General features: G+C 41.9%; 1 protein-coding gene across 1 annotated transcript; it reads left to right on the forward strand.

Moving 5' to 3' along the window:
* Positions 1-26,533: 26,533 nt before the first annotated feature.
* Positions 26,534-225,650, forward strand: CDH2 (cadherin 2). Its single transcript, XM_065398312.1, has 17 exons — positions 26,534-26,669; positions 53,658-53,677; positions 54,195-54,306; positions 171,186-171,412; positions 174,041-174,187; positions 176,408-176,563; positions 178,591-178,735; positions 180,429-180,601; positions 185,908-186,045; positions 186,792-186,977; positions 189,019-189,275; positions 190,905-191,047; positions 192,852-193,085; positions 193,458-193,691; positions 199,824-199,963; positions 214,845-215,009; positions 225,444-225,650. Exons 1-17 carry the CDS (start codon positions 26,534-26,536, stop codon positions 225,648-225,650), a joined length of 2,820 nt encoding a protein of 939 aa, XP_065254384.1.
* Positions 225,651-288,358: the final 62,708 nt, after the last annotated feature.

Raw genomic sequence — 288,358 nt, forward strand, 5'->3', positions numbered from 1 at the left:
CTTTGGTTGGCTGTTTGACTTGCCTGGCAAGATTTCACCATCACTGTTGTTGATACAACCTTTATTACCTCTACTGAACAATGGTCTTGTCTTAGACCTCTTTGTCAGTCACTTTTTATAATATTTTCTACAGCTAAAACTTAAATTTTCTTTATTTTTTTAGAAGAATTTCAAAACTAAGTAGTAAGGTGTGCACAGATATGAAGCATAATGTTTAATGAATAACTAATGACATAATTTCTTCTCACTGGTCTATATCAAAACAACACAGGTAGATCTGACAGTTACTTTTCATCTTTAGTTGTTGATCAATATTTAGCTCACCATTTGAGGAAAGTCCCCTTTTACCTTACTATTGTCTGGTTTGCTTTTAGATTTGTGTTCAGAGTAAGGCAATGGAAAAAAACCTCTATATTTTGTTGATCTGCTGTACAAGCTAGGTGCTACAGTCAGGATCTTATCCTTCACTGCTCTTAAGTGTATCAAAATGATTTTTTTCCAAAAGGAGTGCATAAATGCAGCATAATCTCAGTAAAAATAGCTGTATAGAGAACTGTCTCCATTCACTTTCTCACCCACATTTAGAAACAGTATCCTAGTAATCTATAGTGCTGTTTTAGTTGTAATTTTGTAGTGCTTAATTTCCTAATACCATTCTCATCGGTACAAAGCACCTCTCCAACTCGTCTGGACTCTCACCGGGACCTTGAAGTATCTCACTCTTTTCCTTTAAACTTTTCCAGCACACTTCCTAATGCAAAACTTGGAGGAGGATGTCAAATTTCATGCTTGGGGGAAAAAAGAGATCCATATCTTTCACCAAGGAAGATTCTCCTGCCATCCTGGGGAAAAAAATTAAGCTTCTATTTTTTCTGATTTTGTTCCACACTTAATTTCTTCCCCTTGCAACTTCATCCTTCTGACCAGGGATGAAGTCCCAGGACTATATTCTTCTGGCCTTTATGTGGGTGCACAGTTTGTGGGCAGAGGAAGGGCACAGCAAGACCTCCCTGTCCTTTGTGTGACCCTGATAACGGCCAGGTAGAACTGTTGTCCTGGTAGACGGACTGCTTCATCTCTACTTCCTTGGGAGCACACTGCAAACCAAAGGGGTTTGTGTGAGCAGATGGGGCATTGCTCAGTTCTGCCGCCCAACACTGTCAAGAAGTGTAATAGTTTGTATGCTTTTCCCTACATCTGGAGAGTACAAGAAAAATGTCTGCCGTCCTGAGGCAGAATGCCGCCCTGTGCTCGCTATGCCTAAAAGTGAGAAGCCATCTCCTTCTTGGTTTAGGGCTAAATATTTAGTTCCCTTTGCATATTTCTTGGCGTCTCCATTGATCGTGACTATTTCTGCCCATTTCAGTTTCCTTCTCATTCCTGTAGATCAGGGGTCTCAAACTCAAATGAACACGAGGGCAAATTGAGGACTAGTACATTGGCCCGAGGGCCACATTGCTGACACCTCCCCCCGCCGCCCTCGGCCCCACCCCCATTCCACCCCTTCCATGAGGCCCCACCCCTTCCCTGCCCCCATTCCAATCCCTTCCCCGAAATCCCCACCCCAACTCTTCCCCCTCCCTGCCCCCAGGGGGTGCAGGTGGGGTGTGGCGGGGGCTCAGGGCAGGAAGTTGGGGTGTGGGGTGCAGGAGAAGTGAGGGGTACAGCAGGGGGCTCAGGGTGCAGGAGGGATGCAGGGTACAGCAGGGGGTCAGGGTGCAGGAGGGGTGCGGCATGGGTCTCAGGGCAGTGGGTTGGGGTGCAGGAGGGGTGCGGGGTGAGGCAGGGGGTCGGGGTGCAGGGTGCGGAGGGGGCTCAGGGCAGGGGGTCGGTGCAGGGTACGGCAGGGGGTCGGGGTGCAGGAGGGGTGCGGCATGGGGCTCAGGGCAGTGGGTTGGGATGCAGGAAGGGTGTGGGGGTGAGGCAGGGGGTCGGGGTGCAGAAGGGGTGCGGGGTGCGGCATGGGGCTCAGGGCAGGAGGTTCAGCTGCAGGAAGGGTTCGGGGGGCAGGATCTGGCCCGGCACGTACCGGGGGCAGGGCAGGCTCCCTGCCTGCCTGCCTGCCCGCCCCCGCCCGCCCTGCTCCGGGAAGAGGCTGGAACATGGGGAAGGGGGGGCAGAGGGGCTGTGTGTTGCTTCAGGCACCGCCCCCAGCAGCTCCCATTGGCCGCGGTTCCCTGTTCCCGGCCAATTGGAGCTGCTGGGGGCGGTGCCTGAAGCAACACACAGCCCCTCTGCCCTCCCTTCCCCACGTTCCAGCCTCTTCCCGGAGCGTTGTGGGGGCAGGGCAGGCAGGCAGGGAGCCTGCCCTACCCCCGGTGCATGTCTGGCCGGAGCCGCTCTAGGTAAACGCTGGGGGAGGGTGGGGAGGCTGCGAGGGGCTCGCGGGCCGCAGAAAATAACCCCGCGGGCCGCGTGTTTGAGACCCCTGCTGTAGATAGACAAATGGGACCAAATTGTGCTCTCAGCCCCTGCCTGAAAAGCAGAGCTACTAAAACTTAGCCAAATATGTCAAGCAAAAGTTGTAAATAGGGGCGTGGCGAAGAGGGTTGAAAAGGACAATGTGATTCCAAGGGTTATTCAAGATTTTAAGTAGTAGATTTTAAGAGCAGAATTTGACACTATTTGTTTGGTTTGATTTTGGGGGGGGTGGAAGTCTTTGTTTTTTTGCTTTGATGCTTCCAACGCAGAAACATTTTTATCTCCTCATCTGTTAAATGTTAAGAGGAATAAATTTTTGCTGTACTTCTGAGTGCTACACATGATAGATATTCTGATAGCATCCTTCAGTTTTACCAAAAGAACAACTGTCAACACTTACTGATGAAAGTGCATTAAATTGTGGTCTGCATCTAGGACATCAATTGAGTAATAAAAATGTAGAAATACATGCAGAAGGCTCTAGTTTAAACATTAGCATGCTTGGTACTGTGACAGAGGAACAGAGCCTTTGTGCAGGCAGAAATACAGTAAACTCCCTGCTGAAGTCTTACTTTCCTCACCAAATGAAATGGCAAAGAGGGAATAATAGTGAAACACTACTCGCATCCCATTTCGTGTACTCCTTTCCCAAGTGGCTGCCCCCTTCCTACCTTCACCCTCCCTGCTTATTCACTTTGAGCCCTGAGAGGCAAGTGGGCTAATGGGATGAAATTTAAGAAAAGGAAAATTTTATCTGTACCAAAAAAATAGGGAAAACTAGCTGGGTGGGAACTAGAATTTTCATTTCATGGGAAATTTTACGATTGCAAAATTTTTCATTCCAACTCCGAATAACAGCAAAAAGTAGATATTTTCCACAAAACAAAATTTGAGAATTTTTTGTAAATTGAAATGTTCCATTTCAGTGAACTTGAAACATGTTTGTTCTGATTTCCATATTTTATTTTATACTGTAATCATTGATAATATAAAATTTTGAAAGTCATTTCAAAACAAAAAAAGGAAGCATTCCATTCTGATAGGCCAAAACAGATCTTATTGAAATGCTTCATTTTGATTTTTTTTTTCAAAATGAAATTTTGTCAAAATCAACACATTACTGCAGAAAGTTTCAATTTTGTCAAAAAGGCATTCTGAGATGGAAAAACGTTCAAATAGAAAACATTCAACCAGGTCTAGAAAACTTACTGTGAGTGTGAAATAGTGGTCCTAAGAAAGTCTAGGAGCTTATAAAGACCTTTCTAATTAGATTGCCTAACACCTTCCATCATAGAAGAATTTTATTTTTATTTTTTTATTTTTTTTTAAAGAGAAACTCTTAACACCTGTTATTTGCAACTAGTCTTTAAAATTCAACAGGGAAAAGTCCTCCAGCTAGGCCCTCGTCTCTGCCATATGAGCACCAGCACAGGCTGCACTGGGAAGTACTATGAGCTGCTAGAGCAATTGTAGCAGTAGGAGGTGAAGATAGCCAGTCCAGGCTGGGAACCCCACCCCAACGTGCAACTTCATCGCCATACCTGGTGCATGGCCCCAGAAACCCATCCCTATTCTGGAAGCCCCATCTGGGACAGGAGTTTCTCAAAATCCCAGAGAATAGGGAGAGAGAGCTGGGCCAAGCATCTTCCATAAACTCTACAGTCCCAGCATGTGGTGTCAGTGGCCCATCTCTTTCCTCCTCCACCTTGGGGATAAGTCTTTGCTGGCTGCCAGCTGTCATAGTTATGCCTATAGCTCGTATGGTGTCTGTGCTACAGTGTTGAAGGTTCAGTGTCCTAACTCTGCTGGTGATGCATAAAATCTGGGTTTGTTACAATTGTATATAAGAAATTTGTTTTTCTGAGAGGGAGGGGGAACCCTAAGAAATTACATGCAAAAAATGTTGTTTTGGTTGCAAAGATAAGTACTCAAAAAAATTTTAAATACCAGATTTATGGTTGCCCACGCAAGCTTCATTAGTCTCCCTTGTGTATATCCATTATCATAGTCTTCAATTACATGATGACATACTGTTTTTTTTCCCCACTGGACCTCATTCAGTGCACAGGCTGGCTGCACAAGGCAGCAGAATTAAAGTGCCTGGACAACTGTAAAAGTGCCATTTCCTAACTTTCAGGTGCTTGACTTTGCAACCTAAATAAATGTATTTTAAAAATAGACTGGATAAAGCCCTAGAGATAATTCTGTATAATGCAGTATAGAGAATACATATTACATGTACTAGTAGAGGAAAGGACTAGATGGCCTAACCTCTTTCCTATAGGAATGGATTTAAGGATTAGGGTACAGTGGACAAACAAACTGCAGGGCAGGTGATATTAGGGCCCAGTCTATAGCTTAGGAGAGGGGGATAAAGAGGAATACAGCAAATCGGGAGCAGTGGATCACAGGCTAGAAGGAGACTATGATGCAGGGATTGAGAGTGATGGAACAGTGTCGGACTAGGGAGGTGGGAGCGCCCCTCAAAAGCTGATTCCTCTGCAAGAATCACATGTATTCACATTATCCAAAGGTGGCTTGGTATTAGCTTTTCAATATTTAAAAAGTTTCCTTGGTATATCTCCCTTGGGTTTGTTTGTTTGTTTTCAATCCACTCTACTTTCCTCTACTCCTCTTTTCCTTTTTTCTTCACCTGTCTATTTTAGTGTACTTTTTTCCTCTGTCTACTCAATTGTTCTTTCAATCCAATTTTTGGGCAGTGCTAAACTGTTTAGTGAACAACACGAGTAACAGTTCTGCAACTGGGCCCTTAGCATGCTGCCACCACTGCTGCTGAAGAGGATCAAAGGTCATCATCTGGCTTCCTCCTATGCAATCTAGAAATTACATGTGTTTCAGCAGCTGGGCTCTCTGCTCCCTACACTTTTGGCACTCGTCTCCCCAAAATGATAATAATTCTGTCAGTTTGCTCCTCCCCATCTCCACTCTCAGACCTTGTCTACACTAGAGAAATTTACCAAGCTCAGAACCATGCAGATCTCTTAAAGTGCTTGTAAAACAACTCACATCCTCACAGTAAAGTGCTCCAAATGGCTTGCACTCCTGCCAAATACCACTTGGATTATACTTGCTTTCAGTATATACCAGTTTAGGTTGAACTTGCTTTTGTGCTAATGCAGCCAATACTAAAATAGTCCAGACAGTCCTCCTCCTACTGGTCCAGTGTGCACCACGGTCCTTCTGAACACCCCCAGAATTCATTGCTTTTGAAATCTGTTGGGGGCTGTGGGTTAGCTACCCACAAAGCTTTGCAATTGCAATGGTTTAGAGCAGGATTAGTATGGATGTGGGGCAAAACGGCAATGGTTCAGAACATGAGTAAACATGACTAGTGTGGATATATTGAACCATTGTGCTTAAATTAGTCAGGAACAGTTCAATCCCCTAGGCTTTAGTGAAGAAGACAAGTGAGGGCAAATTACCTGTACAATGGACCAGCATAACTGTCAGTTTACTGCTCATTTTCTCTGCTCTGTTCCCCACAACATTATCTGAACGCAACCCACACCCGCTTCATCAGAGTTTTAAAAAAAATCTATTAGAGTAACATTTTAAAATGAAAGTGAAATTTTATTTACAAAATATAAGCAAACAGCTGCACTTGCAAAGCGTGATTGAGGGTATAAATGGTGAGGCCACTGCTTTACTTTTTTAATTTAAGTAGCTAGAGTTGAAAATGACAAAAAGGAGAGTATCTAAATGGTTCCAATTACAGTTGCCAATTAGAGGAAAGAACCAAAATGTACCTTTTTCTTCTGCTCCCTCCCACCCATACACGAGAAAGGGAGATATAGAAGAGTCAAGTGTGGAAAGAGGCGGTGCTGTACCTGACATCTTGCATGAGGGCTGGGGCATCTTCAACTGACAGACTGCTGGGAGACAGCAAGGGGAACAAATAACTTCTACCTCCTGTCAAGCAGGGTCTGTTTAGATGGCAAAAAGGCCAGTTAAGCCAAAGATACAGAGAAAAGTTAGCAAAGGGCAGCAGAGCTTCTGGAACATCCATCCAACCACTCCCATCTCCACCCGACCCCCAAGCAGCTGCTCTGGCAGATAGTTTCAGGTATATTCCTGCCTGCCGCCGCCTCCTCCATGCAAGCAGCATCATGGGCACTCCTGTTTCCTCCAGGCAGTACTAGCTTCTGGGCTGCTGTATGAGAGAAGCAGAAGTAAGGAGCTGTGAAGTCCAACAGAGGTGATGGGAACTCCATTGCATGTGTCCTCCACCTACTACTTAGCCTCTAGGGTTCTGAGCAGTCACTTTGTCCTTCTGTAGGATTTACCTGGCCCATGTAGAGCTCCCATGGAACTTGACTCTGGAAAAGAGAGCAAGAATTTTATTGAGTAGAGACAAACTAGCTCTGAAATTTTGACTAAGCTGGCCCTTGATATAACACAGCTGTGCATTCAGGTTCTCCTACTCTTGTGTCAAAAGGCATGACAGAGTTCGATATCCAATGCAGAGCTGAGCAAAATTTTTTCTCTTTTTTTTCCAGAGAAAATCAAGATTAGGTAACTAAACACTTTGTGAATTTGTGTCAATTTCACCAAATTGTTTCAGTTGGGGGAAAAAAACCTTAAAAATCAAAATGATTCAGTTGGACATTTTCAAAATGAAAAGTTTCAATTCAAAGTGACTTTTCATTTTGAAATTTCCTTTAATTTTATTTTTTTAATAAAACCCTAAAATGATCTTTCTTTATTGGAGCACTACCTTGGGAATCACTCAAAATAATAATATAATAATAACTTCACTAGAGTTAAGGTTTTTCATCATGAGTTTTGTTCTATTTCTACTAAAAGAATTGAAAAGTGGGTTAGCAACCCGGATGCTGTTCAAGGGCAGGTAGCGCTCAGCCAGGCAAACAGTGGGAAGCATAGGTTGCTGGTCTCTCCTGTGTATTCAGAGTCCAAATTCCTTTATGAAGGCCTCAATAACTAACAGCTGACTCTGCTTGAACTATTTCTCATCCTTGTATGCCAATATGTTTACAAAATGAAGTACACTCCACAGTTACAATAAGTTTGTAATTCATGCTGTGTTTTCAATTTCACCAGTAATAACATCCTTAGAGGGAAAAATACTGTTTAGATTATGTGAATTCAAAGGGCCAGAATCTCTTGTCTAACCTGATGGTGCAAAGAACCCTGAAGATAACCAGATCTTTCTAGCTGAGGTGTGGAGCCAATGCAGCTAGCCCTGGTACCTGCCATCCTGATGCTCCCTGGCATGGATGAGGTGGGGTGAGGAGGAAGTGTCACCAGAGCATGATGAACTCCATGATGAACTCCAGCAATTCCTGGCTAGTAGATGACCCTGTGGGGGTGACTGTCAACCTGCATAAAACTGGCCCCAGGCTCTCACCGCCACAATTGGCTCCCTTGTAACTCCTCAGCACACATGCTACACCTAGTAGAATCTTGGGTACAATATCCCAAACTTTTTTTTCATACAGTATAAAAATTCTCCAATATTTCTTCTATAATAATGTTCTTTAAGGTGACATTCTGTTACATAACTATATTTCCTCTGCAACGTGTTATACAGAATTTCTCCAGAGGCGTAAGGAACAGTTAGAGGCAAGAAGACAGCACCCCATATTGCTACCACAGCAAATGCCAGAAGAGTGGGAAAATGTTGTGCAATAAACTCACCTTCTTCTCTAACCTTTTAAAAAAGCTACTATTCTGCACAGAACTGTTCCTGGTAGAGGACTGGATTAACACATTTACTCCAACTGACTTCAAAACCAACTGTTTCTTGTTATGAGGAAATCTCAATTTGCTCATCCGCAAAGATCAGTCTGAGCCAAGAGTGTTTCTCTGAAGCTACTGTAGTTGTGACAATGCAGGAGAGACTAACTGCGCCATCTTCCCTCCCTGAATTTCATCCAGTGTCCCAGTCAAAAATTCATTACAGCCACTCAATTATCTTCCAATTGGATCCACATCCTTGTGAATATCAGGGAAATGCTTAGATCCACTACTGGGGCAGGGGGGAATACAAATGCCTTCCAAAGCAAGTCCAAGCTGCCTGCAGCCCTTGAACACCCAGCTCTTGTTTTAGAATTCATCTCTTGATATTACTGTCCTCATTACATTTCAATGATCTTTTCCAGAAAAGGGAAGTGATAAGGCCATTTCGCACATCAGAAGTCTTGTAATACTATTTACTGAGGTCTAAAGCAATTCTCAGTTGTTGATAGAACGAGGAGTCCTTGTGGCACCTTAGAGACTAACAACTTTATTTGAGCATAAGCTTTCATGGGCTACAGCCCACTGTGGGGCTGATACAGACTAACACGGCTACCACTCTGAAACCTGTCAGTTATTGATGTTGCAATAGATGGAGGAGGCATTCAGATCTATGGCTTTCAAAACCTTCATGAGGCACTACTGACATGTTTTTTGGGTGTAGTAAGAATGGAAGGAAACATTTTAGCATGGTTCCAGGTACTGTGGTGCTTGGGACCACACAGATGCTTGTAATAAATTTTAAATTTACCCTTGGTGCACTCAGTGATATCTAGGTGCTCACATACTGCCTCTCTTCAGCTGGATTTCTTTGTTTTTTCCCTGCCACATTCTTTGCTCTCACTTGGTTTCTGTTTCTAGTGTTCTTTATTTTGCTCTTTCCCTTCTTCGGCTCATTTTTACTTTCCTTTCACTGTTTTTCTTGTCTCATGCTATACTCTGCCTCCTAGAACCATTTCCTCACTTGCTTGTCCTCTATCTCATTAAGGTGGTCTTTCTGTGGCAAACATACTGTCTCCAGTTGCCACTCCCCACACTCAACATTTCAGGTTCCAACGTTCTTCCTCTCTTCTCATTAAAAGGGAGATCATTCTACCTGATATTGGAATAACACTAAGTGGATAATAATACCACTTTGTGGGTACCACTGCATTTTATAAATACTTTTACTTTCTAATAACTCAAACTGAATTCAGACCACCTGGAAATAGAAACAAAGGAACTTATTAACGTAGCAATGCCGGCTGTAGCTCTTTAGTTTCTTCTTGATGTGGGTTTAAATTATGTTAATGTTGATTGTTGCGTGTGTTATTGCTGTTGGGTTTGGGAGTTTTTTAAGGATGGGGGTTTGCAGTTAACATTCTATAAGACATGAGGATCCTGTGGCGCCCATATCTCATCAGTGGAACTGTTATAGTGTAACTCTGGTCAGAGAAAATGACACTATAAAAATGACATCCATCATGTACCACATTTATTTTCCCTCTGTGACTTCCAGATTAAATCTGCTCAGTTTACAAGTGAAGCAGAGACTTTATTTAACTGTGTTTTATCTAACAATCTACACTGCAAGTTCAGACTAGTCGGGTTCTTTCTGTTTCACACATCACATGCCATCCACTACCTCTGATGAGGATTCTTCAATTAAAATGTACTTTACATTTCTATTGATGATGCGTAAACCAGAACAAACTACAGCTCACTCAGCATGTTGGTAAGATTAAAAATGTTTTTTTCCCTATAAGCTACTTTAACAATAGAACACATCCTATATTATTAAAGTGGACGCTATCAGGTTAAATAGATGTGTGTGTAATACATTATATGTTCCAAACAAACATTCTGTGGGCTTATATGGTCTTTAGGCACCATCTCTTGATCAGGATTGTGCCTGAATTGCACCACCCCACCTCTAGACCCAGGAAGCATTGTGCCTCAGACACCTATCTGAGAAACAGTTCCCTCTCTGCTTCTCCCTTCTTCCCAAGGAAAGAAGAGAATAATTTCCTGCTGGGGTATATTAGCAGTAAACTACGACTCCCACCCTTTCAGCATGTTGGGAGAGTTGGCATCAAGGCTCTACCCATTCCCTACCCCTTTCCTACCACTCTTTGCCCACTTATTTTTCACTGGTTTCCTTCTCAGAAATGGCAAAACTGTTTGTACAGAAACTCATTTTCCCTTCTCATCACAAGGTCCACCCTGCCAGTCCCCACCTCTGGCTCAATCCCAACAACTGCTTCCAGTGCTCCTTATCTTGCTGTGGAAACCCTGTGACCAGCCTGACTTCCTCCTCTACAAATTCATTCCCTCCTTTCAGTTCTGCTATCTTCCTTACTGAACAACTTGACTTCAATTTAACTGAATCCCACTCCTGCAATCCCAGCTGCCTATTCATCACCTTTGACTCCCACCTCAAAACCTCCCCTCCTCCTTCCTCCACTTCTCTGTGTACTGGATCTCACTGATTTCTTCCCAGAGAAAATTGACAAAATATGATGTGACCTTCCCACTCCCCTCATCTTGCCCTCCCTTCCACCCCTAGAATACCCTTCATCTTCCCTGTTAGAGATCCAAAAGTTTCTCCTTGAACCTCTCCAACCAGTGATTCCATCCCATCCCAGCACCTGACCTCCCACACTCATCCCCTCCCATACTCTTCTTAACTCCTCATTCTCCTCTGCTCTTTCCCCTCACAACACAAGCATTCTTTAGTCTCACCCTTGGCTCTCCAACTACTGTCCCTGCTGCCTTTCTGGTTCTCAAACTTCTGTACTGGTGACCCCTTTCACATAGCAAGCCTCTGAGTGTGACCCCCTTATAAATTAAAAACACTTTTAAATATATTTAACACCATTATAAATGCTGAATGCAAAGCGGGGTTTAGGGTGGAGGCTGACAGCTCGCGATGCTCCATGTAATAACCTTACGACCCCTTGAGAGGTCCTGACCCCCAGTTTGAGAACCCCTGCTACCGATGGATTGTTTACAAATGCTGCCTTGAGGTCCCCTCCTCCAATTTTATCCTAGATCCTCTCCACTCTGGCCTCTGCCCCTTGCACTCAACTGAAACTCCTCTTGCCAAAGTCTCTAATGACCTTGTCCTAGCTAAAGCTCAGAACCAGTACTCCACCAAACTAAAATCTCTGGCCTGTCTCTCTGACATCTCCTTGTGGATGTATAGCTGTCAGGTCAAGCTCAGCATGGCTAAAACAGAGCTCTCAATCCTCCCGCTGCCACCTCTTCAGCCACATCTTCCCTGCTACCTTCTTCCTCGATCACCGTGGACAACATCATCACCCTACCTGTCATTCAGGATCATAGCCTGGGCATCATCTTTGACTTGCTCTTCTCTCTCTCTAGATCCTCACAGCCAGGCTATGTCTCAATCCAGATGATTCTTTCTATGTAACATCTCTAAAATATGGCCTTTCCTATCCATCCACACAACTTAAATTCTCATCCAGGCTGTCATCTAGTGTCTCAGTTACTGCAATGTCTGTTTCTCTGGCCTTGACAAATGCAATCTTCTCCCATTCAGAATTCTACTGCAAAGATCATTTTCCTAGCCCGTTGCTTTGCATCCCTCTCTTTGCATCCTTCCACTGGCTTCCCCTTCTCCATTGCATCAGAACATAAGCGACATGTCTTCACTTTCAAGGCCCTTCATGGCCTATCCCCATCCTATGGAGCATCTTTCATTTGCTTTTGAGAGGTTGACTCCCACCTCTGATCAGCCCATGACGTCAGCCTCCATCACCCACTTGTTAAATTTTCAAACAAGTACCTTTGTGCTTTCTCCCATGCTGCTCCTCATGTGTGGGAGTTGCTCCTGCTTCAAAACCTTCCTGAAAACTCTCCTTTTCTGTGATGCCTCCAAAAAAATTCACAAGGTTGGCTGCTGGTGTGCTGAAATCGCAGCCTATCATGATACTCTATACTGTCCCATTTGTTTCCCTTTTCCCCCACACTTCTGTTTGCTTGTGTCCATCTGTTGTCCTTGTCTTATACTTTAGATTGTAAACACTTTGGGGGCAGGGACCATCTTTATGTTCTGTGATTGTACGCCACCTAGCACAATGGGCTATGGTCCATGACTAGGGCTCCAAGGTGCTAAAATTATAAAAATAATAATGAAGTGTTAAACCATTTGAACTATAGTCATCATAAATATAAATAATACCTATGATAAATACTTGTTACTATGACTTAGATTATTAATATTAAAATTTTTAAACTAAATTTGTTATTCATATAGTTTACTTTGTCTCTGAACTTGGACAATGATTATTTCACTTTGATTTATTGTTAGTTGCATGGCAGTTTCACTTACACAGTTTAAGGTACCAGTGTTTGGGTTCAAATTTCAGAGAGACATTCATGTCTTTTTAAAAAAAAAAAAAAAAAAAAAAAAGAGTTGGGATTTTAAAAAATTGAAACATTTCTACTGATTTTTATGTTTTTTTGTAGAAGATTTGCTTTTTAAAAAAAACAAAACCCTAAATCTTGGACCCGCTTAGACTTCACAATGTCTTTTTTTATTTTACAATATAAAATATATTTAACCATGTGAAGAGGAACATGCATGGGCAGTGCTGTCAAGTGTTCAGGCTGGGTCATGGCAGGTTGTCATTCCCCTTTCTCAATATGGATCCGCCATGCGGGAGTCTGTCCTTTCAGTGACTCACCCCTCTGGCTGGGTCACTTGTTTGAGTCCACTCCCTTCAGGGTACACATAAAAATGTACATTATGTGTAAATCTTCAGATATCAGCAAGGGCTTCAGGAGTCAGGACTTCCCCCTTGGGTTGGGGTTTTAGGGTCTGGTCCCTTATACCTTCAGGATCTTCCCCAGTTAAGTTCTCCACCAAGGGACAGACTTTGGTTGTTGTCCCCTCTTCAGGAGTTGGCAGGGGAGCCTGGGCCCACCCTCTCCATTGAGCTCCAATCCAGGGCCCAGTGACAAGCAACTGAGATAGTCACCTTGGGACTCTATGCAGATGCCTCCTTAACCGTTTCCTACCACTCTACCCTCTTCCCGTATGGTAAATTAAAAAACCGAACATAAAATTAGAGTTCCTGGCCTTCAGCAGTCACCAGTCCTTCCTTTATAGGCTTGTTTAGGCCAGTGTCTCCAAGCCTCAGGCTGCAAGAGTTCCTGGGATGCTCCTTCCCAAGAACTCAGAGCACAGGTCTTCTCCCTTCCACTGTGTGACCCCCTCTAAGCCCTGCCTCCAGCTTATGCAGGCTTTGCAGGTGTGGCTGGGCAGGTTTTCCTGGGCCCAAAGCTTCTCCTTAACTCCTTGTTCTCTAGTGTGTGGTTTGTACACTACATTACAAGCCAGTTGTGCATATTCTTGATATTTGTTCACAGCATGCACTGCAGGGGGAGTATGCTATAGATGCCCAAAAACAATACACAGGAATGAGAGTACATACAAATTGCCATATCATAAACCTGTCCAGCCCATCTTGTCCACCTGGGTTCAGGAGGAGTAAAGCCATGAAGTTTTGCATCACAGACCTGCCATGCTTCACAGGCAGGTATTTTTTATGACAAAACAATTTCAGACAAAAACTGGTCTTATAACAATGTCATTCACATAGTGGCAATTCATAGTCATTCATGATGAAAATGGATAATCATTGGAGCAGGGAAAGAGTAAGAATGCCTCTAGAGCCTGAGGGTTAGAGTACTCACCTAGGATGAAAGAGATCCAAATTCAAGTCCCTGCTCCAATTATTATAGTGTTTTATACAAAATGGAACAGCTTCAACAGAAGAGACTGAGAAAGACTCATACCACACTGTCTCCTAGCCAGTGGCTAGGGCCATTTCCTGCAATGTGGAAGATTCAGATCCCTTCTCCCCCTCTGGCAGAGGGTGGAATTGAACCTGGGTTTCTCACATCCCAGGAGAGTACCCCAATCATTGGGTGAAAGGTTATAAGGGAAATCCTTTGGCAAAAAAAGTATTTGCTGAAAAAATTTCATCCATCTCTACTTTCTACCATAAGGGTAAAGCTCATCTGCAGAGCCAGATTAAGCCACCACTGGGCTCTGGGCAAACATACACTTCTGGGCCCCTACCTTCTGACATGAACAACAACAAATAGGCAATAAATGGAAAGAAGGGGAAAATACACTCCGTGATGTTCCCTTGCATACATGCCACTGAAGTAAATTCCCACCCCAGCCTGTTCACTTACTGCTGCTGGAGAAGGAAGAGGTTTCTTTACCCAGTGCCCTCTTCTCCTTGGCTCCATTGGGAATTGCAAAATGAGTCTCAGCTGTGTGAGGAGTGTGTCTGCTCACTCACCTACTGGTGCAGATTTGGGCATGAACTGAAAATTTCACTCACATGAGGGAGTGGTTTTGTGACTTGGTGCATGGGGTTGTAATGCCACTTAAATTGAATCCCTGCTTTACATGCAAAACTCACCTAAACCTTGACTAAGGAGCTGAGCTGATGTCTCCATAACATAATATATAATGGACATTGGAATTTTTGTACAACCTTCCAAACAGTAGATTACAATACAGTATACAGTCTTCGAACTTGTTTTGTTTTTTACCTAAACTACATAAGACCCGCAAAACAAATCAAGTTTGAAGAAAAGGGTTTGAGTATTCATTTTACCGAAAATGCAGGCTATATATAGGCTTGGCAGAATCTGATTTTTATTTTTTTAGTAATCTCAAATGATAATATTGATAATTTTAAAGCATTTCCCCCCCATTTTTATCCATTAAAATGTTCACAGTTGCATAAAATTATTGGTGTAAGCATTTTTTCTATTTTTATCTATTTACATTTTCACAGTTGTAGGAAATTATGTAGACAATTATTTAATGACTGTAGATGTTGAGATTCAAAAAGTTAAAGATTTATAACAATTAAAACTCAAATTATCAACATCACATGTCAAAATTTACAAAGTAAATATCCTTAAATCAAACTCTAGTAAGTTCTCAAGTGGCATTTTTCTTTGCCTATCTATAAATTTTGATATGATGGAAATATATTGTCAGTTTGTGTACAGTAAAATCGACATTTACTGCTAAAAATCTAATCTTTCCAAGCCTGGTGATATACTGAAAAGAATCAATCATTCCTACTTCTTTTCATTCAAAAACACGAGACACTTTTCTTACACATCAAACTAGGTGCAATATTATCATTATTTTAATTAAGATATTTGCTTGCCACATTGTTTGAAAAATAGTTCCGTATGGAAGTGGACCTGTAACACTGCTGTCAATGGCAAATTCACATTGATTTCAAAAGTTCAGGATCAGAACCCTGGGAATGACTTTAAACTTCATCCCATGTGGCTGCTATTTGAGAATCTTAACTTGTTTCCTACTTCTTTCTAAGTCTCAGAGACAGCATTTGCAGACAAACACACATTCTCTGGAGTGAATTTCAGTGTCTGGATGAAATACTATGATGAACAGCTGCAAGTGCTGCTTGATCTAATCCTCTTGACCTAAGCCTGAGACTGTTTCTGCAGTGGAGTTTGTCACTAGCTCAAGAAGAAGTTAAAATACAGAGGGGGAGGAGGGAATGGCACCCAGTATGAAGCAGCAAAAAAATTCAAGCAATATCCTACTGCCTAAATATGTTCATGATCCAGCAGTGAGAATGAGAATCTGACTACTTTCTTTTTTACTCCAGAATAAGTTTGAAAGGGAAAATAGTGAACTCAAATTTCACTAAAGTTCTAAAGAATTCTAAAGTTTAGAGGCAAAGAAAATAAAAACCAGAAATTAAAAGTATATTGCAAAGCGCATTGGCCAATGATATCTCCACACAAACTATTTTTTTTCAAAGGTAAGTTAGAGTTTAAAAATGAGAAGGTTGCTAGCTTTTCTGAAGGAACAGACAAGTGAAAGCGGCAGCACGTTCAATGGGATAGATGATGCAGAGTGGCAGCGGAGCTAGGAAACTTGAGAGAGCAGCAGCCTACCAAAGGGACTCTGGTGTGGTCAGCTGAAATCACTCCAGCTGGAGGTAGTAGAGCCCCCAGAGCAGCCCAGGCAGCACTGACCAGCTAGAATCCTTGGACTTCTCCAACCCAGGACAGCTAACCATGATTGGGGAGCTGGGGCTGAGGAACGTGGCCCAAATACATCAGCCAGTTGCAATGGTCAAAGGAGGACTGAGGCTTACTGTTCTGACATGCTGAGGGACCCAGATGTTCCCTACTATTTTTTACTAGCCAGGAGAGGCAAGAGTCAGAGTTGCAGATGTTGCTCCTGATTGCTGTCTGTGCTCCCAATACAACTTCTGTGAATAGGACAAATTCTTGCAAGGAGAGGTCCTATGTTTCAGGTCTTATGCTTGGCTTGTTGCTCCTGATGGTTCATAAGGCCATCTTGCACAACAAGATAACTCCTGACCAGGGGCGTGTAGAGGAGCAGACTCACCCCTGCGGCGCCTCCTGCTGGTGACTTCCAGGAATTAGCTCAGTCCAGCTCCGGAGCGCCCTCTGCAGGCCAGTGATCTGCCTGTCCTCTGGCCCCCGTGTCCCTCCCTGGATCCCGGTGCCCTTGTACCTGGGGTGCTGCCCCCTTCAGCCTTAGGGTCTCCCCTCCCTGGGGAACCCCCACCCACTACCCCCACTTCACCTCAGTCTTGGCTACTGCCCAGTCTCCATCTAGCCCCATTCACTAGGGCAGACTGCAGTATCAGCCACTCATCACAGACAAAGGGGTTCGGACCTGCTGCCTCTGCCTACCCGTGGGCTGCCTCCTGCAACCCAAGTGCCCCTTTGGCCTTACCCTAGACCTGCAGCCTGGGACTTTCCTAGGCTGGAGCTCCCCCGGCTCCCTTGGCCTTTCCCCAGCCGTGCTCCACTCTAGGCACTTGGTTAAGCTCCCTACAGCCAGGCCCTTCTCTCTCTGAACACAGAGAGAGACTGTCTACTTGAGCTCCTGGCTCAAGCCTTTATAGGGCCAGCTGGGCCCTGATTGGGGCGTGGCCCCAGCTGAGCCTGCTTCCTCCCAATCAGCCCAGGCGTCTTGCCCTTCCACAGCCCTCCTCCAGGGCTGTTTTAAACCTCTCAGGGCAGGAGCGGGTAACCATCCTGCTACAGGGCGGCTCTAGCTTTTTTGCCGCCCCAAGCACGGCAGGCAGGCTGCCTTCGGCGGCGCACCTGCGGGAGGTCCCCGGTCCCGCGGATTCGGTGGCATGCCTGCGGGAGGTCCGTCAGTCCCGCGGCTTCACCGTACCCGCCGCCGAATTGCCACCGAATCCGCGGGACCGGCGGACCTCCCGCCTGACTGCCGCCCTCGCAGGGACCAGCAGGGCACCCCCCGCGGCTTGCCAGCCCATGCACGGCTTGGAGCGCTGGTGCCTGGAGCCGCCGCTGCTCCTGACAACAAGAGGTGCTAGGTTCTGTGGTTGAGTGGCGGCAATATGACTTTGCTATCTCTGATCCAGAAGAACTGGAACCTCTTCACATAAACAGCAGTGACATAAACTAGCAGAAATTCCTTGCATCCAAGGCTGTTTATATCAGCCCACATTTTCCACACTCCTACCTACATAGTCTTTTTTCCCACTTTTTCTATATCAGTCTAGCCAAATACCATGGCAATGTGTGGGTGGTGGGGTGGGAAGGAGTGATTCAGGAAGGGGCTGTCCTGCTTTCCTAGTACAACTACTTCTTGACCCCTTCATTAGGTTGGGTTTTATGAATACATTTTGGAATTGGGCAAAGTTCAAAAGTTTTCAGTGATTGGTCATGGTGGTGAATTTAATTCGTTGTGTCATTTAGGAGGCTCTTTTCTTCCACCTGATAAGAGACTGTATAAGAGTTTTAGCGATATGAACAGATAAAAGTTTGGATTTTAGAAATCTTGTGTGGGAAGAAGTAGCAAATATTTTAGACATTATCTGGTAATGTGGGATGAGGAAGGAGGAGGAATTGAATCTGGTCGTGCAAGCTGGAGTGGATTTTAATCAGTGGAGTTATAAAACAAGAGGGCAAATGTTGCTACAATAGATTAGTGCAAAATTATAGCAGGCATTTCAAACTTCTTTATAAAAATTCTTGTTCTGTTTTATTCAGGTATAACTACATGTTTTTAAAAAAGCATCTGGTTGTCATTTTTTAAGTAAAACCTTTTTGCCAGTTTCTAGTTGTCAATTTTTACAAAACCTTAGCAGAGTTTTTAAACAATAGCTATAATGTAGGTACTTATCATTACTGCAGCAGTGTGAGTCAATGTTTATTAAGTTTAAGTTATTATGAAATATCTCATTATTGCTGAAAAAATCCTTTTTAATTCCTGTCTTTTCTCACATCCTAATAAAATTTGGTACATTACTTTTGTTCTTAGTCAGGACAGAACCTTCTCAACTCACACACTCCCCTTTTCTTGGTTTTCTAAATGAACTCATTAAAGTAATCTACGGCATCTGCTCATAATCTGACTCATCTGTGGGTTTCAGCTGTCTTTTCTCAGAACTAGACTAGGTGGAATGTGTGTAATTCCTGCTCACCCACTCTTCAGGAATTCTATATCCAGTGACCCACACACTTTGGCTAGGATCAAGAGGTAAACCCTTTGGGGAAGGAATTATCTCTTGTCTATGTTTGTACAGTACCCATCACAATGAGGCCAAAAACCCAATTGGGGCCTCTTGGTTGCGATCACAATTTAGATATTTAATAATAAAAGGACTCAGAAGGAAGCTCACTAATTTCATAGGGGATGTGGTTACCTTCCTCTGAAATTCTTTATGTCCAGGTTTTATTATATTAGTCCCATTAATTCTTCTCCAAGGCAAAAAGGCCATGAAAACACAAACTTATCCATGCTATTTGGGTTTATCCAAATACTGAAATATTTGGGTTTAAATGTATTGAGGTTCCACAGGAAGCTAAATGCCCAAATGTACCATTCAATGCAGCTGGGTAAATAAAGAGGGTAAATATTTGAGGAAGGAGGCACAGGAAAGCGAATAGCCATACAGAATGAAGGGAACATGGGGTGAGCCAGGAAGGATTGCCTTCCTTGTATATTGTTTGTTTATATTACAGTAACACCCAGAGGCCCCGGTCAAGGATCAGATCCTCATTGTGTTGGGTGCCGTACAGGAGACAGCCCTTGGCCTAAAACATGTACAGTCTAAAGTGCTATCGGTAGCACTTCTGCTGCAGAAGGACTCCAGGAAAGCTGCCTCCATCGCTAACAGCACTGAGTAGTGCTTGAAGGGCCACCAGCTGTGGGGAGTAGAACTAGGAGCTGAATTAAAGCCTCTAGTTCAGTTTCTTGAGCTAAGTGGCTACATTTAGGTTGGGGCTGCAGGGCCAAAGCAGAAGATGTGGGGAGAGAAGGGATGGGAAGGTGAAAGACAAGCAGGAATGTAGGGGAGTTAAATACTTTGGCTGCCTTTGTATTTAAAGCCTATAATCTAAGGAGGAGGTGATCCCTATTATACCAGTTATATTTGATTTTTTTTCCTTTGGGTGAAAAGTATCCCTTTACCATTTATTCACACATTTTAATCCATTTAACATAATGAGTATAAGGATTTTTTTTTTTTTTTTTTTGTGATGAGATCCCATTGTGCATCATTGAGAACTGATGCCTGACTGGGGAAGATGATCTTGTGAAAAAGGCTTATTGCCCTGGCTTAGGCAGCCCAAGTCTACACCTCGCTCTAATGCTGCTAAAACTATTACTAGCTACATTCTCAAATCTTTTAAGAGCCCACTATACTGATGAGCAGGTAATGCAACCCTGTATATTTTCCTCTCTAAATATTAACAGGGAGAAAAATATAACTGAACTATACTAAGTTCAAAAATATGTGGCAACCAAAGGAAGCCATAGCTGTGGAAGAGAGAGGAAAAATAAAAATAGCGAAAAGATGAGTAGTAATCAAGGATAAAATGGCAAGAGCTGGTATGAAATAAATAGTACTTAGTGAATGAGCCTATTGCTGTCTTAAATTGGTATTTCAAATAGCTTTCTTGTGGTTTTTCTCTATATCACATATGATAAAACTTCATGTCAGCAAACTGCAGCAAAAAAGAACATAACATGTAATGTTATCATTAAAATAGCATTAAGAAGTCTTGGAGGAGAAAACAAAGGAATCAGAGAAAATAGTACCTGCAGTTATAAAATGGTTCATTTTGTCTGACACATACAGCAGTGAAGACTTAAATTTTAATAATGGTAAGGAATTCGCACTCTTTACTATTTCAGTCAAGGATCGGCGTAAAAGTCATTATATTCCATCTGTATATATATGCCCAATGGTAGTGTTCTGCCTTTATAGAGAGAGAGACAACTATATCTCTGGTCTGAAAAGAGTACTTCTCAGAAGATACTTTATTCATTTATAACATTTAAAAAAGCTATCTGTTTTAGAGTTATGATATTAATATTAATCTAAAATGTCTGTTCATCTAAAATGTTCATAAGTATATAGTATACTAAATATCATTCAGAAGGTCACTTCTTTTGCTTAAAAGAAGAAAACCAGGAATATATCAGTAGCTGTAGTCCATAGTAATTGCTACATGTACACCTTCTCCAAAAAATCTTTTGACAATTTCTGAATGGAACACAGAGCTCACCTTATATGGGGTCTGATTCAACTGACTTCTATGGGATTCTTTTCATTTGCTCCAGAGGACATTGGATTGAGGTTGTGGTGCAAAACCTAGTATTTGCTCTACATTTCTTATAGGAGAGAAATTCTAAACATAGAGCAATTGCTCATGTCTTCAGGAAAGATAAATTATCTCTTTTCTTAGCACCGTCAGGTTTTGGAGGCTTGCCACTTCCATTTGCTGGGACTTTACAACATACTGTACAATATTTAAATAAAACTATATTACATGGGGGAAAACCTATGTTAACACTAGTTAAAGTTTAAACTTCTGTTGTACTAAAGTCAGTAAATTCAGAATTAAGCTTCCCATAACATCCTTAACTCTGCTCCATTGTGTGTATGCCAAATGTCTTTCACTGCAAAACTCTGTGATCATGTGATAAAACATCCTATTATAATGTATACATTTAAATAGATTAAAAGGTAGGGAAGAACTCACTGCAAAGGAAATCTCAGCAGTGTTAAGAACACAGTTTCTTCTTAAGTACAAGGTAGTACATAAAACTAAAATTGTGTTAAGTACTCCTTGTCCTTCATCTTGTTTTAGCTTTGCCTGTGAAACAGTTTCCAAAGCAATCAACTCAAGAAAATCCTGGACTACTTGTGCAAGGTTTTTATCTGCATGAATCCCAATAAAATCAATAGGAGGCATGTATCTAAACCCTTTTAAAATGTACCCTGTAGCAGTTCAGTCATCAACTTTAAAAGTAACTTTCATTTGCTAAGTCCCCAAAGTCACAGGATTGCCTACTGCCTAATGTTCCTGATATGCATTTTGTTTTCCATAAAATAAGACTTTTTATTTTCTTTCAAGACAATAATAAAAATCATGTCATTGCCTTTGGACATAATGTCCAAAGCTGAGCCTGTTTTTTAAAATTAATCTCATTATTCTGTGAAAGGCATTGCTACTCCTTTATCAGTTGAAGAAATAGGCTCCTCTAGAAAGTCAAATCTTTTATTTATCATTTCAGTGTTAGCTACAATTAACTTCTTTAAAATAACAGAGTTATCCTCTCACTAAAGAGACCTGAAGAGAAAAAGAGGTTTGTTAAAAGGACACATTTTGTCAACACTGTTAGTCTTTGAAGGTTACCCCACACTGCGTGTTTTTATCTCCAGGAGTACAGTAAATAATTTATACACACACATGTGGATATATCTTTTCTGAATAACATTAAGAAGACTTACTGCATCTCCCACTAAAAACTGTATATGGGCCATCACCTATCATAAAAAGTATGATGTGTGTTGGATATAGATTGATTTAAATATATATATGCAGGAATCCTCAACACACGAATTACAATATGGGTCAATTGTCACAGTGAAAGAAACTTGGCAGTGTTCGTTTAAAAATGTAGTGTCCAGAGTCTTATGAAACAATCCTACAGAATTTGATAGAGATGACACAAGTAGGAGTCTATAGAATTTTAAAAAGATTATTCAGAAGTTATTTCTAGAGTGAAATTCAATCCTCCACCTACATAAATTCTAAATATTCAGACTCTATGCATGTTGAGTATGGAGGAGATGGGGAAATGAAATCCACCCCACTTCAACATAGGCCAGTGTGTGGAGTTGTTGTACATTTGCTTCAATAGGATATAGGTGCTCAGTGTCTCTAAAAGGCCTGATTCAAAGCCCATTGAAGTCAGTGGAATTCTCCATTGACCAGCTAGCATACGTTTAAAGTACACTGCCTTATTTATACTAGACTTTTAGAAGTGTTAGGTAGACTGTGTTAGCTAACATGATTTAGTAGCACTTTTAACCTAGTTTATCCTTACTCAGGTGCCTAACTTGTATGTGAGTAACTCAATTAAAGTCAGTGGGACTACTTAAGTACTTAAAATTAAAAAAGGCACTGAATTGCTTTGCTTGTTCACGGCCTTTATTTACAGTGGTTTTGTTCAATAAAAGTAAAAAGATTTTTCCTATACTTTTCTCACCCATTTCTTCATACGGGGGAAACTATCCAAATTATTCTTCATATGGGATGTTAGGGTGATTAGGCCTGTACGAAATACCTTTTTTTTCTTCTTCTTTTTTACGTAAGGGCTATACCATAGATTTTCCAGCAAAGCATGCTGTGTCACAGAAACAGAATAAAGAGTGTTGCTTCATTTTTTTAATAGTGTATTTATTTTAACAGACTTTTTAAAAAAAAGAAAATGTGGATCCAGATGAATCAGTGGCTGTTTGGAGAGCCTTATGGTTACATGTTTTTATTATTTCATTTCCTCTTAGTTTCAAACTAACAAAACCTTACATTGATATCATATTGATTTTTTTCAGACTCAGTTTGATACGAACAAATTTAATGCTGTCCTTCAGCTGACACTGGCAGAGTCAAACTTTTGCTCAGATTTTACATAGCATGCTTAAGATGCATCGGCACAGTATTCTATTTATCGTGATTTCACATAGTTAGAATGAGCATTGGCCTGCTAAACCCAGGGTTGTGAGTTCAATCCTTGAGGGGGCCACTTAGGGATCTGGGGCAAAATCAGTACTTGGTCCTGCTAGTGAAGGCAGGGGGCTGGACTCGATGACCTTTCAAGGTCCCTTCCAGTTCTAGGAGATGGGATATCTCCATTTATTTATTTATTTATTTATTTATTTATTTATTTATTTATAGTGTGCATTACTTTGTAGTAAACACTGACATAATTTTATTTGATGGGGATTTTGCATTATAAGGATATTATACAGCTCATATTCGTGTGATGTAGAATCATGCTGAGCAGGAGTATTGCAGGAGTCCTAAGGTGTATTCAGTTTAGTTTCAGGCTTAATTCTGTATTTCCATTCAGGCCCATTGAGAGAAATTTGGGGCTGTTACATCATGATCATTAGGGCCCTACCCCCTCCCATTTCACTTTGTTTACACAGATGTTATAGACATTTTGGGGGTGGGGGTCGCTGAACTCAGAGCCTGGTACAATTGACTCCTCTCCTTCCCTCCCCCCACAATCAGTCCAGTTTCCATGTGCTTGTGAGTTTGTCACAATTTTGCTGTGAAATTTAAAAGTAGGAAAAAAGAGTGGAGGGAAAGGCCCATAATACTTAATAAAACAGATTCCTTAGATACTTATTTGAGAATAGATTATGCCTTTCTTTCATAGATTCCAAGACCAGAAGGGACCACTGTGATCATTTAATGTGACCTGCTGTATAACACAGGCCATAGAACTTTCCCTAAAATAATTCCTAGAGCATATTTTTTGGGAAAACATCCAATCTTGATTTTAAAAGTGTCAGTGATGGAGACTCCAGTACAACCTTTGGTAAATTGTTTCAATGGTTACTTACCCTCACTTTCAAAAATATATGCTTTATTTCCAGTCTGAATTTGTCTAGCTTCAGCTTCCAGACATTGGCTCGTGTTATACCTTTCTCTGCTAGATTGATGAGCCCATTATTAAATATTTGTTCCCCGTGTAGGTACTTATAGACTGCACTCAAGTCACCCCTTAATTTTCTCTTTGTTAAATGAAATAGATTGAGTTCTTTGAGTTTAACACTATACCACATGTTTTCAAATCCTTTAATCATTCTCATGGCTCTTCTCTGAACCCTCTCCAATTTATCAACACCCTTCTTGAATTGTGGACACCAGAACTGGACACAGTATTCCAGCAGCATTCACACCTGTGCCAAATATGGAGATAAAATAATGTCTCTACTCCAACTTGAGATTCCCCTCTTTATACATCCCAGGATCACAGTAGCCCTTTTGCCAAAGCATCACACTGTGAGCTCATGGATTATCAGTTGATTATCCACCCTGACTCCCAAATCTTTTTCAGAGTCTCTGCTTTCCAGAATACAGTAACTCCTCACTTAACGTTGTAGTTATGTTCCTGAAAAATGTGACTTTAAGTGAAATGATGTTAAGCGAATCCAATTTCCCCATAAGAATTAATGTAAATGAGGGGGTTAGGTTCCAGGGAAATTTTTTTCACCAGACAAAAGACTATATCTATATCTATATCTATATACACACACACACACACACACACACACACACACACACACACACACACACACACACACAGTATAAGTTTTAAACAAACAATTTAATACTGGTACACAGTGATGATGATTGTGAAGCTTGGTTGAGGTGGAGGAGTCAGAGGGTGGGATATTTCCCTTACTGCTAAATGATGAACTAGCACAAGAGCCGGCAAACAGGGCTGCTAACAGGGGAGTTTGAGTGGGAGTTTACAGGGGGAGTTGGAAGGGGAGGTAGGAGGGCCCGGTGTCCCGTGTGCTCTGTTTCACCAGGTGCAGTGGGCAGAGACTACAGCAGCCATGAGCCAAGCAGCGGGGGACACAATGCAGATGATTGCATGTGGCAGCTGCGGTATGTACATGGTCCTTGAGGGGGTGCCTGAACAGAGGTATGTCTGCATGAAGTGCCGCCTAATAGAGCTGCTAGAAGAAAAGATCCGAGGTTTGGAGATGCAGGTAGATACCCTGGTAGAGTTTAGAAGGGGGTTCGAGCAGCTAATGGAGCAAAGGCAAGGAGTGGCTGAAGGGGGATGCTCAGGGGTACAGGTGGAAGTAGGGGCTAATGCCTGTGAGGGGGGAATGCCGAGGGGAGAACAAGGGCAGTGGAAGCATGTGACCGTGAGAAGCAGGCCAAGGAAAAGGAGGGCCAGTGAAGGAGAAATAGAGCTCAGGAACAGGTTTGGGTGTTTGGATAACGAGGAAGGGGTGCAGCAGGTGGTAACTGAAGGTGGGAGGGTGAGGAAGAAGAGAAGAGCGGCTAGTCCCATAGAAAGAGAGGAGGAGTTGATGGAGATAGCACCAAATCTGGGCCCCGGGAGAACACAGGATGGCATGAGGGGGATTATAAGGGAAAATAGGAACGGACAGGGGTTGCGACTAGAGGGAACAGGGGATAGATTAGTAGATCGCACTGTCACCAGGCAAAGGCAGGTTTATGTGATTGGGGACTCCTTACTGAGGAGGTTAGACAGGCCTGTGACCAGGGCGGACCCAGAGAACAGAAGGGTGTGCTGTCTACCGGGCGCTAAGATACGGGATGTGGACCTGCGGTTGAAAAGGATTCTAAAAGGAGCAGGTAAGAATCCCTTGATCATCCTTCACGTAGGAACGAATGACACGGCTAGGTTCTCGCTAGAGAGAATCAAGGGAGATTATGCCAGGCTGGGGAGGACGCTTAAGGAAATCGAGGCTCAGATAATCTTCAGTGGGATTCTGCCTGTTCCTAGAGAAGGGCAGCAAAGGGCTGACAGGATTGTGATGATAAATAGTTGGCTAAGGGAATGGTGCTATAAGGAGGGCTTTGGCCACTGGGAGGCTTTCGGGGACAGACAACTGTTCTCACGGGATGGACTTCACCTAAGTAGGGAAGGAAATAGACTTCTGGGTGGGAGGCTGGCTCATCTCATCAAAAGAGCTTTAAACTAGGAATTTGGGGGAGACGGTTGGGAGAAGTCCAGTTAATCTCCACGCCAGATTACCACATTGAGAAGGAGGGTGACGAGATAAGAACGGATATAGCCGGGGGGAAGAGATTGGACATAAGGAGGAGGGGGGGGATGGATACTAGACTAATAGGTCATACTGGCGGTACGGTGTCCGTACCAAATTGGATAACTAATGTGAGAGAGGCTAAACGGCATAAATTAAGATGTTTATACACCAATGCGAGAAGCCTAGGTAACAAAATGGAGGAATTGGAGCTCCTGGTCCGAGAAATGAAACCGGATATCGTAGGAATAACCGAAATGTGGTGGAACGATAGTCATGACTGGAGTACAGGTATGGAGGGGTATGTGCTGTTTAGGAACGACCGGAACAAAGGTAAAGGTGGGGGAGTAGCATTGTATGTCAATAATGAGGTAAACTGTAAAGAAATAATAAGTGATGGAAGGGATAAGACGGAGTCTGTCTGGGCAATACTCACATTGGGTAAAAAAACTACTAGAGCCTCCCCTGGGATAGTGCTTGGGGTGTGCTATAGACCGCCGGGATCTACCCTGGATATGGACAGAGAACTATTTAATGTTTTTAGGGAAGTAAATACTAATAGGAACTGTGTAATCATGGGAGACTTTAACTTCCCGGATATAGATTGGGGAAGAAATGCTAGTAACAATAATAGGGCTCAGATTTTCCTAGACGTGCTAGCTGATGAATTCCTTCATCAAGTAGTTGCTGAACCGACGAGGGGGGATGCCATTTTAGATTTGGTTTTGGTGAGTAGTGAGGACCTCATTGAGGAAATGGTTGTAGGGGACAACCTTGGCTCGAGTGATCATGAGCTAATTCGGTTTAAACTAAATGGAAGGATTAACAGAATTAAATCGGAGACTAGGGTTTACGATTTCAAAAGGGCTAACTTTAGTAAATTAAAGTGACTGGTTAGGGGAGTGGATTGGACTAACATATTTATAGATCTAAAGGCGGAAGGCGCCTGGGATTATTTCAAGTTGAAGTTGCAGGAGCTGTCTGAGGCCTGTATCCCGAGAAAGGGAAAACGGTTCATAGGCAGGAGATTTAGACCGAGCTGGATGAGCGAGCGTCTCAGAGGGGTGATTAAGAAAAAACAGAAAGCGTACAAAGAGTGGAAGAAGGGAGGGATCAGCAAAGAAACCTACCTTACTGAGGTCAGAGCATGTAGAGATGGAGTGAGAAAGGCCAAAAGCCATGTAGAGTTGGACCTTGCGAGGGGAATTAAAACCAATAGTAAGAGGTTTTATAGCCATATAAATAGGAAGAAAACAAAGAAAGAAGAAGTGGGACCGCTGAAGACTGTAGATGGAGTGGAGATTAAGGATAATCTAGGCATGGCACAATATCTAAACGAATATTTTGCATCGGTCTTTAATGAGGCTAATGAAGGGCTTATGAATAGAGGCAGCATGACAGAGGGGAATAAAGGAGGGGGGGTTGACATTACCATATCCGAGGTAGAAGCCAAGCTCGAACAGCTTAACGGGACTAAATCGGGCGGACCGGATGATCTTCATCCGAGAATATTAAAGGAACTGGCGCGAGAAATTGCAAGCCCATTAGCGATAATTTTTAATGAATCTGTAAACTCGGGGGTGGTACCGTTGGACTGGAGAATAGCTAATGTAGTTCCTATTTTCAAGAAGGGGAAAAAAAGTGACCCGGGTAACTACAGGCCTGTTAGTTTAACATCTGTAATATGCAAGGTCTTGGAAAAAATTTTGAAGGAGAAAGTAGTTAAGGACTTTGAGGTCAATGGCAATTGGGACAAATTACAACATGGTTTTACGAAAGGCAGATCGTGCCAAACCAACCTGATCTCCTTCTTTGAGAAAGTAACAGATTTTTTAGATAAAGGAAATGCGGTGGATCTAATATACCTCGATTTCAGTAAAGCATTTGATACGGTACCGCATGAGGAATTATTGGTTAAATTGGAAAGGATGGGGATCGATATGAAAATCCAGAAGTGGATAAAGAACTGGTTAAAGGGGAGACTGCAGCGGGTTGTACTGAAAGGTGAACTGTCAGGTTGGAGGGAGGTGACCAGTGGAGTTCCTCAAGGTTCGGTTTTGGGTCCGATTTTATTTAATCTATTTATTACTGACCTCGGAACCGAATGTAGGAGTGGGCTGATAAAGTTTGCGGATGACACAAAGTTGGGAGGTATTGCCAATTCGGAGAAGGATCGGGATATCCTGCAGGGAGACTTGGATGACCTTGTAAACTGGAGTAATAGTAATAGGATGAAATTTAATAGTGACAAGTGTAAGGTGATGCATTTAGGGATGACTAACAAGAATTTTAGTTATAAGCTGGGGACGCACCGGTTAGAAGTAACGGAGGAGGAGAAGGACCTCGGAGTACTGGTTGATCACAGGATGACTATGAGTCGGCAATGTGACGTGGCTGTGAAAAAAGCTAATGCGATCTTGGGATGCATTAGGCGAGGTATTTCTAGTAGGGATAAGGAGGTGCTGCTTCCGTTATACAAGGCACTGGTGAGACCTCATTTGGAGTACTGTGTGCAGTTCTGGTCTCCCATGTTTAAAAAGGATGAACTCAAACTGGAACGGGTACAGAGAAGGGCCACTAGGATGATCCGAGGAATGGAAAACCTGTCGTATGAAAGGAGACTCGAGGAGCTCGGTTTGTTTACCCTAACCAAAAGAAGGCTGAGGGGGGACATGATTGCTCTCTTTAAATATATCAGAGGGATTAATACCAGGGAGGGAGAGGAATTATTTCAGCTCAGTACTAATGTGGACACGAGAACAAATGGATATAAACTGGCCGTCGTGAAGTTTAGGCTTGAAATTAGACGACCGTTTCTAACCGTCAGAGGGGTGAAGTTCTGGAACAGCCTTCCAAGGGAAACAGTGGGGGCGAAAGACCTCTCTGGCTTTAAGATTAAGCTTGATAAGTTTATGGAGGGGATGGTTTGATGGGATAATGTGATTTTAGTCAATAGGTCAATAACTTGCCATCGCTGGTAACTAGTATCAATGGTCAATGCGGGTCTGGCTGGAGAATTTTGCCCGCATGCTCGGGGTTCAGCTGATCGCCATATTTGGGGTCGGGAAGGAATTTTCCTCCAGGGTAGATTGGCAGAGGCCCTGGAGGTTTTTCGCCTTCCTCCGCAGCATGGGGCAGGGGTCGCTGGCTGGAGGATTCTCTGCGACTTGAAGTCTTTAAATCATGATTTGGGGACTTCAACAGCTGAGTCAAGGGAGAGAATTATTCCAGGAGGGGGGGGGGGGTCAGCTTTTGTGGATCATCAGACTAGATGATCATAATGGTCCCTTCTGACCTTAAAGTCTATGAGTCTATGAGTCTAATTGGCTGAGCCCTCTCGGGTTAACTCTCTCACTCTGCAAGGCATCAGGAATGGTGGGAGATATGCGCATTTCCCTTAAGTACACTGCCTTGTTAATTAGATCAGCTTGCTGAGACCGCAGCTGCTGCAAGCTCCCTCCATCCTGAGCCCTGCTCTATGGAAGATGGGGTAAGCGGGGTGCAGGAGCAGGGGGGAGGGGGACACCCTGACATTAGCCCCCCTCTTCCTTCCCTCCCCCCAGCACAGCAAGCAGGAGTCTCGGGGAGCAGCTCCAAGGCAGAGGGCAGGAGCAGCACATGGCAGTGGGGGGAGGGACATAGCTGAACTGCAGGCAGCTGCTTCACAGGGAACTTAGGGGAGCTGGGAGCTGATTGATAGGGGGCTGCCGGTCCACCCTGGTTCCAAGCCCCCAGCAGCTAGCTGCAACGGGCTGCTCTTCCTGCAAGCAGTAGACAAAGCAGGCGGCTGCCAAACAACGTTAGAAGGGAGCATTACACAACTTTAAATGAGCATGTTCCCTAATTGATCAGCAACATAACAACAAAACAATGTTAACCGGGACGACTTTAAGTGAGGAGTTACTGTATAGTCTCTCATCCTGTAAGTATGGCCTACAGTCTTTGTTCTTAGATGTAAACATTTACATTTAGCCATATTTAAATATGGATTGTTTGTTTTAGGCACAGCTCTCAGCAAAGGGTGGTAAGTAAGGTAAACTGAGGCACTGTGCCTCACACACCTCTCAGAGACTCAGTACTCTCCCTCCTTCCCCCTTGACCAGGTGGAATAGTAATTTGCTGTAGCCCTATACGAATGGCAAATTGACACTCCCCACATCAGTTCAATTGTGCTGGGTAGTACTTCAGGGCAGCAGGGCTATGTGAAGCAAGTGCTCCATCCATTCCCTGTTCGCTCCCCATCACTCAGCAATATGTATGTGTGCAGGATTTATTTATCCCTGTGTGGTGAAATATAAGGTCCAGATAGTTCACTGAAGAATTTCAGGAAATGGCGGTTCTTACTCACCTTTGCATGGTGTGTAGCCCAAGTCTCAGTCTAACGTTCAGTTATTAGATAAATAATAATACTTTATATTTACTATACTATATAACATCTTCTGTCCTGTGAGCACAAAGCGATTTACAAACATTAATAACTAACGCCTCACAACAACCCGTGAAATAGGTAAGCATTATTCTCACCATTTTTCATAAACAACTCTAGACTTAGTCTTGACACAGGATTTTGTTCAAGATGTGACTGTAATTGACCTGTGAAGTAATAATGACCACACAATAACCAAATTCAATATCTTCATGGGAAGCAATCAAGTAAAAAGGCACAGGGTTTTTTTGACCATGAAAATAACTAAAGCATTGGAACAACTAAGCAAGAGTTGTGGTGGATTCTCCATCACTTTAAATCAAGCTTGGACATCTTTCTTAAAATATGCTCTAGCTAAACCACAAGTTATTGGGCTTAATACAGGAATTGCTGAGTGCAATTTGATGGCCTGTGTTCTTCAGGAGGTCAGACTAGATGATTATAATGATCCCTTCTGGGCTTAAAAATCTATCAAAAATTTCAACGTGACACTTTAGAAATGGGATTTTTTTTTTTTTTAGCACATGGGCCCTAATTAGAAAGAACCTTAAAATAAGTGTTAAGGAATTAAAATCCCTAGCATCATTTCAGAAGCTATTCAAGCATATCTCACTACAGTTCACACTCCTAAACAAAAGGCAAACAAGAAGCAAATACAGAGTCAAGTTTTTCAAAAATCAGACCCTAAAATTAAGCACCTAAATCCATAGTAAGGTTCCTAAATGATCTTAACATGTGGAGGGGCCACACAGGTGTGTGTGTGTGTGTGGGAGGGGGGGCGAAGGGATGGGGATCAGGTGTCTTACTCCCAGTTACATCCCTGCCTAGGTACATAGGCCAATACGTTGTTATCCCTAAGGGTGTCGCCCAGTTTTAAACAGGAAGTCTATGGCACAGCCAGGATGAAACCCACATCCTCAAGCTCCCAAATGTCTTATTTAACCACAGGAATATTCCGCCGCACTAAATAAGGTTTTAAAGATTTAATGAAATGCAGATTGCTGACCTGCTCATGTAAATACATACAGCATTTAGGGCTATTTTAAACTTGCATTATTTGCACAACACAACAAAAAAGTCTCCAAAATGTCATTTCAAAGAACAAAGCCATTTTGAAGTCCTACAAATATAAAAAAGCAGTCAACACCAGGAAAAGATCTTTTTTAATCATCAAACAGATTTTTCTGAAAGTATGGAGACTATTGCTGCGATGGATTTTCCACAGTGTATCAAATTTTAACCTGGAGTGAATTTTTACAGCCAAATTGCAAGGCTTTGAAGAGGAGCACCACTATAATTAACCTTAGTTGTCAATAAAAGCAATTCCTGTGAATCATGAATCCACATCTTACAACATTTCTGAATGCTCTAAACTTCTAGCACCACTGGACCAGACCCTTGAAACCGCTTCTGGTCTCTTTTTTTTAAATCTGCAATTTTGGGAACACAGTTTATGATCTAGAACTCATGTAATTGTGTTTCTTTCTTTGAAATATAGGAGGACATAAACAGCATATAAATCATTTCATAATGCTGGGCAGCTTTGTACTCTTCATCTCCCAGTTTCCTCTATAGAAAATACAATTATCACCATTTCAAAAGAAGGCATCATAGGGCACAGGTCACTTGCTGGTTTTAACTAGAGTAAATGGTGGATTCTCTGCAACTTGAAGTCTATACATCAAGATTTGAAGGACTTCAATAACTCAGCCAGAGACTATGGGCCTATTGCAGGACTGGGTGAGTGAGGTTCTGTGGCCTGCGATGTGCAGGAGGTTGGATTAGATGATCCTTTTGGCCTTAGTCTATGAGTTTATAAAGTATCTAGAGAGTAGAACTACTATTTGTATTGATAGTGGTCTTTGGACCTGAAGGTCTGTGAATGATTCTAACACTTCATGTCTGAGAAATATGAAAGTACAAATTTATTTTCAGTATTGCATCCAAAAGGACTAATGCGTCCGTCCCACCTCCCATTTTGCCCCTCTGTGCTCCACTCAAGCTACCTCCTTCTCTACACACTCTGGGCACTTGCCGGGGAAGCAGTGAAAGCACACTGCCACCGGGGAAAGAGAAGTCCAATAGATGCTATAGGCATCTTTCCTGGCCAGTTTCTATAGCATGATTCTTTACTTCCCAGAAAGTTTGTTTTGTTAATATTCTTTATATTATTTAAAGTATAACCCTTGGAAGCAAGGTTAGGTCCCTGTGCTGTACTGCCTGTCCATAACCTAGCAAGGAGCTACCACTACCATGTTTTTCCACTTAGACTGTGATAACCTCAATAACTAGAGTTGTGTGTGCTCACAGAGCAAAGAGGTGAGGGACTGGAGAATCTATTAATTAGTTTTCCCATGGGATTTTAATGTGGGTTTTCTGAAACCCTGTGAGTTTTTCTAGGTTGAACTAAGTTATGTCCATTATCCTTGTGCTACTTCAAAAAAAAAAAAATTAAATGTAAACAGTGAATTGGTTATAGCATGAAGCTTTTTAGCATTAGGTTACCAGTTCAAATGTAGACCGGAAGTTACCAGGATGAATTAAAATCAACAATTTAATTCAAATTGTTCTTTTACATTTAAATCAATTTTTAATGTAAATTACATACATTTTTATTTTTAAAAATAAAGCTACTTAAAGTTAAATTTGAAATTGACTATCTATATTAAGACCTAAACTTACTATAATTTATTAAAATAATTTAAATTAAATAAAAATATTAAGCAGTACCTGCTTGCGGCCAAAGTTTTAAAGGAAGTCCAACCACTGAACTGGAGGAAGTCACTGGCTAAGCACCTGAAACCAGAGTTTGTTGTTGAAGGCCCAGATCCTCCAAGTTATTTAGGTGCCTAATTCCCATTGACTTCACTTTGAAGATCTGGGGTAAGGTACCTAATCAGCTTTTGATAGCAGTAGCTTCTTCTGCAGGTACAGAGAGAGAATATTTTCTTCATTCCAGTGACCAACTCATTCAAAGCTGAGAAACCAACTAAGAACTGAAAAAGGAGAAACGCTTGTTTTCCTCTTCCATTCTATGAATAAAAATCATGAGTAAAAAAAAATCATCTAATAAATAAGAAATGAGTCATTCACCATTTGCTAACATAATAAAAACAATAAAAACTAAGAATCTGAATAAATGTGTAGTAAGCTATATAATTACTTAAATGTGTCTAAATATAATGTATCCTCCTGGTTAGCTAAGGGAAATATCAAATTTAGTACAAAGGCTGGATTTATTTGCAAATCAACATTTTAATGGTTATCAGCAAATGAGAATCAACTTTCCTTTAGGAAATAACTAAAAAGCACAGATGCAAAACAAGATTAAAATCAATAATTTAAATCAAGGTTTCCTGCTTGGTTATTTAAATCATTATTAAAATCAGTGATTTAAATCACTTTGATTTAAATCAATCCACCCTGGAAGTTACTGCCATCCAAACGCGACGCATAACTATTGATGGGGGTGGGGGGGGCACAATTTAAAGGTTCTGGTGATATGCAGCAGGGTTCAGGGCAGGCACACAAGAGACAAAGGAGTTTTGATTTATAGAGCTGCTTCCCACTCCCCCCCGCGCACCTCCCACACCCACTTCAAGATGGCACCACCTTGCTCCACTCCCTCATAGCTCCTTCCCCACTTACTTCTCCCATCGCTTCCCCGTTGGGCACGGCATGTGCTGGAGCGGGCTCGGACACTGTACTGCCGAGCATTGGTAACTGTGGGCAAGGAAGGGATAGGACTCAGCGGGCTTCCCTGCGCCCACTCTGGCAGAGCTTTGCTACCAGCCCAGTCTCTCTTCCCTGCTCCAGGCACCTCCTAATGGGGCTTAGTGGGATGCTAGGTGCCAGTGCCTTTCCCAGGCATGTCCCTCTCACCCACGTTCAGCCCGATTCCCACCTTAACAGAAATCGGGGGAGGAGGGGGACGTGACCCTGCATCCTCCCCCTTCCACCATCCACACATCACCTCTGCCACCATCTGCTGGCTGTTGGGTGACCTACATGAAAAGGTTTGGTGGTCTTAGTTCGGTTCCCAGTGCCCATTTCACAGAAACTCTGGTGACAAATGGTTAGCACCTTTGTTGCAGATTTAACATAGACTGAACTAACTTTTCAATGATACAGGTGCCTCCTGAGATCAAAGTTGAGCTCGATTGCACTGGCAGAGTGATGTAGGAAAGCTTGCTCCACCACTGCATGTTCGGTGGATAGAGGACAAGAGTCATCAGTGGTGGTGATCCTGGCACCTTTCATAAGCATGACATTCACCTTAAAATAGCTAGATTAAAATGTGCTCTTGAGCAGGTGGGTTTGGAAAAACATGAACTGCATTGCTGTAGGAGCATCTCCAGCAGTGGGAAAATGCCATGGGCCAGATACTTATCTTAGTTGCAATGGTGTCAATGAGGGAAGAATCCGATCCTTTGCCAGCAGCTTGTTGAAGGCTGAAGGACTGAATAGAAAGGTTTTGTGAAAGCAATTTTTATTTCATAGTATGACTTTTTCTGTTAAGTAATTTAATGGCAGCAACAGCACCATGAAAAGTGTCAGCCAGACCCTGCATGTGGTAACCTTCCAGACACACTGCTATTATTTTCCAAACATTTTGGAAATGGATGTGCTGAGAGATATGAAGGGCCAGGGCTGATTAGATGCTGGGTAATTATTATTTTATTATCTTATTGGACATTCTGTTTATTTTACATATATAGAGATCGTTTATATTGTATGCTTTGCATTTTGTAAAACATCTAAAGCTTTAGATAAATGAAAATAATTCTCAATAAATAAAATAATTATGCAAATATTAATAATCATGTCTACTTGCATAGAAAATACAAATACAAATCTATTACCCATAAAAAGTCACACTTTATCCTCACTATATTATTTAACAAATGAAATATAGATAAGACAGAAATATCCTTAGACCAAGGAAGCCTGGGGAAAAGATAAAAATTGATATTGCTACCTGAATCCAACACCATGTTCGCTCAAGTGCAAACTCGGTAAACTCATTCTTCTATCCCTATCCCATGTTCCAAACAGCAGCAGTGCAGCTCAGGGTTACTTTCAATGAGTCATGGGCTGAATTTCTAATAATCCTCATTATTGGCCTTTGCAATTTCTATTATTTATAGTTCTTAAAGAAATTAATCCCAGCTGTTTGTGACAACATATAACGTTAGGGGCCCATGGACCACAGCCTTTTAAAAAGTCACAAAGTTGTTTTGCAAAACATTGGGGCTGATTCTCCTTTCTGCTAAGACCCCTTAATACTACTCTGGTGACATAACGAGCTCCAATATATAATCCACTAGGATTTTACATCAAGACAGCTGATTAAGAGATACATTATGGGCCAATTACAGGAATGGGTGGGTGAGTTTCTGTGGCCTGTGATGTGCAGAAGGTCAGACTAGATGATCACGGTGGTCCCTTCTGGCCTGAAAATCTACACGTCTGTGAACTCATGCCTGATATCTCACTGTAAACATACTTTTTTGGTAGTAAAGATATACTTGTAGACTAAGGCTATGTCTACACTACAGCCTATGTCGGCAAAACTTATGTCGCTGGGGGGGGGGGGGTTGTTGACATGAATTACACCAACATAAGTGTTCATGTGCACAGCGCTAACATCAGCGGGAGAGCTTCTCCCGCCAACATAGCTTATGCCGCTCACGGAGGTGGTTTTTTAATGCCAACAGGAGGGCTCTCTCCAATTGGCATTGTCTTCACCGGACCCAGTGGCACAGCTGTGCGGTACAGCTGCGACGCTGCAGCCCTGAATGTATAGATATACCCTAAGAAGGCTCCCCCCGTGGCAAGGAACTGCTTAGCACAACAGTAAGCCTCTACATCCCAGCTTTTGTAATAGGGTGTGGGGCTGGGACAAGGTGTGGCATGAAAGGAGAGGGAGAAAAAGGAGTATGGCTTCCCATGGCCCATATAGGCAGCTTTCAGAGTAGCAGCCGTGTTAGTCTGTATCCGCAAAAAGAATAGGAGTACTTGTGGCACCTTAGAGACTAACAAATTTATTTGAGCATAAGCTTTCGTGGGCTATACCACACTTAATTGGATGCATATAGGCAGGGTTTAAGGTGAGGAGAGTACAGCGGAGAGGGCTTCTTTCTCTCTCTGGGCTGGGTAAAGAGCTGCATCATAACTCAGAAATGATTGGTATTTTGAAGGCTGAAGCTAATGAAATCAACATTGCACTAGTTTGTAGATTCTCCCCTCCCCATCACTAACTAAATATAAAGATACATACAAGCCTTCCTCTCAACATCGCTGCATGGCAGTTTGCATTATTATTTCCAAATCAACCAGCAAAACAAAGATTTTTTTTCTTGAAAGTTCAACTGTAAAATGAGATGCTTTAAAATAAGGAACGCACCATTTTGTATCTGCTGCTTGTGAGAGAGTCTAGGGGTCTAACACCTATAAATCCTCCCCTTCCTATGTCCCAGGATGGGAGCTCTGATGCATGGACACAAAACAACTTTGCTCAGTGACCTGTGGGTGAGGGGGAATCCTTGCCAGCGCAGCAAATGACCCAGCACTGATACTTGCTGCTGTAACTGTTCACTCAGCAACCCTCCTCGTTTCCGTTATGCCTGCTGACCTTTTTTGGACCCACAGGCTGGAGCTCAACCCCACCTAGGGTGATCAGACGTGCGGATCAGGGGTCAGCAACGTGTCCGTGGTAAAAATGTTGAGGTCCGTGGTAATTTTTCAAAAAATTAAATGACTAAATGACATAACCCCCCCCCCCCCAGTCCGTCACTAAGTACAGTAATTTTGTCAAGTGTCCCTTGCACCACGTGGTGTTGCCGACGCCTGGTCCTGATATTCGGGGCTTTGTCTGCTATAGGTGCCTATACACCCCCCCCCCCCATTTTTCACCCTTGCTATCGGGTCACCCTGGCTCCAGCCTTTGGAAACATTTGCAGATAAATTAGGCCGCTAATTTACAAACAAACGGAACTCGCTAACCAAGTAACAAACAGTGACCGCAACTTCCTAAGGGGCTGTTCAAAGCACGGCTTGGCGATGGCGGGAGAGGTGTCAAGCCAAAGCCGCCAAGCGCCGACCCCCCCTCCCCAGCAGGTGGCTCGGCGCGATCGCCTTGCATCAGACAATGGACACGCTCGGCGCTTCCTACCGGCGCCTGGAGTTTGTTTGTTTCTTTTGCACGTTCGTTTCCCTGGCGAGGCGGGAGAGGGGGGCGATTTCTCACCCCCCCCCTCCCGCAGCCCTTTCCTCACTCTGTGTTTTTTCCTAATTACAGACCAAGTTCCGGGCTAATTGTTATTATTTGTTTGTTGTCTGGTCGCGGTATCCTCAGGGTGTCGGGGAATTTTCCCCTCCCCCGGCTTAGAAGAGCTCAACCTACATTTGCAAACAATTCACAGACACCCCCAGTGACTCCCCTCTGGCTGCAGAAAACCCTCTTCTCTTGGGCGGGAGCTGCTGCCCACCCTGTGGGCGGATGATGCCTGGCGGGGCAGGGCTGAGCTGCTGCGGGTAGTTGGGTTCCCATTGGCCGTGCGGCCGGCAGGGAGAGCCAGGGAGGAGAAGCTGCCAGGCGCAGGGAAGGCGTATACACACACACACGCGCACGCCGGGAGAGAGGCAGCGGCTGCTCCGCCTGGCATTGTTATCATTGTGCGAGCGGAGGGGTTTGTGTGCGGAGCTGCTCGGGGGAGGGGAGGAGTGAGAAAGTGACGGGGAGAGAGACTCGGGAGCGGAGCATGCAGCAGAGCGGGAGCAGCGGCGGGGCTGCCGGTGCACAGTGGGCTGCCCACTGCGAGGGGACCTGCCTGCCCTGAACTCAGCCGAGGAGGACGCTCTCTAGGAGCAGGGAAGGCAGCAAAGGAGCCGCTGAGGAGCCAGACCCGGCAGCGGCACTACTCGTCCCCCTGCCTTTTGTTTGCCCATCCTCCTCCTCCTCCTCCACCAGCCCATCCCCTTCTCTCCCTGCACCAAGGACGGGGGGAAGCAGAGGAGCAGCCGTTTGACCCGGTGCCGAGTTTAACCCATCCTCCGTCGCCTCCCCGCTGCACCCTGCACAGGAGCCAGCTAGAGCAGCCCCCGCAGTAGCGCCACGGGCTCGGCGCCAGCCCAAGGGGGGGCAGACAGCGCCCGCAGCCGCCCCTGCTCCGCCGATCCCCGCACTTGCTCGGCATCCCGAGACCGCTGGTGGCCGCCGCTCCCTCCCGCCACCCACCCCGCCTCCATGTGCCGGATAGCGGGAGCGCCGCAGCGGAGCCTGCTGCCGCCGCTGCTGCTGCTGCTGGCGGCCCTGCAGCAGGTAAAGGCGAAGAGGGGTCGGGGTTGTGGCTTTGTTCCCCTGCTCGCGGCGATGCCGGAGAAGGGGAGCGGGGACGAGGGGGACACGGAGGGTGTCTCTGCGCTGCCCCGCAGGCTGGGTCTGTCTCCTCTGCCCCGGCAGGGGGCTGCAGGGAGCAGGTGGCTGCTTTGAACGGCTGGGGCCGAGGCGAGCCGAGGGGCAAAAAAAAAAAAAAAAAAAAAAAAGGGTTGGGGAGATGCGAGCCGGTGCCCGAGCCTCGGGCTGGTAGGGCGGAGCTGGTGCCAGTGCCCCATCCCCGTGATACCCCCGCCTCGGGCAGGGACGGCGGAGGAGCTGGTGCCCCATGAGGAAGGGATGGGAGCTGGTGGCTAGTACTTCCGAGAGCGAGAGCAGGTGCCTTGCTGCTTGGGAGAGGGGGTCCGCTCTGCCTGGGACCTGGGGGGAGGGAGAGCAATAGCGGGGGGTCCCATTGTGCTTGGTGGTAGGGCTGGGGGCAATTGCGGGGTCCCCTGGGGTTGGGATGACTCGGGGGGGGGAAGGCAATAGCGGGGTTCCCCTGGGGTTGGTAGGGCTGGGGAGGGAGGACAATAGCGGGGTTCCCCTGGGGTTGGTAGGGCTGGGGAGGGAGGACAATAGCGAGGGTCCCGTGGGGTTGGTAGGGCTGGGGAGGGAGGGCAATAGCGGGGCCTCCCCTGGGGTTGGGAGGGCTGGGGGGAAGGGCAATAGCGGGGGTCTCATTGTGCTTGGGCTGGGCTAGGAGCTGGTTCGCCTTTTGCTTGGTGGACCGGCTAGTAGGGAGGCAGGGGACGGACTTCGGGTTGGGACCCCAGCCCGTTTCGGGGCGCCACCCCCGAGGTGCTATCGGTAGGGGGCACTGCGCCCCGCAGCCCGTCTGCTGGAGCTCCGGCTTTGGGGAGGGGTCTCCGGGGATCGCCCCCTGGGCTCCGCTAAGGAGGAGCAGGCAGAGCCGCCGCCGCCTCCCCCAGCCATGTGCCCGCTAATCCTTTCCCGGGAAGAATTTAATCAGCCGCCTCCTCCGCCTGGCAGCCTCGCCTGCCCCCGCTACTACTAACGGGGAATTTCCATTGGGACAGCTCCTCAGTCTGAATGTGTATTACATCCCTGCCCCCTCTCCCGGGAGGGGACCCTAGTGCCTGGGAGGCCGGGGAGTGTCTGGCGTCTGGCAGGGTGTCCCTGGGGTAGGGGTCCGTTCAGTGTGAGGGGGAGTGGCTCTGGAGCAAGGGTTGAGCTGAGTAGCCTTAGGGTGGGCTGGTGCCCCTGGGATTGGGGTCTGTGCAGCCTGTGTTTGTGTGTGTGTGTGTGTGGGGGGGGGGGGCAAGTTTAGATGTCCCTAGAGTGGGTGAGTGTCTTTGGGATGGGACTCCTCTGTGTGTGTATGTGTATGTTGAGTTGGAGGAGGGGGAAATATCCTTTGGAGGTCGAGGGAGGAGTTCGTACCTGGGATAGGGTGATCAGTGGGTGACTAGGTCCCTAAATTCTGGGATGGGTATCCCCACTGTATGTCCTCCTCGATAAGGGGTTTGGGTGCTGCTGGCTAGGGGTAGGATGTTGTGTTTCTGGTGGTTGGGTGCGCATCAGAGTTAGAAATGGGGGTTCTTGGGGTGGGGTGGGGTTACTTGTCCTTTCTAGGGTAGGAGATTGAGAGTGCTCCTAGGTGGGGTGTGTGGGATGAATGTCATTATCTGGGTTGTTGGCATTGCTATGAGTTGAGTGTGAAGCTGGGTGCAAGGGGCAGAGAGGGCAGTAAATCTGAGGGACAGATGGCACAGATCATCCCCCTTAATGGTATTTATGGTTGGGGCATTTCTGGCTCTCTGGGGGAGGGGAGCGCAGTGTGTGGGTACGAGGAGAAGGAGGTATCACTAGCAGGACAGTGTGTGTATGCTGAGTGGAACAGGCTGGTAGCTGTGGCTGGCCTCCCCCTGGTCCTGCAGGGGCTGGTGGCTGGGTAGAAGGAGGCGGAGGCGGTAGCAGCAGCAGCAGAGTCACTGTCCATGGTGCAGAGCCTGGATTACATCGTCTCTCCCTTGCTTCGTGACACTGAAGTGAACTAAAATCCCTCCTTGTTTTTCAGATAGCTCCCCTCTCACTTCCCCCCTCCTCTGTTTCCAGTCACTTTTTTCTGCCTCCTCCCCCACATTCTCTACCCCTTTACCATGGTTTGATGGCTGCACCCTGCATAGGAGGTGCTGAAACATTGATTCTAAACAGCTGGGGGATTTTCTCTCTAGCTTAAGAGGATGTTAGTTTCTCTCGTGACAGAAAAGTGTCTGACTGGGCGCCAAGGTTCCTTCCATATGAAACTGCTGCCCTTCTCAGAAACTTGTTTTGATATGTCACTAAAAAGGTTGGTTTTGTTATCTGAGTTTGTGTGTAGTGGGGGAGTATGGATGGCGGTTGTTTCTGTGTTATTAACTTGGCAGAGCCTACCTGCAGCTTCTTTATGGGTGTTTTTGTGTGGCCTTTCTTGTAAGTGCCTTTCTGCTTCTGTTTATACACCATATCACTTAGTAAATCTTTAAATCATGAATTCTGCAGTAGGCTATTATTCCACCATCTTTTCACGCAGGACTGATTTTTAAATTAAAACACAAACTATGAATTAAGGACAGGAACTAGCCTAATTGCTTTTGTGTATCACTCAGCATCAGTTACGGTGGGGAAATCCAATTTCCCCCTTGTTTGGGTATCTACTAATTCAGGTTAGGGCTGTTTTTAATAGGGTATAACAAAGTTGGAACTTAGGTATGAAATCAGTTTTATAACCCCATATCTGGAAACCAGTCTTTTATTTTAACAGATTTTTTTCTTATGTACTGCTAAGAAAAAACTTACAATTCACAGATGCATTATAACTTCTTTCAATATTGACTGCTTTTGGTAAATAGAAGTTAATTAGTGAGAGATTGTTCTAAAATGTCCAAGCTTCCTATTTGCTGTTAATTTGTTTATTTCATCATTTCAAATCTTTGTTGTATTGAAGACACATTCCCACAAGTTATTGATGACTTCATCATTTGTTAGTGGTGTAGTGAAACAGTCACAATTGAGTTATTTGAAAGATCATTAGAACTGGAAAAATATCAGGAGTTAGACCTTTGTAACTTCAGTTTATGTTTGAGAAAGGTGGGATTTAAGAGCAGATACTAAACTCAGTTTTTCAGCAACATATGCAGAACATTTGAGATTAGAAACTGGCCCTTAGTCTCTGGTGATGAACTATTTTAACATGATTCTGTAGCTGCTATGCAAAAGCTTAACATCAAAGCGGGGGGTGGGGTGGGAAGGGAAGGGAAGAGAAGGCAAAAGGAGAGATTTGTTTTACTATAAGAAATCGTGGGGTGGTTGTGGTAAATAACGAAGAGGACAGGTCATTGATACAGAGCAATCTGGATGGCTTGGTAAACTGGGCACAAACAGATAATTTGTGTTTTAATATGGCTAAATGTAGATATATACATCTAGGAAAAAGGAATGTAGGACATACTTACACAATGGGGAACTCTATTCTGGGAAGCAGAGACGCTGGAAAATTTTTTTGCGGGGGTTTGGTAGATAATCAGCTGAACAAGATTTCTTAGTATGATGCTGTGACCAAAAGAGCTAATGTGATCCTTGCATGCATAAACAGGGGAATCTCGAGTAGGAGTAGAGAAATTATTTTACCTCTATATTTGGCACAGGTGTGATCACTGCTGGAATACTCTGTCCAGTTCTGGTGTCCACAATTCAAGAAGGATGTTGATAAATTGGAGTGGGTTCAGAGAAGAGCCATGAGAATTATTAAAGGATTAGAAAGCATGCCTTATAGTGATAGACTCAAAGTGCTCAATCTATTTGGCTTAACAAAGAGAAGGTTAAGGGGTGACTTGATTATTGTCTATAAGGACCTACATGGGAAACAAATATTTAAAAATGGGCTCTTCTGTCTATCAGATAACATGTTTTAGGGGTTGGAAGTTGAAGCTAGACAAATTAAGACTGGAAATAAGGCGTACATTTTTAACAGTGAGAGAAATTAACCATTGTCAAGGGTTGTGGTGAAGTCTCCATTGGTGACTGTTTTTAAATTAAGATTGGCTGTTATTCTAAAAGATATGCTCTATTATTTTGGGGAAGTTCTATGGCTAATACAAGAGGGCAGATTAGATGGTCACTTCTGGCCTTCAAATCTATGAAAACATCAACTGCTACCATTGGTGCTTAAACTGGGGATAAGGACAAAATTGAAATAGAAACAGGAAAGCTGGACGTAGAATTGAAGAAATAAAGTGAGTGAGTGGTGCTGTTGACAGAAATGTGTCTACCCTTCAAACATTTGTTGGGAAGGGGAATAGCAATTAAGTACTCAGAAGGGGGACAGTAATTTTTAATCTATGAAAGATGATTGGATGGTGCTCAGACTATGGTGATGGACATGTTAGAAAAAATAGATAAGTAATAATGTGCTATGGAGCCTTTTACTCCTAAGTTGCTGGTTTGAACTTAACTTAGAATGACAGAATGAAAGTTAATACTGTTTGAAGACTGTACTGGTTTTATTACATTTCGGTAGTAAATTTATCCATGTGGCAAAACCACCACCCTAAGTGACATCCCTGCTAGCAGCGTCAGCGAGAACCAAATGATTGAATTCCTGTGTGGATTGAACTACCCTCTTACCTCTAGCAGTGGTCTCTTTAGGTCAGGTTTAAGGCAGATTGGTAGGGTGGTTGAGGTAGCGGCTATTGCTGTTGTGTGTGTTGTGGTTTTTTGGTGGTTGGTTTTTTTTGTCTCTCTTTTTTTTTTTTTGTGAAGGGCTTCAATCTCCAATACTATGTTTGGTATATTTCACAAATATTACTTCACTAAAAATGTATTAAAAGAACATGGTCAAAATGTGATTGTATAATCAGAGACACAGGGTTGAGGATTCAGGGGCAGGAGGAATACCAGTAACTACTTTTAACTCTTTTTTTTTTTTTAAACTGACTAGACTTCATCTTCACCATGTTCCTTTGAAAGTGAACAGAAAGCATTTTTTAAATATTATTTAAAAACTCATGGAGACCTGAATCATTAGTAGAATACTTGCCATGTGTAGACTTTCATGATTTTCAGTGGAAGAGTCTATGTAGGTGCAAAACATTATTATTACTATTCCAAGTACATCCACTTTTAAAGGGTATGTGGAAAACTTTTAACCTGGTAAGATCTGATTTCAAGATTTTATTTTCTCCTGGATCACTAAAACCTATAACCACCAAAGGAGCTACAGTCATTGTATGGTCTAGGTGTTAGTGATGTCATCCACACTTCCTAGGAAAATGCAGAAAAGTAAAAGAAGGAACTCTTTTCTTTTTACATTGTCTTACTCCTATTATTAAAATGGCAGATACCATTAAAAGATGTGTTTTGTGAAATGATTTGGGATCTTTTGCAGCTTTTTTCATTTATTTTAGAATATATCAGATCATCTTTAAGTCTGAAACTTACTTCTTTGAGATAAAATAACTGGGTTTTGACACACATAAATTACTTTGTACTTTATGAACCCAGTTCATTTGTTTTGCTGTTAAGATGATAGAGTTACATTAGCATTGTATATTATGTTTATATTATATATGTTCAGGAAGTTTAAAGTAAGTTTATATAAATAAACCATACATTTTAAATCTGTTTGTTTATAAAGCCTCCCTCCTCTTTTCCTTCAGCCCCCATTGCTTCCCCCCCCCCCCATACACATAACTTGCTCTGGTGCGATTTTGAAATACAAGCCAATAAATAAATTCAGCTTAAGATGTCAGAATAAACAATATAAAATACGTTTGGGAACTTAGTGAAGTGGCCTTATTTTAAAACTGCAATTAATTTGGCACAGGATATGTATATCCAAAAGTTTAGCTTCTCCTCTTCATTGGTTTCATCTGGCTACTACTCAAGTCAATGGCAAACTCCCAGTAACTTCATTGGGAGCCACATCAGGTCCCATCTTAATACAGGTGATTTTTCCAGAGCAAGTGAAACTTATAGAGTTCTTAAATTATTTAAAAATTATTTAAATGCAAGCTGTAAAAACGTACTGTATAAATGTAAGAATAGCTTGAGGAAGTTGGGAGTAAAGTTATTTTTACTCACTAGAGATCATACATAAGTGACTCATACTCTGCTTCTTTTCTCATCTTGTGATTGTTTGTATGCACTCCTCATTTGTGAAAATGAATTATCCCCCCATGTGTGGTATAGTCTTTTAAGTACCACATGATTTTTTTCGAGTTTATATAGTGAATGAGGAGTGCAGTAGAATGTCTACATACAACAGTATTTTGAATAACTGAAAGGTCAATAGCAAAACTGGGAGGTGATTTTAAACCAATCAGTTAACTTTACAAAAGTACAACATCAAAGGCTTTTTTATACATTTTTCTGAATAATGCTATATTTTCATGCTTTGTTCTTTTATTTATAATTTTGAGAAATATATCATGGAATGTATATCTTCCTACTGGTATGTCTTTGTCCTCCTCCCTTCTTATGTTAAAAATTAAAATATATATTGATTGAATATTGAAGTCCCCAATTCAGTAAAGACTTTTACACGTGCTTAACTTTGTGTATGTGAGTAGTCCCAGTGGGATTATGCACAGATGTAAAGATAAGTATGTGCATAAAAGTTTGCAGGACTGGAGCCTAAAAGTAGTACTGTCATATTGGACAACTCCCAAAGTGTACTGCATATCAATTTGTCCCTGTAAGGCTAGTTAATCAGCCCAGAGTTCAGCCTTAGATTCATTTCCTTTTTTTGGGAGGTGAGGGAGTGGAGGGCAGGGGTGTTAAATAACTTCTCTGACATGCCTTATAGTAACATGTTTTTAGTTACACTTCCTTTTTAAAAAAGAAACCCTTTACTAAAGAAACCCAATATTATATCCATTTAAAAACTCATTCTTACAGTTTCATGAGTGCACAGGGCACCTGATTAGGATAGAGGAGGTGTCATTGTTCTCAACAAATGTATAAAAATCATGATCCTTTCCCCAACTTGTGTGCCCCTGTCCTGCAAAGATGTCTTTAACTTAATTTTAGGAGGAAAAGATAGTATTCTTACTTATACGCACGTAGTCCCGTTGAACTCAGGGTGAGATTACTCGTGTGTGTATGTGTAGGATGCAAGAAGATAAGTCACAGATGAAAGGAGGTGTGTGTGAAAGGGATACCTTTTTTGCTTTAAAATTATTATTATTATTATAATAAACTAAATTTCAACTATCCCCCTCTGCCTCAGCGTAGCCCTCGTTAATTGACTGATTAAATATCGGCCTCCTTAGAGGGTTGATCTTGAGGGAATGTAGGAGGAAGGGGCAGCGTCCTTAAATATGGATCAATTCAAGGAAAGCGTATATTGTATCAAAACCAGCTACTGAAAGAGTTTTTAGTTTGTTACTGATTTGAGAGGGATCAGTTTTGGTCTGGGTATCAGGATTACTCAACTTCTCTTTGCAATTCTTTTACCAGTTCACAAGACAACACCCTAATCTTTATGATTAACAATTGGGTCTGATCCTGCAATTTTTACTTAAGTCCATGGGAGTTTGGTTTGGCCTGAGTGAGGAGAGAAAATGTAGGCTTTCAATTTTCATAAATGATTTATGAGAACAGGGTTTGCAGCTTCCAAAATGGCAGGTCCATCACTGCCAAGTCTTTTGAACATTTTGCTTAAATTATTGTTTTGTTTCAGTCAATATTTATGGATTTGATTTATAAACACACTCATAAAAGCAATGTTTATCCTTTCCTCTAGGCGTGACTTGACATATTTAAAAAATACATTTGTACAAACTCCTCCAGGGACTCCACTTTTTCCCAATAATATATAATCATCACCCAGCAGCTTAACATAGTTCAGATCTTATGATATCCCACCAATCCCTGGCAGCTAGGGAAAAGAAGTAGGCCCTGAAGGTCAATAAAAAGACAGGGCTGTCCTTAGGATTTATGGGGCCCTATGCAGTATTATTAAATTGATGCCCCTATGCTCGACTTGCTCTTTGCAACACAAACAAGCTTACAGTATTGGAAAACTTGCCACATGCACTTTATTAAAAACAGTCTAATTGTGCCGCCTTCCCTCCTAACCCCTGCACTTCCCTCCCACCGGCGCCCCCAACCCCACGCTGCCAACATGCCCTGCCACACTGCCCCCCAACCCCCTTATGCCCAGCAGCCCCCAGTGGCCCCTCATCCAGAGATCTCCATCTCTGATCCCTATGCCCAGCGATCTCCCACCCACAGCCCCCCAAACTGCCTAGTGCCCCTCTCACAGCCCCCCCCCCAACTGCCCAGCACCCCATATTCCTGAGGGAATTCAGCACCAAAAAGTTAAATTCTGTGCACAATATTTTTAAATTCTGCAAATTTTGTCAATAATTAAATGTGGAGGCTCCAGCATGGCAGTGGCAAGCATAGGCCACTGGCTGCACGGAGGTGGGAGATCACCCTGCAGCCTTCTCCCTCCCCTCCCGATCTTTCCTCTCCTAGGATAGGGACTTGGCAGTAAGATACCTCTGTGTGCACCTCAAAAAGCCACAGGGAAGTGTTTTACATGATGGCTGGGATGTCAGCCATGACCCAAAATCCATTTGAATGACAAAAAAGAAATAGCTGATACCAATGGCTGAGTCCCTCATCCAGGTCCTTTGCCTGCCACCGCTCTGGGCCAACTCCCAAATGGCCTTTCATTCTCCCTAAAATAGAGGATTTCCCTCTAATCCTGAAAAGTAAAGAGGTGCTTGGGATGTGCAGTTTAAAAAGAAAAGGAATTATATTCAGGCACCAGTCTTTTTTTTTCTGCCTTGATTTACACACCTGGTTGCCACACGGCTCAGTGGGATTGTACTGGGTATAACTCAGCACGCAGTTTCAACAATGCTTCAACAGTGGGGCTGGAGCCATAACCAGCCAAGTCTCATTTAAACAGTGGCTCTTGTTTTGGATTACTTAAGGCAGTTTTTAAAGGTTTTTCCCAAAGGTGAGGAAGAAGGTGCTGCATTCTTGAAGGGACCTTTAAAATCCCACTCAACTCTGCACTGTTTAGAACTCTCCCGTGTTCAAAATGCTACCAGCTTGAGAGACAGCCCTTGAGATATTTGGATCCACAAGGAAAAAAAAAATGTCCCCTTCTTTAAATAAAAAGTTTTCAGCTATTCCAACCTTGTCAAGTGCGAGTCCATCCTCCTTCCCAGCTAGTGGTCACTCCCTCCCTTGCATTCTGCAGCCCTGATTGCTGCTTTTCTGCTCCAGGTACATCCCCCTCCTCCTTTTCTTTTAGTGTCCGTTTCCTCCTGTTGACACCCGAATATTGTGAATGGGCAGGAAAAGCAAACGCCACCTTATTTTATTTTCCTTTAACTTTCCTTCCTCCCCAGCCTGGTTGTGTGTGTGCCTCTCCCTACTCCCAGCACCCGTCTGCTGCTGATCCCTGCTGGGGAAGGAAGGAGAGGAAAAGGTGACGGATCCTCGGCATCTGGGCTTAAACTTCAGAGAAGAGGGAGGCGGAGTGAAAAGGAGACTAGGAGAGAAATTGCAGGGAGTTGCCTGCTGGGCAGGGCACGTGGGCAGAAGAGGGGAGAGGTGCAGGTACAGTGTGGGGCTGCTCGGAACAGCTGCTCTCCCCCGGGACCACCAGCCTGCTCCCGAGGAGGCCCTAGCGCGTTCCCTGCTCGCTCACTGAGCCAGACAAAGACCCCCCGCCCCGCTCTTTTGCTCTTTTCCCTTCCCATCCCAGTTCCTCCTCTGCCCCCCCCCGCTCCCTGAAGTCCTGTGCCTGGCTCTACCCCCCTGAGCTTGGCTCCCTCCCCCCGCTTCCCAGCCTCTGGGTATCCCCCCGGTCTGTTCCCAGCCTTGCCCTGCCCCCTGCCACCTGGCCTGGCTCCCCCTGCTCACTCACATGCAGACTTTGGCTCCTGGCCCCGCCCAAGCTGGAGCCCTCAGCCGGCTGACTGAGGAGTGAATGGGCAGAGGGGAGGGGCCAGGGGTTCAGGTCAGGGAGGGGGGGAGGGGCCAGATTGGAGTCCGCCCTGCAGCCAGTGAGGGTGGTGCCTCAAATTTTCGGGTGCCCTACGCAGCCGCGTATGCCGCATATGCCTGAGGACGGCCCTGAAAGTAGATTTTAGATACGTTAACAGCAAAAAATTTTGTAAGGAGCGGCATTATACATAATGGCAAATCAGATTTAGGAAGTGTGTGTGTTTTCCTTTTAAAATAAACTGTGGAGCACAATTCAAAATAGTAGTTTTGTCCTTTTACATTTTTTAAAGATATATAAAGATGGCCTCAAACTTTTCCAAAGTTTTTTAGTTTCTTTTAGTTTCTTTTAAAAATTGAAATATTGGGATCTTTGTTCTCTATGCTTAATGGAAACCCTTGGCCTCTTTGGTGGATCAAATATTTTAGAAGTTTAACTATATCCCCTGCTCTCCCAGTTGTACGAAAGGAGAGCTGCAACTTCAACAGCCTCATGTTACATCAGGTACTCCAACAATGCACTTGTGCTCTAGCAAAGAGAGTGAAGTAAGGACCTGGTATGTGGGGGGCAAAAGCAAGAAAATGGTGTTTGGAGTTTTTTATGAACTGAAAAGCAGTAGTCAATGACAACAACTTTCTTTTTGCCTTGCAATTCATTTTACAATAGGAATGGGTGGAAAAGCAGATTTTTGTCATTTGGGGTAAAGTAAGTGTTTTAAAGAAAACATAACTGTTGGTTTAAGAATCAACAATTTCTCATTTGAAATCCCCTGGCTTAATGGGGTACAACACCAGATTAGATATGAAGAACTTTTAATGAAACCAAATCAGGAGCATTTTAAATACAGCCAACTGAATGACCATGAAGAGGTTGCTCTGAAGCTGAATTTGGAAGTGTTGAGCTTACAAAAATAAAAACTTGAATGAAAGGAACATTTCTTCCACCCATTCAAGCCAACAGTGGAAAACAATGCCACGATCTTGCAAAGAATTACACATAAGTTTAGGTTTACATTTATGAGTAGTCCCACAGGGTGAAATCTTGGCCGGCATTAAAGGTAATGGCAAAACTCTCATTTACTTCAGTGGGGCCAGGATTTCACTCATTGACTTTAATGGGACTGCACACTTGTTTGAAGTTAAGCACATACATAAGTGTTTGCAGGATTGGGGCCCAAATGTAACATTATGTCTGGCCACAATTGCAAATTAATGTGCAATTATCAAGAAGAAAGAGCTGAACTACCCAGTTGTTTGCTGTGTCTTACATTGCAACTTTCCATAATGCATGGAAACCAGAAAATAGACTTGATTAGAAACTACCTATATAGTTAGGGTAACTAACTATAACCGAGGTTAGCTTAGCTTGGGTGTAAAGCCCTACCTGCATTACTGTGTCTCCACCTTTTCTTCCCTCACCTATGTGTGTTTGGGGGCATATCCTGTTCTTTGTGCTGAGATGTTCCATGCTTTGTTCAATTGTGGGAGAACTTGTCTATCTTTGGGGGCAGGAATAGAAAAAGTGGAGTCAGACTGTCAGCATTTGAGTGACTTAGCATGCATCCTCTGTGCCAAGTGGTTGGGTTCTAGTCTGAGTTAAAGTGTAACCTGGGCTCTGACCTATGCCCCCATCTGGATAAGCTAGCCAGGGCTTTTAAAGCACTTCCAAACCCTGGTAAAAAGTGTTTTTTTGGGGGGGGAGGGGAAGGGAGGATGGTAGAGGGAGCTGGGCTAAAGCCCAGATAAGAGGTTGGGTTAATGCTGCAGTGAAGATATAGCCTTAGATGTAAATTTTCAAAGTGTTGCCCCTGTTCCAGGCTTTAAAACTCCCCTTAAAGTCAGAAGGCTTTGTATTGGTAACATTGCGTGCAATTGCTATCTGTATTAAAAGGTAAATTTTTCAGTAATCTCCTCTTGTGGATGAATATACAGTTAATATTATATTCTGCTCGAGGTGGTCTTCTGGACTGTGCTAGTCACAGAAAAAACCCTGTAAATTACAACAATACGCCTTATAATCTCCCTTTCCTTCTTGATTTGGCCCAGACAGTAAGGGGAGGAAAACAAATTTCAATATTGATCATAAAATTTCATACTTTTAGTTCAGATTGTTTTTCTGGGAGATATTATCTTTTAAACCCAGCAATGATTTTTAATACTTCTGAGCTGAACTTGATATGACCCAGATCTTGCCATGGCTCAAGCTATGACTTTATTTAATTGAAAATGCATAACACAGGTTTTGTTAAGCATTAGAATTCTGCCTCCCCTTGGGGTTTTATTCCCAAAGAATGTTTACAATGGACTGTTTTTGGGAACAGCGTACTGTCTTTTGTTTATGGATAAAATTGAGGGCTTGCAAATGAAGGAATAAAGAGGCCTCTTTATTCATGTCCCGAAGTCTTTGTTTCACTGGGCATTGTTTCAGTTTATAAGAAGAGTTTAGTACATATAGCTTGTTGGAACGGCTGAAGGATTCCCAGGCACATCCATGCAGACTTTTAAAAATCCTGTTACCTACTCAATTGCCTACCCTGGATTTATTTGTTTCAAGGATACCATACATAAAAGACGATTTTTCCCCATTTTTTCCCTATCACGTTTGCTTTGAGATCACCTTGCACAGTAGTTTAAACAGTTCCTTTTTTAAATTATGGAAGCTATATGAAACCATTATATTTGCGTTATAAAGCTGGGAAAAAAGGAAGATTCAGTCATAATTATTTTTGATTTAGTAGTTTTTCAATATTGAAAAAAACCTCTAAACATCTTTGTCATTTATAAATCTGATACTTAGCTGAGCTTTCAGTACAGGTCCCTCATAACTTAGAGTTATAACTTTGTTTGCAGTCTTACATTTTATATCTATATCTATATCTATATATATGCATTTGTCATTTACATTTTGTTTTAAGCATTTTTGTCTATAAAGTGTAAAAGCATGTAAGTAATTGTACATAGCTGGGAGATCTGTGGTGAACTTTAAGTCACAATTAAATCCAGTCCACAGTTTAAAGTTAATTGGACAGACACACTTGACAACTAGGAGCCCTCTTACAGGTGCTTACTCTGATAAAATGTACTACCTCACAAATGGATGGTAGGTTAATTAAAAATAAAATTGCAGTATGCTGACAGATTTGCTGTTCTGGTACAACTCTTGAAATGATCAGCTGGATGTGGGCTCAGCTGAACACTTCAAGAATTTCTCCAAGTGATAAAATTCTTGTAATGGGAGTTGGAATGCTGACTACCAATATGTGCCATGGAAAAAAGACTTTGGTACATTTATCCCCACTAATGAGTGAAAAGACCTGAGAGCCATAAAATGAATATGTTTGAGACCCATAAGACCATCTAAGGCAGTGGTTCCTGAACTGGGGTTCATGAACTCCTGGGGGTTCACAAAATGTTACAGGGGGTTCTCGGTAAAAAATTCCCTAATGGCGGACAGAGCTGTCCCTAGGGACCCCAGGCAGCACGGGGCCAGGAGCCCCTGGACTCAAAGCAAGCATATCTATCACACTGAGGAGATTTAAACTTCAAGACTCCTTATAAGAAATGGAAAGGGAGGTAGATATTTTTTTGCTGTTTTTAAAATTAATAGGCAGCTAGTATTGTTTTTAAAATTATTATGAAGAACAAGTGGACTGCATGTTTTGCCTGGACTGCTCAAGACCTGAATGCTTGTGTAGGAGGAACTTTTTGAGTTGGCTTCTTAAATATCTTCATGCTGTTTCACATCTGATACTCCTTGATGAAACATAGGAACCTTGTCTTATAACAGGCTTATTCAAAGTGATACAAGCTACAAAAGTGAGATCTTGGAAGAGTGTTGCCATTTTTATAATGTAATAAAAATACTGTAATGATATATTAATAATAAATACTGTGTATTAAAAACAAATTTTATATTTCCAAGATCACTGTTTTCATAATTTATACTCAGGTAAAGGAGAAAATCCCTAGAAATACTCATTTTTAGGAGGGGGTTCGCAAGACTTGACATTTTAGTGAAAGGGGTTCACAGGTTGTTAAAGTTTGGGAACCACTGATCTAAGGGGAGTCCAATGTGTTTGTTCTATTATGATCACAAACACTTCTTCTTTTGTTTGATACATTATTTTAAACAAAGTAAGTACTAGGATCATACAAAAGATGGCCATTGTGGCTTAAACAACACAAATGTTTGTAACCATACAGTATTATTTGGCCACATGTAAACTAGAATTTTGCTATGTGTGCCACTAATGTAAAAAATGAACCAAATAGAAAACCTTTGCCTGATAGAATTGTATGTCGTTACTGATGACTATGCATAGTTGATAGGTTAACTCTTTAACTTTAAAACCTGCTTGGAAATAAAGGAGAACGGTGAAAATACCCATTTAAAATGTCTTTTGTGGAAGTTATTTTCTTCAAACTGTGAAAATGATGTGTGATTTGGAAAAGGCTTTATTTTTAGACGTGAGATAGTAAACTCAGTTTCAGTGGCTAATATATTGCCGTGTTATGCTGATTTAGTAATATCTCCTTCTCTCTTTCTCAGAGAAGGTGATTGTAGTAGAAGTATGTGGCCTCTCTGTGATCTCTGTTTAAATATAGGTTCGACTGATTAAAATGTTGCACTTGTGATTTTTTTCTCCCAGCTATTTACCCATTGAGTGAATGCAGACACAGAAAAGTACCCACAACCAAACATTTTAAACTGATGCTTAAATCTCTCCTCTCAAAAATAACATATCCGTGTCTGAAAAAGTTGGTGATCAGTTTTGTGCAATGTTTATTTCCAGCAGAAGGAATGTTTTTGGTCCCCTCTGTGACTCCACTTCAGTCTCAATGACTGTTTTAGTTGAAATGTTCAGTTGTTAGAGGAATCAAGATTGTGTATTATTTAGATCTTACGAGACAAGTGGGATTTGTTCCCTCCATTCCAGTTATCAAAAAGATTAACCCTTTGCCCTCAGAGTTCTAATTGCAGCTATTTAGAAACAAAGACGGTAACAAAACGGGGTTTACACCAAGTGGAATGTTTCTCAGCTGAATGGGATTGCAAGTATTACATAAATTTTGTCTTGCATTTCAGGCACCAATAAAAGCAACTTGTGAAGGCATATTATGCAAGACTGGATTTCCCGAAGATGTTTACAATGCAGTCATATCGAGGGGTTTAAACGAAGGACAGCCTCTTCTCAATGGTATTGTTAGAAGAGACATTCTGTTTTCTTATTATCTATAATCTTGAACATAAATTGGACTCAAGGGCTTCTTTTAAACTTCTTAAATAAGACCTTTTTTATTTCAGCTATATTACTTGATTTTTTTCTCAACTTATTGTAATGGGACTTGAGGGAAAGTTTGTTGACCTTAACAGTAACTTGTGAACCTCCTACTGACAATTATTTGGAGATATGTGAGTTCTGGCAAATATTCCCTTGACTCTCTCCTAATGTAATCCTCAGCAAAGACTTCATATTGAACTGTATTTCTTATATATTACCTCCCAGTAATTGCACTATTAGCATATGTCCCCACTGTGTTACTAGAAAGGGCCCTTACATGAATGATGAATGGGGGATTGGGGAATAAGAGCCTTCCACTTTACATGACCCACGAAGGGGTCATGCATAACTGCAGTCCTTGTGCTCAGCGAAGCACTGAGGCTGTTCTCTTACTATTCCTTTGGTGGCCCACCTTGCTCCAAAGTGGGTGGGAAGAGGCACAGAGAGGACAGAGTCATGGCTCCACCGTTCCATGTGTTGGCCAGTGGAGTTTACTAGTCACATGGATGTAGGGGAGTATGCTGTACCCCTTCAAGAGGTGTAGCAGTGTGCCTGCTCCCCCTGTGCACTGGGGTCTCTGGGAGGAATTCTGCCAGAGAGGCAGAATATCTCCAGTGATACCCGTTGGGCAGCAGTGACTCTTCATCACCCCAATACAGCTCTATGTCTAAATGGTACAAAGCCCAGAATGAAGCTAACAAAGTCCTAAACTCACAAGGAGCTCTGCAAGTGCAGACTCTGGTGCCTATGTGGAATTTAACTGAATTTAGTGGGACTCTCCATGGGCCCAGGTATCTTCTGCACTGGAGATTTAATATGCAGTTCTGTATGTCTGTTTTTGGGGAGATACAGATGTTGTTGTTTCTCTTTCTAGAATGCAAGATGGCATATTTCCTAAGTATTTATTAGTGTATAAAATTGCACCTCAATAGTTACAATTAAGTGGAATAGTAATGGTAAGCAGATGGTCTAAAATGTAAGAAATATGCATTAATTTTGCTGTTTTATAATTTGTGAATATCAAAGAAATTGCTTTCTAGCTAATTTAGAAATTGTGGAGCTGATCAACAGGATTAGTTTCAGGCAGTTTCAAATACATCTTAAATAAGGACTAATTTAATTCCATTCATTGTTTCTCTCTCATATGAATATGGCTACACAGATCAAGACATTTAAATGAAAAGATCTTTCGTAAAGGAAGCTAAAACACAAACGGATCCTTGAAACAAAAGCATTAGTCTTGATTTAGCAAACTCTATGTTGCAGTATCTCCCCATAATTATATTTTACGGACCTGTTTTGTGTTTTTTACAACTATAATGGAAATTTGAATGCAGAAATAATTGATTAACTTTAATGTATTAGAAACTGAGTTATTCAAGTATTCTTCTGCTTTATTTCAAGCAACTAAACACTCTCCATTGCAGACTTTATTTTGTGAAAAGGGTAGCTTAGAAATTAATGTAATAAATTGAAGTAAATATTTTGCCAAATTGAGGTAGTCTGGTATGAATAAAGATGGGGATTTTTTTATCCCCCCCCCCCGTATGTGAATTGTTTATATTTTTATTTATTCCTTAATGCTTATTTTACAGTAGCACCCACAGTTCTCACTGTGCTAGGTGCTGTACAAACACAACAGATGGCATTGTCCCTGCCCTGAAGAACCTACAATTTAAGAAGGTTGTGGAAGGTTCCAGTTTGGAAGCACTGGAGACAGAATGCTTCTAGTTAATCATAAAACAGACACCACATAGACAGTGAAATCTCCCCTACGTTGCCCTGGTCTATCTCCTTGGCCATTCAGCCTTTGCCCTCCTCGGAAACTTCTGACAAAGCTTTTTCCTTAGAATTTTTTTTTTAAATAGTTTGGATACCTGTCTATTAAGAATTGTACTGACATATTGAACTCATTTCATATCAACCATCTGATGGTAATGACTTTGTCACTACTAATCTAAGCGGGGTTTGAGACAGTGCCATACAATGAAAGACTTCCCCATTCATTACCAGCTCCATGAGCCACTCAGTACGCTACTGATTTTTACTTTTTAACTAAGTGTGTGAAGCAATATAGCCAATCTCCCCTTGAAAGATATTAAAATGTATGACATTTTAGGGAAGTAGAAATTGAAAAAATGTACAATGCATACAATATATATCATATTATGTGAGATAGCATGAACTAGTTGAAAAATGACCTGGGGGAGTTTGTCTTCCTACCACAACTTCCTCAGTAGAATTATTATAATGGTTAATTCTTTTGAAAATTTTGACATGCTTAAAAGCATATAATTTGCTGTTACACATAAACATACAGTCCATCATTGCGTGGCTTTGACTTAAATGTAATTATACTTTCATTTTGAAATATGCTTGTTGTGAAAAGCCCATTTTCTGATTATTAAGCTAGATGCAGATGACAATTGAAGTTAAGTATAGTTGCATGACATTTGCTTTCTAAAGAAAAATTATGGATCTAATTCTGATCTCACGAGTAAATAGTCTCATATCTCTAACTCCTTTGAAGTCAGTGGAGTTACTTCAGATTCACTCTGTAATGATGGGTTTCCTGTAGGGTTTCAGAAATGAGAGCGCTAAAGATTTTTTTGGCTATGCACTTTGATATCACAGGCAAAGAGACTTTATTATCCTCTTTGCCAGAAGTAAAATAGACACTGACCACACACTTTGTTTTCTTTCATAAAAATTGTTGACTCAGAAAATGACCAAGCATTTAACACTTTTTTCATTAATTCCCTTTTGTCTTAATGGTTAGACAGCCAACATCTTTAAGGTTTCTATATTTAGAATATTATGTTCTCCTCCCTCCCAAAATTTAAATAAAAGTCAGACTTACGTGAATGTTGAACAGAGAGCCAGGCCTGAGAGATCTTTCAGTTGCCCACTCAGTAAGATACAACAGATACAGGGAATCTGTTTTAAAATATTTTATATGGACATTTACTGTACAGGATGTTGGGTGATGTTCCACAGCTAATGAACCACACTGGGTCTTGTATTTTCTGTGTATATATATATATTTTTTTCTATTTCTAGGTTCCTTCACCTGTAGTCTGTTCTAAAGAGGTGGTGGGGAGATATTTGCAATATTGAATTTTTGTTTCATCTTTAAAAATATTTACATTTTCCAGCAGATGTGCCTCTAATACAGAGTTTCCTAACCTGTAGGGCTATCACAAATCTCAGACTAGTCTGGGATGTGTGGGGAGCACGGGGAATAGGCTGGGGAGAGGAGAAGAGAAGAGAGGAGCAGTACAGGCAGAGATGGCTGCATAGTTCTGCACCCACTCCATGCTTTCACTGCATATGCTTTCTGTGGCAAGACACCAAGCCACAGATGGCAACCATGTCCAGTAAAATAGGCAGAATGTAATAGATGCCTCCCAATGGGACATTTTGCAAAAAGCATGCAGATCACCAAGAGCAGTAGAAACAATCCAAGAGGCTGTGTTGCAGTGGGGAGCTTAATAAAGATAGGAACTTCTTGGTCAGGGAGTTTTCTAATTGCTGCTTAAAGCATGGCTCTTGTGTTTGTCCTCACACTACACTTGCCTGTTTCTAAAGATAGAGGAGTAGGGAGTTAGTTCCTTGAATGTTGCCTGTCTTCCTTTCCTGTTTCTACAACAGCTCCTAGAGCCAGCAGCATTGGGAACTGTTCATATGTTTAGGGGTGCAGACTCCGATAAGCTCAGCCCACAGGCTCAAGCATCTCTTGTTTATTTCCATTTCACTTGTGTCAGCAGTCTGAGTTCATGCAGTCCCTTGGGGTGGGGGGTAAACATTCTTTCATTTGCAAGTTAAAGTTCACAGCAGGATTAAAGAATCTTAGCTGTCATTTTATCTTAGAATTACTTTGTTCCTATGACCAAGATGCAGTACAGTCATGCTACTATGCCCTAATTCATAATGGCTCCTACATGTAAACAGAAGATATGGGGGCTGATTTTGTGCTCACTCTCAAATGTTTTACACTATTATTATTCCAATCATTTCAATGGAGTTACTCTGGCTTTACATAAGTGTAAATGAGCTCAGAATCAGACTTACTAGGTTTGCAGAAAATTAGAAATCTCTATGACAACAAAATGGTATAAAGAGCCCCTCACTCCTCTCCTAATCCCTATTATGATTTAGCTGCAGACAAAGCTGTGTGCTTTCTTGATAGAGATTCACCCTAGAGCTTCTCTCAAGACAATTCTCTGGCTTTCAGGGTCTAGACTCAAAAATTAATTCTTTTGAGTCTGTGTGATCTATTGGCTAATAGGACTTCTTTACTGGAGGGCAAAACTGGGGTAGTAGAGTAAAACCTAGAAACAATTCAGAAGCAATTCCAATTTGGAAGTTAAAGGTTAAAATAGTTTGAAAAGTTTGATATACACCAGGGGCGGGCAAACATTTTGGCCTGAGGGCCGCATCGTGTTTCATAAATTATATGGAGGGCCGGTTAGGGGAGGGAGTCTTGGCCCGACCCCCACCTCCTAACTGCCGCCCCCCCCCCCCGGGGACTCCTGCCCCATCCAACCCCCCCCGTTCCCTGACGGCCCCCCCGGGACCCCTGCCCCATCCACACACCCCTGCTTCCTGTCCCCTGACTGCCCCCGGACTCCTGCCTCCCCATCCAACCTCTCCTCCCATTCCTGATGGCCCGCCCCGGGACCCCTTCCCCATCCAATTACCCCTTCTCCCTGTCCCCTGACTGCCCCCTCCCGGCCCATACAACCCCCATCCTTCCTGATTGCCCCCCCGGGACCCTTGCCCCTATTCAATCTCCTGTCGTCCCCCCCGACTGCCCCGACCCTTATCCACACCCCCACCCCCTGACCACCACCCCGAACTCCCCTGCTCTCTATCCACACCCTCCGCTCCCTGCCCCCTTACCGCGCTGCCTGGAGCACCGGTGGCTGGCAGTGCTACAGCCGCGCCGCCCGGCTGGAGCCAGACCATGCCACCGCCGCCACCACGCAGCTCAGAGCACCGGGTCAGGCCGGGCTCTGCAGCTGTGCTGCCCCAGGAGCTCACAGCCCTGCTGCCCAGAGCATTGCGCTGGCGGCGGAGCGAGTGATCTGAGGTTGCGGGGGAGGGGGAACAGTAGGGGAGGGGCCGGGGGTAGCCTCCCGGGGCAACAGCTCGGGGGCCGGGCAGGATGGTTCCGCGGGCCGGATGTGGCCTGTGGGCCGTAGTTTGCCCACCTTTGATATACACAAATGAAAGCAAAAACCAGAGAGAGATAAAACTCTCCCTTTACTTTACTGCCAACTCTGTCCTTGTCTTGATCCTTTGTGCCTGCATGCTACAAGGAAGTATAATCAGTGATTTAGGTGACATAACATATGCCTTGGAATACTTGGGGCAAAAGAAGGTAAGTTAAGGAGGGAGTTTGATTTTAAATATTAATGTCCTTGCTTGTGCTGATTTGTCACATTAACTTGTTTTTAGTTTAGCATGAGAAAAAGAATTAAGATCTTGTTTATTACAAATAAATTTCTAGCTTGTTTAGCTAAATCTTTTGGAGTCTATCCTGCAAACAGTTACATGGGTGAGTAAAGTTGCATTCCCACTGAAGTCATTCATCTGAGTAAAATTACTTGGGTTCATGTTTGCAAAATCAGACCCTACGTTTACAGATGCTTGATCTGTTAGTCTGTGGTAGTGCTTATGAAGATATTTTATTTTTTGTCAGTTCTGTTATTGCATGTGTGCTCTAAGTTTTGTGCTAAGAGGGTTCTTTTTCTAATCAGGATTTTTTAATGTGGATTGTGTACTTATAATAATGTTCAGAGCTGGCACAGTTACAGAATGGTTAAGAAGAAGGTATCCTAGTGTTGGTCACTGAGATGAAACAATGATTACGGATGGGTAAGGTTATCTCAGTTTCTTCTTTCTTCTTCAGGACATCATTACAAGGCAGAGTTAAGGTTGTTTTAAGATCATAAGAATAGCCGTACTGAGTCAGACCAATGGTCCATCTAGATCGGTATCCCTTTTTCCAACAGTAGCAGGTGCCAGATGTTTCAGAGGGAATGAATAGAACAGGACAATGTATCCAGTGATCCATCTCCTGTCGTCCAGTCCCAGCTTCTGGCATTCAGAAGTTTAGGGACACCCAGAGCATGGGGTTGCATCCCTAACCCTCTTGGCTAATAGCCACTGATGGACCTCTCCTCCAGTAATTTAACTAAATATTTTTTGAATCCAATTATACTTTTTGTCCAGTGTTACACAGAAAAGCTTTGTTTGTATATAGGTATGTGTTAATTAATGGTCTTTTAAAGTAGGGTTCTAATTGTATAGTTAACCATAGCTAATGATTTCTGTGGGGTTTAGTATTTTGTTTTTTAAATGTGTGTAATGGTAAATATTGTTTGTACAAACACTTCAGTCTTAACTATTACTAACAAGGCTTTTTTGTTTTGGCATGTCTATGATTTTTTTTCGTAGTTGTAATGAACTACTGAAAATATCAATGTTGATTTAAAAAAAAAACTGGTTGGAGAATGGTAAATCAGCGGCATGAATGAGACTTTACTTTTTGGGAGAATCCTGTTACTTGGGGCCTGTTGGCTGGTTTTCTAATTTCTTCTCTGTTGTTGATGTCTCTCATTATCTCAGACTCTGTATGAGGTCCATGTTATGGAGTCTGGAAATGGAAACGTAGGAGATGGAAGGTAGCATGAATATAAAGACAGTTGGTTGCTGGCCATATGCTATGCTCCCATAACTTCTAGCAACTTGAGAAATGAACCAATTGGGGGTCCTCTGGAATTTCTACAGCCAGTCATGCATTCCTTTGCAGGCTGGGCTTGGAGTGAACTCCTTAATGCCATTTCTTCATTCCCCTGGATGCTGAAGGAACACCAGCTGGTGTATTTTTCTCCTACTGCTTCCTCAGCCTTCCCATCTCAGGCAGAGAAAGAGAAGCCACATTTTCCTAAGGTGCCTGAAGAGGATCCTCTTGCTATTTTAAGGAACCCTACTGTGATGGGTTCGGTCACAGAGACCCCCTTGGGACTGTCACCTGATGTGCTGAGACTACCCCTGAGCCCGTTTTCTCTGCCAGTTTGGGCCTCCAGAACCCTGCCTTGTTGAGCCAGACATGCCAGTCTGCTCCAACACAGACCCAGGGTCTGAACCACACGCCCCAATGCTGTAGACTTAACTGAAAACAGCTTCAGAAGTGCTCCTGTCTCTAGCACCCAGACACCTCACCCAGCTCCCAATGGGATCCAAACCCCAAATAAATCCATTTTACTTTGTATAAAGCTTATACAGGGTAAACTCATAAATTGTCCACCCTCTATAACATGGATAGAGAGATATGCACAGCTGTTTGCTCCCCCAGGTACTAATTACTTAATACTAACAATAAACAAAAGTGATTTTATTAAGTATAAAAAGTAGGATTTAAGTGGGTCTAAGTAATAACAGACAGAACAAAGTAAGTTACCAAGCAAAATAAAACAAAAACACGCAAGTCTAAGCCTAATACATTAAGAAACTGATAATAGATAAAATCTCCAATAAGCTTCTTTCACAGACTGGACTCCTTCCTAGTCTGGGCCCAATCCTTTCCCCTGGTACAGTTCTTGTTAGCTCCAGCTCAGGGGGTAACTAGGGGATTTCTCATGACTGGAACCTCCTTTGTTCTGTTCCACCCCCTTATATAGCTTTGGCACAAGGCGGGAATCTCTGGGTCCCCACCCCTCTCTGGGTCCCCACCCCTCCTTCTAAATGGAAAAGCACCAGGTTTAAGATGGATTCCAGTACCAGGTGACATGGTCGCATGTCCTGTGAGACCCCAAGCTTTCATTCTTCCTGGCCTGACTCTCGGGCAGAGAAAGAAAAGCCACATTCTCCCAAGGTGCCTGAAGAGGATCCTCTTGCTATTTTAAGGAACCCCACGCTTAGGCACTCCATGAAAAATATCAAAGGGGTGTGTGTGTGTGGGGGGGGGGGGGTATACCAATCAGGTAAAGGAGGAATTCAAGTGGAGTGCAATTAAACAGCCCTATACTTATTTTCCCCCCTGCCTCTACCACCAAACAGTAATGCAGTGTGATGAATCTGTTGAACAGTCATAGGTCAGCAGAGGAGCTATGTCATGAACTGTTAATAGTGAATCTCCTGTTGCTCTTCTTCCTCCTGATTGGAGGGATATAGGCTGCCAAGAGGAGAAAGGGTCTGTGGCACTCAGTCATATTCAACAATAGGGCAGGGATTCAGGGTATCTGGGTACTTTGAAAGGAGCGAGGCAGTTGGAGACAGTTTCACTAGGTGCTAGACCCTATGTCTAGTATTTGGAGCCTCTGACATCTAGTGTACAGTGTCATCCATCATCTAGAAGGACCTGGTGCCCTCCTGCTCCCCACGAGGGGCCGGAGATTACAGTAATTTTCTCTCTCCTTGATAATGGGATTACTTGACTGTTTTTGGTGCAAGTGAATATGCATTGTCTTTTATGCTGTGAACGAAACTGCTCATCAGTAACTTTAGAAGAGAGAACACCTCATACTGTGCTTAAAATTAGAGCCAATAACCCTTCTACTAAGGCTTCTCTTTCCTTCTGTAAACAATTATTCTCTTGTGTCAGTAGCATGTACTATGTTTCTTTGTGTTCCATCAGACCTTAACATTAGAGCTGGTCAGGAGTTTTCTCTCAGAATAATTTTGCAACAGGAAATTCCCTTTTTGTGAAATCCAAATTGTCCATGGGAGAATTTTAATTTTGTCAAAAAATGTCTGTTTCCATTAGGAAAATCAAAACGAGGCTGCCTCCCTGGTAGGCTCTTGTCAATTTCATTTACTGCCTGCAGGGTGAAAGCAAAATTGACAAGAGTCTTCCATGCTGGCAGCTAGGAGGGCTGACAGGCTGCGGGCGGAGGTCGAACAGCAGAGCGCCATGGCTCTCCTGCCCTGCAGCCCAAATGCCGGAGAGGCTGAGTGCCCTGGCTCCTTCTGCAGCTTCTCAAAGCTTTTAACTTATTCTCAAACACTTGACCTCGGGAAAACAAAATATTCCCTTTCTGAAGCCAGAACTTCCTTCTTGTCCATTGTAATGTGGTTCTCTGCTCTCTTACACACACCCCACTCCCCAGTTAAATATAGAATATATCCTAGCGTATGTATAAAATATTTGTTCACCTTATTGAACAGCTGTAAAATATCTATATTAACTCTGCATCTTTTTTTGGCTTTTCAGTTTTTGTAAACTTTTACATCTGATTTAAGTTAGGGTGTCCAATTTTAATTTCTTTACAGTTCTAGTTAAACTGTTTATTAATATTTTTGTCTTAATAACCTATCAAAATAATAATAATATGTAGATAAAATGTGGTACATAATAGTAATTAAATACAACATTTTGGATATACACAGTGGGTCAAAATTAAGTCCTCACTTACATTCATGAAATCCCATTGTCTTCATTGGGGCTTTTAGTTGTAACTGAAGGTTAAAATTTGGTTCTGTGTATACATCCAAACTGTCAAGGGAGTAGTCATGTCTGTAATGTAGTAGCCCTTACTAGCTTGAATTCTGAATAAATATTTTTTGCCATTTGAATTTAAGCTCAAATATTGAACATTTAGCGTTTCTAAACCCTATATTCCAGTTTCATCTTGTTACATTTACTTGACAGAGAAAAGCAAATACTGAAAATAAAGAGAGGATATGAAAAGATGAAATGCTGTTTTCAAATGAGTTATACAATTGTCACATCAATCAGAACTTCTTTGTTTTCCTTTTCTCTTGTGGAATACCTGAAGCTAAAGACAGAAGTATTTGTTTAACCCCATTAACCCCCCCCTCCACCCACCCCCTTCCCAAAAAACCCCCAAAACAAAACCACACTTCTGTTCCTGAATTTCAGTACAGTGGCTTACAATGCATTTTGATATGGTAAAAATCCATTTATAGAGAAATAAATTTAAATCCTGTATTGTTAGAATGTGTAAATTCTTATTCTAGTTAAGAATGAGGTTTTGCTTATGGTGAAGTTATTTGTGGGGAGAAATACTTCATTCACGGTATTTCATTTCCTCTTTAACTGTATGAACAAATGCTTATAAAGATCTAAAATATAGTATTCTTCATATGTAAGAAAATATTAAGTATAAGGGCTGAATCCTCGGCTATGCCCAGTAAGCCCTGGGCACAGCCCAACAGGGAGCTGGAAAGGAGTTGTTTGTGACTGTGATCTTAAGGCCAGTTTTACACCATTTCCAATGTCATTTAGAGCAGCCTTAGGGCTGCTCTAAACTATGCCAGTTGGTAATAGCTCTCAAAGGACCATTATACCTCCTGGGATCACTGGAGTGCAGCATTCTTTAGCTATCATCTCTCTTTATGGGAAGGCTATGGCTATATCAGAGTTTTGCACAGGGACCAGAACCCACAAGGCTGAGGATTTGGCCCTAAAAGTGGGGAATTTAGTCATGGACGCCTCCAATGAAAAAAACAACAACAAACTTTAAAAACACTGTATTGGAAATTGCAGAACAAAAATGCAAGTGAGTATGTATTCACATAATTCCTACATGAAACGCTGTTGATTTTCACATTGTGTGTGTAATTATACATTCCATTCTATCATTTAGAAATACAATGGCATCTTTTGTTGACTTGTCATCTTTCTAACAACCCAGGAGACAAACTTACTAAAGCTTCCAATTAAACGGATATAGGGAAATATCCTGTATTGCAGAACATATTACCATACTAAATATAACTGAATTCCAGTAGTAGGTAAATACTCAATGACTAAATTAAATAATACTGTGTTAAAGTTTTTGACATCAATCAACAAATACTAAGTTATTTTGAGCCACTCTGACTTGGTGTAATTCCAGTGACTTCTATGGAGTTATACCAGAGATGAATTTGTGTTACCTAATTCACAGATTAGAGGCAAGGATTCTGTAGAAATGCACATGTTGTACGAGCCACAGTATTCTGTTGCTATCTATCATATAGTTTCACATTATGGAATTTTTGTTTTATAAGTTTTCCTTAAAAAGTAAAACTAGGAAACTCCATACAAAGAGCAATGTTAACAAAAAAGTAAGGTTGAAGAAAAAAGCATGCATATGTAAGGCAGTGTTAATATTGCGGTTGCACATATTTTGATGATTTCCTTTTTCATATGCCTTATGATGCAGTCTCACATACTGTTTCCACAGGATCCTATCTCAGTCAGTGTCTGATCCTACAAACACTTATGCATGTGCTTAACTTACTATCATAATTAGGAATCAGGATGTCAATACACAGACAATATGTACTGAATGAAACAGGAGTTGTCTAGATCAGTGTCTGATTTTGGGCCAAGTTGTGATTGCAGATTCCAAAATGTAAACATGGAGTAAATCTTTTGAAAGCTGGGGACTTTGAATTTACACTGCTATAACTGAGGCCAGATTTTGTCACTTATATTGAATGGACCTGGTGTAATGAATGAGACCAGGGGGCCACTCATTGACAGGGCCAGCTCCAGGCACCAGCTTAACAAGCAGGTGCTTGGGGCGGCCAAGGGAGAGGGGTGGCATGTGCGGCAATTCGGGGGCGGCAGGTCCCTCACTCCCTCTAGGAGCGAAGGACCTGCCGCTGAACTGCCGCAGCCAATCACGGCTTCCCCCCCCCCCCCCCCCCAATTGCTGCCGCCGATCGCGATCGCGACTTTTTTTTTTTTTTTTGCTTGGGGCGGCAGAAATGCTGGAGCCGGCCCTGCTCATTGAACAATGAAAGTAAAAAATATAATTCAGCTGCTTCATTCACAGATCAGTATCCAGTTTATTTCCTTTGGAAATATATTTATATAACCATGTAATTAAAGAATACATTGTAATGCATACACTGTATGAGACAGAGTAAAGATTGCATGGGCAACCTTAGAAGGTTGAAATTTTAGTTATTTTTTAAAAAATGTTAAAAGTAGTTTCAGGTAGGACACGTGGCTGAGCCCCCTGCCAGTTCTTGTGGTTTTACAATCACACTTTATTTTAAAAATGTTTTTCTCTCCCTTGTGCGGTCCAAAAAACCCATGCAAACAGGGAAGACTGACTGACAATACAGGGAAACTGACTAGACAAAATGTAAACAAACTGAGAAAAGGCACTTTCTTTAGTATCTCAGTTACAGTATGTTTAGATAGTGGTACTGTTCAGATAATGACTTGTGTTTAAGTAGATTGTGGCCTTTTAAAATTATTTTAATGTATCTTTTTGTATAGTGGATAGATCACAAAGAAGTGTGTATTACAGAGGCAACTAGAGTACTGCTAGGAGAGTAAAAAGCAGAATGGTAGCTTTAACTGTGAATGTGCTCAGTTTTAATGACTTACAGCTTGATCCTGCATCTTGTAAGTCAATGGGAGATTTGCCACTGACTTAGGTGAGTGACCTTCAGAGAGTGACCTTGAAGACCCATGGCCAAGTAGCTTAGGCAGGTAGGCAAAAGGAGAGCCTTGATCGGTTGAGTCCTCTTTAGACTGAGATTGTTCACACCCCATTTAAAGAGGGAATTGACCTTAATATTCCTGGACTTCTCCCCAGCATTCAGTACAGTCACTCAGAAGCTACTCTTATCCATTCTGCGAGAAGTGGCAGGGCTCCAAGGAAACTCACTAAAATTAGTTAACTCTTTCTGGGAAAGAGGCATTAAGATGATAATGATGAGAATTGCACCACCCCTTGCTTGTAGAGACCCACAAGGCTCAAGTGTCTTCCCAGACCTATTTAATATTTAAATATATCCACTAGGAGAACCTGGGGACTTCATGGGTTCATATGATAATAATATGCACTTATCTGTCCCATTTTTTGCAACCTATAATAACCGCATGGAGACCTCATTATCCCAGTATCTGGCTAAGATCAGCAAATGCATGAAGAATAGCTGGTTGAAGCTGAACCCTAACAAGATGGAAGTTTACTTGTAAATAGAAGAGAAATAGTTTGAAGAATTTACAGCCATAGTATGGCCTCCACTGATTAAGGATACATAGCCACAAATCATTGTTAGTCTGCAGTTCGGGACTCTGCACTGAAGCTGAGCTTTCACATAGCAGTGTCTGTAAGAACTAGCTAGAAAACTGCTGCTTGTCACGGCTGATGATGACCTGGCTTCAGTAATACATACTTTCAGCACTTCTCATCTAGATCATAGTAGTGCAATCTACCTCAGCGTGAAACTATTGTAGACAGGCTAAGCGAATCAGTGATGGATTGTCAGAAATGGTCCTTGGACCAAGGAGTGCTGCAACAGACCTTCTTCCAAAGGGAGATCCCAGAAGTTCAGCTGTTCATCAGTCACCTTGTCACAGGGCACTTCTTCAGCTACCCTGTGTGCCACACTGCCTTGCCTTGTTCCCATTGCCTGGTGGTCATAAACATGCACAGGCTTGTTAGGATATAGATATTTAGGCCTGTTTGCAAAGGCCTATACTTTAAGAATTTAGGTGTATTTTTATTACTTAGCTAGTTATAGAGGTATAAAAGAAATAATTAAAATCACTGTTTATTTGTGTAAGGGCCTTGTTCTGGCAAGCCAGGGTAAAGGATTTTTTGGATAAATGGATAAGGAAGAACCAGAGCCCATACCAGGTGCAGGGGTCAGCCTGGGATGAGATTAAAAAGGAAATGGAGGAAGTGTTAGGGGACCCAGAGGGATGGGGGGTGGCTGAGGAGCCCACCCTCCTTTGGTATATGGGTAGTGGAAGAAGGTCCCTGCCCATTGGGACTGAATTCCTTCCAGGGAAAGGAGGCACTTCAGTCCACTTGTGAGAGGTTTGAAGTAAGGGCAGCATTATGGGAAGTTGCCAGTAATCTTTCAAGTTTGGTGCTGTTTCAGCAAGGGCTGCTGAAGGGTTGTAAATTAGTTAGGGGTGGTTAAAGATAATTTGGCACAACAGGGTTTAGAGTCAGAAGCAGAGTTAACAGACCACCTTTAGAGACAGGTGCTGGGACGTGGTCCTGGGGGAGTGGGAAGAAAAAAAAAAGTTTCAACGTGAAAAATGGCAGGGTTTGCAGGAGCAGGTAACAACCCCCACTCTTCTCCCAGAGCCAGGATGAGAACCTGGGGGTAAGGGTTCCCAACTGTTTCAACCTAGGGAGCCCTCTCTTGATTCAGAGCTAACTATATCCTTTTCTTCTTTTCCTTCTCCTTTCTCTCAGTTTACTTAATTTGCTGCTGGTAGCCTGTACTTTAAAGTGACCTAACAGGCTTAATTGGTTTCTTTCCACCTTTTCTCTCTTTTCTCCCCCTGCCTTTCCACACTTTTGTTTTTTTGAAGTTTTAATGGAGGGTACTTTGGATACTTATGTGAAATGTTTTGTTTTGTTTGGGACAAAGTATGACGGAGGTCTGCAGTAGTCCACTGGAATTTTTGGAGTAAAAGATCCATGGGCAACCACGGAGACAAATGTTTTACTGCCTTTTGAACAGTCTCAAGGTAAAGACAGCACAGGTTAAGGCAGCTGTGTGGCAATAATTGTACTTGGTGGCTAAGTTGTTAAAGACAAAGTGCACTACCTTAAAAAAACTAAATGTAGAAGCAAGTGATTTAAAGAAGTAAGTGAAAAGTTACAAATACCTTTTGCAAAAATTAATAATACAGGGTTTGGAGGAAAGTAAACATTTTGAAAGTTGTGAAGATGTTGAAGGTAACAGTTGTGGTGTTACAAGGAGCAAGTTTTTGGTAATTAAATTATACCAGGGGTCAGGTAGAGTGACTACTACCACCGCTATGCTTCTGTCCCCAAAAGCTTTTACAGCTATTCTGAGGGAAAATGGACCCTTTTCCCACAGAAATGGTCTATAAGGGACTGCTGCAGGCAGCACGCGGAGAAATAATCTGATCAAAATTATTTGACTATTGGGTAATGTAATCAAAATCACTAAAAGAATGTCAGGGGTTTCTATTGAAACTTAACTTGACTGCCCCTGGCTGTCTCTGGTTGTGCAAGATGGGAGTGTAATCGGGGTACAGTTGTGTTTAAAAAAAAAAATCACAGTGCAAGGGATGTTAGAGAAAATAGAATTGTGTGTGTGTGTGTGTGCATAGAAAAAGGAAAAGGGGAGCAATGATGGGAACACCTAACCTTGGGGTGGCTCTGGGGGATCGACTGTTGCTTTGGTCGAGGTGCATGAACACTCTGTGGGCATGGGGGAGGCAGTTACACCTTGTGTAAAATTATGGTAATATAATGTTATGGAGGTTAAACTAAGGAAGGAAAGTGCATTTTCCCAGAATGTGTGCAGTGTATATTGAAAAAGGGGTAAAAGAAATGCAAACAAAACATGGTACTTAATTAAAATCCTGTTAGGGCTCCAAAAGGAGCCACAATAGGTTGTGCTTTCTTTTTCAGATCTGTGTGTGTTTTGGTGCAGGAGATGAAAGTGAAAAGTAATGAGAACTCTGGTGGAAGTGGAATGTGTCCCTTTAAAGACCGTCTCTGAGCTGCTGATAGCTTTAAATCCAAAAGCAAGCCAAGAAAGCCTCTGTGTGAATGCAAATTACCTAGCTAATAGGGGAAGGAGGAAACTGCCCATAAGTAGCAGCACTAAGAACCTGCTAATAATGAATACATCTGGTCAGCAAATAAGCTACTAGAAGACTCCGATTATGGCCCTCTAGAAAAGGGAGGTGAAAAAACAAGACAAGCCTGAAAATAAGGGGGACAGGTTAACCCTAAGGGGTGATTGTGTGTGTACACAGAGCAAAAATCTGAAGCTGTCTCTCCGCTATTACCTGAAAATAGACTTAAAGCTTGGTACAGCAGAGAAACTATTAAAAACCTGGTCTGTTGTACAATAGGGGAAACTGAGGCACACCACCTCATACATTTCATAAATGACTAGTGAGTGGGGTAATTCACTAGCCTGACTATAGAACAAAATAAGGACAGCCTGGAGGTGGTAATTCTGTTTTTCCTGCAATTAGCAAGGAAATTTGTAAAAGGAATTGGTATTATTATTAAGCAATAATCTGTCCCCACCAGAGGGGGTGAAAATTTGTTTCTTTTGTTTTTCAAACACTCTACAAGCATGCTGGCGCCAGTGGAAGAATAACCCAGAATACAATGAATCTATGTTTTGTGTTGTTTGTCTGTGGTGTTTGTCCTGTTGCTAGCATGTCCTGGGTGGGGGATGGCTTCAAAAGGCTGACCTGGGGGGGGAGGGCGGGGAGGAATGTGTATGGGAATGCAAAATGCTCAACTAGAAGGCCAGCACCTGTGTAATAGCTACCATGGTACCTGGAAATGAAACGGCAACTAAGGTGGGGCCCACACGCACTATGAAAATAATAAAAAGGGGAGAAGCTCACTAAAAACCAATGGAGGGGTGTGTAAAATGGTGTAAATCAAAGAAGATGTTTGGCTGTGCCCCTCTCCTATGGCTATGGAGGAGCAGGATCAAGGGGTGGACAGTTGGGTGTACTGTGTATGAGGTGTTTTGCTGAAAATGTACATATTACTAGGGGGCACAATTACACCAGCCCCTAACCAAACTACACACATCTACACGCTGCTATCTGAACTTTAGTGCACAAATGAATCTGTAAATCTTATTGCTGTGAATAATCAAACCGGGGCATACTGCCTGATTACTATATAGTCTGCAGTCAACCAGGAAGTAAGGGGGGGAACGGGGGTGGGAGAAACTGGATTCATGTTTTGCTAATGGGGGTGGAATGGGAGCAGGGACGGCTCTGTGGTGTCACAGCTGGGAAGGGGGACACTGAGGAAGGAAACTGGAATCATGCTTGCTGAAAGTTCACCCCAATAAACATCAAATTGTTTGCACCTTTGAACTTCGGGTATTGTTGCTCTCTGTTCATGTGAGAAGGACCAGGGTAGTGAGAGGGTGAAGAAATAAGCCCCCTAACAAGGCTGTTTCCCTTTCAGCACATGTACCTTTTATTCCACAGTTCTTTTGCAAGCAGAACATGACATAGGCATATTGCATCAGAAGCTTTCCACGCAGCTCACTCATTGAGCTCCTCTCACCTGCTACCTGTTCCTCCCACCTCCCAGTTAGTGCCAATTGTGTCAGTAGCCTAGTAATTACCACCCATGTGCTTGTAATCCCCCCAACAGAAGGTGGTTAACTGCTTTCAGCTGAACCTGTAGCCATCTCTATGGTGTAGCAATCTTCCATGACCAGGGTACTACAGCTAGCACTGTCACACCCCTGAACAAAATGCCACCCATCATCTGCCTCTAATGATGAAAAGAGATCAGAGTTGGTGAGGGCTATCTTCTCTGTCCCCTGTGAAGGAAAACTCGATGTTTCATCTTCTTGCCAGAACTTCTGATAGTGAGGGTCCTAACCAAGTTCAGGAGATACAAAGGTTGGATCATCTTAATGGTTCCTTGCTGGCTAATAGGAACAGAGAGGATCCAGCCCTTATACAGTGCAAAGTGAAATTACACCAGCTAGAGATTTCCGTTGGAGAACTTCCTCTCCGTCAGGGGAAGTCTTCAGCCAGTGTAAAGCTGACAGAGGCAGGTCTTCTGCCTCCTGTGGCCTCATCCTCTCACTACTGCTGTCTCTGCTAGAGGTGCACCACCCAGCAAAAGGGGATAGTCTTACTGTGGAAGAGGCAGGTGAGGGAAGAGGAGAGGGGAAGAGGGCATGGCAGAGGAAGACTCCACTATGGTGGATTCTCTGCTGGTGGGAGGTCTTCTGCCAGCACTATCATTTAAAGCTGCCCTCCTGCAGCTATAATTTATGCCAGGCCTGGGCATCTGAGGATTTGGAAAACACGATTTGCTCCCTGTCAGTTCTCAGCTCTACACAACATTATGTTAAGACATAATGGAGGATTAAGCCCATAGTTCTCAACTCTGTTGCACATGGTAGTAACCAATTCCATTACTTCCCGGCTGCAGGTAATCTCTGAGAACCAAGGCACCTAGTCCATCACTGGGCTGGGATCACTTTCTCTGGTGGCATGGCTGGTGAGAGGGGAGAGATCTAGCACTTTAGTAGAAGGTCAGCAGAATGAAATTGACCTGATTCTTGTCAGTTTCTCTGTTGCCCACAAGGTTCTGAGTAGGAACAGTAAATTCAGTTTTCCATTCACAGCAGTTTGGAAAACCTCTGAGCAGTGACACAGATTCTGGAGCTGTCCACCTGCAGACTTAAGCCTTATTTGCATGAGAAAGTTGTTCCTTGTGTGCAGTATTACCTTTGTAACCATAAGGACATCATTTTCTTTTTTGTTTTTAAATGAAGATGTTAATGACACTAGCCTGTAAAAGATTCCTACTTGCCACAGACAGGCAGCATTTTCAAGGTCTGTGTATGTTTTAAGTTTAGTGTGGTTTTAAAAGGATAACAATAATTGAAAGGCATAATTTGTCACAGAAAATCTGACAATAGCAATGGAAAGTGTTTAATACAAAAGTGTTTAAAAATTGGATTCTGTGCAGTTTAAAATCTGAATAAAATCTGAAATATATACTAATTTTGTTTCAGTGCAAATGCAGATAATATTTGAAGCCTGTCTATAAAGGCATTGGCACTGCAGTTAATAGTGGAACACTACTTTTTCTATAATGGGATCAGTGGTGTTCTCTAATTAGCTGGAAAACTGATATTCAAATACAAGTAAACTAGCAATCAAATGGAGGCAAAACATCCAAATACACTTTTGGTTTATGCCTTTAGCATACTTCTGTCAAAATTGAAAAATATAATTCTTGGTCATTTTCAGTGAGATGTCTGTTAATAATAGTGTTGGATGTAAATCAAGTTGTTGCTTTAAAATGGGCTAATGAAAAGGTTACAAAACTTGTCTTTGACTAATGTGTGGTTGTTAAGCATCACTAAAAGTCAAATATAGAGATTGGGGTTTGTTTGTTTTTGTTTCCCCAGAGCTTATCTACTAGTTCTGCCCAACAGGGTTTGATCCAAAGCCCCACTGAAATCAATGGGAATAAAAATAGTAAAATTTGTATTCCATTTTATTTTTATTCTATCTAATGATGTTGTATAGCCTGCATATGGAGTAATTACTACAATAGCTATAGATATAACACAAAAAGAAACATGACACTTAAAATGTCATCTGATATTTGTTCTGAGGTTTTGCATTGCAGAAGGAACACTGCTTTTGAATCTTAAAGTTTAATGTATAGTTGTTTTCCACAAAACACCACCTCAGAATAAATATAGAAAGGGGAAAAGGTAAATAAAGCTCTTGCAATTAAAATTTGGATTTTAATTTAAAAAATCCCTGTTCAATCCTACTCTGCTCTGAGAGAGTCATTGTCATGTTGGTAGTTTAACTATCTTCAGTCTTTCCTTATTCATATGCACATTAAGTTTGTTGAATAGATAAAAGTGTGAGTGCATGAGGATAGCAACTAATCATTAATCATGTCCCACTCCTGCTTTGATTTGTAGTCCATAGCATGTCATTCAACATGGCTTTCATAGTAGTAAGTTATTTGGAACATATTTTTATAAACAATTCCTATCAAGTGTCTTTGTCAAACCCATTTATTATTGTTTGCTTATTATTATTAGAATTAACCTGCAATGTTATGCTTATTATTTAGACTTCCAAGCTCTTCAAAAAGGGAATATTGTGTCTATAGACTATAATGCCAACCAAAATCTGCAGTTCTCTTACTGAGCATATGCCCTTATACTCAAAGAACAACACGTTCCTTTCTTACTTAATAATACAGTGCGGTAATGCACACACTTGCTTTTATAAAATTGATTAATTCAGTTCTCAAGAGATTGGTAATGGGGAATACAGCCTTTCACTTCTAGGTCACTAGTTCACATTCAATCTGTCAGTTGTATATGAAAGGACTTACTAACTGATGACTCTTCAGTAGCCTATTGTGAAAAAAATGTGTTGGTCTCAATCCAGTTTCTGGTAGATATGTGTCCATGTCACAAAAGCCACCATCCATTAATTAGATGACTAATCCTTACATTTAGTAGTATAACTGAGTTCAGTGGGAAGTGGGATCACATATGTGAGTAAGGCTCACTCACAGGACTAAGGGTTTCAGAATAGAGTAAAGCAGTGGTTTTCAAAAAAAAAAAAAAAAAATTTCTGGGGACCCAGTTGAAGAAAATTATTGATGCCCACGACCCAGCGGAGCTGGGGATGAGGGTTTGGGGTGTGGGAGGGGCTCAGGGCTGGGGCACAGGGTTGGAGTGTGGGGGTGAGGGCTGTGGGGTGGGGCCAGGAATGAGGGGTTCAGGGTGTGGGAGGGGGCTCTGGGCTGGGGCAGATGGTTGGGATATGGGAGGGGGTCAGGGCTCTAGGCTGGGGGTGCAGACTCTGGGGTGAGGCCGGGCATGAGGTGTTTGGGGTGCAGGAGGGGGTTCTGGGTTTGAGGAGGCTCAGGGCTGGTGCAGGGGATTGGGGCGCGGGGTTGGGGCACGGGCTTACCTCTGGCGGTTCCTGGTCAGCTGTGCAGCCGGGGTGCAGAGGCAGGCTTCCTGCCTGTCCTGGCACTGCAGACCACTCTGTGCTCCGGAAGCGGCTAGCAGCTGGTCTGGCTCCTAGGCGGAGGCACGCAAGCGGCTCTCGCCCACAGGCACCGCCCCCTCCGGCCAATGGGAGTGCAGAGCCGGTGCTTGGGGCGGGGGCACCATGCGGAGCCCTGTGGCCCCCTTGCCTAGAAGCCGGACCCGCTGCTGGCCGCTTCCGGGGCACAGCGTGGTGTCGGAAGAGGTAGGCACTAGCCTGCCTTAGCTGGGCAGGACCGTCGATGGGGCTGAGCCAGGCAACCCAGTGCCTTACATGCTGCGACCCAGTAGTGGGTCACGACCCGAACTTTAAAAAACACTGGAGTAAAGGCTGCAGCACTAATTGTTAAACTTGCTAGAAAAAGAAACCAGTAAAAGGGAGTGACAAGTAATTGTTCTCAACTGGAAGGACTCCATCCAAGTGAGAGTTGAGGTACATGGGGTAGTTTGGAAAAAGTATTTCCAATATTTTCTCTGTTTTATCAATCTCCAGGACTATCAGTTCAGCACTTTTTCATGAGCCCTACATTCATATAAAGAAGTAACACTGAAAGTCAACAACTCACATCCTTATTTATACATTGACTCAGACAAGTTTATAATGCTACCGTACCACCATTTACAACTATATGAAGTCTATTTTATTCAAACCTTGTTTACTTATTTACCTTACTTAAATATTTCATACATATAGCCATAGGTTCTGGAACTAGGGGAGCTGGGACTTTCTATTTTGTGCTTATACTTCAATAGCTACAGAGCCAAAGATCATGTTTAATTATTAAAGGGAGTATTCTTTAAAAGTATTCTTTTGATTTTTAAAACAAGAACAAACCTCATGCCTTAGATACGTTACACAGCTCCCCACCCCTGCCCAAAAAAGTAGAACTCTAGATTCCTGGTTTTGAAGAGACTTTTACTTATAAGCAAATTAAAATTGTGACAAAACTACAAAAAATGGATGTGATTTTTAGAACAAAGTTCTGCAACGGGATCTTTGTGGACAGACCCTTATGTCTTGATAGCCTACATCAGGGGTCGGCAACCTATGGCACGCGTGCCAAAGACAGCACGCGAGCCGATTTTTAATGGCACGCTGCGGCCGCCGCTGGGCCCACTCAGCCCGCTGCCGAACCCCGGCAGCGGGCTGAGCGGGGCCGACGGCTGGGACCCCGGCAGGCAGCAGCGTGCCATTAAAAATCCTGCCCGGCCCAGCCCGCTCTTCTCTACCCCCCCGCTTACCACTCTCTCTGGTGGGGGCCAGGGGCAGAAGCAAGCTTGGTCCTGCCGGCTGCTGCTGTACAGCAAGCTCCGCTGGCAGCCAAGCGTCTCCCTCCCCCGCCTCTTCCCCCAGCGTGCTGCATCGTGTCCCGCTCCTCTCCCTCCCTGCTGTCGATGGCCCTTGCGAGGGCGGGCAGAAGAGGAGCCCCAGCGCCCTCGCTGCTCAGACCGGGAAGGAGGCGAAGAAGAGGCAGGAGCGGGGCCTAGGGGAAGGGGGGTGGAATCAGGGCTATTCCTCTAGCCCCCTGCCGTCAGCCACTCAGGGCAGGGGGCTGGGAGCACCCCCCCGATCCCAGCCCACCCCCCAACCCTCTGCCCTGACCCCTGCACCCCCCCCACATCCCAGACCTCTGCATCCCCCCCCAATGACCCCAGCCCTGACTCTGGCACCCCCCACACATACCCAGCCCCCTCACACCCCATGCCCTGACTCCTGCACCCCCCCCTCACACGCCCCCAGCCCTATGCCCTGACTCCTGTACCCTCCCCACACATACCCAGCCCCCCCACACCTCCTGCCCTGACTCTTGCACCCCCCACATCCCCACCCTGAACACCAAACGGGAGCTCCTGCACCCCTCCCCCACACACACATTCCCACCTGCACCTCTCGCAACAAATGGGAGCTGCCCAGGTAAGCACTCCACACCCAAACCTTCTGCCCCAACCCTGATCCCCCTCCCTCATTCTAGCTCCTGGTCAGACCCTGCACCCCAACGCCCAGCCTGCTCCTTCACCCCTAGCCCTGTGCTCAGTGCACTCCCACCCTCAGCTCAGTGCAGAGAGAGAGGAAGAGAATGGATCAGAACCAGGGAGAAGGTAGGTACCCACTCTATGTGGGCAGGGCTGGGACCCCAGACCGGCAGCGGGCTGAGCAGGGCCGGCAGCCAGGACACTGGCTGGCAGGAGCCAGCGGACAGGACCCCAGACTGGCAGCGGGCTGAGCCGCTCAGCCCGCCGCCGATCTGGGGTCCCGGCCACCAGCCCCGCTCAGCCCGCCGCTGGTCTGGGGTCCCAGCCGCAGGCCCCGCTCAGCCCGCCGCCGGCCTAGGTGAATGGAACCCCAGGCCGGCAGCGGGCTGAGCAGGCCGGCAGCATAAGATCAGCATTTTAATTTAATTTTAAATGAAGCTTCTTAAACATTTTGAAAACCTTGTTTACTTTACATACAAGGGTAGTTTAGTTATATAATAGGCAGACTTATAGAGAGAGACCTTCTAAAAAACGTTAAAATGTATTATTGGCACGCGAAACCTTAAAGTGAATAAATGAAGACTCGGCACACCGCTTCTGAAAGGTTGCCAACCCCTACATTGTGATCCAGACAGGTATTGGAGTCAGCAGGGCTCCATGTGGTGTAGTAGTGCACCCACGCAGATCATAATGCTTGTTCTGGGCCTTACTTTGCAGGATCAAGGTCTTGCAATGTGTGACAGGGTGCGACTCACCACTGCAGCACCTCCTGCAGGCTGACCCGGGGGTTAGTTCTTCTCGCCAGTGCGCCCTCTTCTGGTGGTGCCTCGCTGCTGTCACTTCTGCTCTGGGGACCCACATTATTCCCAGGACCATGGCGTCCTCTTTGTGACACAGCCCTTCGGTTGTGCCGCACTCTGTGCTCCCCCTTCCGGGGGACAGTGTAATAGTCCGCTGTCCAGCCACTTCCCTCAGTGTCTTCTGCAGGGAATTGTCTGGCCACTTCCTCAGTGGCATGGCAGGGGAGGGGCGCAACCTGGCCCGTCCACTACTCTGGCTCCCAGTCCAGGGACCCTGTAGATAGCAGCCACGTGCTGCATCCCCTCCAACCTCTCAATACCTTTCCCTGGGCCACTTCCCCATGGTCCCCAGCACCCTCTTTGTCCTTGCCTCAGGGTCTCAGCTTGCAGATCCCTGCAGCCCGCCAGAAGCTGCCTTTAGCTCCCCATGTCTCTGCCTGCAGCACTGTTCTCTCTGGGGCGCTTACTACCTTCAGCCTGCAAGGCAGCCAGTCCTCCTCCCTCCTCAAGCTCCAGAGAGTGACTGAAACTACTTTGCTCTGCAGCCCTTCTTATATGGGCCAGCCCAAGCCTGATTGGCTGCCCCTCTCTGATTGGCTGCCTTCTGCGCAGCCTCCCAAGGACTCTATTAACACCTTAGAGCCCAGTGTGGGGCAGGCACCCCATCACCCACTGTAATGTGAATCTGCATTTTTTTCCAGTTTATTTTTAAATTAAAGCCAAGTGTATTGAGTATCAGGATAGAAATTCTTGATTCCCTTAAATAAAAATGAAAATAGACAAAATGATATCTTAATCTTGGAACCCCATTTTAAAATAAGATTTCAAGTAGCAAAAACTATACGGGCTCTGAATATTTAATATTAGTACCCCTTTAAGGTTAGTATGAACTTTCAGAGATTACTGTACATTTTGTATAGTAACAGAGGCAGAGTGCAGAATAACTCTAGTTTTAATACTGTATGCTGTTTGCTAGTAGAGAGACAAGGTGGGTGAGGTAATATCTTTTATTGGACCAACTTTTGTTGGTGAGAGAGACAAGCTTTTGACACGTGGCTGACGTGGCTACAACTGTGCTGTTTGCTAGTAGGTCAGTCATGTAACTTTTGTTATGTACTGTAAAAAAAACTACTGTTTGACCAAGGGGGAAAACAGTGTTGTATTGTTCTTTTGTTTAGTAATCCAGAACTGCACATCATGCATGGCCTAGCAAACAGTAAGGGGTTTAGTTAGAATTGATCAATAAATTCAGAGCCTGTTGTTTAATAAGATCAATACTCTGTAATGAAGTCTGTGCTCCAATTCCCTGCTAAGGATCACTGCAGGGAATATGAAGGTGTCTGTTTTTCTGTTATAAAGCACAGTGAAAATTATGTTTGAAGTTTTTTCCTATTATGCAAGGATTGAACTACACTTCTTATTTTCCTCCACACCAATTCTGAAAATCCTCAATATATAATCTTTGTTTCCTGAAAATGAACTCCAAAGTTTTTCCATGAGATTGTTTTGTTTTTGTTTAAAATGACCATGCTGTGAGCTAAATTGATTGCCATCCTAGTCTTATTAAAAAACAAAATAAAAACCCAACTTAATGGAATCCTTATTTTGTGGGATTCTGTTTGGCTATTTTGTTTTGCCTGGGTCAGAGTAGATAGCATTTTACAAAATAACTTTTTTTTTTTTAAATTAAAATGCATGGTTGTGGGCATAGCAGAAGAATGTTGTCTGATAAGGTTTTAATATAATCCTGCACTTACGCTTGTGGGCACATCTTATATAAAAGTACTGTCTTGTTAATAGAATAGGTGTGACGATGGTGAGGTGGAGTGGAGTGGTTGTGGTGTCTATTATGCAACCCTCTCAACATGGTGCATCATTAGCCAATTGTATTCATTTGTGAAATGGAGAATAATATGTAAATTGTATGTAATGTTGTAGTTACATGAGAGGTAAAAATTGGGTTATTGGGTTTGGGATTTATTGCTGTTTTTTATAGTATAAATTCATAATAAAAAGTTTGATATCATAATTCTTATAAGAATGTGGAAGTCTTTCATTTTAAAATTTTCTTTGCTGACATCTTTATGGGCCAAGACCCAGTGCCCTCCATGGTAAGCTGAATCTAAATTCAGTGATACTCCACTGCAGCAAATTAAAACAGTTGAAGTAAATATAAAATGAACAGCACAGTCAGCAAAGTATTCGTTGTAGTGTTTATATTTATGCCAGACTTGGTTTATTTTTCTTGCAGTTTTCAGTGTACAATAGTTGTTTTGTATTAACAAAACAATTGCAGTGTACAAGTTGTCAGGAGAAGCAGCAGAGGATTGTTGGGTGTTTAGCACACAAGAGACCGCTTGAGAGGTAATTTTGTATTGTTGGATAACTAGTAGCTGAATAGTTTTACTAAAATGATGAGAAGTTGGCTAATCAATAGTGTTCATATTTAATGTGCCATGATTAGCATTCAGAGTTAATGCACATTCAGATATGTGGTAGTTCATACCTTTGAGCTGTTGCTTCAAGCCATTTGCAGAATCAGGAATTCAGCTCTGAATTGGTTTACTCTCCATATTTGGAAGGTTTTCTTTCCAGCATTAAGGGATAGAAATGTAACAAAAAAGAAAGCTTAGATTCTCTTAATACAATTTTGCAGCAGTGTCATGACTGTGCAAACACCAAATGTATGGGGCCCTGCTCTCCCCTCCCAAAGCTCATGTGTAACTGTTCAGTATATTCGGTGATGACACATAAGGATAGAGTGCTTCAGAACACTTGGAAAATGGCCAACACTGACTGACTGCCTAAGATGTAAAGATTTATAAGATAATGGCTTTGCTGCCTCTTATTGGGGAAGAGCGTTGATTTGTTGTCATTTTAGGTGCAGTAGATCTGCAAAACTATAGTGAATGACTCAGTACCTCATATGCAAACAGGATGACCTTTCCACTACCATTACATTTTAATGAATGTGTAAATCACAGTTATTTGACAATTAGTGAACACCCTCATATGAAATATGAGAACCAAGTGTTCCATTTTAATCTCTTTGATGTTTCTTTTTTTCCAAAGTGTGAGATTGCCTGGATTTGCACTGCAGACAAATCTGCAGTCTATTCAGAGGGTGAGATTCTGTGCCGTGCCTCTAAAAGGTGAAGCACAGAACTTGCAACCCAGTGGGGCGTGGTGCGAGCTATGATGGCTTTAAGCCACCTTTGCGCCCTCCCAATTCTGGGCTGTTCCAGAGGCTAGAGAGGTCCTTAGCATAATTTAGGTAGTTTTGAGGGCCTGTCTAATTTATGGCTGCTTTCTTGGCTGCTCTGTTGGCTGCAGTGCTACATCCCTGCCTCAATGCTCCTCCTACACCAGGGCTTTTGAAGGAAATCCTTGGAAGCACCTGCAGCTGTCTTCTGCTCGTCTGTGCTGGGGGAATAGGGAGTTTTTAAGGCACAAGTAGACCGGAGCAGATACCCAGAGTGTTTTGTATGTAGTGAATGGCAACTGAGATGGGAAGATGAGTGCTTGAGGTAACTGAGAACAAGAATGACTGTATTTTAGGGGGTGACATGATTTATAATCAGTTCATGGGTTGTCTGAAGTTTAGAGCAACAGCTAGAATGCTTCAGTTTTTCTTTTTCATAGAATCATAGGGTTAAGTTATAGTCTTTACAAATACTTGGAAATTCCTAGTACAAATTTTTTTAAAAAAATAGGTTTCGGGGTTTTTTAAATACTTTTCTTAATTATTTACTGTACATACCTTTACCCAGCAGGACCTGATTCTTCTTTCACATCAGTAGTCTTTATAGACTCTTGAAGTGTAAAACTTGTGTAAGTGCCAGAAGAATTAGGCCCATATGTTTTATATGGGCCTAATATGGGCTTATAACTCAAAGCAAACCTGACTATGGACCAAAATTAGACACAAATTCAGTGGGTTTCTTGTGCTTAGTTTTTTATTTATTAAGAAAATTGCACAAAATGGAAACACAATAACTTGCATAGAAAAGATATTCTGAAAAAGATAATGTAGATGGTTTTACTATCTCATATAAACCATATATATGTCAATATTGTATTGTGTGAAGAATATTGATACTATTTTTTGGTTTGGGCAAGGATGAGCTACATCTGGTGATTACTGCACTTGTGTGTATGTTAGAATTTGAAATATAATGGATGTACATCTGATATTATACATATTTTTCTCCTAATATACTGATTTTTGTGATACCTCTCTTTGTTTTATTTTAATCTGGATCATTATCCCTACGGTCAGGGCAACTATTTCTTCCTTTTTCTTTTTTTTTATCTGTGACAGACTGAAATCTTTTTATGTGGGATTTTAGTTAATTGGAAAGCTAGATATGTAATAAAATATCATTGTTAGTCTTGGAGCACTGATGTGCAACTGCATAATGTGAACATGATAAGTAACATTAGGGTTTCCTAGTGGTTTCCATGGATTTTTTAATTTGTCCTTGACTTGTAATGAGCCTATTATCTACAACCTATCTCAATGCCAGTGGGCAGATCCTGATTCCAAAAGTAAAAGCTGACAGCTGTGGCCAGAGGGGCCTTTATTGTGAAATACACTATGCCAATAATTCTAATTTCCTGAACAGATTTTTTTAAAAATTGGTTTTCATTGATGGGACCAAAAATTAATGAAAGTAACATTTCTTTTTAACTCTTATTTCCTTTTTATTTACAGTGATCTGGTTTTGAAATGTGTTTAAAATCTAGGAGCACACATTTTAACACTGCAACTAAAACATAAATCAATCATCTTTTGACATGTATTAAAGAATGGTTTCTCATGTGAATTTAGAGACTGGCGCTTTGACCTTGGAGAAGTTAGTAGGGGCCAAATTCTTAAAAGTGGTATCTTATTGTGGGTGTCCAACTTTGGACACACAGGGCTTGATTTTCAGAGGTGCTGGCTTTTGAAGTCTACAGAAGTTGCTGGTGTTCAGGACCTTTTGAAATCAGGTGATTAAATTTGGGCACTCAGAAATTGTGATACCCAAAATTAGAGGTCACCTTTTAAAATTTAGCCTTAAAATCTCACTCGCTACCTTAATTTCTGCATCTATAAAAAGAGGCCAAGTATAGCTCCCTCACGTTCTTTGCAGGGATTGATATTTGTGTAGCACTTTGCGAGTCTTTAATAAAAGGTGTTGTGTAAAGAAAGTGTGAACATTAAAATGCCATCTTTTGGGAGGTGAGGGAGGGTGCCATGAAGAAGAAAAGACTTAGTAGCTCCCTGTGATTCCCATAAGAAAACCTTATGTGGTTGGCTTTACCATGGGTATCTTTTTAAATGCAGTTACAAGCTATAAAATATATTTTTCAAAAAGACCAAATATAAAAGTTTGTTATTCCCCAAGTATCAGAGGGGTAGCCATGTTAGTCTGAATCTGTAAAAAGCAACAGAGGGTCCTGTGGCACCTTTAAGACTAACAGAAGTATTGGGAGCATAAGCTTTCGTGGGTAAGAATCTCACTTCTTCAGATGCAAGACTGTAGATTCTTGCATCTGAAGAAGTGAGATTCTTACCCACGAAAGCTTATGCTCCCAATACTTCTGTTAGTCTTAAAGGTGCCACAGGACCCTCTGTTGTTATTCCCCAGTTACCTTTCATTACTGATTGTTAGGAGTCTGAGGCCTGGTCTACACTGGGGGGATCGATCTAAGTTACGCAACTTCAGCTATGTGACTAACGTAGCTGAAGTTGACATACTTAGATTGACTTACTGTGGTGTCTTCACTGGGGTGAGTCAACTGCTGCCGCCGCTCCCCCGTCGACTCCGCCTGCGCCTCTCCCGGCGGTGAAGCACAGGAGTCGACGGGAGAGTGCTTGGGGGTTGATTTATCACGTCTTGACTAGATGCGATAAATCAACTCCTGCTGGATCGATCGCTGCCCGCCAATCCGGCGGGTATTGTAGACATACCCTGATAGTTACAAATCAGTTGGATGTTTTTGTCATCTTTCTTGCAAGCTGCAATAAATTTGAGTAAAAGTGAGGCTGATTTTGTTGCATAATTATGCAATATGTCAATAACAGTTAAGTGATATTGGCTTTACTATCACTAGAATTTGTGTTTTTCTTTCTAAAATCATGGACATAGCAGCGAATGGTAAGAGGTCATTAGTGACTGTAACCTGCAGTCAGCACAAAAAATGTAATCAGACCTTAAAATGCATTGTATTTTGTAGAAATTCATACTTAACCCTGAAGGTTTGTTCCATACACAACATTGTATCCCTTCGCTTGGGGATTGGAATAGTGGTGCACGTCACTTGCCTTGGTCTTTGTCCATTCCTTTGGTTCTCAAATAAGTTCTTTCTTTCATCCTCCCACCCACAGTAAAGAAACTTGTGGTATCAGTTGCCACATTGGCAAGTTGCTAGAATCCTGAGGGCTGCAACTAAGTCTGTTCTAAGTCTCAGGCTTCACCGCTCTTTCTAATTAACAAGTGTGCTTCCCACTGAGCAGAGCATGGTGGGCAGAGTAGACCTAGCTCCTGTGGGAGCTGCCAGGTCCCTCCCAAGGAGAGAAGAAAGAACCATATGAAACCCTCGTTCGCAGAGAGCAGCACCCCACTAGCAGCCAATCCCCCTTCACCTCCTAGGAAGAAATGTTTCGCATTCTGTGTCACAGCAACAAATACCCATAGCCCTTTTTGTGTCTGAAGAATCTCAAGGGGTCGCTTGTCATTTGGAGGGATGATCAGAGTACTTGTTACATTTGATGCAGGATGGATTGGTTGGGGGATGGCTGCTGGTTGAGGGAATTCCACTCTTCTGCCCTCCCAGCAGGCAGATGGAACTTCTCATTTCTTTCTTCAACCACTCTGCCCCTCAAGGGGAGTTTCCCAGGGGCTTCTCCATCCTGAAATAAAGGAGGTCCATGGAGAAGAGGGCCTTCTCTCTACTCCTTGCATCTGAGCATAATCTGCCTAGCTGAATGGGAGCACTCGTGTAAAAGTAAGAGAATGGGCCCTGCAGTGTGACAGTGTCTGGGTCCTCTTGTGCAAAATTAAGCCATGAGGAAAATGTTGCAGGCTGCACATAATGTGTGCAGTCTGATGCTGCCTTCTCTTTTAAGAGATCATTTTACTGTCAAATTTGTGTCATTCATAATTGCATAATAGAAAAAAATTAAATTAGCAAAAACATTCAGACTTTTTTCCTCCACCCCTCATATCCAACATGGTTATTAATATTGATATCTTTCTTTAAATTTGTGTGTGGGTTTAAATTACACCTTGTCTATATTTCAAAAGAAGGGAAGTATGACTTTTTGGGAAGTCCTATGAATAGTCATACTATTTAAAAAAAAATAATGTTCTTTAGCTGTTAGAAGAAGGCTTACAAACTCACAGGCAAATCTTCAAGTGGCCACTCATTTTGGTTGTGTCTGTTTTTGGGTACCCGACTCAAGATACCTAGACCTTGATTTTCAGAGATGCTGCAGAAGTGCTGAGAACCTTTTATTCTATTTAACTTGAATAGTATTTGTGGGTGCTCAAACCTCCTGAAAACCAGGCTCAAGGTGTTTCAAGTTGGGTACCCAAAACTTGAGACACCTAACATTAGTGGCCCCTTTTGAAAATTTTGACCTTTTATCCACTATTTGTGGGGCAGTGTAGTTATTCCTTTAAATAACTTCACTTTTTAATATTTTCTGAGTAACCCACTTGTGTTTTTAAGTGATAAATATTCCATATGTGCAGTAGCTCCAAAGGGTGCTTACTGTGTTTTGTGTTGGCACAATGCTATACAATAACATCCAGTTCTCCATAAAACAGGATGAAGCAGTCTGTCTTTGACACCCAGCTGTATATCTCATTTTCCATAGATGGAACTGATACTATTCTTTACAAAGATGCCACAATATATACAGGAGGTCAGCACACGGATGAAAGGGAGCTGGCTCAAACTCTGTATATACAAGACTGGCATGATGCTGGTTGGAAGGGGAAAACAGAGGAACTAACAATGACACTGTTTCCTCCTTACATGGAGGTAATTTCCCCTCCCATGCTCCATTTGTCAAGATGGTATGAAGCTTCAGCATCAAATCATCATTAAGCGTAAACAACCAGGTGTAGTATTGGTGGTAAAAACCGCTTTCACCCTGGTAGGAAACTGCCCCTTCCACCATGATGAGGATTTGGCCACAGCAATTCACACATCTGTCATGTCCTGACTGGACCACTGTAATGTGGAGACTCCAGTTAATGCAAAAGGGGCAGGACACCATGAACCTTTCACTCCCATCCTCCATTTCCTGCACTGGTTCCCAGGCTGCTTCTGGTATCAGTTCAAGGCCTTGATTCTGTAACCACACCACCATCCATAAACCACCTTAGGCTGTGCCCTTTTGGGACAATGCAGCTCACAAAAGCCACTGACAATAGTGTTGTTATTCAAAGGGCTCTGGTTATGCACTAAGCTCTTGGAGGAACTGGAGTGACTTGAGAAAGCTTTCCTCCCTTAACAGGATAGAACACCACAGCAGAGAGTCCCCACAAAAAAACCCAAAACAAAACCCAGATACAAATTCAACTGAAGCATAGCGTCAGAGAGAGAAGAGCAGAAAATATCATGAAAAACAAGAGGTTCAAAGTACAGCTGCTAGATATTACATGTATAACCAAACCATTATTGATTTTAATTTTTTTCCCAAAAGTCAGTTTATAGGCAAAAAGTTGAGGATAACATTTCAATCTTTAGCTGGACTTGTCTGACTTTTGTAGGCTTAAATCAGACCTCTAATAGTCAGTTTTGGGGTAGAGTTTGTGTGGTGACTGACATCAGTAAATGCCTGTCTAAACACACAGACATGAGCAAGACGTAAGTGGTTCTATAGTCTTTAATATCATTTGATTTATTTTTAAGTATAACATTTATACTTCAATTGCTCAATCGCAGATTATAATAAAGTATATTTGAGGGAGTACAGCACAAGTAAAAAGAGAGACTATATAAAATTGCTCTTTGATTACTACAAACATTAATACTGTTTAAAACCAATTATCTAAAAAGAGCAGTATTAAAACATAAACAAAACGGTCTTTAGCTCTAGCCATCACCTTGATATCAGATCTGGGATGGAGGCCGGGGGAGAGAGTGAGAGTGTGTGTGTACGTACATACAGCATTTCTAACAGTCATTCTGCTTCAGCTATGCTGAGGTCATTAGCACACCATGTGGAATTCTTCAAATATCACTAACTAGCTTGTAGAACAATAAAGGCAGAAAGTGGCTGTGGTTTATTTTGGTTCAACGAGTTTATGGTCACATAGCAGAAATATGAAATAAGCAGGCCTGCATACTTCAAGGAACCCATAGTGGGTGTGATTTAAGAAGTTATCTATGGGTGACAAGGCTTTCCAAATATGTCAATGTATAGATACTGAATGTCATTTCTACTAAATCTGTCAGTAGGTGCAAACAGCTAATAGTTTCACACATGCTATAACATCAGTTAAAGTTAAATGGTAAAGAGATGAAAAACTTCCAATCTCACATATGACCTAAAGCAAAAGCAAAGACCAAATCAAACTCAAAAGACTTTTTAAAAAAATTTGGCGTGAGTATTAATGAAAATTAGAAAAAATATACTTTACATGTTTGATTTTTTGATTGATTTATTTTTGTGAACATCACATGTGTACAACTGCAAGATGAAGAATCAGGTCCAGATTCTGCCACCCTTACTTGAGTTATTACTTACTTTGCCACTAGTTCCCTTGAGGCCCATGAGACCTTTTTTTTGGAGTTGTGTACTACTCATGGTGAGTAAGGGTGACAAAATCAGGTCTAAAAGAATAAAATACAGTTAAAGGAAATGCCATAACATACAGAGAAAATCTCTACAACAAGAACATATATAATATGCTCCCATTTCTTTTGTCGGTGCACATGGATAAAGCTACAATATAGAGCCATTAACTTGGAAAAACAAGTAGAATAGTAAGATTATTATTTTGAAAGAATTTCAAGTAATTTCTATTTAATGTCAGGTGAAGCTGGGTAAGGCATTTCTCTACCTGTTGCCTGCTAAATGAGCCCTGCCATTAAAATGACCAAAGAAATATTTAAGGGGTGGAGAATATTATACTGCAGTTCAGCACATTTGACATTGTAGAAAACATCACTCTCAATTTTAATTTTCAGCTAGTGTAGTGTCTTTAAGAATTGTTGATTGTGCTATTAACAAGTGTTTTTTTCATCTAAAGATTAACACTTGCCCATAAAATAGTTTACAAAATAAAATTAAGAAATGCTTTGCTTGGTTCATTTGTAGGCTCTGGATTTTAGTTTTTTTTTTTTTTTTTAAACGAATCTAGTACTCATGTCTGCTGCTGGTTTAGGTGTACTGGAAGTTGATTTCTGTACCTTGTAACAAATACTTTATGAACAGTGGTATTGCACGCTTCCCTATGCTCGTTTTCCTCAAAATTGCTGTGGAGAAACCTCCGAAGGCGTGAGAGGGCAGGTCATTCTTTATGACCTTTCAACCCCTTAATCTTTCTGTTGAGATTGGATAACCGGGCTCCCAAACGGGAGGATGTGTTTTTGCAATGTGAATATTCATTAATAGCTGGACTGAGACAGGCCATTTAGCAATTGGTAACTTTAGGTCTCTACTGACACAGGTTGGAGCTGAACCAGTGATTTGGAGGAGAAAGATTCAGGCCCAGTTTGCTTCTCAGACCAGCTACACTCCAAGGTAGCTACATGTGGTCCTCCTGATTTATCCTGGTTTCAGTGAATGGAGAATCAAGTCCTCAGTTTCCCATTACCAGTCCTTTGAAACCCTTGGCTCATATGGAATTAAATATAATGTGGATAATTGTCAGTCTTGATTTATCCTTTATGGGAGTAAATGTGGAGTTTCAGAGGCTTCGTTTAAGACATTTAGATAGCACTGAAGTGAGAATTGTTCTTAAGGAGAACAGAAACTGAGCCTATCACTACTGGACGGGGAGGAGGAGCAGAAACGGTTGGGGGAAGCTGTCAGGGCATGGAAGGAGCTTACAGATCATTCTGGGCAAAATACCTCAAAGGGATTTTGTGAGGCTGATTTTTGTTTGCAAAGCATACAGAAGACAAAAAACAGTATAAAAGTACTGAGTACTATTACTTCTATCCTTGGTCTGTCTGGTGCACAGTATACACATCTTGTGATGTCTGTTATCTTCTGGACAAGGAATGCTGGTGAAATTCCACTAAGTGTTTGTTACGCCCATTCCACTAGTCAGCCAGATTCTCTTTAAAGAGCTGATGTTGCTTCATGGAAAATTTTAGAAGACATTCTCTGTAGAGTTTTGTTCTTTCCCTTGTTTTCTGTATTTCCCTTCCCTCTTTCTATATGCAACTCCTCAGGATAATGCAGGGGTAGGCAACCTATGGCACGTGTGCCGAAGGTGGCACGTGAGTTGATTTTCAGTGGCACTCACACTACCCAGGTCCTGGCCACCAGTCCGGGGGACTCTGCATTTTAATTTAATTTTAAATGAAGCTTCTTAAACATTTTAAAAACCTTATTTACTTTACATACAACAATAGTTTAGTTATATATTATAGACTTATAGAAAGAGACCTTCTAAAAACGTTAAAATGTATTACTGGCACGCGAAACCTTAAATTAGAGTGAATAAATGAAGACTCGGCACACCACTTCTGAAAGGTTGCCGACCCGTGGGATAATGTAACAAAACTTGTTTCCCAGAATGTATCTGCCCCCACTATTTGTTTTCCACTTGAAGGTCCAATAGTTTGGGCATCATAATCCTCTGCACAGCTGCTGACGGTAACTATATTGATCCTTCAGGCTCAGACCTGAGTATGGGGCACCACTTAGCTATGGACGAGTTCAGAGAAGGAATTACGGCTCCGTCTCAGTTCATCTTCTGCAGGGAGTGGTAGGAAGGAGAAAAGTTACTTTATCCCCTTTCAGAGTGCAGCTTACTTTCCCTCTGGTATCTAGTCAAGTATTTTGGTCAGTGCTTAGATCCATGGCTTCTTTCAAACTCCTTGCTTCTTCCCTATTCATGTGCTCGAGAGGTGATCATGGATGCACAATTCTCTTCCACACACACACAACCCCCGTCTCCCTGGGACCCCCAAGCCACAGTGTGAGAGAGCTCTAACAGAGTCACGTGGAGGGTTGCAGAGGACCTTAACTCTTCTGCACAGTTGTATTCGGATTAGTCAAAACCTAGCCTTGTGGTGTCAAAAACGGAGATTTTGTGATGCTATAACCTGGAGCAAGGACTGCCTTTTCTGTTTTGGAGCAGGGACTCTCTTACACTATTTTGTAAAGTGTTATGTGTATTTAGGTGCTATATAGATTATGTATTTAGTGAGATAATTTAATTATTGAAATAGTTACAGCTTAACAAGAAATAAGAGTAAGTAACTTCATGTAAACATCCTGGGTGATAAAATAAGGAAAGAGAAATTCTGAGATTACATGATAAAGAGGCAGAAATGGTTGTAAAGGAACTGTGAAAAAAAGTTCTCTTACAGACGTCATTTGCTGTCTAAGGATCTGGGGCAGAATCCAAATTTGCTTATTTTGTCATATAAACCCCATAATTTGTTACTTAGATGATTGTGGGTATAATTTTGTAGGCAGCCTTCCAGAAGATACATAACTCAGAGTTATATTCATTCTCAAAGTAAGATTGCAGGGTGGAGGGAGGTGTTGTCAGCTGTTTATATCCTTTCTGATTTTTTACGTAGTAATGTTAAAATTAGACTGTGTATTCATGCTAGCCTGCGTTTTTACATCCATATATGTTGTCTCAGAGCAAGTTGAGAGGGGACGGTGTGACTTGTATTTATGTAGCCTTCTAGAGATTACAAGCTTTTAATCAAACCTAAATACATAAATTAAATATATTTCAACTATACCAGTGTTCTGACTCTAAGTAGGATTTTTTGTTTTTTTTTTAGGAATGGAGAGATACAGTATAAACTAGCCTTTAGAATTGTGATGATCAGCTTACCTGCATGCATGCTAAATATAAAGTATTGTTTGCTCACATCAGTGCCCACCTTTGGTTGATGCTGATCATGTCAGGAGTTGCAGTGCAACCTTCAGTGGGGTCAGGAAAATTATTCTGCCTGGATCCTCTGTTTCATTGGAATGCTGGATACACCACCTGTAAATACAAGCCATTTGGTTCAAAATACAACTTTTTCTCCCCCGAACCACTGCATTAATTCTTGCTCTTATCTCAACCCTCTTTTTTTTTCTTTTCAAATTTTAGCTTAGGCTTCCAGGGAGGAAAAATACCGAACTATTAACATTTAATGCATGTGTTGCTTTAAGAGAAATAGAAGACATGTAGAAGAAAAAAAGAATAGCTGGATGTGCCTCCTGCCACTTTAAATAGGATTTTTGAATGCTTACCAGAGGAATTTGGTCTTTCAGAAATGGCAACCGGAAATTTGGGAGGAAGAAGGGGAGTTTGTTTTATCAAAATTTATTGTCCTGCACAGAGATGTCATAGTGTACTGTTTTTAGTTGACATGCAGTCATACAGTGCATACACAAGTTTTGTGAATTGCAAGAAATCCTTAAATGTTTAAAACAAAATTGATTCTGATAACCCTGCCTTTGGCTTTACTGCTGAAGTTGACTCTTATAATGGGCTCAAAAGAGTCCTGTAGCAGCTGTGTGATTAAAAACTGAGCACCAGCCTATCAGGATGTGTTAGAATTGGCAGGGTCCCAAGCCTGTGTGCTTGCATTTAATCTGTTTGGTATCTCGACAGCTGGACCTGTTTAGCTGGATACTTGTGGTTTGTCCTTCAGTAGTGGGCTGAAAATTCCAGTTGCAATTAGAAGAAAAAAGTTAATGAAGGCATATGCTAAAGAGGAGTAAATATGCTAAAGAAGTTTATATTTCTAGATGTGGTAGTGACTGGTAGTTTGCAGTACTTTATTTCATTGCAGGGAAAGGACACTTAGGTCAAATGCCAAGATTAAAATATTAGGAAATGAGTCCATTTACATTTTTTACAGTTTATGCTCATTGAACACTTATGCTTTTAACACATAAGTGAGTAGTTCTCACTTCTCAAAATCTGCAGCCTTTCAGATGCAGAAAAAACAATCCTGCTTTGTTTGCCTCCCAAAGGGGGTGGGGTAGGGTGTGTGTTTAATGGAAACTGTAGGGTAATCGGGTTTAATTTGTAACAAGAGAATATTTGGATTGTAAACAATCAGTTCTTTTTAAGATCAATCCTGTCAGTAGCTTCAGGAAGCATGCTAAAGAAAGCATAGTCTTTTATGGCCAGGAGTGGGAGGGCTTTTCTTTTGCTAGACAACAAAGTGCTAGCTACAGAAGGTGTTAATTGGTAGTCTTCACCTGCTTCCTTTTTTGCAAGCTGGCTTATTAAAATGCATGAGGAAAGTTTCACTTATCCTTTTCAAGGAAAAATATTTTCCAGTTGCTTCATTTGCAAAAACTTTGTTTCCTGACTTTTGTGGTGTTGGGTGAAAGTATATATATAGACAGTGAGCAATTTTGGGACCCTATAATAATAAATTAATCCACACATGTATATTCATGTAAAGAGCAACAGAGGGTCCTGTGGCACCTTTAAGACTAACAGAAGTATTGGGAGCATAAGCTTTCGTGGGTAAGAACCTCACTTCTTCAGATGCATCTCCCAATACTTCTGTTAGTCTTAAAGGTGCCACAGGACCCTCTGTTGCTCTTTACAGATTCAGACTAACACGGCTACCCCTCTGATACATGTATATTCATAGCACTTTCCCCATTATTTGCCTGATCCTTGTATGCAACCAATAGCTAGAAATTTACATGAAACCTGCTTCCTAACACACTGAAAGAAAAATTGCGTCTCATGCATATGACCAAAAACACAATAGATACTCCTACCAATTAGTTTTCCCTTTTTTTGTTAAGATAATTTGCCACTGAAAATAAGGTTCAGTTATGAAAGGCAAGAGGTTCCATGCTTTAATGTTTGTTATTTACAGAATCTTTCATTTTAAGTTTCTTGATATGCAAGTCTAAAAGCATAACAATTTTTTTGGTTTTGGGTTTTAAATTAATTAATTTTTATTTTAAATATGTTCAAATTTTTTTACATCAGTGAAAAATACTTTAGTATTACACTTGTTTTTTTTACCATGATCTCTTTTCCTCCTTCTTTTTCTATTTTAACCTTGAAAGTAACATTGAGTGAAAAATAAAGTGTCAAAAAGAGTATGGAACATTTTTTAATACTCTCTTTGCTCTTGGAGGGAAATAGTCTGGAAAAAAAAATGTATCCAGTGTATTTTGTAACATGTATCTGGGGTTCAGAGATGCTGATTTCTTTTTCTGCCTTTAAGATGAATAGCCAAAAAAGGAGATTTGTCATCTAAATTTCTCTCTTGCTCTTTCATCCCTCCCCTCCCCCCCCCAGTTTTTACAGTTATAAATATAGTGCATTAGTTCTCCTATGTTTTTCATTAACCATACAAACTTGTCCAATGAGGTATTTGCAAAAAAGCCTTGATGAATCCTCTATGTAGTGGAACAAACTGTAGGTGGATGGTTGGCCACAGCATGCTGGGACCATCTGAGGGCTTGCAGGCAGAGGCTACTGAGAAATGTTGAAAGCAAAGTGGACTAGAGTGACAGTGAATGCTGTGATTGGGAGGTGACTGGTGTCAGGCAGTCATGAGTCTTGCTCTCCTGCATCTTCAGAGGTTTACAACAGGGCTTTTAAACCAGTAAGTGTGTTTGAATTTGATTCCATTGGCCAGTGGTCAGGCCAACAACATAAGATTGCTGTTGAGAGGTAGCCACACTGTGCAAAGGTTTCAGAAACAAAATCAAAAGAGCAGCTAGCTGAAAAAAGTACCAGCTAATTAAATTCTAGGTTGCAGTAGCTAGAAGTTCTAGGGTTCCCTACTACACGAATGTAGTGAAGAAATATCATTTGGTAATCTAGATTGTCTATCCCTGAACAGTGAGGTGGAATGGGGGAGGGTAGGAAGAAGAATGAAGGTTAGATTGCTGAGCTCCCTGAAAATGGCCATATCTGAGAGAATAGAAGAGATGGGGCAGACAGGGGAAAAGTTCTTCAGAAACGGCAAGGGCACTCTGATACTACAATAATTGAGGTGTGGTTTAATAGAACCATGGCTATCAACTATTTTGAAAAAGTTCCATCGTTTTACCTTAATTTTCTTTTACTCATCCATGATCGTTCCAAAATTTAACATGGCAAGCCCTATGTAAAAATCCCCTGCACTGGCTGTTTTTCATGTATATTGTATAGAGAATGAGCTCTTAAAGTAGAAAGGCACAGCTCGTGTACCAGGAGTAGTTCTCTTCTCTTCATTTTGCTCCAGATTCTTAAATATTTTGTTCTTTTTTAATTAGTTCTTTAAAATCATTATGTAAAAGTACTTTGTTTTGTTGATTTGAACTTCTCTAGATCAATATTTTAGGACGTGAGTAATGATTTGGGGTACTGCAAGCTTTGGGTGCCCCACTTGACACACGTTAAAGGAATCACTTTCTGAAAATCAGACCCTTATAATGTGTTAGACTAGAGATTCAAAAGTGAAGGTTCCCAAAAGTCACTAGCCATTTTGAAACCCAGGGTGCGAGATAAGCATAGTCAGGCCAACCTTAAAACAACAAAGGTTAAAAAAAAAAAAGTGTACTCCTTCAGGCCCTAGGATAGGCAATGTACATGACATTGCCTCCTTTATACTGAGCAGCTTCCAACAGAAAATCCATTAAATTCTCTCCATACCTGCTTTTCTACTCAGTCCCCTGTTTGTTGACGTCAGTAATTGGTTTAATATGAACATAAAGTGAACCGTGGTTAAGTTGAACCAATGCCTTCAATGTATTTTGTGAAATATATGTACAAAATATGCTGTAGAATATTAATGTGTAATAAATAGGGCTATCAAGCAATTAAAAAATTAATTGTGATTAATCACGCAATTAATCACACTGTTTGATAATAATAGAATAGAATATTTTTGGATGTTTTCTACATTTTCAAATATATTAATTTCAATTATAACACAGAATACGAGGTGTACAGTGCTCACTTTATATTTTTTATTACAAGCATTTGCACTGTAAAAAAACCCAAAAGAAATAGTATTTTTCAATTCACTTCATACAAGTACTGTAGTGCAATCTCTTTATCATGAAATTTAAACTTACAAATGTAGAATTATGTACAAAAAAACCTGCATTCAAAAACAAAACAGTGTAAAATTTTAGAGCCTACAAGTCCACTCAGTCCTATTTCTTGTTCAGCCAATTGCTCAGACAAACAAGTTTGTTTACATTTGCAGGGGATAATGCTGCCCGCTTCTTGTTTGTCACCTGAAAGTGAGAACATGTGTTCTCATGGCACTGTTGTAGCTGCGGTCGCAAGATATTTATGTGCCAGATGCACTAAAGATTCATATGTCCCTTCATCTTCAACCACCTTTCCAGGGGACATGCGTCCATACTGATGACGGGTTCTGCTTGATAACAATCCAAAGCAGTGTGGACCGATGCATGTTCATTTTCATCATCTGAGTCAGATGCCACCAGCAGAAGGTTGCTTTTCTTTTTAGGTGGTTCGGGTTGTGTAGTTTCCGCATTGGAGTGTTGCTCTTTTAAGACTTCTGAAAGCATGCTCCACACTTCATCCCTCTCAGATTTTGGAAGGCACTGCAGATTCTTAAACCTTGGGTCAAGTTCTGTAGCTATCTTTAGAAATCTCACATTGGTACCTTCTTTAGTTTTGTCAAATCTGCTGTGAAAGTGTTCTTAAAATGAACGTGTCCTGGGTTATCATTCGAGACTGCTATAACATGAAATATATGGCAGAATGTGGGTAAAACAGAGCAGGGGATATACAATTCTCCCCCAAGGAGTTCAGTTACAAATTTAATTAATGCATTATTTTTTTAACGAGCATCATCAGCACAGAGGCACATCCTCTGGAATAGTGGCCGAAGCATGAAGGGGCATACAAATGTTTAGCATATCTGGCATGTAAATAACCTTGCAATGCCAGCTACAAAAGTGCCATGCAAATGCCTGTTCTCACTTTCTGGTGACATTGTAAATAAGAAGCAGTCAGTAGTATCGCTTGTAAATGTAAACAGACTTGTTTATCTTAGCGATTGGCTGAAGAAGAAGTAGGACTGAGTGGATTTGTAGGCTCTGAAGTTTTACATTGTTTTGTTTTTGAGTGCAGTTATGTAACAAAAAAAAAATCTACATTTGTAAGTTGCACTTTCACAACAAAGAGATTGCACCACGGTAGTTGTATGAGGTGAATTGAAAAATACTATTTCTTTTATCATGCAAATATTGCAAATAGTGCAAATATTCGTAATAAAAAATAATACACACCTTGATTTCAGTTACAACACAGAATACAATATATCAAAATTTAGAAAAACATCCAAAATCTTTAATAAATTTCAATTGGTATTCTATTGTTTAACGGTGCGATTAAAACTACGATTAATCATGATTAATTTTTTTAATCGCGATTAAATTTTTGAGTTAATCACGTGAGTTAACTGTGATTAATCGACAGCCCTACTAATAAATCACAAGGTTGGTTATCATTTGTGTCTAAAGATGAAATTCACCCTACTGAGGAAGGCCCATGCAAGGCCCTTAGTACTGCTTAATCAACTGACAGTCGCCCACATGGTATGCATATGGGTGGAATGGCTGTGGTGGATGGAAATGGGAGTCCTCCAACCCACAGAATAAGCAACTGGTGGCAGTTTGGAAGCAGATCAATTCTTACAGGCATCTACTGGCACAATGTCCATCTCCATAATGGATGTGCGTGGGAGCGATGGTCTGCCCAGGGATTGGGGATTGAATTATTTGGCCTTTGTGTGGAGAGAAGTTATTGTATCTGTCTACACACACTGTTACACAACTCTGCATCAGGTCATATTCAGAAATTTTGTTCTTTGCAATTGTCTTCTCCAGTTTAGTGTTGTTTGAATTATTATTATTAATACAAGATACCACCACTAATTTAACCATAAATTCCTTTATTAAATCCAAAAGGATGAACAGTATTTATACAGCTGCTCCAAACATGCCTTAAATGGCTAAACAATCATCACACCCATACGGTAACATGCAGTTGTAGCATTGATCAGGTACTTACAACAGGACTAGTCCCGGGATGCTCAAACCCATGTTGGCTGGGTCCAGCTGGACACTAGCAATGAACTCTTTGAGTTCACCCTTTTATACCTTTACTATCGGAACCTCCATTACTATAATCCCTGCTCCTTGAATTTCTTTCTTTGCTAAAATGGGTTAGAACCCATTCCTGATAATTGGGTCTCTTTCTTTAAAGATTTTCCTCCTATCTTAGGAGCCATACTCCAGATCCAGTATTTTCAATTAAGCCAAATTCCAAGTTCGGTATTTCCAGTTAAGCATACCATCTTTCAAGGCCTTCCAACAACTGCTAAGCAGTACTCTATACAAATCACAGTGCATATATATTCTTTAGCCAAGCTAACTTAAATCTTTATATACCTATATAATTTTGAAAATGTGGATGTCTAATGTTAAAAAAAAAGAAGGACCCCCCCCCCCCCAATATAGTGAAACAGACTCACCAAGGTTCCTTGCGTCTTCCTGATCTCCTATGCCTGTAGCTTTGTACCAGGAATCTTGGTAAACAGTTACTTCTTGGAGTTGTTGTGTGTCATTTGGTGACTCCCTCAGCAGGGTCCTGGATAAAAACATTATTCCTCTTTCTTTCCCTATGAAAGTTATCCTAGAATACCATATAGAAGGTTTATTTCACATTAGAGGAGGGGTTCTGTCACATTCTGGAGTGCAATTCAGACGAGTGAGGGGTTGTGTCATCACCTCTCCTGTAACCCTGGATGCCTTAAATGCTCTGTTGCTGTGGCTCACAGCCTGGACACTGACAGTCAGCAGACAAGTGTATGTCCAAATGTTGTGTTTCTCTCAATCATCTTCCCTGTGGCTTTTAGACAAAATGTTTAATCGGGAAAGGTATGGTAATTATTATATTTTTTGCTAGAACCCCTATTTTCAACTCTCTCTAGTTAAGGTACCTTGAACACCAGCCCTAGGCTGTGCCAAGCTTATAATGGTAAGCTCCACTTAAAGCAGTCAGCTCCTTCATCCCCTTTCAATCATAACCCATTTGGGAACCTCCTTTGAAACTGAGTTGCTGTTCTCAGTGCATGCAGTCTTCAGGCAACAGGTCTTTAAATCTCTCTGAATGCTTTTTGGAACAAAGATATAAATGATTAAAAATAAATAAAAATTAAGGCTAAGATGTTTAGGTGCAGTTGAGAAAGGAGGGGAGGACATATTTCGCTTTGCATCCCCAAAACCTCTGCTGAACATATGAGCAGCCGCAGCACTGATCTGACTTCACTGGTTGAAGCAGCCCTCATGGGGCTGTTTTGCAAGCCTAGGAATTACAAACTGCCCCTATGCCCTTGACACACATCCCGGAATGTCCATTGTGTCGGGAAGGATGGACTAGGAATGGGTGACAGGAGGAATCCCCAGGTGCTCTGCTAGGACAGAATAGAGGTAGAGGATCTGACCTAAAATATGTATGTATAGAGGCCTAAATTTTCAAAAGTGACTAGCAATTTTGGGTGCCTCAATTTTGGGAGGCCCAACTTGGGACACATTAAAGATCTCTGACTTTAAGAAGCGCTATGCACCTGTCCAGTGAAAATCTGCCTCTTTAAAATGCCTTGAATTGGGCACCCAAAAACTGTGGTACTCACAAATCACTAGTCACTTTTGAAATCTTAGGCTGTTATATGTACGTGTGTATATATATATTTAAAAGAGAGAGAGAGAAAACTATTCCTTCTGAGAAATAGTAATTTTTTAATTCAAATGCTATTTACCAGAGGGGTTCTCAACGGGCTTTATTCTTTGACAGACAGTCACCTCTGTCTTTCCTTTATTTGTAGTGAATATTTTTGTATTTGTTCACTACTTTATTACCCTCTCTACGTGGTTGGTGGATGATGGTCAGTGCCTTCCACTTCCCATGAGGTATGACTTCTGTCCAGAGCAGTGGAGCCATATTAGGAGACACCAAAATTACAGGTAAGAAAACTAATTTTGCCTCTGATCAATATAAGTGAATGATCACTACAGGTGAATGACACAGTAATTGCCACCATTATGGGTCTTGTGAAGGACTATAAGAAGAAACTCTATTGCAGAAAAGGTTTGTTCTCTCTCTAGAGGTGGTATAGGATTATAGAAATTACAGATGTCGGGAAAGGAGGGGAGATTTCAGTCCACTTTTGCCATTGCAGCCAGCATAGGATTGTTCCTGTCATATACACCTCTACCCCGATATAATGCGGTCCGATATAATGCAAATTCGGATATAATGCAGTAAAGCAGCGCTCCGGGGGACGGGGCTGCTTTACCTCGTTATATCCGAATTCGTGTTACCGCAAGTGGTTCCTCTACGCCCGTTACTTGCTGCGGCCCTCCCCGGGGCCCCCTACCCCAGCTCACCTCAGCTGATTGGTGCGGCAAGCCTGGAAGGGAGGGAGAGAGAAGCGGAGTGGCGGTGGCGCGCTCAGGGAGGAGGTGGAGGCAGAGCGGAGGTGAGCTGGGGCGGGGAGCGGTTCCTCTCCCTACCCTGATACAACGCGACCTCACCTATAACACGGTGAGATTTTTTGGCTCCTGAGGACTGCGTTATATCAGGTAGAGGTGTATATTTATACTTGAGTTTTAAAAATTTCCATGAAATTGAACTTCCGTCTCTTCTCTTTGAACAGACAATTGTACAGCCAAGTGAATCTTACTTTCAAGTGTTTTTCCTGATAGTTTGCCTATGTTCCCTTTTTAATTTTTTTTAAATAGCCTTTTGCCCTAGTTATACCCTCTTGGATTACACTGCCTTATATCATTCTTTATGTTCTTCAAATACTTTGCAGATAATTATTGTGACTCCCCCATTTGTTGCTTAGCCAAGATATAGACAACATATTTTGCTCTTTTAATCATCTCTCATAAATCAGTCTTCCCATCTCGTTTTTGTCCCTCAACTTTCTCCTTTTTCTTAAACCTACAAAGAGCAAAGTCTAGGGAATTAGGAAAGAAAATGAGAGAAGAGCAGGTTAACTGAGGCCAGGGGTGTGTGCAGGAATAAAAATTTGACCACATCTGGAGGAGCACGTTCTGTGCCCCCGCCACGGCCCTGGGGCCAGAGGAGCTGAGAGCTCCCCGCTGCAATCCTGGGTCCGGAGGAGTTCTGTGCCCCCACCAATTATTGGGGGCGGGGGGCATGTCCCTGCTTGCCCCCTTGGTACACGCCCCTGACTGAGGCATGCTCTCTGTCTCTTCAGGAATAAAGATGCTAAAAAACTGGAAGGAAAGGATAGGAATGGAGCTGGATTAACAGGGCCATATCTGTCACACATGAAGGCACAGGCAGTACAATCTAGTGGTCGAAGCAAAAGTCTTCCCTAGTGGTTGGAGCAGAATCAGAGGACAGAACTGGAGTCATGGTCAGGAAGCAAGCCAATGGTCAGAGCCTGGAGTCAGGAATCAGGAGTTCAGAGGTCTGACAGAACTAGGGCTGGAGCGGAATGGGTAAGGATTGGAGCAAGGGCTGGACTGGAAGGAGGTCTGGCACAACTGTGGGCACGTTGAGCAGCCAGTGTACGGCTGTTGCTGCAGTGTGTAAATGGTGATTTCTTGGTTCTTCTGACCAATCAGGGAGCCCAGCTGAGCTCATTGGATTGCTGGGTGACCAAGCCCAAAGGCAGCTGGGTTCCTGACAATATCTTAGGCCCTGCCCAAGCTGCAGTACCAGAGAATAGGGCTAGCCACTTTTGTGCTTTCAGAGCAGCTGGAGTCTGAATTAGAACCTGATGAAGGTCAGAATAGGCCCATTCTGATAAGGGTCCCCTTGGGAATATTATGCAGCTGAAAATTGCCAAAATGTAAGGTGCTGTGGCCATGCCACTATTCCTTATGCCAGGGGACTGAAAACAGGTGGCATAGACCCAGCTGTGCCTTCCTGGGATTCCCTCACACTGATAGAGCTTCCATTTGCCATGTTAGATAAGCTTTCTGGTCCTCTTGCACTAATGTCCTTATCCTTTTTTAGGAGAAGAAGAGGGACAGAGGCCAACCCTTAAATTGCATTGGCAATGGAGCGAGAGATAGAGGATTGGTTTTAAAAACAAAATAATACTCAAAATGAGGATTTTCTTGTTCAGAGTGAATGAATTTGTAGCAGCTTTAGGACCCTAGCAGTTCTTGAAAGACTGTGACTTCAAATAGCTACATAGCTTTGTTTCCTTCATCTGGACGCTAACAGTCATTTGGTTTGGAAGTGATGATCCCCATATCTTCAGACCCATGAAGAGATATGAGTGACAAAGGAGTAATTAACAATGAGTATAGAACATTTAAATGTCAAGCTGTTAAAAGACCTACCATACTGGTGGAAGCTTGTTGAGATTCTATAGCATTATAAAAGAAAATCTCTTTTACCTCCAGACATTTTAATGCAGACAGTTAAGACTATTTAGGGTATGTCTACACTTGCAGAGTTTTTGCGCTGTCAGTTTCACTGGTGAAAGAAAAGTGCTGGTTTGTGTACTCACTTACTTCCACAGGCGTCAGATAGTGTTCACATGTGCAGCACTTCCATCGCCGAATAGAGCAGCGCACTAGGGCAGCTATCCCACAGTGCAGCTCTCTCCATTTTGATGATAGGTCACGTGGGAAGGGGAGGTGAGTGCAAGGCATTCTGGGTCCCTGCTCAGTGCCCTGTGATGCACTGCTTCATGTCCCAGCAGCCCCATTACTTCCTTGTTTCTTTCGCGGCATTTTTTAACACCCCTTGTTGTCTGGCTGCTTTCCTCGCCACATCTACAAGTAGGAATGGATCCTGCACTGCTGTCCACTACTCTGATAACTGTCACTTGCACATCGCACGTGGCAGTGCAGCTGTTCTTAAACTTGCAAAGAGAACTGCAGTCAGAGATGCCTGATGAGCTGCCTGAAATAGAAAGCAGTAACATTTGATTGCTTTTGGCATTAACTGAGGAGCTGAGCACTGTGGAACGGCGTTCTTGGGCTAGGGAAACTAGCTCAGAGTGGTGGGATCGTATCGTTATGCATGTCTGAGATGACAACCAGTGCCTTCAAAACTGTCGGATGTGGAAAGACACCTTCATGGAACTGTGTGCTGAGCTTTCCCCAGACCTGTGTCGCAAGGACATCAGACTGAGAGTGGGGAGATCGACCGTTGTGCCATGGTAACTCAAGTGTGCAAGGCCATTAATCACAGCCTACTGCGCAAGACCATGACTCTTGGTAATGTGCATGACATTTTGGATGGCTTTGCAGAAATGGGCTTCCCTAACTGTGGTGGGGCGATAGATGGAACGCGCATCCCTGTTGTTGCCCCAGCCCACCTTGGCACCAAGTACATAAGTCATGAGGAGTATTTCTCTATGGCTTTGCAGGCACTAGAAGATCACTGTGGATGTTTCACTGATATTAACACTGGATGGTCCGGAAAGGTGCATGACGCACGTATCTTTAGAAACACTGGCCTGTACATAAAGCCGCAAGCAGGGACTTTCTTTCCAGACCAGCGGATCACCGTTGGGGAAGTGGAAATGTCCATTGTGATCCTGGGAGACCCAGCTTACCCATTAATGCCATGGCTCATGAAGCCATACACTGAAAACGTAGATGTCAGTAAGGAATGTTTCAACAACAGGCTGAGTAGTGCAGAATGGCTGTTGAATGTGCATTTGGCCATTTGAAAGTGCGCTGAAGATGATTGTACAGTAGACTGGAAATGATTGAGAAAAATATTCCCATGGTTATTGCGGCTTGCTGTATTTTACATAACACTTATGAGGGGAAGGGCGAAAGGTTTACTCATATGTGGAGCATGGAGGCCGAACGCCTGGCTGCTGAGTTTCAGCAGCCAGATACCAGGGCTATTGGAGGGGCACAATGTGGGGCAGTTAGGATCCGGAATGCCTGGAGGGAAAAGTTTGAAAATGAAAATCATTAAACTTTGCTGCTGTGCTTGGGAAAGGAAGTGTTAATAGCATGTGCTGTGCTACATGGCGGTTCCGTGTGTAATTTCAATGAAGATGAAGTGCTAGTTGACTCATAGCTGTGATGACATGTAAAGAAATGTGAACACAAATAAAGCTTGCTTCTTTTTGAAAAATTTGTGCTTTTATTTAAAAAAAAAAGAAAATACCACATGCACATATAGCCATCCTCAGTGATGGTGGAACAGGGTAGGGCGCCCATACACCTTTCAGCTGTGTATAACTCCAGCTGTCTGGGGGTATGGAGGAATGGAAAAATTTTCAGCGAGCGTATAAGAAAGTGCAGCGGGAGTTTGGGGAGTGCATGGGAAAGAATTCTGCACTTGCTGCAATGGGGGGCGGTCACGAATCAGGTCACTCTGAATGAATGAATGAAACATATCTGTCTGACTCTCCAAACTGTTGATTAGCCTTCCCCATGGAAAGCATTATTATCTTTTCGGTCTCGGTTCTCTCCCTCTTTCCACTTTGTCATGGTTTCTCTCCATTTATTTTTATCATGTATCTGCACTTGAGGGTGCACCCAGCACACAAACACAGCTACCTTAGTACTTTTCTGTGCCCTCAACCTGCTTTATGCATTGTCAAAGCAAAGCAACTTACGAGAGCTCTGCTCTCCTGCCTCTGCCTCAGCAGACCGTGGCCGCTCACATTGGCTAGACACTTCCAGAGTGGAGAAAGGGTCCTGAGTGCACGCAGCAACGGACTCCACTGCTTCCTCAGCCTCCTCCTTTTCATCTATGACCTCCTCCTGGCTAGGGCCACTTTCCACTGCCTCCGGACATGCAGAAGTATCCACTGGGCTCTTTGCAATGGAGGTGGGGTCACCACTTAGGATTGCATCCAACTCACTGTAAAAATGGCAGGTTTGGGGCGCAGCACCAGACTGATGGTGCTGACTTGCCTCCCTCACCTTGTGGTATGCGTTCCTCAGCTCCTTCACCTTCGCTCTGCACTGCAGCGTGTCCCTGTTATGCCCCTTCTCCTGCAAGCTGCGTGCAATCTGCTCGTAGGTATTGACATTCCTACAGCTGGAACGCAGCTGGCACTGCACAATCTCCTCTCCCCAAACACCGATCAGGTCCAGTAGCTCGGCATTGCTCCAAGTAAGGGATCGTTTGCTATGTGGAGCGGCCACGGTCACCTGGGCAGATGAGCACTCACAATAGGAAAGGGAGTTTCAAACTTCCCATGGCTTTACAGGAGGAGGGGTGGACGTCCGTTTACCTGGTGTCAGAGCAGCAGAGGTGCTGGCCAGAGTCACCTAGATATCCTCTGGAGGCTAAAATTTGTTTTCACAGGAAGAAGGTGTCTTCACTTGCGCATCACCACAAAAGAATCAGCGGTAAGCCTCTCGTGGAGGTGGTTTTCTGTTCACCGCAAAAAATCATTAACAAGTGTTGACGCTCCAGCGTTTTTTGCGGGACTTTTTGTGCTTTAAATGGCAAGTGTAGACATGCCCTTAGAAAAATAGGTGTCTGCTAGTGAAACAGAGGATGCAGTGTTTGCAACTCATATATTGAGGGTTTACAGGAAGAAACACAAGAGACTGCGCTTAGTGTTTTCAGATTTAGAAAAGGTTTATGACAGAGTTCCTAGAGAACTTGTTATGGTGGGGTCTGCAGTTGTGCAGACTTTTGGAGACACATGTTCAGACTCTCATGGACATACCTGAGGTTAGCATGACAGTAGTGAGAAGAAGCATTCACTCATTCACTGTGAGGGCAGGTCTACTTGAAGGATCAACTGTATGCCCATTCCTATTTGTGACTTTAATGGACAACTTAACACAGGAGAGTAAGGGAGAAGCTCCATGGACCACGCTGTTCACTGATGATATTATGTTGTGCTGTGAAGATAAATACTAACTGTGGAAAGGGATCTAGAATTATGGAGGGCTGCATTAGAAGAAAATGGCTCACAAATCAGCCAACAAAAGACATTGGAATGGGGTCGTCCTTTACTTTTAAAGGACCAATATACTGTGTTACAGACGAAAAACAAGTGATGCTTTGTTGAGAGGGACAACCATAAGCCAGTAAAACTAGATGATTTAGAGTTAAAGTCTGTGCAATAATAAATACCTCGGTTCAGTGCTGGTCCTGGATGGGAACATGGCTGTGGAAGTTAGAAGCCACATGAAGCGTGCTTGGTGTAAATGGAGAGAGTTGACGGAAATTCTCTGCAGTAGGTACATGCCACGTAAGCTAAAGAGTGAAGTGTAGAAAAGCATGATTAGGCTAGCCATGATGTATTGGTTAGAATGTTGGCCAATGAGGAAGAGAAAAGAACTACTACTACTCACTGCTGAAATGGGAATATTCAGGTGGATGTTGGGTAAGATGAGAGCTGATCGGCTATGCTGAGAAGTGGGTATGAATCATGATGTGGGTAACCCCGTCACAGAAAAGCTGAGGGAGTGTTGACTGGAATGGCTGGATCATGTGAGACAAAGAAATATGGAATATGTTGGGCAGACGGTGCAAGAGTGAGTATTTCGTGGGGCAAAGACCACAAGGAAGACCTAGAAAAAAGTGGTTTCAGATATTGATGGGGCACATGAAGAAGGTTGATTTCAGGTTGGAAGATGCACTGGACAAGGACACTTGGAGATGAAGAACAAGACCCTTACTGATGGGACAAGGTGAAGGTAAAGAAGAAGAGGTATCTGATAGTGAAACATATTCAGAAGGAACTGGCAGTTGTCTTCAAAAGATCTTTATGGACAGTGAGGTCATATGTGGACTAATATGTGGTGTCCTCTTTCAGAAGTGTTGTCCAAAATTTATCAGCTGTTCCTAAGAAACATGCTTATGAGGAGAGCCCTGAGCGGAAACAAATTTATGCCCGCGGATGCGGATATCCGCGGATATAAATTGGTATCCGCGGAACCGCAGGGCTCTCCCGAGAACCACAGTAGCAAAAGGAGAGAGAGACTCAGCCCTTCCGGATTCCTCTAGGTCTCACTCGTGTTCAGGGGAAAGAATGCTGTTTAAATACCCTAACTCCTTCCCAAAATACCTTGTCAGGCTCTAATTTATAATCCCAGCTGCTCTGGAACTACAAATACCAGTAGCTACTCTTTGCTGAAGAGAGTTCCTGCCCATCCTGCACATGAAAATTCACTCTTGGGCTCTGACAACAGGCAGCATCTTGGGTTTACTTTGCAAACTATCAACTTTCCTCCTGAGATTAGTACCTTTCCCAAACACCAAGTTCCCCATCCAATAACTGTTTTTGGTGGGGTGTGGTGGTGGATATGTAGGCTTCCTTTGGCAACTTTAACACAGTTTCTACAGCTATTTTCTGGTTTAAGTATTGGCAAGAATTGTGATAAATCAGGTATTGTTTGGTAGCTGCTTGCAAATGCTGAATATTTGTTTATTTTTAATTATAACTGCTTAGGTATTGCCTTACAAAGAAAATTCAAATCCACAGGGAAATATTTACAAGTTCTCTTATATTGTCTTTATATAGAAAGTACTTTTGGATGGAAACTGGGACTGAAAGATTCCTTATACATTTTTCCTAATTTTTTGACTCCTGGATATGGGATGTGGCAAATCTCAAAGGAGTACTGTAGGCTTGCTGGCTAGGTACAAAGTAATTTTGCCGCAAGCTTTGGCTACTGTAAAACTTTTGAAAGTTCATGTGCATTGACCCTCAAAAGTTAGGTGGAAAAATCTATGAACTAGAGCAGAAATTGTTGACAGACATTCTGAGAGATGTTGGTCTGCATGGATAGCTACAGTTTCTCCCGGGTTATTGTTTGTTTGGAGGCTTGTGATCAAGCAGAAGAGCTCAGCTTCTGAGTAATATTTTTTGAGACCATAGTTGTGTTTCTCTCCTGGTTAAGGTTTGAACATATAACCAAGGGCATATCAGTCTTAATCAGGTCTGACAACACTGACATGGTATCCTACATAGGGAACTGAGGAAGCATCAAGAGCAGAAACCTTGCAACAGAAGCCCACAGACTGTTCTCTCTGTTTCAAAGACCCAACTTCCGTGCACCCAACTGGTCACCTAATTAGAAAGGCAAACGTATTAGATGGTGCTTCCCCCTGAGATCTTCAAAGACTTGACTCAGAAATGGGACATGGCAGGAATGGACTTTCTGGAATCTTGTCAAAGTAACCTGTAGTAGTAGTGAGACGATTCTACAATAAATATTGGATTGCAGTTTGTTACCATTTTCACAAGAATAGAAGTCATGTTTAGTCTCAGGTATTCAAAGTTAAACTTGTTTCTTCTCACAGATTTGTAGGTATTTTTGTGGTAATTTTGTTTTGGCCAAGTATAGTGCAAATAGGTGATATGTGCAATCTTTCCCTTGTAGCTCTGTCACAAAACATCCGTCTTATTCATAACATGTATGATATTCCTGTCTTAGGCCTCTCTTGCGCAAATACCAGGGCATGTGTTGATTTTTGTCTACTAGGAACAAGGGTGAGACTGCCAAATATTTTTAGTGGTGCCCTAAGCTAAGATTTATATGCCCTCATCTAGAACACTGAAAAAAAGTATCACAGTGGGTTTTGCTACTAGTTTTTATTTATAAAAAAATCATATAATTATGACAATGATTCGTGCACTGAATTGATTTTCGTAGTTAATCAAGTCATATGATGTTAAATATGTCCTGTGTTATGCAGGAGGTTAGACTAGATCAGGGGTCGGCAACGTTTGGCACGCGGCTCGCCAGGGTAAGCACTCTGGCGGGCCGGGCCAGTTTATTTACCTGCTGACACGGCAGGTTCGGCCGATCGCGGCCCCCACTGGCCACGGTTCGCCGTCCTGGGCCAATGGGGGCGGCGGGAAGCCGCGGCCAGCACATCCCTCGCCCGCGCCGCTTCTCGCCGCCCCCATTGGCCCGGGACGGCGAACCGCGGCGAGTGCGGGCCGCGATCGGCCGAACCTGCCGCGTCAGCAGGTAAATAAACTGGCCCGGCCCGCCAGGGTGCTTACCCTGGCGAGCCGCGTGCCAAACGTTGCCGACCCCTGGACTAGATGATCACAGTGGTCGTTTTTCTGACCTTGGAATCTATGAATCTGTGAAAATCTGCTTTACCTGTCTCCGTTTTCTTTCAAAGGTGAAAAGTGAACTAAAAATGCAGCCTATCGACTGTTCAAGTCAGAAAGTGTTAAAATCATGTGCGTCTTCAAATTCCTCTCTATATTACTGTATTTCAAATGTGTTTTCTTCCTGAACTAAATTGTAGGAATCCCCAGCAGAAGTCAGACATTAATGGACATACCAGTTTTCTTCACCATGTGAAGTAAAGGCCTAGAGATTAGCACCTTTAAATGGACATTTAGGGTTAGAGTTGACTAGGATACTGATTTATTTAAATATTTGTTAACATGTAATGTCTGCAGGTGAACTTTTGTAATTGATGTTTTACTGTTTCACAAGCCTTGAGTTACGAAATTAGGCATTTTGAGTGTATTTACAAAATGAAGAACAGTTTATGCACTGTTTGCTATAGTTTGTGGTTGATTTCTTTCTTTTGAATATTTCTATGGGAACAGTGTGTACTAAACCATTACTATCACAGAGAGGTGAAAAATAGAATAGTGAATTAATGGAAAGAGTTCTTAACAAAACTATAACTTTGCATATCTACATTATTATTTTTGTAAATGGTGCCTTTAACCAAGTCAGAATCATTATGAATTTTTTTTCTGAAATGCTGTCATTTTTCATATTTTAGCTAATAGGGCATCAATTCTTTTGACAAATCTAGAATCTCAGCACTAGAGGGTTTTTTTTTTTCCATGTGTAAATTACACAATCTATCCTTGCAAAAGAAAAACTAAACTTTGTAGGCAAGCACTGCCCTGTGTTCAACTCACACCATCAAAGCTGTCATTCCCCTTTTCCAGTGCTTTTACAAGCAAAGTTTGGATCGCGTACGAAGATTATGTGGGGAAAAGATACATAAGGCAACTGTGAATTAAATAGCATAGCTATTGTATACATGTGTTGTTACTCTATGTAAAATATTTGGCTTTTAGTATTACAGACTACAATCTAGAAATATTTGGGCTGTGATCCTTTTTATTGGACTACTTACACATTTAATTATTAAACTGAGTTTCAAAAGTTTTTATAATCTAATCCTAATATTTTTACAGGCACAATTTTGCACTTGCAATGAAATGCAGAGAAAAATATTAGCAGATTGATATATAATTACTTACATATCTTCAGCAATGAAATAATCTAGTTAAGCATTAAAAGGATTCTGTCAGTTTAAAACCACTCTTATGTAGAAAATCTTTTTAACTTGTTATTGTTACAAGTAAAATTAATAAAATGAAAAAAGTGATTAGAAAGAAATATTTTCTTTATTTTTTTTCAGTTTGTATATAGTCAGTTTCCCTGTTTTCCCTGTAGAGTCAATTTGATAGGGCCCCATTCCTGCAAAGTGGCCTGTGTACTTTTGAGCCCTGCTACGCCAATCCAAACTCATATCGAAGTCATCAAGCATCTGTGCAGCTGTAAGGGTCTGTCATAAACCATTTTGCAATATGAGGGCCTTCTTCAGTTTTCATGGTTTTTTGTTCTTTTGCACAATGGAAGAGAGAGAGAGAAACAATTTTTTTTTAAATAGATAAAAGATGTGATTGAAGCACCATAATAATTGTTCTTGATGTAGGAATGGATATAATTTCAAACTGCTCTTATATTGTTTTTTGAATTACTGGATTTAAATTTGACATATCTTTTCAATGGCTATTTCCATCCATTGTTCATTGTACATGCAAAAGATCCAAGCTGGGTTGTTGGCCTGGCTGAATATCTGGCCCTATGCATATACTTCTTTTTTATTTCTATGTGTGGTACTATAAATATATTTTGGAGCACATGATGGCAAAAATACAGGAGTGCAAAATATAATCTTGAGTTGCATTTTGAATTATGTTTAGTATCTAATGGGGGTGTTAAATTTTTTATTCATTCTGTATCAGCAGTTAAAATCAAGATATGCTGAATCAGTAATATTTTTCTCCTTTTTCAGACTGAAGTTCTGCTACTGTTGCACTTAAAATACAGTTGTTTGTCTTCTTCTGGCTTTAGCTTTTGGTTTCTTTGCAATCTTGTATTTTCACCATTACATCTTCATTCATCATCACAGATCAGTGGTAGAACTGCTTTATCATGCTTTTCTTTACACAGATGCACAGCTCTTTGTGTGCTTTGCTTCTAACTTGTCTTTCATCCTGCCTTTTGTCTCTTTTGCATGGAAATTGATCCCTCATAAAGAATGCTATCAAATTCAGGAACTGGTAAAAGGATACCATTTCAAAGGTAGACTGGAGATCGACAGATTCTGAAGGATGAGACAGTGAGTTTGCCTACTTCAACATGGCTGCATAGCTAAAATATTAAAGCTGGTGGCATGCTGTTAAATCCCTTTGTGCATACCATCTTAAGAATTTCTCAATGTGGATAACCTCCAACCCTCTGACTGTATGCAAAGCAGGAAGCCTGAATGAGAGCATTGTGTTGCAAATACTTAAGATGAAGCAGGACTAAAAGCCCAATCTTAGTGGTTATTTTGGACATTTAACATTCAAATCATGTCTAAAAGAAAAGAGCTCATTATGACTCAGTTCCGTTAATTAGACGTAAATTGCCATCTTTAGTGCCTTAACACAAAAGAAGGTAAAGGGAATTCTGCAAGACCAGAGGATACAGAAATTCTAATCAGATGAGAGCATAGGCTAGGAAACTGTAACTGAATACAAGGCCCCCATTGAACTTGAGCAAAACCCTCATCACATATAAGTGTGTGTATGTGTGTGTGTAAGTACGTACTGTATTTAAAATAATTACTTCTTACACTTTTTTCCTTTTTCTTGATTATACCTTCATGTTTGGATTGACTGTAACTAGTGTGATGAACAGATACACTTCTTCCCAGTAGAGACTGTGTGCTCTACATCATGGCATGAAACAATTATGTTCAATCTAAAAAAGTGAGAGATCATTCCTTTAGAACAAGAGTCATAACTAGGTTTGAGGAGAAACTAAAAGAGTTCTTAACTTTTCATAGTTTTAGGATTATGTTAGGATGACTGATTGCCCCTATTAACTGTATGGCTTTGGGCCTAAAAACTAACAGAATACAGATTGCATTGCATCTAACATAGCTGATTTTAGGATCCTGTGCGTCTTTAGACAAAACAAAAAAACTGAAAGCCTAAAGAAGTAAATATGTACATGTAGGCAGCTTGATGTGCTAATATTGGTAATGATTATTGTTATATTAACTTAAATATCCTGCCTATTGCACTGTACATTTGTTTTTAGCTTTCTTGCAAAATTAATAGGAAAATAATTGTATGTTTAAAACATTATTTGCACAGATTAGAGCCTACTAAAAATAGATCAATTAAATTCGTACACATGAAGTTTTCATCTTCCTCTCTTGGGATTTTATGAAGCAGTAACTTCTGATAAATCTCTACTTTGTGCACTAAATAATCCTTCACAGTCTTGTCCTCCAAATTAAATTCAGAAATAGAAAATTAAATGTGCAGGAATGTTTAAACAATCAAAGGCAAGAAAATGGAATAATGCTTGCTGAGAGACTAAAAGAAATTAAAGCATTTCAGATTAACTTTTTTTTTTTTTTGAATGTAGGCATCTAATAAGGAATAAATTAGTTATGTAGAAATGAGATAGGTGATGGGGGCAAATTATTTTTAATAAATTGATTTCATTTTTTTCCTTTGTGTTAGATTGATAAAGGCCAAGTGGCTGTTACTTTCTACATTGTTGTGTAGTTATTTGTCTCTGTTCAGCTAATATTTTTTTTTTTTTTCAAAAATGAAAGCCAACATATTTTTGGAGCTTGGTTTTCTGTTATTCTTTTAAGGTATGATTTCCATTTGTTAATATGATGTCCTCCACCACATAATATCTTGTTGCCTTCTGTACCTGCATACTCAGTTACTTTGGTTTGACTGAGTCTAAAAGAGAAGGCCAGTATTGCAGCATGAACAGGAACCTTTAGAGATTGTGTGTAATTGATTGTGTGGCTTGGTTTTCAGAGTTGCTGAGCTTCAGAGTTGCAAGACGGGGAGAAAGGGAGGACACCCTCAGTGGTGTAGAGCTGGCTAGCTCCAGCTCTATGACATCTTGGGACTCCCCAAGGCCAAGGGAATCCTCAGCTGCTCCATTAGGATGGCTCTGCAACCCACTTTGTGTCTCCAGAAGGGACTGGACAGTGATTCAGGAGGTCCTAGGCCAGGGACTTATGGTGGTTGTTTTTGGTTTTTTTGGTCAGTCCAGCAAATAGTAGGAAAAAATAAAACGGTTTAAAGGAAGTCTGAAAGAAGAAATAGGAGCCTCAACCGCTTTGACATGCCACTAGTGTATAGCACACAACATAAAGCACTAAAAAAATATAAAATCCATAAAAATGTCCAAGTAAATATGAATAAAATGAAAACTTACAGGGTTACTTGTAAACTGTGAAAGAACATAAAGCCTATAAAATGAGTCATTTTTAAAATTCAGACTACTGACACCTCAACAGGATTCTAGACAACAAGGATATGGCTCTTGGGATAGCACAGTAGTTTAAAAACCAAGAACCAGAAATATTACTGTTTTCAAAAGTTTGCTGACACATAAGCAAGCTTTTTCGTCTTCTTCAGATAACATGTGAATTTAGCAGGTTTAATGATTTTGAATTATTTTAAATCATCACTAATTTTGAAATGTTTTATTGAAAGTGCTTTCTTAAATAACAACCTATAAAAGTACAAAAATAAAAATGTCTCAAACCCTTACGCCCTAAAAGCTAAATTATGCCACATGTAACTTTAGGCAGAATTTGTCACTGAAAATGCTAATCTAGAATCTTAAAGCGACTGCCCTGCTTTTATGCTATTGAAGAATTATGGAATTTTAACTTGTCCTCGTGTCTTTTTTTTTTTTAATTCACAAATTGATTTCTTTTGTCCTCATATATTGAGCTATTTGGTTTGTGGATCTTGTGTTAACTGTCAGTTACTTCAGAGAGGTGGTGGGAAAACACCAATTTTTATAGTACATCCCCATTTGTTAAAAGTACGTTCGCTAAATCATCACCAGTAGGGTTTTAATTTAATTTACTAGCTGTAGATGGAAAAGATGGTTTTTACCCATGCAGGTACAGGGTTCAAGTGATATAACCCAAAATCACATCAGAACACAAAAGGAGTTAGCAGATATGCATTTTATTAACCATATTTTCATGTCATATGCATTGAGTTTATAACAATACATGCTGTACAGACACCAGGGCCAACTTCTGCACCATTTATACCATTACAATGCTGTAAATCTGGAGTGACTTCATGGATGTTTGTAAAGTTACTCCAGCTTTAGCCTGGTATAACAGAGCAGAATTTGACCCAAAGATTCTTCCTTGTCAAAAAATGTTCAGTAGGAGTGAAGTGTTTATTAAATAACATTATAAGCTATATAAGTCATGCAGGAAGCAGGTCCTGGAGCAAACCTAGGAACCCAGCTCTAGCAAGTAATGTTCTTTTCTTCTCCTATCAATATCAGGTAATTACATACCGCAGTAGTAGACAAAGTACAAGAACCTAAATAGTCATCAGACTTGTGCCAGTGGCAGGACCAATAAATTGCTTCCCTCAGCATCCTGGTGTGTGTGTGTGTGTGTGTTTCTTTCCCATCTGTTAGTCAACTGAGGAATGAATGTAAAGAGGTTTTGTTCAAGCCATTCACTTCCAAATTAGTTAAAGAAATGGAAGTTATTAGCAAATATTTATTTTTATTTCTATTTTTATCATTTTGCTAGAATAGAAATGGCACTAATTATCTGAAACGTATAACTTAGAAGCACCTCATTTACAGTTGTGAGTCTGTGGTGAGTGTGTGTGTGTGTGTGTTTCCTACTTCTGTGGCCATAGATGCAGACTTCTATGAAAGCTGTTGATCAGTTATTCCCTTTGACTCACCCTATCTCAGAATCTTAGAAAGCATAAGAGGAAATAAAACTCTCTTCATTTAAGAAGGCAATATCTATCCACGTAAGTGCACTGGCTTTTTCTGAGTTAGACCTAGATTTGGAGTTTTCAGGTGCACCCAACTGTATTTCTCTGTTGGCCCAAGGCCCTGGTGTTCTTCAACTAGTTCTCTTAAAAATAATAATAATAATAATTAATAATAAATTAATAGTGTGTTGAAGACTGTCTGTGGATGCTGATTATCACAGCTATGTTCTGATTGGTCAGTTGGGACTTTGGGTGAACTCAAAAGTGCAAAGCTAGGACCTCATCAAGACAAAGTAAGGAAGTTCAGACATTCACTAGGTTAAACAGAATTTTTTTAAAAGATAAATGTTTTCTAGTGTATTTCCCCACCCTTAAACCTATGTGTTTTTTCTCTGTACCCACAAGACCCCTTCTTTTCCCACATCTGCTGAACTTTGCATCTTAAGAAATTGAATTGGGAACCTTAAATCACTTTCTAATTCAGGTTTTTTCAATATACTTTTATCTTAAAAGCACTCCTAAAGCCTCTGTAGCACTGCTGCGCACCAAAAGGCTGTGCTGAGAGTGAAGCAGAGTCCCTTTGAAGCACACTGTTCGCGTTCTTTATGCAGAGGTCCTTCAAAGGAAGATGGATGCTTCTCAGCCTGGCTGCAATGCTCAGCAGCGTGACAGGTTTCAGTTTAAAGAATGTTGTTGAGAAGCTGAGCAGGGAGGGAGTTGGTTTGAGGGTCACAAATCAGCTTCCTGAGCTGCAAAGTTTACAAAGTGGGGAAAGGGGGGAAACTGACCCTTTTAAACTGCCTGTGTCTGTCTGAATTATGCTGCCCTTTCAAGCAGCAATTTGTGGTGCTTTGGGCACTTTCATGTCTCCTTTAACTGAAACAGGAAACAAATGAATTAAAAAAAAAAAAACTCTAACATTTTATTTAAAAAGCCATGATGTAATAACAATAAACCATTAAGCATTAACGGTTAATAATAAAGTATTAGGCAATGAGGCCAAATATATGGTAGGCATGTACCAGTAAACTAGGCATGCACGTTCTGATGTGTCTTACCGCTCCAACAGTTGCTTTGTGAGCTCTCATTTCTGCCCTTCCCCCGCAGTAGCTCCTGCCTGCTTCTGACACTGGCATTATCATTCCATGGATTTAGGCCTTGCACCATTGGATACAATTGGCTTACATCTTGCCGCCACTGTAGTCTACCAGTTGCATACTTAGCTCATCCAGTTTTTCTTCAATGGCTCATTTAAAGCTTCCCTCTGAGTTCTTCCTGCTCAGTTGGGCACAGTTCAGCAATTTATGGGAGGCTTTTTGTTTGTGCCTGTCAACTCCATTTCGAGCCAGATGGGGGCATTGCTCCTCCCCAAGCGGCAGTGCTAATTGCAACCCAAATTGGCCATATTGTAAAGGCTATTTTGGATCCCTTGCTAGCAGCCTTTGCCAGGTCAGCCTCTATCCATCCAAGGTCAGGTTAGCCTATGAGTCCCTAAGGACAACTGCACAGAAGTTCTGTTTTTAAAATCTAGCTACAGTTCACTGGAAGGGTTGTGTCAGAGCAGAGATTTTTGGAAGACCGGTTTCCCTTAGACATTGAATCTAACGTCCAGCAGTCTTCAACCTCAGAATTGTAAACAAATGTATCTGTAATTTTTTCCCCTCTGGATAGCAGTGTATATAACCCTCTTGTAATCTGTACTGACTTTATCAGTCACTGGCTGCAAACAGACTTCCTCTTTTCTCCTGTTTTCCTTAGTAAGAACAAATCACATTCAGTATTGGGCTCTAACAGAAAAAATATTAATTCTCCCTTGCAGAAGGCTGTCCACTGAACTTGAAGTACCTCTATTTAAATGAGTTAGTACATCTATACATTTGTGCAGTTTTTAGTGTTTTTTGTGGCTTGTGTCAATGTGATTTGATATGCCTAGCTATTTGTGTTGTGGATCGTATCAGAGTCCTTCCACTGGTGACTTAAATTCGGACCTACAAAAGAGCATACTTCCCACACCCATAAAGATTGGTTATGATCAGTGCCAGAATGATGGCCAGAGAAACTCACTTTAGGCAAACCTAGTTTCAAAGTCTGTGTTCTTATGTATAGCAAGCACAGCATTACGGGAGTGGAGAGGCAGTATGGTCTAGAGGAATGAGTGCAGAAATATACATCAAGAACTCCTAAGCTCTAATGTCTGCTTTACCATCAACTTGCTGTGTGTGGCATTAGGCAAGACAGTTAACCTTTGTGTCGCTTTCTCCATCTGTAAAATGAGAATACTTACCTACCTCAAAGTGCTATTGTGGGGGGTTGTATGATGCTTTGGAGATGTAAAATGCTATCTATAGTCAGCGCTAAACATTGTTAGCTATCTGTCTATCTCTTGCAACCTTTAAAGATGTTCTTACTTATGTGAAGATCTATTATAACAGTAAAACTATAGTAGTTTCTGAGAAAAATATGGGTTTAGCCATTAATCCAACCAGTTTTTGGATGATCAGCTAGAAAGAGAAATTGGTCCAATAAAAGATATTACTTCATCCACCTTGTCTCTCTAGAAAGAGATTAGTTGCAGTTTCTTCTTGGCTAGCAGTGTACATGGAAACGTGCAGCTGCACAGTGTAAGAACTTTTGCCTGACAAATAGGTGGTGCTTGTCATTCATTAACTAAGATAGTTAAATAGGGTTTTGTTTTTTAATTATTACTTAGGTCTGTGCTCCTCTATCCTTGTTTCTGCACTAGATGGGAGGATTGCTATCCAATGACAGCCAAAGATGCCTCCTGAATTGGAACCTGGAGAGAAGTTATGCCCTCTTTGAATTTTTTGCCATTGATTCTTGTGCTACTTGGGAGAATCAAGGATGTCAGTATGTAAATCACTCTGATAGCACCCTTTGGGATAGAGGTTTTTAGGACTATTTTTTGTTTTCCTCTTGAATTCTGCTTCCAAGGAGCCCCTTTCTGAATCTCTGGACCTTGTATGTACTCCTTATTAATGACAAAGGAGAAACCATGGTCTTTTATGCAACAGGTGAACATTGGCTATGATAGCTCTTATTCTTACAGCAGCAAACACCATCTGCTTAGTCCAGACTGACCCTTACAGTTGTATTTGAAATGGTTGATTTGGAGAGACAAATAATGTTGCAATATTCACACATTATGGCTTGCATTTATTTGGCTAAGTTGAAGAGATATCATATACATTCTGGGATGTGTGTTAATGGCATAGGCGCAGTTTGAAAATCTCTCTTGCCCACAAAAACCCATGATATCGAGAGAATACTGTATGTACTTAAATGCAAAATCTCCTTCAATAAATAAACGGACATGAATTACCGGTAAGTTATTTAAGTAACCACTGCCTTATCTCTTTGCTTGTGTGAAGTTTTACTTTTTACTCTGAAACTAGATGTATTGCAATGTAAAAAAAAAATTGTGCATGCTTTGAAAAGCAAATAATTTATAACTCATATGCATTTGCATACTTGCTTTAAAAATATCACAGATGTTCATTTGTGGAATGACTGATATGTTTTGGAGTCTGTGTTTGTGAAAAAGTGTCCTGACTTCCTATTAAGGCCTAAACTATGAAAACGATCCCAAATACTTTGATTAGGTTATCAGGAAAAAACATGAAATATACTCTTTAGATTTTTCTTTCTTTTATTTTTTTCTATTGAAAAAAGTGAGGATTTTTTGTTGGTGATCTTTGAGAATTCTAAGGAACTTCTGAGTCTCTTTGTCTTCACAAAAGAGAGGAAAAACAACCCTAAGATGCACTTTGTAATATGAAAATGCAACTCCATAACTTTTAGAATCTGTTTGCTTGTTCTTGTGCATTGAAATACTTCAATGAGTGACTTTATGCAGAAGTTGTATGTAACATATTTTTGTCTGCAGTGGTGGTATAGCCATGTTGGTCCCAAGATATCAGAGACACAAGGTGGGTGAGGTAATATTCTTTATTGGACCAATGTATGTTGGTGAAAGAGACAAGCTTTTGAGCTACACAGAGCTGAAGAAGAGCTCAAATGCTTCTCTCTCTCTCACCAGCAAAACTTGGTCAAATAAAAGATATTACTTCACCCATCCTGTCTCTCTAATATATTTCTAAATAAACTACATCTAATCTCTGATGTGTTTATTTGTTGAATTAAATGTGACCATATTTAATTTATTTTAGATGAGGGCCTTCAAATAAAATATGGAGATAGGATAAACTGAAAACTCTGGTTTCTTCTTCGAGTGATTGCTCCTGTGTATTCCACAGTAGGTGTGCGTGCTTGCCACGTGCACTGGTGCTGGAAGTTTTTCCCTTAGCAGTACCCGTAGGGGAGCGCCCCAGCGACCCCTGTAGTGGCGCGTCCATGGCACGGTATAAGGGGCGCTGCGCGCTTCCCCTACCCTCAGTTCCTTCTTGCCGCCAGTGAAGCTGCTTCGGAACTGCTCTGCTCCAGCTTTGCTGGAGCTCGTCCCCAAAACTGCTTGTTCGTTCAGTGTGCGGTGCTTGTAGTTAGTTAGTTGTTTAGTTTGTTTAATTTAGCTAGAGTGCCCGGGCTGGTGCATGCCCCGTGCCCTGGGTTTTAAGTCGTGCAACACTTGTAGGCAATCAATTCCACTGAGTGATCCGCACACGGACTGTCTGCGCTGTTTGGGGGAAACCCATCTCAGCAATCGCTGCAAGATTTGCAAGTCGTTTAAGCCTCAGACCAAGAGAGAAAGGGACATTAGGCTCTAGCTATTTTGATGGAGTCGGCGCTGACCCCGGCTCCAGCGCGCCGCTCCGAGTTGGCACCGGGCACCGCAGTGTCTGTGCGTGGCGACCCTTCAGTGCCATCGACTAGTCAGCGCCACTCCCCATCCACAGGGCACGCCAAGAAGGCTAGAAAGAGGCCTTCTTCGCTGCAGCACCAGAGTAAACCCGGGACAGAGGCTAGACCCATGTCAGGCAGTCCTCAATCCCCACCAGCCTCTAGGCCTCCGACTCAACTCGAGCGGAGTAGCCTGGCCTATTCGGAGCAGGCGTCACCGGATGTCCGGATGCCCTCCACACCGGAGGCCCTGCAGGCGGCCCGGGATGTTATGTCCATGCCGGTATCTGGAGCACCGCCGATGTCGGCCCCACGCTCCAGAGGCAAGCTGTCACTGGGATCTCCCCAGTCACCCTGGCTTGGTACCAGTCTCGATCGAGGGAACGTTCCCGACGCTGTTTGTCGCCCGGCGACCGTTCAGGGCAAAGTCCACGTGGATCGCCCTCGGCACCCACCAGGCTGTCTGGTTGGGTTCCATCTGACTGAGACTCTTGGCATCGCTCCGCCTCGAGGAGCGAACACCGATGGGACCGAGGCAGATGACGCCAAAGGTCCTCATCTCGGAGGGGCTATCGCAGCCGATCATGGTACGAACGGTGACATCGTTCCTGTTCGACATCCCGCTCCAGGACCCTGCCACAGCACCACCTCCACTGCCCCGGGCATCAATTGCTGGCGTCTCGCCGTCGTGGGTCCACCCGCCAGAGCTGATTGTGGAGCAGCTGTTACTGACGGTACCAGTCCTCCATGTCGGGATCGCAGTCCCATGGTCGGCATCGCTTCTGGCGCCGCCGCTCCTCCTGGTCCAGGGACAGCGGCAGGACGTATGACAGCTCGGCCTCCCTTCGTCCATTGATGGGCCAGGCCGAACAGCCAGCTCTGCCAGTGCCACAGCAGGTGCAGTGGCACTGGGTCCCGTGGGCAGCCCAATGGTACCAGTGGGCACTGTGGCCCCTGACGCAGCCGCTAGTGGGGGCTCGCTTGGTGGCTGGAGCCTCAGAAGAACCATCGGCCTCCCTCTCCAGACCTCCGAGGAAGGGGTCGGTGGGATGTACATCCTCGGCACCGTGCCTGGAGACTGACCAGATGGTGGACCCTCCGGTGCCAGTGGACACACAAAGTACCGCGCCGGCCTCCTCACCCTTCTTGGATGAGGCGATTACAGCCCGTCCTCCCTCCGTCCCGCAGGAGGACTTTAGGGCCCACCAAGAACTCCTAAAAAGGGTGGCATCAAGCCTCCACCTCCAAGCAGAGGAGATGGAGGAGCTCTCGGACTCCCTGCTTAATGTATTGTCCTCCTCGGCACCGGACAGAGTGGCCTTGCCCCTCCACAAAGGGGTGGTGAAAATTTCAAATGCCCTGTGGCAAACCCCGGCCTCATTGGCCCCCATCTCTAAGAGAGCGGAACACAAGTATTTTGTACCCGCCAAGGGGCATGAATACTTATACACCCACCCTGCTCCTAACTCCCTGGTGGTCGAGTCGGTCAATCACAGGGAACTGCAGGACCAACCAGCCCCTGCCACGAAAAATAAAGATTCAAGAAGGCTGGACTCATTTGGAAGAAAAATGTATTCATCCTCGAGCTTCCAGTTACAGGTGGTGAACCACCAGGCTCTCCTGGGCCGATATGAGTTCAATCTGTGGGGCCCCCTGCCCAAGTTCGAGGACTCCCTCCAGGAGCGCGACAGGAAGGAAGCGCTGGTCGAGGAGGGCACAGCGGCTGCCAGGGCAACCTTGCAGGCAGCTTCGGATGCAGTGGACATGGCCTCCGTGGTGTCCATGAGAAGGGCGTCATGGATCCTGCTCTCTGGGCTGTCCAGCGAGGTGCAGACCTCCCTGCAGGACCTCCCGTTTGATGGAAAAGCTCTGTTTGCGGAACAAACAGATACAAAACTGCATGGCCTGAAAGACTCCCGCACGACGCTCCAGACTCTGGGTGTCTCTGTTCCGGCCCTGGCTAAACCTAAGTTCAAGCCACAGCAGACTCCCACTCAGGCTACCCAGTCAAAATACAAGACCGTTTATAAGAAGTCGCGGGACTATAAGAGGCATCCACAGTCCCAGCCTGGGTCCTCCCAAAGGCAAGGAAGCGGGGAAAAGGCAGTTTTGAGAGGACGCCCGGGGGCACCCTGCCAGTTCTCATCAGGGATCCACCCTCAATAAAGCTTCCCTTCTCCAATCGGTTGTGTGCTTTCCTCCCGGAGTGGTCGCGGCTATCCTTTGACCGATGGGTCCTCAACCTCATCTCCTGGGGCTACACCCTCCAATTTACTTCCTTCCCTCCCAACTACCCCCAACCCCCGCCCCTCCTGGGGACCCCTCACACGAGGCTGTGCTCGAGCAGGAGGTGGGGCAGCTCCTGGGCCTAGGAGCGGTGGAAGCGGTACCGGGGGAGTTCAAAGGCAAGGGGTACTACTCCCACTAGTTCCTTATCCAGAAGGCCAAAGGGGGGCTCAGGCCCATCTTGGACCTGCGAGGCCTGAACCAGTACACGGTGAAGCTCAAGTTCCACATGGTCTCCCTGGCCTCCATCATCCCCTCCCTGGATCCCGGGGACTGGTACGCCACCCTCGATCTGCAGGACGCGTACTTCCACATTCATATATTCGAGGGGCACAGGCGCTTCCTTCATTTCACGATGGGTCAGGAACACTACAATTTATGGTCTTCCCGTTTGGCCTGTCTACTGCCCCCAGGGCATTCACGAAATGTATGTCGGTGGTGACGGCCTACCTCAGGTGCCGGAGGTCCAGATCTTCCCCTTTTTGGATGACTGGTTGGTCAAGGGCAGCTCCCGGTCGCAGGTGCAGGATCACGTGGTGCTCCTTCTGTCCACATGCACCACTTTGGGCCTGTTGGTAAACAACATCAAGTCCACGTTAGTCCCAGTACAACGCATAGAGTTTATCGGGGCGGTCCTGGACGCCTCGTCGGCCAAACCCTCCCTCCCACCGGACAGGGGCTCATCAACACGGTCACAAGGTTTCCGGTGATAACAGCCAGAGCGTGCCTCCAGCTCTTGGGTCCCACTTCGATGTGCACATATGTGGTCCATCACGCCAGACTCAGGATGAGGCCCTTCCAGCTCTGGTTGGCATCAGAGTTCTCCCAGGCCAGGGACAGGATGGACAAATCCTCACGGTGCCCAAGCCAGTGATCACCTCCCTACGGTGGTGATCCTCCCCAGGGGCAGGGCACTGTTACTGGAACTAATGTGCGACACATTGGACCTGGGATAGGGTGCCCACATGGGGAACGTTCAGACCCAAGGTCTGTGGTCGGCTCAGGATCTAACCCTCCACATAAACGTCAAGGAGCTCAGGGCGGTACAGCTGGCGTGCTTGGCCTTCCGCTCCCACCTGGAGGGCCGGGTGGTCAGAGTCCTCACAGACAACACGGCCTTGATATTCTATATCAACAGGCAAGGCGGGGCCCGATTCTCTGCCCTCTGCCATGAAGCCCTCAGGCTGTGGGACTTTTGTATAGCCCACGACATCTGCCTACAGGCCTTCCATCTGCTGGGCGCCCAGAACGCACGGGTGGATCGTTTGAGCAGGGATTTCTCCTCTCAGCACAAGTGGTCTCTCCACCCAGAGGTGGTGCACAGACTTTTCTGAGTGTGGGGAACTCCCCAGGTGGACCTGTTTGTGACTCGGCAGAACCGTCGCTGTCCCCGGTTCTGCTCCGGGGGTGGGGCTGGGACGGGGAGCTATCTCCGATGCCTTCCTCCTGTCCCGGTCAACCCAATTTCTCTATGCCTTTCCCCCATTCCTGCTGATTGGCAAGGTCGTGGAAAAGATAAAGTCGGACAAGGCCCGGGTCCTTCTGATTGCCCCAGCATGGCCCAGGCAACATTGGTATGGGACCCTCATGGGCCTGGCAGTCACCCCACCGTGGCCATTGCCGTTCCACCCAGACCTGCTCTCCCAGGATGAAGGCCACCTCCTCCACCCCAACCTAGTGGCACTCCACCTCACAGCATGGCTGCTCAATGGTTAGGTAGGGAGGAAAGGACGTGCTCGGAAGGGTTCAGCGCGTCCTCCTAGAAAGCAGGCGACCCTACATGCACCGAGCCTACTTGGCAAAGTGGTCTTGGTTTTCCAGATGGGTGGACGAGTGGGGCGTTTCCCCGGTGGCTGTCCCGATCCATCTTATTCTGGATTACCTCCTTCACCTTAGAGCCCAGGGCCTGGTGCCCACGTCAGTCAAGGTGCACCTGGCAGCCATATCGGCCTTCCGTCCACCGGTGCAGGGCCACACAGTATTCTCCCATGCTATGACTGGCCAATGCCTTAAGGGGTTGGATCGTCTCTTCCCGTATGTTAGGCCCCCTGTCCCGCAGTGGGACCTAAACCTGGTGTTGGCCCGTCTCACAGGGCCCCCGTTTGAGCCGCTAGCCACGTGCTCCTGGTCACACCTCTCGTGGAAGGTGGCCTTCCGGGTTGCGATCACGTCAGCTTAGGCGGGTCTCGGAACTCAGGGCCCTGACCTCCGAGCCCCCGTACACGGTGTTTCATAAAGATAAGGTCCAGCTCCGCCCACACCCTTCATTCCTCCCGAAGGTGGTCTCTGCCTATCACATGGGTCAGGACATTTTTCTGCCGGTTCTCTGCCCCAAGCCTCATGCGACAAGTGAGGAGCACCGCCTCCACATGCTGGATGTGAGACGGGCTCTGGCTTTCTACCTGGAGCGGACTAAGCCATTCAGAAAGTCCTTGCAACTGTTCATCTCTACTCAGCGGCTCTCCAACTGGATCACATCGTGCATCCATACCTGTTACGGCCTGATGGGAATCCCTCCGCCACCAATTGTGAAGGTGCACTTGACTCGAGTGCAAGCCTCGTCGGCTGCCTTTTTGGCCCATGTCTCCATCCAGGACATTTGTAGGGCTGCTACGTGGTCCTCAGTTCACACTTTCACCTCACATTATGCGATCATCTCCCAAATCAGGGAGGACGCTGAGTTCTCCAGGGCTATGCTCCGTCCCGAGAATTTGTGAACTCCTACCCACCTCCAACAGGTATAGCTTGGAATCACCTACTGTGGAATACACATGAGCAATCACCTCGAAGAAGAAAAGGCAGTTGCCTTTTCTGTAACTGGTGTTCTTCGAGATGTGTTGCTCATCTCTATTTCACATCCCGCCCTCCTTCCCCTCTGTCGGAGTTGTCTGGCAAGAAGGAACGGAGGGTGGGGGGAGCACGCAGCGCCCCTTACACTGCGCCATGGAGGTGCCACTCCAGGGGTCGCTGAGGTGCTCCCCTACGGGTTCTGCTAGGGGAAATACTTCCGGCACCAGTGCACGTGGCGAGCACGCACACCTACTGTGGAATAGACATGAGCAACACATCTCGAAGAACACCAGTTACGGAAAAGGTAACTGTCTTTTTTATCTGGGTGATTATGTATTTTATTATTTTTATTTATATTCCCCCACCTAGTTGCACTATAGAAGTTATACAGGCACACATTAAGAGGCGTAAGTTGTAAACAGCCATTGAAAAAGATTACCCCTCATTTTATATTTTAATAATTACTTCATTATTATTTAATATATTTATACTGCAGAAGTGCACAGACCCATCAGTCAAGATCAGTGTCCTATGTGCTGTACACATGTTCAGACTTGGGGCTTGTCTTCGCTCATTGTTAGCTTGAGCTATAACTCAAGTTTTTCCCTTATCCCAACTCCCGTCCACACACAAAAATCTCTATCTGGAGCTAGGTGGTCCCTCGGAGGGGATGGGTTGAAACTGGAGTGCTGCTGAAGCTCTAATAGTAATGCTGTGGGGATGCAGAAACTCAAGTTACAATAATTCCTCAACTGCTAATCCAATCGGTTTTCTAATCTAACCATTTTGATTAGCTGGAGTGTTGTTGCTACTAAGAGTGTTGCCACTCTGAGGCCTGTCTACCCTAGAAAATTAAGTCGGTTTAACTACGTCACTCAGGGGAGTGAAGAATCCACTTCCCTGAGTGGCATGGTTAAGATGACCTTACCCCTAGTGGAGACAGTGGGTCCATCAACCTAACCACTGCTTTTTGGGGAGGTGGATTGCATATGCCAATAGAAGAACCCCTCCCATCGGTGTAGGTAGTATCTACACTGAAGTGGTGCAGCTATGCCGCTGTAGCATTTCAAGTGTAGACAAGGCCTAAATAGCTGGAGTGTAATGGAATAACTAATTTCAGCTAATTGTTGCAGTGACAACAAGAGCTTCATCTCTACCCCAAAGAGTTGACAATCTAAGGCCCCTATCCTGAAAATATTGACGCATATGAGTAGTTCTGTTGAGCTCAATGCCTGTAAAATTAAGCATGTGTATAACCCTTTGCAGAATCAGGGCCAAAGAAAACTTTCACATTTAGAGGTATATATTTGTGTGAAAGATCAGTATTGCAGTCTCCTACTGCGCTCTCCAAAAGGAAAGTTAAATATGCAGTATCAGTTACAGATGCAATCTTCTGTAATCACAATTCTTCAGGAGCCTTGATATTCTCGACTTTTATTTTGTGTAGAAATTTTACTCAACTTGGAATAAGTATTAGCTTAACAGTAGTGTATAGATTTTAAAGATCTAAAAATGGATTACAAAATGAAGGACTCATCTCTGTCAGAAACTTTTAAATGTTTCTGCTGTGCAAACTCAGATCGTTTTGAGACTATTTAATAACAGCTCTGGCAACCAGATCTCTTTTATGTGAAGTGTACTTATCTTTGTCTCTACATGAAAAGAAGCTGTTACCAAAATTGATGTATAAACACTATATTAGGGAAACAAATATTTCCTTGTAAATGTGTGGTTTTATTTGAATTTATTAGCTTTGAACCATGATTAATAATATGAGATAAGAGTATCAAAAATTACAGGTGTATAAAATACTTGAGTGTTGGTTACAGGAATCGCAGTCCTCTTGCTTCCGTTCATGTGAATGTGGTTTAACTAACAATAATTTTGCATGGGACAATATAGTTGGTAATTTTTATTATGCCCCAGAGAATGTAATGAGGTGACAACAAACAGCCATGTCCAATTTTAAGTGCTTTTCCGATGTTGTCTTATACAGCAATTTAAAAAAATTGTATGAAGCCGGTTTACATTTTAAATGGCTGAATCCCAGGAATCCCATTTTTCCTGGCACCCCCACCTCCCTACATACTGCCCCCTACTCATTGACAAGAACTTTGCAAAAATCTCCTTTGCAGCATTGTAGTGTCTATTCTTCTCCACAATAAAGCCTTCCCAGTGGTGTCAGTGGAAACAGAGTGAATCTGACACTGTATGAGCCTAGTTAGCGTCCCTCTGCTTTTCTGAAACACAATCCCAGAGCTGGGATACAGGCTAGGCTCCTTTGCACTTTCTGGCTTTTCTCTGCTTCTGCACAGTGGGATAATTGTCTGAAGCAGGGGGAAGAAGGACCGAATACAGAGGGTTGAGGAGAAAGGGTGATAAATAAGGAAAGGCTATGTGGAATTGAGCTATAAGCATAAGGTAAAAATGAACTGCATAACAGCATTGCCATCTTGGATTTAATATCAAGAGTGCACTAAAATTTGGCTGCTTCAGTTAACATCAGGATACAGAGATAATTATAACCCTAATTTTTAAGCATATACCTAATTTGAAGCATATGAATAGTTCCATTGACTTCACTGGGGATTACTCACATCTTAAAGTGAGGACAAACTCAAGCAGTTTGAATCAGGGCCTGACTGCCCAATCCTCCAGGCTTTAGTCATACAAAACCTCAACACAACCACTTGTATGAGTAAGTGTTGAAGGATCAGGCCATTATTGGTTTTGCGTACATTATTTAATACTATATACTCTCACCTATACCAACCTCTTTCTTTTCTTCATCCTCTTCCCTCTCCCTTTATTCTAGCAATTTCAGCTTGATCTGTTAGGTAACTCTTGATTTCAAAAACATTTTGGAGGTTTGGCTTTAGTCTGGAAATTTCAAATTTCACGAAAAATATGTTAGAGGGGTGTTAGAGCTGAACTTTGAACCTTAAATTCCCCAAGAGAATTTTGGCAGGATAAATGCTAGCTGGCTTTGGAATTTTATCCATAGACTATATAAAGCTTCATATATACTACAGACTGACTAAGGATTGGAATTCCCATAAAACATTTTAATGGAAACTAGTGGCTTCTGTTAAAAAGGAAAAAAAAAAAAAAGAAGTTTTATTATTTAGTGTAATAAAAGCCTCAAGATGTAAGTTTGCAAATATTTATTTTACTCACTAGTTTTGATAAGATTCTGTAAATTGGCTAACCAATTACTGTTGTTACGGAGAGCACGCAGAGTCTGCTAATCTAAATGTTAATACATTCGTAGCGTTTCATTCTGTTCTATGAAAAGAGAAAGTAGGGCGGGGGAACCTTCTTGATTCTAGTTATAATTATGTCACGTTTTGTTTTTGTTTTTCTTAAATGAGCTTGTTTCGGTTTTACTGAAGCCTGGTAGGTGGGCTAATAACTTTAGAATTAGGCATTCCATGTAGCTCTGCCACACACAGCAAAGAATTCTACAAGTAAAGGCCTTTGGAAATTGAGCATTCCTGTAAATTCTAAAAAAACAACATTATAGATTTCAAACGGTGACGAAAGCAATTATAAATATTTAGGTAACTTGAAGATCACTGTTTCCCCACTTTGCTATGATGAATTAATTTTTTATAGACTCTCTCTGGTATGACATGAGTACAGTGGCACAATTTAGCAAACACTAGATGAATACCAACTACTCTGTGTCACCTGACTATAAATAGAGATAGTAGAAATTCTAATTCCTGATAATGTCCTTGATGGACTGTATGAAAAATCAGAATTAAAATTTTGTTTTTTCTGGGGGGCATGAGGAAGGATCAGAATTTTTTTTTGTATTGTTTTGGGATGGGTAGAAGGAACAATAGAAGAGGGTTTTAAAATTCTCCACATCTCCTTGAAGAGAGTTTGCATTGAAATATTGCAATAATACAATAAGCAAAATTAAATACTGATAATATCTACTTGTTTAACCAAATTTTCATAGATTGATCTGCCATTATGTTGCAACTTCACATGGGCTAATTTTGAGCAATTATTTGAAGTTATTCTCCAAAAAAGGGATACACTGTGCATGGCAAGCATACGTTAAAGCAGTAGTTTTCAAACCGTAGGTCACGATCCAGAACTGGGTCGTGGAATGGAAGGGACTGGGTCACGGCAGCTCTGGTCAGCACTGCCGACTGGGCTGTTAAAAGTCCCGTCGGTGGTGTTGCCAAGCTAAGGCAGGCTAGTCCCTACCTGATCTGACACCGCGCTGCGCCCCAGAAGCGGCAAGCAGCAGGTCTGGCTCCTAGGCGGGGGGCCCCACGGGACTCCACGTGCTGCCCCTGCCCTGAGCACCGGCTACACACTCCCATTGGATGGGAACCAATGCGCGCCTCTGCCTAGGAGCTGGACCTGCTGCTGGCCACTTCCGGGGCGCAGTACAGTCCGCGGTGCCAGGACAGGCAGGAAGCCTGCCTCTGCACCCCCGCTGCGCCGCTGACCAGAAGCCACTCAAGGTAAGCCCGCACTCCAATCCCCAGCCCTGAGCCCCCCCCCCAACCCAGAGCCCCTTCCTGCACCCCAAACCCCTCATCCCCGGCCCCACCCGAGAGCCCTGACCCCCTCCTGCACCCCAACCCTCTGCATCAGCCCTGAGCCCCCCACAAACCCAGAGCCCCCTCCTGTACCCCAAACCCTTCATCCCTGGCCCCACCCCAGAGCCTGCACCCCCAGCCCAGAGTCCTGACCCCCTCTCGCACCCCAACCCCTTGCCACATCCCTGAGCCCTGCCCCAAAACCCGAGCCCCCTCCTGCACCCCAAACCCCTCATCCCCTGCCCCACCCCAGAGCCTGGACCCCCATCCCAGAGCCCTGACAGCCTCCCGCACCCCAACTCCCTGCCCCAGCCCAGAGCCCCCTCCCACACCCTGATCATTCCCGTCTCCACCCTGCAGCCCTCACCCCTGCACCCCAAGTCTCTGCCACAGCCCTGAGCCCCTCCACACCCCAAGCCCCTCATCCCCAGCTCCGTTGGGTTGCGGGCATCAACAATTTTCTTCAACTGGGTCGCCAGAAAAAAAGTTTGAAAACCACTGCGTTAAAGGAAGAATTTTCATCTCAAAGAGTATGCATATTTTAAATCCTACAGCTGCTTCTCCTGCTCATTACAGTTTGCAGAGGATCTGAAAAGTGACAATAAAAATATCATTGAAATATGTATATTACTGCTATCTGTATGTATTTCAAATATTTATTTAGTTTATTGACAAAACGTATTTTTATTTCTGCAAATTCAATAGAACTGAGGAACAGTATTTTATATGTTGTTCTCCCTCACGAATCATCAACAAAATGATCATCTATTTTCTGAGTTCAGTCTTTATTGTTGGTGTTGATACATGAAAAACGGAGGGCACAACTTAATTATTTAGTTCTCCTAAACTTCACAGCAAGAGTCTGGATGTTATGTTCCTGTGAAATGCCCCTATATCCATCTTAGAGGATCTCTCTGTGGGAGCAAGATCAGAGTCATCTGATGTGGCATGATCAGCTTGTATACTTGGGTCTTCAACATTATTAGGTGGAGGTATAATATTTGGTTTTCATAAATCCTCCCAAATTGTCCTCTCAAATATGCTTTAAGGTACAAAGACACACTTGTCCCATCTGTATTTCAGATTTTATCAACTTGCTCATTGTAAAAAGAATTCAAAATGAGGTATGCAAGTGCAATTCTACCTCTGCTATATACTGAGACACTGCACTCATACTGGGATGCATCGGTATGTTTGCCACCAGACGCATCTTATGTTTGCCAGCTCACAATGTTCATGTTCAGGCTGGCACTGGGGAAATGCTTCAGTGTTGTAACACACAGAATGGGAGTGAATATTTTTCCCTTACCCAGATGATTGGCTAATCAAGGACTGCACTTTAGAAGAAATCCAAGCATCAATCTGTACCATCATCAGAGGGCTGGAGTCACAAGTGTTCATTCTAAACTTCCAAAGTACTTGGCTAGAACCCAAAAGACAACTGGGATCCTGGTAGACTTGGTTTGACTCAAGACCAGATCCATGACATTGGAAATCCAGCAAATAGGATTTGTCAGTTTTAACCGGTTTAAATAAGAATCAGGCTGTAGATGCCAGGCTGTACAGTTACAGTAGTATTTGTGATATCTATAGCATGCCTCCATGTAAAAGCACCCCTCAGTGGATTTTGAGGACTTAGAGGTGAAAAAGCACATAGAAGCAACCACTACCGCCAGATAATAGAGTCCTTCCAAGACTCACAGTCTAGGTACGCTTTACACTGGGGAAAGGATTTCCAGATCAGTAATAGTACAGTAATTGCAGATGCACCCACCCTGGAGAGGGAGCCCACAATCAAGAAATTTGGACCAAGATTTAAAAAACTGGCTGCCTAAAGTGAGGTTCCTAAATTCATATGTAGGTGTTTAAGTGGCCTGATTTTTCAAAGGTATTTTCCCAGCCAGCCGCCAGTTACTTTAACTAACACAGTGTGCCTTTTCCTCGGCTCTGTTTGGTAGCAAAAATCCTGACCAAGCTCAGGAGAGAGACAGCGTCTATGGTCTTAACAGCCTCTTACAGCTGAGGGAAATCTGATTTTTAAACCTGTGAGGATTGGTAGTAACTGATCCATGAAGTTCTCATCTCACCTCATCTGATCGCACAGCCAGGTACAACCTGACCTAGGCTTTCTGTCCCTGTCATTATTGCTTCTGAAATCTCTTAGCTGGTTCAGATATATCCACTTGAAGGGCATGTCATTGTAAATGAAAATAATGAAAGAGATTCTAGTCTTCATTAATTTAGTGAAACAGCCTTTATTCAAGTGCCACCTCTTCATCTATCCTACAACCAGTCAGAACAGAATATGGAAGGGTTGCAGACCAAACTGGATGAGCAAGCATCTCCAAAAGATTATTAAGAGAAAGCAGGAAGCTTACAAGGAATGGAAGCTGGGATGGATCAGTAAGGAAAGCTACCTCTTGGCGGTCAGAAAGTGTAGGGGAAAAGTGAGAGCTGCCAAAAGCCAAGCAGAGTTGGATCTTGCAGAGGAAATTAAAACCAACAGTAAAAGGTTCAATAGTCACACAAATAACAAGAAAACAAGGAATGAAGAAGTAGGACTGCTAAGCATTGAGGATCAGGTGGAGATTGAAGATAATCTAGGCATGGCCCAATACCTAAGCAAATACTTTGTGTCAGTGTTTAATAAGGGTAATGAAGAGCATAGGGGTAGCAGCAGGGTGGCTAATGGAAATGAGGATATGGAAGTAGAAATTACCACATCAGAGGTAGAAATTGAACTCAAACAGCTAAATGGGACCAAATCAGAGGACCCAGAAAGTCTCCATCTAAGAATATTAAAGGAACTTGCAAGCCCAATAGCAAGGATTTTTAGTGAATCCATAAACTCAGGAATCATACCTTATTACTGGAGAATTGCTAATATACAGGGCTTAAATTCAACGGAGCTGTCTGGAGCAGAGCTCCAGTAAATATTTCCAAACCTGCAGGAGCCCCAGTGCTCCCCACAGGGCTGAAGCCCCGAGCCTCTGGGAAATACTCAATGAGAATTTAAGCCCTACTAATATATTACCTATTTTTAAGAAAGAGAAAAAAAGGGATCCTGGAAACGTCAGGGCTGTTAGTTTCACCTCAATTGTATGCAAGATCTTGGAACGAATTTTGAAAGAGAAAGTAGTTAAGGGCATAGAGGTAAATGGTAATTGGGATAAAATGTGACATGTTTTTTCAAAAGGTCAATCGTGCCAGACCAGCCTGAGCTCGCTCTTTCTTTGAAAAGATAACTGATTTTTTTAGACAAAGGAAATGCATAGATTTAATTTACCCAGTTTTCAGTAAAGCATTTGATGCAGTCCCACATAAGAAATTATTAGTTAAATTGGAGAAGATGGGGATTAATATAAGAATTGAAAGGAGGATAAGGAACTGGCCAAAGGGGAAACTACAATGGGTCATGCTGAAAGATGAATTGTCATGTTGGAGGGAGGTTACCAGTGGTACTCATGGGGGAATTCTGTGCCACTGCACACATGCAGAATTCATGTCTCTTGCAGATTTCCCCACACCCTCAGAAAATACATTCTGCCGGGTAGGCACTGCAATTACACCTTTTGCCCACCAGGGGCTGCTGTGGCGCCAAAAGAGAGGACAGCCGGCTCAGCCAGCTGTGCAGAGGGAGGCCAGGTGAAGAGGCATGGGATATGGGGGAGCTGGACAGAGCAGGGCACACAGGGCTGCTAGGGGGTTCACATAGACTGGGGTTCAGAAGGGCTAGTGGGGGGACAGACTGGGATGGAGGCACAGGAGCTAGTGGGGTGACAGTATTGAGCCAGGGGCTGAGTGGGAGTGAGGGTGCAAGGACACATGGGGACAGGGGGTGGGGGAGCACAGAGCCACATAGGGATTAAACGTTTCCTGAATCTTTTTTGTTGTTTTTATTGTTACAGATATACTTTCTGATAGGTATTTTGAAGTAAATTACCAAAATAATTGAAACTAACGTGATTACATTGTGTTATTTTAACACATAAAGTATGCAGAATTTTTAAATATTGTGTGCAGAATTTTTAATTTTTTGGCACACAATTCCCCCAGGAATACCCTTCTGGAGTTCCTCAGTGATTGATCTTGGGACCAATCTTATTTCATATTTCATTGATAACCTTGGCACAAAAAGTGGGAGTATGGTAATAAAATTTGTGGATGACATGAAGTTGGGAGGTATTGCTGATATGAAGGAGGACCGGAATATCATACAAAAAGATCTGGACAACCTTGAAAACTAGAATAATAGAATAGGATGAAATTTAATAGTGCAAAGTGCAAGGTCATGCACCTAGGAACTAACAACAAGCATTTTTGCTATAAACTGGGGATGTATCAGTTGTAAGTGACAGAGGAGGAGAAAGACCTGGGTATATTGATTGATCATAGGAAGACTGTGTTGCCAATGTGATGTGACTGTGAAAAAGGCTAATGCAATTCTAGGATGCATATTTCCAGGAGAGATAGGGAAGTGTTAGTACCATTATACAAGGCACTGGTAAGACCTCATGTGGAATACTGTGTGCAATTCTGATCTCCTACATTTAAGAAAGATGAATTCACACTGGAACAAGTGCGGAGAAGGGCTAGTAGGATGACCAGAGGAATGAAGAACCTACCTTATGAGAGCAGACTCAAGTGGCTTGGCTCATTTAACCTAACCAAACGAAGGCTGAGGGGAGATATGATTGCTCTCTATAAATACACCAGAGGGATAAATACCGTGGAGGGAGAGGAATTAAAGTTAAGTGCCAATGTTGACACAAGACCAAATGGATATAAACTGGCCATCAACAAGATTAGGCTTGAAATTAGATAAAGATTTTTAGCTATCACAGGAGTGACGTTTTGGAACAGCCTTCCTGGGGGGGGCGGGGAGGGATGGAGACAAAAAAACTAACTGGCTTCAAGACTGAGCTTGATAAGTTTTTATGGCGGGGATGGTATGATGAGACAGCATACAACGGTTTGTGGCCCATATGCAACTGCTAGTTGTAAATATCCCCAACGGCCGGGGATGGGATACTAGATGGGGAGGGCTCAGGATACTAGATGGGGAGGGCCCAGGTCAGATTGGCAGAGACCCAGGGGGTGGGGGGGGGGGGAAGAGGGTTGCCTTCCTCTGGCATGGGGAATGGGTCACTTACCCATTTAAACTAGAGTAATGGTGGATTCTCTGTAACTTGAAGTCCTCAAATAATCATTTAAAGACTTAAGTAACTCAGGCAGATATTATGGGTCTATTACAGGAGTGGGTGGATGAAGTTCTGTGGCTTGCAATGTTCAGGAGGTGATGTAGATGATCACAGAGTCCCCTTCTGGCCTTAAAGGCTGTGAGTCTATGAAGACAAGGAATAGTCAGACAAAAACAGTCACTAACGTTAATGACGTGTGTTTTGCTAGACTCTTCCTCTTCAGTCAAGAAACAATCTACTGTAAGATGAAGAGGGAAGTAGCGTGAAGAAAGAGACTATGATGAGGAGTATTATCAGTGAGCAATTGTTTTTTCTAGATCATCTCATGTTCCCCTGCATTATTCAGAACTGAATGTGGATGTATTGAGCCAAATTTTTAGTGTAGATATAGAATTTTAAAATGAATGTACAAAAAATCAGTAACTCTTAAAATCATGACAATTACAAATACACACACACACACACACACAAACAAATTACCCAGTACAGGCGTAGAATCCAGATCCTCTTTATCAGAAATGAGTACAACTCTAATAGCACCTCTTTACAGCAGTGCAAAGCAATAGCAAGTCTGTCCTGCGAGAGGTTCAGGTACGGGGGTAGGTAATCACCATGTCATCATCCTTATAGCACATGTGTTCAGGCAGATGTCATGGAAGCCAGCCACCACCCGACAATATTGACACTTAATGCTAGTACTACAGGCAGGATGGCAGCGTGTACCTGAAGATACTGATATGAATCACCACAGTTGCAATGGTGATACTGTGATTTTTAGCCCCTTTGTTTAAAACAAATAACACGATGGGTGGTGACAGCTCCATAGTTAAATTTTAACTTTTTCAAGATAAGGCAATTATACTCAATAAAACTTAGTTTTGAATTAGATTATCAAGAAAAATTATGAAAAATAGAAACAGTCCTTATCAGCATGCACTTGATAGAAACTCCCAGGAGGGATCCGCTTAAACTGAATGCTACTTTATTGCTGTAGTCGTTCCTAGCAATTGAAAGGTGCAGAACAGTTACTTGCATGGGATGGATCAGACATTTAAAGGTGCAATATGCTAATTAATTGAACAGCTCAGTAGAGAAGTTACTGGATTATGGAGTTGTGGTAGCAACTCAATAGTTAGAACTGCAGAATTCTGTCTTCATTCCACTGTAATTTGATTTAAAAATTCCCTGGGAGCTGAAATTTTTCATGCTTTGTCTTACTCCAAAAGTGAGGGGGATTTGTAAAATTTGATACTTTGATATTTTTACTGATATGGTGAAGCAGTAATGCCCACTTTAAAAAAAAAATCAGAGATTGCAAATAAGAAAATGAAGTAAAATGGTTGCCATTTGCCAGTAATAGTTAACACACAAATACCAGAGTTCTTTCCTATTCTATGCATAGCGGGAAACTGGTCTCTTAGATATAGTGTGCTTTACTTGTTGGCAAAAGCTAATTTGTAATGGTGGCCACTGTATCACACACACCCATGACCAGAGGTTGGATATCTGAATTGCTTCCAGCTGCTTGAAGGAATCTATCAGAAGAGCATTCCAATCAAGTGGAAATAGTTCACAGTTTGGTTCCAAAAGGACTGTGTGAATCCCTTTAGACAAGCTGCTAGACATTGCCTCTTTTATTTGTCAATCTGGGTCACAGACCTCTTCCCCAACTGTACATTTTGCAGTTATTTGGGCTTTTCATAATCATGTTTAAAAGTTTATCAATTTATCTGCAATTACTAATCACTCAGATTCATGAGAGGCTAATTGCAATTAAAATCTCCCATTCAAAAAACTTCTTGTGTCATGGGATACTAATATGGGCCTTACAAAGCTGATGGGACTTATTTTTCAACTTATGAGCTTAAATTTCTTACATGGAAGGTAACACTTCTGCAGTATTTAACTCCCCAACTGAGCCATCTTCAATCTCTGTCAATTGACCACCAAATAGAAATACTACATTCTCTAAGGATAAAGTGGTGCTGTGAACCCATCCTAAATGCCGTCCAAAGCTAGTGCTAGAATTCAATCTTAATCAGTTAGTCATCCTGCCAACATTCTTTGCATGCCCATCTTAGCAAAGCCCTTCTCCGCAAAATCAACATGAAAGGGAGTAGACTAAAAGCCTTAGAAAATGCACCCGGCTTTTTGTTTCTTTTGTAACCAATACAGTAGGTTCTGTTATCTCCAAGACAACCATGTCGAAAAGGTTGTCTGACTGCATCTCTCATTGCTGCTCTGTAATAGGCTTACTGGTAGGTCTGCTTCTGCATCCAACCTCAAGTCATGTTTTATACAGGAGAGTTTTAGAACAGCCACATAAGTGCATAGGGTACCTGTATACTCTTGCTAGAGCAGTGTTGCTTGGAATCAGGCTTAACACAAGACTTAAAATGTTTGGTTTATCGATGTTAAAGAAATTTTGAGTGTCCCAACTCTTCTGTCTCCTAATTATTTTGTGGCTGGACTGTCTCAACTGTTTGTTTTAACAGTATAACATTTTGGCCAGTTTTGAATTTAAAATTAAGCATTCTCCTGCCACTGAATGAAGGGACAAGGTGGGTGAGGGAATATCTTTTATTGGACCAACCTCTGTTGGCAGGAGACAAGCTTTTGAGCTCACCCAGAGCTCTTCTTCGGGTGATGGGAGGCACATTTTACCATTTATTCTGCCTGCTCTTTGCTGTGTTAACATGTCTTTGTATTTTTCTTACATCATTGCAAGTCGCAAATTTAAGCTTAGACTTTCAAAACATACACATACTTTTAAAAGCATGTCCATGCTCACCTGCCCTCCAAACTTTCCTAATGGCATGTTATACCACGTTTTGCTCAGAAAGAGCTAATAGTTGGGAGCGCTAAGGGTTCCGGAGGCTGCAATTCAGGAGCTGTTAAGTCAGTGGTTTTGAAACTTTAAGCTATGGAAAATTCCGCTATTCTTGTAGCAGGAGCCAACCCCAAGAGTGGTGACTGTTATAGCGATAGGGAACAACAGTTATAGATAGATAAATATCTCTGTTTATTATCAGTAGCAATGTGTCATATGATGCATTACATAATGCATTAATGTTTTAAGTATGCAGAAAAGATACAACATGTTCACAAATTTTATGGAGAATGTTTAACAGAATGTATTATCCATCTTGTGCACTGAATGAGGCAGAGTTGATGTGGAAAAACAGAATGTGATCACATAATTAAAGATTAGATCATAATGCATATGTAAAAGAGGACTGAATGAAGGCTGCATGAACAACCATAAACTTGGTATTTCCTAACCTTTTAGTGTTCTGTCACTTGAGCTAACTGAGTAACTGGTGGTAATAGTAGGCTGTTGTCCTCTGTGTCGGTTATCTACTGGATGGGGTGAGATAAACACTTGCCAGTGGGCAACGGAGGAATACTGGGACTCAGACATCATGGGTTCTAACCCATGTTCTGAGGGAAGTGTTCTCTAGTGATTAGACACTTCTGCTCCTGTCCCCACTAGCCTGTGGCCTTCATCTCTTACTCTGTAGCCTGTCCCCGTCTGTCTCTGTTGCATTTCTCCCCCTTTGTTGCTGTCCCATCCTCTATTCTGTACAATTCCCCCTTTGCTTTGGTCCCTGTTTCCCCCTTCTCTTATCCCTTCTTCCTCCCTCAGGGTGACCAGATGTCCCGAAAAAATCAGGACTGTCCCGATATTTAACCCTTTGTCCCGTGTCCCGATCAATGTACGATCGGGACGCCATTTGTCCCAATAGTCAGCTAAGGAGGTGAGCAGGAGGGAGGCGCTGACCCCGTGGGTGCTCCGGGGCTGGAGCACCCATGGGGAAAAATTGCAGCCAAGCTCCCCCCTCCTCACCTCCTTCACCCCCCACCCCCCAGTGCGCCGCGTCCCCGCTCCTCCTCCCCTCCAGCGCTTCCTGCTGTCTAACAGCTGTTTGGTGGCACTTAGCGCTTTCCAGGAGGGATGGGGGGAGGAGTGGGTATGCGGCACGCTTGGGAGGAGGCGGAGAAGAGGCTGGGCAGGGGTGGGAACTTGGGGGAAGGGGGTGAAATGGGGGTGGGGCAAGGGCAGTGCAGGGGCGGGAAGAGGCCGGGGGTGGGCGAGCACCCATCCGGCAGAGGGGAAGTCAGCGCCGTAGGGGTGAGTGGCGGGCAGGGGGATAAAGAGGTGAGCGGTGGGCGGGTGAGCGAGTGGGCGGGGAGGCGAGCGGCGGGTGGGGGACTGAAGAGGGACGCAGCAAGCCAGCGGCAGGCCGGGGGATGTGTGTGGGGGGGCTGAGCGGGGAGGGGGCAGGACCTGGGCCCGAGTGGGGGCAGAGTCTGGGAGGAGCGGGAGTGGACTGTGGGCAGGGCTGATGGCACTCCAATGTGTCCCGATATTTTAGTGTGGTGATCTGGTCACCCTATCCTCCCTCCCCAAATCCTCACCTTTCTCCATTCAACACTCAGGCTGCTTCCTCCTCCTCCTCACTGCCTGGGTCCTGGGAGAGGAGAATTGAGAACACAGGAGAGACGGTTTCCCTTCTTTCAGTTCTGGTGTGCAGCACCATCAGCCAGGAGGAGAGTCACAGCCCCAGGCTGGAACATGCTCAGTGTGCTTTGTGGGTGTGGAGCAAGCTCATAGTGTTTAGCATGGGACTCTGTAGGAGTGGAGCATTCTCAGTGGAGATGGAATGTTCACAGCATTTTGTTGCCAGCCTCTACTGAGCGTGTGCAAGTGGCTGTTTTCAGACTGAGGTGTATAATTCAACCAGATTTCGCCAGGGAAGCAAAAGACACCCCTTCAATACCAGCGTGATTGCTCTGCTAGATTTTAAGTCCCTGCTCCCAAGCATAGAGGAGCCTCTTAGATCAACAATTGTAAGAATTTTTTAAACATTTTTTTCCCTAACCTCATTCTCAGGAGTAGTTGAACCATTTTGCAGAAACTTTTAAAAAAATGCAATCCAGGGCAGATGCCCAGCATGGAAAATTTCAGCCAGAATAGTTGAAGTTTAGCAAAGTTTTATAAGCTATTGAAAAAAGGAGGGTCTTTTATAATAGAAGGGTTTAGGAAACCTTAACTAAATGTGATGCTGCCAGATGTGCCTATAAGTATATACATTCCCATCTGTTTAAGATCACTAAATTGGTCTAAACCCTGTTGCAGACGATTAGTATGTTCAAACTTCACACACTGGCATCTTCAAGGTAAATTGGCTCCCACTGACTTTCAGTTTTGCATGTAGATGGAAGTACTAAGGCATTTGTTAGCATGTATTAATGAAGCTTTTGTGCTCTGTGCCATTGATGAGAGCAAAACATGATATTTTGGGGTGTGAGCATTACCATAAATAACTTGGAAGAAATCTCCCATTCTTCTTTGCTTGCAGTTATGGAGACCAACTCTTATACTCCCTAAACATTGTCTACATTAGGATTTTTCTAATATTTTCTACCAATCTGAACTGACAGGAGCCATCGTCGAAGTTCTAACATAGACCAGGCATCCTTGGTAGCTGGCGGTTTAAGAACTGTCATCTAGACTTGGTCTGAGCAAGGTTATATGGTACAGTGCTTGAAACGCCAATGTCTGCTTGATGCCCTGTCGATACTAGCGCTCCCATTTTCCTACCACTGGGGTAACAATGGTGGGAAATTTTAGAGAGAAAAATCCTAGGGGCAGAGCCTCAGCTTGTGTAAACTGTCATATCTCCATTGACTTCAGCTGAGGACTTTCCCCTAATATAGACAAATAAGGGCCAATTCTTGTAGTGCTCATTCACACAAAACTCCCTTTGGAGTCAGTTGGAGTTGGTATAGTCAACTGGAGTATTGGCAATATTCTCTTGCTTCCCTTTAGTGCTGTCTTTGCAGATTCAGTGACTTTATTCTACAGCAGTGACTATATATTTCCTCAGAATTTTTTTTTTATTGTTGGCATTTATTTATTTAGATTTTAAACACAAAGCTGTGCTTTATGATTGTAGTCTTGTATTCTTGGTGTAACTTTCCAAATGAAGTCACAATTGAAAATTAGCATTTATTTAATTATTATTGTGTCAGTATTCTCCTAAGTTATTTCTCTCGTGTAGCATTTATAGAAAGCACAATACAAAGAACCTTCTAACAGTTTCAGATTTTGATTTTCATGAGCTGAGGTTACATTAAATAGCAAGAAGATACTGCAAGTATACTGTCCAACAGTTTTAATGGAACAGTGAAATTATATTTTATCTGGAGTCTGGCTTTCTCAATTTAAGTTTTATAATCTTTTAGATGTTTTCAAAATTTTGTATAGACTTTTGAGAATATAAGGTTGATTTGATTGGATTCCAATCTGCTTCCCTTTCAGGCGTTAACAGGACATTGCTAGTTGGTTCTGTTTAGAATAAGCTTTTCAGCCTTTGTATAATTTCACACTAATAATGTGGCTGCCCTGCATTATCCGTTCAATTGCACAATAAATCATTTTGTTTCATGTGTATGTGCTGTTTTTAGTAAATCAGCTGATGTTGTGAGCATAGAGTTTACATAATTATGAAGACCTTGAAACTATAATTTCATCCATTGTGCAGTATCAAAATAATGAAAAAGACAAAACTAAGGCTTTTTCTCAGAGATGATGTTGGTATTTGAGTTTAATAATTTAACAGATTATGAATTGTGATTAGTTATTTCTGTGTTTCATGTTAAACAAACATTTTCATTTGGAAAGGTTGATTGTTCCTTTCTGTAAATGGATATTAGATCAATATTTACCAAAGTCACCTTCTCAGTCTTCAAGAAATTGAATGTTTTACATTTGTCTCATTTCATACAGTAATTTTAGTAGTTTTGGTAAAAATAGCTCCTTTGCCTAGATAAGATTTGTGAAAGAGAGAGAAATTGATATTCAAGGTTATTATTGAAGGTCCTCTTTGCCATCAGCTGTGTTATAATTTCCCATATTTAAAATATGAAAGCAGTGTAATTTAAAATAAATTACCAATAAATAATAAAGAAATCAATCTTTATTATTATTGTTATTAAATCAGTACCCGATAGCATAGCTATAAAGGTCTGTCAGTTTACAAATAAATAATTTTTCAGCAATTTATAATTTATTTTTAACTTGCCATACAAATTCTCAGCCTAGGAACGTAAGAACCTTGAGAACTGGTCATACTGGGTCAGACCAATGATCCATCTATCCCCATATCCTTACTTCTCACAGTGGACAGTGCCAGATGCTTCAGAAGGAATGAACAGAATGATCTATCCCCTGTCATCCAGGCCCATCTTCTGGCAGTTGGAGGGTTAGGAACACCTGGAGCATGGAGTTGCGTCCCTGGCCACCTGGGCTAATAGCCATTGATGGACCTAGCCTCCATGAACTTAATCTAACTCTTTTTTGAACCCACTTACACTTTTGACCTTCACAATATCCCCCCCGGCAACGAGCTCCACAGGTTGACTGTCCGTTGTATGAAAAAGTACTTCCTTTTGTTTGTTTTAAACCTGCTGCCTGTTAATTTAATTGGATGACCCCTGGATCTTGTGTTATGTGAAGGTGTAAATAACATCACTTCATTCACTTTCTCCACACCATTCATGATTTTATTGATTTCAGTCATAGCCCCCTTCAGTTAACTTTTTTCTAAGATGAACAGACCCAGTCTTTAATCCCTCCTCATATGGAAGCTGTTCCATATCCCTAATCTTTTTGTTGCCCTTCACTGTACCATTTGCAATTTTAATATATCTTTTTTGAGATAGAGTGACCAGAACTGCAAGCAGTATTCAAGATGTGGGTGTGCCATGGATTTATACAGTAACATAATGATATTTTCTATTTCTATTATCTATCCCTTTCCTAATGGTTCCTAACATTCTGTTGGCTGTTTTGACTGCTGCTGCACATTGAGTGGATGTTTTCAGAGAACTATCCATGATGATTCCAAGATCTGTCTTGAGTGTTAACAGCTAATTTAGACCCCATTGTTTTGTATGTATAGTTCGGGGTATTTTTTTTTCAATGTGCATTACTTTGCACTTATCAGTATTGACATTTTTATGTGTAAAATATACATGTTGTGTTTTTCTTTTAGAAACAAGGCAAAAATACTCATTTAAACTGCAAACCTTTGGAAAGGGAAACTTGTCAAATACATACTCCTTTATTTAGACCTTTAGTAATGTTCTTGGTCATATGACTTGAAATAAAATGAGAGCAAAATGAAAAATATAAAAGTCTTTCACATGCAGTAGAAGACTTGGCAGATTTGATAAAGAAGCAAATCTAGAACTCTCCATCTCTGATTTCCCCAGACACCAGTCAAGCACAAATGCTTTTATAGTATTGACTGCCCAGGCAAACCAGAAAGATTACTTCCCTTCCTAGTCAAAAGTCACTTGCACAGTAAACAAAATAGTCATTAAACAATTTGCTACCCCTGGTATTTTGTTGCCCTAGATGACCTCTTGTTCTCCCTATATGGTAGAGTTGACCCTGCAGCAGCTTAAAGATGGAAAACTCACCGGTGGAAACGTTTCTGTGGCATTTACATTTTCCACTGAAATTGTTATCTATCAATGCTTATATGACCAAGTTTGAATTCATATTCCAGAGACAGTGGAAGCTCATTTCTGTGTTTGGAAAGAAAAGAGGAGTTCTTGACATTTAAAGGAAGTGCAGAAATAGTGTACCATTGAGATCAGAGAAATATTTAAGGCTCTATATACCTATGTGCTAACAAGCTTCTCTGCCCAGATAAGAGCGTTCTTATTAGTGGGTTCTATAATATGAGTAATCCTCTGCTACAATAATTGTAATAATAATGAATACTTAGCATTTTCATGCCATCTTTCATCAGCTCATCTGCAAGCACTTCATAAAGGTTTGCTAAATATTATTTATTTCCAGTTTGTATAAATATGAAAAATTATGTACAGAGGTTACTTGAACTATCTCAGTGAGGTTGAGTATCTCATTCAAGGTCACACAGTGAATCAATGAGAGAAGCAGGAATAGAACGTATATCCAGTTCTCTGTCTTATCCACTGGAGAATTTTTTTTTTTTACAGTAGCATACACTTTGTTCTGGAGAGTTTCCAAAACACTCAAGAAGGATGATCTCTGCTTTGAAGAGCTCACAATCCAAAGTCAGATAAGTAGATGGAAGTTAATGGGATGGGAACGACAACAGGCAAATTATATGCAATGTTATATATGCAAATATATATTATTCAGTGGGTAATGTAGACTTGGCTTGTGGATCTCCAAAGCATAGTCAGGTAGCTTCAAGAAGCACTGATGCACCTTCCAGAACCTTAAATATTAACATCAGAAAGGAAAATATTTTTGAGTCTGGTACTAAACTGCAATCAAAACTGTATTTAGTTTTGTCAGTGCTGTACTTTGGAGTCAAAGACTTCTTTCCAAGACTTTCCAAACTGTTCTCTATACCCATTCAAAGTCCTCACAGATACAATCAAATGGAGTTAGCCAGTGTCTCAACATTTCTCAATTTATGAATATAACTATGAGACTGAAAAAAAAATGTCAGGGTTATGGGTTGTTGTTTTTTTTAAATAAATACCATAAGTGCTGAAAATACTGTCTGACTGAAAAATCATTTGGGGACAGATTCATGCTTTCCCTGAAAGGGAAGCAAAATCCCAAACTCAGCCGGTGAGAGGACTACTGGGAGCTGAGCTGAGTACTTTCCTTTAAAGGCTCAGATTTCCCTTGCATGACTGTCATGTCCAACTACAGTTTTGATCTGCTGAGGCTAGCAAGAGGGAGTATCTCCTTTGATCAGGAGAGAGAATATGGATAAAATTAACCTATTTAATAATTTTTTTTGTTAGATAAGGACATGGTTGTTGTGTATTATTCAACATAACTGTAGTAGCTGAAATGTCTGCATTTTGTGAAGGTTATTTTATTAATTTCTTTACTTTTTGTTCATTCTGGTTCAGTTTTCCTTTCTTCTTTTTGTATATAGCCCTTGACTAGTTTTAAACACGAAATAAATTTGATATTTTTTTCCTTACCAAGTGAAGACTGCTTTATTTGAACTATAGTAGTAATCTACTAAAAAAATGAGTGTGGGGGAAGATGGTGTTAACACAAAACATGGTATTCAGTATAATAGAGAGGAATAGGAAGATGTCCCTTAGGTTTGGTCTACACACAGATTTTGTACCAGTATAACTATTTCACTTATGGGTGTAATTTTTTTTTATATAAAAATGGTATATTAATGTAAATGAAGTACAGTTTCCTTCCCTTCCTGTATGGGAATATCTAAATGGGTATGAACATTTTTATACTGGTATAACTATGTTCACACAAGTGGGATTGTGTACTGCTTTACCAGTACAGTTAAAGTTGTACCACTTTTATGAGGCGACAAAGCCTTAATCCTTGTAAATGTAAACACTAAAAAAAGGAGTTAATTATATGGCAGCTAAAACCTAGTTTATTCTATTTTCTGTTGGAAAGTCCTCCAAATTTCAATGTGCATTGGCTGATTAGATAGAGATTGCCACAAGATCACCTATTCCTGAGGAATCATGCCCAGTTTAGAACTATTTTTTGATTCCTTTATGAAAGGATTTTGAATTCAGTTCTCTCCCATTTTGTCTGGTGCAGAGAAATAATCAAGGAATTCCTGTAGGAAGCCTTTATGTACATAGAATGAGTTAAGATTGTTCATTCCATGTTATAAAGGAGTAGTATTTCAGAGATTTTTTTTCATGTTCCATATTATGCCCCTACAGCCTTCATGAGGAAGAGCTGACTATTTTCCTAAGCAGAGCTGTCCTTTCTCCTGCTGGCGAGCTGGCCCTTTCATGTCTCTGGTCGCTGCCCGGAGAGCTCTACCCTATGGAAAAGAGATGAGAAACTGGCCCTCTAACTGAGGGAGAGGTCAATGGGTGAGGAAAACTGATGGTTGGCTCCTAACAGGTGCCGGCTGATATAGCACCAGCATTGCCCCTCTTAACATGGGTATATTGGACTTCATGGTAAGGGCACTACTATTTTTCAAGCTCATTAAATATTGTTTGAGGGATTTTTTTTTGCTCTAAAATACAAAGGTGAAGAGCGAGGTGCTGTCATGCACAGGGGCAGCATGAGGAAAGATATGGAGTCATTTGTGGAGTGTCAAAGCAAGCTGATTTGGCAGAGTACAGGACAAGAGCAAAGGAATAGAGAAACTGAAGCTGAGATGTAGCAGAAGCAGAACTTGAAGATGAGGAGTCTGACTGTGATTTGGAAACAAATAGACAAGCCAGTACATGCATTCACTAGTGAGTTTAGTGGATCCTGCACAAATATATGGTTTTAGCTTATTTAGTCTGTTTCTCTGGTATTGTCAGTACAAATGAAAGAGCAGCACTGAAAAAATGCACTGCAGCAACTGAAAGGTTAGACGAAAATGTAGTCACACAAAAAGTTCTTGAAAATTGATTAACTACATTCATAATGAACCTATGCCAGTCATGGGCACTAAAAGGCACATCTGTCCACTTGAAATGAAAAACATGTCATGAACTTTGTCAAACGTTGCTAATGAAGAGCAGCAGCCATATCATGTATTTGTGGGCTAAGAAAATTGTTAATTTGACTGGCTGGCTGCTGACCCAAACCTCTTTCACAATGTCCCGGGTACTGTACATTGCTCAGTTATGCCACACAGTAATTGTATCTCTGTAGGTTTCCTGATGAGAGATAATGAACCTGTCGGGGCTTTCACATTAACATTATGACTTTGTGATATCACAGTCTGTTGTCTTTTGTAAAATCACCAACTTATGTTTAAAGAATTACAAGCATTATTTAATAATGGATGCTTGGTTTTGCGTAGCATTGAATTTTCAGTAGATTCAGGCTTCCTTTGGCAGCATATCAAAGCAAACTACCAGTTTTTTGGTGCCAGTATTTTAAAATCTAGCTCAAATGCCTAATGTAGGGTCATAGCTGCTCAATTTCATGTTTTTAGGGCTGTTTCTTTCTCCTGCTGCCACTAAAACTGATATGAGATCCATCTCTCACAGAAGGTGAGCTTTAAAGACCATATTTTAAGTGATGAGGAGAGAATCTGAACAGAATATCAATCACTCCCAGCTATCATATCTATTGTATGCCAAAATTATAACTCTTGCACCATTATGTAATGCAGACACTGTATGCACAGAGAATTTTAGCTCTGCAACCATTTCATCGGTGTGTTACATGCCTACACCTCATGTCATTGTAAGTTTTTCTGTGTGGACATGCAGTAAGCACATTGTAACATGATGCGATTACTGACTTGGTCAGATTGACTTCTCAGCTCTCTAAGGCCCTGATTCATGCAAGTCCATCCCTATTCAGGATGGCACTTAAGCATATTATTAGGCCCTGATTCAACAAGGTACGTAAGCACATGGGTAACTTTAATTGGATTACTCACATGCTTAAAGTTATGACCTTAAAAACCTTGCTGAATTGGGACCTTAATTTTCAAACTTGTCTTTTACCTCAAGATGTCCCCAAATAAAGCAATCACAATGGAGAACCTCTGCATTAAACAATATGATACAAGCAGAAGAAAGTGTGGTTTTGGTTGTTTTAATCTCTCTCTCTGTCCTAAATCACACAACCTGGAGGAACAGTCATGTTCAGAGAGTGAAATAGACCCCAAATAGCAACCCAGAGCTGAAATATAGTCCTGGGGTGCAGTAAGTAGATTGGCAAGACTTGCACTCTCACTGCCATGCAGATGGTATTTGTCAATTTGCTCAGACATAGATGGGAGGGGATGCTTGTTTTAGCTGCCATTGATGAACATCAAGCTCCCAGTGTCTGATGACAGGTTGCTATTTCACACTTTGCAGTTTTGTTTCAACAGAAATTCAGTATGTTGTTTCACTGAACAACTTTCTCTAGTCTAGATAGCGGAACCTGATGCCTTTATGGACCAGAAGGATTTTCATATGCATATAAAAACACATTGTGGTTGTAGTAAGTGTCTGATATTTATTAGAGGTGAACTGCACTTCATGCACTGGAAGAAAAAAGAAGTCTTTCATGTATAACTGTAACAATCATTTAGATAGGTCATGAATATGCTTATATTAGCTTTCAAGATGCCACATTTAGGTGATTTTATACAAGATGTTCATAATAATCTCCTATGTATGGGGAAAAAAACAGCTCAGCAGAGAAAGAGCATGCTCATTGAGTAGTCATGTCAGTAGGGTGTGCTGGGCACGTATTTTCTCAAGTTCAGTCAAGCTGTTGAGCCATAAATTCCATTTGAAAACTGGCAATCTTCTCTTGAAGCAAAGGAGGCAAGAGACAGAAACATAGGTCTGAAAGGGACCTTGAGAAGTCAACAAGTCCAGACCCCTGTGCTGATACAGGACCAAGTAAACCTGTCAGGTGTTTGTCCAACCGGTTCTTAAAAACTTCCAGTGATGAGGATTCCAGAACCTCCCTTGGAAGCCTAGGCATGCTTCACAAACTTCACTGTAGCTGGAATGTTTTCCCTAGTATCTAATCTAAATCTCCCTTGCTGCCACCGTGTGTCATATCGGACACTCCCATTAATATACCTCACAGTGATATTAGCCTTTTTCACAACTACATCACATTGTTGACTCATATTCAATTTGTGATCCGCTATAACCCCCCAGATCCTTTACAGCAGTACTACAATCTAGCCAGTTAATCCCCATTTTGTAGTTATGCTTTTTTTCCCCCTTCCCAAGTGCATTTATCTTTATTGAATTTCATCTTGTTGAATTCAGACCCATTCTCCAATTTGTCAAGATCATTTTGAATACTAATCCTGTCTTCCAGAGTGCCTGGGGTCATCTGCAAATTTTATAAGCATACTCTCCACTCCATTATCCAAGTAATTAATGAATATATTGAATAGTACATGACCTAGAACTGACCCCTGCAGGATCCCACCGAGGAGATACACTCCCTCAGTTTGACAGCAAACCATTAATAACTACTGTTTGAGAACAGTCTTTCAATCAATTATGCACCCACCTTGTAACAACTTCATGTAGACCACATTTCCCTAGTTTGCTTATGAGAATATCACATGGGACTGTGTCAAAAGCCTTATTAAAATCAAGATATATCATGCCTACCACTTCCCCAAATCCACTAAGCCAGTAAAGTAACCCTGTCAAAAAAGAAAATTAGGTTGGTTTGGCATAATTTGTTCTTGACCAATCTATGTTATCTATTACTTATTACCCTATTATCTTCTAGTGCTTACAAATTGTTCCAGTATCTTTACAACTAATGAAGTCAGGCTGACTGATCTATTAATCCTTAGGTCCTCTTTGTTCCCCCTTTTAAAGATAAGTACTATGTTTGCCCTTCTCTAGTTCTGTGGGACCTCACCTGTCCTTCATGAATTCTCAAATTTCCAACTGTTCCGAGATTGCTTCAGCGAATTCCTTAAGTACCCTAAGATGAATTTCATCAGGCCTACTGATTTGAATACATCTAACTTATCTAAATATTTTTAATTTGTTCTTTCTCTTATTTTGCTTGCATTCTTACCCCTTTGTTGTTGATATTAATTGTGTTGAGTATCTGGTCACCATTAACCTTTATAGTGAAGACTGAAGCAAAATAGATGTTAACACCTCAGCCTTCTTGATGCCATCAATTGTTAGTTCTACTTCCTTCCTAAGTAGAAGACCTACACTTTCCTTCATCTTTCTCTTGCTCCTAATCTATTTAAAGAACTTCTTATTGTCTTCTATGTTGTTTGCTAGGTATAACTCATTTTGTGCCTTAGCCTTTCTGATTTTCTCTGTACATGGTTTTGCTGTTCTTTTGTACTCCTCCTTAGCAGTTTGTTCATACTTCCACTTTTTGTAAGCTTCCTTTTTGATTTTCAGGTCATTAAAGAGCTCCTGATGGAGCCATATTGGCCTCTTACTATTCTTCCTACTTTCTTTGCATTGGGATAGTTAGAAGTTGTGCCTTTAATATTATCTTCTTGAGAAAGTTCCAGCTCCCCATAACTCCCTTTTCCCTTAGATTTTCTTCCCAGGGGAATTTTCCTACCAGTTCTGAGTTTTGTGAAAGTCTGCTTTTTGGAAGTCTATTGTCCTTATTCTGCTTCTCTCACTCCTTCTTTTCCTTAGAATCATGAAATCATGATTTCATGATCACTTTCACCAAATTGCCTTCCACCTTCAGATTTGGTAACAATTACTCATTGTTAGTCAGAATCAAGTCTAAAAAAGCTGTTCTCCTGGTTACTTCCTCCACTTCCTGAAACAAAAAGTTGTCCCTAATACATTCCAAGAACTTACTGGACATTTTTTGTTTTAATACATTATTTTTCCAACAGATGTCTGGGTAGTTAAAGTCCCCCATTACCACCACATTTTGTGTTTTGGATATTTCTGTTATTTATGATAGAAATGCCTCATACATCTCTTCCTGATTTGGTGATCTATAGTTATGGCATTACCAAATTCATGGTCCATTTTGGTCAATTTCACGGTCATAGGATTTTAAAAATCGTAAATATCACATGTGCTTTTTCTACAGATTTAAACATTTGTGAAAAACTGAGACGAAACCACAGTTCTAATAGCCATCATGTTTGGTTTTGGTTACAGATGTGGCTTTTCATCTCAGATTCCTTTAGGATAACTATTTGAGAAATCATCAGGGTGAATGACCATTTAATGGCTATCTAAATACAAGTGAAGGAGTATGAGTTATGTGTGGTATCAATATAGGCCCCATAACAAGGTTGCCCTGAGGAAGAGAAGGAAGAGGTCAGTCAGAGCTTGCAGAACCTAGTGGGAATGGCCAGACCAGAGGAATTACTGTTCATTCTGGGAGACTTCAGTGGTCAAACTGGCTCAGTTTGATCAGGCTATGAGCAGATTCTGAGACTGTATGAACTGTGATTGCAGAACACAGAGGGCGTTGCAATGCTTGACATGGCAATCAGTTGGTGATTACCAATACTTGGCTTAAGAAAAAAGAAAGTCATCTTTACACATACCGAAGTGGTGAAGTAAGTGTGCAAATAGATTTCTAGCTATTCTAAAAGAACCAGAGGAAGATGGTTAATGATTGCAAGCAACACTGTCACACCCGAAGACAAGACTGGCAAATGAACCTAGTGTAAGCTTTGCTCCAATGAAACATGCATCAGAATGTTTAAACTGTGCAGTGTGACTGTAGACAAGTTTACTGAGACACTCACAAAGTTTGAGTCAAGAGATACACAAATTAGAACAGCAGAAGAGGAGTGGTGTCTCTTCAAGAATGTATTGATCCAAAATTGGAGATGCTATGTGGACATGCTAAACTGGGTGGACCGCGATCTGTTGAAGAATGGTGGTGGAAAAAAGAGGTTCAGAAAGCAGTAAGAAATTAAAGAGATGCCAGAAAGGTGATGGAAAATAACCCTTCAGAAGAAGTGATTGCCACATATAGCGTCTCCAAGCAAGAAGCGAAGCAAGCAGTCAGGCGATAAACCTAGCTTTAGGGAAGCTGTATAATGAGTTTAACAACTACCTTCAACTTGCTGAAAAGAAAATATATGTGATCATGCGGACGAGAAACAAAAGAAAGGAAGACAGAGTGAACACACCATTCCTGAAGAGCACAGGAGGCAGACTGCTACTCTGGGGGAATTCTGCACCACCGTGCATGTGCAGAATTCATGTGCTGTTCAGAATTTTTTTTTCTCAGCAGAAAATACATTCTGTTGAGAAGTGCTAGTGCTACAGTTACGCCTTTTGCCAACCAGGGGCCACTTTGGTACCAGAACAGAAAGCAGCCCCAGCTGCGAATAGAGAAGAGAAAAGCTGCGTTCCTCACAGCTTCCTGCCTATGGGGCCAAGTCAGGAGACACGTGATATGGGGGTACTGACCATGTTGAGCACATGGGGCTGCTGGGAAGGGGCGGTCACAGACTAGGGTTCAGAAGGGTTAGTGGGGGGAGGACAGACTGGGGTGAGGGCTGAATGGAGTGGGGGTTCGGGGATGGCTGAGTGGGGGTGCCGGGACACAAGGGGGAAGGGGGCTCAGGGATACATGGGGAGAGCGGGCTGGCTGAGTGCAGATGCAGGGGCACATGGGGACAGGGGCAGATGTGCCTGATTGGATGGGGGAGGCTAGGGGTCAGCCAGGATTTGTATGGGGGAGGCTCCCCAACTCCCTAACAATCCCTGCCCTCCCCACCCCCTCAAAAAACTGTTCCATACTTTTCCCACCCATACCCCCCGCAGGTTCACACCCAGGCTCCTTCCCAGAAACTACTTCCCTCTTTCTAAGCTTCTCCATTACCCCTGACTCCCCCAAGCCTTTGCACTGCTTCTGAGGGGTGCAGGAAGTACATTTCAGTATTGTAGTTTAAATGAATTATTTCTCAAAGTTCTGTATTCATATTCCTAACAAGGAATCTATTTGTTAAAAAACATTTCTTGAATCTTTTTTGTTGTCTGTATTGTTACAAACGTACTTGCTGACAGGTATTTTGAAATCAATTACCAAAATAATTGAAACTGACATGATTATATTGTGTTATTTTGACAAATAACATATGCAGAAGTTTGCAGAAGCTTAAAATACTGTGCACAGAATTTTAAATTTTTTGGCACAGAATTCCCCCAGGAGTAGATGGCTTGTGACAGAGGACACGGTACGTAACTAATGGCAATTAATACTCTGAGGGTCTGCTTAATGAGGAGAACCCTTTATGCACTATATTACCATCATGCGAATCGATAATTATGGATGTCAGAGGCAGACATCAAGACTGCACTGCTAAGGTGGCACCTGGAAAAGCAGCAGATCCTCACGACATCGTGGTGGAAATCATCAAAGCCTTGAGAGAGGTTAGTGTATGCTGGCTCACACAAGTCCTGCACGCAGTTTGGAAAGAGAATTAAATCCCAAGAGACTGGAGAAAGTCTATACTGCTACTGATGTGCAAAAAAAAAGGTGTCATACACGACTGGTCGAAGTACTGAAGAATGAAGCTGTTGTCTCACTGCATAAAACTGCTAGAGAGAATCAAAGATAGCCACATTGGTTGAATAGTGGAGCCCATTGTAGGAAAGGATCAGTTTGATTTTAGAAAAGGAAAAAGGATGACAGATGGTATGTTTATTGCTAGACAGCTGGTGGAAAAGAAGCTGGAGGGAAATGTTGTGCACAGTTGAGCTTTCCTGGATTTGGAGAAAGCATTCAACAAAGTATGCAGGCAACTGCTGGTGCCTTTGCTATGATTCTATGAAGTATTAGAGTATCTTATCCAGATGGTTATGGGTGCTCATGGTGGTTCCAGGACAAAAGTGCAGATGCCCTTTGGTGTAACGGAGGGTTGTGAGATGAAGGTTGGGCTACACCAGGGGTCAGTGCTTGGTCCATTACTATTCTTAATTGTGATGGACTTTGTAAGTAAACATATCCAAATGGAAGGTGGTACGAAATTGATCTAGGCAGATGATATTGTGTCAATGGCCATCAGTGAGTAGTAATTGCTCGAGGCAATTGATGTCTGGCACAGGGTACTAACAAACTATGGCTATAAAATTAGTAAAGAAAAGACAAGTCATGTGGGTGACTCACGCGCAACCTAGAAAGATGAATATTAGCATCAAGGGCCAGCATCTAAATCAGGTTTCTGTGGTTAAGTACCTTAGGGGCTGGTTAGTGACAAGTGGAGAAATAGAAAGATGACTGCAAGCAAGGCTGCTGAGTATGGGGGAAGTCTGGCTCATGATAAGTGGAGTTATTTATGATAAATGGAAGCCCAGACTACTTAAGGAACACTTACGCAAAACCATGGTTAAGACCATCTCTTCTGTACAGGTCAGAGACATGGGTGACCAAAGAGAGGCACTTGAGTAGACTTGAAGCAATTGAAATGAGATGGTTGAGGGCAGTGTATGTGGGGGGTGATATTGCTGGACCATGTGCAGAATGATGCAATCAGAAGTGAGGCCAAGGTCTATGATATTAGAGAGAAGTGGCAAGAAAGGAGGTTGAGATGGTATGGGCATGAATGAAGAGAATCCTGTTAGGGAAGCATTTGAGACTAGAATTAGCAGGCTGACAATAAGAGAATTGCCTAGTAAACTGTGGATTGATTGTGTACGGGAGGATGGAGTGCATATGGAGCGTGCAATGGACCGGCAAGTTTGGAAAAAGATTAATCCTGCAACCTGACTCCAGATAGCTGGGAAAAGGGGAAGAAGTAGAAGTAGTAGCCTTTAGGGAAAACAAACATCTTATTTTCTTTGCAAATTACCAAACATTGCATTTCCATCACCCAAATGTTGGTACATGCTTGAGAGTAACTCATCTCTTTTTGGAAATTATTAATATTATTTATTTGTCAGTAGTATCTAAGAACCCCCATCAAAGATCAGGACCCCATTGTGCTAGTCACTACAGAGCAAAGAAGACAATTGCAGCCTCAGTTTTCAATCTAGATAGTGGAAGGCAAACAAGTTTCTGATGTGTAACATCTCTCTTCAAACACAGTAGTGTTTACTGAGAAATGTGAAAATTTGCAGTATCATGACCTGGAAACCTCATGAATCAGGATTTCACAGGCCAAAATGTATTGCTGCTTATCACAGAGAATTTCTGGCTGTAGGCAATAAGAGGTTAAGGATTGTTTCTGAATATGTAAATGAAAATCCTTCAGGAACAACATTTCAGTAAGATTTTTGTTGTGGTACATGTAATCGGTAATTTCCAAACTCTTGTAATTTTGTTCACCCTGCAATAGATTTCAGAAAGGTAATATTCTACTCCTGCCCCTATGGTTTTCTAAAAGTAGACTTTTAGTTGTACTTTAATCAATCAAGCCTCCTGCCATTTTCACCCAATATGCCAATCCAACACAAGCTGAATCTCAATTACACTGTCTTGTATTTTGCACTTAGCAAGACCCACTGGAAAGTCCAGATAAAAATTTGCTTCATTTGTCACAGGAAGCACATCTTCAAACATATCAAAAGGTCTGTTCATTTCCCTTTTTGTTCTTAAGTGGCTGGAAGGAATCATGATGGTTAAATTAAAGCATATTCAGCCAGGTCTGTGGCAGTCTGTTCCCTAATAAGATGTTACCTGGAATATATTGCATACATTTGCACAGCGTTGTCTTGGTACTGTCTCTTAAAGTATGTCTTAATTTGTGTTGACTGTATAATAACATAAGATGCTTCTTAGATGAATGCTGTAAAATTTGCAATCCCTCTCATTTGTCTGCATTTCACATCCAAGGATCTTTTTCCTATCCTGTATTATCATATGTATTCATGTTGTATAGCTGTTGGACTCATCTGCATTTCAACAAGAAAACAATTCTCTCAGTTATTTTTATTAACATTACACTTTTTTGTTCTAATTTTGGTTATTCTCTGTTTACGCTAATTGAAGTGGCTTATTTTTGAGCCTTGCAATTTTGTAGTCTCCTAGACTGAGTATATGAGGGAGGGTCGTGGTCTTTGAAAGAAAATAATTATTACTTGTAATTTGACTTTTCTCATACAAAAGCACAGTTATCTGCTCTTTACGTTTTCAAGGGCTTGAACTTTATGGTGTAGTTAGGCATGGAAATGAAAGGAAAGATACAATGGCTTTCTACAATCAGTATTTCTATCTGCTTTACTGCCAGGTGAGCCTTATGTAAAAGAATTCAGTAATTTTACGTATTTTGTAAAGAAACCTGAGTCTGAGGCAAAAGTGACACTAACATGAGACTGTCAAAAATATGCCCTTCAAAGAACTCTAATTAACACGAGTAACAAAGCTGGTCTAGTAACCTAGTGGTATCTCTTTGTGCTGACACACCAGAGACCCACATTTTTCTTCCTCTTCTTTCCTGCTTACTGGGCCAGCTAGAAGTGGGAGTGTTGCTCTTGATGTCAATGAGGATGTGATACCCTTTCTTTCATAGATAATCAGTCATCCATGGTATTCATAGAGTGCCAGTCACTGCAGAGTGTTTAGGCAGTAGATTTCTTCTAGTGATTATACTTTTTCTTAATGTTTTAGTTCAAAAGAACTAAGGTCAAAATTAAAAAGCACATATTCAGTATTGCCTAACTCTAAAATGAACATAAGGCAGTATTCATCCATGAGATTCTGCTGTAGTTTATAAAACATAGATGAGTTTTCAGGATTTGTGGTGTCAGAAGAAGCCCTCCAATTAATTTTATTCATTTGTAATGAATGTGAGGCCTAATATTAACCCTTCTTTCTTTATTTCTAAGAATAATGAATCTCGCTGAGGCTATTAACCTCAACAATGGGTTGAGGGGGCAAGAATGTATACAAGCAGGTGCACTGAGCCATCAGAATGGTGAAAAATCTAGATACTAACAGAGATTCCTTCCAGCATGAGAGACGTGTATTACCTTGTCAATGCCTTTGGTATCTTTATACGTTTTTGTTTTCTTTAATCACTATGTTGCAGACACGCTCTCCTTAAATTTACTATTATAAATGGCTATAGCTATGTTTTCATTCATATATATGTGTAAAGTATATTAAAAATGCATTCAAATGACTATGAAAACGTAATTGATACTCTTCAAATACAAGCAATTCACTGTCAGTCTAAGTACTGCTAGTTCTCTTATCTTTAGTTTATTTTAAGTGTACTATGAAATACCAGAGGAACAATTTGTTTGAAATTTCACAACTGTTCTAGGGCAGTCTTTGTATGTGAAATGTACTGCACTAGCTCACCAATTTACTGGATGGTTTTTAAGGGTAGATATCAGTGTGCAGGTGTTCATTAAAAAAAAATCCTGAGGATAGTCTAGGTAACATTAAGCAACCACTGCAACTAGTTTCCTGCCAGAGGTAGACTGGACATGATCCATTGATAATATAATCCTTATTATTTATGAGTTTTATTGCTCTGTCTCTCTAATACATCAGTGTAAATATTGCTAGGCTGTTGCTGCTTTTCTTCTGCAGTAACTGCAGTTTCCATGCCTTCTGAATATAAAATCACCAAGTTAAAACAAGTAGGATATTTTTGTACAATTAAGGATTTTTTCCTGAAAAATATATTTTATTTTTTCCTAAAATATAGGCTAAAATTGAATCTCTAGATCTAGATTTCTATTTTACTTAAGTTCCATCGTACTCACAGTTTGACTGGAAACACTGATGCATAATACCAAGTACATTATATTTAATACTTATATATGAGAGAGCTGTGTCAGTGTTTCCCATTAATTAAACTTTCCAGGAGTTTCACTAGACTCTCTAAAGAGCTGGTTTGCTATTTAAAAACAGGACATCTTCTGGAAATTAAAAGCATCACTAGAACATATTACACAACACTGTTGTTCTGTATGAAATATTAATAGAGGCCACTGCATTGTCATAAATATTTACAGTTTCTAAAATTTTGACCACAGTGTGTTTGAATCCCAGGGGCAGGGCTTTTTGATTGTGCCAGACTAGGAGAGGGTGGGCATAGGACAGCCGACAGAGAGACACAAGTCAGGTGGAGAGAGCAGCATGAGCTCTGGTTCATTGCATTACTCCATCACAAATAGGCACCTCTTTCAAAGGTTAAAGAATAAGGCAACTTCTGAAAAGATGTCTGCCTTCCCTCACCGCTCCCACAGCAGCCGGCTGAGGGAGCAACTCAGATATATAAGGATACAGGCTCAGACAGCAACTCGCAGAACCAAATGTCTTCTGCACGCTGGGCTGTTTGGGGAGGGATTGTGCTTATACATATAAAATCCCTTACAAAGTAATGAATTAAAGGCTGAAATCTTGGAGACTCCAAGATTTCAGCCTTTAATTAAAATGTACATTTTAATGCTCAGACACCCTTGGGTAATAGGACTTATTTATTGCAGGAATGTTGGCTAGAAAGTGGTGAAAGACGCATGTAGTCAGTGTTTCATTTTGGGCAAATCATTTCATCTCTATCCCTCATACTCCTACCTGTATAATGAAGATGATGATTCCCACCTTCCTTTGTGAATTGTTTTGAGATCTATGAATGGAAAACTTCTCTATAAGAACTAAGTATGATGATAATGATTCAGACTTTGTCTACATTAGAACTTTTGTTGACAAAACTTTTGTCGATCAGGGGTGTGAAAAAACACACACCTGACCAACATAAGTTTCACCGACAAACGCACCGGTGCTCGTTGGGGGTGGTTTAATTATACTGGTGGGAGAGCTCTCTCCTGCAGGCATAGAGCGGCTACACAGGAGACCTTACAGCAACGCAGCTGCAGCGATACAGCTGTTCCGCTGTAAGGTCCCTAGTGTAGACATAGCCTAATTGTCAAGTAGTCCATAAACTATAGAGAGACGTGAGAATGTCCATATTTCAGGGCCTGTCTCAGCATCCATGTCAGTTCTATACAGCAACTCTTTTTTTCTGTTTTTTTAAACCCCTGCAGACTGGCCATCTGTGAGAGCTGCCAGCCAGCTGTGCTGGTGAGATTAACATAAGAACATAAGAATGGTCATACTGTGTCAGACCAATGGTCTCTCTAGCCCAGTATCTTATCTTCTGACAGTGCCATATACTTCAGAGGGGGTGACCAAAATAGGGCAATTATCAAGTGATCCAATCCCTGTCATCCAGTCTCAACTTGTGTTAGTCAGAGGCTTAGGGACACCGAGAGCATGGGATTGCGTCCCTGGCCATCTTGGGTAATAGCCACTGAAGGACCTGTCCTCCATGAATTTATCTAGTTCTTTTTTTGAACCCAATTACACTTTTGGCCTTCACAATATCCACTGGCAACGAGTTCCACAGGTTGACTGTGCATTGTGTGAAGTAATTCCTTTTGTTTGTTTTAAACTTGCTGCCTATTAATTTCATTGGGTGACCCCTGGATCTTGTGTTGTGTTAAGGGGTAAATAACACCACCTCATTCACTTTCTCCACACCATTCATGATTTTTATAGCCCTCTATTGTATCCCCTCTTAGTCATCTCTTTTCCAAGCTGAACAGTCCATCTTTTTAACCTCTCCTCATATAGAAGCTGTTCCATGCCCCTGATCATTTTTGTTGCCCTTCTCTGGACATTTTCCAATTAATATATCTTTTATGAGATGAGGTGACCAGAATAGCTGGCAGTATTTCAGGTGTGAGTGTAACATGGATTTATATAGTGGCATTATACTTTCTGTCTTATGATCTATCTCTTTCCTAATGCTTCCTAATGTTCTGTTAGCTTTTTTGACTATGGCTGCTGCACATAGAGCAGATATTTTCAGGGAACTATTCACAATGAGTCCAAGATCTCTTTCTTCAGTGGCAACAGCTAAATTAGAACCCATCGTTTTGTATCTGTTGCTGGGATTATGTTTTCCAGTGAGCATTTTGATACGGTCTCCCACAGTATTCTTGCTGCCAAGTTAAAGAAGTATGGGCTGGATGAATGGACTGTAAGGTGGATAGAAAGCTGGCTAGATCGTCGGGCTCAACGGGTAGTGATCAATGGCTCCATGTCTAGTTGGCAGCCGGTTTCAAGCGGAGTGCCCCAAGGGTTGGTCCTGGGGCCGGTTTTGTTTAATATCTTTATTAATGATCTGGAGGATGGAGTGGACTGCACTCTCAGCAAGTTTGCCGATGACACTAAACCAGGAGGCGTGGTAGATACACTAGAGGGTAGGGATCGGATACAGAGGGACCTAGACAAATTAGAGGATTGGGCCAAAAGAAACCTGATGAGGTTCAAAAGGACAAGTGCAGAGTCCTGCACTTAGGACGGAAGAATCCCATGCACAGCTACAGACTAGGGACCGAATGGCTAGGTAGCAGTTCTGCAGAAAAGGACCTAGGGGTCACAGTGGACGAGAAGCTGGATATGAGTCAACAGTGTGCTCTTGTTGCCAAGAAGGCTAACGGCATTTTGGGCTGTATAAGTAGGGGCATTGCCAGCAGATCAAGGGACGTGATCGTTCCCCTTTATTCGACATTGGTGAGGCCTCATCTGGAGTACTGTGTCCAGTTTTGGGCCCCACACTACAAGAAGGATGTGGAAAAATTGGAAAGAGTCCAGCGGAAGGCAACAAAAATGATTAGGGGTCTGGAGCGCATGACTTATGACGAGAGGCTGAGGGAACTGGGATTGTTTAGTCTCCAGAAGAGAAGAATGAGGGGGGATTTGATAGCAGCCTTCAACTACCTGAAGGGGGGTTCCAAAGAGGATGGAACTCGGCTGTTCTCAATGGTGTCAGATGACAGAACAAGGAGCAATGGTCTCAAGTTGCAGTGGGGGAGGTCTAGGTTGGATATTAGGAAACACTATTTCACTAGGAGGGTGGTGAAGCACTGGAATGCGTTACCTAGGGAGGTGGTGGAGTCTCCTTCCTTGGAGGTTTTTAAGGCCCGGCTTGACAAAGCCCTGGCTGGGATGATTTAGTTGGGAATTGGTCCTGCTTTGAGCAGGGGGTTGGACTAGATGACCTCCCGAGGTCCCTTCCAACCCTGATATTCTATGATTCTATGATTACTTTGCATTTATCAACATTGAATTTCATCTGCCATTTTGTTACCCAGTTTTGTGAGATCTCCTTGTTACTCTTTGCAGCCTGCTTTGGACTTGATACAAAATTATTCACAATAGTTAATCTGCAGGTTTTGCAACCTCACTATTTACCCTTTGTCAAGGCTCCTTCCCCACTCTGAACTTTAGGGTACATATGTCGGGGCCTGCATGAAAACTTCTAAGCTTAACTACCAGCTTAGATCTGGTCTGCTGCCACCACTCCCAATGTGCTAATTCCCTTCCCTGGGTAGCTTGAGAGACTCTTCACCAATTCCCTGGTGAATACAGATCCAAACCCCTTGGATCTTAAAACAAGGAGAAATTAACCATCCCCCCTCCTTTCTCCCACCAACTCCTGGTGGATCAAGATCCAACCCCCTTGGATCTAAAAACAAGGAAAAATCAATCAGGTTCTTAAAAAGAAGGCTTTTAATTAAAGAAAAAGGTAAAAATCATCTCTGTAAAGTCAGGATGGAAAATAACTTTACAGGGTAATCAAACTTAAAGAGCCCAGAGGAACCCCCTCTAGCCTTAGGTTCAAAGTTACAGCAAACAGAGGTAAACACCCTAGTAAAAGGTACATTTACAAGTTGAGAAAACAAAGATAAAACTAACACGCCTTGCCTGGCTGTTTACTTACAAGTTTGAAATATGAGAGATTTGTTCAGAAAGATTTGGAGAGCATGGATTGATGTCTGGTCCCTCTCAGTCCCAAGAGCGAACAACCCCCAAAACAAAGAGCACAAACAAAAGCCTTCCCCCCACCAAGATTTGAAAGTATCTTGTCCCCTTATTGGTCCTTTGGGTCAGGTGTCAGCCAGGTTACCTGAGCTTCTTAACCCTTTACAGGTAAAAGGATTTTGGTGTCTCTGGCCAGGAGGGATTATAGTATGGTACACAGGAGGGTTGTTACCCTTCCCTTTATAGTTATGACATCCTTTAATCCAGATCGTGTATGAATATGTTGAACAGCACTGGTCCCAGTACAGATCCTGGGGGGGGGGGGCACTATTTACCTCTCTCCACTGTGAAAACTGGCCATTTATTCCTACCCTTCATTTGCTATCTTTTAACTAGTTACTGATCCATGAGAGGACCTTCCTTCTTATGCCATGACTGCTTCATTTGCTTAAGAGCCTTAAGACCCAAGAGGGACCTTGTCAAAGGCTTTCTGAAAGTCCAACTACACTATATCTACTGAATTACCCTTGTCTATTTGTTGACCCCCTCAAAGAATTCTGAGAGATTTGTGAGGCTTGATTTCTCTTTACACAAGGCATGTTGACTCTTCCCCAGAATATCATGTTCATATATGTATCTGATAATTCTGTTCTTTACTGTAGTTTCAACTGCCCGGTACTGATGTTAGGCTTACCGGCCTGTAATTGCCAGCATCACCTCTGGAGCCTTTTAACAAGTTGGCATTACATTAGCTATCCTCCAGTCATTTGGTACAGAGGATGATTTAAGCGATAGGTTACATACCACATTTAGTAGTTCTGCAATTTCATATTTGAGTTCCTTCAGAACTCACGAGTGCATACTATCCTGGTGACTTATTCCTGTTTCATTTATCATTTTGTTCCAAAACCTTCTCTATTGACACTTCAATCAGAGACAGTTCCTTAGATTTGTCACTGGCCTGCCTAATTATACTTTTACATTTGATTGGCCAGAGTTTATGCTCCTTTCTATTTTGCTCTGTAGGATTTGATTTCCAACTTTTAAATATTTTTTTTGTCTCTACGTTCCAAATTGACTCTATTGTTTAGCCACGGTGGCATTTTTTTTGTCCCCTAGTGTTTATTATTTTTATTGGGAGGGGGAGGGTAATACGTATAGTTAAAGTCTCTATTATGATGTTTTTTAAAAGTTCCCATGCAGTTTGCAGGCATTTCATTCTTGTGACTGTTTCTTTTAATTTCCATTTAACGAGCTTCATCATTTTTGTGTAGTTCCCCTATTTCAAGTTAAATGCTTCTGTTGTGGGTTTCTTTAGTATTTTCCCCCTACAAGGATGTTAAATTTAATTACATTATGGTTGGTGTTACTGAGCAGTTCAGCTATATTCACCTCTTAGACCATATGTAAGTACTAAATCAAGAATTGCCTCTCCCCTTCTGGGATCCAAGACTAGCTAAAGCAGTGTCTAGAAATTTTATCGCTGCATCCCATCCTTTGGTGACATGTTCCCAGTCAATATTGTGATAAGTTGAAATCCCCCATTATGACTTGGTTTTCTGTTTTTGTAGCCTCTCTAATCTCCCTGAGTATTTCACAATCACCATCATCATCCTGATCAGGTGGTCAGTAGTATATTCCTACTGCTATATTCTTATAGTTTGAGTCATTTAAGATTTTTACTATATTTGGCTCCATGCTTTCTCCTGCATATAGTGCCACTCCCCCACCAGTGTGATCTACTCTGTCATTCCTATATATTTTGTACCCTGGTATTACCACATCCCACTGATTAACATCATTCCACTGCCTATTATATCAATATCCTCATTTAATACCAGGCATTCAGGTTCACGCATTTTAGTATTTAAACTGCTTGTATTTGTATACAATCACTTATCAACTTTGTCAATATTTAGTTGTCTGCTTTCATATTATGTAATTGAATGGGACTCTTTTTCATTTGTTTCTCTTCAGCTCTTATCTATGCTTTATCAATGTCTCTCCTTTCCTGTTTACTAGGATACAGAGTATCCCTTTTAATAAATCCTCCCCTAAAGGATGTGTCTGTCCAAACCATGTGTTCTTCTGTACCTGTTGGCTTTTACCCCAGCCCTTAGTTTAAAAACTCCTCTCTGACCTTTTTAATTTTATATGCCTGTGTTGGCTCCCCCTTTCCCAAAATGTTCCACAGTTCCTAACAAACCTAAATTCGTCCACTGAACACCATTGTCTCATCCACACATGAACAGTAGGTTGACTGAAAGCATGTGTAGCAACCAAGGATCAACACACCAGACCTGTTCTCATACCGCTAACCCTACAAAGCCCCACTTCTCAAGCCATCCCTACCCTATACTTAGAGTCAGATCACATGAAGTGATGGACTCACTCTGACTGGGCATGATTGAAGGTTGCAAGCCTACTGGCAGGACAGCCACAGCACCTCCTAATTTAGAGTGGATATTGGAGATTTTGTAGATTGAAAGGTGGGGCAAAGAGAGGCTAAGTGATAGACAAAATCATAAAAAATATGAAAACAGAAAACTCAGGCAGAAGGAGAAAGTAGGAGAGAGGGAAGAGCAACAAATAAGATAGAACTTGGAGCCTGAATATATAGAGATGGTGAAAAATACAGTGCAGGAACTGGGACTGGGAGAAAATAGCAAAGGGGACACAGACACTTACTCTCTTCTGCACCCTGGGCTTTTGCATTTAGGGGTGGGGGAAGAGCTGTCTCTTGCATTTTCTAGGGATGACTAAAAACAAACAGAAAACATTGGTTGTTTTCCTTTTACAATTTAATATGTAATTATTTTTATTGTAGTTAAACAGCCTTCTAAATTCTATAATGTGCTGACGAGTAATAGCATCTCAGTTTCTTAAACCACAAAAAAAAATTGCCTTAGAAAAGAAGCCATTATTTTAAAATATATTGAAGACAAAGAAATGTCCCTACTTAGAGCCTAAACTGGGAAGGTGGTCTATTTTGTGCTGGCTGTGTGAAAGGCTACACTTTCCCTTCAGTCTCCTGGTCTGACTGTTCAACAGATATTCTTTAATTACCAAATTGGATTTTAGCAGTTGTAGTGAGTTGATGCATTGTGGGCACATGAGATTAGTGTTTAATCCTGCTTTTTATTACTATCTAAAATTGTATACTTGAGAAAATATTGCAGGTGTATTGCACACTCAGAGTACAGAAATGAGACTTATTACTGAGTTTTCTTCCAACTGGCACCAGTTAGAGAAAATTCCAGCGGAGCTCTGCAGTGATGCATAACCTTATATTTACCAACAGTGTGTTAAATAATGTGAAGTGAAGGAGGACTGCAATCTCTTAATATAAATATATTTTAAAACTAAAGTAGTTGTCTAAATATAAACATTTTTCCTCTTCACCCCAAGATGTTTACTCTCTTCTCTTGTATTTTATTTTTTCTGAAATAAAGACAAAAGGGATGTCAGAGCTCAGAAAGACTTTGTGTTAGTGAGCGGTAGGGAAAAGAACTGAAAAGGATCAGTGAATCAGATGTAATTTGGGCTCTGTTTGAGATACCAAATCTTTGCTGACGGCCAGTATTCCTGTTTTGAAAAGCTGCATAGGCACTTCTATCAAACAGAAAGAACTTTATCCCTATTTTCATTCTGGCATGCCTATTATGACTTTGTTCAGCAAGCAAAGAGGATTATGGGAAATGGAAAGTAGGGGACATGTTTTATTAAAGAACTGTGCAAGTTTTTCACTGCGAATTGAAGGATTGAACAGTCTTGTGATAGTATTTTCGTTCACAGGTAACTTTAAAAATATAGGGCCCTTATATTGATTTAGCTAGCTTAAGAGGAAACCCAGTAGTGTTGAATATGAAAATTTGCTTTTAAAAAGTGACTGTAAGGTGTAACATTTCTTATTTACGTTTTCAATATTTCTCATTTATATTTTGCAACAAAAATATTCAGTACTGCTGAAAGCATACTTTTTAAAATTAAAAACTATAAAACTGCACAGAGAATAAGAAAAATAAAGGTGAAACTTCTGTCTGTCTCTCTCTCTCTGTCTCTGGCATAAACACCCAGATTGCCTTGAACATGCAATATTTTAGGACAACGCATATACCACAACGCCTGGTGTGATGCCATCAACCGTGGGCACTCTGGCTGGCACAACAGTGTTTAGTATACTCAGTGTGTTTGATGATGATGTTGCATATAGTGTTGTTGCTACTTGGAAAGAAATTAGCTCTTGTACTGAATGGCCAAAAAAAATAGCAGAAACTGGCACAAAGTATTTTGCCAGGATATTGCCCTTATAACTTATCCACAGTGTAAAAGTGCATAAATTTCACAGAGTAACACTTGTATTCTAGCAGTAGGTTAAAACTGATATATACCACAACTTGTTTTTAAACCATTATATTAGTAATGTTTTCAGCTGATGAGATAAACAAACCCTGTGACTTAGGTCTCAACTCTGTAAATATATTTTTTCCTTTAGTTAGATTATTTTTTGTTTTTGTTTTTTTGTTACTAAAGGATTAGTGAACGGAGTAAAGGAGCCTTACAACATGAAGATGTGGAAAGCTGAGCTACTAAGAGGCAGATTGTGGAATCCTTAACATTGCAATTACTCAGACCAATAGTCCCACTGATTTCAGTTGTGTTGCTTGTGTGATTAACTCCACATCATCGTGAGTAACGGTTTCACAATCTTGCCCTGAGTTTGCACAAATTTGCAGAGCATGTTGTGAGAGTAGAGGTTTTGCAATCAAAGAGCTATATATGGCCCTTAATAAGCATCTCAACTCCCATTGTATCATATGTACTGCATATGACTAATTGAAGTTAGATACTACTCAATATGAGTAAGGATGTCAGAATGTAGTACATAGAGTATGTCTACACAGCAACTAGACACCCACGGCTGCCCTGTGCTAACCAGCTTGGGATTGCGGAGCTCAGGCTGTGGGGCTGTTTCATTGCTGTATAGCCTTCTGGGCTTGGAGTAGGACATACGCGGTGGCAGGGTCCCAGATCTCAGGCTCCAGCCTGAGCCTGGAAGTCTACACAGCAATGGAACAGCCCAAGCCTCATGAGCCCAAGTCAGCTGGCATGGTTTTGCTTTGCTGTGTAGAGATACCCTAAGATTGTAGACCAAGATTTTTAAAAGGGACTAGTGGATTAGTATGTTCGCTTTTCTGAAAGCACTAAGGAACTTCTCTATGACAGTCCACTTTAAGGTGTCTCAAGTTAGGCACCCAAATAACAGAAGCACCCAAAAGTAACTAGATTTAAAAAAAAATCTTTTTGGTAGTGCATGGAATAATTATAAAATGTGCGTGTGTGTAAGGACAGAACCAAAAGGTACTACAAAAAAGAATTAAAAAACATGTTTAAAAGAATACTGATATTTAAGCATCTGTGAAAGGGACAATGAAAAGTTTTAGTATAACATTTAAGAATGGTTATAATCAGAAAAGTGACTATGTAAAAATGACCTAATATTTGATATTTATTCTACAATTAATGATTTCCCTATCAAATTTGCTTGTCTTGTAAGTGAAGACAAGATATTTTTTATCTGCAGCTCATCCTGTTGTCCAGAAACCAAACTTGTTTTTTCTTCTATGTACATCATCAGTAATAAAGATTCTGAAATCAGATGATGCATAAGGCAGGCTAGAATATACTTCTTCACAGCTACAATAATGCTACACTTCTGATAGTATAAAAAAACCCTAACTTTATATATTACTTAAAGATTACCTATATTTGTATTGAAGGATGTCTCATGGACGTTTCTTGTGTCAATCTGTACCACAAGTTGAAATATGAGTGGTTCCATTCAGATGTTTAAATTGGGTAACGGATCCCCTTACAAAGAAAGGGGTAACCAGTCTGAACAAAGTACAGTGTTATAAAGCAGTGTATTTTTTCCCCCCCAGTTTCCCTATCCCTGAAACTAGGGAGGCCTAAAAAATAGCCCTTTCTTTTTGGAAACAGTACAGTGTTCAGATGTTAAAAATCTTTAGACTGTCAGAAATCAAGGCAGAGCATCCCTAAATGCTTTCTTGCACTGTCAGAAGTAAAGAAACATGACTAGAAGCGTGCAAACTGGGTAATTGATGTGTAATTGTATCATGGTTACTTTTGTTGCTATTTGTTTGATTCACTGAGAAGTTATCCTGCAGGGATAAATATATCTGGGTTTCCCATTTTAAGACATATTTTGTTTGCTATTTTTAGGAAATATGTGTTTAATAGCACTTGGAAATTATAATGTCCAAAATATCCACTGAGTGGACATTTGCTCTGAGGACAACATTAGGCTAAGATAAGTAATGTTTTTTCTGTAAAATAAAACCAATGTTGAATCATATTTCTGCCTTTAACCTGAAAGCATAGACTCTCACATTTTAAAGCTGAAAAATCAAAATGGCAAAGTACCCCTCACTGTTTTAGGATTAGCACAAATAAATGAAGTTATATATGAATATTTTGTATGAAAGCATCTTTATTGATTATACTAACATAGCCCATTCCTTATACTCTTTTTCTCAGTCCTTAGTTAAAACTCCCATTGATTTCAGTGGGAGTTTTGCTTGAGAGGAGATCGCAAGAGCGTGCTGTCAAATTGCAAACCAACATGTTAATGGAGCAGCTGAAAGTATATTTTAATTGTATGAGAAATTATGCTAGTTAATTGAAGGTTACTAGTAAGGTACATGAGAGCAGAGATGTATTTTACAGATATTATGAATCATTCATTTCATTAGACACAAGTGTGTGAATGGTTTAGTTCTCTAGTGTACTCTAAATGAAATTGCATGTTTAGTAGTACTTCAGGTTTTGTACACTACACATTAAGACATATGTTTTTGTTAATTGCATACAAGAAAATTTGAGAGCTTTATTTAATACCACAGAGATGCAGGAATTTAATTTATCTTTTTGTGGTTGCAGAGATTAATTTTTTTCCCTTTTAGGCAACAAATATATATTTGTTTTGGTTGGTATATAATAAAAAGCAATCTTAAATCTTTAAATTTTATTTACTCTCTAAATTCAAAACTGTCAAATGGATTACCTTTTAAAATACTCCATCTTTAACAGCAAAATAATAACAATACAAATAACAATAACATAAATATAAAATTTGCTTCTGGATTAAGGCCCATATCCTGCAAATACTTACACACCAGAATAACTTTAAACCCATGAGTAGTCCCATTTACTTCAATGGGAATATTCACATCATTAAAGTTAAGTATGTGCGTAAGTGTTGGTAGGATTGTGGTCTAAGACTTTTTGAAATCTAAATTTCAGCCTTTCATAATTAATCTGCTTCCTTTGCTTCCTTTAACTTGCAGAGATTTGTATTTGATTATGTGGATACCATTAATAAAGAACAATAAAAGACTATGTAAATATCTGTTATTTTTGTTGGCACTGAAACAACGTGCTGTAAAAATATAGCTGATAAATCTTTTTAAAGTGAAAAATATCCATTATAATTAATTTTTTTGAAAGTAACATTGTTTTGGAAATATGCATCCCTTTCAAGGTATTTGGAACATGATTAGTACCAGTAATGTCTATTTTCAATGAAAAATGTTTCCTTACTACTTCTACAAAATCTCACTACTAATTAGCATTGAAAGCAAATAATTAGGATTCCATCTTTGTTGATACCAGTTGAGCACTGAAAAATGAAGCAAACTAAACTGAATCAAATTTACAAGACTAATAGCCATGCAGTTGGGGAAAAGGTAGCTACTACTCAACCTGTACTCTGTCAAGGTAATTTAATTATGAACAGTTATACTTCTCTGTAATTTGTTAATATGTGCTCTTTGCAGAAGGAGAATAATTCTGCCAGGGCACTGACAATTTTATAAATTTTAGGGAGGTTGCTGTCAAAAGACAGCGGTTTTCGTTGAATCTTATAACATATAGCTGCCTGCAGGAAGAATATCAATGAAATGGATTGCAGCTTAATTTTTTTTTTTTGAGTTATTAGTATCTATATGAGAGAAAGTGGGGTGGGGAATCTTTCAGTTTCTCATGAATTTTAGTATATAAAATTGGATGCATCAAATTACTGAATAATATTTTTTAAATTATATTTTTTCATATCATTATATCTCAATAGTTCTTTTGAACCATGCTCATTGCAGTGTTCATTTTAAGTCTTACCTTTAAAAAAGAAAAAGGAAAAAAAGAAATCAGGTTACAATTTACATTTATTACCCCTTTCTCCTCCCCCCCCCCCCCCCACACACACATTTGTCAGGAGTTAGATCATGCCCCCAAGATCCACAGACGAATATCATTATTCCTTTCCCCTGCAAGGGAAATCCCCTGTTAAGTAGGAGCCCCCAGCTTGTGGGGGAAGGCTGACAAAGACCCATGGGTCATGTGCATGGTTCTGACTCCTTGCTGACCCTTCCAAACGTAACTATTTTAACAAAGTGTCTTGCAGGGCTCCCTCTCTACTGGGAGTTCTGCATCTCCATTGGAACAGAGCCAGCATGAAGACATGCTCTTGGGTACCCTAGCTTCTGTCCCATTCCGTTCTGATTGCTCACTTTCTTCTCTGAAATGATTTTAAAAGTCATTGAGAAGATCCTCTCTTCTCCACAGAGCCCTACAGCTGATCTGATTATTTGTAAATAGGATTCACGATTGCTCTTAATGGCATTGTCTAAAGCAGAATGTGGAATATTGTTACCCTAGTTTATTTGAATGCTGTTTTGAGGATATTTCAATAGTAGATTTCAGGATAATTAAGAAGACCCATTCTGGGTACTTTTACTCTTACATTTCTATAATTAATAGAGTCTAGTGTGGGGTTGTATTCTGGTTAGAAGGTCAGAACACAGAAGTATGTCTAATTAGGACTATAATGATTTCTTCATAATGATAGAGTTGCTGTAACCAATTATTTTACTTGATTTAGAATGCATGTATTTCTTTGGCTAGCTGTTGCAATTCAGAATATGAACTTGCCTTGGTAAATTGGGTCATATAATGAAGTAGTATGGATAAGGGAATGGCTCACATCTAGGAAGGGGATCCTCTACATGTGGCTTTCCTTCCTCCCATGCGGAATTGGGGTTGTATTGCCCCATGTCACTGTCCCTTCGTCCCACAGAGCCCTCTTTGTAAATCTGTGGATCCATGTTGGAGAAGGGGATGGCTGTACCTTATGAAATAGGCGGGACTTGGGAGGTACAGCCCAAGGGAACTTATCTAGAAAAAAATAGTGGAGTCCCAATTTGGATGAAATTTTTGGTGGAGCATCCCCACAAACAGCATGGGATCTCTGCGGCAGTATTGTCAAGGAGCCAGGCAGGGATAAAAGGGGGGACGAAATAGTGCAGAGATTCAGAGCTTCTGCATGGATAGCCTTGTCCTTCCCCAGATTCAGTGAGATCTGCCAGGTTTGATGGCCATTCGTGTGCCTTTTTCCCTGGAGGAAATGAACCTTGCCCTGGATGGAATGATATGGTGGGAACTTCATTAAATATTCCTCAAGGAGATTCTCCCCCCCCCCCCCAACAACTCAAGCAGGTTTTACTGCCAGAAAGGGTGAACATTCTTGTTTAATTTTCCTTCAAAAAGCTGACATTTTAAAATTTCTATTGAATTTGCTGTATTTTTGAAAAAAGAAATAAAGTTTTATATATATAATTTTCCAGTTGTCATCTCCTTTGTGTGCGTGTGTGTGTCAGAAGGTCAAAGGGAGGCATGTGGAAGACCCAGCATAACACAAAAGGATTAGCGAGGAAACTAATTTTATCTGTCATTTGAACATTGGTCCCAGTCCTTGGAGTTCAAGTACCAAAAATTATAATCTCTCTTCTCACTAACTTCCTTATAACTACAGTATATTAAAAAAAAAAAAGCATATGATGTGCAGCGTTTAGCAGGGTTTCTCTTGAGGGGGAACCTTTAGATTTTTGGAGACTTGTTGTTTGTGCATCATTCATTTCAGTGTAAAGGTCCAATAACTGGAATGAGGCACAAGGCTAGGATTCATCTTCACTATCTGCATTTCAGCCCAGCCTTTAATAATAATGCTTCCCTCTTCTGTTGTTCATACAATCTAACGGTTTCAAAATGCTCTGAAAACATTAAAGGAAGGTCATCAATTTTAAAGCCACATTTCCATCTGATATTTTTTTACTTGCTATTGTTACAAATAACACTGACGATAACTAGAAATGAAGGGGATCAGAGAGAGAAAAATCTGTTGTACTTTGTGCATTTTACAGTACTGTGTATATATTCTGTTTCACTGTGGATCTTTCACATAGCAAAAGAGGAGAGGAAAACATTTGTAAATAGGAAGATATTTTAAAGTAGGAAAATGTGATTGTTAAAGAGAGCTTATAGGCAGGACTAGTACCTGCAACTGCTTTTAATCTACTTTTTGAAATTGACTGGATTTCAAGTGAATTGTATCCCTTTAAGACTTGTAGCATTCCTATGAGGTAAGCGTATATTATAATTCCCCTTTTACAAATGGGAAAACTGAGGACCGGAGCTGTTATGTGATCTGTCCACAGTAATACAGCATGTCAGTGGCAGGGACAGGAATAGAAAGTAGGTCTAACTCCCAGTGTTGTGCACTGCCCTCTAGGCTGCTACTTCAGTGCCGTTAGCACTGGAGGTGCTGAATCTAAACCAAGTTTGTGATGATGATTGCCACGTATTAAAAATGTCCGTGGCATTTTTTTCCCCCAGTCCATGATAGCAGTTTGTCTACTTTCTCTCCACTCAATCCTTTTCAGTAGTTTTAGGTGTTCATAAAGGGGAAAAGACAGTTTTAATTTTCAAAATGCATGTTCTTTTGTGCACTTGTTTTGTCATTCTCTGCAGAAAGTCTAATGAGGTCATAATGAAATCTAACTCTGGATATGAAAAACTATCCTTTTTTTAAAAAGTTATGAATATAAAAATCTCCCTTTGACAGGAGCTCCTCTGTGTGGGGTAGAAGAGCCCAAAGTTTTCTTCATTTTAATCCCCTATTGCCTTTGACACCCCTTGGCTTCAGCTGTCATATATACTTATTAGTGATAGTAATTCCAGTCAAGGTCAAAGAGGCTGGAGCTGTATTTGGAACCAATCAGTTCTGCCCCTTTGCGAGAGAGAGCGGATGGTTGTTGTGGAGCTCAAGGCCTCTATAGTGGATGACAGGCAATCTGATTGAGAAATAGAACTTGGTCTTCCCTCTCTGAAGGATGCCACTATTATATGGGCTGATCCATAAAATATGATTTTTAATTCCTAAATAATGTATGCACTTAACATGATGAAATGACAGTGAGTTTATTGTGACTGCGGAGAATAGGCTTTTAAGATACAAGTTTTTGTTCTTGACCTAACACCAGCTGATGATTGAGTTTAAGCAGGCTCTGTCTCTTTCGGTTCTTATATTCTCGATGTTTTTTGTGTTTCACAGTGGGGTTTAGAAGCTGTGATGAAAAGAGAAAAGTACAGTTTGAAAGCAGCGAGCCAGCAGATTTTAGAGTAGGTGAAGATGGTGTGGTATATGCAGCAAGAAGCTTTCAGCTTTCTACAGATCCCACAGAATTCATCATCTACGCTCAAGACAAGGAAACCCAGCAACAGTGGCAAGTGGTGGTGAAGCTGAGCATCAAGCCAACATTTGCAGAGCATTCAGAGAAGGTAAAACATTTGCCTTTGGAAATGTCTTTGAAAATAGGTTTTAGACTACATCTGTCACACACCTCAACATCTGACTTCCTGCTAGTGGGTAACTAGTGCATAAATAATTATAAAGCTGTAGTCTTTAAAAATAATGTTCCATAATCTATTATTTTGTAGCCCTGCTAAAGTCATGGAAACTCATATCTGTTTAAAGATCCAGAAATCATTTGTATTTGAACAGATTGTTTGTACAGTTTGAGATTTGTACCTGAATTTAAATTGGAAGTGGTCATTTCTTTATTTTAAATTGCTGGAGAGCATTACAGTATTCATTCAAGCAGTTAAATTTAACCACAAAATAAACAAATCTCTGCTAGAATCCATCAATCAAGATTAGATTGGAACTGTAGATTTACAGCAGTAGCGGGAAAGCATTCCTGGCACAGAGTATTTGTATTGTCCCTCAATAATCAAATTGGGGACTGGAAATTATTTAGGATTCCAGCACTACTTTTAGGGAAGATAGTCTCCCTCTGGTGGAAACCAATATAAGCCAAGCCAAAGTAACACAAAATCAAACCTACCAATATACAGTTAACCTAATATACTCCCTGTAGTAAATGTGATAGTTATGCTACACCCACCCCTTATACCACTGCCTGCTTTTTTTACTTCCTTTTACAAAGCATCTTTTACAAAAATAAATATTCTTCATAGGTTGATATAGCCACGCTAAACTTATAGTTACAGATCAAAGACTTAAGTATCTGTTTCAAAATAGATTGCATTTAGTTGTGCTAGATATTTTTCTAAGAATAAGCAATTGTTCTGCGTTTTTGAGATATTTAAGGCCAAGTCTTAATAAAGCATGTGGTGGTTCACACTAAATACGCACACAAGAAACTGTTCCTTTCAGAGGACATGTCTTTTCTGCGAAGAAAGTAGTGTTCTTAACTTGGATTTGCTAACATGAGTTAAGAAACTTAGGTTAAAATAGCAGTGACAACTCAGCTTTTAACTTGAGTTAGCAACTCAAATTAAAGCCTCTAAGAAAGCCTGGGGTCGAATTCCAGCTGTCAACCAGAGTTAGAAGCCAAGTTGCTGTGTCATCACTGCTGTTTTAACCAAGGTTACCTAACCTGACTTAAGAGGTCACATTTTTGCAGCGAAGACAAACCCTTTGGGCCCAGTTCTGGTGCCCTCAGTCACACTCAGGTAATGCCTTACATGTGAGGGTATGTCTACACTGCAAAGAGAAACCCGCTGCACCAAATCGGAGTCCAGGTCAGTTGACTTGGGCTACATCCTCACTACAGGGGGGGATCGATTTAAGATACGCAAATTCAGCTACGCGAATAGCGTAGCTGAATTCGACATATCAGATCCGACTTACCCTGTTGTGAGGACGGCAGCAAAATCGACTGCCGCGGCTCCCAGTCGACGGCGCTTACTCCCACCTCCACTGGTGGAGTAAGCGTGTCGATTCGGGGCTCGATTGTCGCGTCCTGACGAGACGCGATAAGTCGATCCCCAAGAGATCGATTTCTACCCGCCGATTCAGGCGGGTAGTGTAGACCTAGCCTTGGGCTTGGCTAAAATTGCACTGTAGACACTGAGGCTTGGGTTAGAAGCTGGGCTCTGAGACCCTCTGCCCTCGCTGGGTTTCAGACCCGGGGCTCCAACCCAAGCCCGAACGTCTACACTGCTATTTTTAGCCCCACCGCCCAAGCCCCGCAACCACAAGCCAATTGACTCTGGCTCTGAGACTCAGCATCATGGGTTTTTGTTTACAGTGTAGCCTTACTAAATTGGGGCTACTCACTTGTAAGGTACTCCTCAAAGGGAGTGAGGGTAGCAGAAACTGGCCTTCAGTTTGAACCTGCGGTTTTTAGCCTCCGACACATTTACTTGATTAAAAATAACTTTTTTCCCCAAAGTAACCGAAGAATGTATTTTGGGCTTTTTTCCCTACCCAGAGTAACATGTCTGCATGCACATGTGCATCAAGAGCTAAATGCTGAAATAACTGCAGATGTAGAGAGGAATATAAAGGCAATGTTGACACCCAGCAGAGATTAATGCCCACTGTGCAAAGTGGGTCATCTACAACATCCATCATGGGTGACATAGGTTTAAAATAATTACAGCATTAATTCTATGGGATTTAATAAGGTCATAAATATTTCAGACATTCCTTACCAGTATGTATTAAACTTCTCTTGGAACTCAAATTATAATTTAGCACACCCAGATCTAAATTTAATATACAGCTTCCCATTACCTGAACTGTAGTTCCAATTAATGAGATTATATACATATAAAGGCATCCTATTAAAATTCTGCACAATATTAACTACTATCCAACTGGAATATAGAAAGTGCAAAGTAGTTTACACAGCAGTACCGGGTAATAAATTGCTTATAATTCCATTTGACCTCCAAGAGGCATGCTGAAAATTGAAGGAATTGCTACTATTTCATAGGAAAAATGTAATAATATTGCTTATTTCCATATTGTACTGTGAACCCAATAAATAGCTTCATAAACATGTAATGAAGAGTGCATCTCAGGCAGTCATGTAATGGTATGAAAACCATTCTTCAATATACACATTTTTACCAATTCTCATTCTAATGTGTTTTAAGGACCAAAAGAAAATTGAAGAAATAGTATTTCCATGGCAACAATATAAGCCCAGCAGTCATCTGCAGAGACAGAAGAGAGACTGGGTCATCCCTCCAATCAACTTACCAGAAAACTCCAGAGGGCCTTTTCCTCAGGAATTAGTTAGGGTAAGGTAATTAACAACCAAGAAGGCAGAGGTGTGATTTCAGAATTCCTTGGAAGTGAACTTCCTGTGTCATTGATAGTCTTTCTGCTTATCAAAGATTAAAGGACCAAATTCTGCTGTTACATCTATACATAAGATATTGGGCCAAATTCTGTGGTCTGCCAAGATCTCTTTGTTCTTCTTACATTGAATTACAATGAATTTAAATCAGACAGCAATTGCCCTGAAGTAGGGGGAACCTCTACTGGTGCAAAAGGTGGCAGTTGTGACTCAGCCAACTCTGCTGCGTCCTGCACTGGAACTCCCCACTTGTGTGTTTGTGTATGTGTTTGTTGTGGGGGGCGGAGAGAGATAGGCATATCAGAGGAGGGGAACAAGGGAAAGGGACATGGCTGATTGAGGTTACACTGCCTGTTGTGCAGGAATGCACAGCAAGTAGGTGTCTATTACCAGGCATTCCTGCACAAGATGCAGGGGGATTAGGGGGGAGGTGTTCCATTAGTGTTGCCCGCACAGTCAATTTACCAAAAGGCGTGTGTGTTTGTGTGGGTAACAGATGTGAACATGGCTATACCCTGTCTATGCACTTGCAAGTGACTTTCTTAAAGGTGTAGCAAAGGCTACCAGTGAACATACTGTACAATCAATTTCTACTTTATTTTTTAGCCAAGAACTCAGCTAAAAGTTCAGTATTTCCCCTGCAGTAACCATGCGACCACAAGCACCTAAATGGTTGCAATACTATTGAGTACAGTAACTCCTCACTTAACGTCCTCCGCTTAACGTTGTTTCGAAGTTACGTCGCTGCTCCATTAGGGAACATACTAATTTAAAGTTGTGCAATGCTCCCTTATAACATTGTTTGGTTGACTTTACAAGGGAGCATTGCACAAGTTCCTCTTCTCCGCCTCCTCCCCCTCCCTTCCTCCCTCCCTCCCAGCATTTCACCCCAGTGCTTAGGACTTTCTGGGAGAGAGGGAGGGAGCAGGGAAGCTGCCCCGCCCTTCCCCCCCGGCAGGCAGGGCCACCCGGAATGCAAGGGCTTTAGGGGCTGCAGGGCCCTGGGCTAAGGGGGCTCCGGGGCCCTGGCCTGCAGCTCTAAAGCCCCTTTCGGAATATGGTCCTGCAAGCACATGCCAGAGGACTCAGGAGGAGCAGGGGCAGCCGTGCAGCCAGCGGCCATAGAGAAGCGGCGCTTTCCCCTTCAAAGTGCCACTTCTCTCCGTCCAGCTTTGAAGGGAAAGCGCCGCTTCTCTCCGGCCGCTGGCTGCGCATCTGCCCCTGCTCCTCCTGAGTCCTCCGGCCCGTGCTCACAGGGCCGCGTTCCCAAAGGGGCTTTAGAGCTGCAGGCCAGGGCCCCGGGGCCCCCTTAGCCCAGGCCCCTAAAGCCCCTTCGTTCCGGGTGGCCCTGCCTGTCCGGGGGGGTGGGGGGGCAGTTTCCAGAATCGCGACTCCCAGAATTGCTGCCCCAGCACTGAGCCTCCTCCCGCACCCCCACCCTGAGCGCCCTCCCACACCCTAATTCCCTCCCAAACCCCGCACCCCCAGCCCTGAGCCCCAGGGCTAAGCCAGGGGCACCTCCCCTCCACAGTACAGTACAGTACTGTACAGTATATAATGCCTTTTGTCTGCCCCCAAACAAATTTCTTGGAACCTAACCCCCTGCATTTACATTAAATCTTATGGGAAAATTGGATTCGTTTAACATCGTTTCACTTAAAGTTGCATTTTCCAGGAACATAACTACAACGTTAAGTGAGGAGTTACTCTATTATAAAAGAAATGCAGAATGCTGAACATGGGTCTTGAAAGGTAAATGAAAGAGACTGTCTTACAGTATATTTTAGTGTTCACAAATCTTGTGTACTGTTTTAGGAGCTAAGCAATAGATTTAAGGATAAGAGTATTTAATTATTTTTAGTAATATAATTCATCCCATTGTGTAAAAAGTAGAGATTTATAAGAAGGGTCACTTTACATGAAAAAATTTTCTGAAAAATTCAGTGACTGATTTTCTGACAATGTATTATACTATTGAAAAGCCCAAACATTGTAGTACAAACATTGTAGTAGTGTTCATGTCTCTGCCATTGTTTTCTTGTAAATATAATTTCAGCCTAAATATTATGTTAAAAATGAATGCCAATCTACTGTTCTTCACTCTCAGTTCCAATTTTTTGTTCTGTTTAACTAACATAAACCTCATCTTCTTGACATTTAGATTAGGTCTGATCGTGATAAAAGTCTTTCACTGAGGTACAGTGTTACTGGACCAGGAGCTGACCAACCTCCAACTGGAATCTTCATCATCAATCCCATCTCAGGTCAACTGTCAGTGACGAAACCTTTAGATCGGGAGCAGATAGCTTCCTTTCATGTAAGATTTTAATTTACCATAACCAGATTATCAAATCAAAGATTAACATCTGCTTCATATTTGATTTGTGCATCTGGCACAGTTTTCTACAAGATGTGATTTAAAGAGTTTATACTGGATTGGAATTTATATTTATTCTACTTATTATACATAATACAGGGAACTCCTAGCATGTTGAAACAGCTTAACAAATGTGAGTTAGTGTATTTAGTTAATTAAAGAAGGCTGAAATGTGAATGCTGTAGTTTATTTTTCTGATTTATACCATTGATTACAAATTCCACCATATTGTTTGTTTGACAGAAGTTTATTTTTAATATAACACCCTAACTTGGGCATAATTATACTGGAATTGCAGCAGCTAAAATTTGAGAAATGGATGGGAAGAAAAACTACCAGGTTTCATTTTCAGGGCAAATCTAAGCATTTTAATGGAATTATAATTGTAAATTAGATCTCTCTGTTTATAAAAGCTATGTTCTTTGCTCTAGAGAAATTGCAAAGTAGACCAAATATTTCGGCAGCACTAGTAGGAAAAAAAAAATTGGTTGCAAAGCAGGAAACCAAGGTTTGACCTGAAATGGCCCCCACTTGAAACAATAGGGAAGAGAGACAGTTCCTGGAGATAATTTCCAGAGTAGAATAGTTTTAGTGCACAATTTGTTGGCCCATCTGAGGAGCAAGTATAATCCTACTTTCTGTACAGAGGATTTAGCAGTTGCTCTTCATAGATGGAGTTTGACCATGTTAGGGTGCAGCAGCTCTAGAATTCATGGGATTTTACCAAGAATTTGGATTAACGAATACAATTTGTTTTAGCTCTTTCCCTTTCAGTTCCAGTTTAAGTAATAGCGACTAAGGAATTTTCTGACAACCTCTAAAACCATTTCCAGAACATGGTAGATTAATCTCACCCCCTGCCTCCTATAACTCTGTGTGTCAAAATGACTTCTGAGCTACATTGACAAGTTTTTACCTCCCAGATCTCCAATTTAGGATACATCTACACTACAGCATTTACAGCGGCAGAGCTGCACCAAGGCAGCTATGCCGCTGTAATGCTTACGGTGGAGACACTCTAAGCCAACAAGAGAGATTTCTCCTGTTGGTTTAATAACTCCTGCCTCTGCGAGAGGTGGTAGCTATGTCGGCGGGAGAAGCTCTTCCACAACATAACACTTTCTATATCAGCTTCTTTAAGGTGTCTCAAATAGGGCAACCAAATGCCACTTTGGAAAATTTAGGCATAAACTTTAGATCTTGAATTTTCAGTTGTTTAGTTGTTCAGTTGAACCGCAGGTTCAAACTGTTTTTGCCATACCCTGCCAGCAAAACAAAATAGATATACACAATTAGTCTTTTTCTTTTTTAGGCTTTAAATGAAGAATATTGTCTAGAATCCTATCTTTCCTTTGAAATATTCTTACAATACAGTTTCCATAATACCATTTCAAAATTTACAAAAATGAAGCAATACTAATTTCAGATGGATTACCAACAAAAATTTTCTGATGAAGGACAGAAGACCTTCATATGGATAGTGCAGGATTGGGTGTTCCTGAAGACTTTCCACTGGCAATCAGGGTTAAGAAGTACAAAAAGCCTATAAAATATTAGGTAGTATTATTATTCCAAAAGTAATTTGGAGTCCGTAAATTAGGCTGATGGGAGTCTGAAACCTGCCCTACAGAAATCTGCCCCTCTGGGTGAACTATTCAGATTTTTTTTTCTTTCTCAACTGAAGAAATTTCCAGAAGGAAAAAAGGCCTTCAAAAATAGAAAGAAAAAACAAAGAAATTGATATCCTTCGTTAAATGTAAAGGGCTCAGTTCTGCCCTCAGTTACACATGTGTTATGCCCATTGAACTCCGTCTACAAAGGCTCCCTCAATAAACTGAAAATTTAAGTCATCAAGATACTGAAATAAATCAGGCTAAAATGGTTAGTGTAAGATTTCCTGTCTGTGCTAATGTCCATGTATGTTCATATGTTTTGCAAACTCACACAATTCCCAATGGCTTTTGCAGCTGAGAGCACATGCAGTGGATGTAAATGGAAACCAGGTGGAGAATCCTATTGACATTGTCATTAATGTTATTGACATGAATGACAATAGGCCTGAGTTCTTACACCAAGTCTGGAATGGGACAGTGCCTGAAGGATCAAAGCCAGGTAAAATATAGCAGGTTTTCTGTGTGAAAATAGATGGGTTTTTTAGTTTTGGAGAAAAATACATTTAGAAGTCGTAACATTTTTGAAAGGTGCAATCAACAAAAATTTCAGGAAGCTAGATTGCCACTACCCTTAATTTTTAATTTACATTTTTGCAAGCTAAAAATTAATTTAAAAGAAAGACTTCATTACACATGTTAGGGAATGAGTAAGGGGCAATGCAGAGAGAAGGAAAATGGGGAAGGACTACTTTATTTGGACAGCACCCAAATATTTATATTATGGCAGCACCCATGCAAGATTGGAGTCACCTGAAAAATAAAGGAGGCCAAACAGTTGTTTTATAACTTTGAGGATTAGCTTGTTGCTAGACAACTGATTAGTGACCTTTTAATATGCCTCTTCCTGTAAAATATCTCTCTTCCCTGACTAGTCAGTTTTTGAATAAAAAGAACACTAGGGGATTAAAAATAAAAACTAAAAGAAGTCGAATAGATTTACAGTAATGATACCATATATGGTTGTGGAACAAATTTTTCTCTGCTTATCCTGTGGCAATTTGGGGTATTTGTACATTCATGTGTTGTACTCTAGCAACCTACTTGAGTGTCCTTTTCAAATGAAGCAAGAAACCAGTGCCCCAATGTCTAGAAAAGACAATGTCAACATTTTAAAAACAAAAGTTTTACAATAGCTTCCTTGTTAGAAAGGAAATGCCATGTAATATCCCTGGAGAGTCTATATAATTATATATACATTTTAAGCCCATTCTCTGTTTTATATATAAAATAAATACACCTAATATAGTATGTATTACATAATAGATTATGTGATCTGTATGATACAATTTATTTAGGCCAAGGCTGACAAAAATGAGAGTCTAAAATTAGCGTCTATATCTATATACAGATGCAATCATGCAGTTGACAGTGCACAAGTGCAACAGTACAGTCCATGCCATTAATTGCAGGATTGGAGCCTATATATAGTCCTGGATGTGAATCTCAGTAATTCTGGGGAAGTTTGGATTTAGAACCAAACTGTACAATTTAGGACTTTCTCCAGAACCAAATAATGTATCTGAACCGCCCTCAAAATGTGTCAGAAGCCATTTTCTTAGCAGTGCAACAAGGAATTTTTAGGACAACTGACATGTTCCTTCAGTTTCTCTCAAGACATATTATGCCAAGTTCAAGTGCCAAGAACCAACATGATTTTAAACAGTCAGGATTGCAAAGGGAAAGAAATAGTATCTAGAAAAGCCCTTGTTTTGATTTTGCGTTGATTTTCATACACAATTAACACATGCGGCACATTTTAAAATTAAACATGTTTTGATTATCAAATGTTTCATTTGGCCCAGCCATTGAGCCTGCTATTTAAACTTTAGAAGCTTCATTGTTAATTAAATGTGTTTATGGCAGAATTGCAGGGTTTGATTGCCTGTGGAGCTTTTTCAGTAATAAGCAAGTTTGATACTTTATAAACACTAGTGTTGTTATCTTCTGTTATGTATCTTAATTGCTTCATTAATCCTGGGACTCAGGCCTACTCAGTTTCCTTTGGGTAAGAGAAAGATTGTGTAATGTTTATCAAAAGAAGTAAACGTTTTGACCATTTTTATGCTTGTAAGTGACCTTGTGTAATTCAAGTAAACTGTTTATTTAACACTAATTATGTATTGTGCTGTTAGGAACCTATGTGATGACTGTTACTGCTATTGATGCTGATGATCCTAATGCACTGAATGGGATGCTGAGATACAGAATCTTGTCACAGGCCCCAAGCACCCCCTCACCGAACATGTTTACAATCAACAATGAAACTGGTGACATTATCACAGTGGCAGCTGGACTTGATAGAGAGGTAAGGCGGGCCTGAATTTTATAGGTTGTGTTTTAAATGCTGTCCATTTTTGTGCGTATGTAAAATAGTTTGTAGGTAATTTACACATTTTTTTCAAATGTAATTTTTTCCCCCTTGCACAGCACTGCCTAACCAGTACTCCCTTAGAGCTGGCCAGCCCCAAGATTTGAAAACTTGGATTTTGACAAATATCCTAGGGGTAAATGATAATTAAAGCTTTGTTTTGCATAGAATGTAAAGCATCTGGTCTCACTCACATTCACTGGAGTTAGCTCAGAAAGAGGAAGGGGTCTTGGAGAGAAGGAGTAAGGAATGTGGGGGTCTTGCCATGGATATGGTTGCGGGGAGAGGATGAGATGGGATGGCCTGGAAGTGAGTTTACTTCAGTCTAGAAACAGACTCATCCTGCGGTTTCCAGCAAACGTCCTTACTGTATTGTTGGATAAAAAACACTGTCCGCGCCATTTACTGAGCTTAACTAGTTTAAAGGTTTAATAAGAAAATTTTAGGACAAGATTTTACCACCTTAATTATGCATAAAACATAAGTAAAGTAGATGAGCAGGATAGTGTAGTGATGAATTACCCAGTCCTTGGGCACAGGTAGGCTGTTTCTGTCTTTATTAAATTCATGCTGGTCCAATCTGGTGTATGTCCTGTATTGCTTCACGCACACACAAACATACACACACACACCTGCCTTTGTTAAACACACATTTTTTGTACTTTGTCTCGTAACAGCACACAATTTCAAATTATTAAAATTGCCTCATTTATAAACATTCCATTCTAAATATATTTTCTAATACATTTTTACTTTATTCTGCTACAACTCTAATTGGTACTGTCTTTTTTATTTTTTTTTATTTTTTAAACCATTGCTTTTATGTATTCATTATTTTTTACAACAGTTGTCTTATTGTTACTTATCTGTTTCTTGTAGCCTTGGAGTGGTTGGCTAGTTCTGTCCAGTCATTATCCATTTTCCCTAGTCTGTCTTGCTAGGGGGATTAGGGCCTGGCTGATAAATTAGTCATTGTTTGCCCTGTCCTCTACATAGACCAAGAATCCACTGTCGATAAGACAAAAACTGACTTTCAGATTTTTTTTTTACAGCCTTTGAAAGCTGTATCAATAAGACACATACAGAAAGCAGAAAAGTTCCCCTTTGCATTTTCTTGTAAAAATATACATTTACTTCTTTAACGTTATTTAATATATATTTATTTAACACAGTTCATTTTACATTTCTTTGCACATAACTCAAAACTTTTTGTGAACTGTCCTGTAACCTGTATTTTAGTGTTAATTAATTTACACAACCGTGATATAATTGCTCACCCTTCACAGACATGCTTGCCAGCTTGCATTTGTTGAATTAAAAATCACACACAGTGAATGCTGTGGCAGAACAGTGCTGACAAGAACAGCCGGAGCTAGCTGTGACTCAGAAGTGGCAGTAGTTCCTCAGGAGAGAGGCTGCATCCTCCTCTTGCTCAGCTCCTCAGGAAAAGAGGGGGATGGGAAATAGAGCCTTTCTCCTGGCTTGTGATCAGGAGCTCCATATGAAGAGGAAGGATCTAACCTTCCTTCCATTCCTGGACTGCACTAGTGGCATGTAGGATAAATCTTCGGGCACTCAGATTGATGGAGGATTCGTTGAGGGTTTCTAATGCCATCATGCCATCTAAAGCCTAAACTTTTTGAGCAAAATAAACAGAAAAAATATTACTACTTTTACATTTTGAAAGCATAATTAAAATGAGTACATCAGGATTAATAATGAATAGGGGAAATGGTATTCTTAGTCAGTTGTTCTGAGCCCAGGACTGGTATCCAAGAACTTCTGAATTCTTCTAATTCTGTCTCTAACAATAATTCCTCCATGTGGCGTTGGAAAAGTCACTTAAATTCACTTGATGTTGCCCTTTAAACTAAAAGAAAGGTTTGGGTTTTCATCTACCTCCGGTTTTGGAGCCCTGGGATCTTCTTTGACATGTGTACTTTCAGAAGGACTTACAGTCTGTATAAATGATATCTCTGTTTTCTACTACATAGCAACTAGCAGTACCTGATTTACCACAGAAGAAATCAGCTGCCACATCAGGACTTCCCTGTAGACCCTCAAACTAACAGTAAAAGAGGCATTCCACCACAGTAGTGTGCCATTAATTCTACTCACTGATCACTTTACTTTACCAAATGAATAATTGTTGGTAAAAGATGTTGGAAAAAATAAGTGCTTTTGACATCTTTTTTGAATATTGTTGTATTAAAGTGCCTGAGAAATACTCATTTAAAATACTAAACTAGACAAAAATAAGATAAAGGCATTTTTAATCCATAATAGACTAAAGCAACATTAGTATATTTCCAGATGATGGGAGCCAATGGTATGCACATTTGGAAATTTAGGAGCAAATTGTGACTGCTCTAAAACAACTGCCCTGGAGTGGAGAGGATATAGAGTGTCCCTCCCAGGCAGAGGCAGCCATCAGTTGGTTGCTTCAATAAAGGAGATCATGTTGAAGAAGCCAGATAGTTTGCAGTTCTAATAGTGCTGTTAGAGGGATCTGTCTCAGGAGGCCAAGTACTCATTCACTAGCCAGATGCTCTAACCTGGAGTGGGGAAGTGCATACTGCACTGTTACAGGAGCTGCCAGTGAGCATCCTGAAGGTGCTAGGCTGCACCTGGATAATGTTCTATCATTTCATGTCTACCCCGGCTTGTTCCCCTTGTAAGAGCTTTAATTTGGCCCGTAGAACATTGGACATATACCTGTTCTTTGCAAAAGTCTAAACTATGTAGGCCAGATCCTTTAGCCCTGTTTATAGAGTAGTAAGGGGCATGTTAGCTCTAGGTAGCTTGATGAACCAGCTGACTATCAAGCTGACCCATGGTATGGAGTGTTGGGCCTGGTGTGTAAAAGGGGAAATGAGGGAACCTATACTCACTTCCCAGGTGAAAGTTAACTACAAGGTGGATTACCTACATTATTGGAAAAACCCCTGTGTAGGAACTGTTTGTACTACAGCAGCACTGCTGCCACACCGGAGCTGTGCCGCTGTAGCCACTGTAGTGTAGACATAACCAATGATTCTTACCTTGTGTCTGAGGTTAGGTAGGTGGAGTGCTCTTTTCTCTTACTGCCTGCCTGGGGTGGGAGTGGAAAGATTTCAGCCAGTGGGACTGTTTTCTCTCCCTACCTGACAGTTCTTTTTCAGGGGTGTTGCTGTGAAGTTCCTACAGAGGCTGAAGCGTGCTGGGCTGTTCCTTTCTTGTGCATGCCCAATGCCTCCCAACAATCTCATCCCGAGTAGTTCATCTTTCACACATGAGGGTCAGACTAAGAACAATATTTAGATTGCATGCTCATTGGGTTGGGACCCTATGTTTGCTTGATATGTGGAGTACGCGTCAAAAATAAATAATGAGAAGATTCTGGAAAAGAGGAGGACTTGGGTAGCCATGTAATCCTAACACAATTCTCTAGCGCTTCAGGACTTGTGACTTCAGAGCCAAAGACGGGTCATAGAGCTCCTGCTATCTTTCTGCCACAGAAGAATCTGGGCCCAGGATTTGGCCTGATATTTTTATGTTATGTTTATTGTTTCACAATAAGCAATGCACAGTTGTTCCATAGCATAAATGTAACAAATGTATTCCTTTGATTCTTTCATCACTACTTGTCTTGTTTATGTGTCATGAACAAAACCTTAAGAGGATTTTTATACCTGTATTTTCTTGAAGCAGAATCAGTTTTATATATAAACAGTATTGTTTTATAAAGAATGACTTGCCCCCACTGTCCAGGCCCTGTATAGAAAAGGATGGAAGTACATGCTTTAGGGACTTAAACATGCACTTACATGCTTCCCTAAATAGGGATGGTTTCGTGAATTGGAGCCTGGATCTTTTGCATGTGAAAGTCAGGTGCAAGTGTGCATACTCTTATAAGTGTACACACTTTTAAAAACGTAGGCCACTATGTATATGATAATATCAATCCAAGATTTGAAAGCAAATGAGAAATTTTAATTGAATGGATCCTTGTTAGTTTTCTTTAAAGTAATTATTTTGTGGGGGAGGGGTTAACTCAAAGATTTCTGTCTTGTAACTTATCTTATGAAATAATCAGTTGCATACCTCCAATTTACAAGCAATCAGAATGTGTGGGGGAGAGGATGTGGTTTTGTAGGAAATTAAAAAAATTGTGCTTTTCTTTAAGTATCCTTATTTTGACAGAAAAAATTTTCTTTAGCTGTCTCCATAAACCATTCATTAAAGTAACATTTCAGAGTAATAACAAATGCTCATGTCATTGCCAGTTTTCTGCTGGAGGAAGAACTGAATTTCATGCCATAGTATCATCCCACCAAGCTAGGGAGTGCTAAAGCTGAAGTTGAATTGGTAAATGAAGTGTAAAAAAACCCCTTTATTTACATTTCACAATAGAAATGTACAGAAAATCTTCGTAATTTGTTAAAAAAAATCTTATAAATTCAGTAGTAAGGTCTAGCTGGTTTTGAGATCTAATCTGTCAGGCAATTCTTTTTCATAGAGCTAACACTGAGCCTCAGAAAGACCTGGCATACTTCCAGCAATGATTTAAGAATACAGATTCTCTGTACTGTGTGCTGTTTTTAACAACACATAAAGCAACCGGCACTGGCAAATTGGGAGAAGGAAGGGAATATCTTGTTTGGAATGTTTAACATTTATAGAAATAATCAGGGACGGAGGAAAGGGGGTGTTCCAGTTACTTTACTAGTTTCTGTTAGCCTTGACAGCTCCAGTTTCCATAGTGATATCAAGAATTTGCAGCTACATTCTAATACTTAGGCTTTGCTACAATAAAGCCTTGGCAGTTGTAGTCATTTGGACAAAAATATTCCCTGGCTCAGATCTCATAAAACCCTTTAGGATTTACTACTTATTTAGGTTGAACTACTATACTTTTTTTCCATTTAAAACAAAACAAAAAGTTTAGTCAAAATTCTACCTCTGTGGTAATAACAGTAACTTGTATAAAGTTCTTTCATTATTCATAGTAAGAGCATATCATGCAAGCCTCCCCAATCACAAGTGATGTATGAAAAATGCAGGCAGTTTAATATATTTAGATGCAAACCACTGCTGTACTTCTGGTGATGTAAACTTTGCTTCAGTCATTTCAACTGATGTTAACTGGAATAAACAGTATGATAGGCTCTTTGCGTAATAAAGCACAATTTATGGAACACCTGCTGTCCTACTGGAATGTTGTTTTTGTCTATAACTTACGTTGGTGTCATTTTGTGTTTTAGAAAGTACAGCAGTATACATTAATAATTCAAGCTACGGACATGGAAGGAAACCCAACATATGGTCTTTCAAACACAGCAACTGCTGTCATCACAGTGACAGATGTCAATGACAATCCTCCAGAGTTCACTGCTATGACTGTAAGTACAGGACAGAAGTAAATGAAGGGTATGAATGTTTATGGCCATTATTAAGGAATTTTTCACATTATATATATATATATATGAATTGAAAATATTTGTTACTTATCTAATAGCCTGCTGTGTTGCAAGGATTTAACCAAGAGGAGAATCTGTCCCTTAGGACATACCATACTTAATCCAAAACACAGTATTTAGCTAAGGAATCAACCCCCTCATTTTCTAGGTGGTTTCAGATAGGTTTTAGTTTGCTAGCTCACATTACTGTTTGATAGTGGTAGACTGCCAGGTGGTGTTCTCCTTTATTAAAGTATTTGTCAGATTTTTTTTTTAAATAAATGGATCACAGAGAATTTTGATTACATTGACTAAAGCAAGACATCAGGAATCCTCACAGGTTTTCAATCCTCAGGTGATATAAATTGTCATAGCTCCATTGAAGACAATTTACACCTCTTAGTATACAATTGAACTAAGATGAATACCAGTTTCTGTGCTCTGATGAGTATTTCATGATGCTGTTATACACTGATATATATATATAAGAATATAAGAACGGCCATACTGGATGAGACCAAAGGCCCATCTAGCCCAGTATCCTGTCTTCCGACAGTGGCCAATGCCAGATGCCCCAGAGGGAATGAACAGAACAGGTAATCATCAAGTGCTCCATCCCCTGTCGCCCATTCCCAGCTTCTGGCAAACAGAATTTTAAATCTGTAAAAATGTATGCTTTTTTGTTGTAGTTCTATGGCGAGGTACCTGAAAATAGAGTGGACGTCATAGTAGCTAATCTAACTGTAACTGATAAGGATCAGCCACACACTCCTGCCTGGAACGCAGTGTACCGAATGACTGGTGGAGATCCTACAGGCCGATTTACTATTCTGACTGATCCAAATAGTAATGATGGGTTGGTAACTGTTGTGAAGGTAAGTGATATCCACAACTCATTGAATTAAGCAGAGACAGATAAGTAGGAGAGCACGGAGAATAAGTATCTCCCTGCTGTTTAATCCTGAGGCCAGTGCGAATTTTGAAATTAAAATTAATGTGCACCATGCTTGTTCTGAAAGTAACTTGTTCACCTTTTGAATGGTCCTCCTACTTACATTATCATGAACAATCTAAAATACCAATTCTGAAAATCAGGTTAGCTAGGTTTTAAATAGACTCATAGACTTTAAGGTCAGAAGGGACCATTATGATCATCTAGTCCGACCTCCTGCACAATGCAGGCCACAGAATCTCACCCACCCACTCCTGTAACAAACCCCTAACCTATGTCTGAGTTATTGAAGTCCTCAAATCGTGGTTTAAAGACCTCAAGGTGCAGAGAATCCTCCAGCAAGTGACCTGTGCCCCATGCTGCAGAGGAAGGCGAAAAACCTCCAGGGCCTCTGCCAATATGCCCTGGAGGAAAATTCCTTCCCGACCCCAAATATGGCGATCAGTTAAACCCTGAGCATGTGGGCAAGACTCACCAGCCAGCAGATTAGAAAACCTTTATTTGCAAGAAATAAAAATTAGCCTGTGAAAAAGCCATGCGCCTAGCGGTGGCATCAGAACTAGCATTAACGGCTGTCTGCTGGAGTAGTAAACAAACTGCTTTCTTTCTTTTGGTCAGCATTGGTCTTCCAGGCCTAGGGATGCCTTTCCCCACAAGTATGATGCCAGTATGTTCCCATTAGGCAGCTGACGACACAAAATAGCCAATCAGGATGATATCAGAGGGGAAGGAGAGTGGTGTTAGTGATGGTAGGAAGCTACTTTTCAACAGGCTTCTAAAGGACGATGCTATTTTTAAAACCTCATTCAAAAGCCTTGTATGGAGCAGGTTCTTCATCTTCATTCACCAGCCAAAAAAGTCCTGGACTGAAGGAATGACTTGTTTTTTAAGTTATGATAAAAAGGCAGTACTACAATTTGAATCTGTCAAGAAGTAGTCCCCTTTCCTCTCATCTGTCTGATAAGTGTCCGGACTCTTAGTTTGTCTGGTTCATTTTTGGATCCATCCACTCAAGTGGGTGACAGGATATGAAATCCAGCACTCAGGCTTGAAATGCCTGTGTTCCAGCCTGGGATATGGTGGAATTATTTATTTATTTATTTGTTTATCCTTCAGTACCTTGGGAGGTGGGAAATCTGTGGCTTTATACAGCAATCTAGGCTACATTGCATGCTTGTTGTTTTTTTTCCCACAAGTCCCTATGCTGTATAATTGTCATTTCTCAAGAGATACCAGTTATGTTTGATTCTGCTGACAAGACACACTTGACTGCCTGTGTGCCTTGTATTTAGGAACGTATTAATCCATTTCAGATCTATTGACAGTTAGAAACTTGAAACCTCTGAAAGAGCAAACAAAATAATACTCAAATCAAACCAGTATAAAGAGAATCAAATAAAATTCCCAAGGGCATAATCTGCTTGAAATACTTCAAATTAAATTATTTTTTTAAACTGACAGTAGAGAGGCAAAAAAGTAAATCTAGATAAATAAATGTCATTCTGAGGAAACCCCCCAGAAAAGTTGTAAGCACCGATTAGGACTAATTTGGCTTAAGGACTCTTGAGGGGGCAGAAGTTGGCAGGAGATTCTACACCAGCCACAGTGAAAAAGGAACACGCTCCTTGAGGGACAAGGAGTGGCTGAACCCACTAAGCAGGGGTCAGATAAGCTATCATTGCCCCTTGAATCCCTTTGCCTATGGATGTTCCTAGCTGCCCTGGGCACTAGAAGAGCTGCTGCAGAAATTGTCCTGAAGTGCTACAGAATTCCGTAGTCCAGAAAAACATATAGAAACTTTATATGTTCTGGTTTTGCAGTAGTTCTCTTTTGTTTAGGCTCTGTGTTCATCTAGCTCAATATAAGCATTATAAAAGAGAAGAACTTTTAAAGTAATTTTTTGTTTGCATGCCAGTCACTACTATGAACAACTGCTAATATTTTCCCCCTTTTGTTTTTGCCAGCCAATTGACTTTGAGACCAATAGGATGTTTGTACTTACTGTAGCTGCGGAAAATCAAGTGCCTTTGGCCAAGGGAATTCAGCATCCTCCTCAGTCAACAGCAACTGTATCAATTACCGTCATTGATGTGAATGAGAGTCCATATTTTGTCCCAAACCCTAAGCTTATACGGCAGGAGGAAGGGCTTCTTGCTGGTAACATGTTAACTACTTTCACCGCTCAGGACCCAGATCGTTACATGCAGCAAACTGCTCTAAGGTATGGTGTAAAGCACATTCCTGTCTTATCCCATGCTGTTAATCTCAAAATTGGGCCTAACCCCCCCCCCCCCCCCCCCCCCAGCCCTCTGCACAGGCTCTGAAGACTTGAAACAGAATACAGAATGTTGTATTTCTCTTTGGGGTTGGCCATGAAGTGAAGAGCCCATGTACGATTTCTCTGTTTACTACAGCACCCCAGAGAGGGAATTATGGGTGGACTGCAAATAAGTCTGCATCTAGTGCAGATCTGCAGGTACAGCAAACTATGGCATCTTCTTCTGCTCATAAGGCTCAAATTCATCAAGGTACCTAAACACATACGGAACTTTAAGCATATGGGCTGTCTCAGTGAATTGAGTCGGGCTTAAATTTATGCTCATGCTGATGTACCTTGCTGATCAGGGTCGTAGGTTGTGATTGCTGTGGCTCAACTTTATGGCTGCCCTGCATCAGATCAGGATTCATTATCCCATCCCCAACAACTGTGGAATTCATGCAGGCAAAAAAATCTCTCATTTGTGCTTTCCTTGTAAAATGAGACTTCATATAATTTTACTTTTTCTGTATTATTTAGGGCTGGTCTACACTAGAAAATTATATCGACCCAACTATGTTGCTCAGAGTGTGAAAAATCCACACCTCTAAGCGATGTAGTTAAGATGACCTAGTTCCCTGTAGACAGAGCTAGGTCAACACAAGAATCCTTCCATCAACTAACTACTGCCTCTTGGGGAGGTGGATTTACTAGAGTGACGGGAGAAGTAAGCAGCTATGCCACTGTTGCATTTTAAATGTAGACATAGCCTTAGTTAATTAGTTGTTATTGCTGACATTTGCTCATTTTGGGCCATAAAAGTCATATATAGGTCTATAACTTTGTAGCCTAGTACTGTTGTTTTTATTTTAAATATCACATGAACTAAGATAGTTTGTAATTTATTTAAACTAATAATTGATACAATGACAACTTCTTATAAGGAAGGGTGGTTTTGAATGACCCTATTCCTTCAAATCAGAATCAGAGAGTACAGTAAAACTAGTTGGATACACTGAGGTGTCTACAGAAAACCAATGATTTATTGTCATCAACTGGGACTGAAAGATCTTAAAATAATAGGGTCACTTCTGTCAAATCAGAATATGTCTACTATCTCCTCCCTCTCTTTGCACATGTACGCACGCATGGTTAACAGAATTGAGAAGGCCGCATAAATGGCTCTCATGCTATAACTCAAGTAGGAGTTCCTATTAAAATACTTTAATCATGGTTGAATGTGAGATCTGCATTCTTGTAGTGAATAAGTCATATGCAACTTAAGAAAATTGTGCATTTTACTAATTTAAGACGTGTATGTTCACATTTCAAACAGTTGTATATAACTGATGTAAAATAGTTATGTAACAGCTTACTTACGTGTCAAGGCTTTTAAAAACTTTCTTTATTAAAACAGTACGTGTAGCCAAAAAAACTCTAGAATGCAAGCTAATGAAACTGAAACTCATAAAATATTGGTACAGTACCAGATATATGCGTTTTCAGAAAATGAGTTAAAATATATTTGTTATGTTTCATTTTTTGAAAACCTTATTGGAGGATAAATAACATTTCTTATCGTCAAATATGCAGGTACTCAAAGCTTTCAGATCCTGCAAACTGGCTAAAAATTGACCCAGTTAGTGGACAGATAACTACAATTGCAGTTTTGGACAGAGAGTCACAATATGTGGAAAATAACATGTATAATGCGACTTTCCTTGCATCTGACAATGGTATGTATTCACATTTATATATATTCAGAAAGCTTTAATTCTGTATATTTGAATGACATTGTATCATACTAGCCGGAAAGCAAAAATGTAAGAATAAATGGTCAATTTTCACAGAAGGTACTAAGATTGGAGTTAATATATTGATCAAATATCTGAAAAATGGGTTAACCCGTGAGGTTGCAAATTTTGCAGATGACACAAAATTATTTAGGACAGTTCAGTCCAGCAAAGGCTGCGAGGAGCTGCAGGAGGCTCTAATCAAGCTTGGTGAATGGGCAACACAATAGCAGATGAAAGTCAGTGTTAAAAATGCAAAATAATGCATGTTGGAATGAAAAAGTGCACTATATCTTTCTAGTTCTAAACTAACTGCAACACCTGGGGGGAAAGGCCAGGCCATCATCGTGGATTTCTCAGTGTAGACCTCTCCTCTGTGTTAAGCTGCAGTTAAAGAAGCAAACAAAATTGCAGGATGCACAAGGAATGGGATGGGAACTAATATGGGAAATATTACAATTCCATTAATCAGTGATATACCCTCATCTGGGATACTGTGTTACTTATTAGTCACCTCATCTCCAAAAAGGATTTTGCGGATTTAGGGGTATATATTCAGAGTGTGGGAAAAAATCTCATATGAAGAGAAAATTTAGGAGAGATGAATAAGAGGTGACATCATAAAAGTATTTAAAATAGTAAATAGTATAAGGAAGGTAGAGCAGAAACTTCTATTTTCCTTATTTCATAACATAAGCACAGAGGGGCATTTAATGAAATTGAAAAGTGGCAAGTTTCACACAATGGGTAATTATATTGTGGAACTTGTTACCATGGATTGTCATTGTAGGTAGAATTTAACAAGATTTAAAGAAGTATTAGATACTAGACAGATAAGAATATCCAGAGTTAGAAAAGTAAATACTAAAAAAAATGAGTTTTGGAAGGGATGTAAAATCTCATGCTTAGAGGCTTAAGTCAATCTAATTATTGGAGGTTAGGTGGAGAGGTCTCTGGAGGATGGGATTATCTCAGATCTGCCTACTGCAGTGTTGTTCGCCTCTTTCTCTGAAGCATCTGGTGTTGGCCACTGTTGGAGATAGCTTAATGGACTGGATGAACTACTGTTCTGGTCCAGTATGGCAATTCCTTTGTTCCAGTATTCACCAGCTAAGGCCCTAATCATGCAGACACTTGTGCCTTCAAAGAACATTCCCTATGAAGACAGTGAAACTACTCATGTGCAGGTTTGCAGCCTCGAGGCCAAGCGCCAGATTTTGTTTATAAAGCCAGAGCCCTAAAATATAGGTATGTGGAAGTGCACTGCCCAGCATGAGCTCCTGGAGGCATTTTGCTTTGATGGCAGGCCAAAGCAGCCCCTGCTTTATGCTTTCAGAGAATGCAGAGAGTACCCACCAATTCCAGTCCTGTTCAGTTGGCTCCACTCTTGTCCTCAGGAAACACTGACACTGCTATCAATGCTAGGCTCAAGCAGTTCTTGGGCAGGCCCAGTCAGAGTCTAGCTTGAAGTGTTCACAGTTATTTCAAAAGCATGTGTAAGGTTTCTTAATAGGTGACATTCAGACATTAAACATGAAAAACATTATAAAACAATCTGGTATATTTTGAGTAATGTAGGGGTAGAAGAAGCGTGTTTTGTTGTTGTCGGTGTTTTAATTGTCCTTTCAAATCAAATTTCAGTTTACATTGTAACTGAACACATGTACATTGGTAGCTGAAATATGAAATATTTAAATAGGTTTCTAATAGGAAGCAGAATCAAGATACCAATTTTTGTTTCTTTAAGGAATTCCTCCTATGAGTGGGACTGGCACTCTTCAGATATATTTGCTTGACATTAATGATAATGCTCCCCAAGTGCATCCTCAAGAGGCTACAACCTGTGAAACGCTACAGCCCAATGCAACTAACATCACAGCAACAGACCGGGATATTGATCCAAATGCAGGACCATTTGCCTTTGAACTGCCAGAAACTCCTCCTAGTATTAAGCGGAATTGGACCATCATTCGTATTAGTGGTAAAATTAATTTACACAACGGAAACTTTAATCTTTTTAAATGAACTACTGCCTGCATTTTGTTTTGTTTCATTTTGTCTGGCGATGTTTATTTCCCTAGATGCTCGGATTTTTTAGATTAATGTGAATGAAATGTTACCAAATGCCATTAAAGTGAGCTCCCTTGAGAATGAGAGAAAGATATTTTAAAAGTTAGATTTAGTAACTAACATTCACAGAAATACGAAGTCTGTGGCACCTTATGTGGCATCCAGTACATGCAGTAACAAAAGGTTAATATAGAGTTCAGAAACCTGTAAATTTCCCATCATTGTTTAACATCCACATAAGCAGTACATTTTATTTTTACACCTAACATATTTTCTCATATAGGTGATCATGCCCAACTTTCGTTAAGGATCAGATTCCTTGAGGCTGGTATCTATGATGTTCCTATAATAATCACAGATTCTGGAAATCCTCCCAAGTCTAGCACATCTATTCTGAAGGTGAAGGTTTGCCAGTGTGACATAAACGGAGATTGTACTGACGTAGATCGGATTGTTGGTGCAGGACTGGGCACAGGTGCCATCATTGCAATTCTGCTCTGTATCATCATCTTGCTCAGTAAGTATATGGGTCTTTCGAAAATTGGTTCTTTAAGCTCTTCTCATAGTATTTCACAAGAGCAAACCTACACAGATAACATGAGGTTTTTTCAAAAAGTTTTGTACGTGTAAGGTAATAGTATACCTACCCCTCAGCCATCCAAGTGCTGACACATAGATTCCAAGGCCAGAAGGGACCATTGTGATCATCTGGTCTGACCTCCTATATAACGCAGGCCATAGAACTTCCCCAAAGTAATTCCTAGAGCAGATCTCTCTGTCATGAGCAGGACCAGACAAGGATCTTGCCTCCTAAAGAATTGCCCATATTCAACTTTATAGCTTTGATGCAGTGTTAAGATTTTCTGGTGATAATTACTAATACAATATTAGGAATATGTGAGCCAGCTGGCAGCTGGCCTTTGTTTGGGCACTTCAAGATTGGGGGTTAAGGACCTGCCCTTTTGTGCTTACCACACGCTGTGCTCATAGGAGTGCAGAGACTCCTTCCTCCAGGCCCATTGCGGGGCGCACATTGCCTCATGTAGGTGGAGAAGAGGAGAGGCCACGGCCATGGCCATCAGAGGCCCAGTCTCTCCTGAGGCTGCTGCAGGTGTGACTCCACACCATCCCCAACAGGGGTCAGTGCCTGTAAGGCACAATTTGGCTTTGTTATCTCAAACCCAATGGAATTAAGTAAAGTAGTTTATGATTTGGGAAGGTGGCACATCACAGTCCCTCCTACAAGGCCTGACAAGCAGCTACTCATGCAAAAGCAGAGGTATGTGTTTGTCTAAGTCAGGGGTGGGCAAACTACGGCCCGCCGGCCACATCTGGCCCATGGGACCGTCCTGCCCGGCCCCCGAGCTCCTGGCCCGGGAGGATCGCCCCTGGCCCCTCTCCCGCTGTTCCCCCTCGCCCACAGCCTCAGCTCACTCACTCTGCCGCTGGCGCAATGCTCTGGGCAGCGGGGCTGTGAGCTCCTGGGGCAGCGCAGCTGCAGAGCCCGGCCTGACCCGGTGTTCTGTGCTGCGTGGTGGTGGCAGCGGTAGCCACCAGTGCTCCAGGCAGCGCGGTAAGGGGACAGGGAGCAGGAGGGGTTGGATAGAGGGCAGGGGAGTTCGGATGTGGATGGTGGTCGGGGGGGACACAGGGTTGAATGGGGGTAGGGGTCCCGGGGGCAGTCAGGAAGGAGGGGGGTTGGATGGGGCGGCAAGGGGCAGTCAGGGGCAGGGGTTCCGGGGGCAGTCAGGGGACAGGGAGCGGGGGGGTGGGGGGTGGATGGGGCAGGGGTCCCAGGGGCAGTCAGGGACCGGGGGGGGGGGGGGTTGGATGGGGCAGGAGTCCCGGGGGCGGGGAGGGGCAGATAGGAGGTGGGGACCAGGCCACGACCCCCTCCTCTCACCGGCCCTCCATACAATTTATGATACCCGATGCAGCCCTCAGGCCAAAAAGTTTGTCCACCCCTGGTCTAAGTGCTGCATAAAGCTGAAAGTGGTATTCTATTTTGTATCTAGTGCATTTGATGAGGGAAATGACCAAACACCATGACTGTCTGTCCAGTGTAGTAAAATTAGACACTGTAACTCTCTTACATATGTGGTTAGCTGATCTCTGATTGCAGTGGAAACACAAGAAAGGGATTCACCTGTTAAGAGTACTCAGCACCAATCCCGAATATACAGAATGATGGAGTGGAGTCATAAAGAAGAATAAACTTTCCATGCCTGGCAAAGAATTGCATAGTGGCAGTTTGTCCAGGAAAAGCAGGCTGTGCACAGAGATGATACATTAAACATGTTTCCATGTTACTGAGACGTTCTTAAAATGTTAGCCATTGATTTAGTGAAGTGCTATCATAATTACCAAATCAATTACAAATGTTCTTCAGACAGTTACATGGCAGATGAATTGAGATTTCTTGCCACCAGGATGCTTTTTTAGTTCTAATTTGAAATGTACATTCTGTACTAGGAATGAAGTCACCCACCTCCTGCTACAAGAATTACCTTTTTATACTACTTTTTAAACAACTTTAGCTTATAAACTAACAAAATAACTAAAGTTTGAGAATTGTCAAGGTTCAAACAAAAAACACAGCTTCCCTTTCCAGTCACTCTTTTTTTTGCCTCCAAACCCAAGTCTAAACTTAGGCCTCGTTCACGCAAACTGATCTGTTCAGGTGGACCCTGTACCATGCATCCACATGGCTCAGACTTCTGGATCAAAGTCAAAGACTGTAACTCTTCAGAGCATATGATGTGCCATGCACTGTTGTGGCACTGTATAAATAAATAATATACAACTTCAGAGCTCAGTTTTACTCTGTGAGAGATTCACTGGTGAATCATCTCATTGTGAAACTCAGTCTAAATCATTCTTGCCCACAGTGTGTATCCTACTTTGCAGACTTGGCTAGAAGACAGGTTTGTGACCCTGTATTGTTGGAACAAGCGATTGGTGTTCAAGTCATTGCTTAACTGGAGCTAGGTCTAAGCATTTCTGAATTTAAGGTGTTTCATTTTGATGAGAAATGCAGCTGTTACGGAGAATATCATCCTAACTAGAACTAACATTCTGTTAGATATTTCTGAACTGAAACACCAGTGTCACAATAAGAAATTTAAAAGATTGTACAACAATGAATTATTAATTTCCAAATCACAGGGAAGCAGCTTGATCTAGTGGCTAGGGTACAGGATTGGGAGTCAGGCAACCTAGGTTCTCTTACCGTCTCGGTCCCTCTGATCTTGGGGAAATCACTTAACCTGTTTGTTAGTTTCCCCATCTTTGTAATAGTTCTCTGAGATCTATAGCTGAAAAGCATTATGTGAAGTCCAACTAATATTAGTAGAGTTGGACAGCCATGCAGTTGGGGGCAGTGTAGTAAGCTCCGCCGTGTGCGGGAGTTAGCAAGCAGTGGTTTCACTTGCTGCACACACAGAGGCTCTGGGAGGCATTCTTCCTCATTCTGATGAGATAAATTCCTAGCATTGCTCATGGAGTGATGCAGCTCTGTAATGCCCCCAATGCAGGACTGTGCCTTAAAGGCACAACAACTGAGTCCCACCAAACAGAAAACACAAAAGCTCAGAGGGAGATACTATTTTAGGTCCTAAGTTCTGAACTGGGTTACATCGGAGTAACTCCACTGAAGTCACTGGAAATAATTTGGAGCTAGACTAACAAAGCTGAGAGCTGAATTTAGCTCTTAGAGTGTTTTTATGTAAAATAACTATAGTCCATTTCACAACATTTCCACTGATCCTTCACTAGTGAGTTACCTCCTCCTTGAGATAGTCCAACACTTCGAGAGGATACCTAGGTCTTCAGCTCACGAGTCATCAGCAGTGTGCAGCCATCTTTGTCACATGAGTTTACACAAACTTTTTTTTTATTTTGAGAGAACAATTCTCAACTTCAGAAAACGAAACTATGCACACTGCCCTTACAAATAAGATTAGAAAAGTCAAACATCCCAACTGTTGAGTGCTTAACTTTGCAGCCTTAACAATAGTCTTTAACACAGTTTCTTTGTACGATAATTAATATAATATGGAAATCCTATTTCTGGGCTCTGCTGCATCCCTTTTACTATACTAATTCAGCAAGCAAAGAGGGGCCAGAAAGGTGGCTTAATCATCTTCCAGCAAATACCACATGCGTAGGGAACTTCGTAGGGCTAGTTGATCAGTTACACACTGCCCTCACCCCACACAGCCCCAAGAAGGAGAGGTGTTCTGGCAGAGGGAAGGAGGTAGGTTGAAGGGAGGTGAAATCTGGCCAGACCATGCTGATCTCTGGCTATTCTGGGCTGTTGGAGTGACCAACCTGTGGACACTCAAAGCCATCATAAAGTAGACTAGCCCCTAGGTTTAAAGTTACCTCTGACTTAAAACTACTTTTGCCCCCTTTTCTTTGGCTGTACTTCCAGAAGGGTGCATCTCAGAGTCAGGTCATTATATATGCCTCAGATCCTGGATAGTTAGTGTATGGATTGTGAGACACAGTGTTTTTCAGCTACCAAAATAATTCAGTTAAATCTACAAAAACAACAAGGAGTCTGGTGGCACCTTAAAGACTAACAGATTTATTTGGGCATAAGCTTTTGTGGGTAAAAACCTCACTTCTTCAGATGCAAAGAGTGAAAGTTACAGATGCAGGCATTATATACTGACACATGGAGAGAAGGGAGTTACTTCGCAAGTGGAGAACCAGTGTTGACAGGGCCAATTCAATCAGGGTGGATGTAGTCCACTCCCAATAATAGATGAGGAGGTGTCAATTCCAGGAGAGGAAAAGCTGCTTCTGTAATGAGCCAGCCACTCCCAGTCCCTATTCAAGCCCAGATTAACGGTGTTAAATTTGCAAATGAATTTTAGTTCTGCTGTTTCTCTTTGAAGTCTGTTTCTGAAGTTTTTTTGTTCTATGATAGTGACTTTTAAATCTGTAATAGAATGACCAGGGAGATTGAAGTGTTCACTTACTGGCTTTTGTATGTTACCATTCCTGATGTCCGATTTGTGTCCATTTATTCTTTTGCGGAGGGACTGTCCGGTTTGGCCGATGTACATGGCAGAGGGGCATTGCTGGCACATGATGGCATATATAACATTAGTAGATGTGCAGGTGAATGAGCCCTTGATGGTGTGGCTGATGTGGTTGGGTCCTCTGATGGTGTCGCCAGAGTAGATATGGGGACAGAGTAGGCAACGAGGTTTGCTACAGGGATTGGTTCCTGGGTTGGTGTTTCTGTGGTGTGGTGTGTAGTTGCTGGTGAGTATTTGCTTCAGGTTGGGGGGTTGTCTGTAAGCGAGGACTGGCCTGCCTCCCAAGGTCTGTGAGAGTGAGGGATCATTTTCCAGGATAGGTTGTAGATCGTGGATAATGCGCTGGAGAGGTTTTAGCTGGGGGCTGTATGTGATGGCCAGTGGTGTTCTGTTATTGTCCTTGTTGGTCCTGTCCTGTAGTAGGTGATTTCTGGGTACCCGTCTTGCTCTGTCAATCTGTTTCCTCACTTCCCCAGGTGGGTATTGTAGTTTTAAGAATGCATGATAAAGATTTTGTAGGTGTTTGTCTCTGTCTGAGGGGTTGGAGCAAATTCGGTTGTATCTTAGGGCTTGGCTGTAGACAATGGATCGTGTGATGTGTCTTGGATGGAAGCTGGAGGCATGTAGGTACGTATAGCGGTCAGTAGGTTTCTGGTATAGGGTGGTGTTTATGTGACCATCACTTATTTGCACTGTAGTGTCCAGGAAGTGGATCTCTTGTGTGGACTGGTCCAGGCTGAGGTTGATGGTGGGGTGGAAACTGTTGAAGTCCAGGTGGAATTCTTCAAGGGCCTCCTTTCCGTGGATCCATATGATGAAGATGTCATCAATGTAGCGCAAGTAGAGGAGGGGCACTAGGGGACGAGAGCTGAGGAAGCGTTGTTCTAAGTCAGCCATAAAAATGTTGGCATACTGTGGGGCCATGCGGGTACCCATAGCAGTGCCACTGACTTGAAGGTATAAGTTGTCCCCAAATCTGAAGTGGTTGTGGGTGAGGACAAAGTCACAAAGCTCAGCCACCAGGCGTGCTGTGGCCTCATCAGGGATACTGTTCCTGACAGCTTGTAGTCCATCTTCATGTGGAATGTTGGTGTAAACTGCTTCTACATCCATGGTGGCCAGGATGGTGTTTTCAGGAAGAACACCAATGCATTGTAGTTTCCTCAGGAAGTCGGTGTTGTCTCGAAGATAGCTGGGAGTGCTGGTAGCGTAGGGTCTGAGGAGAGAGTCCAAATAGCCAGATAATCCTGCTGTAAGAGTGCCAATGCCTGGGATGATGGGGTGTCCAGGGTTTCCGGGTTTATGGATCTTGGGTAGCAGATAGAATACCCCTGGTCGGGGTTCTGGGGGTGTGTCCATGTAGATTTGTTTCCGTACTGTAGCTGGGAATTTCTTGAGCAGATGGTGTAGTTTCTTTTGGTATTCCTCAGTGGGATCAGAGGATAGTGGCCTGTAGAATGTGGTCTTCCATGTCATGGGGTAGAATTCTGATTTAATATCAAAGGGGGTGATTTAATATGTATTTTCATAAGGTGTAAACTATAGTATAATGTGGAGAGTAGTAATGTTTTTGTTTCTGGTCTTCCCCCTTTCCAATCTAGTTCTAGTTTTGATGTTTGTAGTATGGATGAAACGCCGTGATAAGGAGCGTCAGGCCAAACAGCTGTTGATCGATCCAGAAGATGACGTAAGGGACAATATTCTGAAATACGATGAAGAAGGTGGTGGAGAAGAAGACCAGGTGAGAAATGTGGTTAGTGCTTCTAATATGTGGGTTTAGACCTGAAGGTGCAATAAATTTTCTTTTCCATTACCACATTATATAACATAGCCAGTTCTTGCAATTAATTATACATATGCTGAGTAATAGATAGAATCCTGAAAGCAGGCACTGTTTTCCAGTGAGGTCCCATCAGTTTTACAGGTGTCCAACTCCTGCCTTTTACATAAAATACAAAACCAGTATCTTGTCCACTTATAGGCATTAAGCTTCCCTTCACATTCTGGCCAAATTCCAACTTGGGTAATTACATTTAAAAGAAAATTAAAATAACCCTGTCATTTCAATTTTTAAATGTTATTCTTCACTACCTCTCTAAAATACTGTTGTGTAGTCACTAGTGCAGAATGGCTAATGCATTCCACTCTGAACATCACTGTATTTCAGTGGTAAGTGAATGCTTCCTATATTTTAAAGTCAGTAAAACTCTTTGGGGTTCTTGTGGATGAAAAGTCCTTTGTAAATACTAGCTATTCAGAGATTGGCCAATGCTGGAGCAGCAGATTAGAAACCCTTTACATTTCAATTGGGTATCAAGGAAAAGGGTGTTGGGTGTTCAATCCCCAAAGGAGAATGCTGCTCTGTGATATGTTTACAAGTTGGCACTGGATGCATCCACCTCCCCTCCACCTCTGGAAGCACCATCATTGGAATACCAGGATGCTGGGACAGGTAGACATATTTCTGGTGAATGTGCATACCCTCCATAGATGGAGCTTTCTTACCAGTGTTGAGTACTGAACATGTGGTAGAAGAAGGAGATGCAAATGATAACAGCTGGGAAGGGAGGGAGAGTCTCCTTGTCTCCCATTGAGTCAAGGTTCATACCTGCAAACAAGAATGCTGAGGGATATCTTTATAAAATTGAGGGATTTGGGGCATGACCAGGGCCGGCTCCAGGTTTTTTGCTGCCCCAAGGGGAAAAAAAAAAAAAAAAAAAGGGCCGGAGTGCCATGCCGCCCTAAAAGGGCCAGAATGCCGCCCCTTGAAAAGTGCTGTCCCAAGCACATGCTTGGGATGCTGGTGGCTAGAGCCGGCCCTGGGCATGACCCCATGGACACCACCTGAAGATAAACCTGGGGGTTAATACCTCATGTGACTCATACACAAAGCCCTGTCACTGCAAAGTTCTATTGAGTAGTGTTAGGTTCTTAACCAAAATGTACACTCAAATACTGAGGGGGGGAGGGGCTTCAGGGGAGTGGGGAAAGGAAGGGATCCAATAAGACATTTTACCATGTAAAATCTAGAGTTCCAACTGAGTTTAACTGGGTAATAGGCATTTGTAGTTCTTTTTGTACAGTGTAATGCAAAATGTAGATATCGGAAATGCATGTTTGAAATGTCCCAACAAGTTCCCTGCAAGTAGCAGTCATATCTGCCACAGGCACTGGGCATAGCAAGGTATTGCAGATGCAGAGTTACCTATACAACATTGTAAACGATAGACGTTAGCCATTAGCCATTTCTTAATGTTTGTGCCTTTGCTATAAATGATAGTATGAGAGCTTTCTTCTGCTAGCTCCCATATTTCCAGCACTTTCAGAATAGCAATTGAAATTGCAGTTCTAGTCTCTTTTCAAAATAAGGCCTCCTAGAGAAAACTGCTGCCCTTTTAGTATGATCAAGGTCAATCCAGTGTGAAATTAAACCAAGGAAAAATTGTATTGTTACCCCACATCCACAAGTGACCAGTGAATGACAGAGAAAATGCTTTTTATCAATATTAACTTTAGGCCAAAAATGTCAGGATTGACTGAGCAAAAAACTTTGGTGGAAAGCAATAATATGACTCCAGAACACTGAGGAATCAAACCAAATCTTATCTTCCACAGCTGAATAAGGTTCCATGTTCAAAGTTTCTGTCACAGCTCAATGAAAGCACTGCATAGTTTTACAGCAATAGATGTTTCCCCAGCCAATGGCTTTTTAACACTTTATTTATTTTTGCATCCCAGTCATTTAAAAATTGTTTAAGCTGTATACTTTTTTGAACAGCTAGTTAATGATGCGTGTGACATTTTTTTATTTTTCCCTCATGTACCTTGGGGCACTTGAATTACATGTGGTTCATCTTAGTGCTTAGATATGGTGATCAGTGCCATAGAAATGTCAATTAATTCATTAAATAGTTGTTGTAATGCAATCTGAAATTGAATTACTGTGAGATGTTCTTTTATTACCAGTCATGCAGTCATTTTTTTTCTGAGCTGTTATTGCAAACTTTGCAAAATTCCTGAAAGACGTGTGTCATCTTCTCTCTCACGGTCTTCCTACAAGGAATCAAAATGGAGTTTTCAGTAACCAATGGCATGACTGGCTGCCTTTGGATGTTCTGCCCAGTTACTGCTCTCATTCACAAGTCATGTGAATGAATACCTTATGCTATTTGATGTTTGAGATTTTTACAATGGTATTTGATGGGATGGGATGTGACTGGCAGTATTTGAATACAAACCAAACATTGGTTCTTTCTCTAGTTAATAGAAATCTCTTTCAGATTAGCATTGAGGGCAGCATCATGTTATTTTCAGTTTTATACCTTGTACATAATAGTGATGTTTCTGTGGCAATATTTCGTCATTCTGATTTTTAAAAGCGAGGCAGCGATAGCCTTGTATTACAAACTGTATTACAGATTCTGCTTGTATTGCACTTTCTCCCTATGTCCCAGCACTGGCGAGGGGCATGATTTCTGTCCCTTCAGCGCTGACTTGTCCTGTGGTAGGCAGAGGGCTAGAGAAGGTTACCATGGCCAGCACATCAACAGATACATCCTTCTGATGTCAGACAATACCACCACTGTATCATAGGCAAATACATTTAGATTGGCAAGAGAGACTGCCCGGGGTAAAGAGGTGATGTTCCATTTAAGATGGGTAGAAAGCGTCTCCTAAGTACTGAAGACAGCTGTTGACTCTCGGAGGAGGCTAGGGGGGAGGGGAGTTGTTTATTTTCCAATGTTTGTTGATACGGTCAATTGAGTACAAGACAACAAGTGAGATTGTCAGCTGGTGTATATTGGCATAGTTCTGTTGACTTCAAAAGCTGAGGATCTAGCCCAACATTTTTATAGGGAAAGAAAATCGTCGCAATCTGAATATTATCTGATACTTATCTCCTGAATTTACATATCTAGTTTAGGCTTTAGACAAGTTCTGTAGTCACCAATGACAGCACTGATTATCAACGGATTACATGACTTTGAGGTTGCCATTGTTAGTAAATGTGATAGGTGTAATAGACAAATGACTGACACTATAATGCTGTCCCTTGACATGATGTGCACTCAATTTGTAACCACTACAGTCAGCTCTAAATATCAAAACCTTATGTTGACTCAGTGTTAATGCACTTAGCACATGCGTGCAACACAGTTGATATATATAGCTTTCACAACCAATGAACATCAGTAATTCATTTTAAAAAATAAATCAGGACACTGATGTGATTTACATGGAGCCGCTGGGATGTTTGACTTGGATGTCAAAGTAAATGTTGACCAAGAACGTTCCCTTTTTTTCTCATTGTTTTAGGTTATATAACAATTTTTCTTTAGTAAGTTACATACATTGATACTCAAATCCCCTATTAACTCTGAGACCAATTCTGCAATCCTTACCCCTGTTGAATAGCATTTATGCAGTTGGTCCATTGAAGTCAGTAGGACTGCTCAAGTGAGTAAGTGCTACTCATCATATGTGTTGCAGGATTTGGACCTATTGTTTTAGACTTATATTTTTATCTTGCCTACAACCCTCTTCATTCCAAGAGTTTCTAAATCAATGTTAAGATTTTTCTGAGTATATTTTCCCTTAAGATCTTAGTTCTCTACAAGAGACACTCTTATTCAAAAACTATTCAGAAAGCCTACAGCTCAGATGTTTGTCACTTTGATTATAAGAATTATTTTGTGTATGAGAGAGAGACAGAAATCATTCACTAGCATTATTATACTTAGTAGTAGTTATTTTAGAGGTGATAATCAGAAGATTAAAAATAAAAACAGAATGGACTTGTGCAGGAATGGATCTGATTTCCAAATTGCACATAAAGTATTTGGCATGTTACAGAATGATCAAGCTTATTTATAATTCCTGATAATTAGAAGAACAAACTTGTTCCAGCACTTAAGTAGTGAAATATGCTTTATATTTGAGTAGCCCTCTGAGTTTATCCAGCCAGCCTTTGACTCTTTCTGCTCTCCCCTTTAATATTCCAAAAGAAAATGTACTTACGGCAATTTTAAGTAATCTCTTCATAGATATCTAGATCTTAAGACCTGATCAGTTTTGTGCTGTGGACCCTACTGGTATTTTTCTTGTATATATTAAGATATTGCTCATTTACCCTATCAAAGTGTAAACTCCTACTATCATGTTTTATTTTCACCTTCCTATCAGACAAGTGACTTAAAAGGGCTTATCAGTTCATTTTCCTTCATCATTTAACCTTTGTTTTGTGTTATATAAGATTGCCATTCATTTTATATCGAGTTCTTAATGATAATGAATAAACTAACTGTTGTAAACCAGTAGGCATCTTCATTATTATCATTAAAAGGAAATTCCTACTGGGATCAAATTTGCGTATTCAAAAATTTGACTTTGTTTTCTGAATGATTACATACAATGCTCATGTGCAAGAATTATTTTCATTCCTTTGTAAACCATTACCTCATTATATAAAAGGTAATGTTTTCTTAATTCCATTACAAAAATCATTGCAATATATTTTATCCTATCTAGAATCTGGGGCCTTGTATAGAGCTTTATTTGCAGCTTTGGGCTTAACTTTCACTTTTTATTAATAAAAAACGATAGCTGGTTCCTTGGTTATCTTAGGAAATTATAAAGCTGTAGTGCTCCAGATAGATTGATAATAAAAACGAATGGGAAAAACCAAAGCAGCAGAAAGTAACAGAAAAGTGAATGGCAAATAAAAAAAGCCATCCACTATTGGTGCAGATATGGCTTTTCATAAATAGCAGCACTCCTGCAAAACTGCACCACCTATGTAGATCACTGCATTCCCTGGAACCTGTAGACTTGAGCCAGTCTAGGATTCAGCCTGCAAAGTGCACCTTGTAGGATCGGGGCCAATATTTTCAGTGTAAACTGCCTCCCAGGTTAGGGTTTGGGGGTGTTTTAATATTATTTAAGAGGTAACTTAAGCTAAGTGGGTGCAACAGCAGATAAATTCTGCTGAAATTGATAGTTCTTCTAGTGAATGGGTCTGAGCCTTAGAGATTGGTCAAGTCAAATTGCAATATGGAGTGTCTGGGTATAATTTCTAAAAGTCCTACATTTAAAATAAAAGGCAGCTGTGATTCCACACACAATTACTTTGGCTGTGTATGCAGCTTGGGTAATTGTATATGAAAATAGCTAGTTAGGTGGCCAACTAGACATTTGTGTATGCAGTCATGCAGTTTATGCACACAGTCACGGGAATTGTGGACGGTCCTATTTGAACTCTTATGAGTTTATTCATGGATCTGAGCATTATCTTGAAAAAATTGCCCTACTTGTGCACTGTTTTGTATTTTTACAGAGGTTGCTAGCCCATTCACTTGATTGAGAATCTGGCTTGTGCAGTTATGATACATATTCATGTAGACCAGATCCAGTTCTCTAATTACACACAGTATAATTCACTGTATCACAAAAAAAATCTGTTAAACTCTTGATAATGATTTAAGTAAATATCTTAACATTCAAATACAACCAGAACAGCTGGTCCAGAACAGGAAGAGTAGGTCATAGCTGCCCTGTTCATCGGGAGTCTGCACAAACCTGCAATTCAGACAGAAGGGACACTACCCAGTCTGAAGATACTAGTAATACTCTGTCAGGTTTACCTACCCATTTTTAGAAGCTTCTAGCCACAATCAAACACAACAGGCATTGCCTTTTAGCATTTTTTAAAATTACCTTCGGTTGCTCTCAAAGCCATGACATTGCTTCCACATTAAGAAAAAACATGGTATATAAAAATCCTCTTTGAGGAAACTTAATCTTGAAAGGTGCCAGTGTTTTGCTGTGCATTTCTCTAATTAGATTAAATTAAATTTTAGATGTATGCATGGTGGAACTTTGTGGCACGAGAAGCACCTTCTTCTCTGGAGTAGTGTAGAAGGATGCATGTTAACTGTGGCATGTTAATGATGTCCCTAGCCCCTGATTATCAGAAGCTGGGAATGGGCAACAGGGGATGGATCACTAATGATTAGGTGTTCGGTTCATTCCCTGTGGAGCACCTGGCTTTGGTCACTGTTGGAAGACAGGATATTGGGCTAGATGGACGTTTGGTCTGACTATGAGCATACTTCCAGAGGTCCCAGCACAGTGCCTCTTGCTACACTTGTTGCAAAGATGTAGCTTGCACTCACGGAGACATTCCCCTGTAGGTATATACTGGGGGAAGAGAGGATAATGGCTCCATCCTACTGAATTGTACAACCTCCCCCTCAGCTGCTAGACTTGTTCCCTCTTTCACTCCAAGACATGTAGACAGGATAAGGCATAATTTGGCCAATTTCAGAGCTACAATCTTCCAAACTCTTAACAGCTTTCATGTACTGAGCATATCAAAATATTTCCTATTATTTTGTTTTGTTCCAATTTGGATTGCACAGCTGTATCAAATACTTGCTTTGCCCCAATCAATGCAACTGTGTCAGCTTTCACACATTAAATTTGGGATGCACCTGAATACTTGGGAATGTAACCTTATACTTTGCTTAATACTATAACCTATATAATGTGTGCCTATCTGTATAATTTAAATATGCATGGCAGCAGTCCAATCTTTAAGTTTTACTCAGGAGAACTGATACATTGTAATTGGATTCCCTTCAAATACATCTGTTTTGGGGTTTTTTATGAATTGTAAAATTTCTCCTATCTGTAAATCATTTTGAGATGCTTAGTATGAAGGATGTTGCATAAAAGTACTTTGTATTGTATTCCTGATGCACTTGCTGAAACCCAGTTTCCAGTTATATATTCCTTGGCATAATTAGTTTTCTTTCCCACTTGCAGCGGTGTCACATACTTATTAGAAGGTCAGTTGTTGGTCCTTGAAATTACATAAGAGATTGTTCTTGATAATATTCACTGCAGACAGCGCCATTTGTTAAACTGAACCACTTTCAAACATTTTTCATTCAGTTATCAGTCAGAGATAGTTGTCAGACAGTTGTGAGACAGAGAAACTATATGTGCATTGTACATGCTTTTCCCCTTCATAATGATAGCATTACAGACTCTAGTAACCATCAAATGAGTATTTCTAGATACGTCTTTAATTTAGTTTACCATACTTCCCTGATTTAAGGACCTATTAAATTTAAAATATAGGTGGGCTTCTGGGATCATACAGCTGTTCTGGAATACAGCACATACATGAGATGTATCTAGTCCAGAAAAAGGTCTGCCCGCTGTCCAAAACAAAATACATTGGAGGGGCTCAAAGCATCCGTGTAGTGGCCACTGAGCACCTGATTCCTGGTCTGTCTCCTCATCTCCTGCTGGGATTCTGCAGAGACCCAATGGTGAGAGAGACAGTTGCTTTTTATAATCACCTTTCCTGCCCCCAATTAGTGATCAAGACCTCATCCCACAGTGCTGTTATAAAAAGGGAAGTTTCACCTGCTCAGTAGTGAGTTGCTCCTTTCTCTTCCCTTCATTGCCAAGATGGGAAAGAGCCTTCAGTTGGATGCACCCCCAACCCAGTCTCCTGTCCCTCGGTGGTATTTGTAATGAAGACATTAGCCAGGGAGAAATTACAGTGACAGCACTCTCGTAGACTGCTGAGAAGACTACTGTCTTCATGTAATTGAACTGCTGAGGGAGAGTGTTTTGTTGCTGTGGGAGAAGTTGAAGCTTTTTTTATTTGTATATGTTTACTTACCCCTTTGGAGACAAGTGAGCATATCCAGGGGGGCTTCCCCAGTTTCCTACAGTCAGGTTTTTGGTACTCACTGACCTAGGTCTTTGGAAGGAAGGTTGAGATTGGATTACAGCTATCTTACACCATGAAAGGGGAGAGGTTTTCAATTTAGGAGTAAGGACTGGTGGGTGACAACTGCCCTGTAGTGTCAGGAGGAAGTTGTTTAGGCACATGTCAAGAGGATAGGGGAGGAACCTCTCTGTTTGGAGTGGGGTCTACTCTTGGATGAGTGATTTGTGGGGATTGTAAAATGGCATTTTTATCTTATTCTGGTAGTTGAGAAATTTGGTATGTGCTTCCAGGTGCTGTGGAGCTGGAGATCCAGAAAGGAATCAACTTTGGGGTTTTGGACCCTGTTACTCACCTCCTAGTTAGGAAGTGGTTAATTTCTAGGGCTTGGCCGATTTGTTGACATTTAATTCCTGTCTCATCTGGTGTCTGGGTTCAGGAATGCAAGGCAGGCTCTAACAGTGACCCACATCTCCCCTCAGAGCTGTCCATTGCAAAGTCACCACCATCCATGATTTAAAGGGATATTGTCAACTTTATTTTTTTTACATTGCCTAATTAAAAAATCTCAGGTTTCTGTTAGCTCACCCTTTCAATAATATGTCCAGATTTTTTTTCTTTATACCTTTCTTTAAAAAAGGAAAGGGAAAAAATTAAGATTTTTCTGCTTCAGTGATAATGTTTACAAGGGTCTTTACAAGGGCTGAGAAACAATACCAAAGGCAACGTGAGCTTCCTGTCTCATATATCTATAAGACAGTGAGAATATACAAAGTGCCACCAAATGCACCCGGAGAACAAACTGAAAAATAGTGAGAAATTATATATTTAGTAAACTTATTTCAGTATTTAGCAGTAATAATAGGCAAAATATTTCCTACTAAAAGGTAATACTTTTTTCAAGTTGATCGTATAATGTAATCATTTAGGATTATATTATGGAGATCTGGTTTGATAATTTGGTTTGCACAATACTGGCACAGCTTCTTCCAAAGAGGTACTGCAATGAGCCTGACCTGGGAGATTGCTGGGAAGGAGATATAGCTTTTTGTATCTGATCTAGTGCAAGAGCTGCCTAGTGTCAGGGCTGGGCTGTGGGTGGCTTGTGTGCACCGGTCAGCTACTAAATTGCAGTCAGGAGATGAGTAGCAGCGTCATGTTAGGTCAGGATACCAGGAAGTTAGTGTCAGGCCCCAAGTTATAGGCAGCAAATAGCAGAGTTAGGGACAAACTAGGGTCAGAAGCCAGAGTCTAGGGTGTATAGCAAAGAAAGGTCTAGAGCAGAAGCAAGCAGGCAGTCTGAATTGTTGCTCAGACAGCTCCCCATGATGGCTTCCCAGTATACCAGCATAAGCCAACTAGTGGGCTGTGAGGGGCTACCAATCAGGCCATGCAGAGCGGTACTTCCTGAAGAGCCTAGCTTCACAGGGTCCTCCAGTGTAAACCCAGCCCAAGCTTCCAATGGCAATGCAGAAGTATCACTGGCCTAGAACATCCCAGGTTCTAGTCCTGCTGGTTCTTCTTCTAGTGCTTGCTCATGTTCATTCCATATTAGGTGTGTGTGCTCGCCACATGCACTGGTGCTGGAATTTTTTCCCTCAACAGTAGCCGTAGGGGACCGGCTCTGGCGCCCTCTGGAGTGGCACCCGCATGGTGCGGAATAAGGGGTGCTGCCAGCTCCCCCCACCCTCAGTTCCTTCTTGCCACCAGTGACGGTGCTGGAATGTCTGCTGCTTCAACTAGTGTTACCTGTTCTCCGTTCTTGTGAACTTGCATAACCTGTAATTTAGTTATATATAGTTAGTAGTTGAATTAGTTACCCTTAGTAGTAGTTTAGAGTCTTCGTGAGTTCCGAACGGAACTCAGCCTGGGGACGGGGCATGTGCTACCCCCAAAAACAAAGACTCAAAGAGCCTGGATCTTTTTGGACGCAAAGTTTATTCATCTTCCAGCCTGCAATTGAGAGTGGCCAACCACCAGGCCCTCCTGGGCCGCTCTGACTTTAACATGTGGCAGGCCATGGCCAAGTTCGAGGGTTCCCTTCCTGAAGGATCCTGGAAGGAATTCCGAGCGATCCTCGGTGAAGGCACGGCCACGGACAGGGCGGCCCTCCAGGCAGCGTCTGACACAGCGGACTCTGCCACCCATTCCATGGGCTCCGCCATCTCCATGCAGCAGGCTCCCCGTCTGCTCCTCTCAGGCTTATCCAGCAAGGCTCAGGAGTCGATACAGGACCTTCCCTTCGACAGCCAGGCCCTGTTTGCAGAACAGACAGACAACAAGCTGCATGGTTTAAAGGACTCCCGAACCACCCTGAAAACTCTGCAGCTTTATGTCCCAGGCCAGACACATAAGCAGTTCAAACCGAAGCAGCCTCAGGGCCAAGAGAGCCAAACTCATCAGGACCTGCCTCACAAGAAAGCCAAGGACTATAAACGCCGTCCAAACCATGCTCCTCCACCCTCTGCTCAGTCGGGTTCAACCCGAAACAAGCAGGGGGCCAAGCGATCATTTTGAAGGTGCGCCCAAAGGCAACCTACCAGACCAGTGGTGGGCAACCTGCGGCCTGCACGCGGCCCATCAGAATAATCTGCTGGTGGGCCGCGAGACAGTGTTTACATTGACCGTCCGCACCTCCCAGTGGTCGCGGTTCGCCATTCCCGGCCAATGGGAGCTGCGGTAGGTGGTGGCCAGCAAGTCCCTGTAGCCTGCATCGCTTCCCACAGTTCCCATTGGCCAGGAATGGTGAACAACGACCACTGGTAGCTGCGGGCGGCCGTGCCTGTGGACGATCAATGTAAACACTGTCTCGCGGCCCACCAGCGGATTATTCTGATGGGCTGTGTGCAGGCCGCAGGTTGCCCCCCACTGCACCAGACTATTCCCCGGATCCATCCTCCCTATTTTTTTATACCTTTCTGTGAAATCCTACCCGCCTCCATTGGTACTGCTTGGGAATCACCTAATATGGAATGGACATGAGCAAGAAAAGACAGTTACCTTTTTCCGTAACTGTTCTTCGAGATGTGTTGCTTATACCCATTCCATGACCCGCCCTCCTTCCCCACTGTTGGAGTTCCAGCAAGAAGGAACTGAGGGTGGGGGGAGCTGGTGGTGCTCCTTATACCGCGCCATGCGGGCACCACTCCAGAGGGCGCCAGAGCTGGTCCCCTACGGATGCTGCTGAGGGAAAAACTTCCGGCACCGGTGCATGTGGCGAGCACACACACCTAATATGGCATGGACATGAGCAACACATCTCAAAGAACACCAGTTACGGAACAAGTTAACTGTCTTTTCTTACACCTAGTCATAAATTGTGGTTAATTTGATCTACCTGATGTGAAAGCCCCTGGGAGGGATTAATTTGAGAGCTGCTGGAGATTGGGCTAGACAGAAGATGAAAATGCTGGTAAGTAAAGAGAGCCTCTGAGGATATGTCTACACAGCCCATGGCAGCAAATCTTTCAGTCTAGGTCAACAGACTCAGGCTTGCGGGGCTCATGCTAGAACTCTAAAAATAGCTGAGTAGACAGTGTGTTGATTGGACTCAGGCTTTGAAGCCTGCCCCCCTCCATAGGCATCAGAGCCTAAGCTCCAGCCCAAGCCGCAACTTCAAAGTGCTGTCTACAGATCTATTCTTAGAGCGCTAGTGCGAGCCATTCATGCCTGAGGCTGTCAACCTTGGCTGTGTAGAGATACCCTGAAAGATTTGCCAGGCATTGCCTGCTGTCTTTGCTGATAGTCTTCCAGCCTTGTTCGTAATGTTCGTAAACTAGGGCCAAACAGTGATTTGGCTGCATGTTTAAAGAGGGAAAGAGGAAATGTCTTAAACAGTCAGGACCCAAACTATATAGGGCTATATATAGAGAGCTTTCTAGATTAATATCAATTCTGTGAATTGCAAAAAGGAAGCCACTGCAATGCATGCAGCACATGTGGTATGTGCTAAACACTGTTTGCACTACTAAATAGATAGGCCATCATTTTCTGCACTACATGAAGCTCATGAGCAGTCCTCAAGGATAGTCCTAAGCAGTGTGTGCTAAAACAGTTAACCCCAGAGGGTGACAGGGTCATGGAGACTTGCGGCATATCTGAGAGAAAGCACACATCAAGCTGTGATGGCTGGGTAAAAAGCACTGAGTCACTGTTTCTACCTGATTCCAAAAGCATATTGAAATCTACCATTTCCCTTCATTCAAAAAGTAGAACTGGTTTTAGATAGAATGTTCTTGGTGTCGGGTTCTCCACTCTGGAATTCACTTCTGTTGTCTGGTTTCCAGAACTCCAGGTCAAAGTGTGGAGCTCATCTCTTTTCTCAATCTGTAAATCGTTGCTGTCTATAGCAACAGGCTGGACAAGTGGTTGGAAATGCTGCTTGTGTGGCTTTGGGCCAATTTAGAATTATTTTGGTGGAGTGGTTAGGATCCTGCACATGGCTCACTGATATATATATAGATATAGATATATAGTAGATATTGATTTTAATGATGTTTTAATGATATCAGAGAATAATATATGCTGATAATAGGCACAATATGTACCTTGGTGAATGTTCCATACCGTCCCTGATAATGACATTCTTGTGAGACCAGTTTCCACAGCTGGAAAACAAGGCAGGGAAGTATCATAGACTGAGCCCTGGGAACCAACAGGTCTAGGTGGCTGTGTAAAAACAAACTTGGCATTAGTAGTGCCCACTTGCAATAGGGAGTAACCTCCATAGCTGTAGAGACCAGGAATATTTAGAAACTTACAAAAAAAAAAAAAAGAGCTCTAACATATTTAAATTGTTGTGCCTGACTTGTTTGTTATTATATTGCTGTATGATTGTTGTTCAAAAAATGCCTTTTTAAACATCATTATAAAAATTGAATGATCAGAGAGGGCCTCACAGTTGTATTAAATTGGTTATTAACCATATTTTCTCGAGTGCGTCCTCATGAAATGCTGAGTACTCTCTGTTGATGTTTTCCACATTTGTCTTTCCTAAGGGTGTGGGAAGTATATTTAGAGTCTTTTTTCATAATTTCTAAAATTTAAATCTAAATTCTGCTTTACTTCTACTTGAATTTTCTGATAGTGACATGTCACTAAACTATTTTGGCTTATTTTATTTAATAGAGGGAAAGGATGAAGAGCTCTTTCTTCCTTTTGTATACCTTTCATCAGTTCTTACATTGTATTGACCTCACATACTATTTAGTAGAGACAGCTTTATTATTCTGTTTTGTGTATTGAGCACTTTAAAGAGGAAGAGTTTACCAGCTAATTAAAAAACAGGCAATAAATTTTAAATGTATGCAATTCCATTCCCAGAGCCCATCGATGCTGTTCCACCTTTTTAACTACATATTTATGGCCATCAGAAGGTCTCAATCCCAAAGCTGAGGAACAGTAACAAATTTTGGGATAGAGAGTGCAAATGACAATTTGTTACAATTCTCCCAAACAAATTTTACTGCTATCAGGAGACCTGTCCACCCACCCATCTGCACGACCCCTTTTATTAGTCATCTTCTGAGGGTCACAAAGTAACATTTTCAAAAACACCCTATGTCACATTTTCTGAAGTGCCTTTAATGAGACCCACTACATACAGAGAGCTCCGATTATAAATGATAATCTTTACTAGGCCAATTCTATGTGGAAAAGTAATGTTAAATGATATTATGGGATTTTTAACATTTCCAATAAATACAGTTGGCATGGTTTAACTCCTTACATCTTCCTCTGAAAGTACCTTCAGGACCATAATTTTAAAAAACAATCTTTATATTTAATTCAGATGATAGCCAGACATGGCATAGTCCTGATCTAAAGATTCATGGGCCAGATCCTGATCCCCACTTCAGTGTGCAAAGCATACAGAAAGCCAATGGATCCAGCTCCATGAGGACGCTCTATACAGGGGACGCTCTCTGATGGCAGAGGACCACCACATCAGCTTCTACACTCCCCACAACCCAAGTCCCAGCATAGGGGGCATGTCTCAGAAAATGTGGGAGTGAGTGGCCGGGTGACCCCTGGCTGCTGGAATGACCCGTGGGGCAGTGGCCAGCTGGCATAATGTAGAGCACCCTTGAGGTTATGCTACTTATATACCAGGGACTGGACTGGCATCCAGCTGCTGGGCACTATTCAGATGCAGCCCAGGATGGGGATTTATATCTTAAATCTATAGATATTTAACTAATGACATGGAATTCATAATGCTATGCTAGTGTCATCAACCAGCCAGAGTTCTGAATCTGCAGAATCAAGTACTTAATGATCAGATCCAAGAGTAATCTCCAGAAAGTGCTTAGAATTAAATCCAAATCTGAGAAGCTTTGTACTTTTCATGACATTTTCCCCCTTTAGCTTTCCTGTTATGGAAGCCACATGAAATCAGCAAGCAGTCTTAAACTCAGTCTTTGAAGGTATTATAAAACTGCAGCACTCTGCACTTGCGTATGTCTCAGAATGAGGGTGTCTGGCATTTATTTGGTTTGAAAAATACAAGTCAGATTTGGCATCTGCGCTACATGCTGTAAATCAGCATTTACTAGGCAAATTGTTTAGTCGCTTAATAGTGCTACTCCAAATCTTTGTTTCTCAATGGAAAATTGATGATCTGCACTACAAAGCTGATGGGATATAGACATTTGACATGGTATTGCGAAGGTAGACACGGAGTATAAAAGAAATGATGGTTTTATTCATTATTCATGAATGTAAATGGCAAATTTCCATTAGGATACCTACAGAATCATTCTCAATAAATGTTATGATTTGCAAGGTATGTCTTTTGCTGAATGTGTGCTTTCTATTTTATTTTCCTATAAAAAGTGTTGGAAAATCTCTGGACCCATTTTCTTTGTTTCCTTCTTTTCAGGACTATGATTTAAGCCAGCTTCAGCAACCCGATACCATAGAACCAGATGCCATCAAACCTGTGGGGATCAGACGGCTTGATGAAAGACCAATCCATGCAGAACCGCAGTACCCAGTCAGATCAGCTGCTCCTCATCCTGGGGATATCGGGGACTTCATTAACGAGGTAAAAGAGAAAAAATAGTTTCCTTGCAGGATCGGATAGGCTTTTATATGTTGCTAATTGCACTCTGCATGAATAGCTGTTACATTTGGAACATAATAACTTTTTTAAACTTGCTTATACAATTAAAATGACCTTGGTAGATAGAAATAAATATGGCCTTTTTAAGTGCAGACAAATTTAATTAACTCATTCAAATAGAAAGGGAAGATATGTCAATTAACTTTTGAACATTTATATTAATTGCATTCACACTATGTTATCAGCCTTAACCACAATATCTCCAAGAGGGATTATACCATGGGTTCCAAGTAATAAATAGACTAACAAAATTATAATTTAGCCTAAATTCATTTATTAATGCAGATTAATTTAATAATGGAAGAAGTTCATTTTGATTTTCCTCACACATTACCCTTTGAATCCAGATAATAGTGGAAATTCAATGCCTTAAAAAGACCAAAAGAGTTCCAGCAAACAAGATTAGTGAGTAGGGCAGCTACATTAAATGTTATGTAAGTGCTTTAAATAATTTCCTTGTCAAAGAGTTTTTAAGAGGCTCTGTGCCTTTTTGATTCTTGCAAAGTAACAAAAAGATAATTGACAGTGAATGAAGATTTAGAATTTACTTTAAAAGATATTTTCAGTTATGAAATAAATATTTGCCTACAAACATTTTTTTAAATTATTATCATTGACCAAATGTTTGGGTATATTTAAATCATTGGTTTTGTGGAACTTAAAATGCTAGACATTTCAGTGTGTTCTTTATGCTTATTACTTTGGGCAGAAAAAATATTAAAGAATAACTTGTCATTTATATTCTCTGATTTTCTCAAGTGTTTGTTACCTGAATAAACAGTTTAAGGTAACTGCTGATTGGAGCTAGGAAAATTTTGCAAAAATGCTCTTGTGAATATTTTTTAACAAAATCCCTGTTGTGATGTTCATACCTCTTTTGTGTTTGCTAGAATATTTTTTAGATGCAACAAGATTACTCCCAGGAATGAACACAGACCTCCATTTCTAAGTGACCATTGAGAGAATATTAGTATTCAATTTCAATAAACATTCAAAATTTGCATTAGAAATCTGATTCTGAGAGTAGCATTCTTCAAATCAGGGGGTAGAAACCAACCATGTGACAAGGTGACCAGTCACACGGCTAACATTTCAACTAATAAATATTTGAGAAAATCACGATTTGCTGGAGGACAGTATGGAATCAAGTGGGGAAAAAGGTGAAATTCATCATGGGTCCCTTGTCTCCATCCCCTCTCTGGGGATGATCCTAACTTCCTTGCACAACCAAACAAGGGCTAGAGATGGTCTAGCTCCATATGAATTATTTCTTACATATTATTCATCCAGCTGTTCTTGTGACATAGTTTCTGTGTGCTGTACAATGATGTTATACTATCCAGTTGTGATTTATTGTGAATGTGGACATGCTAGGCCATGGAAAGGGGAAATGGAGGCAGGGAGCCTACCTTCAAGGCACCTTCTCCTCATGGCCTCAGGTTGGCTGTGCAAGTGGTTGCCTGCCTTGATTTCCCTCTTCTGGTGTCTTCTGCCCAGGAGCGGATTACCTGCCTGCATCCTCCTTCATAATGGCATACAGCAGCCCTGGGTGGGTGCCCTTCTGCAGCAGGCCACAGCATGACTGGACTGCCTTCCTCATTTGCCTCTCACATGATGGAGTCCCCAGTAACTCCACAAAAGCTCTTCACATATAAATAGCTCTTCTCCAAGGTTAATTTATTTCAGAAGTCCCACAACCATAATCCAGAATTCCCCAGCAAAGTGCAAACATCAAGTCTTTCAAGGCCCAACAGTCCATCAACACACTAAGTACAGCTCTGGCATCTCACCGCACTCCAGCTCTCCAGTACAGCTCCAGCATCTCTCGCCTCTCTTAAACTTTCAGATACGCTTCTGGTGTCTCTCACCACTCCTCACGCCAACTGTGGGGTGCTTTTCCCCCTTGTTTCCTTCCTGGGTAGGGTTCCAGCACTTGCCCAGAAATACCAGCGGGCTGACCCCTCAGTTGTTCTCCAGGCTCGACCCTCTCTGGCCCCCTGGCTTTAGCTGTCGTGCTGAAAGAGCCAGCAGGCATCTCCCTCTGCTGCTCTCTCTGGCTCTGGCTCTCTGGCCTGGGGACATTTGTAGGTGACCCCCTGACTGCCTTCCTGCCTTCCGCTTTCACCAGCGCCACAGCTCCCTGTATTAGGGGCCTCCCCTCCCTGAAGCTCTGAGCTCTTTCTCCTCTCAGAACTCTGGATTCTCTCTTTCTCTCTAAGGACTCAGCATTCTAAACTCTCCCTTGCCTTTGGGGTGTCTCTCACTTCTAATTTCTAGGGACATTACACCAAACTAGGGCGCACCTGGATTGAAACAGGAGAGCTGGGCCCAATTCCATTTAAGGGGCCAACTACCCTGTTACAATTATACTTCACTGTCAGGGGCGGCTCTATGTATTTTTCCACCCCAAGCACGGAAGTCAGGCAGCTTTCGGTGGCATGCCTGCGGGAGGTCCGGCAGGTAACGCAGATTCGGCGGCATGCCTGCGGGAGGTCCGCTGGTCCCGCGCCTTCGGCGTACCCGCCACCGAATTGCCGCTGAAACCGCGGGACCGACGGACCTCCCGCAGGCACTCCGCCAAAGGCTCCCTGACTGCCGCCCCCACGGCGACCGGCAGTCCGCCCCCCGTGGCTTGCCGCCCCGGGCACGCGCTTGGTGTGCTGGTGCCTGGAGCCGCCCCTGTTCACTGTTATGCTTTTTTTTTACTTTGCAATGTAGGGAGCTGTTCCAGCAAACCCTTACTCACATGAGTAAACTTCTACAAATATAAGTGGTACCATTGACTGCTATGTACTTAAGGGTTGGTGGACTGATCCTTGAATATGTAATAAATTTCAGAAACACATCATTTTATTTTTAAGAAGTCCTTATAACAGTTACTTTTCTAATGCTAAAAGGGTTTTTTAAACCATTTAGACTCAAGTTTTCAGCACCTTTCTTCTGCAGTCGTCACTGAAGGCATCATTCTAGCACGTGGCATCAGCCATAAACAATGAGCTACACCTCTTCCTTGTGGAAGCTGGAGACAGTCCAGTGTTGTTGCTGGGGCTCTTCAGACTAAGCCACGCCCCTCATGAGCATCTGCCTCAGGTTTTGCCAGTTGAACAAGTTGGAAGTTTGGCTTATCCTGAACAATTGTATTATAATTTCAGTTTTAATTTGTTTTTCAGCAGTGGGAAGTCCCTTTCTGTTCTCAAAACACTTAATATTTTATTGAGCAAAGCCCCAAATGCTCATAAGTCTGTCCTTAAGTACACAAATGGAAGTTAACGAGCTTGGGAAGCAGGAAGATCTTTTCAGGTGGTTCCCAAGGCCCCATGGCAAGCTCTTTATCCAGTCAGGGTATTGCAACCTCACCCCCATTTGCACAGAGCAGCAGTCACTCATGAGAAACTACGACGAAAGAGTTCCCTTTTCCTGATGGCCATGCTTCTGAGGAGGGCAAGCTCTCTGCATCCGGTGATGACCTGGAGAGCCATACACTCAGGTTTTCCCCCGAGTGCTTTAATACTACAGCTGCAAGGCAGTAAACCCAGCAAAATGCAAGAAGAAGGTCCCAAAACTAAAGAGAAATATCTTCCCACCAAACAAAATTAGATGTTTCACCTACTTTCCTCCTTGGAGGACACGGCAGGTTCCGAATGGGCAGTCCCAGTTAAAATTAAAATGTTAAATAGAATCATAAAAATCTCATACATTTACATGAACTACCACAGGTCCCTACAGTCAGAAGAGGAGTAGCCTCACACAGACTTATATACAAAAAATCACTAAGACTTTAAGACAAAAGACACCTTGTGGGGAGTTCTTTGAAGCCCTCATCACCAGCCATGTAGATAGTGGCAGCAATCATAGACGTTGCAGGATCAGCAACTGTGGATCTAAGGATCAAAAGGATTCCTTGTCATTGTTCAGGAAAATATATTTGTGGTAACCTGGTGGCTTATTGGCCTCAGAGAATGATTCTCGCTTGGTGCGAATTTGACTGGGTTCAGATTTTGGACAGATCCAACCAATGTTTATGTAAATTATTGGCCTTAATGTGATTTGCTTCAAGAACAAGGTCTCTAACTCAGTGGCTACAAGGAAGCTGTGCCTACATCCATGGACAGCAGACAGTCATCAGAGTGGATACTCTGCACATCCAAGTCACAGGTGAAAAGCTGTTGGAGAAATGCGAGAGAAATTAGCAGCAAAGAATGCAAAAGGGCTTGAACTGTCTTTACCAGAATTGGCAATGCAGTCCTTTTGTCCCTACCAGCACCTAAAAAAGGTCTTTGGAATGGAACTTTGTAATGTGCATTTGCTGTAGAAGCCTCTTCCTTTCATTCTACCGTATGCTCCGAGAATCTTATAAAAATGCAGGTAGTGCAAGGGCATAGATTCCTAGTCATAAGAACGGCCATACTGGATCAGACCAATGGCCCATCCAGCCCAGTATCCTGTCTTCTGACAGTGGCCAATGCCAGGTGCTTCAGAGGGAAGGAACAGAATAGACAATCATCGAGTGATCCATCCCCTGTCATCCACTCCCAGCTTCTGGCAGTCAAAGGCTAGGGACATCCAGAGCATGAGGTTGTATCCTTGCCCACCCTGGCTAGTAGTCATTAATGGACCTATCCTCCATGAACTTATCTAGTTCTTTTTTTGAACGCTGTTACAGTTCAGGCCTTCACAACATCCTCTGGCAACAAGTTCCACAGGTTGACTGTGCATTGTGTGAAGAAATTTTTCCTTTTGTTTGTTTTAAACCTGCTGCCTATTAATTTCATTGGGTGACCCCTGGTTCTTGTGTTATGAGAAGGAGTAAATAATACTTCCTTATTAACTTTCTCCACACCAGTCATGATTTGATAGACCTTTATCATATCACCTTTAGCCATCTCTTTTCCAAGCTGAACAGTCGTAGTCTTTTTAATCTCTCCTCATATGGAAGATTTCCCACCCCCTTAATCATTTTTGTTGCCCTTCTCTGTATGTTTTCCATTTCTAATGTATCTTTTTTGAGATGGTCCAAATTACTCAAGTAATACGCAAGGAAATCTACCTAACTTGATGAGGAATATGTAGCTGAGTATGCTGTACCATCCTAATGACTTGTCAGTTGAAAACAACTGTTAAAATATGCAATGCTGTTAAAACATTCACGCATTTTGAAAATATTAAAACAGTTATGCTTAATAGATAACCACTTTCCAAAAAGAAAAGAATTCCAGTTGTGACTTACAGTTATAATATGGTTTGCGGGCATAAACAAAAATTACCACGGGGACTTGCTTGCTTTGTCTGTTTCAGTGGATAGATGAGTCTCTAATTTTAAGGAAAAAACTCCTTTTCTTCCAGTCCAGTGTACAGACAAGTTGGTAAGATAAGTCATGTGTTATTAGGAATCCTCTGTAGACATTCTGCATTCTATTTTGAGTTTTTAAAAAGTGGAACATTATTAACACTTAGAATACTTGAGGATTTGCATACCAGTGTAAATTAAGCATACGTTGCAATAGCTTTATTCAATCTAACAGTACATTTTCAAGAGTCAACTGTCCCTGAACAGAAATCTTAGAATCATAGAATATTAGAGTTGGAAGAGACCTCAGGAGGTCATCTAGTCCAACCCCCTGCTCAAAGCAGGGCCAACACCAACTAAATCATCTTGAAGAAATTGTATTATGGTAGAGAGCTTGAGGCTAAAGATCTATTTCTAATCAACACAGGACATAGCCTGAGGTAAATTAAATGTAAATCACAAACCAAAGGCCCCATCCCATGAGATGCAGAGGACCCTCCACTCATTTTGAAGTAATATTGTTGTTGATGGTGTTAAGGTCTTTGCAAGATGGAGCCCTTCAATGTGCTCTCTCTTCAAAAGCCAACTCTTAGATTGTCACAATTGTTCATATAACCCTTAGGCTTCCCTTCCTTATTCCCAGTCCCCCTCCCAGCACCACCAAACACATCTCTCAGATCCGATAAAGAACAAGAATTTATGAAAATGTAAGCACAAGAACATTGATTCTCTAATGTTCCCCATTCCTGTTCAGGATTCTGTAGTTTACCTTTTCCTGTCATTTGGTAACAGTAGATAAAATGAGAGCATTATGGGTGCTTAGCTTATGTAAACATAAGGTTGCTGAACCTCCTTGGTCAACTCTGGGTGCAAATTCCCCTTCCTCCTTCATGCCTCCTCTGAGTAACAGGGGCTGGGGCATGGGCAGAAAGAGGGGAAAGTTGAAGCCAAATTTGTCTGAGTAAAGTTTACATCTCCACTATTGAGGCAGCTTATCCATCTGGCAAACCTCCTGTGGTTCTTAAGATGGGAAAGCCCAGTCCAAATGACCTTATCGGCTCCCTTAGACAGGGACTCCTTCTGGTAATGAACACATCTGAGGAAGGCATGGAGAGCTAGCTAGTCATAGAAATAGCACCAGACAACAGAAATAGATGGCAGATTGGGTTAGTGTGGTGATTGTATTCAGCAACAGGAAGGTGAAATTGTCTCATTTTAAATTTCCTCTGTAAAATGTAGTAAATATTTTGCCATGGATATATTGTGGAAAATTCACTTGTCCTCCCAAGAGTTACTGTGTTTAAATTAGGAGCATTAGAAGATGAAATAGAGAGATTTTTAACCTTGCTTTAAGTGCAAATGTCAACTTAAGTTTAACCATGTTGATATCTCCATAATGCTGCCTCTTGGAACCTTTTCTCAAGGAAACAGTTTGCACATCAAGTACAGTCTCTGGAACAGTGAATTTTTCATTGTCGTTCTATCCTGTAAACTCAATGGCACAGCAACAGTTTTATTTCATCCACTGCCAGCAATGGATGCTGAACCAGGAAAATCCAAGTACCAACTTGAAAATAATAAGAGATTGTTCAGTCTGTAAGCCTAGCTTCATGCTGTAGATGGCTGGTGCCTGGCAGAACTTCTACTGTTGCATGGGAAAACTATTTTTATTTACAGATACCGATTAAGCTAGTATCCCAGAGTCAGACTCACAAGCTGGCCATCCTGAGAGTGGATCAACTGTGAAAACTGTAGGAATAGCTCCAGAATTTCTGCTCCAGGCCAGCATTGTGAATGGCTTTTACAAGATAGCTCTGATACTTTCCACATAACCTCTTCAGCTGAAGCAGGACTTCTCTTCCTTCCCTGTTACCTACATCCAAAAGGATGGGAGTCTGTAGCCCCGAGCAAGCTTAAGGGACTGACTGAAAGGAAGAACATTCAACAATGTAGACCCAGCTATATATAGCTCAGTAAGTAAAATTGTGTTTCTGTTTCAAGAGCAGAAATGAACAAAAAAGACTAGAGCTTTGAAGTTGGACCAGATAAGACATTGCACTCCAGCTACAGACATTTAGGATGATGGACTCATTTGTCCTTATTACAGCTATCAGGATAGAAAACTCAGAAAAGAAATATAACAAAGGGTACCAATTATCCTGGTTAGGTACTTCGAAAAGATGACTGGAGTGCTGGCTACTAATTACCAGCTCAGTGACATTGTACAACCCAAAGCATTTATTTAAATTCTAGAAATGTTCTTGGCTGAGGTTATTAGTATCATAAATATACAAAAACTAAATATCCTGAGCCAGGTTCTCTGCTGCCTTGTGTAGTCATGTACACCCAGGCAAAGGGGGCATAACATGCTATGAAATCACATTGGTAGCACTGTACTCTCATTTTACATATTTATGAATGGTTACACAAGGCAGTAGAGAATCAGGCGCATAGTTTTACTGGTGTTTCTTTTCCTATGCATATGTGACATGTGGCCTGATTAACTGATTTAGCGATACCGGGGTGTTTTCTAGAAAAATCAATGTCCATGCAATAGGCTGTTACGTCACATGATTAGACCTACAACATGCCATGTCAAACCATATTGAATGAATTTTACTGAAAAGGGATAATCTCCAAGGAAATACTCAATCTTGCAGATAATCTGTTTTGTCAGGAAGCTGTTCTCAGAGAAATTTTTAAGTGCTAATTTAAGAGTGAGAGGCTTGACAGGGCCCTCACTCTTAAATTCTTCACTAAGCCTTCTAGCAGTTTGGCTGACAATTTATCTGTGGACAGTGGCTGCCAAAGTAGATACTTCAGCTGAAGGCTTTGAAAAAATTCTGCACGTCCAGTGGAAGAAACTGCAGGGTTGAAAACCCCTGAAGATGGTAACTCTATTTATATTGTCTTCCAGACTTCAACCCTCTTTGTTGAGCCGTTGTGGCCATTCCTTTCATTATCTCTGAGATTCTAGCAAAGGGAGCTAATTTAACGTTTTAAAATCTGTAAGGCCAGACGGAGCTTTTAGGCTTAAACCTGGGTAAGAAGATGGTTCGGGGAGCACCAGGAAAGAATTGTTTCGGAGAGAGAGCGGGGAGAAAGAGAGATTTCCTTCCCTACTCTGCCTTGCTTCAAGGGAGGAGTGCTTTGGCTGTAGTCCTTTTCAGCAATGGCTCTGTTAATCCCCCACCCACTAGCTGCTGAGGAGAAGTGTCAGGCATGTAACCATGGTCTCCCATGGTTACGCCATGACCCTCTAAATCCCAAGTTTCTTTGCAGTCACTCAACACTATCACTCCCCGCTGCGGCCCCTAGGCCATGGCAGGGGGACAGAGCTTCTCTGGTCTTGGGGCCACAGTGGGGGGGGTAGAATTGGGTGGGACTGTGGGCAAAACAGGGGCTGGGCTGCAGGGGAAAGGGGTGGAATGGGGTGGGGCTGTAGGCAGGGCCACAGGCAGAAGGGGTGGGGCCACGGTTCTGGCACGGGGACCACTACTTGTTCTGGCCTAGGGTAGGAGACCTTCATCCGCTTCTGCTTGCAGCTCATTTGAAGATGTATCCTGTGGGCCGAGAAGCCCTGCTGTAAAAGTCATGGAGCATTCTGGCTCTCTCCTTGGTTGGCAGATATGGATGGCCACGACATCTGTCCTTTAACGCATCAAATTGTTTCACCAAAATACAGTCTCTCATTAAAAGCCGAATTCTGGGATGTGCTCCAAACCCTTCAGGCCTTCCCCTGAAAGTGAAATTCAAGTCACTTACTTCCTCAGGACAAGCTATAGAAGTGATCTTCTAAATCATCTTCAGGATGTTGATAACTGAAATCTTTCATCCACAAAAGAAAACATAAGTCATGTCCAGCTTTGTATTTATTTCAAAATGTCCTCAGAAAATGAAATATTGTCATCCCTCCAAAATGAGATTGGCAACAGCTGTCTGTTATCCCTGCCTTGAAATAAGCCCCACCAACAAAGTAAACCCAGGCTGTTGTATTTGCCAGATCTGTCTTATTCCTACTTCTTCACCAAACCTTCGAGCTCCATTGATAATTATGGTGACACCCAAGGTGCTGGGTTTCTTTAGTTTATGTTGCTCAGCCTTAGAAGCGGAATTTTAAAATTATGGATTGTCTTTTGGCTGTCTGATAGATTGAAGTCTTTGAAACAAAGGTTACAATCACAAGAAAGTAATAATTAAAAAAAAACATTAACACGTGTCTAGATTTTTATCGTACATGTAGCTTTGATCTCTTGTGAAATTTATTATTTGCACTTGTGAAGTGATGCACGAGAGCTCGTGTGTGGTCACAGTAAAACTCATAAAGCCTAGGCCATTATGTATTAATGCTCTCTTCCTCATGGTGGGGCTTAGAGGTAGGTGACTTGAGTGCTGAAAACTAGGGAGCAGGAGTGAAGTTAAATATCTCCCAATTACTTATTTATGGAGATACCAGTGTCTTCTGGCATGTGCAGATTAACCAAAGGCCTATTGTCTTTCAGTGTGGTCAGGTGGGGACCATGTGAGACCGCTGTTGTAATTTATCTATACAAACACACTTGTCTGTCCTATAATCTTTCCTTTCTTTACCGCTTCAAACCCCTGACTCCAATGGTTTGTGGTTTTGTTCATGTTATCATAAACTGTCCATATCTTAGTTCTTCTTCAAGTGATGGTTCCTATTGTATATCTTAGATTATGAGCTCTCTGGCTCAGGGAATGTCTATACTGGTTTGTACAGCACCTAATCCCTGTTTGGTTGCTACTGCAATAGAAATAACAGTAATAATAATGTTCTCTAAAGATGTGTAACCATATGTTCAGTTAAATTCAAAATCGGCTAATGCTGGAAACTTGACCATAAGAACAGAAGACTCATTACTTATATTTTTGAAGTTTCAAAAATATGAATGCTGTTTCATTAGTTGAAATCTGAGGAAATGGATAAGAGCAAGAATCTGGTTTTCTCAGCCTGCAGTGGATGTGATAGAATTGAGATAGTCTTGTTACATTTTTGCTCTCTGTATCACATATAGAATTTTGTCTTTCTTCTTTTCTCCTTATTTCAGGGACTTAAAGCAGCTGACAATGACCCTACAGCCCCACCATATGACTCCCTCCTAGTCTTTGACTATGAAGGTAGTGGCTCCACTGCTGGATCTTTGAGCTCTCTTAACTCCTCAAGTAGTGGTGGTGAGCAAGACTATGACTACCTAAATGACTGGGGCCCACGTTTCAAGAAACTTGCTGATATGTACGGTGGAGGTGATGACTGAACTTCAAAGTGAACTTTGTTTTTGGACAAGTACAAACATTTCAACTGATATTCCCAAAAAGCATACAGAAGCTAGGCTTTAACTTTGTAGTCTACTAGCACAAGTGCTTGCTGAAGGCTTTGGCATAGGCTGCAAACCAATTTGGGCTCAGTGGGAATATCAGTAATCCAATGCTGTTTGGAAAAAAATATTGAGCTCAGTTACACTTGAATTTTACAGTACAGAAGCACTGGGATTTTATGTGCCTTTTTGTACCTTTTACAGATCGGAATTAGTTTTATGTTTAAGGCTTTAATGGTACTGATTTCTGAAATGATGCATTAAAGAGACAAAATATGTTGGGGTGGGGAGGAGTAAATTAAATCACAGTATGCTTCAACATGCTTTTGTTACATTGCATTGCTTTTATTAAAATAAGGAAATTTTAAAAACAAACAAAAAAAAACCCTCATGGAGCCATTTTATTATCTGGGGGAGATGACCATGAGATTGAAAAATGTACATTACTTCTAGTTTTAGATGTTAGGGTTTTTTCACTAAAATTCTAAAACTTATGCAGCTGGTTGCAAATAAAGGGAGTTTTCATATCACCAGTTTGTAGCAGAATTGATTTTTTTTTCTTATGGTAGAATGTTAGGCACATTTTGGTCTTAATCCATGTACACTTTTTTTAAAAATTTCTGGTACTGTTTTTTTTCCACTTCACTGTAAAAATGGTATGTGTACATAATGTTTTATTGGCATAGTCTATTGGGAAGTGCAGAAACTTCAGAACATGTGTATGTATTATTTGGACTATGGATTCAGGTTTTTGCATGTTTATATCTTTCGTTATGGATAAAGTATTTACAAAACAGGTTGCAAACAAGTGACATTGATTCAATTGTTGAACTGTAGTTAGAGTACTCAATTTTATTTTTTATTTTTTATTTTAATTTTTTTGGTTTGGGGAGGGAGAAAAGTTCTTAGCACAAACGTTTTACATAATTTGTACCAAAAAGAAGACAGGGGTGGCCTGATACTGGTGGTACTAGTAAATATACAGTATGTTGGAAAAAGGAGCTTTTGAACTGAAGAGATTTTTGACAACAGCTTTGCCTCTGTATTGTGTACCAGAATATAAATGATACACCTCTGACCCCAACGTTCTGAATAAAATGCTAATTTTGGATCTGGTGGCTGGTTTGGACTTCTTTTGCACTTGAGCAGCTCTGACTCTAGCAAAAAAAAAAAATACAGAATACTAAAGCTTCATTGAATAATAGTGAAAAAGTGTGTGCAGTTTTTCATCATTCAGTTCACATGATCTGTGAATAAATTATATGTAGGCTAGAAGAAAGTCTGAATTTTGTTATAAGTTTGGAAGCAAAGTGCCGAAATGAAATAGGAATAGGCTGTGGTGTTACTATTAAGGCAAAACCTTCAGAACTCTCATTTGAAATGAATGGATGGCTCTTTAGTTTTACCATACGTTTTCCAAAGAATCAAATTGGCATGCTCTCTGAATACTTTCTGGTTTAATAATGGGATGATTCTGATACTGGTTATATAATTATAATAGGTTGGAAGGGCTTTGCAGTTCCTGGCAAATCACCCAATGCCTAACCCTGCTTATGTTGAAGTCCGCGTCCATACTCCCCATACAAGTGAGATCAAGCCCTTCAAATTGTTCCTTAAAATCATACAGTTTTATCAGTAGAATAATGATATTTGTAAAAAGTACTATTTGTAGGTAATAATTACTAGGTAAACTTAGAACCTAACGATTGATTTACAAATCAAATGAATGTAGTAGGCATAGAAATTCATTTACCCGCTGCCCATTTTTAATCCATACTTTTTCAGACATTAAGGGCCAAATTCTGAAAAGCACCTTAGCAGAAACATCACATTTTCTCTGTGTGCTGAGAGAGTCAAGCAGTGGAGGTCTCCATTTCCCTTAGATAGTGTGGCAGCTGTCTCTGCTCTGGTACAGGTCAATGGGACATAGCCTATGGGTCCCCACACATCTACATCTAGAGGCTAAGGATTCTGTTCTTCAGCCCCATTGCCTTCTATACACATTTCCTGTGTTCCCAGGCTCTTTACAGGATTTGGACACAAGTTCTAAAGGTGTAGAACGGCGCTTTATCTTTAGCCTGTCCTATGTCACTGGGATTATCTGACTATGTACTTTCTTAAATGGGCTCCTCATGAACCTGTTCATTTTATGGCCCCATCTTGCTCACATTGAAATCAATGAAAACTTTGGCATAGATGTGAATGGGATCAGAATGGATCCTTTTAGTGTCTCCACATCCCATGCTATTTTATTTAGATGTTTTGTATATTTGGAATTAATCATAACTAACTCTGAATGTCTAATTTTTAAATAAAGTGGGAAAGTTAGCAATGAGCTTTTTCCTTTATTAAAAATGTGTGTATATTTATTACTTAGAGATGAGGAAAGATGTATAAACAGTTAAAAATGAGCAAATGAAGACATGATTGTGTGTGCGTAAGTGAGCAAAGTTGTCATGTGTTAGGAAGCTAGATTTATACATGCAAATGATACAGATAGGCAAAAGGCCCCTATTAACATACAGCAGTCTTCATTGCTTCCCCAGCAGCTGTAATTTACGCAGAAATGTATTTAATTATAGTAGCCAATTTTTTTGCTGCTTTTCCAAGTAGCTAAGAAATGGAAAGGTCAGTCGAAGATGTTCACCCTGTCTACATTAAATATGAGAAGAGAGGGGGAAATGTGAAGAATGCCCAACCTGCTACACTACAACTATTCTGTATCACATTTTTCTTTTGGAATATGATGGCCATCTTCTCTTTCTGAATGCAGAGCTCTTACGAACAGCAATAGGAGTTACATACATCCATTGAGAAGAGATATATCCATTTATCTTGATCAGAGTAATCACACAATTCAATCTAGAGTTACTTTGGAATCTAGCAGTAATGAATCTAAAACTCATTGCTCTGTCTACTGGACAAAAGAAAGGTCCTGGCACTTATGGCCATTGAAGATTTCATAACATATTTTACAAGACAAAGTGTATTGACACTATTTTGTGTGCTTATATTTCCCCTGAATTTCAAGTTTATTCTTCCCTCCCTAAAAGCATGGTGGTAGATTATGTTCCCATATTTCATGCAGGGATCTCCATGATCTGTGACTTATCTGCAGAAGGGGAGTTGGTCAGCCATCTCTCTAGCACCACCCCTTCCTCCAGGCCCTTGGGATCTGGGAAGATGAGAATTGGCAGCCTCATTTTTGGTGGTGGGTTTGCAGCTGAAGAACATATATTTCCCCCTATACACACACACTCCATATCCTTTGAAAAATTCTGGCAAAAAGTAAAGCCATGTCATCTTCCCCATGTCAGCCTCTCCACAATGGCTAGTCTCTTAAAAAGGGAGTCCGTTGTAGCATGGATCCATTAGAGACACATTGCCATGGTGTGATCAGTGGGGACACAGAGCCAACATGGATACACAGTGCCTGTGTATGGATGGATCTGGTTTCCTTTGGATCATCTGAGGTCCTTAGGGCTTGGAGATGAACTCAGCTGCTCAGTCCACAAAGGAGAAAATTACGTGCCTATCACATACCAACAGAATGACATGGCAGAATCTACATGAAGGGATCCCTTAGCCACCTCCTGCAGGTTTCACCAGAGCAGATGCTGATCCAGCTAATGGCAGTACAGTAACTGTAAAGTGCTTTGGGATCCTTCTGAATCATAAGTACTCTATAAATCTGTACTGGCAAGATGGTAAGTGCTAAACACTTACAACCTGAACTATTTCCCACCCACCCCCAGTTCCTTTGTCTGGCATTACCTTTATAAAATGTTTATAACTACATTTTAAGCCCAAAGAAATGTTTAACTTAATGCTTGAATTGCACTAGTTTGAGGGGAGGCAATGTTTCTCTATTCATTGTAGATGAAAACATTTTAGACAGCTGCTTATTTTCTCTTACTTCACCTGTTTCAGTTCAAGGGCAGCACGGTTGCTTTGATGTTGAGAGCCATTTGAAATCAACTATTGCTCAGGAGGTTGGCTGGTTTGTTTTCTTTCGTGTTGTTTATTTTTCTGTTTCTGGGGCCCCAGAATCCCTCGCCCAGCCAAAAGAATATCTATATTTGCACCCTCTTATTCACACGTCAATGGTCCTATGCAGCAGTCTTCTGAGAATTGAATGCAGATTCCTTTCAGACTCTCAAACCACTCTACTTTATTCAGGAGATCTAGGTGAAGCACTCACGTGCCTTATCTTAGGAACAAAAGGTGGGTAATGGGTCCTATTCTGGGTGGGCAGATGTATCTTACCTCATAACTGTCAGGCTGACCTCGATTGGCTGGGAATGGAAAATGAAGGCACTTAATTGATTGTTCTTTTGCCCAGTAGTGAACTCACCCATTGTATCTAAGCAACTTAGAATGAATTTGTCAAATACAATTTAGCGTCACTCTGAAATGCCAGATTCAATGATGGTATTTCCTGCATCTGCTCATTTTGTAATTCTGTCAAAGGTGATCAGCTTTGGTATGATTTCTTCTTTCCAAATTCATACCCTTTACTGCGCCTGGTTCTGGTGGTCTACATAGTAACGGATCTGGGGTTGTGCCAATATTTATTTAATAATGTATATTCATATATTTATACAGTTTTTAGAATCTCAGAACTATCAAGTCATGCATATTGTAGCCTATGGCTTACACAGCTATCTATTCATAGCACTACCCTGGCCTCGCTTACCCATTCCCCCCGCCCCCTTGTTTGTTACATCCATTTATCATGTCTTCTTAGATTACAAACTCTTTCAGGCAGGGACCATGCCTTCCTATGTCTTTGTATGGGGCCTAGAACAATAAGGCTCTTATCCTAACTGGGTTTGCTACAATATAAACAGTTATAACAGGATGGAATTCACCCTTACACACACAAACACCACACACACACAGCCCAGTGGGGAGGTGAGTAGGGATGGGGGTGGTAAGGGAAAGCAGAATATACCTTTCCAGCCTATGCACATGCTACAGGGACTCAGCAATGTCCATCATCCCTTGTCTAGTATATAAACTGGAATAAGGGGCATTACCCCTTTGCACACCTGTGCTCCCATTCTGTTTTGGTCAACTTGATCTGAATAAGTATCAATCCAGCAGCCCCCTACACTGGCCAGCCTCTTCCATAGTGGCCTATTTCAGGCTGACATGGGGCCACTTTCCATGTGATAAGGGGTTCAAAGACTTCTCTGCAAAGACTCCTCTCCTCCTCTGGTGTATTAGCCATGTGCTTTAAGTACCTTGCTGAATCAAAGTCTGAATGCTGTATTTGTTTCTATATTACGCTGAAGGCAGATGGTAATTGCCAGGATAACAGTCTCCCTTTTTTGAAGTTTAGCACCACAAATTACTTTTCTTCCTATATACTGGTACCTCTGTAGATTTCTGTGCCTGGTAAGAATACTGTAGAGCAATTGCCAGTAATTCAGTAAAGCAACTTCTTGACTCCCTTCAATTCTGGAGCCTTATTCAGATGCTATTTTATTTTTATTTATTTTTTTGTCACAAAAAGACATACACTGATGTCGCAAAAACAGCATTAATATGAGCCCTTAAACTCACCAAGTAACTTCCTATAGAGCCCCCTGGTAGGAATAATCTGGATGAGACACTAGACATGTGCACTGCCCACATACTCTGGAATGCCCCTTCTGTAGCTCCATCTGTGGAGGACATGAATAAAGTGAACTCCTGGGGTTTGGGGAGAATCCAGAGTGGTGTATAACTGCTGCACCTCTTTAATCCCTCCTTTCCTAAGTATGCAGAGGCCACCTCCTTCTTACCACCAGGATGCATCACATTCAGATTTGCTGACACTTTTACATATTCCGTACTTCCTAATATTCCCATAGTGGCTTTTTAATCAACAGCTACATGGACAAAGTCAATTATTTTCTTGTTGCCTGTATCCTTGATTTATTTTTTCCTTGTTAAATGTTGATTTTTTTAAAAGCATTTTAGGATAATAGATTTTTTTCTCTTCTCCCTTAGTAACACATGATATTTCTCTCTAGCCATTTTTATTTTTCTCTGCTTTCATATTTGTAAAACCCTTTTCATTAACTCATTCTGCTTTTTTACTTTCCTTATCTTTTCCTGGCAAGCCTGACTTCGTATTTTTATTTTCTTCCTTCCCTTTGATTACAAGTACTTTTATTTTTATTCTCAGGTCCTTTGTAAATAAACCAAGTTGTCCGTGTCTTTTAATTTTTTTTAATGTGATGCATCAAATTATGTTTCTTCTAGGATTTAGTGTGATTTCTTCTTTCAGTTTAGTATTTTTTTTTCCTATTCCACCATCTTCACTGGGTTATTTTTAAGTTTTTTAAATGTAGTATTCTTGTAATGCTATGATTTTTATTAACACAGGCTTTAGTAAGCCTCATGGCGGTATAAATTTATATAATTTAATGAAACTACCTTTAAATTGTTCAATCCCTAATGCATAGCCTAAATATTGATACTGAAAGAAACATATTTTGCTCTGGGTATGAATAATGAATAGGAGCATTGTGCAAATTATTTTTATATCCCTCCCTCTGAAGATAAAATTCCTTTAAGGTGTTGTGTGTGTGTATATAGATAGACAGCTCTATAGGCACACCCCTTCTCTGTTCCATGTTACAGAAGTTTGATTATTGTATTACATTTGTTATCTTCAATACAGCAGGGTGAGCTTATAAAAATCCAGCTGTCTCTGAGCTCCAGAAACCAAAAGTAATGGCCAGATAATCAAAATTATGTTCACTTCTAAAGCAGTCATTACTGATAGTATTATATAAAGGAGGTATGAAACCAAGCAAAGTTTTTCTGCTAGGTTGATTACTCTAAAACGTATAGTCATTACTGGCATATATTGGATATAGCAGTAATAGGGGGCGATTTACTCAACGGGTTATTTTAAGGGTGAATTCTGAAGCAGCCAAACAAAAAGAAGCCTTTTAACGCGGCTATATGATGTAAAACCCAGAGTTTCAACTTTTTTCATTACGTGATTAATTTACCTTTTTTAGGTGCTCATTTCTGTCTTTATGACTGGAAGAATACTGCAAGATCTTGGAGCTCTATCTGGCTGAGATATGTCACCTGAGCCACCAGTTGGACCCCATTCCAGCAGGCACTCGAGCACATGGGCATAAGCTGAAAGTTACGCACATGCTCAAGTGAATTGGGGCCTTGGAGGCTAGGACATGAGCTGCAGTTCAGGTTTCTCTCTCCTGTCATGTTACCATGCAGATACTTCAAGGATCTTGCCGATGTCCTCCAGCAAAAAGGAGGGTGGTAAAGACCTGACTTTTCCAATGTAAACGCCAACAGGAACAAACAAAACAAGACCGTGTCTGATTACATAATAAAGTTGTCGTGAAAGGAACCAAGAAAGCTGAAGGATAGTGGTGTTTGCAACTGATACGAAGAGTATGTAAACGTGTGTGTCTCTGTCTTTACTTACTCTCTCTTCAGCCCGTGTTGCCCCACCAGCTATTTCAGTGATTTTAGCTATGGGTTCAAATGAAGGAGCTTTGTGGCCTGGTCCCCAAAGGAACTTGGATGCTTTAGACGCCAAAAGGAGGCAGTGAGAGAGCTCCACGCAAGCCAATAGCCCAGGATACACCCATGAGAGGTGGGATATCCCTGTTCAAATCCCGCATCAGGCAGAATGGGGAATTGAACTGGTATCTCCTACTTCTTCTTTTAATAGTGTCTCACCATCTTGGTATAGCCACCCATGGGCACTTCCACCAGGCCCTAAGCCACCACAATGGCCATACTGGGTCCCTTGGTTGCACACACATCCTACATCACAAGCTTCAAGCATCATCTGACAACCCTCCAGGCATGCTCCTTCGGTCACAGAATCAAGGGCATTGAGATCCTCAGGAAACAGAGGAGCAAGAAGGGAACATGGAGGAGGAGGTAACCTCCCCCCCAAGCCATATCCTCCTCTTCCCCAGACAAAAAGTTCATGCCTTCACCACCGTTGATGTCAGATGATTTCCGTCTGTTCCAGGAGCTGGCAAAAAGAGTAGCGGATACCCTCCACATACCACTGGAGGACATCAAGGACACACATCATCAGCTCATTAATATCCTCCACTCTTCATCCTCCTTGAAGATCACCCTCCCAATCAATGAAGCCATCATAGACTCCACTAAATCAGCTTGGCAAACCCCGGCATCATAGCCCTGACATGCAAGCATGCAGACAAGAAATATTATGTCCCCGCAAAGGAATCAGAGTTCCTTTTCTCCCACTCACCACCCAATTTCATCGTGGTGGATGCTGTAAACTCTTGTGGCCAACAACATCATTCCAGGGCAACACCCTATGTCAGGGACTGGAAGCTCCTCGATCTCTTTGGTTGGAAGACATATTGCTTGGTGACATTACAATTTTGTATTGCCAATTACCAGGCACTCACGGCAAAATACGATTACATGAATTACAATAACCTGAATGACTTCATTGATAAGTTGCAAGAGAGTCATCAGGAATCCCTTAAGGCCATCATTCAGGAGAGACAACTGGTGGCAAAAACATCACTGCAGTTGGCCCTCGACACCGCCGACATGGCAGCCATCTCCTTCTCCACGGCTGTGGTGATGAAACGGGCATCATGGCGCCACTTGTCAGGATTCCCAAACAGTTGCAGACCACAGTGGAGGACCTCCCCTTCAAGGGTGTGAAGCTCTTCACTGAGAAGACCGACGCCTCCCTCCACACCTTGAAGGATTCCAGGTCCAGTCTCAGATCTCTGGGAATCTACACAGAGGGGCAAAAGAGACATTTAGCGCTCAATCCCAACACAGACCTTACGCATCTCAATTCCCATCACAATGCCATTATGATCCACAAAGTAAAAATGGAAAATTCCTGAAACGTAAGCCATCCGGTCCACAATCTTCAACCCAGCCCCCTGCCTCTAAACACCACTTTTGACAGGAAGGTCAAGGCACTACAAGACCACTCCCCACTGCTGTCTATCACTATGCACCCATTTAGCCACCATTTGGCAGCATTTTGCAGTGCCTGGGAACCCATAATGTTGGACAGATGGGTCAGTTCCGGGTACTCCGTCCACTTCACCTCTCTACCCCCTCCACAACACCCTTCCCCATCCCTCTTCAGGGATGTGTCTCACAAGAGTCTACTGTGACAGGAGATAGATTGACTCCTGCAGTTAAGAGATATAGAACCAGTTCCTCAACATCTTCAAGGCAAGAGTTCTACTCTCATTACTTCCTAATACCCAAGGAAGGGAGGTTGGAGACATACTGGACCTCAGACCTCTCAACAAGTTTGTCAAAGCTCAGAAGTTCAAGATAGTCACCTTATCGATGATCATTCCATCACTGGAATAGGGAGACTGATTTTCAACCTCGACCTACGGGACACCTTTCATATTTCATATTTCAATACTACCGACTCACAGACAATTTATCAGTTTCATTCTGGGACATGACCATTACCAATACAGAGTCCTCCCCTTCAGATTCTCATCAGCCCTGAGAGTATTTTCCAAAATTATCTCATTCGTAGCCACTCATCTACGTTTGCAAGGAATAATGATTTACCCTTATCTTAATTATTGTCTCCTCAGAGCCTGATCACTCTCGAGCCATTGACACCATGATACACTTGTTTACAGAACTGGGCTTTCAGATTAACATCCAGAAGTTGACCTTCATGCCAGGAATTCATAGGGGCTGACCTGAATACCAAAGCTTCCTACCTCAACACCAGTTCCTATCCCGGCTCCCACTCATAGATACAGCTCAATGCAGTCCTCAAGTATCAGCCAGATCCGCCTCCAACTGTTGGGGCATATGGCATTGGGCACAGTGGTGATACTGCATGCTAGATTCCTCATGCAATGCCTCCAACTATGGTTCAGTTCGGTTTACATAACGAACAGAGACCATCTTGACAAACCCCTGTCACCTACCAGGATCAAAAACTCCTTGGACTGGTGGAACAACCCAGCCAATGTATGCAAAGAGATCCCCTTCTTGCAGATGTCACCATCATCACTCCTTACCGCTGATGCATCACTCATAGGATGGGGTGCTCATTTAAAGGGCCTCACAACACAAAGCAAATGATCATGTGTGGAGATATCCCTACACATCAATCTCCTTGAACTGAGAGCGGTCAGGAAAGCTTGTGCCATTTCCTCCTGCTGATAGCAGGATCACATACAAAGATCACAACAGACAACATAGCCTGCATGTACTACATCAGCTGCTAGAGAGGGGCATCTTATCCACATCACCTTATCTATATCTTACTTCCCAGGTATGCCAAACTCAACAGAGGACAACCTCAGTCACAAATTCCCGCACGGTCATGAGTGGGAGATGCACCCGTCAGTATTCACTTTCCACAGACCTGTTTGCCACTTACCAGAACAAGAAGTGTCCACGCTACTGCTCCAGAGCGGGGATGGGACAGCACTCTCTGGGTGATGCTCTCCTTCTCCCCTGGGACGAGGACCTTCTTTTGCCTTTCCTGCATTTCTTCTACTGCTGAAGGTCCTGTTAAAAATAAAAAGGGGTGGAGCTCACGTCTCCTGATTGCTCCTACTTGGCCAAGACAGACCTGATACAGCTCACAATGTGCCCTCCGATCTCCCTTTCAACCATTCCTCACCTCATCTCACAGAACAAAGGGCATATCCTGCATCCCAACTTGAGGATTCTCCACTTCAAAGCATGGTTCCTGTGTGGTTCTAGCACCTAGAAAGCTCATGCGCAAAGGAAGTACAAGAGGTTCTACTACACAGTAGAAAGTCCTTCACACAACGCACTTACCTGCAGAAGTGGTTCAGGTTTCAGATTTGGTGCACATCCCAACAAATCTCTCCAATTTCAGCAACTCTTCCACATATTCTGGAATATGCTTTGACCCTTAAATATCAAGGTTATCCCTAAGCTCTCTTAGGGTCCATCTAGCAGCTATCGCAGCTTTTCACCAACCCATAGATGGGTATTCCGTACTATTGCAACCAACCACTAAAAGGTTCCTTAAGGATATAATAAACCTCTTGCCTCAACCTCAACTCCCTACTCCCTGGTGGGACCTATATCTGGTACTGAAAGGGCTGACTAGGCCCCTCTTCAAACCCATGGCCACCTGTTTGGTAATGTACCTATCAATGAAAATGGCCTTCCTGATAGCAATTACCTCGGCTAGAAGAATAGGGAAAGTAACAGCTTTGATGATGATTCCCCCCCCCCCCCCCCATACAGTATTCTTTCCAGACAAGGTTACATTCAGGCTGCATCCAAAATTCATCCCTAAGGTAACCTCCCCATTTCACATGAATCAGTCAGTCCACCTTCCAGTTTTCTACACCAAGCCTCACCAAGACAATAGAGCTATATTACATACCTTAGATATTAGGAGAGCCCTTACATTCTATCTTGATAGGACAAAGCCGTCAGGAAGTCCCCTAGATTCTTCCTCTCTGTGGCAGAAAGATCCAAGGGCTAAGCAATATCAGCCCAAAGACCCTCTAAGTGGGTCTTGAATTGCATCAGACAGTAATACCAAATTCGTAATGTGACCTCTCCCCCCCCCCCCCGATTCAATCCGTACACATTCTACAAGATCAATCTCCTCATCTGTCATTGTCTTCAAGGATGTCCCATCTCAGAGATCTGCAGAGCAGCGACATGGGTGTCAGCCCACAGCTTCTCAGAACACTATGCGATCACTGGGACTCCGCCTCCAATGCCATCTTCAGTTCCACAGTACTATCATCTGTAACTGAGCTGACAGCCATCCGAAAGGGATACTGCTCAGGAGTCACCTACAGTGGAGCACGCATAGAGACACTACACGAAGAAGAAGAAGAAGTTGTTACTAAGGTTGTCGATTAATCGCTGTTAACTCACGCGATTAACTCAAAAAAATAACTGCAATTAAAAAAAATTAATCACACTGTTAAACAATAGAATGCCAATTGAAATGAATTAAATATTTTTGGATGTTTTTCTACATTTTCAAATATATTGATTTCTATTACAACACAGAATACAAATTGTACAGTGCTCACTTTTTATTATTATTTTTATTACAAATATTTGCACTGTAAAAATGATAAACAAAAGAAATAGTATTTTTCAATTCACCTCATACAAGTACTGTAGTGCAATCTCTTTATCGTGAAAGTGTAACTTACAAATGTAGATTTTTTTTGTTACATAACTGCACTCAGAAACAAACCAATGTAAAACTTTAGAGCCTACAAGTCCACTCAGTCCTACTGCTTGTTCAGCCAATTGCTAAGACAAACAAGTTGTTTACATTTATGGGAGATACTGCTGCCTGCTTCTTATTTACAATGTCACCTGAAAGTCAGAACAGGCATTCACATGGCACTTTTGTAGCCAGCATTGCAAGGTATTTATGTGCCAGATATGCTAAACATTCATATGCCCCTTCATGCTTCGGCCACATTCCAGAGGACATGCTTCCATGCTGATGATGCTCATTAAAAAAAATGTGTTAATTAAATTTGTGACTGAACTCCTTGGGGGAGAATTGTATGTCTTCTGTTCTATTTTACCCACATTCTGCCAAATATTTCATATTATAGCAGTCTCGGATGATGAGCCAGCACATGTTCATTTTAAGATATAAAGTGAGCACTGTACACTTTGTATTCTGTGTTGTAATTGAAATCAATATATTTGAAAATGTAGGAAACATCCACAAATATTTAAATAAATGGTATTCTATTATTGTTTAACAGTGCAATTAATCCCATGATTAATCACGACTAATTTTTTTAATCGCTTGACAGCCCTAGTTGTTACTCACCTTGTGAATTAATGATGGTTCTTCGAGATGTGCATCTGTATGGGTGCTCCACAACCTGCCCTCCTCCCCTCTACTTCGGAGTTTCTCATTGTGACTCTGCGGTAGAGAAGGAACTGAGCGGGGTTAGCCTGCGCTCGCTGGCTAGCCTCGTGGCTCAGCACAAGGAGAGACAGAGCATGTGCAGGCCCAGTGAACACTGCTATCGAAGTTCTCTGATCAGCAGTGCAGGGACACAGACATACCTACAGTGGAGCACCCATAGGGACACAGATCTCGAAGAACCGTTGTCACTGCATAAGGTGAGTAACTTCTTCATCCCAGAGGAGAATACTAGCCACTGGGCTAAAGCTTATAGGGAAATGCTCCTCCCCCGGCCAATACATGTGGAGTTAGGTATTCTCAGATCACATCTACTGGGTTGGGCCCTGCAAACTACATAGGCAGGGCAATGTGTATCTTCAGCCGGCTTGAGGGTCATGTTGGGGATTAGACATGAAACACACAGCTGGACACCTGCCTGAGGCAGTAGTATGCATGCTTGGTGGCAGAAATGTAGGCTGCTACAGGACTTTTACAACAAAAATTTAGGCTTCTACAGGAACAGACAGCAGCTGTCTGGGGGTTATGTTGATCGCAGTGACTCTTAAATCTGGCCTTTAAATGATTAAGTCCCTTTAGGGCTCTGGGCCTGTGGGACTACCCAGGTGAAGGTTTCAGGGGTAGTGAAACAGTTGCTGAACATGTCTCTCTGCATTTGGTCTGCAAGGAAAAACCTGAGTCATTTCAGGGAATTTCCATTAATTCTTGCAGCTTCTTGAAGGCAGGACAGTAGTATTTGGTGATCAATGTCAAATGCTGCAGACAGGGTAAAAGTTGGCTGATTTTCAGGGGTGCACAGTGCCCATAACTCCCATTGACAGACTAAGAATGAACATTTTTGGCCAAAGTATTTAAGGTAGATTATTAACTGCCAGTTAATTCTGAACTGAATAGTAGTCCACTAACTTACATTTTTGTGAAAAATATGGGCCAAACTCTGCCACTCTTACTCACATTGAAATCAGTGTGGCTACTCAGGGAGTCAGGCACTATTTAATGTAAGGAAGGGTGGCAGAATCTAGGCCTTTGTGTTTAGGGCCTGATCCAAAGCCCCCTGAAGTCAGGGGAAAAGCTCCCATCAATTTCAGTGATTTGGATCAGGCCCAGAGTGCACAATTCATACCAAAGAGCATATTCATTCTTATACAATTTCTGAATTCATATGTGGTGCGGTATGGGCTGATAATTCTTTCCTCATCCCATTGAATAGACAGGCATGCAAGAGTGAAATCAGGAAGGCCAAATCGCACTTGGAGTTGCAGCTAGCAAGAGATGTTAAGAGTAACAAGAAGGGTTTCTTCAGGTATGTTAGCAACAAGAAGAAAGTCAAGGAAAGTGTGGGCCCCTTACTGAATGAGTGAGGCAACCTAGTGACAGAGGATGTGGAAAAAACTAATGTACTCAATGCTTTTTTTGCCTCTGTCTTCACAAACAAGGTCAGCTCCCAGACTGCTGGACTGGGCAGCACAGTATGGGGAGGAGGTGACCAGCCCTCCGTGGAGAAAGAAGTGGTTCGGGACTATTTAGAAAAACTGGATGAGCACAAATCCATGGGGCCGGATGCGCTGCATCCGAGGGTGCTAAAGGAGTTGGCGGATGTGATTGCAGAGCCATTGGCCATCATCTTTGAAAACTCATGGCGATCGGGGGAGGTCCCGGATGACTGGAAAAAGGCTAATGTAGTGCCCATCTTTAAAAAAGGGAAGAAGGAGGATCCGGGGAACTACAGGCCAGTCAGCCTCACCTCAGTCCCTGGAAAAATCATGGAGCAGGTCCTCAAGGAATCAATTATGAAACACTTAGAGGAGAGGAAAGTGATCAGGAACAGTCAGCATGGATTCACCAAGGGGAAGTCGTGCCTGACTAACCTAATTGCCTTCTATGAGGAGATAACTGGCTCTGTGGATGAGGGAAAAGCAGTGGATGTGTTATTCCTTGACTTTAGCAAAGCTTTTGATATGGTTTCCCACAGTATTCTTGCCGCCAAGTTAAAGAAGGATGGGCTGGATGAATGGACTGTAAGGTGGATAGAAAGCTGGCTAGATCGTCGGGCTCAACGGGTAGTGATCAATGGCTCCATGTCTAGTTGGCAGCCGGTTTCAAGCGGAGTGCCCCAAGGGTCGGTCCTGGCGCCGGTTTTGTTTAATATCTTTATTAATGATCTGGAGGATGGTGTGGACTGCACTCTCAGCAAGTTTGCAGATGACACTAAACTGGGAGGCGTGGTAGATATGCTGGAGGGTAGGGATCAGATACAGAGGGACCTAGACAAATTGGAGGATTGGGCCAAAAGAAACCTGATGAGGTTCAAAAGGACAAGTGCAGAGTCCTGCACTTAGGACGGAAGAATCCTATGCACTGCTACAGACTAGGGACCGAAAGGCTAGGTAGCAGTTCTGCAGAAAAGGACCTAGGGGTCACAGTGGACGAGAAGCTGGATATGAGTCAACAGTGTGCTCTTGTTGCCAAGAAGGCTAATGGCATTTTGGGCTGTATAAGTAGGGGCATTGCCAGCAGATCGAGGGACATGATGGTTCCCCTTTATGCGACATTGGTGAGGCCTCATCTGGAGTACTGTGTCCAGTTTGGGGCCCCACACTACAAGAAGGATGTGGAAATATTGGAAAGAGTCCAGCGGAGGGCAACAAAAATGATTAGGGGTCTGGAGCACATGACTTATGAGGAGAGGCTGAGGGAACTGGGATTGTTTAGTCTCCAGAAGAGAAGAATGAGGGGGGATTTGATAGCTGCTTTCAACTACCTGAGGGGGTGGATTCCAAAGAGGATGGAGCTCGGCTGTTCTCAGTGGTGGCAGATGACAGAACAAGGAGCAATGGTCTCAAGTTGCAGTGGGGGAGGTCTAGGTTGGATATTAGGAAACACTATTTCACTAGGAGGGTGGTGAAGCACTGGAATGCTTTACCTAGGGAGGTGGTGGAATCTCCTTCCTTGGAGGTTTTTAAGGCCCGGCTTGACAAAGCCCTGGCTGGGATGATTTAGTTGGGAATTGGTCCTGCTTTGAGCAGGGGGTTGGACTAGATGACCTCCTGAGGTCCCTTCCAACCCTGATATTCTATGATTCTATGAGTGTACATGTGGGCAACAACAAATATAAATCAATATAACAATGCTAAGTTGTTTTAAATCAGGACTTACCTTCTTTTGCAAAATGGCTATGTAACTACTAGTAAAGTAGAAAAAGACTTGTTACGTTTATTAAAACTCATTTTATCCATGAAGGCGCTTTATTTGTGTTCCTTTGACGCAAACTGTAATTCTAGACCAGAGGATCTCAACCTTTTTCTTTCTGAGCCCTCACACACACACACACACACACACCCCGCCACATGCTATAAAAACTCCACAGCCCACTTGTGCCACAACAACTGATTTTCTGCATATAAAACCAGGGCCAGCATTAGGGGGTAGCAAGCAGGGCAATTGCCTGGTGTCCCATGCCACAGGGGGCCTTGCAAAGCTAAGTTGCTCAGGCTTCAGCTTCAGCCCCAGGTGGCAGGACTTGGAGCCCGGGGCTTCAGCCCCAGGTGGTGGGGCTTTGGCTTTCTGCCCTGGGCCCCTGCAGGTCTAATGCCAGCCCTGCTTGGCGGACCCCCTGAAACCTGCTCTCGGCCCCCCAGGGGGCCCCAGACCCCTGGTTGAGAACCACTGTTCTAGACAACACTGTGTAGATTGAACTTTTACAGAATTCCATTTCTGGACAGTATATCTGGGCAAGAATTTAGAGTGCAACTTTGCTGATTCACTGTGTCACAGTCTGAAAGAATACTAGATGAGCTTTGGTAGCGGTCACAAGAAAATCAGGTTTGTAACCATTCTTCTGGAGGAGGCAAAGTTTACTCTAAAAAAATGACATCTCAGCACTGTCTCAGTCATATATACTACTCTAAACTAACATATGATAAAATGCACAGTGCTGGCATGCAAGTTGTATATTGCATATATACTATGGGATTGTGTGTAGCATCTCATAACAATCAGATATATATATAGCTGCATAGTGATAATGGCACTACATAAATAGGATTAATAGATACTGGAAAATCCAGCATCATGCTTCTTGAAGAACTCCATAAAGATGTATTGTCCCCCTATTTCTTATGAGTAACTCACATTAGTGTTTACTGCATATTTACACACATTCTCTTTTACTTCCTACTATTGGAACTGAATTGAAAGAGTGCTAGCTTTTTTGTTGTTTACATTATTTTATCTATACAGGTATATAATAATACTGTGGGGGGGTCCTCCAACAAAAAGCATTTGCAAATGTGCATGTAGCTGAGTATATAGTTGAAAATTTTCAAGCTTTCTAATGATGCCCTGCTTCTTCAATATTTCAATTTGGTCATTGTTTTATATGCAGTGTATATGTTAAAGGGATGTTTCCTGGGTTTTGTTACACGCTTTATCAAATTTTAAAAACGTACTGTGGAAGGGAATCATTTTGGAAACAGATAGGTGGGCAAAGAACTAGTGTTTCTTCTCTGTCCAGGGGATTTGAGATCTGAAGCCCTCAATGACATGAGATTGTTAATGTCAACCCATTCCCTGGTGGGCAACATCTCACATCGATATTATACATAATTCAACACATCTGATGGTCTTTTGAAGACAAGTTGGAGACTGATATGTTATGGAGGCTAAATTGCCTCTCCCTTCTGGAAAAGATGGTCCCTTGTGGCCAAGATTACTGTTTAGTGGTGAGGCAGTTGTGACACTGAGGAAGTTTGCAATGAAACCTGACTACAACGATGGCTGATGTGATGATACATACAATACTGCAGTTACACAGTCAGGAACAGCTCCCACAGAAATTGCTGTTGTTGCATGACACTCAGCAAAATCTCTCTTTCTTCCCACAAAATGTAATAAAAGAAACTAGAGTGCTTTACTCTTATTGAATTGTGCATACATAATACCAGATGTATTGTGTACATTATTGGCTGGCATACAACCCATGCTAGCTCTAATAAACAGAAAAGAAAATTAGATTGTCCGGATTTTGCATTTTTCCTTTCCTATATGCTCACTTACTTTTGTTATTGACTGATGTTCATAGACTCAATCCTATCCTACCTCATGCAGAACTGGGAGTGCAGATTCAGGCCTATAATCGCTCAGTGACAAGGGCAGGAGAGCAGTAATAACAGAATCATAGAAATGTAGGGCTGGAAGGGCCTGTGACAGGGAGTAGGGAGTTAACAGGTGAGCTTGCTGATCAGGCTGACACCCATTAGTTCCCCTCCCCCAACGCTGACTGGGTAATTAAAGGTAATTAGCTAATCAGGCTGGTGGGCTGGGTGAGATACTGAGCCAATTTAGCGCATCAGCTCAACACTGTTAAAGAGGCACAAGAAAGCAGTGTCAAGTGGGAGAGGTACAGGGCTGACTGATCCTGTTATCATAGAGGTCTCAACCAAGGAAGACCTCTGCTCCCCTCAGGCCCTGAGGGGAGGGCTGAAAGCACAGGGTATATTGTAAATAGCATTCTTACTTTGCCCCCTGAAGGTGTGGGTGGAGGGAACTCAAATAAATGGCAGCTGGGTACACAGCCAATGGTGTCTGAGTTGGTTTCTGTGGTGCAAAAATCCAGGAGCAAAGCTGCCCAGCTACAATGACCTACACTTTCCTTCATCTTTCTCTGCTGCTAAAGAACCTATTCTAATGCCTTTTATGTCCCTTGCTAGATATGACTCATTTTGTGCCTTAGCTTTCTGATTCTCTTTCTACATGCTTGTGCTATTCTTTTGTACTGCTCCTTAACAATTTGTCGATGTTTCCACTTTCTGTGGGATTCTTTTCTGATTTTCAGGTCTTTAAAAAGCTCCTGATGGAGTCATATTGGCCTCCTAGTATTCTTCCTATATTTCCTTCATATCAGGAGAGTTTGCAGTTGTGCCTTTAGCATTGTCTCCGTGAGAAACTGCTAGCTCTCCTGAACTCCTTTGTCCTCTAGAATTTCTTCCCAAGGAATGTTTCCTACCAGTTCTCTGAGTTTGTTAAAGCCTGATTTTTTTAATGGTTTGCAATTTCATTTGGAAGCTTGGGACATAGAATTGCCATAGTGGATCAGAGCAGTGGTCCATCTAATCCCTTTTTCTATCTCCAACACTGGCCAATACCAGATACTTCAGAGGAAGGTGTAAGGAAACCCTACAGCAGGTAGTGTGGAATAATGTGTCCACAGGGAATTTTATTTCCTAACCCCTTTATTGTGAGGTTGTCTTATGGCCTGGAGCCTAATCAGTTCCAAAACCATTGGTGGTTGATTTTTACTATCGTAACACCAGCTTTCCTTGTTATCCATATAAATGTCTAATCCTTCTTTCAATCTTTGCAAGATCAGACCAAGACAAAGAGGAAAGACCTGTCCTTTACCTGCATGTCCCCCAAATTCCTTCTGTGCTGGACATTTTTATTGTGGTTAAGTATATAACAAAAATGTCCCTCTTATTTGGGGGAAAATAAATAATTGAAAACCGGTATTTGACAGTCAGATTTTTCCTTTTCTCTTTATTAGAGTTAGTGAGCAATACATGCCAGCCAATAATGCAGGCAATACATCTGCTATATGCAAAATTCAGTATGAGTAAGGAACTCTATTTCTTGCAACCTAATCAGATAATCAGAGGTTTTGTCACAGTCTCATACTGTTTAATATAAAGTACATTGACTGATGATATGACAGCTTATCTCTGGCAAATTTAATAGGCTGACTGTATGCATGCTGTAGGTTTGGTTTAATTGGGTGTCCTGAGATTTACTACAAGAAAGGAAATATTCTCTGTACACCAGCAAAAAGCTACATTTATTCACTGTCCTCAATATTGTAACTAAAGACTAATTTTCCAGTGGGCTCTCTCTTTTCCCCAGCGATGGAGTCTACCAGAAAGAGGCATAAATTGATCCTACATTTAGAAATGAAACAATTTCTGCAGACAGTGTGTTATGCAAACGCACAAGCAGTCCAAATGGCATTCCATGCAAACATGCGGGTAAGAGAGAAAACTGCATTTTGAAATAACATAAATTTTATTGAAAAGGCAATGAGTTCCCTGCCCTTTTATTTAGCCTTTATGATAGCAAATCAAGCTGATTTGGCTTGCCAGTCAGTCCTAAAAATGGGGAGAAAAAAATCCCTGAATGTAATTTCAAGTCAAATGACACTTGGATAGAATACAATGCAATTTATTTTTATATGGCATGCTTCATACAGAGTATATCACAAAACAGTTTACAGGGAGAGTCAATCATCATAAGTTAAAGGAAAAGGAAGGTTTTAAGAGAGAGAATAATTCAGCAGCTGAGAGAAAGTGTGTGAAGAAGAAAATGGGAAACAAGTTCCAGGTAAACCCTTGTATCTTTTGTTCCTTTTGATACCAAAATACTTGGTTCACTTGTGTTAGAAAATCATGTCTCATTGTTGATGGCACTACCTCCAAATGGCTCATTTGGCCAAAGGCATGTCAGGGATGCTATCCAACCTCAGATATGTTCCAGACCAGTTCTACACTGTAGCCACATTAAATTCTTGCCCTAAATAGTAAACATTACTGCCTGGGTATAGAATCACATAATGAATGCAGGTTCGGCCTGTTTTGGAAATGGAGTGATTCAATTTGGTTTACATTTAATTGGGACGTGACTTATATATATGTGTTCACCTGTGGTAAACCTGTGCAACTCCATTGACATTAATGAAGTCAGGTGGATTTACACTAGATGAGGATTTGGTCCATTGCATTTGTGTGTGTGTGTGTGTGCATGTATAGACAGATAAACAGTTCTTTGTGCATGATTTTCTTATTGTTAAACAGTGCCTGAACCTTGTATGAAAAAAAAAATATTCAAGGATGGTCTGTCTTTTATGTTTTTGATGCCTCAGCACTCTTCCTTTGTCCCTCCCACCTCCAGAGACCCTGCACGATGCCGCCTCCTACCCCTGCCAGTGGTTAGCAACTGTGAATGGGGAGAGGAAGGAATGGGGATTGGCTAGGATTGGCGTCAGGGTGGACATGCATTATCCCTCGCGCTCTCCTCTCCCCCCTCCCCGCCAACACCAGCAGAAAAGTTAATGCCGCTTGAGTCCGTGCTAACTTCCCTGTGGTGTCCCCTCTACAATAGGAAGAGGCAGTGGTAGCTGAAGATGTCCCTGCCCACACAGGTCCAATGGGACTACACGACCAGGGAGCCAGAGGACAAAGGTCCCTGAACCAGTGTGGCGGCATAGGGCCTCCACACAGACTGGCATTTCACAGAATATCTACTTCTTCCACTGACACTTTTCTGGTTGCTGCTTAACTTACTGAAAGCTTGGAGGGGAGGGGAGGAGAGATCACCCCTCTTCTCAACCTTTCCATATCCAGTCAGAGCCTTGGACTACATAGGAGCTTCTTCATGGATTGTGGAGAGCTACATGGAGCTCTGTGGCCAAAAACCTGGTCTGTTGAGGTGAAGCCACTAGAGTGCTGAATATAGCCTCTCTTCAGTAATTTTCCCACTCTCACACTTCTGTCTCTGAGTTCCAGAGTAGTGTTAGCAGGTGGCAGAAAATATCATTTTTCCTGATACCTGTTCTGATTTCCCAGTTGGGAATGACAGTCCCTGAAGTTACTGATAATACTAATTTGACGGATAAGTCCATTGTTATCATAGCAGTTGTGAGAGCTTTTGTCTACTGTCTTACATAATCCCTGTAAGGCGCACTCATGAAAATACTTCTTTATTTCTGAGTCCTTCTGAAGCTTCAGCTGGCGAACCTGAGAGAAGTGTACCAGCAACTTTTTGCCATAACCTGATTTTTGGTCATTCTTGCTGTGCAAACCTTTCAGGACCTTGTGTTTGAGGCGTTCTGAATAAGAGTCCAGTGTACAAGTGTGATGGGAATAATGGACCCTACACCGTGAGGGAAGGGAAGGGGGAAGAGGCAAGAGGAGAACCAGCTGGGGGTCAATTACAGCTCAACTATAAACAAAGGGAGAAGGGAAAAGCCATTCTTGGGAAAAGGCCTCTAGATATACAAGCTGATGGGCCTTGCAAGGAGGTGAGCTAGAAATAAGGGGGTACTTGGGATGGGTAAAACAGTGGGGTTGTATACAGCAAGCCATGCCATATCTCTTTCATTTTAGGACTAGCCTGCAGACACCCCAAAGAAAATTGGGTTTATTAGGGACTCATGATTGAAGGGGATGGTTTATATGGGGTTCAACAACTTATCAAATATGTTTTCCCTTATGAGCCCAAACTAAAGTCTTGATATTATTTGTTAAAAGGGTGGAACCAGTCAAGGACGATATCTGCTAGAGGGAGTCCTCTACAGCAGGGGTCTGCAACCTTTGGCACGTGGCTTGCAGGGTAAGCACCCTGGCGGGCCAGGCCGGTTTGTTTACCTGCTGCATCCGCAGGTTTGGCCGATCGCCCCAGGCCAATGGGGGCGCGATCGGATGAACCTGCGGACGCGGCAGGTAAACAAACTGGCCCGGCCCACCAGGGTGGTTACCCTGTGAGCCACGTGCCAAAGGTTGCCGACCCCTGCTGTACAGCTACCTACAGAACAGGATTCCTTCTTATGTGTGAGCTGGAGTTCACTTTCTTTTACCTGGCTGAAATACATTGTAAAATGTTGCCTGTGTGGCCCAGCACTCTTGGTTAAGGTCACAGAATAGACAAGAAGCTGGACCTTCCTCTGCCGGAGGACTTTTGGAATGCAGGGTCCCTTGAAATATTTGGTGGCTGTATTCTAAAATGCCATTCTAGCATTAGGAGATACTGATGTTAGAAGATATTATGCCCAAAGTCTACTGCACAAACTCTTTAATGTCGACAACTCCAGAACATCTGCTTTGTTACACAACAATCCATGATGAGTATCTGCAGATGCGGTGGGACTGATTCTGGGTATATCTATTCTTTGAGCTGGGGTGGGTGATTCCCAGCTCGAGGAGACACTCGTGCTAGCTCTCATCCAGCAAGCAGACTAAAAATAGAGGGTAGCTGTGGCAACGCGAGCTGTGGGATGGGCTAGCTCCTCCAAGTACAGCCCCGTCTGAGATGCTAAATACGTGTTTGGGGTCACTCAGCCTCTGCCACTCGTGCTGCCCTGGCTTCATTCTATTTTTAGTGGCACTAGCTTAATAAGAGCTAGTGTGAGTGTGTCGCCTTGAACTGGGAACTACATCCCAGCCCCAGTGTAGACAAACCCTAAGATTTTGGCTATACTAGTTTTATACAAATGTAACTTCCGAGGCTATACTTCTGATTTACTCTAGTGTAAATGGCGAGGAGAATTGGGTCCATTGCACCCCCTGCTACAAAACACCAGTTTTAGCAGATGGACAATCTAATGTTATGACAAATAAGCCAAATAGACATACTAGGCATTACATTGCTGAGTCAGAGTCCCCTATGTGGATCTAAGTGGTTAACCGAACAACTTTAATAAGAGAGTAACACACAATGTGTATATTGTGAACTTCTGTTAGAACATCCCAAGTGAACTCAGCAATGTTAGTTCATAAACCCAAGTGTGTCGGCATTTCTTTCTTACTGCTGCCAAGATCCCCTCATTAAAGATAAGCACGGCCTAATAAAAAGGAGAGAGAAATCTCAATTCTCTTCTCCTCCCTACTTGCTCTTGTGATGTTCCTGCCCTCACCTCTTTCCCCATCACGGTTTACTTTGCTCTTTGTGCTCAGAGTCTGGCTTTGCCAGAACTTGTAGCTTTTTCTGACAAACCTAGTGTAAGTCATCCCTGCTAGGTGTGGTGCTCTGTCCCCTTCTAGGGGGCGGGACTAGGCCAACAAACAGTTGATGAACCTGCTACAGCCTTGGCTAGGAGAAGTAGGTCTTTTAGCTCAGGCAGTAGAGTCATGTGTTAAGATCTAAATGTCCCATGTTTAATCCCTGCTGCCAAGGATCCAGCAAGGGGCATCCATGTTACAAGTGGTGGCCTGGGCACTTACTCATATGGGCTGCTCTAACCTTAAGAAATTGGGTTTCTAAAGGTGTGCTTCATGCTCCTCTAAATTCCTGGCATCTGAAATTCATAGCACATTTTTTTGCAATCTGTATATCATCCAAATAAGATGACTCCTGAATGCAAATATCATCTGAATCTCAATATTTGCCAGTTTGCCCAGTCCTAATAGCACATATGTCCCTTAGTTTTCTTTTTTATGTAGTTGTAAGTTTAGGGCCAGTGAGGCAGGTATAATAGGATACCAGTGATTATGGAAACCAAAAACCTGGAGGAAGAGAGTGTAAGAAGAAACATAGTAAAAATGATTAAATGGAACCAAAGGATCAAATAGCTTAAAAAAATAGTGAGCACTTCGAAGCATTAACCAGGAAAAAAGGTGTCAGACAGTGGCAAGAGAAGTTTGCTTTTGAACTATGGCCCATTTAGAGACTAATCAACATCTCCTGTTAATACATTTTTGGAGCAAATATTAAAAACCATGATTGCTTATTTTAAAAGTCAATGACCAAAACCAAATTACACCAGAAATGGCATATGGATAATGAAGCTTAGAGAAAGAGAAGTGAATAATCTGCACTGAATAAAATATCTTGTGCGACTGCTTTTTATCCCTGTATGTGCCTGTAAAGCACCCTGCTGGCAGACATAAAGAGTGTCAAATACAAGGGAAAACACTTCTTCCATTTGATCAAGACTCCTCTTCAGACTTTGCCATTTCCCACCCTTATTTTAAAAATAATTGTTGGTCTGATAAATGTGTGCCAGGTGTAACAAAATCATTGTCTGGTACTGAATTGCAGGGGACTGGTGCTCTTCCTTAGGGAACAGATACAATTCAGAAGCAAAAAATGAACTGGCTTCACTGAGCAAAGTACGTTTTCCAGCTAATGCAAGTACCTATCAAATATCACTTTGTGAAAGGTAGGGAACAATTTGCACTCTCTCTGTAGAAGCAAAGAGCAGAATGTTCCCTGCAGGGCTTATGTACTACTAAATCCCTTTTGCCTTAAAGGGACATTTCTTGATCCTAAACTGGAGCTGTACATTCCTGTGCTAGTAGCATCCAGCATTGAGTAGTCCTAGCAGGAAGGCACACCAAGAGTCCTAATTGAGGTATTGGCTAAGGATGGGTTCAAGGCCTTCTTAATCTGAATACTAATAATGAAGGGTGACTAGTTCATTGTCCACATTTGGATGATTTTTGCATTCAAGGGTCCTACAGGAAATATTTAGACCCTGTAATACCAATGCATTCCCAAGTCAAGCATCCATTTCTCCCCTCAACAGGTTAAGGTATTCTTTAGTCACAGCTCCTCACTCTACCCCTATTGCCAAATACACACACAAGCAACTCATCTTTCCCTTCAATAGACCATGGTCCTCTTTCCCCATAACACCATCACCACCACCACCACACAGACACACAACTGGCTAGGGCTCTTTGCTTTTAACATGGTGCATTTTCTTAGGCTGGTCTGGTCTTGGGAATGCCCACCTCTGACATCTTCAGTGGGTGACCAGCCAGCCCCTGCCATGACTTTCAGGGACAGTCAATATTCTTAGCCCCAGAACAGATATTCCTTTGGATATTAGATGACCACTAACAAGACACAGGTGGGTTTCTAAGCCATCTCAAAACATTTTGCCCAAACTACTAATTTTTTTTACTAACAAAAATTAGTGTACAACCTGTCCTTGGATACCGTGACACCACACGAGGCAGGTAATCCAACAGACAGACTACTGGCCTCATAATCAATATCTAGCATTCCCTTTTAATGCCTGTATAGCACAATTGTTACACAAATGGGCTGTGTTTTTTGGATATTTTTGGTTGTCCAGGGGAACCAAGGGGTTTGGTAGAGTTGGGAGTTACTCAGGGTTCTGTGTCCTCAAGAGTAGCATGTGGGAACCACTGGCTGTGTATTCAGCAGGGAAATTTCTCATCACACCTTTCTTGAAATAAGAATTGGTGGTTTCTGTTAGGGGGCTTATTCCTTCACCCGCTCACTTCCCTGGTCCTTCTCACATGAACAGAGAGCAACAATACCCAAAGTCCGAAGGTGCAAACAATTCGATGTTTATTGGGGTGAACGTCCAGCAAGCATGATTCCAGTTTCCTTCCTCAGTGTCCCCCTTCTCAGCTCTGACACCACAGAGCCTTGCCTGTGTCCCTGTTCCCATTTCCCCCCCCATTAGCAAAACATGATTCCAATTCCCCCACCCCCATTCCCTGTTCTCATTCCCCCCTTACTTCCTGATTGACTGCAGATTATATAGTAAAACTTAAGTTCTGCTTAGCTATACCTTAACCAATCATTTTACTGAAATTTAACTAACCAATCCTAACACATTCATAATTATTTAACCAATTATATCCCACCACCTTAATTGGTTTACACCCAACAAAATTAATTATACAGCAGACAGAAACAATCAGAGATTATACAGACAACCAATAGGGAAGTGGAGACTACAGTGATAGAACAATACAGACATGAGGATTTCACATCCCAGCTATTGATAAGTGAGTTCTTGCCAGACAGGGTGCTATCAAACTAAGTTTCCTTTTACATCTTCTAGGCTCTTCCCTTTCTCTGGAGGTGATAGGAATATCAGGACAGGATTGTATTCCTAACAGCCCAATAGCACCTTATTTCAATGTGACTGGTTTGGAATGTAAGGATGTGACCATACACTTCCCAGCTTATGGCTGCCTCTGCTACTTAGCCGAAGGCCTTAGCCTAAGAACAGGGCCTCAGACTGTCACAGTAAGAGAAGGTCCTTACACAGACAGACAGTGATTTTGATTCTTTCTTTTATACCTCTATAACTAGCTTAGTGATAAAAATATACCTACATTCTTAAAGTATAGGCCTTTGCAGACAGGCCTGAATATCTATATCCTAACGGTTTCCACTAAACACAAAGTAATATTTATGAGAGCACATGCTCATTGTGGCCCATGAGTGATAATGAACTGGTAATTAGCCGTGTATTTTGGGGTCCTAACACAGGGTTTAGTACAAGTATTTTGTCTGCTCAGTTTTAGCTGGGTAGACTCCAGATTACAACAGCCAATGGCCTCTGGGCTTGTTTGCTTGATTTAAATAATTGTATAGACTCAAGGGACAAAAGAGATTTTTCCAGAGTTGTGCTCTATTATATTTTTTCCTGAAAAGCTATAGATGCTGGTAGTACTGTGTTCTTGAAACCCAGTAAGTGCTCAGTGGTATGGCAGGGTTGCTGTAGCCATACTGATCCAAGGATATAAGAGACAAAGAGGGTATCTTTTACTGGACCAGCTGCTGTTGGTGAAAGAGACAAGCATTCAAGCTCCATAGAGCTATTATTCCCCCACGAACCCACCCCGGGATCTTCTACCTGCTTCCCAAGATACACAAACAAGGGAACCCAGGTAGATCCATCATATCTGGCCATGGCACTCTTACTGAAGGAATACCAGGACTCATAGAAACCATCCTCAAACCATTCACCACACAAAAGGGCAAGTTTCCTCCAGGATACAACTGACTTCCTCCAGAAAGTCTGCAACGTCAACAACCTCCCTCAGAACATCATACTTGCCACCATGGATATCACCTCCCTATACACCAAAATCCATGTCCATTACTACATTGCTGCCTGCCTCAAATATCTACAAGACAATGGACAACACTCAGATATCCACCCCAAACACATCGCCAAACTCATCCATTTCATCATCACTCTTCACAAAATTACATTCGACAACCATCACTTTGTCCAAAGCAGAGGAACAGTCAAGGATACCAGGATGGCTTCCCAATATGCTAACCTCTTCATAAGCCACCTCAAGGAAAAAAATCTGGATAAACACAACATGAAACCAATGATCTACCTGAGATACATGATGACATTTTCATCCTCTGTATAGATGACCTAAACTCCCTCATAGATTTCTATCACAAATTCAACAACCACTACCCATCCCTCAAGCTCTCTACAGAACACTCCCACACTAGCATCAATTTTCTGGGCAGCACAATGAGCTTCAGCAATGGAGCCCAACAGAAAACTGAATACAAGAAACCCATGGAACACAACACTTAACTCCACAGATCCAGCAGGCACCCTAGACACACCAAGAAATCTGTTATCTACAGCTAGACACTCAGCTACCACAAAATACGTTCCGGGAAGAAAATCTGGAATACACCCTTAAAACCACTTTCATAAAACAAGGAAACTCCACCAGCAATGTAGATCACTTCATGAAATGGGCCACCCTAATTCCCCAGGAGAATCTGCTTCAATACAGGGGGGGAAATACCCACTGAATGCACATGCCTACTTGTCACTTACTGTCTCTCACTGGAACCCGTGCACCAAACAAGTACAACCCAGAGTTGATGGGGACCCCATCCTGAAAGAAATATTTCCAGAATCCCCTCTTTTGGCCTTCGCACATCCCTCAACCTTGCCAAGCTCATCATCAGAAGCAAGCTCCCCACAGACCAGGATACATCAACTCAATGTGGCACCAGACCCTGCCATAATAACAGATGCAAAACCTGCAGCCATATCTCTACTGCTATGATGATCCATATCCCGCACAACACACCTTTCAGAATCCAGAGGTCCTATAGATGCCTATTACAATAGTGGTGTAGCTCATCCAGTGCATTTATGCCCCAATAATAACTGCAGGTGAATTTAGACAATCACGATGCTCTTGAATGAACTCGCACAGAAAAATAAGACCAAAACATCCAACCACCTGTGGGTGAACACTTTTCATAAAGCGATCACTCCACATCTGATCTCTCACTGTTTGTCCTCAAAGGAAATTTGCAGAACACCTTTAAAAGATGAGCCTGGGAGCTTAAATGCACTCTGCTAGACACCAAAAATCATGGCTTCCATTGAGACACAGGTTTTATGTCTCATTAGGACAATCTGTAACCCACTAACTCTCCTTTGTCATATGACTGCAGAGGTGTTAATTGCCAACTTCACTCTGAATGGTTTCTTGCAATATGTGTTACCTGCTTACACTTAACAATCTGTTCCACCTTGTATTTAGCTGCGATACTGATTACCTTTCCCAGACCTGAAGAAGAGCTCTGTATAAGCTTATCTCTTTCACCAACAGAAGTTGATCCCAAAAAAGATATTAGCTCCTGGGATGTACAGCATCCTTCTGCACCATTCTCTAAAAGGTTCATATGAAAAGGCAGTCCACTGTACATACCACAATGGAGGCAAACATCTCCCAGCATATGGTTGGTGTAGTGTATAAATGGCCTCTAATTTTAAGTAAGTTCTGAAAGCTATTTTTATTTTTGTTTCACCATATTGAGATGCAAATATCTGCATAAATGCTTAGTGTCAGCCTTGATTTATCCATACAATACCCTATCATTAATTTTGATCTTCAACTTCCTTTCTTGTTCCCTCATTGTCTCCCCGAAGGGATATGTTCTCTATGACAATTCTCTCTGTTTTTTATTTGTATTGGGTAGCTCCAGTCATAGATCAGGATCCCATTGGACCCCCAGGAGGCTGTACAAAAACACAGTCTCCATCCCAAAAATCTTACAATTAGGCTTGACAGAATTTAATTTTTATTTTTTGTTAATAATTTTGATGCATAATGTAAAAAAGTTTTTAAAAATAATCGATTTGTGTTGATTTTAATTTTTCATAATTGTGAGAAATTATGGGGGGAGTCAGACAATGGGGGGGTCAGCTAATTATTTAATGACAATAGATTCTGAGATTCAAGAAGCTAAAGCTTTGTAACTGTTAAACACAAAGTGTCAACATCGGTGGTGGACAACCTACGGCCTGCAAGTGGCCCATAGGCCGCAGGTTGCCCACCACTGGTCAACACCATATATCAAAATATACAAAGTAAATATACTTAAACTTTAAATTCTCAAGCAGCATTTTTCTTACTTTGTCTATCTGTAAATTATCAATGGAAATATTTTTGTTGTTGTTTTGTGTGTGTGCAGTAAAATCGATGTTTATCAACATTTACCAATAAAAATCGAATCCTTCCAAGCCTATTTACCATCTCTGTACATGACTTGCATTGCATGCCCACCATAACATGCAAAACCTGCATTTTCATATCCAAATTGGCAACTACATGTGAAAACTATATAACTGGACATCTAAGAATCCTTTGCCAGAACCAAATCTACACGGGAACAACACAATCAGCACAATATCAGAATCAGAGGCCCTTAAATATTTTTTCATCAAATGTTTGATAATTAAATAAGTTAAATTGCCATGGTGGGTGCATGGAGCCTCTGCTCTTTCTGTCCCAGAAGAGTTGGGGGCTAAAGGTGTGGAGCTTATATGCTTTGGCTGTGCTCTATGTCCTTGTCCCAATAGACTGCCCCTGCACACAGCCCCCAATGACTTGAGCTACCCACCTCAGAAATCCCATGGTGCAGTGGCAAGGAAGCAAACAATCTCGACCCACAAGATTTCTGTTCCATGAAACACTGTGGGAGTAAGCAGTGCTTGTAAGATGAAAGAAAATATGAACAGTAGCAAAAAGCTTTTCATATAATGCTTCAAAGAAGGGTCACTCCAAACACTGATGAACAAATTAAATGCTATTAAAAATACAGTGAAACCAGCCCTGAACACCGCCTCCAACAGGCAACCCGCTGCCTTAAATAACCACTTTAAATTATCCCCATGTGGCTTTCAGTACAATTTTGTTTGACCTTTATTTAAAGACCACCAACGAGGCAACTGATTGTGGTTGGTCACCTATGTGACTCAGCTCCAACCTAGATTCAGTTCTCTTTATCTTTGCCTGCCTTTCATGATATGTTTTTCTTTTTAACTTTTTTTAATTTATCAAAATCTACTGCACTTTCCTCTTTTTGTGATCAGTGTTCTCTTGGTTTGTTCTCTCTGAGGCTTTTGTAACTAACCCATGATATGTGGGTTTTTCTTTGAGTAATCCAGCTTTTAAAAATCATATACAATACTTGTCAGCTGTCCTAAAAATCAGACTTATAACTATTCAAAAGATATAGGACCTGATTAACTTCCTTGGTGACACCAGCTCTGCTGTCATAGTCCTAGGAAAGGATTTTTTTCCATGTGAGATGCTCCCTAGACTAGAGCACAGCCTGACTATCTGGGTTAGGATTTGGGTCTGATTGTGATATGTCTATACTGACATTTGCTCTATACAGATATGCTCTATACCTAACTGCCCACTGCCTTGCCCTTTGTGTAGGTATGTGCACCTGTGCAAACTGAATGTAAAATTCCACCATATCAGAAGTATATACCCCTTTTGTTTGTGGTTTGCACAGGTGTAAACAGCTACACTAGGGGTACTGCAGAGGACAACTCACCTAACAATTCAGAGCCCAATCCTATACACCTCGTTGGAGCAGACGTCAGTGAGTATTGCCTGAGTGAGGAGCACAGGATTGACGAGGTATACTGGCAATGCAGACAAAACCTGTGAATGACCTTGGACTTTCAGACATCCATTCAATGCCCCGATTTCCCTCTCTGTACAAAAGGATGCTACTACTTCCCTCCAGTATAAAGCACATTTTGATCCTCAGAAGACAAGCACTGTCTATGAGTGAAGTAGTATTACCAATAACCTTTCCTATTCTTCATCTTCAAATACAGAAGAGCCAAAACATAATAAGCAGCGTTTAACCACATACTAGTCACCCATTGGATGAATGCTTTAAGTAATGGAATATGCAGGTGGTAATGAGGCTGTCTGTCTGTTGGAAAGTGTCCCAAGCGTAGTGAGCTTGGAGCTCCTCAGGAATGAGTTGCTAAACAAGGAGCTGCTGCTCTGGGGTGACTCAAAGGGTAAGGGGATGGACCTGTCTTTTTGTTCTGTGTTTGCACAGCGCCTAGCACAATGGGGTCCTGGTCCATGACTCGGGCTCCAAGTTATACAAATAAATAATAATATGGGAGGCAATTGCCACCAAGCTCAATGCTGTGGCTGGTCACATGATCTTAGGATAAAAACAGATACAGTTGGCTGTAACATGCTTTTTTGACACAATTTGTTGTGACCCTACCTCCAAAAGTCTCTACCATCTATTGGTAAATTCTGTAGTGTAGCACCGTTGGTGAAATGTGTGTCACTTATGATTGCAGCAGCCATAATTAGTAGGACCTGAGAATTGGTGGTAAATATGACATGTTGGCCAAATTGTTTACAGCTGGTGTATACTATGGTCAGAAAGCCCAGCCTAGAAAGATAGAATAAAACACAGACAAAAAAACGACATGAAGGCCATATAGACAGAGTGTATATCAACTGTATTTGCAATAATCATGTACATGGGCCATAGTCAGATGCACAAAGATGTGCCAATACCAAGAGAGCTGCATACAGCAAGTTGTGCTGTGCGTAGCTATCAAATAACTTTCTAAACTTCTTTTTAGCCTAGTAAAAAAACAAAAAAATCAAGATTTTTGCCCAAGTAAGATAACCGTATATTTTAGCATGAAAAGCATTTATGATTTGTAATGGTCTCTTTGCTATGTGCTGACAATCAAAATGGGAATGGACATGAAGGAGAAAAAGAATTTGTTTGAAGTAGACAGCTGAAAAGGTTTTGACCATAGGGAGGATTCATTTGAGTGCCATCACTTTTGATACATAATTTAAAATATGAAAGGTGGCCATCAGATCATAAACCTGATCATAGTGCTTCTCGTGTCACTTTAACAGACAGAAAATCACAGTGAACGTCATGTTTCTTTACTTTCTTGATAATGTAGTTGGTTAAAAATACAATATTAAAAATCATCAGGCAATCATTTGAAAAACAGTTGCCAGCGTTTTATTGTCAATGTAATCCTGATACAATTATCATATTCTGCATCTCCCTTTGCCTGTGTCATCACTATATCTTGGATTAACTTTTTTAAAAGAACTGATATTTTAATTTACCCTTTTAAACAATCACATTAAAATTTTGCATGAAAGACTGAGGGCCAAGAATGATGCCCTGATGCATAGTCACAGAACACCCAAACTGAAGCAGGAAGGCCATAGTTTTGCTGCAGAGGCAGTGAGTGGTGGTAAAGAGAGTCCCTTCCCTAAAGAGTTAACAATCTAAATTAAGGGCAAGATGTGACAGGTGACTGAAACCAATGGATAGGTTCAGTTTCTTCTTTATGATAGAAGGCACTACCTTTAACTACTAGAATAACATCATAAGAACCAAAAAGAAAAGATGAGCAATGGAGGAGAAGGGGTTTTTAGAGAGACAAAGTAGGGGAGGTAATATCTTTACAAAGATAGATTATTACCTCACCTCCTGGTCTCTATAATATCCTGTGACAGACGTGGTTACAACATCACTGCATACAAGGGTTTTTTAGTCAGCTTATTTGTTTTTTGTTTGCTTGGAAAAGGGAAGCCTTTGTTGAAGCCCTTTAGTTAAGGTCTGAGAACTGTGTCACCTTGTGACACTTCCACTAATTCCTTTAACAAACCCAGGAATAATCAAAGCTGACATACCTAATAAACGTATGTAGTGTTGTTGTAGCCATGTTGATCCCAGGATATTAGACAAAGTGGGTGAGGACAGGTAATACCTTTTAATGGACCAATAAAAATGTAACTTCACACACCTTGTGTCTGATGGAGTGGGCATTCAAGCTTATGCTCCAATACTTCTGCTTATTTGTTTTAAAGGTGCCACAGGACCCTCTGTTGCTTTTCACACACCTTGTCTTTCTAATAGCTAATAGATATAAGATGAAAAAAACAAAACCTTTCTGACCTTCTTGGTACATCATAAAGAAGCAAAATAGGACATGAGCCAATTTAAAACCAATTATTTACAAGTCTCCATCTAAACCACTATGTAGGGGCTGAAAACTTTAACGAGAGCGTCATCAAGCCCCTACTGTGGTGGCCACTACAATATAAATATTTACCATGTTATCACCCAGTAATACCCAAGGTACCACAGTCCTTCCTATTAGGCTAGGTAATAAGCAGATATCTCTAGCATCACTGTATGGTGAATGTTGGGAATGGCAAGCATGGTCAGTATAATGTAAGTATTATATAAATCCCATCAGATGAAACACACGGCCTTTCTCTGAGGCAGTGAAATTGCAATAGGCCTGCAATGGTATAGTGAAGAGGTACTGCACCAACATCCTTCAGATAAAATTATTAACTCTACATCGATGATCCGGAATAATAAAATATTGTCACAGGATCAACGTTCGGTGCTTTGGGGGGGAAAAAGTCTCCCCCTCACCATGACATTTATTTTCCATACATGCCTTGGCTTTGCCTTGGCATTCTTGTGGCAGCAGGAGACTATTATCCTCTGAGAATGTGCTATTCCCTCGACAATTATCTCTTAATGATTTCTGTCCTTTCAACAGTGGCAGCACCTTGAGGAATTTTCATTATGAGATGTAATTTTCGCCTCTGTACCTCCTTTATCGTTGGCTGACAGGAGTGGATTTGCTATTAACCCTTCACCGTGCACATAAAAGTGAGTTTAGCAAGCCAATGGGGCTTTTGGTTGGCTGCAATAGGATGGTCACTATACATGGCAATTGGTTGGGAACCAAGCAACGTCCATTTAAGCAGTCAGCTGGGACAATAGAAATCCCAGGGTTTGGACAAAACTAGCAGATTTAGGCCTTCCCCACATGCTGTGTTCTCAATAATATAAGCTCTCATTAAAAAAAAAAAAAAAGAGAGTTTCTAGCCTTTCCAGTTGCAAAACCACTATGTAAATCCCATCACTGCTGTTTTGTTGAATCCGCAGCCAGACAGCCTGAAACAATAGCACCCAAAGAGCTGAGAATTCCCCCCATGCATTTTAATAGGCTGTTTGTTAACTTCAAAGCTGACCATTTAAATGCTAACACCATTAGGCAAGTAAGCCAAAACATAAGCACCCAGCTTGAATCATTAGCATTTAATTATCTAACATTTTCTCTTGTTTAATTTACAATCCAATGTAAACTGGTTTTTTAATTTTTTTTTAACACTTTAGTTCTCCTGTTTGTGGCTCACTATTTGGGAATCCACAGTTCCTGGAGGTAAAATGAATACTTTGTGTTGCATATATCTGTTTACACCGGTTACTATGTGACCCATTTTAGTAGCACATTCTATGTAGTTTATTGCTTCCTTTGAATTCTGTAGATTGTGCCATGCTATTGGTATTTAGTGACTAACCCTAATGTCACCTGTTAGGGACCAGGCATGTTATTCAAAAGGAGGTATTAGGTTAGCCGGGAATGAAAGAGTTCAGTGTCTCCCCCCTCTTCTTTCTTTGAGCAGCTGGAAGAAAAGAAGCTGCCGGTGCTTTTCCAAGGTAATATAAAGGTCACTGACAATAGCCAACCTATAGATGGTGATGTGTGACATTTAGACTGAATATAAGAGAAGCATGATAAGCTATAAAAAAAATTGGAATTACTTTCAAGATAAAGCTGTTTATCAAACATGCCTTCTTCCTCTAAATAAAATGTAGCATTTAACTCTATCTCCTGAATCTTACCCAAGCATACAGTATGTCTCCTGAATACGTAATGGGAAGGATAGCTGTGGCCGATGTTGGAAGCACTAATTACATGGAAGTCATTAGCAATGTGGAAAACGTGCCCTGGACAAAGACAGTCCAACGTTCAGAAAATAATGTCTGGAGTGGATATTTAAGGTTTGTATCTTTTGTCAGTTGGCCTCAAGTTTGGGGTGGGAGAGTGGAAGTTTCTTCCAACTCCATAAAGAGAGAATTAATCATTACAAGGTACCCCAAAATCCCTATTTATCCTGAAAGATGAGGTATTACTTATTTGTATTGTGGCAGTGTGCAGAGGCACCAATCAGGGCTGGGAAACACACAAAATGTTTATTTTCTGTGAAACCAGCTGACATGTCATTCAGTACAACTAATAGTTCTTATTTATTATGTAGATAGAGCTTATAGCTCTTCAGACATTTCGATTCAATAATACTTTATTGACACGACAACCTAGACAAAATGTTGCCTGGGATCTAGGGAAAAGAAGAGAGACTAACAAACAAGGGAAGATGAACATGGCAACAATAAGTTTGTGTGCTATGTACTTAGGATTTTACACCTTCAAAGTGCTGTTCGGATGTTAATTCATCCTCTCCAAGGTGGATGAAGATATTAAACCTATGTGTGCGGAAAAGCAAAGTTATAGCATGGAATTTTTTTTTTAGAATAGAACTATTGTATATGGAGAAGTCAGACACTAGTATGGGGAAGCATCCTGTACCTTTGTAGGCTTACCACAAAAAAAGTAGATGGTTGAATGAGCAGGCAGATGTTGTTGAAGAATGCTCGATGGGGGAGTGTGCTGACCAGGCATCCCCAAAATGACATTACGATTAGTGACTGGGAGAAGTTTAGGGTGGATGGAGACCAAGAGAGGGAGGGATTTGATCGGGGACCTTGAGAGGTTGGGTCCACAGTCTTGTAAGTTAGAGTGTACTGCTTCTCTCTGGCTTTTCCTTTCTCTCTTTCCCCTGTGCCAAGCAATCAGTGTTCCTAGTCATGTTCCTCAAGGGGCTGTGCTCAATCCCCCTTCCTAAGAGTGGAGCTTCTTTCCAGGGCTCTTGCCTCTTCTCTGTCCTTCACCTCTGTGTCAGGTTCTTTGGTCAAGCTATGAATGCTGGCGGAGCTTCACAAACTCACCGAAAGCCGCCATTTCACAAGGGTTTGGGCTGTTACTGTCACACTTCCTTTAAAGACAAGAACAATGTTCTGCAGATTGGTTCACTGAATTGCTGCAGTGCAAAATTGGAGGCTACCAGCAGATGGTGACATGTTATATTGTTGTGAGGATAATATTGAGGGAAAGGCGCCCTGGGAAATGTGGAGGCAGCTACAACTGGTCTATGTGACTTTGCAACCATTCCTAGTAGTCTCTCTCTCTCTCTCTCTCTCTCTCATTATTTCTAAATTGGCCTGTTACAATTGGTAGCAGCTGTGTGGGGACTATTTTTTCTACCAGGCAGACAATTGTGATTGGCACTGATGCCTGAGTGGTTGCTGCAAATTACCTTGGACTCTCTTCTGCAGAGTATGTCTACTTTACACCATTTTTTTCAATACTTATTACCAAGTGGGCTGCTACCAATTGCTATTTATTAGAATTACAGCAAAGCACATGGTGGTATTAGCTACAGGGATAGTATACTGAGGGTTAACAGGTGAGAAATATTAATTCCCATTGAATTTATCATTGCCATTTACTGGCACAGATGGTCAGAACTTTAGTACATGATGGTCTGAAATGCTATTTTGTGTGCAAGCTAATACAGATTCTACAGAGGAGGGGTTGGCAAACCCATTCTCAGCTCATTTAGATTGTGCATCACTTATAGTTTAGAATAGCCTCTCATGCAGAGAAAAAAACACAACAGATTTCAGCTGTTGGCCATCTCTCTGAGGTGATTTTGAGACAGAAGAACTTTGCAAAGTCCCATCAGTGCTCAGTCTTGGCTATACAGTGAATGCCAGGTTTATGTTGCAGAAATACCTTAGCTATGTACCCCCCAGGGTACTGTGTTATACCCAAATGATTCATGAATTTGGTGTTTGGTATTAGCACCCGGTGCCTACCTCCCCTGGGAAATAACCAGGAAAGTGAATAACCAATATAAAGATAGTTACTCAACCAGAAATTCCATAGGTAATTGGGGTTTCTCAAACCATCGAGTGGTGTCCCACAAGGTGACACACTTATTCGGAAGTTTGGGAAGAAGGAGAGACTTGGATATTGAAGCTAAGCAATAAATAAGGCAAATGAGCTAAACACATTTTTTTTTAAATGTAAACTACAGCAACACTGATGTTGTCAGAGTTCGCAGCATGCCCACTGTGCATGCCTAGCAGCAGCATGACTTGCACTGTTCTGGATTTGCCTTCTGTTTACAAGTGGGGTTTTTGCAGCTGGACAGGACTCCTTCGATGCTGTGTTGCGACAAGAGCAATTGCTCTGGTGGAACAAGGTCCGGTTGTGCTGGTACAGGGTGGCTTCTCTTTCCTGTTTCCCTTTGCGTCTCTGTTTCCCAACCTCAAAGCCTCACCCACTCAGATAGAAAGGGAATTAAATCTTCACATTTCTTGACTCTATCCTTCTCTATTGGAGACCCACTAGGAAAGAGGTAGCTCACACAAGGAAAAGAGTCTCCAGGCCTTGACACATACAGACTGAGGTACGGTGACCAGGGACGGCTCCAGGCACCAGCTTAACAAGCAGGTGCTTGGGGCGGCCAAGGGAGAGGGGCGGCATGTGCGGCAATTCGGGGGTGGCAGGTCCCTCACTCCCTCTAGGAGCGAAGGACCTGCCGCTGAACTGCCGCCGCCGATCGTGGCTTTTTTTTTTTTTTTGCTTGGGGCGGCAGAAATGCTGGAGCCAGCCCTGACGGTGACAGAGGAAACCCAGGTTACACTTTTTGCACCATCTTGCAGTCTAAATACCATGAGCTTGTGGCTGATAATGTACAGGATCTACTGTGGATTGCTGGCCAATGGGAGCAAGCAAAAGGCATACTCAAGGTTCCTCTTCTCTCTGCTTTAGATTGCCCTGTCATAACAACTGACCTTTGGTTTCTTTTCAACTGGCCAAGTTGGATGTGGTCCAGCCAGTACCTAGGAGACCAAGATGGTCCCAGAAGTTGAGTGTTCTGACCTCACAGTGCTTAGGAGCTTGTTGCTGCCATATTAGGTTTGACAATATCCCTTGAATTACAGATGGGACCCAGTTCAAAACTGCAATTCCAACTGCTCACAAGCTGTGGGGACATTCAAACTTAGAAGCAAACACTGTGGCTCAGGCCTACCTTCCCTTTTAATATCTCCTGTTTCTTCCAGTTTGGAATGAGTAATTTTTCAGTTTTCATTATTACCATTTTTTTAATAACACACAGTTCATCTCTGTAGTTTCAAGATTATCCTGTGACAAGAAGGCTTTTTACCTACATGGCAATCACTTTTTAATAACTATTTCCTCTTTGTCACTAGTCTGATTGCCCTTAACTGTTGTTCACTGCAAGACCGTTGTTATATGGAGCGTATTCTTGTGTGTAGCAAGTTCAATGGCCATATTTTTGTACTGCTAGTAACAATTATACTAATTCTAGATTTGCATGGTTTTTTGTCTGGGTGTATAATGTACCGGGGTAAATGGGTTTATGTTGTTCACTTGTGGCCCTAGTAAAAAAAAAAAACCAGCCCTTTAGATTGAGAACTCGATACTGCCCAGCACTGTACAGGTGTGCCACTGCACAGGTGTGCAGAGCTGCACAAGGTCAATCTAAAGGGCGGTAAGGTAACTTAGCCTAACCTGATTGAATGAGAATTGAGCACTGCTTTATGGCCATCACATTACCCCTGTTTGGAGTAAAACAAAAGGGAAAGTGTGTCGCTAAGAGAAGTATGTGTACGTGGAGGATTTCAGTGAGGCATCGATTCTGCAAGGCCTGGCCTGGTGTACAGAACAAGCGTGAGCCTGCAAACAAGGTGCTTAGCTGCCTACTCCCCATTTCAGCCTTACTCTTGCTACTTAGTAGGAGTACTTGGGTGGCCACACAGCAGTCCTTTAAGGTAGGCTCAAATTCCCCTGCAATCCCATGTTGAGCGTCACTTTTAATTTTGAATTTATTCATGCAGTGCTCCACATCCCTGCCAGGCAGGATCATTGCCTTACACCCATGAATCGCCTCTGACACGTTCATTCTCCATCCACCCCCTGACCAGATTTTTGCTGCCACCTTGAGAGTAAGCAGGCAGACACAAGAGGCTTGGTTTTTTTTCTGCTTCATAGTAAGGAGTCTCACTAACCTTACTTGTGTCCTTTGCTCACAGCTGCACTGAGGTGCCAAAATCTTGCACACTGTACTGTGTATCACACTACGATTTGTAGGATTGAGACCAGAGTGTGATTCCTTTGAGACAGAGTAGATTTCTTTTAGACTTCATTTTTAAATGGACATGGGAGTACCCATAAAATGTACCTATATAATATTGTTGTCCCTCTGGCCTGAGCAGTTAGCCAATATTTGTGGCCTTGCAGGGCCTTTTGGCTAGGATAAGAAATTGATGATAAAAGTCAGGTATAATCTTGTTTATTTATACAAAATATTCACAAAGTCCTGTTTCCCTGAACACAATAGAAACAAACAGTTTCCTGGTTTAGAAATGCCCAAGTCGGCCAGTCCAGCAAACTCTATGCCCAAGTAGTTCAGTCTCTCTGCTTCCTTTCAGGGTCATGCTCACAACTCCTTCTCATGGCTTTCCTGTCTCTAGCACACACAACCTTTAAACCAGTATTCTAACCCTGCATTTGCCATCAGGGAAACCCCTCAGTCCCCACAGCTTAGTTTTGACCTGCCATGGTAAGGGTAATCTAACCATTTTCTGTAGCTGTCTTTCATACGTAAACAGGCTTGACTACCACTCCAGTTGAACCTAAGAGTGCTTGGCACATCCATTGCTTTTAATGATGTCTGTGATTGTCTTTTGATCTAAGGTTCACCTGTTGGCAGCTATTAGCATCTGTCAGCATAACGATATCCAGATTTGCATACAAGGAATTGTGAATTCATTCTCACTGTCATTACACAAAAAGAGAGACTCTATTTCATGGTCACTGATAGTCTCATACTCTACTTTGAATATATACATTTTTCAAAATGGCTACCCTGTATCACTTTTCGCTCTTTTATTATGTCTCCAAAATAGGTGACCAGATGTCCCGATTTTCTAGGGACATTCCCGATATTTTGGGCTTTGTCTTATATAGGCGCCTATTATCCCCTACCCCCATCCCGTTTTTTCACACTTGTTGTCTGGTCACCCTACTCCAGAACCCTACTTATGATTTGTATTGCAGTAGCACCTAGAGGCCCCAATCAAGTGTAAATGACACTGTCCCTGCCTGAAGAGTTTACAGTCTAAATAGACAAGACAGGCAAAGGGTGGAAGAAAGGAACAATTGTCTCCATTTTGCAGATGGGAACAGATTGATTTTGCCATAGGTCTCAGAGGGAGTCAGAGACCAAAGCAGGAATTGAATACTGATCTCCTGAGTCTCACTCCACTGCCTTAAATGCGAAGCCAGGTTCCTCAATATTTTCACTTATGTGGTTTCTTGGCAACTCATAATTCCTAGCTCTGTTTGGGACTTTGGCCCCCTAAGCTCATTTTCTGTCTCGTATACAAGCGCGCATTTGTTTTCTTGATGTGGTATCATATGATTTTCTTTTGAACAGAGCTTACTGCACAACCTTATGTCAGAGTTGGCATTTGTTATTGTGCAGTACCCGTACTGTCTCTTGCCCTGCATGCATCTGTGCACTCTTGTAGATTAAAGTTGCTCTTGTCCATGTTATCACTGCCTTGCCTCATCACTTTTAAACCCATCTTTAATGCTATTACAAATTATTTCTCTATAAAAATGTCCCCACATAGGTATGAAGGCTATTTGAATGTCTGTGACAAAATGATCAGATGTCTCGTGTGCTCTTTGTTTGCAAGTGTTGAACACATGGTGCTGAAATGGGTATTTATCTTAAGGGTGCAACAATTTTCTAATATTTTGATTAGCACATTCATGGTGATCACTCCCCCAACTTCAAAAGTGAATAAATTATGTTAATCCTGTTCTCCCGCACAGCGTGTGTGCGGCTTTGCAGCTTTTCTCGGCTGGAGTCTTTTTTTCTGCTGTGCTGATACATACCGAAATATTTTATCCGGCTTCTGCAGCATTTTCACACCTTCAAATCTTAACTACTTGGGAGGATGAATTTCATCCATGCACTAATATCCTTAGTTGACTGTCTTGTATCGGCTGTATTCCTTCACCTTTCCTAATTGTCACCTTTTCTTTTGAAGTCAATGTGAGATGATAATGTGTGCTGTCAGTGTACCCCTTTGGGGCCAATTTTGGAGGGCCACATTGAATTGGCGCCCCTACATTGGCTCTAGACTGTGCCAGGGTTTTCACTGGCCCCCACAGAACCTGAATAGGGAAGGCACATGCTACATCTCCTCTGTCCCCATGACAGTACCTGCACCAGTGCAGGGATGAATCTACTTCTATATGCCTGCAGCTGTATCACCCAGTACAGCAGTCTCCTCCAATCTCTCCAGCTAAACAGGGAGCTCAAGCCCTTCCTCCAATTTAGAGAGACAGGATCCTCAAGATCTGCAGTGGAAGACTTGACTAGAAGAACCCCAAAGGCTGGGTCTAGCTCCATTACTCTAGCCTGAATTTTAAGAATCCTCAGGGATTCCAAAGGAAAAGAATTTAGCAGTGTCTTTCCTGTGCCCAAGACCCGGGGCTGTCTCCAAAACCCTCTTCTCATCTCTGCTGCATGGAGCGACAGAGTTTAAACACAAATTTCCCTCACCATAGTCATGCAAAGCAATTGTATGTGCATGGCCAGTTCTGGTTGTGAAGTGCTGTCAAGTCCTCATCTGGTCCATCCGTTTGCCTCTGTGCCAAGGCTGCAGTGAAGGGTTTAGGGAAACTTGTCTGCCTATTGTGTCAAGCACTGTCTCAACCCGTATAAAGTATGCCAAGTGTAGTGTACTTACTCTTTAACTTTCTGTCATCGCTACCACAATAACTCAGGCTATGTCTTCACGGCAGAGTTAACTGAGGCTCTTACTCGGGTATTGTCCCTAACCTGGCTCCTGTTCATACACACGCCCTCTGACTCAAGTTTAATGGTGCTTTCCACCTAAGCTAGCTGGCCCATCCTGGACGATAAGCTGAGTGAGGCTTTCAGAAGGGGTGGTAGCATGACTACTTTACAATGAAGACTCAGGCTAAACCACTTGAATGATGATAGTCCTTCAGTGCCTTCCCACAATTCTCTCTGTGTGCCCAGAAGGACAGACAAGTTCTCCCGCAATTCACTGGGAAAGGATCATAGAGTGGCTCAGTTTGCTTCAGTGCTAAGAACCATGAGAGATGCCCCCAGAAGTCCTAGCAACACACACAGGTGAGTGCAGCACCAGAGAGGACACAGTCATTCAGGTGTACAGTAACTTTGCAGTATGGCCACTCAGACCCGAGGTAGGCTAACCCAGGTGCTCAGACCCAGGTGCCAATCACCAGAGTTAACTCTACAGTGAAGATGTAACCTCACAAAATGCAACTGCATCTGCAGATCTAATTTTAAAAAGATGTGGCTGGGGCCTTTTCTAAATTATATCATTGCCTCTGTGCTAGGGATCTGCTAAGGGTTTTTGAAAGATGAGTTCCTTGCTATGTCAGCAAAGTCCCATATCATAAAATATTATACTTCTGGTGTGACTACTTGAGTAGTTCTTCACTTTCCTTGAGCACTTGTGTGACAAAACTTGCTTGCTTAAAAGCATGTGGAAAGCTAACACAAAAGGAGTTGGCGCATGGCCAGAGCAAATTCACTTTTGAATTCAAGAGAATCTTTGCAGGAAATGATTGCCCAGTACTAATCTTTAACCTTCTTTCTCATGAAAAGAGAGAAAAAGAAAGAACTTGTAACATTTTTTTAATCATTCAGTGAAAAAACACTGTAGTTTTACCCATCTCAATTACGAACATGTCTTTGGGATGAAGCCACATCATTCCAGTATCTGCACAGCCGTTGCAGAGATGTCAAACAGCCATGTTTAGTGTTCTCAAGGGTATGTCTACACTGCAGCTGGGAACATGCCTCCCAGGCCAGGTAGACAGGATATGCCCTAGCTCTGCTCAATTAGAGTGCTAAAAATAGCAGCCTGGACATTGCAGCACAGGCTAGCTACCTGAGTACAAGCCCTCTGACCCTTGGGTCCGTACTCGGGTGGCTAGCTTGTGCCACCACCTGTACTGCAAGCTCCACTCTGCTCTTTTCACCACATTGGTTCAAGATCGCATGTATCTGCCTACCCAGGCTGGGAGGCACACTCCTAGCAGCAGTATAGACATACCCAAGTAGGCCAATCCCACATGGGGCTTTTCAGTCCCGAGCGCCTCAATCAACCATGCCTCTGTACAGGTGTGCTATTCCATAGTTTGTATTTCTCATCTTCCAAAACCAGCTTGCAACCTGACAAATACTGCAGAGATTTACTGTATATTCACAAACACCAGTTGCAGGTGTTAAAGTGCCATTGAAAGAAAAATAAAGTTTAACTGGACAAAATGAACAACAACATTTTATAGTCGAAGCAAGTATCCTGTTAGGTTCAGAAGAACTGCTGGTCTCCACCCCCCATGACTGCACCTATGTTTTTCCCCCAAGGAGTGAGAAGCATTTATATGTTCATATCTGGGTCCTGTCGTTATGTCTGGGATTATCAATTCTGTTTGTTATGCACTCTCGCTGAAGTTGGGAAAGAAGTAACTTTTTTGCTTTCTGCACTCTGAAACATTAGCTAATGGTGTCACCTCTACTACAGCTTCCCGAGAATCAGCAACCAAAAGTATTTGTTTAAAAAAAAAAAGAAATAAAAGAAACATCTCAAAATAGGTGCCCAAAAACTTAGCAAGAGTAATTTGGTTTTAGCATGAAAGGAATGTCTCACAGTGGCAGCCAGTAATCTCCAGGCTGCATTGTGTACTGCTCTCATTTGTGACATCTGCATGCTGAATAGTCTGGCATGTGATGTGAGATTCCCACTTCCAGATTTAATTAACAAGAAAAGGATTTCCGGAAGCATAAATGAAGATTTCAGACAGTCTAATGATTGGAGTTAAATTATTCCTGTTAGATGTGAGATAAGTTAGAGCTGTTATCAAACTGGGGCATGCTAAGCCACTTGTGGAGTTCCAAAATTTTCAGTGATTGAGAAGAAGTGATTGGAGTAATGTGACTACAGTTCACTATCTCCAAAACAATCACAGATCAGCAACCACTGTTTGCCCTGGCCATTCAATGTCTTTTCAGAGTGAAGATCATCAAAATTTTCTACAGGCGGGTGTGTGTTTTGGGGATTTCTTCACATCTGCTGCTCAATTTGCCATCTAGTTTACAAGTGCATAGTGTTTTTATCAATTGCTATTTTAGCATCATAAGAGTTAGAGACCAATAGGGCACACCAGGTCAGATCCATTCCCTGCCATGCGCACACATGTGCTTTCACGTACCTGTGCCTTAGAATCAGAGAATTATAGAACCATAGGGTTAGAAGGGACCACAAGGATGATCTAGTTTAATCCCCTGCCAAAATGCAGGATTTGTTGTGCCTACACCATCCAAGACAGATGGCTATCTAGCCTCCTTTTGAAAACCTCCAGTGAAGGAGTTTCCACAACCTCCCTAGGCAGTCTGTTCCATTGTCCTACTGTTTTTACAGTTAAGATTGAAGGCATCACGGTAGAAGTGGATCTTGAGATGTGAGTTGAAAGAGAAGAGGGAAGTATCTTAACAGATTAGTTTGGAGAGGGCATTCCATCTGTAAAAGCTGGTATGAAAGGAGTAGAGGCATTGGTGGGAGGAGTGCCCAGTAGGGCAGCAGAGACTTGCATGGTTGGCGGAGCTGAGAGGGTGGCTGGAGGAGACTTAGCTGAGTGGCGGAGTTGTGAAGGAAGATGATCATAGAAGATTTATTTGAATGGACCAGTGGGGGCAATGTGAGTGTCAAAGAGGCCAGTGAGGGAGATCCTGCAGTAGTCAAGAAGAGAGATGATGATGGCCTAAATGTGTGGACAATCAGTAGTGAACCAATTAACACTGCTATTAGCCTAATATTACTAACCTGGTATTAAGGCTGCTGGATATAAAGCTAAGGCCCTGATCATTTTTTGTAATTAAAGATCCCAAGGCGCTTCTCTCAAGAGATAATCTCTGTATCCTGGCTGCATTCCAGCTTGAGTCAGATCCTCTGTCCTTAAAGTTTCCCTTGTGGTTTTAATTAAAGAAGTTACTCTTTCCTACTTTCCTCCCTAAAATCTGATGTGCAGTGTTGCTGGTGCAGAATATCAGCTATGGTCCAGTTCCAGATGTGGCTGCATTTCAGTGTCATTTGAGATTCTGTGTATACTGCCTGTGAGACCTATGGGATTAGTTTTGGGAAAATGTCAGTAGTGCCATGTTTTTGCTTAGAGAAAGCCCCAGAAATTCAGATTTTTAGCAAAACTATCTCAACCCCTTGAGTTTGGGGAAAAAACAAAACAAAACAAAACTGGAAACTTGGCCAGAACAGTCTCTCATGAAATTGCTGGTATTTCCAATGCTGGACGCACAACATATGTAATGCAGGTTCAAACATTTGAGCACACGCTTTAGTGTAAGAGTTTAAAATGGGTCCCTGCAAAAATGGTTTATCTCAAAGGGGGTTTGTGGGTGAATTCTAATACACACTACTGCCTCCCCCCATTGGAAGCCTTGTGGGAGCAGCTCTCTCATATTTCCAGCCTGTATGAGCTAACTGCTGTGTGGGTGGGAGTGATTTCAGAAAAGAAGGCCAGAAACAGAAGAAGGCAGCAGAAACCTTTGGATATGAATGGAGAAAATTGCACAAACTGCATATATGGAAGAGAGAGGGGCAACAGGAGGAAACTCCTTTATTAGAGGTAGGGAACATTCTGCAAGGAGGTGAGAGAGGGCAGATGCCTTTACTAAGAACAAAACACAACCAGTTGTTCCAGGCGGAAGTTGTTTGCTGTGGCACCTGTTCTTCTATCCTGCCACTGTCTGAACTGCTGTGCTGTGGTACATGCAGCTGCTGCTGCCAAGTGCCATCCTAGTTTAGGGAACCCACTGTGCGTCTGAGCCTGAAATGCTTGGGGGAAAGGACAATTCAGCTTCATTTCGTATGAGACAACACTCTAGCTGTACCACCTGCTGCACATTTCGGGACTGTCCCTCCTGAGAGACATCTAAGGAAATGAAGCAGTCATGGGGTGAGAGGAATGGTTGTGTCATATATTAGATGCTGGTTAAGAGGTGGAAAACAAATGGTGGCAATGCATGGTCAGTTTTTAGCATGGAAATAGGTTGAATAGCTGGTGTCCCAAGAATCCATGGATTGGCATTATTCAATATATTTAAAGACTTGGAAGAGGAGGTGAGGAGTAAGATGGCAAAGTATGTGGATGATACAAAATTGCTTAGTTTAGACAAGGCAGTCAGTAAGAAACCCATTTAGGGACAAATCATAACCTGTGGCATGTGCTCCCCAGCATGGGCTACTTGCAATGTGGGTCATAGCAAAAGCATGGAGTTCAGCATCGGTGGGGTTGCTGATTCCTCTCCCAGGCATTTAGATGGGGGAGTGGGCAGGCAGAGTTGTAGATACTTGACTCCACCCTCCAACTAGAGCTGGTGAGGAATTTTTCAACTAAAATTTTTCTTGTAGGAAAATGCCGATTTGTTGAAACCAAAACTCTATGTGGAAACACATCAGGTTAGAGGAAACTTTAATCAGGAAGATTCCTCAAGTCCAAAATGCAATTTCTTGTCAAAATGAGAGAGACCAACCCCTCCCAGAATAACCAATAGCTTGGTTATCTGGACATCTGGGATGGAGAGACTCTCTCTTAATCTCTCCTGTTGGAGCTGTTTTACTTTGTACAAATTAAATATTCATTGGGCCAGAGAGAGAAACTGATTGACTCTGAATTAGGCAGAGCAGGGACTTGAAATTGGGTCTCCTGCATCCCAGGTGAGAGCCCGATTTGGTATTCTGGAGTGGGTTGGTTAGTCTCTCTCTGGTTTTTGTGAACATTTTTTAAAAGTCTTGGTTTCGCTCTGACATGGAATGAAAACAAATTTTGAAAGCTGCAGAAGTTTTTGGAATTCTTGTTTGCTGCCCAGCCCTACCCCAAATGTGCTTGTTACCACAGCTGAGTTGGAGTGAAGGTGGATATCAGCTGTGGCAGGATAAGGTCTGGAGGAACTATAGACTGAATTGTGGCTGAGGCATAATTTGGATTCTGGTCATCTTCTGGAGTAGTGCAACTAAGAGCTCATCTGCACACTATGCTAGTCCACACCAGTGGGGTGTAAATTCTAATCCGCACTGGCAGGTCGTGCACTAACTGGCCATTGTGCACCCTACTGGCATGCACTAAAAGTTCCCTAGTGCTCATTAATGTAGCACTGTTTGAAATGGGACTACATTAACATGAGTTTAGGGGACTTTTAGTGCATGCCTGCAGGGTCCACATGGCCAGTTATTGCATGATACGCTGGTGCAGACTAACGCACTGTGTAGACAAGCCCAAGAGTCTTATTCAGGACTTTTGGTAACTTCATGATCTAGCCTTAGGTTGGGGAAGACAGTGAGGAATTCTAGAAGTACTGAACAAAACTAGGCAGTGGGCAAAATGCTGGCAGATGAAATTCAGTGTAAACAAATATAAGATAATACAGATTAGAGGGGAAATGCTGGATCACTTTTACACTGATCAGTTCTAAATTAACTGCAAGCATTCAGTAGATAGATTTAGGCCTCATTTTGGACAGCTAAGTGAAAACTCCTGTTTGGTAGTAGCAGTGGTTTAAAAACCCAAATGAGACCTTAGTTTGTATTAAAAAAGGGAGAGAGAATACTGCTAAAAATATATTGTTATGTAAACTGATGGTATGCCCTCACCTGGAACTGTGTTTACAATTCTGGTCCTGCCAATTCAAAAAGGGATACAGCAGAAATGGAATAGGTTCAGAGCAGGGCAATGAAAAAGATCGGAGGCATGAGGAGCAACTTTGACGGTATGTGAAGAAATGATAAAGGCTCGGACTTTAGAGAGAGAGACAAATAAGTGACGACATAATAGAGGTATATCCAATACTGAAGAGGACAGAGAAGGTCAGTCAGCAGCATCTGTTTGCTACCGTAATACAAAAATAAGGAGACACAATGAAACTACAAAGAAATCAATTTAAAACTGATGAAAGGCAATACTTTTGAACATATTTATCATTCAACTTGTGGTACTCATTGCTACAAGAAAGGGAACTAGTAGGATTCAATAAAGAACTATCCACTTAGAGTCTGATTCAAAGCATATTGTGGATCAGGCTCCAGGGTCACAATTCTGCAAGGTGCCGAGCACCCTGGCCTTGATCCAGCAAAGCTTTTAGGCATATTCCTAACTTTGAGTGTGTGAATCATCCCATTGATAAAGACTATATAAGTCATATGCCTAAAGTTAAGCATCTGCTTAAGTGCTTTGCTGGATCAGGGCCAAAGTGCTCAGCACTTTGCAGTATTGAGCCTTAGACAGAGGTGCTGGAACAATTTGTATAATGGGGGTACTGCAAGCCATTGACCCAAACTGTAAACCCTGTATATGATGGAAACCACTTCAAGCCGGGGGGTACGGCAGCACCCCTAGTTCCAGCGTTGATGGCTTTATATGAATAAAAATATCCACAATTTCCCTCTGAAGGAAAGAAAAGGGAAAAAAAGCCATGTTGCTTCATTGGGAAAACAAATATCCAATAATCCAGTTGCCAACCAGCAACAATAACAATTATATAATATGATGCAACAAGGATTGGCTGAGATACTCAGGAAGAATTGAGCACCAGCTGGAAACTCACTCGTTCTACTGACTAGAAAGATGTTACCTTTATCTTAAAGCTGCATTTCACTCAGTCTGACACTTTCTCCTGGAAGAAATTAATAGGCTGCTGTCAGGGCGTTTCACTGAAACAGCCATTTTCTTAAAAAGACACCCACATCTAGAATCTTCAGCAGGCTAAATAAATGAGTCAACACACAGTAAATAGTTAGGAAGAGGAAGTTCTACTGGGAATAATGTAGACTGATGTTAATCTCTCCATAGTTCAGGTTCCAGCTGCGTTCTACTACCCATCTGATTTTCAACCGTGTACTCACTGCAAATATCTAAATGGGTATTTGGAAAATGTGCAAATAAAGTGTCATTAGACAGGAGAATTTTTCAAGCAGAAAACAAGCAGGTTGAGCATATCATTTGGAGGATTGATTTAAAAATGCCTTTAAAAATTATAAAGCGTGTAATTGTGACCCAAGGCCCTCTGGGTGGCAACTGGCAGAGGGCACAGAGCGTTTTATAGGGATCCCCTGGGTCAGATATATGCACAATAATTCACCAATGGTGGCAAAGGGTGAAGTCTCTACTGAGAGCCAGTAGCCTACTGGTCATCACAATCACTGTGAAATGTATGTACAGATAACATTTAAGGAGTTAGGTATCTGTTCTGAAAATTATGTTCTTAAGGCAAGTAATCAGGAGGTGACAGGTCTGAGAGAGGTTCCTTTCAAACAAGAGGTAAAAGATGCTTATCTCTGTGGCTAGTCACATGTGTAGTGGGCATTGTATGTCTCACAATGGATGCCTGGCTGCAGACTGAGCAAAATGCTAATCAAAAGATTGCAAAATCTTCAAGAGAGGAAATTGACAGGTAGAAATAAACAGCAGGAGGGGATCCTATTTAAAGGGTATGTCTGAGGGTGCACAGGTACACCCTGGATCCTTCACTGAGGAGGCAAGCTAACAGCATATTTGTCTTCTGAACGCAGGGTCACAGACAAGCCTGGCTGTAAAACGCTGGAAGGATGTTGGGTGAGCATTGCTTTGCAAGACATGAAAGTATCCAATTAAGTAAGTTTAGGTTCTAGAACACATGTAATAACTTTATTTTATATATAACCTTTTCTTTCCAATATATCTACTTGCTATCACTTGGATCTCTATACTTTGTTAAACAAACTTTTACTTGTTTTCGCTATAAACATATCTGAGTGTTGTATGTCCAGTGGAGAGGCGATCTGAGGTGAAAGTGGTAAGCTGGGGTATGCTGCTTCTTTGGAAGCAGCACATCTGTGAATACTGTGAGTGCCCAGTGCATACAGGGCTGCATGTTCCAAGGTGATGCTCGGAGATCTCTTGGGTTGGAATTTGCCAATACTAACCTGCACAGAGAGAGAGTAGGGCCTACATAGGCCTAGAGGGGAGTGCTTGTGTTGCCTGTGGCCATTGAAGTTGGGGAGCTGACCCCAGCAGGCACAGACCAGGTTTACTCATCTTAAAGCGAGTGGTCACCAGGTGCCTAACAACACTGAGGACCTCCAGGAAGCATCCCAGTAAACTAAGGACTATATATTAGAGCACTGATGGCAGCAGAAGCCGCCTCCTTATGCATTCAGGGAGTGTCACATAAGCCACATCACACAAACATTTGTGTGTAGCGGCTGATGGCAGATCATGTTATTAATATGGGGAATACAAATACCTTTATTTTACAGAGCGTTTTTCATCCCTAATGCTCAAAGTGCTCTATAAGCCAAGTAGCATTAACCCCATTTTACAGATGGGGAAACTGAGGCATAGAGATTTGCCCAAGGTCACCCCGCAGGCCAGTGGCGGAGCCAAAAATAGAACTCAGGTTTCCCGAGTCCTGATCCAGTGCCCCAGTCCCTGAGTCCCACTAGTCATGGGAATAGCTACAGTCACTTTTTGCAAGTGAGCAGATTTAAGCTAGCAAATGTATAAGCAGTTAGAATATTCAAACCATTATATGCATTCCTTTAACTTATTAGCCCTTCCATACTTTTGTATGGCTCTGGTTTTATTTCTTAATTTAAACACTTTTAGCATTTTGTTTGTCATGTTTGTTACACTGGGAACTTTATGTTACAGTTACCGTGTCCAAGAATTACACAAGACTTGAAATGCAGATTGCTACCGGAGAATTCAGAGCACGTGGTATTTTGTAAATGAAGCCTGCAAGATTTGCGTACAAGTATGAGCACATTCCTTCTCCAGGCACTGTACTTAGTGAATCAGATGATGACTATAATACATTATATTGTCTGTCAGAGGTTAATTGCTCTTGCCCTCTTTGTCTTTTCTCCATACGGAGCACACCCTTTTCCTTCTCCTTCACTCCTGCCGAGTGACAACTGTTGTTGAAAACAGCTTGGTGATTTGTTACCTTGTATCAGGTGTGCTATACACTGTCTTCCAGCATACCCTGCAGACATTTGGTGATAGCAGCGTGGCATGTTCCAGTTTGGATGCATTGTACACTGTCCAGGTGTTAACTCCTCCTGCCCTCTTGGTCTTTCTCCTCTGGGGGCGCCCAGCTCTGTTTTTTCTTTCTCCCTCCCCGATACAAGTGACAACACCTGTGTCAGCAGCTGTAGGGTTTGTCCCATACATCAGGTATTATGGAGAGACATTAGTGGCTTCATACTTGAGGTTGCATTTTGACGTGCACTCACCACTATAAACCGAGAGTATTATCTACTTTGCTATAATGCCCAGATTGTGCTAGATGCTCAACAGAGGTACAGGAAGGAACAGCTCCTGCCCCAAAGAGCTTACAATTTAAAGAGACAAATAGATGATCAGACCTACAGTATGTGGGGGAGGTGAACGTGATATAATGTATATAATAAGACGCAACAGCTTATTATTTTGATCTGTCTATATAACTGAATCTGTCTTCCACCTAGGCATTATTAGGCAGTTGATTTCTTGTGGGAGGAGAAGGTTCGGAGAGGGATTTGAATGAGGAAAGAGTGAAGATATAAACGAGAGCCTGAAGACCAGCTCTGGTGTCCTGTGAAAGAAACCATCAAGGTTGTGGGAGGAGCAGATATATTGGACCCCAAAACTGGCATAATGAAGTAGAGAGGGTAGGAGGCAATGTGATGAGACCAGGGGCACATAAGTAGGTGAGACACAATTATGAATGGTCCTTGAAGGACAATAGGTATGAACTTTAACTGGTGGAGAAGGGGAAGTTAGTAAAGGGTGACATAGTCAGATCTAAAATAACACACTGATAGACAAGGAAGGTGATCTAAGCAACTACATTTTGCATAGACTGATGGGGAAGAGTTGTGCGTGTCAGTCTGGCAAGTTTCGTTAACAAACTGTGAGGTTTATTTTGAGTTTCAGGTCCACCAAAGTCAGAAATTCCAAGTTAACACCAGTTCCACTCTCGCCCCTCCTGGGGTAAGAAGATGACTCAGTCTCTGTGCCAAATTACTCATCTCTGCTTTGGGACTGCCAACAGTGTGTCAGTCAGTTGTGAGAGTGACACACTTCTGTCCACTGGGAAGAGGATGATGAACAACTCAATTACAGGCCACTAAGCTACTGTTCAATTTTCCACCACTCATCCAAAAGAGCAGAGGAAGATTGCTGAAGCAAGTTTCAGAGAAACTGTTGCCGGGGGCAGAGTGCGCCTGTGGTAAGTGTGGTCTGATGATGTCGCTGACTGGATGGGATGCAGTATGGCGTGCTTCTCCAGACTGTGTGAAGACCGCAAAACAGAGAAAGATTGCTGGCCAGTTACTCTTGTGTGTTGTGTGTTCAGTGTGATGTGACTCTATGGTGGTCTGCAGTCTGAGAGAATATATATACACACCTCTACCCTGATATAACATGACCCGATATAACACAAATTCGGATATAACGCGGTAAAGCAGTGCTCCGGGGGGGGGAGGGGCGCTGCGCACTCAGTCGGATCAAAGCAAGTTCGATATAACACGGTTTCACCTATAACACAGTAAGATTTTTTGGCTCCCTAGGACAGCGTTATATCAAGGTAGAGGTGTGTGTGTATATATATATATATATATGTCAGCAATTGTTAGATATCCGCTTTTGATACCCAGTGACGTTGGTTGTGCTCGAATACAAAAGAGAGGTGAAATGTTCAGTATTCCACTACCAGTCTATACCCCAGTTTTTGCAAACAAGCTTTTGATGAACATGAGTTTGGAAGTCTTTAGTATAAGCCACACATAAAATAGACATTTTACAGCAAGTGTCTGATCCAAAGCCTATTTAAATCAATGAAGTAAATGGAAAGATACCTCTTGTCTTCATAACTATCAGTGATGGCGATTAGTTTGGATATGTGTTACTATGCGGGCCAAGTTAGTACTTTAATCCTTATGCACCACTTACTGCCACTAGCCCTCAGCTTTACGTCTGGAGTAGCAGGACAGGGAGGTTACTGAGAAGAAGACAGCTTCTTCCTCATGCCTCAGAAACCGCTTCTGCTGTTCCTCTGATTTCTGAACTACCACTCAGCACTCTCAGGAGATAATTTTATTGGTTTTAATAGTAAGAAGGCCACATTCCATTATATTTATCCAGTTAACTCCCTCCTCTCTCCTCTCAAACCTCCCTTAAATGAGGAAAGGTTGTAAAATTGATCAACTTTTTTTTCCAAAAGGATATAGATACAGTCATTTTTAAGGGTGATGAGTTCTTCCTCTAGCACACAATCCTCTCTTTATTCCCAACCATTCTTTGTAGCCATAGACTTTAGAAAGGGGGGTCGCAGCAAGGGGGGGGGAAAAACCCCTAAAACAACTTACAATCTTTTTTTCATTTCAATTTTTATGCATTTACTTTGAGACATCTGGAGTTGGTGGTCTTTCCTGACTGCATCTGAAGTGAATATTACATCAAACAGCCCAGCACAGCAGTGATCTCACAGCACTGTCTGATATTCCCCCTGTGTATCAGGCAGGGGGAGATTTCATTTCATGCATCATTCATAAACTCACCGCTGGGATTCCACAAGTTGCTACATCGCCCATTCTTACTGCAATGGCTTAACACAAGAAAGATAACCATATACTCTTCTTTTGTGGAGGTTGGTCAGAGATACCATAGCATACAAGGTAAAGAGGAACTATGGATTATTTGGTTGGTTGCTTGAAAGTTTTGCTCAGGCACATTGTGTACTGTCTTGCGGGAATATTTCACAAATGTGCTGACAGAGGAGTCATTTGCAGCCAGAACATAAAGTACAGGAGAAAACAAAATCTGTTTTGGGGTGTGAAAAGAGGCTGCTTGAGAATTTCAGTGTATAAACTTAAATCTTACAGTCAGTCAAAACCGTTTATTTTACCAAGTAAAACCCATAGATAACAACCTCCTCTCCCTCAAATCTAGCATAGGACTGTATTCTCTGTATTTACCAGACTACTTTTTGTCTCCTTTCCCTCCTTGTCTCTCAACAGTGGGTGGTAGATCCTTCTTCCGTGTTCCTTCCACCATCTGGAGCAGCCTTTCTGTCACTAATTGGTTCTTTCAATATCCCATCTCAAGAGACATCTGTTCTCCCTGGCCTGTGCTTCCTTTTCTAATAGAATAATTAACTCTTGTCCCTTGATCATTCTCCATTTCCCTTATCAGAGTTGAGGTCTCTGAAACTTGGCTGTTTTTCCCAGCTTTCACTCCTGCCCTACCATAGATTCAGGTGTTTTCTGCCTGGCCCATAGTAACCAAGTACATTTGTGTTTGTGAGCATATATTGTAACCTGCTGGGCAGTGTTCTCTGATGTTCTGTAGGAATGATGGTGTATAAAATCTATTGTAATTGTTTGTATTTTGCAGCTGGGCTTCAAGCTGGGTCATAAATCAGATTCCCTTTGAGCCAGGGCTGGATGAGATTATAATGAGACAACTCTCCTTACCTCAGATGTCTTCCCCAGAAGTTGCTTCGCCTGCCGAGGTAGACAGACCTTTCACTGTACTCCTCAGGGTGGGAGGCTAGATATGAAGTTCCCGACTGTGGAATCAGTTCAGACAAATGGAGCAGGAAGGAACTGGGTGGAATCCCCTCCCTGCAGGAAAACCTCTTCTCCTCCCCTGCCTAAAAGTAACAATCCCCATCTCCTCATTAAGTGCCATGATTTAGCATTCTTTGATGACAATGGCAAAGTTCCCATTGATTTCAATGGGCGCAGGACTGGCCCCTACTATAAAAGGGACCTTGCTGCCTATGCTAAATCCCGGTGGTTCTTCACCACCACCTGCCTTTCCCTCTCAGTTGTGCATGCAGTAAAGTTTCGGAGGATACAGGAGCTCAACATAGCCCTTATATATGCCATGCTTTGCATATCAAGTTTAAACTCCATTAATAATGACTTCCTGTAACAACAACCACAGCATTTGAAATGGACACACCTCATAACACAAGTACACTAATCACACAGTTACAGTACAATTCTCATTTTTGATACCTGTAATTAACTCTGATTTATATAACTGGAAACTTGAGATGAAGTCAGGGGAAGTTTTCCATTTAGTGAGGCCAGGACTTCACCCTTATGCATGAATTGCTTGCTATCACCCCTTTTATTTCAAAGGTAATACAGGTACATTAACTACATGGTAGCAATTGCTCCATGTATTTTAGCTTTTCTGTGCAGGCCAGAAAAAATCCTTGACTAGCAAGATTAAGAAAATTCTTAATAATAACAGTAATAATAGTAACCAGTTGAGTAGGCTGTTAGAATACTTTGGGGCCTTATCCTCTCTCACAGTGTAAAAAACCCAAACAACAGTACAACTATTACCTTTATGCTACCATGACCCAAAATGCATCTCTTGCTGCAAAGTGCAGAGCACTTTGAGACCAACAGGATCATCACTGCCAAAATCACATTGCTAAGAAACCGAAAGGAAAAGTCAAGCGCACAATTAAGAATTGAGCACAATTTCCTCTTTTTTCCCCTTTACCTTCTGTCTCTGCTCTGTTTCATGTGTTTTGTGGGGATTTACTCATACATGGTATAACGCTGGTTTGAATACAGAAGAGAAATCTTGTCGCAACTTCAGTCAGTCATTTTTTCAGGTCAGATTGCTGGTTCTGATTACTGAGGGAGAGAACCAAAGGTTGCTCAGAGACCTGAGGAATAACATTTCAATCTCCCTCTTTCTGTCCTTCCATTACATTTTGCTGTAGCAGAGCTGTTACACTGTTTCTTATTTCTAAATAGTAATGGTAAAATCCTAAAGCCTGGGAATTTTCTGCACTCTCTTTAAATTGTGGCTGAAATTTGGTGTTTAAGATGGAAGTAATGAGCATCAAAGAAGATTTGGGAGTAAGATTCACAATATTAATAACCATTTTTTCTTGTTCCCAGACATGTCAGGTCATGATGCCAAAGATGTGATGGAATTTCCTCCATGCAGTAGTTTATACACAATGTACTTTTTACTGCTGTCACAGTTCACTAAGGAGGAAAGAAGTGCTCTGGGCAAACTTGTACAGAAGAAAGAACAGGAGTACTTGTGGCACCTTAGGGCTGGTCCACACTAACCCCCCAGTTCGAACTAAGATATGCAACTTCAGCTACGTGAATAACGTACGTAGCTGAAGTCGAAGTATCTTAGTTCGAACTACAAGGTACTTACTGCGGGTCCACATGTGGCAGGCAGGCTCCCCCGTCGACTCCGCGTACTCCTCTCGCGGAGCAGGAATACCGGTGTCGACGGCGAGCACTTCCGGAATCGATTTATCGCGTCTAGACAAGACGCGATAAATCGATCCCAGAAGATCGATTGCTTACCGCCGAACCCGGAGGTAAGTATAGACGTACCCTTAGAGACTAACAAATTTATTTGAGCATAAGCTTTCATGGGCTACAGCCCACTTCTTCGGATGCATAGAATGGAACATATATTGAGGAGATATATATACACATACAGAGAGCATGAAAAGGTGGGAGTTGTCTTACCAACTCTGAGAGGCCAATTAAGTAAGAGAAAAAAAACTTTTGAAGTGGTAATCAAGATAGCCCAGTACAGACAGTTTGATAAGAAGTGTGAGAATACTTACATGGGGAGATAGATTCAATGTTTGTAATGGCTCAGCCATTCCCAGTCTCTATTCAAGCCTAAGTTGATTGTATCTAGTTTGCATATCAATTGAAGTTCAGCAGTTTCTTGTTGGAGTCTGTTTTTGAAGCTTTTCTGTTGCAAAATTGCCACCCTCAGGTCTGTTACTGAGTGACCAGACAGGTTAAAGTGTTCTCCTACTGGTTTTTGAATGTTATGATTCCTGATGTCAGATTTGTGTCCATTTATTCTTTTGCGTAGAGACTGTACAGAAGAAGTCATGCCTATCGATTGATGAGATCCTTACTCATAAGTTATTAAAGATGTGAAAGGTTTTCATGTGATGGTGGGTCAGAGCCTTCTGTGGTCCTGTAATTGTAACTGCTTGTTCAGTTTCCTTTAGGTTTGTGTGAAGGGTAGCATGGTGTGTGTGTGTGTTTTTCCCTTGGGTAATAGTCTGTCTTCTGTAAAATTAAGACATTTGGCACTTCTCACTGTGAATTGAATGACAGCCTTTCATTCAGCTCCCAGGGCATTTACGCAATGCAGAGTGAGTATAAAATGCTACCATTCTGATTTACACTCACTTTGCCTGGGAGTGAATAGCTACAAAAGGTGGAGGGCAGTCCTCCTCTTCCTCCCTCCTCAGTTTCACAAGCAGTATCTCCGGGCAGGTCTACTCTACACTGAAAATGCTTCATTGGTGCAGCTATGCTGCTGTAGCGCTTTAATGAAGATGCTCTATGCCAACGGGAGAGAGCTCTCCCATCGGCGCAGTTAATCTACCTCCCCAAGAGGTGGGAGAAGCTCTCCTGTCAACATAGCACTGGCTACACAGGGGGCTAGGTCGGTATAATGACATCACTCGGGGTGTGGATTTGTCACACCCCCTGAGTGACTTCGTTATACCGACATAGGTCTGTAGTGTAGACCAAACCTCAATGTCTTCCTAGGCAGGTATTACACACCTGGCTTGCTCCACCATCTGAACACTTGTTTTGACTGGCCACCCTGCCAGCCGCTGTTCCTTGCTGCCTGCCTCCAGCCAACTGCTCGCTGCCTCCCGCCAGCCGACTGCTCGCCACTTTTGCCAGCCGCCCATCAGTCACCTCCTGCTGCCACCTGCCTCTCCGCTGTGAGCTCTGTAGGTCAATCTCTTAGTGATTTTTTAAGCTCTCAGCAGGCTGGGCAGAAACACTGCCCCACCCCAAGTGATTTCAGCTCTCATTGAGTACTTAACATAACAAGAGGCTCCTAATGAAGCCTATTTAGCTCTATTGTTGAACAATGGGGGAGGAACTGGGTTAAACCAAACCGGGGACCCTTAGGGAGGATGCAAACCTCCTGGCTGGGACACCTGTCTCTATCCTTCTGACTTGTACAGGAGTCTGGCATTCCAGTTCCTGGCTTAACGAGATCCTTTCAGCTGAGGCTGACCCCCTCATATGGGACAGGTCCCTTTATTCATACAATAAAGACAACAACATTGATAACAGCATTTCCCTACCCCTGCATTCAGTAGTAAGGTGATTTGTAACCCAACACCGGACGAACTTGATCACTTTGAGCAACACCGCTCTATCTGGTGGATATCTAAGCAGAGTAGGTGTGTTCATGTAAATACAGTTTGTTCCTGAAGTCTCTCCCCTTCCCAGCTTGCTGTCAGGGGAGCATTCATTCAGACCCTGCTTACACATGCATAGCTGGGGACTGCAACACATCATATGCTCTGTGGATCACACACAGAGGGGAATGCATAACATGCACTGACCAGTGGGCTACACAGAGCACATAGGCAGCTATTTGGCTGCAGGGAGTTAAGAAGCACATGGGAAGGGACCATTACTATCATCAGTGCTAGCCTACCCAGTTGTGGGGAAGAGAGGGCAGTTGTGATGTTTTTCACCTGTCCATTGACCAAGCTGCTCAGGCAGATCTTCAGCACCCATAAAGCTGCCTAGCTCCATTGAAATCAATAGAGCTATCTCAATTTTCCCCATCTGAGAATCCTATATTTTGAAGATACTGCAAATACTACAGAATTTCCTGTATGAGACAACTTGCAGTTAGGGGTGCTCCAGCTGAAAAGAACTTATAATATCTATATGCCTTTCATTGTAAAACACTGAGGGAACAGTGACAGAGAATAAACAGGGTCATACAAAAGGAGAAAAGACACAGGATGGCCTAAATGCCATACAAAGATATTTGATGTGTTTAATGCCGTTATTTTTTGTGACTTACTAGTTTGGTCTGAAGTGTAGACACCAAGTCTGCTGCAATAGTAAAGGGATATTGTCTATTACAGCCGTAAGAGAGAAATAAAATAAAGCTATAGCACCATGCTGCTTCTCTCTTGCTGCAGGGCCTGAGAGGAAAATCTACTTTGAAGAGCTAAGCCTTCAATGAGGTGAAAGGAAAAAAACCAGACCAGGGCTGTGCAGAAAAACCTCAGACTGGGAGATGGAGCAAGTCCTGGGAGGGGAAAAAGGCTTTCACTAAAGTTCCAAAAACCAGCTCTTGTGCCACCTAGACTATACGTTTTGCTTAAAGAGACGAACAATCGAGGAGAGAGGAACTAAGAGGTGAAAGTGCAAGTGTCAGGAAGACCAAGTGAAAGAAGCCCTTGAGATAGGAATAAAGAAAGAAAAAGAGATGAAAAAAGAAACAGAGAAATAGTAACTAGAGATTCTCTTTCTTTGTGAAGACAGTAGCCTGCAGACTCTTCCCACTGCACCTGATAAAGTGTGTTGAATGCAGTGCATTCTTGTTATCAAAGGAGCCCAAGCAAAAACCTTAAGCGACATCAGGTGCTGTACCCTGCTGACTGCTGGCCACAGGTGGGATTTTGAGTTGTCATTTGACAACCCATAACAAAGAGACCCAAATAAATAAATAAAGAAAAAGTCTGCTGGATCTTCAACTGTCTTTTGTTCTAAAGTTAGGAAGTTTTATGTTGAAAAGCACAGTTAACTATTCCAGTCTCTAATATTGCCATTTGACTCATCTGTCCTCAAGGCTTTCTTTCTCCTAGACACCTCCCCCTATCAGGGGTCAAATTCTGTCTTTGGCACCCCCCTAGGAGTTGGTAGGGGAACCTGGCCCACCCTCTCTCCTGGATTCCAGTCCAGGGCCCATTGTAAGATGCTAAGTCCTGCACCCCCAAAGTGCTATTTCCTGGCAGACTCCTCTTTCCCAATAGACAAAGTACTTGGAATCAAAGATAAAGTCTCAGACCTTCTGAGACTCACCAGTCTCTTCCCTTTTAGTTTGGCAACATTGCTACAGCTAGAGCACAGTAGCTCCTGGAGTGCTCCTTTTCAGAGTACAGCTCAGTTCACCTCCACTGTCTGCTCTCCTCCTGAGCTGGGCTGCATTCCTTTTGACCTCCTCCTCCAAGTCATGCATGCTTTGCAGGTGTGGCAGGGTGGGGCTGCCTGACCCCAGAGCAGCTGCTTAACCCCTTCCATATGGTGCAGAGTTTGTATATTATCGGCAAAATTATGCTTCCCCCCAACCCAAGCTGGGGGGAAGCCCTGAAGCCCCTTGCCTAATCCAGAGGGCTACCCCTGCTGGACTCTTTATATACTCTGAAAGGGCTGGACATAAAATGTGTAACCAGGCTGGAGAGCTGAGTCTCAGAAGGGGCAGACCACCATGAGACCAGAGTGGCTGTCAATTGGAGGGTGCCAGGAAAGGAGATAACCTGCCACGAGCTGTCTAACCACTAGGTGGCATCTGTAGTGTGTGACCCCCTTCACCACAACACAACTGGGACCAGTCATCTATCTCAAAATCTCTACAACCAGTAGTAAGTTCTTCAACAAACAGTTAAGTCATCTATCCAATTGGAACCTGGTTCATGTTAATGTGAACTTTGGTTTGCCTTATACAAACCTCACTCTGTGTTTGAACCAGGAAATGCTCAACAGAGATCCCACACGTCTTTCATGGCATCGTCCCCAAGGCACCATACCGAAACCCGGGACCTAAGCATCCCATACTTCTGAAGGGTTTGAGATCTGGATATGAATTCTGCTGCTTCATCCTATTATTAAAATATTAACATGGTCCAGGTTTGGATTTATTAGCTTACTCAATCCTGATCACAACCAGTGTTGTTGGCTACTTGCCATTCCTAGCAATGATGCTCTTTGTAACTAAGTATGCCATGAGATTCAGCTCTTGTTCTTTATAGCCATTTCTGTTGCTTGGTTTTTCTATTTTCTTTCCAAAATCATCTCGCATTCATATGGACTATGCACATTCAAAGTTCCTCTGATTATTAGCCTTTTGTTTTCTGACTTGGTTTCAAGTTGAACTCCCCTCTTTAGCCAATGCTGTTACTCATTATTAAAATGATGGACTTGTGAAACATTGCAGCACAGGCTCATTATGTTGGTTATCCAAGATGGTTTGAACTTAGTCATTTTTCACTATGCTTTTATACTAAAAGAAGCTTTTGTGGGGAATTAAGCTGATGTTCAGTCATGAAGAAAATATTCAAAAAGTTGAGCCTAGGGAGGAATGGATGATTCAGAGGGTTTAGTAATAGGATATACTATAGAGCTTTCCCCCATAGTTCATTGATTCAAATCCACCCTGGTCAGCTGTGGCCAGAAATTATCACCATCTGACAGCTGTGGGGAGAGGAAGGATCATTTTGTTGTTAACTCACAAAACTGGGGGTGAGCAGCATTAGGTTGTATAATCTGCACTGTCACTCTCCTGTGACAATAGCTAAGAATTACAGAAAAAAGTTGCTTTCTTCTATTATTCAAAAAGGAACTTTATTCTAGTGCTAAAAAAAGTTATCCCTAAAGCGTTTCTCTCAGTGGGGGTGGGGGTGGGGGTCAGGGGGCGAGGAGGGATTGCTGCACTGTAGACCTTCTGCCTTGAACCTTTCTAGCCCTTCTCTTGCCCATCTTCTTTGTTCATATTAAGGAAGTAGTAGACACACACTCATGCCGTTGATTTCCTGTGTGTCACTGGGCAAGTCATTTAACATCCATGTGCCTCTGTTTTCCCACCTGTAAAATGGGATTTTGCCTGCCTCACACTTTTGTTGTGAAGCTAAATTTTTAGACCACTCTGAAAATCAGGGGTGGAAGTCACTACAGAAAGGCAAAGTATAATTACAAA

The sequence above is a fragment of the Emys orbicularis genome, chromosome 2 (assembly GCF_028017835.1).
Source record: "Emys orbicularis isolate rEmyOrb1 chromosome 2, rEmyOrb1.hap1, whole genome shotgun sequence".
NCBI lineage: Eukaryota > Metazoa > Chordata > Testudines > Emydidae > Emys > Emys orbicularis.

Coding starts and splice junctions, on each gene's coding strand:
- CDH2 (XM_065398312.1), top strand. CDS start 26,534: ATGGAGGAATTGGAGCTCCTGGTCCGAGAAATGAAACCGGATATCGTA. Junction 171,413..174,040: donor TTGCAGAGCATTCAGAGAAG/GTAAAACATTTG, acceptor ATGTGTTTTAAG/GACCAAAAGAAAATTGAAGA. Junction 186,978..189,018: donor GGTTGGTAACTGTTGTGAAG/GTAAGTGATATC, acceptor TGTTTTTGCCAG/CCAATTGACTTTGAGACCAA.